The following is a 283,539-nucleotide window of genomic DNA, read 5'->3' as shown; positions in this document are numbered from 1 at the left end:
GGGGTTAATAGTGTTGGAACGCGGCCCGCGGAAATAGTCGCGGCTGGAGGTACCGGGGGCGAAGCCCGCCCCGGCCCGGCGGCCGAGTTAAAAAAAATAATAATCCCCGTGCAGTCTCAATGGCGGGGTGCGGGCCGGCCCGGCGGCCGAGTGTGACCGGGGAAGAGGCCTCTTGGCCGGGGTGAATAGTGTTGGAACGCGGCCCGCGGAAATAGTAGCGGCTGGAGGTACCGGAGGCGAAGCCCGCCCCGGCCCGGCGGCCGAGTTAAAAAAAATAATAATCCCCGTTCAGTCTCACTGGTGGGGTGCGGGCCGGCCCGGCGGCCGAGTGTGGCCGGGGAAGAGGCCTCTTGGCCGGGGTGAATAGTGTTGGAACGCGGCCCGCGGAAATAGTAGCGGCTGGAGGTACCGGGGGCGAAGCCCGCCCCGGCCCGGGGGCCGAGTTAAAAAAAATAATAATCCCCGTTCAGTATCAATGGCGGGGTGCGGGCCGGCCCGGCGGCCGAGTGTGGCCGGGGAAGAGGCCTCTTGACCGGGGTTAATAGTGTTGGAACGCGGCCCGCGGAAATAGTCGCGGCTGGAGGTACCGGGGGCGAAGCCCGCCCCGGCCCGGCGGCCGAGTTAAAAAAAATAATAATCCCCGTGCAGTCTCAATGGCGGGGTTCGGGCCGGCCCGGCGGCCGAGTGTGACCGGGGAAGAGGCCTCTTGGCCGGGGTGAATAGTGTTGGAACGCGGCCCGCGGAAATAGTAGCGGCTGGAGGTACCGGGGGCGAAGCCCGCCCCGGCCCGGCGGCCGAGTTAAAAAAAACAATAATTCCCGTGCAGTCTCAATGGCGGGGTGCGGGCCGGCCCGGCGGCCGAGTGTGGCCGGGGAAGAGGCCTCTTGGCCGGGGTGAGTAGTGTTGGAACGCGGCCCGCGGAAATAGTAGCGGCTGGAGGTACCGGAGGCGAAGCCCGCCCCGGCCCGGCGGCCGAGTTAAAAAAAATAATAATCCCCGTTCAGTCTCACTGGTGGGGTGTGGGCCGGCCCGGTGGCCGAGTGTGGCCGGGGAAGAGGCCTCTTGGCCGGGGTGAATAGTGTTGGAACGCGGCCCGCGGAAATAGTAGCGGCTGGAGGTACCGGGGGCGAAGCCCGCCACGGCCCGGCGGCCGAGTTAAAAAAAACAATAATCCCCGTGCAGTCTCAATGGCGGGGTGCGGGCCGGCCCGGCGGCCGAGTGTGGCCGGAGAAGAGGCCTCTTGGCCGGGGTGAATAGTGTTGGAACGCGGCCCGCGGAAATAGTAGCGGCTGGAGGTACCGGGGGCGAAGCAAGGCTCGGCCCGGCGGCCAAGTTAAAAAAAATAATAATCCCCGTGCAGTCTCAATGGCGGGGTGCGTGCCGGCCCGGCGGCCAAGTGTGTCCGGGGAAGAGGCCTCTTGGCCGGGGTAAATAGTGTTGGAACGCGGCCCGCGTAGCGGCTGGAAGTACCGGGGGCGAAGCCCGCCCCGGCCCGGCGGCCGAGTTAAAAAAAACAATAATCCCCGTGCAGTCTCAATGGCGGGGTGCGGGCCGGCCCGGCGGCCGAGTGTGGCCGGGGAAGAGGCCTCTTGGCCGGGGTTAATAGTGTTGGAACGCGGCCCGCGGAAATAGTAGCGGCTGGAGGTACCGGGGGCGAAGCCCGCCCCGGCCCGGGGGCCGAGTTAAAAAAAATAATAATCCCCGTTCAGTCTCAATGGCGGGGTGCGGGCCGGCCCGGCGGCCGAGTGTGGCCGGGGAAGAGGCCTCTTGGCCGGGGTGAATAGTGTTGGAACGCGGCGCGCGGAAATAGTAGCGGCTGGAGGTACCGGGGGCGAAGCCCGCCCCGGCCCGGCGGCCAAGTTAAAAAAATAAATAATCCCCGTGCAGTCTCAATGGCGGGGTGCGGGCCGGCCCGGCGGCCGAGTGTGGCCGGGGAAGAGGCCTCTTGGCCGGGGTGAATAGTGTTGGAACGCGGCGCGCGGAAATAGTAGCGGCTGGAGGTACCGGGGGCGAAGCCCGCCCCGGCCCGGCGGCCAAGTTAAAAAAATAAATAATCCCCGTTCAGTCTCAATGGCAGGGTGCGGGCCGGCCCGGCGGCCGAGTGTGGCCGGGGAAGAGGCCTCTTGGCCGGGGTGAATAGTGTTTGAACGCGGCCCGCGGAAATAGTAGCGGCTGGAGGTACCGGGGGCGAAGCCCGCCTCGGCCCGGCGGCCGAGTTAAAAAAAAAAAAAATCCCCGTGCAGTCTCAATGGCGGGGTGCGGGCCGGCCCGGCGGCCAAGTGTGTCCGGGGAAGAGGCCTCTTGGCCGGGGTGAATAGTGTTGGAACGCGGCGCGCGGAAATAGTAGCGGCTGGAGGTACCGGGGGCGAAGCCCGCCCCGGCCCGGCGGCCAAGTTAAAAAAAATAATAATCCCCGTTCAGTCTCACTGGTGGGGTGCGGGCCGGCCCGGCGGCCGAGTGTGGCCGGGGAAGAGGCCTCTTGGCCGGGGTTAATAGTGTTGGAACGCGGCCCGCGGAAATAGTCGCGGCTGGATGTACCGGGGGCGAAGCCCGCCCCGGCCCGGCGGCCAAGTTAAAAAAATAAATAATCCCCGTGCAGTCTCAATGGCGGGGTGCGGGCCGGCCCGGCGGCCGAGTGTGGCCGGGGAAGAGGCCTCTTGGTGAATAGGGTGAATAGTGTTGGAACGCGGCGCGCGGAAATAGTAGCGGCTGGAGGTACCGGGGGCGAAGCCCGCCCCGGCCCGGCGGCCAAGTTAAAAAAAAAAATAATCCCCGTTCAGTCTCAATGGCAGGGTGCGGGCCGGCCCGGCGGCCGAGTGTGGCCGGGGAAGAGGCCTCTTGGCCGGGGTTAATAGTGTTGGAACGCGGCCCGCGGAAATAGTAGCGGCTGGAGGTACCGGGGGCGAAGCCCGCCCCGGCCCGGGGGCCGAGTTAAAAAAAATAATAATCCCCGTTCAGTCTCAATGGCGGGGTGCGGGCCGGCCCGGCGGCCGAGTGTGGCCGGGGAAGAGGCCTCTTGGCCGGGGTGAATAGTGTTGGAACGCGGCCCGCGGAAATAGTAGCGGCTGGAGGTACCGGGGGCGAAGCCCGCCCCGGCCCGGCGGCCGAGTTAAAAAAAAACAATAATCCCCGTGCAGTCTCAATGGCGGGGTGCGTGCCGGCCCGGCGGCCGAGTGTGGCCGGGGAAGAGGCCTCTTGGCCGGGGTGAATAGTGTTGGAACGCGGCCCGCGGAAATAGTAGCGGCTGGAGGTACCGGAGGCGAAGCCCGCCCCGGCCCGGCGGCCGAGTTAAAAAAAAAAATAATCCCCGTTCAGTCTCACTGGTGGGGTGCGGGCCGGCCCGGCGGCCGAGTGTGGCCGGGGAAGAGGCCTCTTGGCCGGGGTGAATAGTGTTGGAACGCGGCCCGCGGAAATAGTAGCGGCTGGAGGTACCGGGGGCGAAGCCCGCCCCGGCCCGGCGGCCGAGTTAAAAAAAAAAAAAATCCCCGTGCAGTCTCAATGGCGGGGTGCGGGCCGGCCCGGCGGCCGAGTGTGTCCGGGGAAGAGGCCTCTTGCCCGGGGTGAATAGTGTTGGAACGCGGCCCGCGGAAATAGTAGCGGCTGGAGGTACCGGGGGCGAAGCCCGCCTCGGCCCGGCGGCCGAGTTAAAAAAAATAATAATCCCCGTTCAGTCTCACTGGTGGGGTGCGGGCCGGCCCGGCGGCCGAGTGTGGCCGGGGAAGAGGCCTCTTGGCCGGGGTGAATAGTGTTGGAACGCGGCCCGCGGAAATAGTAGCGGCTGGAGGTACCGGGGGCGAAGCCCGCCCCGGCCCGGCGGCCGAGTTAAAAAAAAAAAAATCCCCGTGCAGTCTCAATGGCGGGGTGCAGGCCGGCCCGGCGGCCGAGTGTGTCCGGGGAAGAGGCCTCTTGCCCGGGGTGAATAGTGTTGGAACGCGGCCCGCGGAAATAGTAGCGGCTGGAGGTACCGGGGGCGAAGCCCGCCTCGGCCCGGCGGCCGAGTTAAAAAAAATAATAATCCCCGTGCAGTCTCAATGGCGGGGTGCGTGCCGGCCCGGCGGCCAAGTGTGTCCGGGGAAGAGGCCTCTTGGCCGGGGTGAATAGTGTTGGAACGCGGCCCGCGGAAATAGTAGCGGCTGGAAGTACCGGGGGCGAAGCCCGCCCCGGCCCGGCGGCCGAGTTAAAAAAAAAAATAATCCCCGTGCAGTCTCAATGGCGGGGTGCGGGCCGGCCCGGCGGCCGAGTGTGGCCGGGGAAGAGGCCTCTTGGCCGGGGTGAATAGTGTTGGAACGCGGCGCGCGGAAATAGTAGCGGCTGGAGGTACCGGGGGCGAAGCCCGCCCCGGCCCGCCGGCCGAGTTAAAAAAAAAAATAATCCCCGTGCAGTCTCAATGGCGGGGTGCAGGCTGCACTCGGCCGCCGAGTGCGGCGGGCAGCAGGCCTCTTGGACAGGTTGAGAGATAAAAAAAATAATAATCCCCGTGCAGTCTCAATGGCGGGGTGCGTGCCGGCCCGGCGGCCAAGTGTGTCCGGGGAAGAGGCCTCTTGGCCGGGGTGAATAGTGTTGGAACGCGGCCCGCGGAAATAGTAGCGGCTGGAAGTACCGGGGGCGAAGGCCGCCCCGGCCCGGCGGCCGAGTTAAAAAAAAAAATAATCCCCGTGCAGTCTCAATGGCGGGGTGCGGGCCGGCCCGGCGGCCGAGTGTGGCCGGGGAAGAGGCCTCTTGGCCGGGGTGAATAGTGTTGGAACGCGGCGCGCGGAAATAGTAGCGGCTGGAGGTACCGGGGGCGAAGCCCGCCCCGGCCCGCCGGCCGAGTTAAAAGAAATAATAATCCACGTGCAGTCTCAATGGCGGGGTGCAGGCTGCACTCGGCCGCCGAGTGCGGCGGGCAGCAGGCCTCTTGGACAGGTTGAGAGATAAAAAAAAAAATAATCCCCGTGCAGTCTCAATGGCGGGGTGCGTGCCGGCCCGGCGGCCAAGTGTGTCCGGGGAAGAGGCCTCTTGGCCGGGGTGAATAGTGTTGGAAAGCGTCCCGCGGAAATAGTAGCGGCTGGAGGTACCGGGGGCGAAGCCCGCCCCGGCCCGGCGGCCGAGTTAAAAAAAAAAAAATCCCCGTTCAGTCTCAATGGCGGGGTGCGGGCCGGCCCGGCGGCCGAGTGTGGCCGGGGAAGAGGCCTCTTGGCCGGGGTGAATAGTGTTGAAATGCGGCCCGCGGAAATAGTAGCGGCTGGAGGTACCGGGGGCGAAGCCCGCCCCGGCCCGGCGGCCGAGTTAAAAAAAATAATAATCCCCGTGCAGTTTCAATGGCGGGGTGCGGGCCGGCCCGGCGGCCGAGTGTGGCCGGGGAAGAGGCCTCTTGGCCGGGGTGAATAGTGTTGGAACGCGGCCCGCGGAAATAGTAGCGGCTGGAGGTACCGGGGGCGAAGCCCGCCCCCGCCCGGCGGCCGAGTTTAAAAAAAAAAAAAAATCCCCGTTCAGTCTCAATGGCGGGGTGCGGGCCGGCCCGGCGGCCGAGTGTGGCCGGGGAAGAGGCCTCTTGGCCGGGGTGAATAGTGTTGGAACGCGGCGCGCGGAAATAGTAGCGGCTGGAGGTACCGGGGGCGAAGCCCGCCCCGGCCCGGCGGCCAAGTTAAAAAAATAAATAATCCCCGTGCAGTCTCAATGGCGGGGTGCGGGCCGGCCCGGCGGCCGAGTGTGGCCGGGGAAGAGGCCTCTTGGCCGGGGTGAATAGTGTTGGAACGCGGCGCGCGGAAATAGTAGCGGCTGGAGGGACCGGGGGCGAAGCCCGCCCCGGCCCGGCGGCCAAGTTAAAAAAATAAATAATCCCCGTTCAGTCTCAATGGCGGGGTGCGGGCCGGCCCGGCGGCCGAGTGTGTCCGGGGAAGAGGCCTCTTGCCCGGGGTGAATAGTGTTGGAACGCGGCCCGCGGAAATAGTAGCGGCTGGAAGTACCGGGGGCGAAGCCCGCCCCGGCCCGGCGGCCGAGTTAAAAAAAAAAATAATCCCCGTGCAGTCTCAATGGCGGGGTGCGGGCCGGCCCGGCGGCCGAGTGTGTCCGGGGAAGAGGCCTCTTGCCCGGGGTGAATAGTGTTGGAACGCGGCCCGCGGAAATAGTAGCGGCTGGAGGTACCGGGGGCGAAGCCCGCCTCGGCCCGGCGGCCGAGTTAAAAAAAATAATAATCCCCGTGCAGTCTCAATGGCGGGGTGCGTGCCGGCCCGGCGGCCAAGTGTGTCCGGGGAAGAGGCCTCTTGGCCGGGGTGAATAGTGTTGGAACGCGGCCCGCGGAAATAGTAGCGGCTGGAAGTACCGGGGGCGAAGCCCGCCCCGGCCCGGCGGCCGAGTTAAAAAAAAAAAAAATCCCCGTGCAGTCTCAATGGCGGGGTGCGGGCCGGCCCGGCGGCCGAGTGTGGCCGGGGAAGAGGCCTCTTGGCCGGGGTGAATAGTGTTGGAACGCGGCGCGCGGAAATAGTAGCGGCTGGAGGTACCGGGGGCGAAGCCCGCCCCGGCCCGCCGGCCGAGTTAAAAAAAATAATAATCCCCGTGCAGTCTCAATGGCGGGGTGCAGGCTGCACTCGGCCGCCGAGTGCGGCGGGCAGCAGGCCTCTTGGACAGGTTGAGAGATAAAAAAAATAATAATCCCCGTGCAGTCTCAATGGCGGGGTGCGTGCCGGCCCGGCGGCCAAGTGTGTCCGGGGAAGAGGCCTCTTGGCCGGGGTGAATAGTGTTGGAAAGCGTCCCGCGGAAATAGTAGCGGCTGGAGGTACCGGGGGCGAAGCCCGCCCCGGCCCGGCGGGCGAGTTAAAAAAAAAAAAAAATCCCCGTTCAGTCTCAATGGCGGGGTGCGGGCCGGCCCGGCGGCCGAGTGTGGCCGGGGAAGAGGCCTCTTGGCCGGGGTGAATAGTGTTGAAATGCGGCCCGCGGAAATAGTAGCGGCTGGAGGTACCGGGGGCGAAGCCCGCCCCGGCCCGGCGGCCGAGTTAAAAAAAATAATAATCCCCGTGCAGTTTCAATGGCGGGGTGCGGGCCGGCCCGGCGGCCGAGGGTGGCCGGGGAAGAGGCCTCTTGGCCGGGGTGAATAGTGTTGGAACGCGGCCCGCGGAAATAGTAGCGGCTGGAGGTACCGGGGGCGAAGCCCGCCCCGGCCCGGCGGCCGAGTTTAAAAAAAAAAAAAATCCCCGTTCAGTCTCAATGGCGGGGTGCGGGCCGGCCCGGCGGCCGAGTGTGGCCGGGGAAGAGGCCTCTTGGCCGGGGTGAATAGTGTTGGAACGCGGCGCGCGGAAATAGTAGCGGCTGGAGGTACCGGGGGCGAAGCCCGCCCCGGCCCGGCGGCCAAGTTAAAAAAATAAATAATCCCCGTGCAGTCTCAATGGCGGGGTGCGGGCCGGCCCGGCGGCCGAGTGTGGCCGGGGAAGAGGCCTCTTGGCCGGGGTGAATAGTGTTGGAACGCGGCCCGCGGAAATAGTAGCGGCTGGAGGTACCGGGGGCGAAGCCCGCCCCGGCCCGGCGGCCGAGTTAAAAAAAATAATAATCCCCGTGCAGTCTCAATGGCGGGGTGCGGGCCGGCCCGGCGGCCGAGTGTGGCCGGGGAAGAGGCCTCTTGGCCGGGGTGAATAGTGTTGGAACGCGGCCCGCGGAAATAGTAGCGGCTGGAGGTACCGGGGGCGAAGCCCGCCCCGGCCCGGGGGCCGAGTTAAAAAAAATAATAATCCCCGTGCAGTCTCAATGGCGGGGTGCGGGCCGGCCCGGCGGCCGAGTGTGACCGGGGAAGAGGCCTCTTGGCCGGGGTTAATAGTGTTGGAACGCGGCGCGCGGAAATAGTAGCGGCTGGAGGTACCGGGGGCGAAGCCCGCCCCGCCCAGCCGGCCGAGTTAAAAAAAAAAATAATCCCCGTGCAGTCTCAATGGCGGGGTGCGGGCCGGCCCGGCGGCCGAGTGTGGCCGGGGAAGAGGCCTCTTGGCCGGGGTGAATAGTGTTGGAACGCGGCCCGCGGAAATAGTAGCGGCTGGAGGTACCGGGGGCGAAGCCCGCCCCGGCCCGGGGGCCGAGTTATAAAAAATAATAATCCCCGTGCAGTCTCAATGGCGGGGTGCGGGCCGGCCCGGCGACCGAGTGTGACCGGGGAAGAGGCCTCTTGGCCGGGGTGAATAGTGTTGGAACGCGGCCCGCGGAAATAGTAGCGGCTGGAGGTACCGGAGGCGAAGCCCGCCCCGGCCCGGCGGCCGAGTTAAAAAAAATAATAATCCCCGTTCAGTCTCACTGGTGGGGTGCGGGCCGGCCCGGCGGCCGAGTGTGGCCGGGGAAGAGGCCTCTTGGCCGGGGTGAATAGTGTTGGAACGCGGCCCGCGGAAATAGTAGCGGCTGGAGGTACCGGGGGCGAAGCCCGCCCCGGCCCGGGGGCCGAGTTAAAAAAAATAATAATCCCCGTTCAGTATCAATGGCGGGGTGCGGGCCGGCCCGGCGGCCGAGTGTGGCCGGGGAAGAGGCCTCTTGACCGGGGTTAATAGTGTTGGAACGCGGCCCGCGGAAATAGTCGCGGCTGGAGGTACCGGGGGCGAAGCCCGCCCCGGCCCGGCGGCCGAGTTAAAAAAAATAATAATCCCCGTGCAGTCTCAATGGCGGGGTGCGGGCCGGCCCGGCGGCCGAGTGTGACCGGGGAAGAGGCCTCTTGGCCGGGGTGAATAGTGTTGGAACGCGGCCCGCGGAAATAGTAGCGGCTGGAGGTACCGGGGGCGAAGCCCGCCCCGGCCCGGCGGCCGAGTTAAAAAAAACAATAATTCCCGCGCAGTCTCAATGGCGGGGTGCGGGCCGGCCCGGCGGCCGAGTGTGGCCGGGGAAGAGGCCTCTTGGCCGGGGTGAATAGTGTTGGAACGCGGCCCGCGGAAATAGTAGCGGCTGGAGGTACCGGAGGCGAAGCCCGCCCCGGCCCGGCGGCCGAGTTAAAAAAAATAATAATCCCCGTTCAGTCTCACTGGTGGGGTGCGGGCCGGCCCGGCGGCCGAGTGTGGCCGGGGAAGAGGCCTCTTGGCCGGGGTGAATAGTGTTGGAACGCGGCCCGCGGAAATAGTAGCGGCTGGAGGTACCGGGGGCGAAGCCCGCCCCGGCCCGGCGGCCAAGTTAAAAAAATAAATAATCCCCGTTCAGTCTCAATGGCGGGGTGCGGGCCGGCCCGGCGGCCGAGTGTGTCCGGGGAAGAGGCCTCTTGGCCGGGGTGAATAGTGTTGGAACGCGGCCCGCGGAAATAGTAGCGGCTGGAGGTACCGGGGGCGAAGCCCGCCCCGGCCCGGGGGCCGAGTTAAAAAAAATAATAATCCCCGTTCAGTATCAATGGCGGGGTGCGGGCCGGCCCGGCGGCCGAGTGTGGCCGGGGAAGAGGCCTCTTGACCGGGGTTAATAGTGTTGGAACGCGGCCCGCGGAAATAGTCGCGGCTGGAGGTACCGGGGGCGAAGCCCGCCCCGGCCCGGCGGCCGAGTTAAAAAAAATAATAATCCCCGTGCAGTCTCAATGGCGGGGTGCGGGCCGGCCCGGCGGCCGAGTGTGACCGGGGAAGAGGCCTCTTGGCCGGGGTGAATAGTGTTGGAACGCGGCCCGCGGAAATAGTAGCGGCTGGAGGTACCGGGGGCGAAGCCCGCCCCGGCCCGGCGGCCGAGTTAAAAAAAACAATAATTCCCGCGCAGTCTCAATGGCGGGGTGCGGGCCGGCCCGGCGGCCGAGTGTGGCCGGGGAAGAGGCCTCTTGGCCGGGGTGAATAGTGTTGGAACGCGGCCCGCGGAAATAGTAGCGGCTGGAGGTACCGGAGGCGAAGCCCGCCCCGGCCCGGCGGCCGAGTTAAAAAAAATAATAATCCCCGTTCAGTCTCACTGGTGGGGTGCGGGCCGGCCCGGCGGCCGAGTGTGGCCGGGGAAGAGGCCTCTTGGCCGGGGTGAATAGTGTTGGAACGCGGCCCGCGGAAATAGTAGCGGCTGGAGGTACCGGGGGCGAAGCCCGCCCCGGCCCGGCGGCCAAGTTAAAAAAATAAATAATCCCCGTTCAGTCTCAATGGCGGGGTGCGGGCCGGCCCGGCGGCCGAGTGTGTCCGGGGAAGAGGCCTCTTGCCCGGGGTGAATAGTGTTGGAACGCGGCCCGCGGAAATAGTAGCGGCTGGAAGTACCGGGGGCGAAGCCCGCCCCGGCCCGGCGGCCGAGTTAAAAAAAAAAATAATCCCCGTGCAGTCTCAATGGCGGGGTGCGGGCCGGCCCGGCGGCCGAGTGTGTCCGGGGAAGAGGCCTCTTGCCCGGGGTGAATAGTGTTGGAACGCGGCCCGCGGAAATAGTAGCGGCTGGAGGTACCGGGGGCGAAGCCCGCCTCGGCCCGGCGGCCGAGTTAAAAAAAATAATAATCCCCGTGCAGTCTCAATGGCGGGGTGCGTGCCGGCCCGGCGGCCAAGTGTGTCCGGGGAAGAGGCCTCTTGGCCGGGGTGAATAGTGTTGGAACGCGGCCCGCGGAAATAGTAGCGGCTGGAGGTACCGGGGGCGAAGCCCGCCCCGGGCCGGCGGCCGAGTTAAAAAAAATAATAATCCCCGTGCAGTCTCAATGGCGGGGTGCGGGCCGGCCCGGCGGCCGAGTGTGGCCGGGGAAGAGGCCTCTTGGCCGGGGTGAATAGTGTTGGAACGCGGCGCGCGGAAATAGTAGCGGCTGGAGGTACCGGGGGCGAAGCCCGCCCCGGCCCGCCGGCCGAGTTAAAAAAAATAATAATCCCCGTGCAGTCTCAATGGCGGGGTGCGGGCCGGCCCGGCGGCCGAGTGTGGCCGGGGAAGAGGCCTCTTGGCCGGGGTGAATAGTGTTGGAACGCGGCGCGCGGAAATAGTAGCGGCTGGAGGTACCGGGCGCGAAGCCCGCCCCGGCCCGCCGGCCGAGTTAAAAAAAACAATAATCCCCGTGCAGTCTCAATGGCGGGGTGCGGGCCGGCCCGGCGGCCGAGTGTGGCCGGGGAAGAGGCCTCTTGGCCGGGGTGAATAGTATTGGAACGTGGCCCGCGGAAATAGTAGCGGCTGGAGGTACCGGGGGCGAAGCAAGCCCCGGCCCGGCGGCCGAGTTAAAAAAAAAAATCCCCGTTCAGTCTCAATGGCGGGGTGCGGGCCGGCCCGGCGGCCGAGTGTGGCCGGGGAAGAGGCCTCTTGGCCGGGGTGAATAGTGTTGGAACGCGGCCCGCGGAAATAGTAGCGGCTGGAGGTACCGGGGGCGAAGCCCGCCCCGGCCCGGCGGCCGAGTTAAAAAAAATAATAATCCCCGTGCAGTCTCAATGGCGGGGTGCGGGCCGGCCCGGCGGCCGAGTGTGGCCTTGGGAAGAGGCCTCTTGGCCGGGGTCAATAGTGTTGGAACGCGGCCCGCGGAAATAGTAGCGGCTGGAGGTACCGGGGGCGAAGCCCGCCCCGGCCCGGCGGCCGAGTTAAAAAAAATAATAATCCCCGTGCAGTCTCAATGGCGGGGTGCGGGCCGGCCCGGCGGCCGAGTGTGGCCGGGGAAGAGGCCTCTTGGCCGGGGTGAATAGTGTTGGAACGCGGCCCGCGGAAATAGTAGCGGCTGGAGGTACCGGGGGCGAAGCCCGCCCCGGCCCGGGGGCCGAGTTAAAAAAAATAATAATCCCCGTTCAGTCTCAATGGCGGGGTGCGGGCCGGCCCGGCGGCCGAGTGTGGCCGGGGAAGAGGCCTCTTGACCGGGGTTAATAGTGTTGGAACGCGGCCCGCGGAAATAGTCGCGGCTGGAGGTACCGGGGGCGAAGCCCGCCCCGGCCCGGCGGCCGAGTTAAAAAAAAAAAAAATCCCCGTGCAGTCTCAATGGCGGGGTGCGGGCCGGCCCGGCGGCCGAGTGTGGCCGGGGAAGAGGCCTCTTGGCCGGGGTTAATAGTGTTGGAACGCGGCGCGCGGAAATAGTAGCGGCTGGAGGTACCGGGGGCGAAGCCCGCCCCGGCCCGCCGGCCGAGTTAAAAAAAACAATAATCCCCGTGCAGTCTCAATGGCGGGGTGCGGCCCGGCCCGGCGGCCGAGTGTGGATGGGGAAGAGGCCTCTTGGCCGGGGTGAATAGTATTGGAACGTGGCCCGCGGAAATAGTAGCGGCTGGAGGTACCGGGGGCGAAGCCCGCCCCGGCCCGGCGGCCGAGTTAAAAAAAAAAAAAATCCCCGTTCAGTCTCAATGGCGGGGTGCGGGCCGGCCCGGCGGCCGAGTGTGGCCGGGGAAGAGGCCTCTTGGCCGGGGTGAATAGTGTTGGAACGCGGCCCGCGGAAATAGTAGCGGCTGGAGGTACCGGGGGCGAAGCCCGCCCCGGCCCGGCGGCCGAGTTAAAAAAAATAATAATCCCCGTGCAGTCTCAATGGCGGGGTGCGGGCCGGCCCGGCGGCCGAGTGTGGCCGGGGAAGAGGCCTCTTGGCCGGGGTGAATAGTGTTGGAACGCGGCCCGCGGAAATAGTAGCGGCTGGAGGTACCGGGGGCGAAGCCCGCCCCGGCCCGGCGGCCAAGTTAAAAAAATAAATAATCCCCGTGCAGTCTCAATGGCGGGGTGCGGGCCGGCCCGGCGGCCGAGTGTGGCCGGGGAAGAGGCCTCTTGGCCGGGGTGAATAGTGTTGGAACGCGGCGCGCGGAAATAGTAGCAGCTGGAGGTACCGGGGGCGAAGCCCGCCCCGGCCCGGCGGCCAAGTTAAAAAAATAAATAATCCCCGTTCAGTCTCAATGGCAGGGTGCGGGCCAGCCCGGCGGCCGAGTGTGGCCGGGGAAGAGGCCTCTTGGCCGGGGTTAATAGTGTTGGAACGCGGCCCGCGGAAATAGTAGCGGCTGGAGGTACCGGGGGCGAAGCCCGCCCCAGCCCGGGGGCCGAGTTAAAAAAAATAATAATCCCCGTTCAGTCTCAATGGCGGGGTGCGGGCCGGCCCTGCGGCCGAGTGTGGCCGGGGAAGAGGCCTCTTGGCCGGGGTTAATAGTGTTGGAACGCGGCCCGCGGAAATAGTCGCGGCTGGAGGTACCGGGGGCGAAGCCCGCCCCGGCCCGGCGGCCGAGTTAAAAAAAATAATAATCCCCGTGCAGTCTCAATGGCGGGGTGCGGGCCGGCCCGGCGGCCGAGTGCGGCCGGGGAAGAGGCCTCTTGGCCGGGGTGAATAGTGTTGGAACGCGGCCCGCGGAAATAGTAGCGGCTGGAGGTACCGGGGGCGAAGCCCGCCCCGGCCCGGCGGCCAAGTTAAAAAAATAAATAATCCCCGTGCAGTCTCAATGGCGGGGTGCGGGCCGGCCCGGCGGCCGAGTGTGGCCGGGGAAGAGGCCTCTTGGCCGGGGTGAATAGTGTTGGAACGCGGCGCGCGGAAATAGTAGCGGCTGGAGGTACCGGGGGCGAAGCCCGCCCCGGCCCGGCGGCCGAGTTAAAAAAAATAATAATCCCCGTTGAGTCTCAATGGCGGGGTGCGGGCCGGCCCGGCGGCCGAGTGTGGCCGGGGAAGAGGCCTCTTGGCCGGGGTGAATAGTGTTGGAACGCGGCGCGCGGAAATAGTAGCGGCTGGAGGTACCGGGGGCGAAGCCCGCCCCGGCCCGGCGGCCAAGTTAAAAAAATAAATAATCCCCGTGCAGTCTCAATGGCGGGGTGCGGGCCGGCCCGGCGGCCGAGTGTGGCCGGGGAAGAGGCCTCTTGGCCGGGGTGAATAGTGTTGGAACGCGGCGCGCGGAAATAGTAGCGGCTGGAGGTACCGGGGGCGAAGCCCGCCCCGGCCCGGCGGCCAAATTAAAAAAATAAATAATCCCCGTTCAGTCTCAATGGCGGGGTGCGGGCCGGCCCGGCGGCCGAGTGTGGCCAGGGAAGAGGCCTCTTGGCCGGGGTTAATAGTGTTGGAACGCGGCGCGCGGAAATAGTAGCGGCTGGAGGTACCGGGGGCGAAGCCCGCCCCGCCCAGCCGGCCGAGTTAAAAAAAATAATAATCCCCGTGCAGTCTCAATGGCGGGGTGCGGGCCGGCCCGGCGGCCGAGTGTGGCCGGGGAAGAGGCCTCTTGGCCGGGGTGAATAGTGTTGGAACGCGGCCCGCGGAAATAGTAGCGGCTGGAGGTACCGGGGGCGAAGCCCGCCCCGGGCCGGCGGCCGAGTTAAAAAAAATAATAATCCCCGTGCAGTCTCAATGGCGGGGTGCGGGCCGGCCCGGCGGCCGAGTGTGGCCGGGGAAGAGGCCTCTTGGCCGGGGTGAATAGTATTGGAACGTGGCCCGCGGAAATAGTAGCGGCTGGAGGTACCGGGGGCGAAGCCCGCCCCGGCCCGGCGGCCGAGTTAAAAAAAAAAAAATCCCCGTTCAGTCTCAATGGCGGGGTGCGGGCCGGCCCGGCGGCCGAGTGTGGCCGGGGAAGAGGCCTCTTGGCCGGGGTGAATAGTGTTGGAACGCGGCCCGCGGAAATAGTAGCGGCTGGAGGTACCTGGGGCGAAGCCCGCCCCGGCCCGGCGGCCGAGTTAAAAAAAATAATAATCCCCGTGCAGTCTCAATGGCGGGGTGCGGGCCGGCCCGGCGGCCGAGTGCGGCCGGGGAAGAGGCCTCTTGCCCGGGGTGAATAGTGTTGGAACGCGGCCCGCGGAAATAGTAGCGGCTGGAGGTACCGGGGGCAAAGCCCGCCCCGGCCCGGCGGCCGAGTTTAAAAAAAAATCATCCCCGTGCAGTCTCAATGGCGGGGTGCGGGCCGGCCCGGCGGCCGAGTGTGGCCGGGGAAGAGGCCTCTTGGCCGGGGTGAATAGTGTTGGAACGCGGCCCGCGGAAATAGTAGCGGCTGGAGGTACCGGGGGCGAAGCCCGCCCCGGCCCGGCGGCCGAGTTAAAAAAAAAAATAATCCACGTTCATGCTCAATGGCAGGGAGCAGGCTGCACTCGGCCGCCGAGTGCGGCGGGCAGCAGGCCTCTTGGACAGGTTGAGAGATAAAAAAAATAATAATCCCCGTGCAGTCTCAATGGCGGGGTGCGGGCCGGCCCGGCGGCCGAGTGTGGCCGGGGAAGAGGCCTCTTGGCCGGGGTGAATAGTGTTGGAAAGCGGCCCGCGGAAATAGTAGCGGCTGGAGGTACCGGGGGCGAAGCAAGCCCCGGCCCGGCGGCCGAGTTAAAAAAAAAAAATCCCCGTTCAGTCTCAATGGCGGGGTGCGGGCCGGCTCGGCGGCCGAGTGTGGCCGGGGAAGAGGCCTCTTGGCCGGGGCTAATAGTGTTGGAACGCGGCCCGCGGAAATAGTAGCGGCTGGAGGTACCGGGGGCGAAGCCCGCCCCGGCCCGGCGGCCGAGTTAAAAAAAATAATAATCCCCGTGCAGTCTCAATGGCGGGGTACGGGCCGGCCCGGCGGCCGAGTGTGGCCGGGGAAGAGGCCTCTTGGCCGGGGTGAATAGTGTTGGAAAGCGGCCCGCGGAAATAGTAGCGGCTGGAGGTACCGGGGGCGAAGCCCGCCCCGGCCCGGCGGCCGAGTTAAAAAAAATAATAATCCCCGTGCAGTCTCAATGGCGGGGTGCGGGCCGGCCCGGCGGCCGAGTGTGGCCGGGGAAGAGGCCTCTTGGCCGGGGTGAATAGTGTTGGAACGCGGCCCGCGGAAATAGTAGCGGCTGGAGGTACCGGGGGCGAAGCCCGCCCCGGCCCGGCGGCCGAGTTAAAAAAAAAAAAAATCCCCGTTCAGTCTCAATGGCGGGGTGCGGGCCGGCCCGGCGGCCGAGTGTGGCCGGGGAAGAGGCCTCTTGGCCGGGGTGAATAGTGTTGGAACGCGGCGCGCGGAAATAGTAGCGGCTGGAGGTACCGGGGGCGAAGCCCGCCCCGGCCCGGCGGCCAAGTTAAAAAAATAAATAATCCCCGTTCAGTCTCAATGGCAGGGTGCGGGCCGGCCCGGCGGCCGAGTGTGGCCGGGGAAGAGGCCTCTTGGCCGGGGTTAATAGTGTTGGAACGCGGCCCGCGGAAATAGTAGCGGCTGGAGGTACCGGGGGCGAAGCCCGCCCCGGCCCGGGGGCCGAGTTAAAAAAAATAATAATCCCCGTTCAGTCTCAATGGCGGGGTGCGGGCCGGCCCGGCGGCCGAGTGTGGCCGGGGAAGAGGCCTCTTGGCCGGGGTTAATAGTGTTGGAACGCGGCCCGCGGAAATAGTCGCGGCTGGAGGTACCGGGGGCGAAGCCCGCCCCGGCCCGGCGGCCGAGTTAAAAAAGATAATAATCCCCGTGCAGTCTCAATGGCGGGGTGCGGGCCGGCCCGGCGGCCGAGTGCGGCCGGGGAAGAGGCCTCTTGCCCGGGGTGAATAGTGTTGGAACGCGGCCCGCGGAAATAGTAGCGGCTGGAGGTACCGGGGGCAAAGCCCGCCCCGGCCCGGCGGCCGAGTTTAAAAAAAAAATCATCCCCGTGCAGTCTCAATGGCGGGGTGCGGGCCGGCCCGGCGGCCGAGTGTGGCCGGGGAAGAGGCCTCTTGGCCGGGGTGAATAGTGTTGGAACGCGGCCCGCGGAAATAGTAGCGGCTGGAGGTACCGGGGGCGAAGCCCGCCCCGGCCCGCCGGCCGAGTTAAAAAAAAAAAATCCACGTTCATGCTCAATGGCAGGGAGCAGGCTGCACTCGGCCGCCGAGTGCGGCGGGCAGCAGGCCTCTTGGACAGGTTGAGAGATAAAAAAAATAATAATCCCCGTGCAGTCTCAATGGCGGGGTGCGGGCCGGCCCGGCGGCCGAGTGTGGCCGGGGAAGAGGCCTCTTGGCCGGGGTGAATAGTGTTGGAAAGCGGCCCGCGGAAATAGTAGCGGCTGGAGGTACCGGGGGCGAAGCAAGCCCCGGCCCGGCGGCCGAGTTAAAAAAAAAAAATCCCCGTTCAGTCTCAATGGCGGGGTGCGGGCCGGCTCGGCGGCCGAGTGTGGCCGGGGAAGAGGCCTCTTGGCCGGGGCTAATAGTGTTGGAACGCGGCCCGCGGAAATAGTAGCGGCTGGAGGTACCGGGGGCGAAGCCCGCCCCGGCCCGGCGGCCGAGTTAAAAAAAATAATAATCCCCGTGCAGTCTCAATGGCGGGGTACGGGCCGGCCCGGCGGCCGAGTGTGGCCGGGGAAGAGGCCTCTTGGCCGGGGTGAATAGTGTTGGAAAGCGGCCCGCGGAAATAGTAGCGGCTGGAGGTACCGGGGGCGAAGCCCGCCCCGGCCCGGCGGCCGAGTTAAAAAAAATAATAATCCCCGTGCAGTCTCAATGGCGGGGTGCGGGCCGGCCCGGCGGCCGAGTGTGGCCGGGGAAGAGGCCTCTTGGCCGGGGTGAATAGTGTTGGAACGCGGCCCGCGGAAATAGTAGCGGCTGGAGGTACCGGGGGCGAAGCCCGCCCCGGCCCGGCGGCCGAGTTAAAAAAAAAAAAAATCCCCGTTCAGTCTCAATGGCGGGGTGCGGGCCGGCCCGGCGGCCGAGTGTGGCCGGGGAAGAGGCCTCTTGGCCGGGGTGAATAGTGTTGGAACGCGGCGCGCGGAAATAGTAGCGGCTGGAGGTACCGGGGGCGAAGCCCGCCCCGGCCCGGCGGCCAAGTTAAAAAAATAAATAATCCCCGTTCAGTCTCAATGGCAGGGTGCGGGCCGGCCCGGCGGCCGAGTGTGGCCGGGGAAGAGGCCTCTTGGCCGGGGTTAATAGTGTTGGAACGCGGCCCGCGGAAATAGTAGCGGCTGGAGGTACCGGGGGCGAAGCCCGCCCCGGCCCGGGGGCCGAGTTAAAAAAAATAATAATCCCCGTTCAGTCTCAATGGCGGGGTGCGGGCCGGCCCGGCGGCCGAGTGTGGCCGGGGAAGAGGCCTCTTGGCCGGGGTTAATAGTGTTGGAACGCGGCCCGCGGAAATAGTCGCGGCTGGAGGTACCGGGGGCGAAGCCCGCCCCGGCCCGGCGGCCGAGTTAAAAAAGATAATAATCCCCGTGCAGTCTCAATGGCGGGGTGCGGGCCGGCCCGGCGGCCGAGTGCGGCCGGGGAAGAGGCCTCTTGCCCGGGGTGAATAGTGTTGGAACGCGGCCCGCGGAAATAGTAGCGGCTGGAGGTACCGGGGGCAAAGCCCGCCCCGGCCCGGCGGCCGAGTTTAAAAAAAAAATCATCCCTGTGCAGTCTCAATGGCGGGGTGCGGGCCGGCCCGGCGGCCGAGTGTGGCCGGGGAAGAGGCCTCTTGGCCGGGGTGAATAGTGTTGGAACGCGGCCCGCGGAAATAGTAGCGGCTGGAGGTACCGGGGGCGAAGCCCGCCCCGGCCCGCCGGCCGAGTTAAAAAAAAAAAATCCACGTTCATGCTCAATGGCAGGGAGCAGGCTGCACTCGGCCGCCGAGTGCGGCGGGCAGCAGGCCTCTTGGACAGGTTGAGAGATAAAAAAAATAATAATCCCCGTGCAGTCTCAATGGCGGGGTGCGGGCCGGCCCGGCGGCCGAGTGTGGCCGGGGAAGAGGCCTCTTGGCCGGGGTGAATAGTGTTGGAAAGCGGCCCGCGGAAATAGTAGCGGCTGGAGGTACCGGGGGCGAAGCCCGCCCCGGCCCGGCGGCCGAGTTAAAAAAAAAAAAATCCCCGTTCAGTCTCAATGGCGGGGTGCGGGCCGGCCCGGCGGCCGAGTGTGGCCGGGGAAGAGGCCTCTTGGCCGGGGTGAATAGTGTTGGAACGCGGCCCGCGGAAATAGTAGCGGCTGGAGGTACCGGGGGCGAAGCCCGCCCCGGCCCGGCGGCCGAGTTAAAAAAAATAATAATCCCCGTGCAGTCTCAATGGCGGGGTGCGGGCCGGCCCGGCGGCCGAGTGTGGCCGGGGAAGAGGCCTCTTGGCCGGGGTGAATAGTGTTGGAACGCGGCCCGCGGAAATAGTAGCGGCTGGAGGTACCGGGGGCGAAGCCCGCCCCGGCCCGGGGGCCGAGTTAAAAAAAATAATAATCCCCGTTCAGTCTCAATGGCGGGGTGCGGGCCGGCCCGGCGGCCGAGTGTGGCCGGAAAAGAGGCCTCTTGACCGGGGTTAATAGTGTTGGAACGCGGCCCGCGGAAATAGTCGCGGCTGGAGGTACCGGAGGCGAAGCCCGCCCCGGCCCGGCGGCCGAGTTAAAAAAAATAATAATCCCCGTTCAGTCTCACTGGTGGGGTGCGGGCCGGCCCGGCGGCCGAGTGTGGCCGGGGAAGAGGCCTCTTGGCCGGGGTGAATAGTGTTGGAACGCGGCCCGCGGAAATAGTAGCGGCTGGAGGTACCGGGGGCGAAGCCCGCCCCGGCCCGGCGGCCGAGTTAAAAAAAATAATAATCCCCGTGCAGTCTCAATGGCGGGGTGCGGGCCGGCCCGGCGGCCGAGTGTGTCCGGGGAAGAGGCCTCTTGCCCGGGGTGAATAGTGTTGGAACGCGGCCCGCGGAAATAGTAGCGGCTGGAGGTACCGGGGGCGAAGCCCCCCTCGGCCCGGCGGCCGAGTTAAAAAAAATAATAATCCCCGTGCAGTCTCAATGGCGGGGTGCATGCCGGCCCGGCGGCCAAGTGTGTCCGGGGAAGAGGCCTCTTGGCCGGTGTGAATAGTGTTGGAACGCGGCCCGCGGAAATAGTAGTGGCTGGAGGTACCGGGGGCGAAGCCCGCCCCGGCCCGCCGGCCGAGTTTAAAAAAAAAAAATCCCCGTTCAGTCTCAATGGCGGGGTGCGGGCCGGCCCGGCGGCCGAGTGTGGCCGGGGAAGAGGCCTCTTGGCCGGGGTGAATAGTGTTGGAACGCGGCGCGCGGAAATAGTAGCGGCTGGAGGTACCGGGGGCGAAGCCCGCCCCGGCCCGGCGGCCAAGTTAAAAAAATAAACAATCCCCGTGCAGTCTCAATGGCGGGGTGCGGGCCGGCCCGGCGGCCGAGTGTGGCCGGGGAAGAGGCCTCTTGGCCGGGGTGAATAGTGTTGGAACGCGGCGCGCGGAAATAGTAGCGGCTGGAGGTACCGGGGGCGAAGCCCGCCCCGGCCCGGCGGCCAAGTTAAAAAAATAAATAATCCCCGTTCAGTCTCAATGGCAGGGTGCGGGCCGGCCCGGCGGCCGAGTGTGGCCGGGGAAGAGGCCTCTTGGCCGGGGTTAATAGTGTTGGAACGCGGCCCGCGGAAATAGTAGCGGCTGGAGGTACCGGGGGCGAAGCCCGCCCCGGCCCGGGGGCCGAGTTAAAAAAAATAATAATCCCCGTTCAGTCTCAATGGCGGGGTGCGGGCCGGCCCGGCGGCCGAGTGTGGCCGGGGAAGAGGCCTCTTGGCCGGGGTTAATAGTGTTGGAACGCGGCCCGCGGAAATAGTAGCGGCTGGAGGTACCGGGGGCGAAGCCCGCCCCGGCCCGGGGGCCGAGTTAAAAAAAATAATAATCCCCGTTCAGTCTCAATGGCGGGGTGCGGGCCGGCCCGGCGGCCGAGTGTGGCCGGGGAAGAGGCCTCTTGGCCGGGGTTAATAGTGTTGGAACGCGGCCCGCGGAAATAGTCGCGGCTGGAGGTACCGGGGGCGAAGCCCGCCCCGGCCCGGCGGCCGAGTTAAAAAAGATAATAATCCCCGTGCAGTCTCAATGGCGGGGTGCGGGCCGGCCCGGCGGCCGAGTGCGGCCGGGGAAGAGGCCTCTTGCCCGGGGTGAATAGTGTTGGAACGCGGCCCGCGGAAATAGTAGCGGCTGGAGGTACCGGGGGCAAAGCCCGCCCCGGCCCGGCGGCCGAGTTTAAAAAAAAAATCATCCCCGTGCAGTCTCAATGGCGGGGTGCGGGCCGGCCCGGCGGCCGAGTGTGGCCGGGGAAGAGGCCTCTTGGCCGGGGTGAATAGTGTTGGAACGCGGCCCGCGGAAATAGTAGCGGCTGGAGGTACCGGGGGCGAAGCCCGCCCCGGCCCGCCGGCCGAGTTAAAAAAAAAAAATCCACGTTCATGCTCAATGGCAGGGAGCAGGCTGCACTCGGCCGCCGAGTGCGGCGGGCAGCAGGCCTCTTGGACAGGTTGAGAGATAAAAAAAATAATAATCCCCGTGCAGTCTCAATGGCGGGGTGCGGGCCGGCCCGGCGGCCGAGTGTGGCCGGGGAAGAGGCCTCTTGGCCGGGGTGAATAGTGTTGGAAAGCGGCCCGCGGAAATAGTAGCGGCTGGAGGTACCGGGGGCGAAGCCCGCCCCGGCCCGGCGGCCGAGTTAAAAAAAAAAAATCCCCGTTCAGTCTCAATGGCGGGGTGCGGGCCGGCCCGGCGGCCGAGTGTGGCCGGGGAAGAGGCCTCTTGGCCGGGGTGAATAGTGTTGGAACGCGGCCCGCGGAAATAGTAGCGGCTGGAGGTACCGGGGGCGAAGCCCGCCCCGGCCCGGCGGCCGAGTTAAAAAAAAAAATAATCCCCGTGCAGTCTCAATGGCGGGGTGCGGGCCGGCCCGGCGGCCGAGTGTGGCCGGGGAAGAGGCCTCTTGGCCGGGGTGAATAGTGTTGGAACGCGGCCCGCGGAAATAGTAGCGGCTGGAGGTACCGGGGGCGAAGCCCGCCCCGGCCCGGGGGCCGAGTTAAAAAAAAATAATAATCCCCGTTCAGTCTCAATGGCGGGGTGCGGGCCGGCCCGGCGGCCGAGTGTGGCCGGAAAAGAGGCCTCTTGACCGGGGTTAATAGTGTTGGAACGCGGCCCGCGGAAATAGTCGCGGCTGGAGGTACCGGAGGCGAAGCCCGCCCCGGCCCGGCGGCCGAGTTAAAAAAAATAATAATCCCCGTTCAGTCTCACTGGTGGGGTGCGGGCCGGCCCGGCGGCCGAGTGTGGCCGGGGAAGAGGCCTCTTGGCCGGGGTGAATAGTGTTGGAACGCGGCCCGCGGAAATAGTAGCGGCTGGAGGTACCGGGGGCGAAGCCCGCCCCGGCCCGGCGGCCGAGTTAAAAAAAATAATAATCCCCGTGCAGTCTCAATGGCGGGGTGCGGGCCGGCCCGGCGGCCGAGTGTGTCCGGGGAAGAGGCCTCTTGCCCGGGGTGAATAGTGTTGGAACGCGGCCCGCGGAAATAGTAGCGGCTGGAGGTACCGGGGGCGAAGCCCCCCTCGGCCCGGCGGCCGAGTTAAAAAAAATAATAATCCCCGTGCAGTCTCAATGGCGGGGTGCATGCCGGCCCGGCGGCCAAGTGTGTCCGGGGAAGAGGCCTCTTGGCCGGGGTTAATAGTGTTGGAACGCGGCCCGCGGAAATAGTAGCGGCTGGAGGTACCGGGGGCAAAGCCCGCCCCAGCCCGGGGGCCGAGTTAAAAAAAAATAATAATCCCCGTTCAGTCTCAATGGCGGGGTGCGGGCCGGCCCGGCGGCCGAGTGTGGCCGGGGAAGAGGCCTCTTGGCCGGGGTTAATAGTGTTGGAACGCGGCCCGCGGAAATAGTCGCGGCTGGAGGTACCGGGGGCGAAGCCCGCCCCGGCCCGGCGGCCGAGTTAAAAAAAATAATAATCCCCGTGCAGTCTCAATGGCGGGGTGCGGGCCGGCCCGGCGGCCGAGTGCGGCCGGGGAAGAGGCCTCTTGCCCGGGGTGAATAGTGTTGGAACGCGGCCCGCGGAAATAGTAGCGGCTGGAGGTACCGGGGGCAAAGCCCGCCCCGGCCCGGCGGCCGAGTTTAAAAAAAAAATCATCCCCGTGCAGTCTCAATGGCGGGGTGCGGGCCGGCCCGGCGGCCGAGTGTGGCCGGGGAAGAGGCCTCTTGGCCGGGGTGAATAGTGTTGGAACGCGGCCCGCGGAAATAGTAGCGGCTGGAGGTACCGGGGGCGAAGCCCGCCCCGGCCCGGCGGCCGAGTTAAAAAAAATAATAATCCCCGTTCAGTCTCAATGGCGGGGTGCGGGCCGGCCCGGCGGCCGAGTGTGGCCGGGGAAGAGGCCTCTTGGCCGGGGTGAATAGTGTTGGAACGCGGCGCGCGGAAATAGTAGCGGCTGGAGGTACCGGGGGCGAAGCCCGCCCCGGCCCGGCGGCCTAGTTAAAAAAATAAATAATCCCCGTGCAGTCTCAATGGCGGGGTGCGGGCCGGCCCGGCGGCCGAGTGCGGCCGGGGAAGAGGCCTCTTGCCCGGGGTGAATAGTGTTGGAACGCGGCCCGCGGAAATAGTAGCGGCTGGAGGTACCGGGGGCGAAGCCCGCCCCGGCCCGGCGGCCGAGTTAAAAAAAATAATAATCCCCGTGCAGTCTCAATGGCGGGGTGCGGGCCGGCCCGGCGGCCGAGTGCGGCCGGGGAAGAGGCCTCTTGCCCGGGGTGAATAGTGTTGGAACGCGGCCCGCGGAAATAGTAGCGGCTGGAGGTACCGGGGGCAAAGCCCGCCCCGGCCCGGCGGCCGAGTTTAAAAAAAAAATCATCCCCGTGCAGTCTCAATGGCGGGGTGCGGGCCGGCCCGGCGGCCGAGTGTGGCCGGGGAAGAGGCCTCTTGGCCGGGGTGAATAGTGTTGGAACGCGGCCCGCGGAAATAGTAGCGGCTGGAGGTACCGGGGGCGAAGCGGCCGAGTTAAAAAAAATAATAATCCCCGTTCACTCTCAATGGCGGGGTGCGGGCCGGCCCGGCGGCCGAGTGTGGCCGGGGAAGAGGCCTCTTGGCCGGGGTGAATAGTGTTGGAACGCGGCCCGCGGAAATAGTCGCGGCTGGAGGTACCGGGGGCGAAGCCCGCCCCGGCCCGGCGGCCGAGTTAAAAAAAATAATAATCCCCGTGCAGTCTCAATGGCGGGGTGCGGGCCGGCCCGGCGGCCGAGTGCGGCCGGGGAAGAGGCCTCTTGCCCGGGGTGAATAGTGTTGGAACGCGGCCCGCGGAAATAGTAGCGGCTGGAGGTACCGGGGGCAAAGCCCGCCCCGGCCCGGCGGCCGAGTTTAAAAAAAAAAATCATCCCCGTGCAGTCTCAATGGCGGGGTGCGGGCCGGCCCGGCGGCCGAGTGTGGCCGGGGAAGAGGCCTCTTGACCGGGGTTAATAGTGTTGGAACGCGGCCCGCGGAAATAGTCGCGGCTGGAGGTACCGGGGACGAAGCCCGCCCCGGCCCGGCGGCCGAGTTAAAAAAAATAATAATCCCCGTGCAGTCTCAATGGCGGGGTGCGGGACGGCCCGGCGGCCGAGTGTGGCCGGGGAAGAGGCCTCTTGGCCGGGGTGAATAGTGTTGGAACGCGGCCCGCGGAAATAGTAGCGGCTGGAGGTACCGGGGGCGAAGCCCGGCCCGGCGGCCGAGTTAAAAAAAACAATAATCCCCGTGCAGTCTCAATGGCGGGGTGCGGGCCGGCCCGGCGGCCGAGTGTGGCCGGGGAAGAGGCCTCTTGGCCGGGGTGAATAGTGTTGGAACGCGGCCCGCGGAAATAGTAGCGGCTGGAGGTACCGGAGGCGAAGCCCGCCCCGGCCCGGCGGCCGAGTTAAAAAAAAAAATAATCCCCGTTCAGTCTCACTGGTGGGGTGCGGGCCGGCCCGGCGGCCGAGTGTGGCCGGGGAAGAGGCCTCTTGGCCGGGGTGAATAGTGTTGGAACGCGGCCCGCGGAAATAGTAGCGGCTGGAGGTACCGGGGGCGAAGCCCGCCCCGGCCCGGCGGCCGAGTTAAAAAAAACAATAATCCCCGTGCAGTCTCAATGGCGGGGTGCGGGCCGGCCCGGCGGCCGAGTGTGGCCGGGGAAGAGGCCTCTTGGCCGGGGTGAATAGTGTTGGAACGCGGCCCGCGGAAATAGTAGCGGCTGGAGGTACCGGGGGCGAAGCCCGGCCCGGGCCGGCGGCCGAGTTAAAAAAAATAATAATCCCCGTGCAGTCTCAATGGCGGGGTGCGGGCCGGCCCGGCGGCCGAGTGTGGCCGGGGAAGAGGCCTCTTGACCGGGGTGAATAGTGTTGGAACGCGGCGCGCGGAAATAGTAGCGGCTGGAGGTACCGGGGGCGAAGCCCACCCCGGCCCGCCGGCCGAGTTAAAAAAAATAATAATCCCCGTGCAGTCTCAATGGCGGGGTGCGGGCCGGCCCGGCGGCCGAGTGTGGCCGGGGAAGAGGCCTCTTGGCCGTGGTGAATAGTGTTGGAAAGCGGCCCGCGGAAATAGTAGCGGCTGGAGGTACCGGGGGCGAAGCAAGCCCCGGCCAGGCGGCCGAGTTAAAAAAAAAAAAATCCCCGTGCAGTCTCAATGGCGGGGTGCGGGCCGGCCCGGCGGCCGAGTGTGGCCGGGGAAGAGGCCTCTTGGCCTCTTGAATAGTGTTGGAACGCGGCCCGCGGAAATAGTAGCGGCTGGAGGTACCGGGGGCGAAGCCCGCCCCGGCCCGGCGGCCAAGTTAAAAAAATAAATAATCCCCGTTCAGTCTCAATGGCAGGGTGCGGGCCGGCCCGGCGAACGAGTGTGGCCGGGGAAGAGGCCTCTTGGCCGGGGTTAATAGTGTTGGAACGCGGCCCGCGGAAATAGTAGCGGCTGGAGGTACCGGGGGCGAAGCCCGCCCCGGCCCGGGGGCCGAGTTAAAAAAAATAATAATCCCCGTTCAGTCTCAATGGCGGGGTGCGGGCCGGCCCGGCGGCCGAGTGTGGCCGGGGAAGAGGCCTCTTGGCCGGGGTTAATAGTGTTGGAACGCGGCCCGCGGAAATAGTCGCGGCTGGAGGTACCGGGGGCGAAGCCCGCCCCGGCCCGGCGGCCGAGTTAAAAAAAATAATAATCCCCGTGCAGTCTCAATGGCGGGGTGCGGGCCGGCTCGGCGGCCGAGTGCGGCCGGGGAAGAGGCCTCTTGCCCGGGGTTAATAGTGTTGGAACGCGGCCCGCGGAAATAGTAGCGGCTGGAGGTACCGGGGGCGAAGCCCGCCCCGGCCCGGGGGCCGAGTTAAAAAAAATAATAATCCCCGTTCAGTCTCAATGGCGGGGTGCGGGCCGGCCCGGCGGCCGAGTGTGGCCGGGGAAGAGGCCTCTTGGCCGGGGTTAATAGTGTTGGAACGCGGCCCGCGGAAATAGTCGCGGCTGGAGGTACCGGGGGCGAAGCCCGCCCCGGCCCGGCGGCCGAGTTAAAAAAAATAATAATCCCCGTGCAGTCTCAATGGCGGGGTGCGGGCCGGCCCGGCGGCCGAGTGTGGCCGGGGAAGAGGCCTCTTGGCCGGGGTGAATAGTGTTGGAACGCGGCGCGCGGAAATAGTAGCGGCTGGAGGTACCGGGGGCGAAGCCCGCCCCGGCCCGGCGGCCAAGTTAAAAAAATAAATAATCCCCGTTCAGTCTCAATGGCAGGGTGCGGGCCGGCCCGGCGGCCGAGTGTGGCCGGGGAAGAGGCCTCTTGGCCGGGGTTAATAGTGTTGGAACGCGGCCCGCGGAAATAGTCGCGGCTGGAGGTACCGGGGGCGAAGCCCGCCCCGGCCCGGCGGCCGAGTTAAAAAAAATAATAATCCCCGTGCAGTCTCAATGGCGGGGTGCGGGCCGGCCCGGCGGCCGAGTGCGGCCGGGGAAGAGGCCTCTTGCCCGGGGTGAATAGTGTTGGAACGCGGCCCGCGGAAATAGTAGCGGCTGGAGGTACCGGGGGCGAAGCCCGCCCCGGCCCGGCGGCCGAGTTAAAAAAAATAATAATCCCCGTGCAGTCTCAATGGCGGGGTGCGGGCCGGCCCGGCGGCCGAGTGCGGCCGGGGAAGAGGCCTCTTGCCCGGGGTGAATAGTGTTGGAACGCGGCCCGCGGAAATAGTAGCGGCTGGAGGTACCGGGGGCAAAGCCCGCCCCGGCCCGGCGGCCGAGTTTAAAAAAAAAATCATCCCCGTGCAGTCTCAATGGCGGGGTGCGGGCCGGCCCGGCGGCCGAGTGTGGCCGGGGAAGAGCGAAGCCCGCCCCGGCCCGGCGGCCGAGTTAAAAAAAATAATAATCCCCGTGCAGTCTCAATGGCGGGGTGCGGGCCGGCCCGGCGGCCGAGTGTGGCCGGGGAAGAGGCCTCTTGGCCGGGGTGAATAGTGTTGGAACGCGGCCCGCGGAAATAGTAGCGGCTGGAGGTAACGGGGGCGAAGCCCACCCCGGCCCGGCGGCCGAGTTAAAAAAAACAATAATCCCCGTGCAGTCTCAATGGCGGGGTGCGGGCCGGCCCGGCGGCCGAGTGTGGCCGGGGAAGAGGCCTCTTGGCCGGGGTGAATAGTATTGGAACGTGGCCCGCGGAAATAGTAGCGGCTGGAGGTACCGGGGGCGAAGCCCGCCCCGGCCCGGCGGACGAGTAAAAAAAAAAAAAAAATCCACGTTCATGCTCAATGGCAGGGAGCAGGCTGCACTCGGCCGCCGAGTGCGGCGGGCAGCAGGCCTCTTGGACAGGTTGAGAGATAAAAAAAATAATAATCCCCGTGCAGTCTCAATGGCGGGGTGCGGGCCGGCCCGGCGGCCGAGTGTGGCCGGGGAAGAGGCCTCTTGGCCGGGGTGAATAGTGTTGGAAAGCGGCCCGCGGAAATAGCAGCGGCTGGAGGTACCGGGGGCGAAGCCCGCCCCGGCCCGGCGGCCTAGTTAAAAAAATAAATAATCCCCGTGCAGTCTCAATGGCGGGGTGCGGGCCGGCCCGGCGGCCGAGTGTGGCCGGGGAAGAGGCCTCTTGGCCGGGGTTAATAGTGTTGGAACGCGGCCCGCGGAAATAGTAGCGGCTGGAGGTACCGGGGGCGAAGCCCGCCCCGGCCCGGGGGCCGAGTTAAAAAAAACAATAATCCCCGTGCAGTCTCAATGGCGGGGTGCGGGCCGGCCCGGCGGCCGAGTGTGGCCGGGGAAGAGGTCTCTTGGCCGGGGTGAATAGTGTTGGAACGCGGCCCGCGGAAATAGTAGCGGCTGGAGGTACCGGAGGCGAAGCCCGCTCCGGCCCGGCGGCCGAGTTAAAAAAAAAAAAAATCCCCGTGCAGTCTCAATGGCGGGGTGCGGGCCGGCCCGGCGGCCGAGTGTGTCCGGGGAAGAGGCCTCTTGGCCGGGGTGAATAGTGTTGGAACGCGGCCCGCGGAAATAGTAGCGGCTGGAGGTACCGGCGGCGAAGCCCGCCTCGGCCCGGCGGCCGAGTTAAAAAAAAAAATTATCCCCGTGCAGTCTCAATGGCGGGGTGCGGGCCGGCCCGGCGGCCAAGTGTGTCCGGGGAAGAGGCCTCTTGGCCGGGGTGAATAGTGTTGGAACGCGGCGCGCGGAAATAGTAGCGGCTGGAGGTACCGGGGGCGAAGCCCGCCCCGGCCCGGCGGCCAAGTTAAAAAAATAAATAATCCCCGTGCAGTCTCAATGGCGGGGTGCGGGCCGGCCCGGCGGCCGAGTGTGGCCGGGGAAGAGGCCTCTTGGTGAATAGGGTGAATAGTGTTGGAACGCGGCGCGCGGAAATAGTAGCGGCTGGAGGTACCGGGGGCGAAGCCCGCCCCGGCCCGGCGGCCAAGTTAAAAAAATAAATAATCCCCGTTCAGTCTCAATGGCAGGGTGCGGGCCGGCCCGGCGGCCGAGTGTGGCCGGGGAAGAGGCCTCTTGGCCGGGGTTAATAGTGTTGGAACGCGGCCCGCGGAAATAGTAGCGGCTGGAGGTACCGGGGCCGAAGCCCGCCCCGGCCCGGGGGCCGAGTTAAAAAAAATAATAATCCCCGTTCAGTCTCAATGGCGGGGTGCGGGCCGGCCCGGCGGCCGAGTGTGGCCGGGGAAGAGGCCTCTTGGCCGGGGTGAATAGTGTTGGAACGCGGCCCGCGGAAATAGTAGCGGCTGGAGGTACCGGGGGCGAAGCCCGCCCCGGCCCGGCGGCCGAGTTAAAAAAAAACAATAATCCCCGTGCAGTCTCAATGGCGGGGTGCGGGCCGGCCCGGCGGCCGAGTGTGGCCGGGGAAGAGGCCTCTTGCCCGGGGTGAATAGTGTTGGAACGCGGCCCGCGGAAATAGTAGCGGCTGGAGGTACCGGGGGCGAAGCCCGCCTCGGCCCGGCGGCCGAGTTAAAAAAAATAATAATCCCCGTGCAGTCTCAATGGCGGGGTGCGTGCCGGCCCGGCGGCCAAGTGTGTCCGGGGAAGAGGCCTCTTGGCCGGGGTGAATAGTGTTGGAACGCGGCCCGCGGAAATAGTAGCGGCTGGAAGTACCGGGGGCGAAGCCCGCCCCGGCCCGGCGGCCGAGTTAAAAAAAAAAAAAATCCCCGTGCAGTCTCAATGGCGGGGTGCGGGCCGGCCCGGCGGCCGAGTGTGGCCGGGGAAGAGGCCTCTTGGCCGGGGTGAATCGTGTTGGAACGCGGCGCGCGGAAATAGTAGCGGCTGGAGGTACCGGGGGCGAAGCCCGCCCCGGCCCGGCGGCCGAGTTAAAAAAAAAAAAAATCCCCGTGCAGTCTCAATGGCGGGGTGCGGGCCGGCCCGGCGGCCGAGTGTGGCCGGGGAAGAGGCCTCTTGGCCGGGGTGAATAGTGTTGGAACGCGGCGCGCGGAAATAGTAGCGGCTGGAGGTACCGGGGGCGAAGCCCGCCCCGGCCCGCCGGCCGAGTTAAAAAAAAAAAAAATCCCCGTGCAGTCTCAATGGCGGGGTGCAGGCTGCACTCGGCCGCCGAGTGCGGCGGGCAGCAGGCCTCTTGGACAGGTTGAGAGATAAAAAAAATAATAATCCCCGTGCAGTCTCAATGGCGGGGTGCGGGCCGGCCCGGCGGCCGAGTGTGGCCGGGGAAGAGGCCTCTTGGCCGGGGTGAATAGTGTTGGAACGCGGCGCGCGGAAATAGTAGCGGCTGGAGGTACCGGGGGCGAAGCCCGCCCCGGCCCGGCGGCCAAGTTAAAAAAATAAATAATCCCCGTTCAGTCTCAATGGCAGGGTGCGGGCCGGCCCGGCGGCCGAGTGTGGCCGGGGAAGAGGCCTCTTGGCCGGGGTTAATAGTGTTGGAACGCGGCCCGCGGAAATAGTAGCGGCTGGAGGTACCGGGGGCAAAGCCCGCCCCAGCCCGGGGGCCGAGTTAAAAAAAAATAATAATCCCCGTTCAGTCTCAATGGCGGGGTGCGGGCCGGCCCGGCGGCCGAGTGTGGCCGGGGAAGAGGCCTCTTGGCCGGGGTTAATAGTGTTGGAACGCGGCCCGCGGAAATAGTCGCGGCTGGAGGTACCGGGGGCGAAGCCCGCCCCGGCCCGGCGGCCGAGTTAAAAAAAATAATAATCCCCGTGCAGTCTCAATGGCGGGGTGCGGGCCGGCCCGGCGGCCGAGTGCGGCCGGGGAAGAGGCCTCTTGCCCGGGGTGAATAGTGTTGGAACGCGGCCCGCGGAAATAGTAGCGGCTGGAGGTACCGGGGGCAAAGCCCGCCCCGGCCCGGCGGCCGAGTTTAAAAAAAAAATCATCCCCGTGCAGTCTCAATGGCGGGGTGCGGGCCGGCCCGGCGGCCGAGTGTGGCCGGGGAAGAGGCCTCTTGGCCGGGGTGAATAGTGTTGGAACGCGGCCCGCGGAAATAGTAGCGGCTGGAGGTACCGGGGGCGAAGCCCGCCCCGGCCCGGCGGCCGAGTTAAAAAAAATAATAATCCCCGTTCAGTCTCAATGGCGGGGTGCGGGCCGGCCCGGCGGCCGAGTGTGGCCGGGGAAGAGGCCTCTTGGCCGGGGTGAATAGTGTTGGAACGCGGCGCGCGGAAATAGTAGCGGCTGGAGGTACCGGGGGCGAAGCCCGCCCCGGCCCGGCGGCCTAGTTAAAAAAATAAATAATCCCCGTGCAGTCTCAATGGCGGGGTGCGGGCCGGCCCGGCGGCCGAGTGCGGCCGGGGAAGAGGCCTCTTGCCCGGGGTGAATAGTGTTGGAACGCGGCCCGCGGAAATAGTAGCGGCTGGAGGTACCGGGGGCGAAGCCCGCCCCGGCCCGGCGGCCGAGTTAAAAAAAATAATAATCCCCGTGCAGTCTCAATGGCGGGGTGCGGGCCGGCCCGGCGGCCGAGTGCGGCCGGGGAAGAGGCCTCTTGCCCGGGGTGAATAGTGTTGGAACGCGGCCCGCGGAAATAGTAGCGGCTGGAGGTACCGGGGGCAAAGCCCGCCCCGGCCCGGCGGCCGAGTTTAAAAAAAAAATCATCCCCGTGCAGTCTCAATGGCGGGGTGCGGGCCGGCCCGGCGGCCGAGTGTGGCCGGGGAAGAGGCCTCTTGGCCGGGGTGAATAGTGTTGGAACGCGGCCCGCGGAAATAGTAGCGGCTGGAGGTACCGGGGGCGAAGCGGCCGAGTTAAAAAAAATAATAATCCCCGTTCACTCTCAATGGCGGGGTGCGGGCCGGCCCGGCGGCCGAGTGTGGCCGGGGAAGAGGCCTCTTGGCCGGGGTGAATAGTGTTGGAACGCGGCCCGCGGAAATAGTCGCGGCTGGAGGTACCGGGGGCGAAGCCCGCCCCGGCCCGGCGGCCGAGTTAAAAAAAATAATAATCCCCGTGCAGTCTCAATGGCGGGGTGCGGGCCGGCCCGGCGGCCGAGTGCGGCCGGGGAAGAGGCCTCTTGCCCGGGGTGAATAGTGTTGGAACGCGGCCCGCGGAAATAGTAGCGGCTGGAGGTACCGGGGGCAAAGCCCGCCCCGGCCCGGCGGCCGAGTTTAAAAAAAAAAATCATCCCCGTGCAGTCTCAATGGCGGGGTGCGGGCCGGCCCGGCGGCCGAGTGTGGCCGGGGAAGAGGCCTCTTGACCGGGGTTAATAGTGTTGGAACGCGGCCCGCGGAAATAGTCGCGGCTGGAGGTACCGGGGACGAAGCCCGCCCCGGCCCGGCGGCCGAGTTAAAAAAAATAATAATCCCCGTGCAGTCTCAATGGCGGGGTGCGGGACGGCCCGGCGGCCGAGTGTGGCCGGGGAAGAGGCCTCTTGGCCGGGGTGAATAGTGTTGGAACGCGGCCCGCGGAAATAGTAGCGGCTGGAGGTACCGGGGGCGAAGCCCGGCCCGGCGGCCGAGTTAAAAAAAACAATAATCCCCGTGCAGTCTCAATGGCGGGGTGCGGGCCGGCCCGGCGGCCGAGTGTGGCCGGGGAAGAGGCCTCTTGGCCGGGGTGAATAGTGTTGGAACGCGGCCCGCGGAAATAGTAGCGGCTGGAGGTACCGGAGGCGAAGCCCGCCCCGGCCCGGCGGCCGAGTTAAAAAAAAAAATAATCCCCGTTCAGTCTCACTGGTGGGGTGCGGGCCGGCCCGGCGGCCGAGTGTGGCCGGGGAAGAGGCCTCTTGGCCGGGGTGAATAGTGTTGGAACGCGGCCCGCGGAAATAGTAGCGGCTGGAGGTACCGGGGGCGAAGCCCGCCCCGGCCCGGCGGCCGAGTTAAAAAAAACAATAATCCCCGTGCAGTCTCAATGGCGGGGTGCGGGCCGGCCCGGCGGCCGAGTGTGGCCGGGGAAGAGGCCTCTTGGCCGGGGTGAATAGTGTTGGAACGCGGCCCGCGGAAATAGTAGCGGCTGGAGGTACCGGGGGCGAAGCCCGGCCCGGGCCGGCGGCCGAGTTAAAAAAAATAATAATCCCCGTGCAGTCTCAATGGCGGGGTGCGGGCCGGCCCGGCGGCCGAGTGTGGCCGGGGAAGAGGCCTCTTGGCCGGGGTGAATAGTGTTGGAACGCGGCGCGCGGAAATAGTAGCGGCTGGAGGTACCGGGGGCGAAGCCCACCCCGGCCCGCCGGCCGAGTTAAAAAAAATAATAATCCCCGTGCAGTCTCAATGGCGGGGTGCGGGCCGGCCCGGCGGCCGAGTGTGGCCGGGGAAGAGGCCTCTTGGCCGTGGTGAATAGTGTTGGAAAGCGGCCCGCGGAAATAGTAGCGGCTGGAGGTACCGGGGGCGAAGCAAGCCCCGGCCAGGCGGCCGAGTTAAAAAAAAAAAAATCCCCGTGCAGTCTCAATGGCGGGGTGCGGGCCGGCCCGGCGGCCGAGTGTGGCCGGGGAAGAGGCCTCTTGGCCTCTTGAATAGTGTTGGAACGCGGCCCGCGGAAATAGTAGCGGCTGGAGGTACCGGGGGCGAAGCCCGCCCCGGCCCGGCGGCCAAGTTAAAAAAATAAATAATCCCCGTTCAGTCTCAATGGCAGGGTGCGGGCCGGCCCGGCGAACGAGTGTGGCCGGGGAAGAGGCCTCTTGGCCGGGGTTAATAGTGTTGGAACGCGGCCCGCGGAAATAGTAGCGGCTGGAGGTACCGGGGGCGAAGCCCGCCCCGGCCCGGGGGCCGAGTTAAAAAAAATAATAATCCCCGTTCAGTCTCAATGGCGGGGTGCGGGCCGGCCCGGCGGCCGAGTGTGGCCGGGGAAGAGGCCTCTTGGCCGGGGTTAATAGTGTTGGAACGCGGCCCGCGGAAATAGTCGCGGCTGGAGGTACCGGGGGCGAAGCCCGCCCCGGCCCGGCGGCCGAGTTAAAAAAAATAATAATCCCCGTGCAGTCTCAATGGCGGGGTGCGGGCCGGCTCGGCGGCCGAGTGCGGCCGGGGAAGAGGCCTCTTGCCCGGGGTTAATAGTGTTGGAACGCGGCCCGCGGAAATAGTAGCGGCTGGAGGTACCGGGGGCGAAGCCCGCCCCGGCCCGGGGGCCGAGTTAAAAAAAATAATAATCCCCGTTCAGTCTCAATGGCGGGGTGCGGGCCGGCCCGGCGGCCGAGTGTGGCCGGGGAAGAGGCCTCTTGGCCGGGGTTAATAGTGTTGGAACGCGGCCCGCGGAAATAGTCGCGGCTGGAGGTACCGGGGGCGAAGCCCGCCCCGGCCCGGCGGCCGAGTTAAAAAAAATAATAATCCCCGTGCAGTCTCAATGGCGGGGTGCGGGCCGGCCCGGCGGCCGAGTGTGGCCGGGGAAGAGGCCTCTTGGCCGGGGTGAATAGTGTTGGAACGCGGCGCGCGGAAATAGTAGCGGCTGGAGGTACCGGGGGCGAAGCCCGCCCCGGCCCGGCGGCCAAGTTAAAAAAATAAATAATCCCCGTTCAGTCTCAATGGCAGGGTGCGGGCCGGCCCGGCGGCCGAGTGTGGCCGGGGAAGAGGCCTCTTGGCCGGGGTTAATAGTGTTGGAACGCGGCCCGCGGAAATAGTCGCGGCTGGAGGTACCGGGGGCGAAGCCCGCCCCGGCCCGGCGGCCGAGTTAAAAAAAATAATAATCCCCGTGCAGTCTCAATGGCGGGGTGCGGGCCGGCCCGGCGGCCGAGTGCGGCCGGGGAAGAGGCCTCTTGCCCGGGGTGAATAGTGTTGGAACGCGGCCCGCGGAAATAGTAGCGGCTGGAGGTACCGGGGGCAAAGCCCGCCCCGGCGGCCGAGTTTAAAAAAAAAATCATCCCCGTGCAGTCTCAATGGCGGGGTGCGGGCCGGCCCGGCGGCCGAGTGTGGCCGGGGAAGAGGCCTCTTGGCCGGGGTGAATAGTGTTGGAACGCGGCCCGCGGAAATAGTAGCGGCTGGAGGTACTGGGGGCGAAGCCCGCCCCGGCCCGGGGGCCGAGTTAAAAAAAATAATAATCCCCGTTCAGTCTCAATGGCGGGGTGCGGGCCGGCCCGGCGGCCGAGTGTGGCCGGGGAAGAGGCCTCTTGGCCGGGGTTAATAGTGTTGGAACGCGGCCCGCGGAAATAGTCGCGGCTGGAGGTACCGGGGGCGAAGCCCGCCCCGGCCCGGCGGCCGAGTTAAAAAAAATAATAATCCCCGTGCAGTCTCAATGGCGGGGTGCGGGCCGGCCCGGCGGCCGAGTGTGGCCGTGGAAGAGGCCTCTTGGCCGGGGTGAATAGTGTTGGAACGCGGCCCGCGGAAATAGTAGCGGCTGGAGGTACCGGGGGCGAAGCCCGCCCCGGCCCAGCGGCCGAGTTAAAAAAAACAATAATCCCCGTGCAGTCTCAATGGCGGGGTGCGTGCCGGCCCGGCGGCCGAGTGTGTCCGGGGAAGAGGCCTCTTGCCCGGGGTGAATAGTGTTGGAACGCGGCCCGCGGAAATAGTAGCGGCTGGAGGTACCGGGGGCGAAGCCCGCCTCGGCCCGGCGGCCGAGTTAAAAAAAAAAAATAATCCCCGTGCAGTCTCAATGGCGGGGTGCGTGCCGGCCCGGCGGCCAAGTGTGTCCGGGGAAGAGGCCTCTTGGCCGGGGTGAATAGTGTTGGAACGCGGCCCGCGGAAATAGTAGCGGCTGGAGGTACCGGGGGCGAAGCCCGCCCCGGCCCGGCGGCCGAGTTAAAAAAAATAATAATCCCCGTGCAGTCTCAATGGCGGGGTGCGGGCCGGCCCGGCGGCCGAGTGTGGCCGGGGAAGAGGCCTCTTGCCCGGGGTGAATAGTGTTGGAACGCGGCGCGCGGAAATAGTAGCAGCTGGAGGTACCGGGGGCGAAGCCCGCCCCGGCCCGCCGGCCGAGTTAAAAAAAATAATAATCCCCGTGCAGTCTCAATGGCGGGGTGCGGGCCGGCCCGGCGGCCGAGTGTGGCCGGGGAAGAGGCCTCTTGGCCGGGGTGAATAGTATTGGAACGTGGCCCGCGGAAATAGTAGCGGCTGGAGGTACCGGGGGCGAAGCCCGCCCCGGCCCGGCGGCCGAGTTAAAAAAAAAAAAAATCCACGTTCATGCTCAATGGCAGGGAGCAGGCTGCACTCGGCCGCCGAGTGCGGCGGGCAGCAGGCCTCTTGGACAGTTTGAGAGATAAAAAAAAAAAAAATCCCCGTGCAGTCTCAATGGCGGGGTGAGGGCCGGCCCGGCGGCCGAGTGTGGCCGGGGAAGAGGCCTCTTGGCCGGGGTGAATAGTGTTGGAAAGCGGCCCGCGGAAATAGTAGCAGCTGGAGGTACCGGGGGCGACGCCCGCCCCGGCCCGGCGGCCGAGTTAAAAAAAAAAAAAATCCCCGTTCAGTCTCAATGGCGGGGTGCGGGCTGGCCCGGCGGCCGAGTGTGGCCGGGGAAGAGGCCTCTTGGCCGGGGTGAATAGCGTTGGAACGCGGCCCGCGGAAATAGTCGCGGCTGGAGGTACCGGGGGCGAAGCCCGCCCCGGCCCGGGTGCCGAGTTAAAAAAAATAATAATCCCCGTTCAGTCTCAATAGCGGGGTGCGGGCCGGCCCGGCGGCCGAGTGTGGCCGGGGAAGAGGCCTCTTGACCGGGGTTAATAGTGTTGGAACGCGGCCCGCGGAAATAGTCGCGGCTGGAGGTACCGGGGGCGAAGCCCGCCCCGGCCCGGCGGCCGAGTTAAAAAAAATAATAATCCCCGTGCAGTCTCAATGGCGGGGTGCGGGCCGGCCCGGCAGCCGAGTGTGTCCGGGGAAGAGGCCTCTTGCCCGGGGTGAATAGTGTTGGAACGCGGCCCGCGGAAATAGTAGCGGCTGGAGGTACCGGGGGCGAAGCCCACCTCGGCCCGGCGGCCGAGTTAAAAAAAATAATAATCCCCGTGCAGTCTCAATGGCGGGGTGCGTGCCGGCCCGGCGGCCAAGTGTGGCCGGGGAAGAGGCCTCTTGGCCGGGGTGAATAGTGTTGGAACGCGGCGCGTGGAAATAGTAGCGGCTGGAGGTACCGGGGGCGAAGCCCGCCCCGGCCCGGCGGCCAAGTTAAAATAATAAATAATCCCCGTTCAGTCTCAATGGCAGGGTGCGGGCCGGCCCGGCGGCCGAGTGTGGCCGGGGAAGAGGCCTCTTGGCCGGGGTTAATAGTGTTGGAACGCGGCCTGCGGAAATAGTAGCGGCTGGAGGTACCGGGGGCGAAGCCCGCCCCGGCCCGGGGGCCGAGTTAAAAAAAATAATAATCCCCGTTCAGTCTCAATGGCGGGGTGCGGGCCGGCCCGGCGGCCGAGTGTGGCCGGGGAAGAGGCCTCTTGGCCGGGGTGAATAGTGTTGGAACGCGGCCCGCGGAAATAGTAGCGGCTGGAGGTACCGGGGGCGAAGCCCGCCTCGGCCCGGCGGCCGAGTTAAAAAAAATAATAATCCCCGTGCAGTCTCAATGGCGGGGTGCGGGCCGGCCCGGCGGCCAAGTGTGTCCGGGGAAGAGGCCTCTTGGCCGGGGTGAATAGTGTTGGAACGCGGCCCGCGGAAATAGTAGCGGCTGGAGGTACCGGGGGCGAAGCCCGCCCCGGCCCGGCGGCCGAGTTAGAAAAAATAATAATCCCCGTGCAGTCTCAATGGCGGGGTGCGGGCCGCCCCGGCGGCCGAGTGTGGCCGGGGAAGAGGCCTCTTGGCCGGGGTGAATAGTGTTGGAACGCGGCGCGCGGAAATAGTAGCGGCTGGAGGTACCGGGGGCGAAGCCCGCCCCGGCCCGCCGGCCGAGTTAAAAAAAATAATAATCCCCGTGCAGTCTCAATGGCGGGGTGCGGGCCGGCCCGGCGGCCGAGTGTGGCCGGGGAAGAGGCCTCTTGGCCGGGGTGAATAGTATTGGAACGTGGCCCGCGGAAATAGTAGCGGCTGGAGGTACCGGGGGCGAAGCCCGCCCCGGCCCGGCGGCCGAGTTTAAAAAAAAAAATAATCCCCGTTCAGTCTCAATGGCGGGGTGCGGGCCGGCCCGGCGGCCGAGTGTGGCCGGGGAAGAGGCCTCTTGGCCTCTTGAATAGTGTTGGAACGCGGCCCGCGGAAATAGTAGCGGCTGGAGGTACCGGGGGCGAAGCCCGCCCCGGCCCGGCGGCCAAGTTAAAAAAATAAATAATCCCCGTTCAGTCTCAATGGCAGGGTGCGGGCCGGCCCGGCGAACGAGTGTGGCCGGGGAAGAGGCCTCTTGGCCGGGGTTAATAGTGTTGGAACGCGGCCCGCGGAAATAGTAGCGGCTGGAGGTACCGGGGGCGAAGCCCGCCCCGGCCCGGGGGCCGAGTTAAAAAAAATAATAATCCCCGTTCAGTCTCAATGGCGGGGTGCGGGCCGGCCCGGCGGCCGAGTGTGGCCGGGGAAGAGGCCTCTTGGCCGGGGTTAATAGTGTTGGAACGCGGCCCGCGGAAATAGTCGCGGCTGGAGGTACCGGGGGCGAAGCCCGCCCCGGCCCGGCGGCCGAGTTAAAAAAAATAATAATCCCCGTGCAGTCTCAATGGCGGGGTGCGGGCCGGCTCGGCGGCCGAGTGCGGCCGGGGAAGAGGCCTCTTGCCCGGGGTTAATAGTGTTGGAACGCGGCCCGCGGAAATAGTAGCGGCTGGAGGTACCGGGGGCGAAGCCCGCCCCGGCCCGGGGGCCGAGTTAAAAAAAATAATAATCCCCGTTCAGTCTCAATGGCGGGGTGCGGGCCGGCCCGGCGGCCGAGTGTGGCCGGGGAAGAGGCCTCTTGGCTGGGGTTAATAGTGTTGGAACGCGGCCCGCGGAAATAGTCGCGGCTGGAGGTACCGGGGGCGAAGCCCGCCCCGGCCCGGCGGCCGAGTTAAAAAAAATAATAATCCCCGTGCAGTCTCAATGGCGGGGTGCGGGCCGGCCCGGCGGCCGAGTGTGGCCGGGGAAGAGGCCTCTTGGCCGGGGTGAATAGTGTTGGAACGCGGCGCGCGGAAATAGTAGCGGCTGGAGGTACCGGGGGCGAAGCCCGCCCCGGCCCGGCGGCCAAGTTAAAAAAATAAATAATCCCCGTTCAGTCTCAATGGCAGGGTGCGGGCCGGCCCGGCGGCCGAGTGTGGCCGGGGAAGAGGCCTCTTGGCCGGGGTTAATAGTGTTGGAACGCGGCCCGCGGAAATAGTCGCGGCTGGAGGTACCGGGGGCGAAGCCCGCCCCGGCCCGGCGGCCGAGTTAAAAAAAATAATAATCCCCGTGCAGTCTCAATGGCGGGGTGCGGGCCGGCCCGGCGGCCGAGTGCGGCCGGGGAAGAGGCCTCTTGCCCGGGGTGAATAGTGTTGGAACGCGGCCCGCGGAAATAGTAGCGGCTGGAGGTACCGGGGGCAAAGCCCGCCCCGGCGGCCGAGTTTAAAAAAAAAATCATCCCCGTGCAGTCTCAATGGCGGGGTGCGGGCCGGCCCGGCGGCCGAGTGTGGCCGGGGAAGAGGCCTCTTGGCCGGGGTGAATAGTGTTGGAACGCGGCCCGCGGAAATAGTAGCGGCTGGAGGTACTGGGGGCGAAGCCCGCCCCGGCCCGGGGGCCGAGTTAAAAAAAATAATAATCCCCGTTCAGTCTCAATGGCGGGGTGCGGGCCGGCCCGGCGGCCGAGTGTGGCCGTGGAAGAGGCCTCTTGGCCGGGGTGAATAGTGTTGGAACGCGGCCCGCGGAAATAGTAGCGGCTGGAGGTACCGGGGGCGAAGCCCGCCCCGGCCCGGCGGCCGAGTTAAAAAAAACAATAATCCCCGTGCAGTCTCAATGGCGGGGTGCGTGCCGGCCCGGCGGCCGAGTGTGTCCGGGGAAGAGGCCTCTTGCCCGGGGTGAATAGTGTTGGAACGCGGCCCGCGGAAATAGTAGCGGCTGGAGGTACCGGGGGCGAAGCCCGCCTCGGCCCGGCGGCCGAGTTAAAAAAAAAAAATAATCCCCGTGCAGTCTCAATGGCGGGGTGCGTGCCGGCCCGGCGGCCAAGTGTGTCCGGGGAAGAGGCCTCTTGGCCGGGGTGAATAGTGTTGGAACGCGGCCCGCGGAAATAGTAGCGGCTGGAGGTACCGGGGGCGAAGCCCGCCCCGGCCCGGCGGCCGAGTTAAAAAAAATAATAATCCCCGTGCAGTCTCAATGGCGGGGTGCGGGCCGGCCCGGCGGCCGAGTGTGGCCGGGGAAGAGGCCTCTTGCCCGGGGTGAATAGTGTTGGAACGCGGCGCGCGGAAATAGTAGCGGCTGGAGGTACCGGGGGCGAAGCCCGCCCCGGCCCGCCGGCCGAGTTAAAAAAAATAATAATCCCCGTGCAGTCTCAATGGCGGGGTGCGGGCCGGCCCGGCGGCCGAGTGTGGCCGGGGAAGAGGCCTCTTGGCCGGGGTGAATAGTATTGGAACGTGGCCCGCGGAAATAGTAGCGGCTGGAGGTACCGGGGGCGAAGCCCGCCCCGGCCCGGCGGCCGAGTTAAAAAAAAAAAAAATCCACGTTCATGCTCAATGGCAGGGAGCAGGCTGCACTCGGCCGCCGAGTGCGGCGGGCAGCAGGCCTCTTGGACAGTTTGAGAGATAAAAAAAAAAAAAATCCCCGTGCAGTCTCAATGGCGGGGTGAGGGCCGGCCCGGCGGCCGAGTGTGGCCGGGGAAGAGGCCTCTTGGCCGGGGTGAATAGTGTTGGAAAGCGGCCCGCGGAAATAGTAGCAGCTGGAGGTACCGGGGGCGACGCCCGCCCCGGCCCGGCGGCCGAGTTAAAAAAAAAAAAAATCCCCGTTCAGTCTCAATGGCGGGGTGCGGGCTGGCCCGGCGGCCGAGTGTGGCCGGGGAAGAGGCCTCTTGGCCGGGGTGAATAGCGTTGGAACGCGGCCCGCGGAAATAGTCGCGGCTGGAGGTACCGGGGGCGAAGCCCGCCCCGGCCCGGGTGCCGAGTTAAAAAAAATAATAATCCCCGTTCAGTCTCAATAGCGGGGTGCGGGCCGGCCCGGCGGCCGAGTGTGGCCGGGGAAGAGGCCTCTTGACCGGGGTTAATAGTGTTGGAACGCGGCCCGCGGAAATAGTCGCGGCTGGAGGTACCGGGGGCGAAGCCCGCCCCGGCCCGGCGGCCGAGTTAAAAAAAATAATAATCCCCGTGCAGTCTCAATGGCGGGGTGCGGGCCGGCCCGGCAGCCGAGTGTGTCCGGGGAAGAGGCCTCTTGCCCGGGGTGAATAGTGTTGGAACGCGGCCCGCGGAAATAGTAGCGGCTGGAGGTACCGGGGGCGAAGCCCACCTCGGCCCGGCGGCCGAGTTAAAAAAAATAATAATCCCCGTGCAGTCTCAATGGCGGGGTGCGTGCCGGCCCGGCGGCCAAGTGTGGCCGGGGAAGAGGCCTCTTGGCCGGGGTGAATAGTGTTGGAACGCGGCGCGCGGAAATAGTAGCGGCTGGAGGTACCGGGGGCGAAGCCCGCCCCGGCCCGGCGGCCAAGTTAAAATAATAAATAATCCCCGTTCAGTCTCAATGGCAGGGTGCGGGCCGGCCCGGCGGCCGAGTGTGGCCGGGGAAGAGGCCTCTTGGCCGGGGTTAATAGTGTTGGAACGCGGCCTGCGGAAATAGTAGCGGCTGGAGGTACCGGGGGCGAAGCCCGCCCCGGCCCGGGGGCCGAGTTAAAAAAAATAATAATCCCCGTTCAGTCTCAATGGCGGGGTGCGGGCCGGCCCGGCGGCCGAGTGTGGCCGGGGAAGAGGCCTCTTGGCCGGGGTGAATAGTGTTGGAACGCGGCCCGCGGAAATAGTAGCGGCTGGAGGTACCGGGGGCGAAGCCCGCCTCGGCCCGGCGGCCGAGTTAAAAAAAATAATAATCCCCGTGCAGTCTCAATGGCGGGGTGCGGGCCGGCCCGGCGGCCAAGTGTGTCCGGGGAAGAGGCCTCTTGGCCGGGGTGAATAGTGTTGGAACGCGGCCCGCGGAAATAGTAGCGGCTGGAGGTACCGGGGGCGAAGCCCGCCCCGGCCCGGCGGCCGAGTTAGAAAAAATAATTATCCCCGTGCAGTCTCAATGGCGGGGTGCGGGCCGCCCCGGCGGCCGAGTGTGGCCGGGGAAGAGGCCTCTTGGCCGGGGTGAATAGTGTTGGAACGCGGCGCGCGGAAATAGTAGCGGCTGGAGGTACCGGGGGCGAAGCCCGCCCCGGCCCGCCGGCCGAGTTAAAAAAAATAATAATCCCCGTGCAGTCTCAATGGCGGGGTGCGGGCCGGCCCGGCGGCCGAGTGTGGCCGGGGAAGAGGCCTCTTGGCCGGGGTGAATAGTATTGGAACGTGGCCCGCGGAAATAGTAGCGGCTGGAGGTACCGGGGGCGAAGCCCGCCCCGGCCCGGCGGCCGAGTTTAAAAAAAAAAATAATCCCCGTTCAGTCTCAATGGCGGGGTGCGGGCCGGCACGGCGGCCGAGTGTGGCCGGGGAAGAGGCCTCTTGGCCGGGGCGAATAGTGTTGGAACGCGGCACGCGGAAATAGTAGCGGCTGGAGGTACCGGGGGCGAAGCCCGCCCTGGCCCGGCGGCCAAGTTAAAAAAATAAATAATCCCCGTTCAGTCTCAATGGCAGGGTGCGGGCCGGCCCGGCGGCCGAGTGTGGCCGGGGAAGAGGCCTCTTGGCCGGGGTTAATAGTGTTGGAACGCGGCCTGCGGAAATAGTAGCGGCTGGAGGTACCGGGGGCGAAGCCCGCCCCGACCCGGGGGCCGAGTTAAAAAAAATAATAATCCCCGTTCAGTCTCAATGGCGGGGTGCGGGCCGGCCCGGCGGCCGAGTGTGGCCGGGGAAGAGGCCTCTTGGCCGGGGTGAATAGTGTTGGAACGCGGCCCGCGGAAATAGTAGCGGCTGGAGGTACCGGGGGCGAAGCCCGCCCCGGCCCGGCGGCCGAGTTAGAAAAAATAATAATCCCCGTGCAGTCTCAATGGCGGGGTGCGGGCCGCCCCGGCGGCCGAGTGTGGCCGGGGAAGAGGCCTCTTGGCCGGGGTGAATAGTGTTGGAACGCGGCGCGCGGAAATAGTAGCGGCTGGAGGTACCGGGGGCGAAGCCCGCCCCGGCCCGCCGGCCGAGTTAAAAAAAATAATAATCCCCGTGCAGTCTCAATGGCGGGGTGCGGGCCGGCCCGGCGGCCGAGTGTGGCCGGGGAAGAGGCCTCTTGGCCGGGGTGAATAGTATTGGAACGTGGCCCGCGGAAATAGTAGCGGCTGGAGGTACCGGGGGCGAAGCCCGCCCCGGCCCGGCGGCCGAGTTAAAAAAAAAAAAAATCCACGTTCATGCTCAATGGCAGGGAGCAGGCTGCACTCGGCCGCCGAGTGCGGCGGGCAGCAGGCCTCTTGGACAGGTTGAGAGATAAAAAAAATAATAATCCCCGTGCAGTCTCAATGGCGGGGTGCGGGCCGGGGCCCGGCGGCCGAGTGTGGCCGGGGAAGAGGCCTCTTGGCCGGGGTGAATAGTGTTGGAACGCGGCCTGCGGAAATAGTAGCGGCTGGAGGTACCGGGGGCGAAGCCCGCCCCGGCCCGGGGGCCGAGTTAAAAAAAATAATAATCCCCGTTCAGTCTCAATGGCGGGGTGCGGGCCGGCCCGGCGGCCGAGTGTGGCCGGGGAAGAGGCCTCTTGGCCGGGGTTAATAGTGTTGGAACGCGGCCCGCGGAAATAGTCGCGGCTGGAGGTACCGGGGGCGAAGCCCGCCCCGGCCCGGCGGCCAAGTTAAAAAAAATAATAATCCCCGTGCAGTCTCAATGGCGGGGTGCGGGCCGGCCCGGCGGCCGAGTGCGGCCGGGGAAGAGGCCTCTTGCCCGGGGTGAATAGTGTTGGAACGCGGCCCGCGGAAATAGTAGCGGCTGGAGGTACCGGGGGCGAAGCCCGCCCCGGCCCGGCGGCCGAGTTTAAAAAAAAAATAATCCCCGTGCAGTCTCAATGGCGGGGTGCGGGCCGGCCCGGCGGCCGAGTGTGGCCGGGGAAGAGGCCTCTTGGCTGGGGTGAATAGTGTTGGAACGCGGCCCGCGGAAATAGTAGCGGCTGGAGGTACCGGGGGCAAAGCCCGCCCCGGCCCGGCGGCCGAGTTAAAAAAAAAAAAAATCCCCGTTCAGTCTCAATGGCGGGGTGCGGGCCGGCCCGGCGGCCGAGTGTGGCCGGGGAAGAGGCCTCTTGGCCGGGGTGAATAGTGTTGGAACGTGGCCCGTGGAAATAGTAGCGGCTGGAGGTACCGGGGGCGAAGCCCGCCCCGGCCCGGCGGCCAAGTTAAAATAATAAATAATCCCCGTTCAGTCTCAATGGCAGGGTGCGGGCCGGCCCGGCGGCCGAGTGTGGCCGGGGAAGAGGCCTCTTGGCCGGGGTTAATAGTGTTGGAACGCGGCCTGCGGAAATAGTAGCGGCTGGAGGTACCGGGGGCGAAGCCCGCCCCGGCCCGGGGGCCGAGTTAAAAAAAATAATAATCCCCGTTCAGTCTCAATGGCGGGGTGCGGGCCGGCCCGGCGGCCGAGTGTGGCCGGGGAAGAGGCCTCTTGGCCGGGGTGAATAGTGTTGGAACGCGGCCCGCGGAAATAGTAGCGGCTGGAGGTACCGGGGGCGAAGCCCGCCTCGGCCCGGCGGCCGAGTTAAAAAAAATAATAATCCCCGTGCAGTCTCAATGGCGGGGTGCGGGCCGGCCCGGCGGCCAAGTGTGTCCGGGGAAGAGGCCTCTTGGCCGGGGTGAATAGTGTTGGAACGCGGCCCGCGGAAATAGTAGCGGCTGGAGGTACCGGGGGCGAAGCCCGCCCCGGCCCGGCGGCCGAGTTAGAAAAAATAATAATCCCCGTGCAGTCTCAATGGCGGGGTGCGGGCCGCCCCGGCGGCCGAGTGTGGCCGGGGAAGAGGCCTCTTGGCCGGGGTGAATAGTGTTGGAACGCGGCGCGCGGAAATAGTAGCGGCTGGAGGTACCGGGGGCGAAGCCCGCCCCGGCCCGCCGGCCGAGTTAAAAAAAATAATAATCCCCGTGCAGTCTCAATGGCGGGGTGCGGGCCGGCCCGGCGGCCGAGTGTGGCCGGGGAAGAGGCCTCTTGGCCGGGGTGAATAGTATTGGAACGTGGCCCGCGGAAATAGTAGCGGCTGGAGGTACCGGGGGCGAAGCCCGCCCCGGCCCGGCGGCCGAGTTTAAAAAAAAAAATAATCCCCGTTCAGTCTCAATGGCGGGGTGCGGGCCGGCCCGGCGGCCGAGTGTGGCCGGGGAAGAGGCCTCTTGGCCTCTTGAATAGTGTTGGAACGCGGCCCGCGGAAATAGTAGCGGCTGGAGGTACCGGGGGCGAAGCCCGCCCCGGCCCGGCGGCCAAGTTAAAAAAATAAATAATCCCCGTTCAGTCTCAATGGCAGGGTGCGGGCCGGCCCGGCGAACGAGTGTGGCCGGGGAAGAGGCCTCTTGGCCGGGGTTAATAGTGTTGGAACGCGGCCCGCGGAAATAGTAGCGGCTGGAGGTACCGGGGGCGAAGCCCGCCCCGGCCCGGGGGCCGAGTTAAAAAAAATAATAATCCCCGTTCAGTCTCAATGGCGGGGTGCGGGCCGGCCCGGCGGCCGAGTGTGGCCGGGGAAGAGGCCTCTTGGCCGGGGTTAATAGTGTTGGAACGCGGCCCGCGGAAATAGTCGCGGCTGGAGGTACCGGGGGCGAAGCCCGCCCCGGCCCGGCGGCCGAGTTAAAAAAAATAATAATCCCCGTGCAGTCTCAATGGCGGGGTGCGGGCCGGCTCGGCGGCCGAGTGCGGCCGGGGAAGAGGCCTCTTGCCCGGGGTTAATAGTGTTGGAACGCGGCCCGCGGAAATAGTAGCGGCTGGAGGTACCGGGGGCGAAGCCCGCCCCGGCCCGGGGGCCGAGTTAAAAAAAATAATAATCCCCGTTCAGTCTCAATGGCGGGGTGCGGGCCGGCCCGGCGGCCGAGTGTGGCCGGGGAAGAGGCCTCTTGGCCGGGGTTAATAGTGTTGGAACGCGGCCCGCGGAAATAGTCGCGGCTGGAGGTACCGGGGGCGAAGCCCGCCCCGGCCCGGCGGCCGAGTTAAAAAAAATAATAATCCCCGTGCAGTCTCAATGGCGGGGTGCGGGCCGGCCCGGCGGCCGAGTGTGGCCGGGGAAGAGGCCTCTTGGCCGGGGTGAATAGTGTTGGAACGCGGCGCGCGGAAATAGTAGCGGCTGGAGGTACCGGGGGCGAAGCCCGCCCCGGCCCGGCGGCCAAGTTAAAAAAATAAATAATCCCCGTTCAGTCTCAATGGCAGGGTGCGGGCCGGCCCGGCGGCCGAGTGTGGCCGGGGAAGAGGCCTCTTGGCCGGGGTTAATAGTGTTGGAACGCGGCCCGCGGAAATAGTCGCGGCTGGAGGTACCGGGGGCGAAGCCCGCCCCGGCCCGGCGGCCGAGTTAAAAAAAATAATAATCCCCGTGCAGTCTCAATGGCGGGGTGCGGGCCGGCCCGGCGGCCGAGTGCGGCCGGGGAAGAGGCCTCTTGCCCGGGGTGAATAGTGTTGGAACGCGGCCCGCGGAAATAGTAGCGGCTGGAGGTACCGGGGGCAAAGCCCGCCCCGGCGGCCGAGTTTAAAAAAAAAATCATCCCCGTGCAGTCTCAATGGCGGGGTGCGGGCCGGCCCGGCGGCCGAGTGTGGCCGGGGAAGAGGCCTCTTGGCCGGGGTGAATAGTGTTGGAACGCGGCCCGCGGAAATAGTAGCGGCTGGAGGTACTGGGGGCGAAGCCCGCCCCGGCCCGGGGGCCGAGTTAAAAAAAATAATAATCCCCGTTCAGTCTCAATGGCGGGGTGCGGGCCGGCCCGGCGGCCGAGTGTGGCCGGGGAAGAGGCCTCTTGGCCGGGGTTAATAGTGTTGGAACGCGGCCCGCGGAAATAGTCGCGGCTGGAGGTACCGGGGGCGAAGCCCGCCCCGGCCCGGCGGCCGAGTTAAAAAAAATAATAATCCCCGTGCAGTCTCAATGGCGGGGTGCGGGCCGGCCCGGCGGCCGAGTGTGGCCGTGGAAGAGGCCTCTTGGCCGGGGTGAATAGTGTTGGAACGCGGCCCGCGGAAATAGTAGCGGCTGGAGGTACCGGGGGCGAAGCCCGCCCCGGCCCGGCGGCCGAGTTAAAAAAAACAATAATCCCCGTGCAGTCTCAATGGCGGGGTGCGTGCCGGCCCGGCGGCCGAGTGTGTCCGGGGAAGAGGCCTCTTGCCCGGGGTGAATAGTGTTGGAACGCGGCCCGCGGAAATAGTAGCGGCTGGAGGTACCGGGGGCGAAGCCCGCCTCGGCCCGGCGGCCGAGTTAAAAAAAAAAAATAATCCCCGTGCAGTCTCAATGGCGGGGTGCGTGCCGGCCCGGCGGCCAAGTGTGTCCGGGGAAGAGGCCTCTTGGCCGGGGTGAATAGTGTTGGAACGCGGCCCGCGGAAATAGTAGCGGCTGGAGGTACCGGGGGCGAAGCCCGCCCCGGCCCGGCGGCCGAGTTAAAAAAAATAATAATCCCCGTGCAGTCTCAATGGCGGGGTGCGGGCCGGCCCGGCGGCCGAGTGTGGCCGGGGAAGAGGCCTCTTGCCCGGGGTGAATAGTGTTGGAACGCGGCGCGCGGAAATAGTAGCGGCTGGAGGTACCGGGGGCGAAGCCCGCCCCGGCCCGCCGGCCGAGTTAAAAAAAATAATAATCCCCGTGCAGTCTCAATGGCGGGGTGCGGGCCGGCCCGGCGGCCGAGTGTGGCCGGGGAAGAGGCCTCTTGGCCGGGGTGAATAGTATTGGAACGTGGCCCGCGGAAATAGTAGCGGCTGGAGGTACCGGGGGCGAAGCCCGCCCCGGCCCGGCGGCCGAGTTAAAAAAAAAAAAAATCCACGTTCATGCTCAATGGCAGGGAGCAGGCTGCACTCGGCCGCCGAGTGCGGCGGGCAGCAGGCCTCTTGGACAGTTTGAGAGATAAAAAAAAAAAAAATCCCCGTGCAGTCTCAATGGCGGGGTGAGGGCCGGCCCGGCGGCCGAGTGTGGCCGGGGAAGAGGCCTCTTGGCCGGGGTGAATAGTGTTGGAAAGCGGCCCGCGGAAATAGTAGCAGCTGGAGGTACCGGGGGCGACGCCCGCCCCGGCCCGGCGGCCGAGTTAAAAAAAAAAAAAATCCCCGTTCAGTCTCAATGGCGGGGTGCGGGCTGGCCCGGCGGCCGAGTGTGGCCGGGGAAGAGGCCTCTTGGCCGGGGTGAATAGCGTTGGAACGCGGCCCGCGGAAATAGTCGCGGCTGGAGGTACCGGGGGCGAAGCCCGCCCCGGCCCGGCGGCCGAGTTAAAAAAAATAATAATCCCCGTGCAGTCTCAATGGCGGGGTGCGGGCCGGCCCGGCAGCCGAGTGTGTCCGGGGAAGAGGCCTCTTGCCCGGGGTGAATAGTGTTGGAACGCGGCCCGCGGAAATAGTAGCGGCTGGAGGTACCGGGGGCGAAGCCCACCTCGGCCCGGCGGCCGAGTTAAAAAAAATAATAATCCCCGTGCAGTCTCAATGGCGGGGTGCGTGCCGGCCCGGCGGCCAAGTGTGGCCGGGGAAGAGGCCTCTTGGCCGGGGTGAATAGTGTTGGAACGCGGCGCGCGGAAATAGTAGCGGCTGGAGGTACCGGGGGCGAAGCCCGCCCCGGCCCGGCGGCCAAGTTAAAATAATAAATAATCCCCGTTCAGTCTCAATGGCAGGGTGCGGGCCGGCCCGGCGGCCGAGTGTGGCCGGGGAAGAGGCCTCTTGGCCGGGGTTAATAGTGTTGGAACGCGGCCTGCGGAAATAGTAGCGGCTGGAGGTACCGGGGGCGAAGCCCGCCCCGGCCCGGGGGCCGAGTTAAAAAAAATAATAATCCCCGTTCAGTCTCAATGGCGGGGTGCGGGCCGGCCCGGCGGCCGAGTGTGGCCGGGGAAGAGGCCTCTTGGCCGGGGTGAATAGTGTTGGAACGCGGCCCGCGGAAATAGTAGCGGCTGGAGGTACCGGGGGCGAAGCCCGCCTCGGCCCGGCGGCCGAGTTAAAAAAAATAATAATCCCCGTGCAGTCTCAATGGCGGGGTGCGGGCCGGCCCGGCGGCCAAGTGTGTCCGGGGAAGAGGCCTCTTGGCCGGGGTGAATAGTGTTGGAACGCGGCCCGCGGAAATAGTAGCGGCTGGAGGTACCGGGGGCGAAGCCCGCCCCGGCCCGGCGGCCGAGTTAGAAAAAATAATAATCCCCGTGCAGTCTCAATGGCGGGGTGCGGGCCGCCCCGGCGGCCGAGTGTGGCCGGGGAAGAGGCCTCTTGGCCGGGGTGAATAGTGTTGGAACGCGGCGCGCGGAAATAGTAGCGGCTGGAGGTACCGGGGGCGAAGCCCGCCCCGGCCCGCCGGCCGAGTTAAAAAAAATAATAATCCCCGTGCAGTCTCAATGGCGGGGTGCGGGCCGGCCCGGCGGCCGAGTGTGGCCGGGGAAGAGGCCTCTTGGCCGGGGTGAATAGTATTGGAACGTGGCCCGCGGAAATAGTAGCGGCTGGAGGTACCGGGGGCGAAGCCCGCCCCGGCCCGGCGGCCGAGTTTAAAAAAAAAAATAATCCCCGTTCAGTCTCAATGGCGGGGTGCGGGCCGGCCCGGCGGCCGAGTGTGGCCGGGGAAGAGGCCTCTTGGCCGGGGCGAATAGTGTTGGAACGCGGCACGCGGAAATAGTAGCGGCTGGAGGTACCGGGGGCGAAGCCCGCCCTGGCCCGGCGGCCAAGTTAAAAAAATAAATAATCCCCGTGCAGTCTCAATGGCGGGGTGCGGGCCGGCCCGGCGGCCGAGTGTGGCCGGGGAAGAGGCCTCTTGGCCGGGGTGAATAGTGTTGGAACGCGGCGCGCGGAAATAGTAGCGGCTGGAGGTACCGGGGGCGAAGCCCGCCCCGGCCCGGCGGCCAAGTTAAAAAAATAAATAATCCCCGTTCAGTCTCAATGGCAGGGTGCGGGCCGGCCCGGCGGCCGAGTGTGGCCGGGGAAGAGGCCTCTTGGCCGGGGTTAATAGTGTTGGAACGCGGCCTGCGGAAATAGTAGCGGCTGGAGGTACCGGGGGCGAAGCCCGCCCCGGCCCGGCGGCCGAGTTTAAAAAAAAAAATAATCCCCGTTCAGTCTCAATGGCGGGGTGCGGGCCGGCCCGGCGGCCGAGTGTGGCCGGGGAAGAGGCCTCTTGGCCGGGGTTAATAGTGTTGGAACGCGGCCTGCGGAAATAGTAGCGGCTGGAGGTACCGGGGGCGAAGCCCGCCCCGGCCCGGGGGCCGAGTTAAAAAAAATAATAATCCCCGTTCAGTCTCAATGGCGGGGTGCGGGCCGGCCCGGCGGCCGAGTGTGGCCGGGGAAGAGGCCTCTTGGCCGGGGTGAATAGTGTTGGAACGCGGCCCGCGGAAATAGTAGCGGCTGGAGGTACCGGGGGCGAAGCCCGCCTCGGCCCGGCGGCCGAGTTAAAAAAAATAATAATCCCCGTGCAGTCTCAATGGCGGGGTGCGGGCCGGCCCGGCGGCCAAGTGTGTCCGGGGAAGAGGCCTCTTGGCCGGGGTGAATAGTGTTGGAACGCGGCCCGCGGAAATAGTAGCGGCTGGAGGTACCGGGGGCGAAGCCCGCCCCGGCCCGGCGGCCGAGTTAGAAAAAATAATAATCCCCGTGCAGTCTCAATGGCGGGGTGCGGGCCGCCCCGGCGGCCGAGTGTGGCCGGGGAAGAGGCCTCTTGGCCGGGGTGAATAGTGTTGGAACGCGGCGCGCGGAAATAGTAGCGGCTGGAGGTACCGGGGGCGAAGCCCGCCCCGGCCCGCCGGCCGAGTTAAAAAAAATAATAATCCCCGTGCAGTCTCAATGGCGGGGTGCGGGCCGGCCCGGCGGCCGAGTGTGGCCGGGGAAGAGGCCTCTTGGCCGGGGTGAATAGTATTGGAACGTGGCCCGCGGAAATAGTAGCGGCTGGAGGTACCGGGGGCGAAGCCCGCCCCGGCCCGGCGGCCGAGTTTAAAAAAAAAAATAATCCCCGTTCAGTCTCAATGGCGGGGTGCGGGCCGGCCCGGCGGCCGAGTGTGGCCGGGGAAGAGGCCTCTTGGCCGGGGCGAATAGTGTTGGAACGCGGCACGCGGAAATAGTAGCGGCTGGAGGTACCGGGGGCGAAGCCCGCCCTGGCCCGGCGGCCAAGTTAAAAAAATAAATAATCCCCGTGCAGTCTCAATGGCGGGGTGCGGGCCGGCCCGGCGGCCGAGTGTGGCCGGGGAAGAGGCCTCTTGGCCGGGGTGAATAGTGTTGGAACGCGGCGCGCGGAAATAGTAGCGGCTGGAGGTACCGGGGGCGAAGCCCGCCCCGGCCCGGCGGCCAAGTTAAAAAAATAAATAATCCCCGTTCAGTCTCAATGGCAGGGTGCGGGCCGGCCCGGCGGCCGAGTGTGGCCGGGGAAGAGGCCTCTTGGCCGGGGTTAATAGTGTTGGAACGCGGCCTGCGGAAATAGTAGCGGCTGGAGGTACCGGGGGCGAAGCCCGCCCCGACCCGGGGGCCGAGTTAAAAAAAATAATAATCCCCGTTCAGTCTCAATGGCGGGGTGCGGGCCGGCCCGGCGGCCGAGTGTGGCCGGGGAAGAGGCCTCTTGGCCGGGGTGAATAGTGTTGGAACGCGGCCCGCGGAAATAGTAGCGGCTGGAGGTACCGGGGGCGAAGCCCGCCCCGGCCCGGCGGCCGAGTTAGAAAAAATAATAATCCCCGTGCAGTCTCGATGGCGGGGTGCGGGCCGCCCCGGCGGCCGAGTGTGGCCGGGGAAGAGGCCTCTTGGCCGGGGTGAATAGTGTTGGAACGCGGCGCGCGGAAATAGTAGCGGCTGGAGGTACCGGGGGCGAAGCCCGCCCCGGCCCGCCGGCCGAGTTAAAAAAAATAATAATCCCCGTGCAGTCTCAATGGCGGGGTGCGGGCCGGCCCGGCGGCCGAGTGTGGCCGGGGAAGAGGCCTCTTGGCCGGGGTGAATAGTATTGGAACGTGGCCCGCGGAAATAGTAGCGGCTGGAGGTACCGGGGGCGAAGCCCGCCCCGGCCCGGCGGCCGAGTTAAAAAAAAAAAAAATCCACGTTCATGCTCAATGGCAGGGAGCAGGCTGCACTCGGCCGCCGAGTGCGGCGGGCAGCAGGCCTCTTGGACAGGTTGAGAGATAAAAAAAATAATAATCCCCGTGCAGTCTCAATGGCGGGGTGCGGGCCGGGGCCCGGCGGCCGAGTGTGGCCGGGGAAGAGGCCTCTTGGCCGGGGTGAATAGTGTTGGAACGCGGCCTGCGGAAATAGTAGCGGCTGGAGGTACCGGGGGCGAAGCCCGCCCCGGCCCGGGGGCCGAGTTAAAAAAAATAATAATCCCCGTTCAGTCTCAATGGCGGGGTGCGGGCCGGCCCGGCGGCCGAGTGTGGCCGGGGAAGAGGCCTCTTGGCCGGGGTTAATAGTGTTGGAACGCGGCCCGCGGAAATAGTCGCGGCTGGAGGTACCGGGGGCGAAGCCCGCCCCGGCCCGGCGGCCAAGTTAAAAAAAATAATAATCCCCGTGCAGTCTCAATGGCGGGGTGCGGGCCGGCCCGGCGGCCGAGTGCGGCCGGGGAAGAGGCCTCTTGCCCGGGGTGAATAGTGTTGGAACGCGGCCCGCGGAAATAGTAGCGGCTGGAGGTAACGGGGGCGAAGCCCGCCCCGGCCCGGCGGCCGAGTTTAAAAAAAAAATAATCCCCGTGCAGTCTCAATGGCGGGGTGCGGGCCGGCCCGGCGGCCGAGTGTGGCCGGGGAAGAGGCCTCTTGGCTGGGGTGAATAGTGTTGGAACGCGGCCCGCGGAAATAGTAGCGGCTGGAGGTACCGGGGGCAAAGCCCGCCCCGGCCCGGCGGCCGAGTTAAAAAAAAAAAAAATCCCCGTTCAGTCTCAATGGCGGGGTGCGGGCCGGCCCGGCGGCCGAGTGTGGCCGGGGAAGAGGCCTCTTGGCCGGGGTGAATAGTGTTGGAACGTGGCCCGTGGAAATAGTAGCGGCTGGAGGTACCGGGGGCGAAGCCCGCCCCGGCCCGGCGGCCGTTAAAAAAAAAAAAAATCCACGTTCATGCTCAATGGCAGGGAGCAGGCTGCACTCGGCCGCCGAGTGCGGCGGGCAGCAGGCCTCTTGGACAGGTTGAGAGATAAAAAAAATAATAATCCCCGTGCAGTCTCAATGGCGGGGTGCGGGCCGGCCCGGCGGCCGAGTGTGGCCGGGGAAGAGACCTCTTGGCCGGGGTGAATAGTGTTGGAAAGCGGCCCGCGGAAATAGTAGCGGCTGGAGGTACCGGGGGCGAAGCCCGCCCCGGCCCGGCGGCCGAGTTAAAAAAAAAAAAAATCCCCGTTCAGTCTCAATGGCGGGGTGCGGGCCGGCCCGGCGGCCGAGTGTGGCCGGGGAAGAGGCCTCTTGGCCGGGGTGAATAGTGTTGGAACGCGGCCCGCGGAAATAGTAGCGGCTGGAGGTACCGGGGGCGAAGCCCGCCCCGGCCCGGCGACCGAGTTAAAAAAAATAATAATCCCCGTGCAGTCTCAATGGCGGGGTGCGGGCCGGCCCGGCGGCCGAGTGTGGCCGGGGAAGAGGCCTCTTGGCCGGGGTGAATAGTGTTGGAACGCGGCCCGCGGAAATAGTAGCGGCTGGAGGTACCGGGGGCGAAGCCCGCCCCGGCCCGGCGGCCGAGTTTAAAAAAAAAATAATCCCCGTTCAGTCTCAATGGCGGGGTGCGGGCCGGCCCGGCGGCCGAGTGTGGCCGGGGAAGAGGCCTCTTGGCCGGGGTGAATAGTGTTTGAACGCGGCCCGCGGAAATAGTAGCGGCTGGAGGTACCGGGGGCGAAGCCCGCCTCGGCCCGGCGGCCGAGTTAAAAAAAATAATAATCCCCGTGCAGTCTCAATGGCGGGGTGCGTGCCGGCCCGGCGGCCGAGTGTGGCCGGGGAAGAGGCCTCTTGGCCGGGGTTAATAGCGTTGGAACGCGGCCCGCGGAAATAGTCGCGGCTGGAGGTACCGGGGGCGAAGCCCGCCCCGGCCCGGCGGCCGAGTTAAAAAAAATAATAATCCCCGTGCAGTCTCAATGGCGGGGTGCGGGTCGGCCCGGCGGCCGAGTGCGGCCGGGGAAGAGGCCTCTTGGCCGGGGTGAATAGTGTTGGAACGCGGCCCGCGGAAATAGTAGCGGCTGGAGGTACCGGGGGCGAAGCCCGCCCCGGCCCGGCGGCCGAGTTTAAAAAAAAAATAATCCCCGTTCAGTCTCAATGGCGGGGTGCGGGCCGGCCCGGCGGCCGAGTGTGGCCGGGGAAGAGGCCTCTTGGCCGGGGTGAATAGTGTTGGAACGCGGCCCGCGGAAATAGTAGCGGCTGGAGGTACCGGGGGCGAAGCCCGCCTCGGCCCGGCGGCCGAGTTAAAAAAAATAATAATCCCCGTGCAGTCTCAATGGCGGGGTGCGTGCCGGCCCGGCGGCCAAGTGTGTCCGGGGAAGAGGCCTCTTGGCCGGGGTGAATAGTGTTGGAACGCGGCCCGCGGAAATAGTAGCGGCTGGAGGTACCGGGGGCGAAGCCCGCCCCGGCCCGGCGGCCGAGTTAAAAAAAATAATAATCCCCGTGCAGTCTCAATGGCGGGGTGCGGGCCGGCCCGGCGGCCGAGTGTGGCCGGGGAAGAGGCCTCTTGGCCGGGGTGAATAGTGTTGGAACGTGGCCCGTGGAAATAGTAGCGGCTGGAGGTACCGGGGGCGAAGCCCGCCCCGGCCCGGCGGCCGTTAAAAAAAAAAAAAATCCACGTTCATGCTCAATGGCAGGGAGCAGGCTGCACTCGGCCGCCGAGTGCTCCGGGCAGCAGGCCTCTTGGACAGGTTGAGAGATAAAAAAAATAATAATCCCCGTGCAGTCTCAATGGCGGGGTGCGGGCCGGCCCGGCGGCCGAGTGTGGCCGGGGAAGAGGCCTCTTGGCCGGGGTGAATAGTGTTGGAAAGCGGCCCGCGGAAATAGTAGCGGCTGGAGGTACCGGGGGCGAAGCCCGCCCTGGCCCGGCGGCCGAGTTAAAAAAAAAAAAAATCCCCGTTCAGTCTCAATGGCGGGGTGCGGGCCGGCCCGGCCGCCGAGTGTGGCCGGGGAAGAGGCCTCTTGGCCGGGGTGAATAGTGTTGGAACGCGGCCCGCGGAAATAGTAGCGGCTGGAGGTACCGGGGGCGAAGCCCGCCCCGGCCCGGCGGCCGAGTTTAAAAAAAAAAGAATCCCCGTTCAGTCTCAATGGCGGGGTGCGGGCCGGCCCGGCGGCCGAGTGTGGCCGGGGAAGAGGCCTCTTGGCCGGGGTGAATAGTGTTGGAACGCGGCGCGCGGAAATAGTAGCGGCTGGAGGTACCGGGGGCGAAGCCCGCCTCGGCCCGGCGGCCGAGTTAAAAAAAATAATAATCCCCGTGCAGTCTCAATGGCGGGGTGCGTGCCGGCCCGGCGGCCAAGTGTGTCCGGGGAAGAGGCCTCTTGGCCGGGGTGAATAGTGTTGGAACGCGGCCCGCGGAAATAGTAGCGGCTGGAGGTACCGGGGGCGAAGCCCGCCCCGGCCCGGCGGCCGAGTTAAAAAAAATAATAATCCCCGTGCAGTCTCAATGGCGGGGTGCGGGCCGGCCCGGCGGCCGAGTGTGGCCGGGGAAGAGGCCTCTTGGCCGGGGTGAATAGTGTTGGAACGCGGCGCGCGGAAATAGTAGCGGCTGGAGGTACCGGGGGCGAAGCCCGCCCCGGCCCGCCGGCCGAGTTAAAAAAAATAATAATCCCCGTGCAGTCTCAATGGCGGGGTGCGGGCCGGCCCGGCGGCCGAGTGTGGCCGGGGAAGAGGCCTCTTGGCCGGGGTGAATAGTGTTGGAATGTGGCCCGTGGAAATAGTAGCGGCTGGAGGTACCGGGGGCGAAGCCCGCCCCGGCCCGGTGGCCGTTAAAAAAAAAAAAAATCCACGTTCATGCTCAATGGCAGGGAGCAGGCTGCACTCGGCCGCTGAGTGCGGCGGGCAGCAGGCCTCTTGGACAGGTTGAGAGATAAAAAAAATAATAATCCCCGTGCAGTCTCAATGGCGGGGTGCGGGCCGGCCCGGCGGCCGAGTGTGGCCGGGGAAGAGGCCTCTTGGCCGGGGTGAATAGTGTTGGAAAGTGGCCCGCGGAAATAGTAGCGGCTGGAGGTACCGGGGGCGAAGCCCGCCCTGGCCCGGCGGCCGAGTTAAAAAAAAAAAAAATCCCCGTTCAGTCTCAATGGCGGGGTGCGGGCCGGCCCGGCGGCCGAGTGTGGCCGGGGAAGAGGCCTCTTGGCCGGGGTGAATAGTGTTGGAACGCGGCCCGCGGAAATAGTAGCGGCTGGAGGTACCGGGGGCGAAGCCCGCCCCGGCCCGGCGGCCGAGTTTAAAAAAAAAAGAATCCCCGTTCAGTCTCAATGGCGGGGTGCGGCCCGGCCCGGCGGCCGAGTGTGGCCGGGGAAGAGGCCTCTTGGCCGGGGTGAATAGTGTTGGAACGCGGCGCGCGGAAATAGTAGCGGCTGGAGGTACCGGGGGCGAAGCCCGCCCCGGCCCGGCGGCGAAGCCCGCCCCGGCCCGGCGGCCAAGTTAAAAAAATAAATAATCCCCGTTCAGTCTCAATGGCAGGGTGCGGGCCGGCCCGGCGGCCGAGTGTGGCCGGGGAAGAGGCCTCTTGGCCGGGGTTAATAGTGTTGGAACGCGGCCCGCGGAAATAGTAGCGGCTGGAGGTACCGGGGGCGAAGCCCGCCCCGGCCCGGGGGCCGAGTTAAAAAAAATAATAATCCCCGTTCAGTCTCAATGGCGGGGTGCGGGCCGGCCCGGCGGCCGAGTGTGGCCGGGGAAGAGGCCTCTTGGCCGGGGTTAATAGTGTTGGAACGCGGCCCGCGGAAATAGTCGCGGCTGGCGGTACCGGGGGCGAAGCCCGCCCCGGCCCGGCGGCCGAGTTAAAAAAAAAAAAATCCCCGTTCAGTCTCAATGGCAGGGAGCAGGCTGCACTCGGCCGCCGAGTGCGGCGGGCAGCAGGCCTCTTGGACAGGTTGAAGATAAAAAAATAATAATCCCCGTGCAGTCTCAATGGCGGGGTGCGGGCCGGCCCGGCGGCCGAGTGTGGCCGGGGAAGAGGCCTCTTGGCCGGGGTGAATAGTGTTGGAATGTGGCCCGTGGAAATAGTAGCGGCTGGAGGTACCGGGGGCGAAGCCCGCCCCGGCCCGGTGGCCGTTAAAAAAAAAAAAAATCCACGTTCATGCTCAATGGCAGGGAGCAGGCTGCACTCGGCCGCTGAGTGCGGCGGGCAGCAGGCCTCTTGGACAGGTTGAGAGATAAAAAAAATAATAATCCCCGTGCAGTCTCAATGGCGGGGTGCGGGCCGGCCCGGCGGCCGAGTGTGGCCGGGGAAGAGGCCTCTTGGCCGGGGTGAATAGTGTTGGAAAGTGGCCCGCGGAAATAGTAGCGGCTGGAGGTACCGGGGGCGAAGCCCGCCCTGGCCCGGCGGCCGAGTTAAAAAAAAAAAAAATCCCCGTTCAGTCTCAATGGCGGGGTGCGGGCCGGCCCGGCGGCCGAGTGTGGCCGGGGAAGAGGCCTCTTGGCCGGGGTGAATAGTGTTGGAACGCGGCCCGCGGAAATAGTAGCGGCTGGAGGTACCGGGGGCGAAGCCCGCCCCGGCCCGGCGGCCGAGTTTAAAAAAAAAAGAATCCCCGTTCAGTCTCAATGGCGGGGTGCGGGCCGGCCCGGCGGCCGAGTGTGGCCGGGGAAGAGGCCTCTTGGCCGGGGTGAATAGTGTTGGAACGCGGCGCGCGGAAATAGTAGCGGCTGGAGGTACCGGGGGCGAAGCCCGCCCCGGCCCGGCGGCGAAGCCCGCCCCGGCCCGGCGGCCAAGTTAAAAAAATAAATAATCCCCGTTCAGTCTCAATGGCAGGGTGCGGGCCGGCCCGGCGGCCGAGTGTGGCCGGGGAAGAGGCCTCTTGGCCGGGGTTAATAGTGTTGGAACGCGGCCCGCGGAAATAGTAGCGGCTGGAGGTACCGGGGGCGAAGCCCGCCCCGGCCCGGGGGCCGAGTTAAAAAAAATAATAATCCCCGTTCAGTCTCAATGGCGGGGTGCGGGCCGGCCCGGCGGCCGAGTGTGGCCGGGGAAGAGGCCTCTTGGCCGGGGTTAATAGTGTTGGAACGCGGCCCGCGGAAATAGTCGCGGCTGGCGGTACCGGGGGCGAAGCCCGCCCCGGCCCGGCGGCCGAGTTAAAAAAAAAAAAATCCCCGTTCAGTCTCAATGGCAGGGAGCAGGCTGCACTCGGCCGCCGAGTGCGGCGGGCAGCAGGCCTCTTGGACAGGTTGAAGATAAAAAAATAATAATCCCCGTGCAGTCTCAATGGCGGGGTGCGGGCCGGCCCGGCGTCGGAGTGCGGCGGGCAGCAGTCCTCTTGGACAGGTTGAGAGATAAAAAAATAATAATCCCCGTGCAGTCTCAATGGCGGGGTGCGGGCCGGCCCGGCGGCCCAGTGTGGCCGGGGAAGAGGCCTCTTGGCGGGGGTTAATAGTGTGGGCACGCGGCGCACGGAAATAGTAGCGGCTGGAGGTACCGGGGGGCGAAGCCCGCCCCGGCCCGGCGGCCGAGTTAAAAAAAATAATAATCCCCGTGCAGTCTCAATGGCGGGGTGCGGGCCGGCCCGGCGGCTGAGTGTGGCCGGGGAAGAGGCCTCTTGGCCGGGGTGAATAGTGTTGGAACGCGGCCCGCTGAAATAGTAGCGGCTGGAGGTACCGGGGGCGAAGCCCGCCCCGGCCCGGCGGCCGAGTTAAAAAAAATAATAATCCCCGTTCAGTCTCAATGGCGGGGTGCGGGCCGGCCCGGCGGCCGAGTGTGGCCGGGGAAGAGGCCTCTTGGCTGGGGTTAATAGTGTTGGAACGTGGCCCGCGGAAATAGTAGCGGCCGGAGGTACCGTGGGCGAAGCCCGCCCCGGCCCAGCGGCCGAGTTAAAAAAAATAATAATCCCCGTTCAGTCTCAATGGCGGGGAGCAGGCTGCACTCGGCCGCCGAGTGCGGCGGGCGGCAGGCCTCTTGGACAGGTTGAGAGATAAAAAAATAATAATACCCATGCACTCTCAATGGCGGGGTGCGGGCCGGCCCGGCGGTGGAGTGCGGCGGGCAGCAGGCCTCTTGGACAGGTTGAGAGATAAAAAAATAATAATCCCCGTTCAGTCTCAATGGCGGGGTGCGGGCCGGCCCGGCGGCCGAGTGTGGCCGGGGAAGAGGCCTCTTGGCCGGGGTGAATAGTGTTGGAACGCGGCCCGCGGAAATAGTAGCGGCTGGAGGTACCGGGGGCGAAGCCCGCCCCGGCCCGGCGGCCGAGTTAAAAAAAACAATAATCCCCGTTCAGTCTCAATGGCGGGGTGCGGGCCGGCCCGGCGGCCGAGTGTGGCCGGGGAAGAGGCCTCTTGGCCGGGGTGAATAGTGTTGGAACGCGGGCCGCGGAAATAGTAGCGGCCGGAGGTACCGGGGGCGAAGCCCGCCCCGGCCCGGCGGCCAAGTTAAAAAAAAAAAATCCCCGTTCAGTCTCAATGGCGGGGTGCGGGCCGGCCCGGCGGCCGAGTGTGGCCGGGGAAGAGGCCTCTTGGCCGGGGTTAATAGTGTTGGAACGCGGCCAGCGGAAATAGTAGCGGCCGGAGCTACCGGGGGCGAAGCCCGCCCCGGCCCGGCGGCCGAGTTAAAAAAAATAATAATCCCCGTTCAGTCTCAATGGCGGGGAGCAGGCTGCACTCGGCCGCCGAGTGCGGCGGGCAGCAGGCCTCTTGGTCAGGTTGAGAGATAAAAAAATAATAATCGCTGTGCACTCTCAATGGCGGGGTGCGGGCCGGCCCGGCGGTGGAGTGCGGCGGGCAGCAGGCCTCTTGGACAGGTTGAGAGATAAAAAAATAATAATCCCCGTTCAGTCTCAATGGCGGGGTGCGGGCCGGCCCGGCGGCCGAGTGTGGCCGGGGAAGAGGCCTCTTGGCCGGGGTGAACAGTGTTGGAACGCGGCCCGCGGAAATAGTAGCGGCTGGAGGTACCGGGGGCGAAGCCCGCCCCGGCCCGGCGGCCGAGTTAAAAAAAATAATAATCCCCGTTCAGTCTCAATGGCGGGGTGCGGGCCGGCCTGGCGGCCGAGTGTGGCCGGGGAAGAGGCCTCTTAGCCGGGGTGAATAGTGTTGGAACGCGGCCCGCGGAAATAGTAGCGGCTGGAGGTACCGGGGGCGAAGCCCGCCCCGGCGGCCGAGTTAAAAAAAAAATAATAATTCCCGTTCAGTCTCAATGGCGGGGTGCGGGCCGGCCCGGCGGCCGAGTGTGGCCGGGGAAGAGGCCTCTTGGCCGGGGTTAATAGTGTGGGAACGCGGCGCACGGAAATAGTAGCGGCTGGAGGTACCGGGGGGCGAAGCCCGCCCCGGCCCGGCGGCCGAGTTAAAAAAAATAATAATCCCCGTGCAGTCTCAATGGCGGGGTGCGGGCCGGCCCGGCGGCCGAGTGTGGCCGGGGAAGAGGCCTCTTGGCCGGGGTGAATAGTGTTGGAACGCGGCCCGCGGAAATAGTAGCGGCTGGAGGTACCGGGGGAGAAGCCCGCCCCGGCCCGGCGGCCGAGTTAAAAAAAATAATAATCCCCGTTTAGTCTCAATGGCGGGGTGCGGGCCGGCCCGGTGGCCGAGTGTGGCCGGGGAAGAGGCCTCTTGGCCGGGGTTAATAGTGTTGGAACGCGGCCCGCGGAAATAGTAGCGGCTGGAGGTACCGGGGGAGAAGCCCGCCCCGGCCCGGCGGCCGAGTTAAAAAAAATAATAATCCCCGTTCAGTCTCAATGGCGGGGTGCGGGCCGGCCCGGCGGCCGAGTGTGGCCGGGGAAGAGGCCTCTTGGCTGGGGTGAATAGTGTTGGAACGCGGCCCGCGGAAATAGTAGCGGCTGGAGGTACCGGGGGCGAAGCCCGCCCCGGCCCGGCGGCCGAGTTAAAAAAAATAGTAATCCCCGTTCAGTCTCAATGGCGGGGTGCGGTCCGGCCCGGCGGCCGAGTGTGGCCGGGGAAGAGGCCTCTTGGCCGGGGTTAATAGTGTGGGAACGCGGCCCGCGGAAATAGTAGCGGCTGGAGGTACCGGGGGGCGAAGCCCGCCCCGGCCCGGCGGCCGAGTTAAAAAAAAAAATAATCCCCGTGCAGTCTCAATGGCGGGGTGCGGGCCGGCCCGGCGGCCGAGTGTGGCCGGGGAAGAGGCCTCTTGGCCGGGGTGAATAGTGTTGGAACGCGGCCCGCGGAAATAGTAGCGGCTGGAGGTACCGGGGGCGAAGCCCGCCCCGGCCGGCGGCCGAGTTAAAAAAAAAAAAAAATCCCCGTTCAGTCTCAATGGCAGGGAGCAGGCTGCACTCGGCCACCGAGTGCGGCGGGCAGCAGGCCTCTTGGACAGGTTGAAGATAAAAAAATAATAATCCCCGTGCAGTCTCAATGGCGGGGTGCGGGCCGGCCCGGCGGCGGAGTGCGGCGGGCAGCAGTCCTCTTGGACAGGTTGAGAGATAAAAAAATAATAATCCCCGTGCAGTCTCAATGGCGGGGTGCGGGCCGGCCCGGCGGCCCAGTGTGGCCGGGGAAGAGGCCTCTTGGCCGGGGTGAATAGTGTTGGAACGCGGCCCACGGAAATAGTAGCGGCTGGAGGTACCGGGGGCGAAGCCCACCCCGGCAGGGCGGCCGAGTTAAAAAAAAAATAATAATACCCGTGCAGTCTCAATGGCGGGGCGCAGGCCGGCCCGGCGGCCGAGTGTGTCCGGGGAAGAGGCCTCTTGGCCGGGGTTAATAGTGTTGGAACGCGGCCCGCGGAAATAGTAGAGGCTGGAGGTACCGGGGGAGAAGCCCGCCCCGGCCCGGCGGCCGAGTTAAAAAAAATAATAATCCCCGTGCAGTCTCAATGGCGGGGTGCGGGCCGGCCCGGCGGCTGAGTGTGGCCGGGGAAGAGGCCTCTTGCCCGGGGTGAATAGTGTTGGAACGCGGCCCGCTGAAATAGTAGCGGCTGGAGGTACCGGGGGCAAAGCCCGCCCCGGCCCGGCGGCCGAGTTAAAAAAAATAATAATCCCTGTTCAGTCTCAATGGCGGGGTGCGGGCCGGCCCGGCGGCCGAGTGTGGCCGGGGAAGAGGCCTCTTGGCCGGGGTTAATAGTGTTGGAACGCGGCCCGCGGAAATAGTAGCGGCCGGAGGTACCGTGGGCGAAGCCCGCCCCGGCCCAGCGGCCGAGTTAAAAAAAATAATAATCCCCGTTCAGTCTCAATGGCGGGGAGCAGGCTGCACTCGGCCGCCGAGTGCGGCGGGCGGCAGGCCTCTTGGACAGGTTGAGAGATAAAAAAATAATAATACCCGTGCACTCTCAATGGCGGGGTGCGGGCCGGCCCGGCGGTGGAGTGCGGCGGGCAGCAGGCCTCTTGGACAGGTTGAGAGATAAAAAAATAATAATCCCCGTTCAGTCTCAATGGCGGGGTGCGGGCCGGCCCGGCGGCCGAGTGTGGCCGGGGAAGATGCCTCTTGGCCGGGGTGAATAGTGTTGGAACGCGGCCCGCGGAAATAGTAGCGGCTGGAGGTACCGGGGGCGAAGCCCGCCCCGGCCCGGCGGCCGAGTTAAAAAAAACAATAATCCCCGTTCAGTCTCAATGGCGGGGTGCGTGCCGGCCCGGCGGCCGAGTGTGGCCGGGGAAGAGGCCTCTTGGCCGGGGTGAATAGTGTTGGAACGCGGCCCGCGGAAATAGTAGCGGCCGGAGGTACCGGGGGCGAAGCCCGCCCCGGCCCGGCGGCCGAGATAAAAAAAAACAATAATCCCCGTGCAGTCTCAATGGCGGGGTGCGGGCCGGCCCGGCGGCCGAGTGTGGCCGGGGAAGAGGCCTCTTGGCCGGCCCGCGGAAATAGTAGCGGCTGGAGGTACCGGGGGCGAAGCCCGCCCCGGCCCGGCGGCCAAGTTAAAAAAAAAAAATCCCCGTTCAGTATCAATGGCGGGGTGCAGGCCGGCCCGGCGGCCGAGTGTGGCCGGGGAAGAGGCCTCTTGGCCGGGGTTAATAGTGTGGGAACGCGGCCCACGGAAATAGTAGCGGCTGGAGGTACCGGGGGCGAAGCCCGCCCCGGCCCGGCGGCCGAGTTAAAAAAAATAATAATCCCCGTGCAGTCTCAATGGCGGGGTGTGGGCCGGCCCGGCGGCCGAGTGTGGCCGGGGAAGAGGCCTCTTGGCCGGGGTGAATAGTGTTGGAACGCGGCCCGCGGAAATAGTAGCGGCTGGAGGTACCGGGGGCGAAGCCCGCCCCGGCCCGGCGGCCGAGTTAAAAAAAATAATAATCCCCGTTCAGTCTCAATGGCGGGGAGCAGGCTGCACTCGGCCGCCGAGTGCGGCGGGCAGCAGGCCTCTTGGACAGGTTGAGAGATTAAAAAAATAATAATCCCCGTGCACTCTCAATGGCGGGGTGCGGGCCGGCCCGGCGGTGGAGTGCGGCGGGCAGCAGGTCTCTTGGACAGGTTGAGAGATAAAAAAATAATAATCCCCGTTCAGTCTCGATGGCGGGGTGCGGGCCGGCCCGGCGGCCGAGTGTGGCCCGGGAAGAGGCCTCTTGGCCGGGGTGAATAGTGTTGGAACGCGGCCCGCGGAAATAGTAGCGGCTGGAGGTACCGGGGGCCAAGCCCGCCCCGGCCCGGCGGCCGAGTTAAAAAAAATAATAATCCCCGTTCAGTCTCAATGGCGGGGTGCGGGCCGGCCCGGCGGCCGAGTGTCGCCGGGGAAGAGGCCTCTTGGCCGGGGTTAATAGTGTTGGAACGCGGCCCGCGGAAATAGTAGCGGCCGGAGGTACCGGGGGCGAAGCCCGCCCCGGCCCGGCGGCCGAGTTAAAAAAAATAATAATCCCCGTTCAGTCTCAATGGCGGGGAGCAGGCTGCACTCGGCCGCCGAGTGCGGCGGGCAGCAGGCCTCTTGGACAGGTTGAGAGATAAAAAAATAATTATCGCTGTGCACTCTCAATGGCGGGGTGCGGGCCGGCCCGGCGGTGGAGTGCGGCGGGCAGCAGGCCTCTTGGACAGGTTGAGAGATAAAAAAATAATAATCCCCGTTCAGTCTCAATGGCGGGGTGCGGGCCGGCCCGGCGGCCGAGTGTGGCCGGGGAAGAGGCCTCTTGGCCGGGGTGAACAGTGTTGGAACGCGGCCCGCGGAAATAGTAGCGGCTGGAGGTACCGGGGGCGAAGCCCGCCCCGGCCCGGCGGCCGAGTTAAAAAAAATAATAATCCCCGTTCAGTCTCAATGGCGGGGTGCGGGCCGGCCCGGCGGCCGAGTGTGGCCGGGGAAGAGGCCTCTTGGCCGGGGTTAATAGTGTTGGAACGCGGCCCGCGGAAATAGTAGCGGCCGGAGGTACCGTGGGCGAAGCCCGCCCCGGCCCAGCGGCCGAGTTAAAAAAAAATAATAATCCCCGTTCAGTCTCAATGGCGGGGAGCAGGCTGCACTCGGCCGCCGAGTGCGGCGGGCGGCAGGCCTCTTGGACAGGTTGAGAGATAAAAAAATAATAATCCCTGTGCACTCTCAATGGCGGGGTGCGGGCCGGCCCGGCGGTGGAGTGCGGCGGGCAGCAGGCCTCTTGGACAGGTTGAGAGATAAAAAAATAATAATCCCCGTTCAGTCTCAATGGCGGGGTGCGGGCCGGCCCGGCGGCCGAGTGTGGCCGGGGAAGAGGCCTCTTGGCCGGGGTGAACAGTGTTGGAACGCGGCCCGCGGAAATAGTAGCGGCTGGAGGTACCGGGGGCGAAGCCCGCCCCGGCCCGGCGGCCGAGTTAAAAAAAAACAATAATCCCCGTGCAGTCTCAATGGCGGGGTGCGGGCCGGCCCGGCGGCCGAGTGTGGCCGGGGAAGAGGCCTCTTGGCCGGCCCGCGGAAATAGTAGCGGCTGGAGGTACCGGGGGCGAAGCCCGCCCCGGCCCGGCGGCCAAGTTAAAAAAAAAAAAATCCCCGTTCAGTATCAATGGCGGGGTGCAGGCCGGCCCGGCGGCCGAGTGTGGCCGGGGAAGAGGCCTCTTGGCCGGGGTTAATAGTGTGGGAACGCGGCCCACGGAAATAGTAGCGGCTGGAGGTACCGGGGGCGAAGCCCGCCCCGGCCCGGCGGCCGAGTTAAAAAAAATAATAATCCCCGTGCAGTCTCAATGGCGGGGTGTGGGCCGGCCCGGCGGCCGAGTGTGGCCGGGGAAGAGGCCTCTTGGCCGGGGTGAATAGTGTTGGAACGCGGCCCGCGGAAATAGTAGCGGCTGGAGGTACCGGGGGCGAAGCCCGCCCCGGCCCGGCGGCCGAGTTAAAAAAAATAATAATCCCCGTTCAGTCTCAATGGCGGGGAGCAGGCTGCACTCGGCCGCCGAGTGCGGCGGGCAGCAGGCCTCTTGGACAGGTTGAGAGATTAAAAAAATAATAATCCCCGTGCACTCTCAATGGCGGGGTGCGGGCCGGCCCGGCGGTGGAGTGCGGCGGGCAGCAGGTCTCTTGTACAGGTTGAGAGATAAAAAAATAATAATCCCCGTTCAGTCTCAATGGCGGGGTGCGGGCCGGCCCGGCGGCCGAGTGTGGCCGGGGAAGAGGCCTCTTGGCCGGGGTGAATAGTGTTGGAACGCGGCCCGCGGAAATAGTAGCGGCTGGAGGTACCGGGGGCCAAGCCCGCCCCGGCCCGGCGGCCGAGTTAAAAAAAATAATAATCCCCGTTCAGTCTCAATGGCGGGGTGCGGGCCGGCCCGGCGGCCGAGTGTCGCCGGGGAAGAGGCCTCTTGGCCGGGGTTAATAGTGTTGGAACGCGGCCCGCGGAAATAGTAGCGGCCGGAGGTACCGGGGGCGAAGCCCGCCCCGGCCCGGCGGCCGAGTTAAAAAAAATAATAATCCCCGTTCAGTCTCAATGGCGGGGAGCAGGCTGCACTCGGCCGCCGAGTGCGGCGGGCAGCAGGCCTCTTGGACAGGTTGAGAGATAAAAAAATAATAATCGCTGTGCACTCTCAATGGCGGGGTGCGGGCCGGCCCGGCGGTGGAGTGCGGCGGGCAGCAGGCCTCTTGGACAGGTTGAGAGATAAAAAAATAATAATCCCCGTTCAGTCTCAATGGCGGGGTGCGGGCCGGCCCGGCGGCCGAGTGTGGCCGGGGAAGAGGCCTCTTGGCCGGGGTGAACAGTGTTGGAACGCGGCCCGCGGAAATAGTAGCGGCTGGAGGTACCGGGGGCGAAGCCCGCCCCGGCCCGGCGGCCGAGTTAAAAAAAATAATAATCCCCGTTCAGTCTCAATGGCGGGGTGCGGGCCGGCCCGGCGGCCGAGTGTGGCCGGGGAAGAGGCCTCTTGGCCGGGGTTAATAGTGTTGGAACGCGGCCCGCGGAAATAGTAGCGGCCGGAGGTACCGTGGGCGAAGCCCGCCCCGGCCCAGCGGCCGAGTTAAAAAAAAATAATAATCCCCGTTCAGTCTCAATGGCGGGGAGCAGGCTGCACTCGGCCGCCGAGTGCGGCGGGCGGCAGGCCTCTTGGACAGGTTGAGAGATAAAAAAATAATAATCCCTGTGCACTCTCAATGGCGGGGTGCGGGCCGGCCCGGCGGTGGAGTGCGGCGGGCAGCAGGCCTCTTGGACAGGTTGAGAGATAAAAAAATAATAATCCCCGTTCAGTCTCAATGGCGGGGTGCGGGCCGGCCCGGCGGCCGAGTGTGGCCGGGGAAGAGGCCTCTTGGCCGGGGTGAACAGTGTTGGAACGCGGCCCGCGGAAATAGTAGCGGCTGGAGGTACCGGGGGCGAAGCCCGCCCCGGCCCGGCGGCCGAGTTAAAAAAAATAATAATCCCCGTTCAGTCTCAATGGCGGGGTGCGGGCCGGCCCGGCGGCCGAGTGTGGCCGGGGAAGAGGCCTCTTGGCCGGGGTGAATAGTGTTGGAACGCGGCCCGCGGAAATAGTAGCGGCTGGAGGTACCGGGGGCGAAGCCCGCCCCGGCCCGGCGGCCGAGTTAAAAAAAAAATAATAATCCCCGTTCAGTCTCAATGGCGGGGTGCGGGCCGGCCCGGCGGCCGAGTGTGGCCGGGGAAGAGGCCTCTTGGCCGGGGTTAATAGTGTGGGAACGCGGCGCACGGAAATAGTAGCGGCTGGAGGTACCGGGGGGCGAAGCCCGCCCCGGCCCGGCGGCCGAGTTAAAAAAAATAATAATCCCCGTGCAGTCTCAATGGCGGGGTGCGGGCCGGCCCGGCGGCCGAGTGTGGCCGGGGAAGAGGCCTCTTGGCCGGGGTGAATAGTGTTGGAACGCGGCCCGCGGAAATAGTAGCGGCTGGAGGTACCGGGGGGCGAAGCCCGCCCCGGCCCGGCGGCCGAGTTAAAAAAAATAATAATCCCCGTGCAGTCTCAATGGCGGGGTGCGGGCCGGCCCGGCGGCCGAGTGTGGCCGGGGAAGAGGCCTCTTGGCCGGGGTGAATAGTGTTGGAACGCGGCCCGCGGAAATAGTAGCGGCTGGAGGTACCGGGGGCGAAGCCCGCCCCGGCCCGGCGGCCGAGTTAAAAAAAAAAAAAATCCCCGTTCAGTCTCAATGGCAGGGAGCAGGCTGCACTCGGCCGCCGAGTGCGGCGGGCAGCAGGCCTCTTGGACAGGTTGAGAGATAAAAAAATAATAATCCCCGTGCAGTCTCAATGGCGGGGTGCGGGCCGGCCCGGCGGCCCAGTGTGGCCGGGGAAGAGGCCTCTTGGCCGGGGTGAATAGTGTTGGAACGCGTCCCACGGAAATAGTAGCGGCTGGAGGTACCGGGGGCGAAGCCCACCCCGGCAGGGCGGCCGAGTTAAAAAAAAAAATAATAATACCCGTGCAGTCTCAATGGCGGGGCGCAGGCCGGCCCGGCGGCCGAGTGTGTCCGGGGAAGAGGCCTCTTGGCCGGGGTGAATAGTGTTGGAACGCGGCCCGCGGAAATAGTAGCGGCTCGAGGTACCGGGGGCGAAGCCCGCCCCGGCCCGGCGGCCGAGTTAAAAAAAATAATAATCCCCGTTCAGTCTCAATGGCGGGGTGCGGTCCGGACCGTCGGCCGAGTGTGGCCGGGGTTAATAGTGTGGGAACGGGGCCCGCGGAAATAGTAGCGGCTGGAGGTACCGGGGGGCGAAGCCCGACCCGGCCCGGCGGCCGAGTTAAAAAAAAAAAAATCCCCGTGCAGTCTCAATGGCGGGGTGCGGGCCGGCCCGGCGGTGGAGTGCGGCGGGCAGCAGGCCTCTTGGACAGGTTGAGAGATAAAAAAATAATAATCGCTGTGCACTCTCAATGGCGGGGTGCGGGCCGGCCCGGCGGTGGAGTGCGGCGGGCAGCAGGCCTCTTGGACAGGTTGAGAGATAAAAAAATAATAATCCCCGTTCAGTCTCAATGGCGGGGTGCGGGCCGGCCCGGCGGCCGAGTGTGGCCGGGGAAGAGGCCTCTTGGCCGGGGTGAACAGTGTTGGAACGCGGCCCGCGGAAATAGTAGCGGCTGGAGGTACCGGGGGCGAAGCCCGCCCCGGCCCGGCGGCCGAGTTAAAAAAAATAATAATCCCCGTTCAGTCTCAATGGCGGGGTGCGGGCCGGCCCGGCGGCCGAGTGTGGCCGGGGAAGAGGCCTCTTGGCCGGGGTTAATAGTGTTGGAACGCGGCCCGCGGAAATAGTAGCGGCCGGAGGTACCGTGGGCGAAGCCCGCCCCGGCCCAGCGGCCGAGTTAAAAAAAAATAATAATCCCCGTTCAGTCTCAATGGCGGGGAGCAGGCTGCACTCGGCCGCCGAGTGCGGCGGGCGGCAGGCCTCTTGGACAGGTTGAGAGATAAAAAAATAATAATCCCTGTGCACTCTCAATGGCGGGGTGCGGGCCGGCCCGGCGGTGGAGTGCGGCGGGCAGCAGGCCTCTTGGACAGGTTGAGAGATAAAAAAATAATAATCCCCGTTCAGTCTCAATGGCGGGGTGCGGGCCGGCCCGGCGGCCGAGTGTGGCCGGGGAAGAGGCCTCTTGGCCGGGGTGAACAGTGTTGGAACGCGGCCCGCGGAAATAGTAGCGGCTGGAGGTACCGGGGGCGAAGCCCGCCCCGGCCCGGCGGCCGAGTTAAAAAAAATAATAATCCCCGTTCAGTCTCAATGGCGGGGTGCGGGCCGGCCCGGCGGCCGAGTGTGGCCGGGGAAGAGGCCTCTTGGCCGGGGTGAATAGTGTTGGAACGCGGCCCGCGGAAATAGTAGCGGCTGGAGGTACCGGGGGCGAAGCCCGCCCCGGCCCGGCGGCCGAGTTAAAAAAAAAAAAATAATCCCCGTTCAGTCTCAATGGCGGGGTGCGGGCCGGCCCGGCGGCCGAGTGTGGCCGGGGAAGAGGCCTCTTGGCCGGGGTTAATAGTGTGGGAACGCGGCGCACGGAAATAGTAGCGGCTGGAGGTACCGGGGGGCGAAGCCCGCCCCGGCCCGGCGGCCGAGTTAAAAAAAATAATAATCCCCGTGCAGTCTCAATGGCGGGGTGCGGGCCGGCCCGGCGGCCGAGTGTGGCCGGGGAAGAGGCCTCTTGGCCGGGGTGAATAGTGTTGGAACGCGGCCCGCGGAAATAGTAGCGGCTGGAGGTACCGGGGGAGAAGCCCGCCCCGGCCCGGCGGCCGAGTTAAAAAAAATAATAATCCCCGTTTAGTCTCAATGGCGGGGTGCGGGCCGGCCCGGTGGCCGAGTGTGGCCGGGGAAGAGGCCTCTTGGCCGGGGTTAATAGTGTTGGAACGCGGCCCGCGGAAATAGTAGCGGCTGGAGGTACCGGGGGGCGAAGCCCGCCCCGGCCCGGCGGCCGAGTTAAAAAAAATAATAATCCCCGTGCAGTCTCAATGGCGGGGTGCGGGCCGGCCCGGCGGCCGAGTGTGGCCGGGGAAGAGGCCTCTTGGTGAATAGTGTTGGAACGCGGCCCGCGGAAATAGTAGCGGCTGGAGGTACCGGGGGCGAAGCCCGCCCCGGCCCGGCGGCCGAGTTAAAAAAAAAAAAAATCCCCGTTCAGTCTCAATGGCAGGGAGCAGGCTGCACTCGGCCGCCGAGTGCGGCGGGCAGCAGGCCTCTTGGACAGGTTGAGAGATAAAAAAATAATAATCCCCGTGCAGTCTCAATGGCGGGGTGCGGGCCGGCCCGGCGGCCCAGTGTGGCCGGGGAAGAGGCCTCTTGGCCGGGGTGAATAGTGTTGGAACGCGTCCCACGGAAATAGTAGCGGCTGGAGGTACCGGGGGCGAAGCCCACCCCGGCAGGGCGGCCGAGTTAAAAAAAAAATAATAATACCCGTGCAGTCTCAATGGCGGGGCGCAGGCCGGCCCGGCGGCCGAGTGTGTCCGGGGAAGAGGCCTCTTGGCCGGGGTGAATAGTGTTGGAACGCGGCCCGCGGAAATAGTAGCGGCTCGAGGTACCGGGGGCGAAGCCCGCCCCGGCCCGGCGGCCGAGTTAAAAAAAATAATAATCCCCGTTCAGTCTCAATGGCGGGGTGCGGTCCGGACCGGCGGCCGAGTGTGGCCGGGGTTAATAGTGTGGGAACGGGGCCCGCGGAAATAGTAGCGGCTGGAGGTACCGGGGGGCGAAGCCCGACCCGGCCCGGCGGCCAAGTTAAAAAAAAAAAATCCCCGTGCAGTCTCAATGGCGGGGTGCGGGCCGGCCCGGCGGTGGAGTGCGGCGGGCAGCAGGTCTCTTGGACAGGTTGAGAGATAAAAAAATAATAATCCCCGTTCAGTCTCAATGGCGGGGTGCGGGCCGGCCCGGCGGCCGAGTGAGGCCGGGGAAGAGGCCTCTTGGCCGGGGTGAATAGTGTTGGAACGCGGCCCGCGGAAATAGTAGCGGCTGGAGGTACCGGGGGCGAAGCCCGCCCCGGCCCGGCGGCCGAGTTAAAAAAAACAATAATCCCCGTGCAGTCTCAATGGCGGGGTGCGGGCCGGCCCGGCGGCCGAGTGTGGCCGGGGAAGAGGCCTCTTGGCCGGGGTGAATAGTGTTGGAACGCGGCCCGCGGAAATAGTAGCGGCTGGAGGTACCGGGGGCGAAGCCCGCCCCGGCCCGGCGGCCGAGTTAAAAAAAACAATAATCCCCGTGCAGTCTCAATGGCGGGGTGCGGGCCGGCCCGGCGGCCGAGTGTGGCCGGGGAAGAGGCCTCTTGGCCGGGGTGAATAGTGTTGGAACGCGGCCCGCGGAAATAGTAGCGGCCGGAGGTACCGGGGGCGAAGCCCGCCCCGGCCCGGCGGCCGAGTTAAAAAAAATAATAATCCCCGTTGAGTCTCAATGGCGGGGAGCAGGCTGCACTCGGCCGCCGAGTGCGGCGGGCAGCAGGCCTCTTGGACAGGTTGAGAGATAAAAAAATAATAATCCCCGTTCAGTCTCAATGGCGGGGTGCGGGCCGGCCCGGCGGCCGAGTGTGGCCGGGGAAGAGGCCTCTTGGCCGGGGTGAATAGTGTTGGAACGCGGCCCGCGGAAATAGTAGCTGTTGGATGTTCCGGGGGCGAAGCCCGCCCCGGCCCGGCGGCCGAGTTAAAAAAAATAATAATCCCCGTGCAGTCTCAATGGCGGGGTGCGGGCCGGCCCGGCGGCCGAGTGTGGCCGGGGAAGAGGCCTCTTGGCCGGGGTGAATAGTGTTGGAACGCGGCCCGCGGAAATAGTAGCGGCTGGAGGTACCGGGGGCGAAGCCCGCCCCGGCCCGGCGGCCGAGTTGAAAAAAATAATAATCCCCGTTCAGTCTCAATGGCAGGGAGCAGGCTGCACTCGGCCGCCGAGTGCGGCGGGCAGCAGGCCTCTTGGACAGGTTGAGAGGTAAAAAAATAATAATCCCCGTGCAGTCTCAATGGCGGGGTGCGGGCCGGCCCGGCGGCCGAGTGTGGCCGGGGAAGAGGCCTCTTGGCCGGGGTGAATAGTGTTGGAACGCGGCCCGCGGAAATAGTAGCGGCTGGAGGTACCGGGGGCGAAGCCCGCCCCGGCCCGGCGGCCGAGTTAAAAAAAATAATAATCCCCGTTCAGTCTCAATGGCGGGGTGCGGGCCGGCCCGGCGGACGAGTGTGGCCGGGGAAGAGGCCTCTTGGCCGGGGTGAATAGTGTTGGAACGAGGCCCGCGGAAATAGTAGCGGCTGGAGGTACCGGGGGCGAAGCCCGCCCCGGCCCGGCGGCCGAGTTAAAAAAAATAATAATCCCCGTGCAGTCTCAATGGCGGGGTGTGGGCCGGCCCGGCGGCCGAGTGTGGCCGGGGAAGAGGCCTCTTGGCCGGGGTTAATAGTGTGGGAACGCGGCGCACGGAAATAGTAGCGGCTGGAGGTACCGGGGGGCGAAGCCCGCCCCGGCCCGGCGGCCGAGTTAAAAAAAATAATAATCCCCGTGCAGTCTCAATGGCGGGGTGCGGGCCGGCCCGGCGGCCGAGTGTGGCCGGGGAAGAGGCCTCTTGGCCGGGGTGAATAGTGTTGGAACGCGGCCCGCGGAAATAGTAGCGGCTGGAGGTACCGGGGGAGAAGCCCGCCCCGGCCCGGCGGCCGAGTTAAAAAAAATAATAATCCCCGTTTAGTCTCAATGGCGGGGTGCGGGCCGGCCCGGTGGCCGAGTGTGGCCGGGGAAGAGGCCTCTTGGCCGGGGTTAATAGTGTTGGAACGCGGCCCGCGGAAATAGTAGCGGCTGGAGGTACCGGGGGGCGAAGCCCGCCCCGGCCCGGCGGCCGAGTTAAAAAAAATAATAATCCCCGTGCAGTCTCAATGGCGGGGTGCGGGCCGGCCCGGCGGCCGAGTGTGGCCGGGGAAGAGGCCTCTTGGCCGGGGTGAATAGTGTTGGAACGCGGCCCGCGGAAATAGTAGCGGCTGGAGGTACCGGGGGCGAAGCCCGCCCCGGCCCGGCGGCCGAGTTAAAAAAAAAAAAAATCCCCGTTCAGTCTCAATGGCAGGGAGCAGGCTGCACTCGGCCGCCGAGTGCGGCGGGCAGCAGGCCTCTTGGACAGGTTGAGAGATAAAAAAATAATAATCCCCGTGCAGTCTCAATGGCGGGGTGCGGGCCGGCCCGGCGGCCCAGTGTGGCCGGGGAAGAGGCCTCTTGGCCGGGGTGAATAGTGTTGGAACGCGTCCCACGGAAATAGTAGCGGCTGGAGGTACCGGGGGCGAAGCCCACCCCGGCAGGGCGGCCGAGTTAAAAAAAAAATAATAATACCCGTGCAGTCTCAATGGCGGGGCGCAGGCCGGCCCGGCGGCCGAGTGTGTCCGGGGAAGAGGCCTCTTGGCCGGGGTGAATAGTGTTGGAACGCGGCCCGCGGAAATAGTAGCGGCTCGAGGTACCGGGGGCGAAGCCCGCCCCGGCCCGGCGGCCGAGTTAAAAAAAATAATAATCCCCGTTCAGTCTCAATGGCGGGGTGCGGTCCGGACCGGCGGCCGAGTGTGGCCGGGGTTAATAGTGTGGGAACGGGGCCCGCGGAAATAGTAGCGGCTGGAGGTACCGGGGGGCGAAGCCCGACCCGGCCCGGCGGCCGAGTTAAAAAAAAAAAAATCCCCGTGCAGTCTCAATGGCGGGGTGCGGGCCGGCCCGGCGGTGGAGTGCGGCGGGCAGCAGGTCTCTTGGACAGGTTGAGAGATAAAAAAATAATAATCCCCGTTCAGTCTCAATGGCGGGGTGCGGGCCGGCCCGGCGGCCGAGTGAGGCCGGGGAAGAGGCCTCTTGGCCGGGGTGAATAGTGTTGGAACGCGGCCCGCGGAAATAGTAGCGGCTGGAGGTACCGGGGGCGAAGCCCGCCCCGGCCCGGCGGCCGAGTTAAAAAAAACAATAATCCCCGTGCAGTCTCAATGGCGGGGTGCGGGCCGGCCCGGCGGCCGAGTGTGGCCGGGGAAGAGGCCTCTTGGCCGGGGTGAATAGTGTTGGAACGCGGCCCGCGGAAATAGTAGCGGCTGGAGGTACCGGGGGCGAAGCCCGCCCCGGCCCGGCGGCCGAGTTAAAAAAAACAATAATCCCCGTGCAGTCTCAATGGCGGGGTGCGGGCCGGCCCGGCGGCCGAGTGTGGCCGGGGAAGAGGCCTCTTGGCCGGGGTGAATAGTGTTGGAACGCGGCCCGCGGAAATAGTAGCGGCCGGAGGTACCGGGGGCGAAGCCCGCCCCGGCCCGGCGGCCGAGTTAAAAAAAATAATAATCCCCGTTCAGTCTCAATGGCGGGGAGCAGGCTGCACTCGGCCGCCGAGTGCGGCGGGCAGCAGGCCTCTTGGACAGGTTGAGAGATAAAAAAATAATAATCCCCGTTCAGTCTCAATGGCGGGGTGCGGGCCGGCCCGGCGGCCGAGTGTGGCCGGGGAAGAGGCCTCTTGGCCGGGGTGAATAGTGTTGGAACGCGGCCCGCGGAAATAGTAGCGGCTGGAGGTTCCGGGGGCGAAGCCCGCCCCGGCCCGGCGGCCGAGTTAAAAAAAATAATAATCCCCGTGCAGTCTCAATGGCGGGGTGCGGACCGGCCCGGCGGCCGAGTGTGGCCGGGGAAGAGGCCTCTTGGCCGGGGTGAATAGTGTTGGAACGCGGCCCGCGGAAATAGTAGCGGCTGGAGGTACCGGGGGCGAAGCCCGCCCCGGCCCGGCGGCCGAGTTGAAAAAAATAATAATCCCCGTTCAGTCTCAATGGCAGGGAGCAGGCTGCACTCGGCCGCCGAGTGCGGCGGGCAGCAGGCCTCTTGGACAGGTTGAGAGGTAAAAAAATAATAATCCCCGTGCAGTCTCAATGGCGGGGTGCGGGCCGGCCCGGCGGCCGAGTGTGGCCGGGGAAGAGGCCTCTTGGCCGGGGTGAATAGTGTTGGAACGCGGCCCGCGGAAATAGTAGCGGCTGGAGGTACCGGGGGCGAAGCCCGCCCCGGCCCGGCGGCCGAGTTAAAAAAAATAATAATCCCCGTTCAGTCTCAATGGCGGGGTGCGGGCCGGCCCGGCGGACGAGTGTGGCCGGGGAAGAGGCCTCTTGGCCGGGGTGAATAGTGTTGGAACGAGGCCCGCGGAAATAGTAGCGGCTGGAGGTACCGGGGGCGAAGCCCGCCCCGGCCCGGCGGCCGAGTTAAAAAAAATAATAATCCCCGTGCAGTCTCAATGGCGGGGTGTGGGCCGGCCCGGCGGCCGAGTGTGGCCGGGGAAGAGGCCTCTTGGCCGGGGTGAATAGTGTTGGAACGCGGCCCGCGGAAATAGTAGCGGCTGGAGGTACCGGGGGCGAAGCCCGCCCCGGCCCGGCGGCCGAGTTAAAAAAAATAATAATCCCCGTTCAGTCTCAATGGCAGGGAGCAGGCTGCACTCGGCCGCCCAGTGTGGCGGGCAGCAGGCCTCTTGGACAGGTTGAGAGATAAAAAAATAATAATCCCCGTGCAGTCTCAATGGCGGGGTGCGGGCCGGCCCGGCGGCCGAGTGTGGCCGGGGAAGAGGCCTCTTGGCCGGGGTGAATAGTGTTGGAACGCGGCCCGCTGAAATTGTAGCGGCTGGAGGTACCGGGGGCGAAGTCCGCCCCGGCCCGGCGGCCGAGTTAAAAAAAATAATAATCCCAGTTCAGTCTCAATGGCGGGGTGCGGGCCGGCCCGGCGGCCGAGTGTGGCCGGGGAAGAGGCCTCTTGGCCGGGGTTGATAGTGTTGGAACGCGGCCCGCGGAAATAGTAGCGGCCTGAGGTACCGGGGGCGAAGCCCGCCCCGGCCCGGCGGCCGAGTTAAAAAAAATAATAATCCCCGTTCAGTCTCAATGGCGGGGAGCAGGCTGCACTCGGCCGCCGAGTGCGGCGGGCAGCAGGCCTCTTGGACAGGTTGAGAGATAAAAAAATAATAATCCCCGTGCACTCTCAATGGCGGGGTGCGGGCCGGCCCGGCGGTGGAGTGCGGCGGGCAGCAGGCCTCTTGGACAGGTTTAGAGATAAAAAAATAATAATCCCCGTCCAGTCTCAATGGCGGGGTGCGGGCCGGCCCGGCGGCCGAGTGTGGCCGGGGAAGAGGCCTCTTGGCCGGGGTGAATAGTGTTGGAACGCGGCCCGCGGAAGTAGTAGCGGCTGGAGGTACCGGGGGCGAAGCCCGCCCCGGCCCGGCGGCCGAGTTAAAAAAAATAATAATCCCCGTTCAGTCTCAATGGCAGGGAGCAGGCTGCACTCGGCCGCCGAGTGCGGCGGGCAGCAGGCCTCTTGGACAGGTTGAGTGATAAAAAAATAATAATCCCCGTGCAGTCTCAATGGCGGGGTGCGGGCCGGCCCGGCGGCCGAGTGTGGCCGGGGAAGCGGCCTCTTGGCCGGGGTGAATAGTGTTGGAACGCGGCCCGCGGAAATAGTAGCGGCTGGAGGTACCGGGGGCGAAGCCCGCCCCGGCCCGGCGGCCGAGTTAACAAAAATAATAATCCCCGTTCTGTCTCAATGGCGGGGTGCGGGCCGGCCCGGTGGCCGAGTGTGGCCGGGGAAGAGGCCTCTTGGCCGGGGTTAATAGTGTTGGAACGCGGCCCGCGGAAATAGTAGCGGCTGGAGGTACCGGGGGCGAAGCCCGCCCCGGCCCGGCGGCCGAGTTAAAAAAAATAATAATCCCCGTGCAGTCTCAATGGTGGGGTGCGGGCCGGCCCGGCGGCCGAGTGTGGCCGGGGAAGAGGCCTCTTGGACAGGTTGAGAGATAAAAAAATAGTAATCCCCCTGCAGTCTCAATGGCGGGGTGCGGGCCGGCCCGGCGGCCGAGTGTGGCCGGGGAAGAGGCCTCTTGGCCGGGGTGAATAGTGTTGGAACGCGGCCCGCGGAAATAGTAGCGGCTGGAGGTACCGGGGGCGAAGCCCGCCCCGGCCTGGCGGCCGAGTTAAAAAAAATAATAATCCCCGTTCAGTCTCAATGGCGGGGTGCGGGCCGGCCCGGCGGACGAGTGTGGCCGGGGAAGAGGCCTCTTGGCCGGGGTGAATAGTGTTGGAACGAGGCCCGCGGAAATAGTAGCGGCTGGAGGTACCGGGGGCGAAGCCCGCCCCGGCCCGGCGGCCGAGTTAAAAAAAAAAATAATCCCCGTTCAGTCTCAATGGCAGGGAGCAGGCTGCACTCGGCCGCCCAGTGTGGCGGGCAGCAGGCCTCTTGGACAGGTTGAGAGATAAAAAAATAATAATCCCCGTGCAGTCTCAATGGCGGGGTGCGGGCCGGCCCGTCGGCCGAGTGTGGCCGGGGAAGAGGCCTCTTGGCCGGGGTGAATAGTGTTGGAACGCGGCCCGCTGAAATTGTAGCGGCTGGAGGTACCGGGGGCGAAGCCCGCCCCGGCCCGGCGGCCGAGTTAAAAAAAATAATAATCCCCGTGCAGTTTCAATGGCGGGGTGCGGGCCGGCCCGGCGGCCGAGTGTGGCCGGGGAAGAGGCCTCTTGGCCGGGGTGAATAGTGTTGGAACGCGGCCCGCGGAAATAGTAGCGGCTGGAGGTACCGGGGGCGAAGCCCGCCCCGGCCCGGCGGCCGAGTTAAAAAAAATAATAATCCCCGTTCAGTCTCAATGGCAGGGAGCAGGCTGCACTCGGCCGCCGAGTGCGGCGGGCAGCAGGCCTCTTGGACAGGTTGAGTGATAAAAAAATAATAATCCCCGTGCAGTCTCAATGGCGGGGTGCGGGCCGGCCCGGCGGCCGAGTGTGGCCGGGGAAGCGGCCTCTTGGCCGGGGTTAATAGTGTTGGAACGCGGCCCGCGGAAATAGTAGCGGCTGGAGGTACCGGGGGCGAAGCCCGCCCCGGCCCGGCGGCCGAGTTAACAAAAATAATAATCCCCGTTCTGTCTCAATGGCGGGGTGCGGGCCGGCCCGGTGGCCGAGTGTGGCCGGGGAAGAGGCCTCTTGGCCGGGGTTAATAGTGTTGGAACGCGGCCCGCGGAAATAGTAGCGGCTGGAGGTACCGGGGGCGAAGCCCGCCCCGGCCCGGCGGCCGAGTTAAAAAAAATAATAATCCCCGTGCAGTCTCAATGGTGGGGTGCGGGCCGGCCCGGCGGCCGAGTGTGGCCGGGGAAGAGGCCTCTTGGACAGGTTGAGAGATAAAAAAATAGTAATCCCCCTGCAGTCTCAATGGCGGGGTGCGGGTCGGCCCGGCGGCCGAGTGTGGCCGGGGAAGAGGCCTCTTGGCCGGGGTGAATAGTGTTGGAACGCGGCCCGCGGAAATAGTAGCGGCTGGAGGTACCGGGGGCGAAGCCCGCCCCGGCCCGGCGGCCGAGTTAAAAAAAATAATAATCCCCGTTCAGTCTCAATGGCAGGGAGCAGGCTGCACTCGGCCGCCGAGTGTGGCGGGCAGCAGGCCTCTTGGACAGGTTGAGAGATAAAAAAATAATAATCCCCGTGCAGTCTCAATGGCGGGGTGCGGGCCGGCCCGGCGGCCGAGTGTGGCCGGGGAAGAGGCCTCTTGGCCGGGGTTAATAGTGTTGGAACGCGGCCCGCGGAAATAGTAGCGGCTGGAGGTACCGGGGGCGAAGCCCGCCCCGGCCCGGCGGCCGAGTTAAAAAAAATAATAATCCCCGTGCAGTCTCAATGGTGGGGTGCGGGCCGGCCCGGCGGCCGAGTGTGGCCGGGGAAGAGGCCTCTTGGACAGGTTGAGAGATAAAAAAATAGTAATCCCCCTGCAGTCTCAATGGCGGGGTGCGGGTCGGCCCGGCGGCCGAGTGTGGCCGGGGAAGAGGCCTCTTGGCCGGGGTGAATAGTGTTGGAACGCGGCCCGCGGAAATAGTAGCGGCTGGAGGTACCGGGGGCGAAGCCCGCCCCGGCCCGGCGGCCGAGTTAAAAAAAATAATAATCCCCGTTCAGTCTCAATGGCAGGGAGCAGGCTGCACTCGGCCGCCGAGTGTGGCGGGCAGCAGGCCTCTTGGACAGGTTGAGAGATAAAAAAATAATAATCCCCGTGCAGTCTCAATGGCGGGGTGCGGGCCGGCCCGCGGCCGAGTGTGGCCGGGGAAGAGGCCTCTTGGCCGGGGTGAATAGTGTTGGAACGCGGCCCGCTGAAATTGTAGCGGCTGGAGGTACCGGGGGCGAAGCCCGCCCCGGCCCGGCGGCCGAGTTAAAAAAAATAATAATCCCCGTGCAGTTTCAATGGCGGGGTGCGGGCCGGCCCGGCGGCCGAGTGTGGCCGGGGAAGAGGCCTCTTGGCCGGGGTGAATAGTGTTGGAACGCGGCCCGCGGAAATAGTAGCGGCTGGAGGTACCGGGGGCGAAGCCCGCCCCGGCCCGGCGGCCGAGTTAAAAAAAATAATAATCCCCGTTCAGTCTCAATGGCAGGGAGCAGGCTGCACTCGGCCGCCGAGTGCGGCGGGCAGCAGGCCTCTTGGACAGGTTGAGTGATAAAAAAATAATAATCCCCGTGCAGTCTCAATGGCGGGGTGCGGGCCGGCCCGGCGGCCGAGTGTGGCTGGGGAAGCGGCCTCTTGGCCGGGGTGAATAGTGTTGGAACGCGGCCCGCGGAAATAGTAGCGGCTGGAGGTACCGGGGGCGAAGCCCGCCCCGGCCCGGCGGCCGAGTTAACAAAAATAATAATCCCCGTTCTGTCTCAATGGCGGGGTGCGGGCCGGCCCGGTGGCCGAGTGTGGCCGGGGAAGAGGCCTCTTGGCCGGGGTTAATAGTGTTGGAACGCGGCCCGCGGAAATAGTAGCGGCTGGAGGTACCGGGGGCGAAGCCCGCCCCGGCCCGGCGGCCGAGTTAAAAAAAATAATAATCCCCGTGCAGTCTCAATGGTGGGGTGCGGGCCGGCCCGGCGGCCGAGTGTGGCCGGGGAAGAGGCCTCTTGGACAGGTTGAGAGATAAAAAAATAATAATCCCCGTTCAGTCTCAATGGCGGGGAGCAGGCTGCACTCGGCCGCCGAGTGCGGCGGGCAGCAGGCCTCTTGGACAGGTTGAGAGATAAAAAAATAATAATCCCCGTGCACTCTCAATGGCGGGGTGCGGGCCGGCCCGGCGGTGGAGTGCGGCGGGCAGCAGGCCTCTTGGACAGGTTGAGAGATAAAAAAATAATAATCCCCGTCCAGTCTCAATGGCGGGGTGCGGGCCGGCCCGGCGGCCGAGTGTGGCCGGGGAAGAGGCCTCTTGGCCGGGGTGAATAGTGTTGGAACGCGGCCCGCGGAAATAGTAGCGGCTGGAGGTACCGGGGGCGAAGCCCGCCCCGGCCCGGCGGCCGAGTTAAAAAAAATAATAATCCCCGTTCAGTCTCAATGGCAGGGAGCAGGCTGCACTCGGCCGCCGAGTGCGGCGGGCAGCAGGCCTCTTGGACAGGTTGAGAGATAAAAAAATAATAATCCCCGTGCAGTCTCAATGGCGGGGTGCGGGCCGGCCCGGCGGCCGAGTGTGGCCGGGGAAGAGGCCTCTTGGCCGGGGTGAACAGTGTTGGAACGCGGGCCGCGGAAATAGTAGCGGCTGGAGGTACCGGGGGCGAAGCTGCGGTGCAAAATATATCGCATCAAAATATATCGGTACAGCGCCGGAGCAAATGTGTGCCGTATGAACGGCCCTAAATTGATTTGATAAATTGACACACTTTCCCTTGACTGACAAGTTAATAAAAGTGTGCCACTAGTAGATACATGAACATACATTTGTTTTAGTGCACATTGCACCCTAAGCATCCTATTAGATTTACCAAAAAAGAAATTTCCGTATTTTCTGCACTAAAAGGCGCACCTAAAAGTCTTCCATTTTCTTAAAAGCTCACATAAAATCCGGTGCGCCTTGTGTATTGTCATTACGGTAATATGTCGACCCCAAAATGGCTCCTTGCTGGAGACATGCAATAGAATACGGAAATAGAATTGCGGCAACATCAGCCTACTTAGCCTAGCTTGCTAGCCGCTAACAAAGAGACGCGTTTCGTCACCCAGCAGTTAACATGGTAAGAGTGTGTATTGTTGTAATGGATCGTGTGAAAATGTGTGCAGGACAAAAGCAGATTTCGAGGATGATTTCTTTGGAGCAAATGAGGACAACAACTGTTTTCGAGAGGTCCCGAGTTGGCTCGACCAGAGCAGGTTTGGCCACTTCTCGTTCTTTTGCTTGATTTCAGGGGTCACCAACCTTTTTTTGAATGGAGAGCTACTTTTTGGTAGCTACCACTTTTATACACAATGCGTAAATTACACATTTGCGCAGATTACGTTTTAAGAATGCATGATGTCACTTCATGCCTAAAATGTAACCAAGATGGTGCTGGTTAAATACTGTGCTGCGAGCTCTTCCAATCCGGCAAATTTTTCATTCAAGTTCCTTTTGATTTTCTGTGATTTAACAAGAAAGTAGAAGTACGATCTGCAGAATTAGATAATCCTATTTTTGAAAATTTGAAGACTTTTGCTGGACAACCAGTGAAACCGGATTGACTGGAATCTCGACAAAACACCGCTTTTATTCCCATGTTTTCGAGAGGGATTATTTTTTTCTTTTTCCATGTTTGTTTGGCAAGTGTAAAGATTGTTCAGGAGTTTGAGCAAAAATGTAGTGTCGGATTACATTATGGTGGTTTGGCAACTATTTTTGACAGTTTGATGGAACGTAATACGATTGAATTTATCCTTATAAGAGCAAAAAAAGTGTGACAATGAAAGCCTTTCCTTTCTCAAAAGCAGTTTAAAACAGTCATTCATGCCTTCATCACATCCCGGCTGGATGACTGTCATGCACTTTACTTTGCGGTCAGCCAATCCTCCATTCAGCATCTCCAGTTGGTCCAGAATGCTGCTGCTTGCCTCCTGACTGGTACTCCTAAGAGGGAGCACATAACTCCGACACTGGCATCCCTTCACTGGCTCTCTATCCATTTTAATAATAGTGTTCTTTATAAGATTCTATTATTTGTTTCCAACTGGCTCGTGTGTTTTTGAGACGATATGGGAAGAGACAAAAACATTTTTTTCAATCATGAACACAATGACTTTGTCTGTTGCATAATTTCTCTGCTTTGTTTACTTGGATTCTCGACTTTCCTCCCTTTCTAAAAAAAAAAAAAGCGGCAAATTTTCCCTGCTGTAGCTGCTATGCTAAAAATCATCAACATTACTTTGTCACAAAGGAAACCTTTATTTTAATAAAGATGACATGCTTAGATAAAAAAAGAAAAAAAACAGGCAATATTTACCTGTTTGGAATGTCCACCAGGGAAAATGAAGATGGATAGCACTGACTCGTGGGGTGGGGTGTGGGGGGCATGATTTGATCTATTTTTTTTTTGTCATGACCAAGCGTTTTGTGTTTATCTTTGTGTTTCTTGAAGACGCCAGTGAAGATGTTGGTCCTGGGCAGCAGGATCCAGAGTCCCCCCCCACATTAAGGAGGAAGTGGAGGATGTTCAGTAGAGAACCCCTGCATTCAAGAAAAAGAGGAACCAGACCCCCATGTCATCAATAAAGAGGTATGCTTCCACCACGCCACATAGCACCACTCGGGAGGATTGTGAAATTAGCTCCAACACAACTGGGCCCCAAATTATTTTTGGCAATACATCAGGGGTGGCCAACCAGTCAGAGACTAAGAGACAATTTTTTTTACTATGTTATTACAAAGATCCACATCATGTACATGGGCACACATAACATCACCGCATTCCGCATGCAGACACACACACATGCACACGCACACACACACACACACACACGCTTGGCTGAAGTGGTTCCTTACCACTTGGGTCAGCTTGCCACATATTTGACCGAAGATTGACTTTTGAAGAGATTAACCTCCCGCGATCGACCTGATCGCGCACTTGCAAGCATATACACACGCACAAGGGTGCCCAACCACGCACACGTACACGTATGCACGCACGCCGAGATGAGCGACAGCCGGAACATCACCAAACATGAATGAAATAGAAACACACAGACACAAAATCCCAGATGGCCCCATAGCTCCACCATCGGTGGAGCTATGACTGATGATAAACCGTCTGAAGGTGATATGACTTGTGAAACCGACAAATGCTGGAAATGCTCTCAGTGCTGGAAAACTTATTCTTATGCAGGCAGTTTGAAGAGACATATGAAGGAAAGCTTAAGTCGTCACACAAGAACCCACGCCGGTGAGAAAACTTTTGCCTGCTCAATTTGAGGCCAACGTTTCTCAGAGAAGGCATATATAAAAAGACATCAGAATAGTGAGAAACCGTTTGACTGCTTGGTTTGTGGCCAAAGATTCTCTGAGAAGCGAACCTTAAAAAATGCACATGAAAATGCACGCTGTTGAGAAACCTTTCGACTGCTCAGTTTGTAACCAAATATTCTTCGATAAAGGACAATTAAAAAGACACACAGTAACCCACACTGGTGAGAAACGTTTTGCCTGCAATGTATGTAACCAACGATTCTCTTAGAAAGGATATTTAAAAATACACACAAGAATACATACTGATAAAAGACCCTTTGTCTGCTCAGTTTATGACCAAAGATTGTCTGAGAAGGGATGCTTAAAATCACACATGAAAACTCACACCGGTGATAAACCTTTTACCTGCTCAATTTGTGGACAAATATTCTCTCAGAAGGGAAGCTTAAAATTACACATGAGAACCCACACTGGTGAGAAACCCTTTACCTGCGCAGTTTGTGGCCAAAGATTCTCCCAGAAGCAACACGTAAAACGTCATATGAGTGCGCACACTGGTGAGAAACATTTATCTTGCTCAGTCTGTGGTTAAAGATTCTCCTTGAAGGGACATTTGACAGCACACATCAGAACCCACACTGGTGAGAAACCTTTGCCTGCTCAGTTTGTGACAAAAGATACTTAGTTTGTGACATTTGACTGAACACACACGAACACATTCTGATGAGAAGCCTTTTCCTGCACACCATTTGGTCAAAGAGTCTCTAAAAAGGCATACTTAAAAAAACACATAAGAACCCACACTGGTGAGAAACCTTTTTCCTGCAGTTTGTGACAAAGATTCTCTCTGAAAGGAATCTTAAATGTTCACAAAAGAACACACACGGGTGAGAAACCTTTTGTCTGTGTAGTTTGTGGCCAAAGGTTGTCTCACAAGATTTCTTTAAAGCGTCACAACACAAGATACATTGGTGAAAAAACTTTTCCTGCTCAATTTATGGCCTGAGGTTCTCCTGGAAGTATTAGGCTAAGAGTCACAAGTGTGTTATTGAGATGAGCAGTGATCAATGCAACTTTGGCCTCTCATCTGAGCAGGCTTCATCAGCACCTCTTGCAAGATTGCTCAAATTCAGTTTTTCTTTGTTCGAGTGAAACGTTTGTAACTTTTGTGTGAACATATTGTTGAGTTGTGATCTTGTTCATTAAAGTTTTGTTTTTGTTCTGAGTTTTGGTTTTGAGATTTTGTTTTACTTCAGTTCGTGTTTGTTAGTATTTCTACATTTTTAATCAAAAAAAGTTGTAGTTTTTTTTCCCTTTAGTATTATTGGATTACATAGTGTTGAAAAAGGCTCATGTTGTGGATCAATAGATTGTGATGAGATTTTCATATAAACACTTTCATGTTGCTTTATCGCAGGTTTTCATGTATCTACAATATACAGTCGAACCTCGGTTTTCGAACGCCTTGGTTCTCGACCAATTCGGTTTTCGACCAAAAACTTCTAGTTTTTTATGCCTCGGATGACGAACAAATTTCAGTTCTCGAACAAACTAAGCGCACTTGAAGTCACCATTTGACTCCTCTCGGCTTCCTTAAACGAGGAAGTGACGCTTCCTCGTGTTGCTTTCCATTGTGAGCAGACGTTTTCAAAGACTCTGGCTATATGCTCCTTATTTAAGATAAGATGAGATATCCTTTATTCGTCCCACACTGGGGACATTTACAGCCTCCAGCAGCAAGAATGTATGTAGAAAGAAGAAAGGAGAAAGAAAAAAAAAACAACAAACATCTTTCAATTAAATACAATATGAACACAATGGATAAATCTCAGTACTATTTACAATTTTCTTTCACATAATTTAATTATTATTATTATTATGATTGTTATTTTTTATTCATCAGCCTGACAGCAGTCGGTAGGAACGAGCGTCGGTATCTCTCCTTCTTGCAGCGCGGGTGTAACAGTCTCTGGCTGAAGGAGCTACCAAGTGCTGTCAGGGCGGGCTGGAGGGGGTGGGAGGGACTGGCCATCATAGCTTTTAGCTTAGTTAGCATCCTTCTGTTGCCCACCTCCTCCAGAGTGTCAAGGGAGCAACCCAGGACAGAACTTTTTTGAAATTTGACATTTTTGTTTAAAAATCCCCTGGCTTCTTTTTGGTTTAATGTTTGTAATATGTGCATGTATTAGTAACGTGTTTGTTTTGTTTTCTGTTTACTGAGAATTGTATCCTGACTTGTTCAATAAAGATTCTTGGGAAAAAAAAAGCAGACGTGTTCAATAAAAGAGCGTTTTTTTAAAAAGAGCGTGGTTTCGGTTTTCGAACAGCCTTCTGGAACGGATTATGGACGAAAACCGAGGTTGGACTGTACTGGCTTTTTTTGTCAGGGCTGCCTTAAATCATTATAGTTCAACTAATACATCCATCCAGCCATCCATTGTCCGAACCGCTTAATCCTTACTAGGGTCGCGGGGGGAGCTGGAGCCTATCCCAGCCGTCTTCGGGCAGTAGGCGGGGGACACCCTGAACCATTTGCCAGCCAATTACAGGGCACACAGAGACGAACAACCATCCGCGCTTCCACTCACACTCACACCACGGGACAATTTCGGGTGTTCAATCAGCCTGCCATGCATGTTTTTGGAACGTGGGAGGAAACCAGAGCACCCGGAGAAAACCGACGCAGGTCCGGCAAGAACATGCAAACTCCACACAGGGGGGCCGCAGCTGGAATCGAACCTCTGCACTGTGAAGTCAACCACTGGACTACCGGGCCGCCTCAAGTAATACAGTAGTTTGAAATGTATGACTGTAAATACAGTAATGATGTGTTTCTGAGTCTCAGTGAGGATCTGTTTCTGGTGAGTGTGCATGAGTAAGTGAGAGAGAAAAGCGAGACTCGGTGCAGAGGGCAAATGTTGCATCTCCATATTAAGGGGCCCCACAGCACTATGATGCGCACATCAGACTGCTCAAGCAGACACATTCAAATAAAACTGTATATCCAACAATAGCTGTGTTTAAACTAATGAGCTGAGATAGAAAATGCCACATCTGTACTGAGAAGCCGATTCGAATGCGCCCACTCGATCGAGAATTTCGCCATATAAGTGCAATAAATCAATGTAGATGTGTGTTTTCCCACTTTAAGATGTTTTCCCCCAGGTAAACTGATTCATGATTCACTTTCACGGCCTCCTTAGAACAAGTGTTGAGAATTAGAACTTATGCTAATTCATTGCGGCAATACACCTGCTTTGTGCAATGATTTTCAAATGACAAAAGCACTGATTAAAATGAATTGGGTTGAAACCAAGTTCGATTGAGTTCATTTATGATCCTGAATAAAATGAACATTTTTCATTTTTAATGAAATATCTGATGTAACTATACGCACCTATATTTTTCTTTGGCTTCATCTTGTGTCGTTTTACTCTGCCATACACTGCCATTTCGCAACTGCAAGAGAAAATATATTCAAAATGGGCGATACTGCATAAATAAAAACAAAAGCGACTTGAATATTGCACACCTTTTCAAACTGTGGTCGTAATTTGTAGATCCAGGAAAGTACGTCAGGGGTGAGGACAGTGCAGATGACTATATTAGGAGTCAGTAAGTCATACAATGAGGTGATGACATCAGATTCAGAGCCATCGAATGGGACTCTTCCACTGGCCACGCTTTTTGGAAGGTATGGTGAAATGTTTGCTGGCCAAAAATGAGAGTGTAAAAATAAATAGCGATTCGGTGTTGCGACACAGTTTGTCCGAAAGGTGTACTGTGGTTCGGCCAGCCTCCATGTGCAAAGGATGAAGTCAAACCAGATGCCACAATGCTTGTCAATACTGAGCATCTGAGCATTGAAGAAACATTATTTTTTCCATTTATTTTTTTGGTCTATTCGGCACATCCTAGACAGAAGCTCGAGCTGGCAGCTGCGCTGGCTGTAAACAGCAAGCGTGGCCGTGGCCACTACGTGGAGTAGTCCTCCAAGAGGCGCCAGCGTTCAGTGGAGGAATCTGTCTTGCACAACTTCAGCCAGGACATGGCCGAGAAGATTGTCACAAGGTGAGGAAAAATGAAATCGAACAATTATGGTGCCCCTTTAATTTTAAAGGTTTCAGTTTCATATGTTTCCATTTAAAAGGAACAAAAACCTATTCCTAATGCTGCTAATTTAATTTGTCTTTGTTTAGTATCAGATTTATGAAATTGTTTTCAAATTCCAATTCCCAGGTGGTTTGTGGAGACACTTTTCCCCCTCAGACTTTGTGAACACCCCGACACAAGGGAGATGTTTGTCTACCTCTGTCCTCAGTTCCACCTCATGTCCAGGAGGACCCTCGGGAGGCAACTAGGTGAGCTGATGGAACACATGCACTCATCTGCTTGGCAGCAAACTTGAAGTCTGGGAAATGACGGCCAAGATATTATAATGTACACATTCAGTGTTCCAAAACAATACTGATGCCTATTAAAGGCGAATGAAGGTCCAAAATTGTCCTCACAATTATATGTTGCTGATATTAGTTTTAACATGGCCGTCTGATTAATATCGTGTTTGTGGAATAGGAATTAAGCAGCATTCAATCGACTTTTTTTTTTAACCCATCGCAGGGGGTGTTCATTTTGCCACTTGCTGTCGACTGCAAATGACATCATTGTTCCACAGGACTCAGGTCATGAACATTCATGGCTCGCCTTGCGAACGTCACATGACCAAAGTCGGAAAACAGCCCCCCGCCCCCTTTCCCTGAGACGGCTAAACACAGGTGGATTTTTCTGCTTAAGTGTTGAGTATTTTGGAGAGTTATAATTTTAGAGAGTAATGATTTGATCAGTGTTTTCCAACCTTTGTTCAGCCGAGGTACAGACCTCTTAGACCAGGCATGTCCAAAGTCCGGCCCGCGGGCCAAATCCGGCCCTCGGCCCCCGTCATAAAATCAGTGCCGACTGGCCCACAGGTTGGGCGCAATGGAACACGTGTTGCATTGACTGAGGTCTCGTAGACTGGTGAGTGATGTTTCATAGAGTACTGCTTCCCTCTAGTGGCTAAATGAGTAATAGCATTCACTAAATGAGTAATAGCATTTAGACACTAGAGAGCATCACTCACGAGTTATCAAGACATCACTCCGTGTTTATATTGACTGATATGTCATGGCTAAATGAGTAATAGCATTCACTAAATGAGTAATAGCATTTAGACACTAGAGAGCATCACTCACGAGTTATCAAGACATCACTCTGTGTTTATATTGACTGATATGTCATATTTCAAATGATCCTTGCAGTTGTGGATATGTGTATTGCTTGTTCATTTCCCTGTTGTTCGAGTCAAAGGTTTTGTGACTATTGAAAAGTCATGGTGATACATTTATGTTTCAAATCAATCAATTTGCACTCAGGAGACTTCTGTTTAAGAAAAAGTCAAGTGAATAAGCAGTTGCATGTGATATACCTGTTTCAAATGAACCAAAAGAAATTCTTAAGATTGTTGAAATTAAAATAAAAATGGAAATGTGAAACAGACTGGCTTACTAAAATTTGCTGAACAATATTGTTGTTCAATGTAAAGAATGTCAGCCGAGGTCGGCCCCCCGACATTTTACCACATAAAATCTGGCCCCCTTGGCAAAAGGTTTGGACACCCCTGTCTTAGACCTTCAGCAGTTTTGAAAAATAGGTTTTAATTTTGATTCAACATTTTCAGTCTGCTTTCATGGAGGACTGTTGACATTTTCATTTAACTTCCAAAGACAGGTGTGTGAGCCTGGTTGAATAAAAAAACAAACAAACAAAAAAGTCTCTTGTCAAAGATATAAAAAAAGAAAACACCTTCACTTAATAAGTTGCAAATCTGAACAACACAAATAGAACCTCAGTTAAGTGTTGAAGTTTTGACAAGATTTTTTTTTAAATGTCAGTACTTTTCTCTATTTGTCTGTACATACATTTTATCACATTCCATTGTCAAGTTATTTTAATGTCACCATTCATTTTTTTCGCTCGCAGAAAAGTACCAATAACTTTACAGGAAACCCAACTGTGATGATTTACGATGGATACAAAAGGTTTGCACATCAGCCAGGTACTGGATTGGTTTAACCCTTTCATGCACCCTGTACCCTGCTAACATGATAAGCTGTCCACTCTAGTAACCGCTGTAAATCAATTCATCATTGACATTTCAACAAACATACGTAAAATGATGATGTGCTGCAATTTGGACATTGGACAAGAACAAAAATACACTCACAGTGAAATTTAATTCAACATGAACCCATTGTCCCGCTCCATCAGTGACAGTGAAAGCTTTTCCAGTTGAGTGTACCTAAGCAAAACAAACGAGGCACAAAACAGCACATGAAACTTTAAGTCAGTAATATCACGTATGGGATGTTGTGAATCACCGTAGTTAGGCACGACAGTTACCTTCTCAACACGCCCGACGAAACAGACGGGTTTGTTCATATATGGCGACAGCATCGATGAATTAATTCGAGGTCTTGGAAGATGGAAGATATCAGACATCGTAACTGATATATGTAATGGCGTTGACGAACACCCACCAAACTAATTTAAGGCGCGGAAATATTATCAACGTCATTTTATATTTCAATGTACGCCACGCGGGTGTACGGAAGAGGATTAGGGCCAATGAAGAAAGAAAAAATAAGGTTGGCAAGATTCTGACTTTAAAGTCAGAATTCTCACTTTAAAGTCTGACTTTAATCTCAGAATTCTGACTTTAATCTCAAAATTCTGACTTTAAAGTGAGAATTCTGACTTTAATCTCAGAATTCTGACTTTGTGACATTCGTGGAGCTATGAATTGTGGGGGGACCGTCAGCGTGTAGCGTGACTTGAAAGAACGGACATCATGTCGTCACCCAGCGACTTTTTGCATGTCCGAGGAGTGTCGGAGGACATCCTTTCACTTTTGGAGGAGCAGAGGGTGAGTAAACAGTGCGTCGTGTTTGTTTCATTTGGAGTTAACGTGCTCCATGAAGCTTGTAGCTCCGTTGCTAGTCCGAATGTCATGAATGGATGCACCCAGTTTACATTCGTGAATAAGTAGAACGTAACCAATTTAAATGGGTACGTTCCTGTGACGCCACACAACGTTGTTAAAAACAACACCACTCTCGACATCGAACCCCTTTGTTTGGATGGCAGTGGCCGTCTGGAGCATCGTTGCGGCCTAATTGCCGTGAACTGAACACACTGATCACGCGGTCGTGTCGTAGGAAGTATGTGCACACCCACCTCTATTTACTTTTAGACTATTTACTGAATATGAGTATACTTGAGTTTAAACTAATACAGTACCATGAGCGAGAACATTATTAAAAACTTTAACAAGCATACGGTCATGCAGTCATGTTTTCAAAATGTCCACCGTTGTTTTTTGTCAGATTGTAATTGTTGTCTCTTTTCTTGTGCAGATAAAGTGACTGATGGAGGGTGCAACTCAAACAGTAATAATAATAAGAATAATACATTTTATTTGTGGGCGCCTTTCTAGAAACTCAAGGACACCTTACAACAAGCAGTTAAAATCACGAGTACAATGTTAAAAACTACATCAAATAAGATAAGAAAAAATACAACAAAAATAAATAAATAAAAATAATGGCTTTATGGTCTGAGTGAATAGGCTTGTCGAAACAGATGTGTTTTGAGGCGGGATTTGAAATGTGTTAATGAGGCTGTATTACGAAGGTCAGCGGGGAGTGAGTTCCATAGCTGGGGAGCAGAGCGACTGAAGGCTCCATTTCCCATGGTGACGAGGCGAGCAGGGGGGACAGAGAGGAGGACAGAGGAGGAGGAACGAAGAGAGCGGACAGGCGTAGGAATATGGATGAGGTCAGATAGGTATGGAGGGGCTAGGTCATGAATGGATTTGAATGTGAGGAGCAGGATTTTATATTGAATGCGGTGTAGAATGGGGAGCCAGTGGAGATGTTGAAGGACAGGTGTAATATGGTTTATGTATGGCGTGAGTGTGATAATGCGGGCGGCTGAATTTTGGACCAGCTGAAGCTTATGGAGGGTTTTTGAGGGAGACCAAACAGAAGGGAATTACAGTAATCGAGTCGCGAGGCGACGAGGGTGTGTACAAGTATAGCAGTGGACTGAGGAGTGAGAGAAGAGCGGAGCCGGTGGATGTTTCGAAGATGATAATATGCAGAACGAGTGATGTGGTTGATATGTGAGGTGAAGGAGAGGGTGCTATCAAGGATGACACCCAGACTCTTGACCTGAGGGGAGGGGGAGATGGAAGAGCTTTCGAGGGGAATGGAGAAGTTGTTTATTTTGTTTAGATTGGATTTAGTGCCTATAAGGAGGAATTCAGTTTTATTGCTATTCAGTGGCTGTGGCTGGAACAGTGGCTGGAAATCCAGATTTGGATGACTTCATCAAGCTATGTTTTAGACTTGGATTCAGTAATAAGGAAATACTTGCAATTTTAGCACATAATGCTGAAACTATTTTAAGTACGGTATTCGGACTCTGAAAAGAATATGCAAAAGACTTGGTCTTTTTCGAAGAAAGAACTAGTCAGACCTGGGAGACGTGTTGGCTTTTGTCCAGCACGAGATCATGACTAGTGGACAGATGCAAGGTTATCGCTGGCTTCATCTGCGTGCCATTCAAAAAGGATTTGTTGTGTCACAAGATACAATAAGACAAATTATACAATTTGTTGACCCTGTAGGTGTGGGAATAAGAAGAGCACGACGCCTAAGAAGGCGCCAATACAACTGTCGGGGGCCAAATGCTCTTTGGCACCTGGATGGCTATGACAAATCAAAGCCCTACGGGATTGGCATCAATGGCTGTATTGATGGCTTAAGCCTGGAATGTGTTATGGGCGGAAGCCTATATCACAAACAATGACCCTAAGGTGGTTGCAAGTTATTTTATAAAAACTGTTTCACGCATTGGTGGGTGTCCAGAGAGGATCCGTGCAGACAGGGGCACAGAAAATGTTTGTGTCGAACAGATGCAGATGTTTTTGCGTAGAAACCACTCAGACAATTTTGCTGCGGAGAAAAGTTTCCTTTATGGAAGAAGTACAGCCAATCAGCGTATTGAAGGGTGGTGGTCCACCCTTCGCAAACAGAGTGCACAGTTTTGGATTAATTTATTTCAAACACTTCAAGATGATGGCCACTTTTCAGGAGATTTTCTGGATAAAAGTCTTATCCGGTTCTGCTTTCTCAACCTTTTGCAGGTAGAATAATTTTTCTGGACAAATTGTTTTTGGACGAATGAAAATATTAGTGATGGGTCCAGCGACACCGATGCATTGACACATTCGCCGGGCTCACAGAGCAAACCACGTGTCGATGCATGTGCTGCTTCATTACGTCACGTGATTGACACGTGAACTGCATTGACACAGTCCAGGCTTCTAATTGACACACCGGCTGCGTTGACACAGTCCAGGCTGCTAATTGACACGTGAACTGCACCGGTGCAGTTTAGACCGCATCGGCTGCTTGGCGCAGTACAGGCTGCGCCACTTAGTCCAGGGGGCGTCGACTCAGTGCAGAGGGCGTTGACGCACCAAAAGCCCGCCGCACAGTGTTTATAAGGAAGTGGGTTTGGCGACACAATGCCACTTGCCGAAACAAGCCAGACCTCACTCACGCTCGCTTGTCGAAGTTCGTGTCAGTGCAGACTTCGTGTTCGTGCCTTGCCTTCCTTGCCGATTATGGAGCAGAGACGCAAATCATCTGCCGTGTGGGACCATTTTGATGTCCTGGAGAATAAGGTATTATTTATTTATTCAAATCGCCTTCTGTCGCCGAGAGCCTCACGGCGAGAGGCACTCACCGAGTGCCTCTCAGATTATTGACATGTGTTGTACCATTCTAATCCGAATACATTTCAAGGTAACTCTTAGTTACTTCTTATTCACATTTCATTACAGGTGAAATGTCGAATTTGCCAAGTCGAATTGTCATACACCAACAGAAGCACCTCCACCATGCTGAGGCATTATCGGGCCAAGCATGAGAATGAAGTTCGCGATACACCCAGTATTACGCCAGGTATACAAACGTTCACGCATCTTTTCACGGTTGCTATGTTGATGATTTAATTGACAATCAGTAATTATTATTGGTTGACTCTCCACTCCATGTTTGACAATCAAGGTTCCAGGAAGCAGCTGTACTGGAAGGACCAACACACTTCTTTCCCAACCCTCTCCCACCTCGCAAAGGAGTTCCTTTGTACGCCAGCCTCATCCGTCCCTTGTGAGCGTGTGTTCTCCACAGCAGGAGAAATCGCTTGTAAAAGACGCAACAGGCTGAAGTTTAAAACATTGGAGCATCTTATTTTTCTCAATAAAAATTTGTGAAATAAAAGCCCACAAGCATCCTCATTCAAATGATCTTCACATTATTTGAACACATTGAATGTTGCAAAATGAATGCATGGATGTGAATGATATTGTATACACTTCATCAAATCGATGAATGACCTTATGAAAATGTTTTGGAACAGTTGTAGATGCAAAACCGTGCTGGCAGCTACATAATAGATGTTAGAAGAATCTATGAGCAAAAATGTATCATGTTTAAAGTTTCATTTATTTGGGCACATCGAAGCGTTTTGGTGCATATCCAGCACCCCCAAATGCCTACACACAAAGGTGCCGGCCACCTGGCTGGAGGGCTGTGTAAGTCCACAATTAGCACGTCAATACAGGTGGGCGACCACAGGGGAGAAGGCAAAACTCGGTCACAAAAGGGGAATGAATAATTCGGGAACAGCGGTTGAGCAACAAAAGACGAGTTGAGAACACTCGTCGCGCCCAGACGACATTGACCATCCGCAAAGTCTACAGCATGCTAATTCGATGTAGACCAGCCAGAAAAGGCGCCAATGTACTGGTGGTTCGAGGTTGAAAAACAGGTAACCAATCACTACTGAGGTGCCCAACCGGGGGTGCGGCATGCAAATATTGGGGGCAGTGTTTTTCTTGTATTTTGCATATGTTACAATAAAATGTGGAACTCGCGGAGACGGGACTTTGAGTGTGATCGCGGAGCAACAACCGTCGTTCGCTCTCAGAGGTCCGCTCCCGCCGATATTGAAGACAATTTTCCTGTGTGCCGAGTCGTTTCTTTAACTTTGTCCGAGAAAATCTCTGACAATAGATAATAAAAGAAAAATATCCCAAACCATAGGGATTCTCCCCAAAACTAAGGATGTGCTGAATAAGAGATCCTTGTACACCTTATACTTTTATTACTTCCATATTTGACCTATTGTGTGGGAATATGGGGAAATGCCAGTAAAACACTGTTTTAAAACTACAATACAAAGCAATCGGAACAATCACTGGCTCCAAATGGACGGAACCCACAAATCCACTGTTTATCAAATTAAACAATGAAATCTCATGACCTGATTGACTTCAAAATCGCCCAATTAATGTACAAAGCACACAATAATAACCTTTGCCAAAAGATCCAGAAGCTTTTTAAAATTCGAGAAAGTTGTCATAATTTAGGGGGTACTAATCTATACAAAAAAATCCAAAACACGAACGAACATCACACAAAGGAGTGTATCTGTAATAGGTGTAAATCTGTGGAATGATTCTGAAACGGACCAGTAAAATGAGGAGCTCTCTTGCTGAGATTAAAAATGAATTCGAGAGTTGTACAAGACAACTACACAAATCAGAATTAAGCTGATAAATTCGATACACTCATGAAATATAGCAATACATCAGAAATACATTGATGAGATTATTTAATATATTAATGAAATGTAGCATCCATTATGAATATGAGAAAATCGACATATACCGTACATGTGCTCTAAAGAGTATGTACTGTATATACAAACCTAATGTTGTAAAAATGTATTAGTACAGCATACATAAGGGTAAAAGCATTTGTTGATATTTAGACTTTCTTTCCTATTTAGAAAAATGATCAATTCATATATAAGAAGGGGTAGGACTCGGGGTAGGTTTTTTGCTTCTTTCTACTCCTTTGAACACATATTTGTGATGATGACTATTTTCTTTTCCTTTTTTTATATCTTACTGAATTGCCGAATTGTATATTTTATATGTTCAATATAGAAAACAATTTATCAGTCAGTTCAGTCTGTTAAGTGGGTTGGCTGCAGGGATCTTGAAGGTCCAGCAGGTGGCAGTGGTCAGTGACACAGTATCAGCACAGTATCAACACAGTGTGTCAGTGTGTCGACACGCCTCATGAGGCCTCATGGACCATCACTAGAAAATATAAGACTTAACTATGCTGCTTTGTGTTCAGGATGAGCTGGATGAAGTTGTGAACACGTGGAACGCACACAAAATAAGACCAAGATTGCACCATGATACAGCTTCAGGTCGACCAGTCGTCATGTATTCATTCCCTGCAATGCACAGTGCCGAGGATCAATTAAAACCTGTTGGAACGGAAGAGGTCACTGCATGTATGGAAGAGTGCACTACAAAAGGCAATTTTCCTTGTGATGAAACTGTATTTGAACTGTGTTGTTTGCTTATGGAGGAAAATGAATGGTACGTGCCATCAGATCCATTGGATGCAAGTGACTTGTATGTTAAGTTGAGAGAGGAATTACTGAAGTCTATTTGACATACAGTATGTACTGATGCAATTTTGGGAAAATGAAGCGTCAAATTTGCTCCATAAACCAGTTGTTGTTTTTTGACTTCTCTAGATTGCACTCTTTTCAGCAGTGGGCTGGAAGTACACGGACTTGCCCTTTCTGAAACCTTTATTTTAAACAACAGTGCCATGGCTCCAGCATGTCCCGTGACCCTGGAGGATATGTGGGTCAAACGTGGATGGATGTCTTATTGTTAATATTGATAGAAAACATCTCCACACTTTTTCTGATCCGCTTTATCCTCACAAGGGTCACGAGATATGCTGTGCAGCCTGTCCCAGCAGTTGATGGGCAGCAGGGGGGGGGGCACCCTGAACCGGTTGCCAGCAAATCGCAGTGCACACAGACGAACAACCATCTGCCCTCACAATCACGGACAATTATTTGGAGTGTTCCATTAACCTGCCCCGCATGTTTTTGGAATGTGGGAGGATGCGGAGAAGCCGGAGACTCCACACTGGAAGGCCGGAACCAGATTCGAATCCTGCACCTCTGCACTGTGAGGCCGACGTGCCTCACAGCCATTGGGAAATATCTTTAAAATGTTATTAAACCAGTCACCGTTGCACACAAGTATAATAACCGTCAATATTCATGTGTAGACAGAAAAACAGTGAATGAAGAGTAAGTTTATTGAACACAATAAATTCTTACTTTTAATGATAGAAGCATGGACCTAAATAATACAGTATAGCTGTTGAAACAACCATCCAATGGTTATGTATAATTTCTTTGCCTTTTTGTATATAAAACCCCAGAACTGTATATTACTGTAATATAACACCAAATGCAAGTTATTTCTATATACAGTAACTATAAAAACGGCAAACAATGCAACGTTTGTTTCTACAAACTTCTTGTAAACAGTGAACACAATAATGTACCCAAGCCATGTAGTGCTGATGCAACCTACGATGGCTTATTAACATAGTTACGGGTAAGAAAAAGCTAAACAATGTCCATCGCCCAGACATTACTTTCAAGAACAGCATTGAATTCCGATCGGAAATCTGGAAAATTTTCATAGCTGTCAGCAATATGCAGAACCTTTCCACATGTGTGACCCACCGGCCTTCTACTAAACTCAGTCATTTCCTGGAACTCCACAAGAATGGCGTTGGTTACAACAAGATCAGATCCAGTGCAAAACCGGAGAAACTTCTGAAGCTTGAATTCATCCAACTCTCCGATGAACCTTTTCAGATGGTTTATCACTTCCTTCTGCTTTGGGGTTAAATCAGTTGCAAATTTCAGCAGTTGGCAGACTTTTTTTGAGGTAGGTTGCAAGTCCGAGCACAACTTGTTCAGTGCTTCAAGACTGATGGAAACACGGTGAAGAGTAACCTCCCTCCAGCAGTCAATCACAAACATGGGGTTTTGGATAAGCTCTTTGTGTGCTATTTCCTGCAGTATTGTGGGAAAGGTTTCAGCAGAGATTCTTTTTCTACACCCGTAGCTGTCAAGAACTTCCGCAAGATCATCTAGGTCCACTTCTGAAAAGTCCTTCATTGCTTCCATCAAAACTTCACATTCTTGGCTGCTCACAAACTGCAGAAAATGGGTTTTTAGATCACTATAGACACAGTTGAAAAGCACCTGCTCGAGGAAAGGAAATGCAAGTTTGTTTGGGAAGTAGCAACAATCTTGGTATCCCTTTAAAAGAATTCTCCCAACTGCTTTCCACTTTTCTGCAGGAAAATCATGGCGAATGAATGGTACTTTAATTGATGTACCAAGGGTGCATCGGTCATAGAATTCCTGCCAGAAGCAGCTGAGAACATCCCTCAGTACTCCAGATCCAACACCTGCTTCTTCTGTATTATCTGGGAGTATGCGTTTCACATTGAGTGATTTGTTTAAGATTGCATTTTCAGAGAATGCTATGATCATATCATTCAATGTGTCAGTGTAGTGGACAGTTATTGTCATCACATCTTGTGGATCTGGTGGACCATCATAGATAAGTGTGATGTCTGTATCTCCTTCCGTGTTGTATGTGGGGCCAAAAGTAATTTCTGAATCAACAGAAACGTCGAATGCCGTGTACATTTCATTTGAATCGACAGAGACCTCTTCAATTTCAGAGTTGTAGTCACTGGCAGCGTGTGACACAACCAATACTTCTTTGGACGCTGTGCTGCCATCATGGTGGTCGTCCTTTGGCCTTGTTGCAATGTAAAAGCGCAACAACGTGAGTTTTGCAGCCTCATACATATTGCCGATGGATTGGCAGGTTTCATCAGTTAGGACGTTTTGTTTGAAATCCCACACCTCAAACTGAAAGTCCAATTCAGATCCTTTAGGAGAAATTCCATCGGGGAAAAATAATTTCCTTCCTTGAGAATTTCTTTCAACCCAGCTTCTGTGGACATTTGAAATTTTCTGGTACCCCCTCCCTGCTTCTCCCTCCCCCGTTTGGTTATTTTTCCATCATTGTGTATCCATCCAATTGCAACATTTCTCGTTGTTTTCTGCCTCTTCGTCTGTCTTACTTGTTGTGTCTTTAAGGAAGTGTCTTCTTTCCCGCTTTCTTTCCTGATTTTCATTTTTTCACGTAATTTTTCGCTTAATTTTAAAGTATGAAGCACAAATGTAATACTAATCTCTACAATTGTAAACCAAATACACAGGCAAACATGTTGCAACTCTTCAATGTTGAAAACCGTTAAGAATGTACAAAGATACATTTATGCTTGAAAATTACTCTATAACCTATTTGTATTAGAATATGCAACTATGATAATAAAGTCCCTATTCAGACAGCAATTCATCAACTGTTGACTTCATTCATGCGTGCATGTGCACATACTTCAAATGATGCAGCCTTGAATTGCGGCACGTCACTACAGTACTTGCTACGACACGACCACAGGTGTGTTCAGTTCACGGCAATTAGGCTGCAACGATGCTCCAGACGGCCACTGCCATCCAAACAAAGGGGTTCGATGTCGAGAGTGGTGTTGTTTTTAACAACGTTGTGTGGCGTCACAGGAACGTACCCATTTAAATTGGTTACGTTCTACTTATTCACGAATGTAAACTGGGTGCATCCATTCATGACATTCGGACTAGCAACGGAGCTACAAGCTTCATGGAGCACGTTAACTCCAAATGATAGTGATGGGTCCATGAGGCCTCATGAGGCGTGTCGACACACTGACACACTGTGTTGATACTGTGCTGATACTGTGTCACTGACCACTGCCACCTGCTGGACCTACAAGATCCCTGCAGCCAACCCACTTAACAGACTGAACTGACTAATTGTTTTGTATATTGAACATATAAAATATACAATTCGGTAATAAATTGGCAAAAGGTGAAGGTAAGATATAAAAAAAGGAAAAGAAAATAGTAATCATCACAAATATGTGTTCAAAGGAGTAGAAAGAAGCAAAAAACCTACCCCGAGTCCTACCCCTTCTTATATATGAATTGATCATTGTTCTAAATAGGAAAGAAAGTCTAAATATCAACAAATGCTTTTACCATTATGTATGCAGTACTAATACATTTTTACAACATTAGGTTTGTATATAGAGTACATACTCTTTAGAGCACATGTATATGTCGATTTTCTCATATTCATAATGGATGCTACATTTCATTAATATATTAAATAATCTCATCAATGTATTTCTGATGTATTGCTATATTTCATGAGTGTATCGAATTTATCAGCTTAATTCTGATTTGTGTAGTTGTCTTGTACTACTCTCGAATTCATTTTTAATCTCAGCAAGAGAGTTCCTCATTTTACTGGTCCGTTTCAGAATCATTCCACAGATTTACACCTATTACACATACACTCCTTTGTGTGATGTTCGTTCGTGTTTTGGAATTTTTTGTATAGATTAGTACCCCCTAAATTATGACAACTTTCTCGAATTTTAAAAAGCTTCTGGATCTTTTGGCAAAGGTTATTATTGTGTGCTTTGTACATTAATTGGGCGATTTTGAAGTCATTCAGGTCATGAGATTTCATTGTTTAATTTGATAAACAGTGGATTTGTGGGTTCCGTCCATTTGGAGCCAGTGATTGTTCCGATTGCTTTGTATTGTAGTTTTAAAACGGTGTTTTACTGGCATTTCCCCATATTCCCACACAATAGGTCAAATATGGAAGTAATAAAAGTATAAGGTGTACAAGGATCTCTTATTCAGCAAATCCTTAGTTTTTGGGAGGATCCCCATGGTTTGGGATATTTTTCTTTTATTATCTATTATGTAGCTGCCAGCACAGTTTTGCATCTACAACTGTTCCAAAACATTTTCATAAGGTCATTCATCGATTTGATGAAGTGTATACAATATCATTCACATCCATGCATTCATTTTGCAACATTCAATGTGTTCAAATAATGTGAAGATCATTTGAATGAGGATGCTTGTGGGCTTTTATTTCACAAATTTTTATTGAGAAAAATAAGATGCTCCAATGTTTTAAACTTCAGCCTGTTGTGTCTTTTACAAGCGATTTCTCCTGCTGTGGAGAACACACGCTCACAAGGGACGGATGAGGCTGGCGTACAAAGGAACTCCTTTGCGAGGTGGGAGAGGTTTGGGAAAGAAGTGTGTTGGTCCTTCCAGTACAGCTGCTTCCTGGAACCTTGATTGTCAAACATGGAGGGGAGAGTCAACCAATAATAATTACTGATTGTCAATTAAATCATCAACATAGCAACCGTGAAAAGATGAGTGAACGTTTGTATACCTGGCGTAATACTGGGTGTATCGCGAACTTCATTCTCATGCTTGGCCCGATAATGCCTCAGCATAGTGGAGGTGCTTCTGTTGGTGTATGACAATTCGACTTGGCAAATTCGACATTTCACCTGTAATGAAATGTGAATAAGAAGTAACTAAGAGTTACCTTGAAATGTATTCGGATTAGAAGGTACAACACATGTCAATAATCTGAGAGGCACTCGGCGAGTGCCTCTCGCCGAGAGGCTCTCGGCCACAGAAGGCGATTTGAATAAATAAATAAATAATACCTTATTCTCCAGGACATCAAAATGGTCCCACACGGCGGATGATTTGCGTCTCTGCTCCATAATCGGCAAGGCACGAACACGAAGTCTGCACTGACACGAACTTCGACAAGCGAGCGTGAGTGAGGTCTGGCTTGTTTCGGCAGGTGGCTTTGTGTCGCCAAACGACTTCCTTATAAACACTGTGCGGCGGGCTTTTGCTGCGTCAACGCCCTCTGCACTGAGTCGACGCCCCCTGGACTAAGTGGCGCAGCCTCCTGTACTGTGCCAAGCAGCCGATGCAGTCTAAACTGCACCGGTGCAGTTCACGTGTCAATTAGCAGCCTGGACTGTGTCAACGCAGCCGATGTGTCAATTAGCAGCCTGGACTGTGTCAACACAGTCGATGTGTCAATTAGCAGCCTGGACTGTGTCAACGCAGTTCACGTGTCAATCACGTGACGTAATGAGCCAGCACATGCATCGACACGTGGTTTGCTCTGTGAGCCCGGCGCATGTGTCAATGCATCAGTGTCGCTGGACCCATCACTACCAAATGAAACAAACACGACGCACTGTTTACTCACCCTCTGCTCCTCCAAAAGCGAAAGGATGTCCTCCGACACTCCTCGGCCACGCAAAAAGTCGCTGGGTGACGACATGATGTCCGTTCTTTCAAGTCACGCTACACGCTGACGGTCCCCCCACAATTCATAGCTCCACGAACGTCACAAAGTCAGAATTCTGAGATTAAAGTCAGAGTTGTTTAAGTTGCGATGTCCGATTAAGTCCGCAACTTTACTTTCAAAAACGTCATTCCTTTTTTTTTTTTTTTGCAAAATTCTTTAAATAAATTCTGTATTTCATTTGATGTTTATACTTGTTGGAACTAACATCCCTGGTGCGTTTTGTGATTTTGTATACGATTTCTATATTTTAATATTTACCTGTTTTATTCTTTATATTTAAATAAAGTTTATTGAAAAAAATTAACAGGTTTACTGATCGAACCTTTCATTCATTCATGCATCTTCCGAATGGCTTTATCCTCACTCGGGTCGCGCAGGGTGCTGGAGCCTATCCCAGCTGTCTTTCGGCGGGGGACACCCTGACTGAACCGTTGCCAGCCAGTTGCAGGGCACACAGAGACGAATGACCATCCGCGCTCACACTCACACCTCGGAACATTTCAGAGTGTTCAATCAGCCTGCCATGCATGTTTTATGAATGTGGAAGGCCGGAGTCAGGATCGAACCCACGATCTCTGCTCACCAATGGTCCACCGGGCTGCCCTGCTTCAGTTTGTGAACGATAAATAATTGCGTGTGCCGAACCGAGTCACTTCTGCACTGAAAAGAAACAGTTGAACCAAAGTTTTTTTTATGGCCCCCCCCCCAAAAAAAATAATAAATAAAAGAAATACCACACCTAATACTGTGTACTGAATATATGACTTCAAAAGCCATGGGGTGACATGGCTTAGACGGTTTGATCCTCAGCATTGTGACCAAGTGCCCTTGTGCAAGATACTGAAGCCCCTCCCCTCAATTGCTTCTGATGCCGCATCATCCGAGGAGTCAGCGTCAAAGCGCTTCGACTGCCTTGGGTAGAATCGCGCTTTATAAGAAAAAGCACATTTACCGTTAGTTATAAATGTGATTGACACACAGAGTGGGAAATGTTTGCAAGCATGATGTTCATTCTTAATGAATATAAAATATAACAACGAATTAACATAAAATAATCATGTGGTTCTTCTGTACCACAGGTGTCAAGGTCAAGGCCAGGGGGCCAGATCTGGCCCGCCAAATCATTTTTTGTGGCCCAAGCAATTCAAGCTTGCCAGCTCCCAATATGCTTGCTAAATACTGAACCCAAATTTCAAATTCCATCCATCCATCCATCCATCATCTACCGCTTATCCGGGGCCAGGTCACGGGGGCAACAGCTTTAGCAGGTAAGCCCAGGCTTCCCTCTCCCTAGCTACTTCGTCCAGCTCTCCCCGGGGGATCCCGAGTCGTTCCCAGGCAAGCTGGGTGACATAGTCTCTCCAGCGTGTCCTGGGTTTTCCTCGGGGTCTCCTCCCGGTGGGCATGACCGGAACACCTCACCGGGGAGGCATCCGAATCAGATGCCCAAGCCACCTCATCTGGATCCTCTCGATATGGAGGAGAAGCGGCTCGAGTCTGAGCCCCTCCCGGATGACAGAGCTTCTCACCTTATCTCTAAGGGAGAGCCCGGACACCCTGCGGAAAAAACTCATTTCGGCCGCTTGTAACCGGGATCTCGTTCTTTCGGTCACGACCCATAGCTCGTGACCATAGATGAGGGTTGGAACGTAGATCGACCGGTAAATTGAGAGCTTCGCCCTTTGGCTCAGCTCCTTCTTCACCACGACAGACCGATACAACGTCCGCATCACAGCAGACGCTGTACAAATCCGCCTGTCGATCTCCCGCTCCCTTCTGCCCCCACTCGTGAACAAGACCCCAAGATACTTAAACTCCTCCACTTGGGGCAAGATCTCCTCCCCGACCCGGAGGGGGCACACCACCCTTTTTCGACTGAGGACCATGGTTTCAGATTTGGAGGTGCTGATCTTCATCCCAACCGCTTCACACTCGGCTGTGAAACGCTCCAGTGAGAGTTGGAGAGCCCTGTTTGAAGGAGCCAACAGCACCACATTATCTGCAAAAAGCAGGGATGCAATACTGAGGCCAACCAAAACGGACCCCCTCAACGCTTCGGCTGCGCCTAGAAATTCTGTCCATAAAGGTTATGAACAGAATCGGCGACAAAGGGCAGCCTTGGCGGAGTCCTACCCCCACTGGAAACGATTCAGACTTACTGCCGGCAATGCGAACCAAACTCTGACATCGGTGGTATAGTGACCGAACAGCCCGTATCAGGGGGTTTGGTACCCTATACCCTCGAAGCACCCCCCACAGAACTCCCCGAGGGACACGGTCAAACGCCTTCTCCAAGTCCACAAAACACATGTAGACTGGTTGGGCGAATTCCCACATACCCTCGAGGACCCTGCTAAGGGTGTAGAGCTGGTCCACTGTTCCACGGCCGGGACGAAAAGCACACTGCTCCTCCTCAATCTGAGGCTCGACTTCCTGACGGACCCTCCTCTCCAGCACCCCTGAATAGACCTTACATGGGAGGCTGAGGAGTGTGATCCCTCTATAGTTGGAACACACCCTCCGGTCCCCCTTTTTAAAAAGAGGGACTACCACCCCGGTCTGCCAATCCAGAGGCACTCTCTCTGTTGACCACGCGATGTTGCAGAGGCGTGTCAACCAGGACAGCCCCACAACATCCAGAGCCTTGAGGAACTCCGGGCGGATCTCATCCACCCCTGGGGCCTTGCCACCGAGGAGCTTTTTAACCACATCGGTGACTTCAGCCACAGAGATAGGAGAGCCCACCTCAGAGTCCCCGGGCTCTGCTTCCTCCAAGGAAGACGTGTTGGTGGAGTTGAGGAGGTCTTCGAAGTACTCTGCCCACCGGTTCACAACGTCCCGAGTCGAAGTCAGCAACGCCCCATCCCCACTGTACACAGTGTTAGTGGTGCACTGCTTCCCCCTCCTGAGACATCGTATGGTGGACCAGAATTTCCTCGAAGCCGTCCGGAAGTCGGCTTCCATGGCCTCACCAAACTCTTCCCACGCTCGGGTTTTTGCCTCGGCGACCACCGAAGCTGCGTTCCGCTTGGCCAGTCGATACCCGTCAGCTGCCTCTGGGGTCCCACAGGCCATAAAGGCTCGATAGGACTCCTTTTTCAGCTTGACGGCATCCCTTACTGCTGGTGTCCACCAGCGAGTACGGAGGTTGCCGCCACGACAGGCACCAACCACCTTACGGCCACAACTCAGATTGGCCGCCTCAACAATAGAGGCACGGAACATGGTCCACCCGGGCTCAACGTCCCCTGCCTCCCCCGGAACATGGGAAAAGCTCTGTCGAAGGTGGGAGTTGAAACTCCTTTTGACAGGGGATTCCGCCAGACGCTCCCAACTAACCCTCACAATACGTTTGGGTCTGCCAGGACGGACCGGCATCTTCCCCCACCATCGGAGCCTACTCACCACCAGGTGGTGATCAGTTGACAGCTCCGCCCCTCTCTTCACCCGAGTGTCCAGAACATGCGGCCGCAAATCCGATGATACAACTACAAAGTCGATCATCGAACTGCGGCCTAGGGTGTCCTGGTGCCAAGTGCACATATGGACACCCTTATGTTTGAACAAGGTGTTCATTATGGACAATCCGTGGCGAGCACAGAAGTCCAATAACAAAACACCACTCGAGTTCTGATCGGGGGGGCCGTTCCTCCCAATCACGCCCCTCCAGGTCTCACTGACATTGCCCACGTGAGCATTGAAGTCCCCCAGCAGAACAAGGGAGTCCCCAGCAGGAGTACTCTCCAGCACACCCTCCAAGGACTCCAAAAAGGGTGGGTATGCTGAGCTGCTGTTTGGTGCATATGCACAAACAACAGTCAGGACCCGTCCACCCACCCGAAGGCGGAGGGAGGCAACCCTCTCGTCTACCGCTGTTAACCCCAATGTACAGGCGCTGAGCCGGGGGGCAATGAGTATGCCCACACCTGCTCTGCGCCTCTCACCGTGAGCAACTCCAGTGTGGAAGAGAGTCCAACCCCTCTCGAGAGAACTGGTACCAGAACCCATGCTGTGTGTGGAGGCAAGTCCGACTATATCCAGTCGGAAATTCTCTGCCTCACACACCAGCTCGGGCTCCTTCCTTGCCAGAGAGGTGACATGCCATGTCCCAAGAGCTAGCTTCTGCAGCCAAGGATCGGACCGCCAGGGTCCCCGCCTTTGGCTGCCGCCCAGCTCACATTGCACCCGACCCCTTTGGCCACTCTCATGGGTGGTGAGCCCATGGGAAGGGGGACCCACGTTGCCTCTTCGGGCTGTGCCGGGCCGGGCCCCATGGGTGTAAGCCCGGCCACCAGGCGCCTGCCAACGAGCCCCACCTCCAGGCCTGGCTCCAGAGTGGGGCCCCGGTGACCCGCGTCCGGGCAAGGGAAACCTTGGTCCATCTATTGTATTCATCATAAGGGTCTATGAGCCGTGCTTTGTCTGGCCCCTCACCTAGAACCTGTCACAAGTAATGTAAAAATTAAAATGGTTGAACAATCCATTATTCTTGACTTCTGATGTCAAAACTAGTTCTCCATCTATTTGTTGTTCGCTGTTTTTGTGACATGTGGAGGGGGTTAAACATTTATATGGTTTCACAAAATTCACAGTCATAATGGCCCTGCAAGGGAAACCGTAACTACAATGTGGCCCACGAGAAAATGAGTTTGACACCTCTGATCTATGCAATACATTCATGATACATGATTTGTTTTGCATCCAGGCGTCAACTTGACCTCTCCAACAAATTCATCACAAACGACCCATATCTTGTGTTGGATCATGACAGGGCCAAAGAATATGGTATCCCGGACCAAGCACATAAAGGAAACTTGGGCAAAGCGCTGCCACAGAGTGTTGTAAATGAGTTCCGTTCATACGGACTTCCCAACTGTGAAACTGAATTTCAGTGAGGTACAAGAGCACCTGTACTGGAAAATGAAGTGTGTATTCTGCCCACGTTTAGTCATGCTGTATAACTTTCCCATGCCCGCAGCATAACTCGGCGTCCTTGAAGTAATCATCACTTAAAATTGGAACACTCCCTACTGGAGACCTTGAAGAGACGCACAGACATCGGGATGCAGCAGTTGATCCACGCTAAGAAACGGTTTCGGAGAAACTAAAGTTCTGATGTCACACCTTGAATTTTGGTACAGCCCTTTTGATATAAATGTGTTGCGAATCCCTTCCTTCTTTGCACTCGTGACAACCGCAGCCATTGTCTGTAAACCGCGGGTGCCCGGAATGTTCTGCAAATAAACCCTTCGAAGGTACTGTTCATCGACTCCAGCCTGTATTTGGATAACCGACATCCTCCTCGTCCAAAATTCAACGAACACGCCGGGAAAAAAAGGCCACTTTGCCCCCAACAACTACGAATGCAGGTGAAAAGAACTTTGTCAAGTTTCAGGTGGTTTGTGACATTGATGGATGTAACTATGTGGACACATTGAACAGACACAAATGTCAGATCGTTTTTAAAGTGGTGGGGGAAATGTGCTTTTCTCTCTCTCTCTCTCTCGTGGACCTGGAGGTTTTTCCCACCACTTTAAAAACAATCTGACATTTGTGTCTGTTCAATGAGTCCACATTGTTGTTTTTTTTTGTGGTGGGGGGGGGGGGGGTCAGATTGGCTCTCAACGAAGGCGGACGCTTGTTTGCTCTGCTACTGTCCTCCCCTTACCCTCCCTTGCTCGCCACTCAGTCTATGTGCTGTCTTTAGGGGTGTTCACACGGCAAGATTTGGTCCGGTGCTGTCACGTTGAGCCCGAGGCGATGAGGAATCGCCTCGTGCACAACAGAAAAAAAAGAGGTGGATCCCCGGAGAAGCAGACAACGAAAAGATCTTGTGAGAACAAAGGGGTTTTTAATAAAGAACAAAAGGAGCCCGAACAGGGAAAACGGTAACAGAAAAAGCTGGTCAAATAAGGACCAGGAAAAAATAAGGAAGGCAACTGAAAACGCTCGCGAAACGATAAGGGCGAGGAACAACCGAGATAACAATCTGATCACTATAAGAAGTACGCGAATGATTGAGGCCGTAAGGCAATAGGGCAGCGAGAAATAGTCGAACGACGAGAATAGCAAATCGAGAGCAATGGCACGGTAAGGAATTCTCCGGCAGTGAGATGACTGCCGGAGTCGCCTAATAAAGGCACGTAATCAGCCCGAAATAACGGGCAGGTGTGCCGAACAGGTGGCGGGAGAACCCGCCACCTGCTGGCGAGCACGCGACGTGACAGTACCCCCCCCCTCAATGGACGCCTCCCGGCGGACTACCCGGTTTGGACGGATGAGCAGTGTGGAAGTCGCGCAGAAGGGACGGGTCAAGGATCCAGGAGCGAGGCACCCATTGCCGCTCCTCCGGCCCGTAGCCCTCCCAATCGACCAGGTACTGGAAGCCCTTGCCCCTGCGCCGAGAGTCCAGGATGGCACGAACCGTGTACACCGGGTCCCCGTCGACCACCCGCGGGGGCGGCGGCGGAGCGGGAGGGGGCGCCAAGGCGCTGGAAGACACAGGCTTGAGCAGGGAGACGTGGAACATGGGGTGGACCTTCATGGAGGCCGGCAGCCGGAGCCTGACCGCGACGGGGCTGATGACGGCCTCGACCTCGAACGGGCCAGCGAATCGGGGCCCCAGTTTGGCAGACGAGCCGGCCAGGCGAAGATCCCTCGTAGCCAGCCACACCTTCTCTCCCACCGCATATGAGGGCGCCGGGCGCCGACGACGATCAGCGATCCGCCGGTTCCGGGACGCAGTGCGGGACAACGCAGCCCGGACCTCCCTCCACACGTGATGGGCCCGCTTAAGGTGGCGCTGCACGGAAGGGACCTCCACCAGCCCCTCCTGGGACGGGAACAGCGGTGGCTGGTAGCCGTAGGCCGTCATGAACGGCGACCTGCCTGTAGCGGAGGAGACGAGAGTGTTGTGGGCGTATTCCACCCAGGGCAGGTGGTCGGCCCAGGATGCCGGACGGTGGAGACAAACACAGCGGAGGGCCGCCCCCAGATCCTGGTTGGCGCGCTCAGCCTGCCCATTGGACTGAGGGTGGTATCCCGAGGTCAGGCTGGCCGTAGCTCCGAGGGACCGGCAGAACCGCTTCCAGACGCGGGACACAAACTGGGGCCCCCGATCCGATACGATGTCCGCCGGAATGCCGTGGAGACGGAAGACGTGCTGGATGAGGAGGTTGGCGGTCTCCAGCGCCGATGGCAACCTGGACAAGGGCACAAAGTGAGCGGCCTTGGAGAAGCGGTCCACGATCGTGAGCACGACCGTCCGGCCCCGGGAAGGCGGTAGGCCCGTGACAAAGTCCACGGCGATGTGAGACCACGGGCGGGGAGGAATGGGCAGCGGCTGGAGCAGTCCTGCCGGAGGTTGGTGTGACGACTTGCCGCAGGCGCAGGAGGTGCAGGCCTTGACGAACTCCGTCGCGTCGTGGCGGAGCTCCGGCCACCAGAAACGCTGGGCGACGAGCTGCACAGTCCGGTTCACCCCGGGATGACACGCCACCTTGGATCCGTGACCCCACTGCAGGACCTCTGAACGAAGGGCAGGAGGCACGAACAGCCTCCCCGCTGGGCACCCTGCCGGCACCTGCACCCCCACCAGGGCGGACTGGACCCGCTGTTCAACCTCCCACTGGACGGCCCCCACTATGCACTGGGTCGGGAGGATGGTCTCCGGGGAATGGTCCCACCCCGCAGGTTCGTGGAGCCGGGAAAGGGCGTCAGGCTTAGTGTTCTTAGACCCGGGGGAGTAGGTGAGGACGAAGTCGAACCTGGTGAGGAAGAGGGCCCACCGGGCCTGACGGGCGTTAAGTCTTTTTGCGGAGCGGAGATATGCAAGGTTCTTATGGTCGGTGTAAACAGTAAAGGGTTCCTTAGCCCCCTCGAGCCAGTGCCGCCACTCCTGTAAGGCGGTTACCACAGCCAACAGTTCCCGGTTGCCCACGTCGTAGTTGGACTCGGCGGCACTGAGTCGGCGGGAGAAGAAGGCGCAGGGGTGCAGCTTCTGGTCGACTGGGGAGCGTTGGGACAGCACCGCACCCACCCCTGAATCCGAGGCGTCCACCTCTACGACGAACGGGTGGTCAGGGTCAGGATGTTGCAGAACCGGGGGACTAGTGAACGCCGCCTTAAGACGCGCGAACGCCGCATCCGCGGCAGGGTCCCACTTAAAAGGGATTTTGACCGAGGTAAGGCGGGTTAGGGGAAGCGCCATCTGGCTGTAACCCCGGATAAAGCGTCTATAGAAGTTGGCGAACCCCAAGAAACGCTGCAGTTCCTTGCGGTTGGACGGGACCGGCCAGTTAGTGACCGCACGCGTCTTAATGGGGTCCGCCCGTAGCTTGCCCTGTTCTATAATGAACCCCAGGAAGGAGATGACGGGAACATGGAACTCACACTTTTCTGCCTTGACGAAGAGCCGGTTCTCGAGCAAACGTTGTAGCACCAGCCGAACATGTTGCTGGTGCTCATGCAGAGAACGAGAAAAAATTAAAATGTCGTCAAGATAAACAAAACAGAAGATGTTGATCATGTCCCGGAGCACGTCATTAATGAGGTTTTGGAAGACGGCAGGTGCGTTTGTGAGGCCAAAAGGCATGACGAGATATTCGAAATGGCCCAGGGGGGTCTTAAACGCGGTTTTCCACTCGTCGCCCTCTCGGATGCGAACCAAGTGGTACGCGCTGCGTAAGTCTAATTTTGAGAATATGGTGGCTGATTGCAATGGGGCGAAGGCGGAGTCCAGCAAGGGTAGCGGGTATCTATTTTTAATTGTAATTTCATTTAGTCCACGATAGTCTACGCAGGGTCGTAGGGACTTATCCTTCTTCCCTACGAAGAAGAAACCCGCCCCTAACGGTGAGCGTGATGGTCTGATGAGACCTGCGGCGAGCGAGCTGTTAATATACTCCGTTAACGCCTCACGCTCGGGATGGGATACCTGATACAGGCGCGAGGTTGGCAACAGAGCGCCCGCCTGCAGGTCTATCGCGCAATCGTAGGGGCGGTGTGGGGGCAAGGAGCGCGCGCGATCCTCGCTAAAGACCTCCCCAAGGTCCCGATAGCACTCCGGCACTCCGTCAAGGCAGATCTCCTCGGGGGGCGTGACGCGTTCGTGCCTCCCGACGGCTGACTGCAGGCAGTGCTGGTAACAATAAGGGCTCCAGCTATCGATAGCGGGGCGCGCCCATGAGATCACCGGGTTATGCGTCTGGAGCCAGGGTAAACCGAGGATGATCGGGGCGTTCCGGGACCGCATAACATAAAAACGACGATGCTCAATATGATTACCGGATAGTGAAAGCCTTAACGGCTCCGTTCGATGCGTTACCACCGCCAGGAGGCGCCCATCCAGATCACGCACCCGCTTCGCCACAACCAACTCCTCTAAAAAGCACCCCAGTTCGGACGCGAGATTAGTGTCCATTAAACAATCATCTGCTCCCGAATCCACCAGGGCCCGAACCCGTCTTGACCGGGACTCGCCGAATACCTCCGCCTCGAGCTCGAGTCTATTAGGGTGTCCTGGTCGCTTATCGACTCGCCTAGACTCGGAGGGTGACGCGCGAGGTCGTGACTCACAGTAATCGGGAGGAGCGTGGAAAGACGATCCCGGATAGCTGGTTGTGGCGCGGGAGGGTGGTTGTGCGCCGTCAGGTGTAGCATGGTCCCGGCGACGGCGCCTTCCTTCCTCCGCGCCACCGTCTTTGCCGCCCAACTGCATCGGCTCCTCCGCGGATGCTGTCTCCCGGCCCCGGGAGTGCTCGCCGTGCCCCCGATATTCCTCACGGTACGGGAGACGTCGAGACGGGTACCGATCACCTCCTCGCTCCCGACCCCGTTCCCTCAGGCGATTGTCCATAAGGAGGGAGAGGTCGATCAGCTCCTCCAAGTCCGTGCTGTGATCGCGAGTAGCCAGCTCGTCCTTGAGCTGAGTGTTGAGACCCCGGCGAAACAGTCCACACAGGGCCCGATCGTCGTACCCGCTCTGCGCGGCCAGGATCCGGAACTCGATGGAGTAGTCAGCGACCGAACGCCTGCCCTGCTGCAGGGCGAGCAGCCGCCCCTCCGCCTCTCTGCCCCGCACGGGATGGTGGAACACCCGACGGAAGGCTGCCACGAAGTCAGAATAGGAGGTGCGGAGATTCGGCTTTGCGTCGCTGGTCGCGATTGCCCACGATGCCGCCGGACCTGTCAAGAGACTCATGATATAGGCCACCTTGGCGGCGTCAGTAGCGTAGGCGGACGGCTGTTGGTCAAATATTAGCGAGCAATTGTGTAGGAAGTGTCCACACTGCCCGTGTTCACCCCCGTAGCGAGGGGGGTGTGGAAGCGAGGGCTCCCTCGACATCGTAGGGTACGAGGAGGGAGCCTCCGGGGTGGTAGGACGAAGCCCGGAAGGTGGTCTTCGTTCCTCCACCCGAATAAGGCGAGGTTCGAGATCATCGAACCGATGAGCCAGCATGGAGACCGCGCCGTTGAGTTCCGTAAGGGCTTGGCGGTGCTGACTCATTTGCCGCTCTTGTCGAGCAAGAGCGGACAAGATCTTTTCGGCGTCTGCGGGATCCATGGTGGCCGGAGAATTCTGTCACGTTGAGCCCGAGGCGATGAGGAATCGCCTCGTGCACAACAGAAAAAAAAGAGGTGGATCCCCGGAGAAGCAGACAACGAAAAGATCTTGTGAGAACAAAGGGGTTTTTAATAAAGAACAAAAGGAGCCCGAACAGGGAAAACGGTAACAGAAAAAGCTGGTCAAATAAGGACCAGGAAAAAATAAGGAAGGCAACTGAAAACGCTCGCGAAACGATAAGGGCGAGGAACAACCGAGATAACAATCTGATCACTATAAGAAGTACGCGAATGATTGAGGCCGTAAGGCAATAGGGCAGCGAGAAATAGTCGAACGACGAGAATAGCAAATCGAGAGCAATGGCACGGTAAGGAATTCTCCGGCAGTGAGATGACTGCCGGAGTCGCCTAATAAAGGCACGTAATCAGCCCGAAATAACGGGCAGGTGTGCCGAACAGGTGGCGGGAGAACCCGCCACCTGCTGGCGAGCACGCGACGTGACAGTACCCCCCCCCTCAATGGACGCCTCCCGGCGGACTACCCGGTTTGGACGGATGAGCAGTGTGGAAGTCGCGCAGAAGGGACGGGTCAAGGATCCAGGAGCGAGGCACCCATTGCCGCTCCTCCGGCCCGTAGCCCTCCCAATCGACCAGGTACTGGAAGCCCTTGCCCCTGCGCCGAGAGTCCAGGATGGCACGAACCGTGTACACCGGGTCCCCGTCGACCACCCGCGGGGGCGGCGGCGGAGCGGGAGGGGGCGCCAAGGCGCTGGAAGACACAGGCTTGAGCAGGGAGACGTGGAACATGGGGTGGACCTTCATGGAGGCCGGCAGCCGGAGCCTGACCGCGACGGGGCTGATGACGGCCTCGACCTCGAACGGGCCAGCGAATCGGGGCCCCAGTTTGGCAGACGAGCCGGCCAGGCGAAGATCCCTCGTAGCCAGCCACACCTTCTCTCCCACCGCATATGAGGGCGCCGGGCGCCGACGACGATCAGCGATCCGCCGGTTCCGGGACGCAGTGCGGGACAACGCAGCCCGGACCTCCCTCCACACGTGATGGGCCCGCTTAAGGTGGCGCTGCACGGAAGGGACCTCCACCAGCCCCTCCTGGGACGGGAACAGCGGTGGCTGGTAGCCGTAGGCCGTCATGAACGGCGACCTGCCTGTAGCGGAGGAGACGAGAGTGTTGTGGGCGTATTCCACCCAGGGCAGGTGGTCGGCCCAGGATGCCGGACGGTGGAGACAAACACAGCGGAGGGCCGCCCCCAGATCCTGGTTGGCGCGCTCAGCCTGCCCATTGGACTGAGGGTGGTATCCCGAGGTCAGGCTGGCCGTAGCTCCGAGGGACCGGCAGAACCGCTTCCAGACGCGGGACACAAACTGGGGCCCCCGATCCGATACGATGTCCGCCGGAATGCCGTGGAGACGGAAGACGTGCTGGATGAGGAGGTTGGCGGTCTCCAGCGCCGATGGCAACCTGGACAAGGGCACAAAGTGAGCGGCCTTGGAGAAGCGGTCCACGATCGTGAGCACGACCGTCCGGCCCCGGGAAGGCGGTAGGCCCGTGACAAAGTCCACGGCGATGTGAGACCACGGGCGGGGAGGAATGGGCAGCGGCTGGAGCAGTCCTGCCGGAGGTTGGTGTGACGACTTGCCGCAGGCGCAGGAGGTGCAGGCCTTGACGAACTCCGTCGCGTCGTGGCGGAGCTCCGGCCACCAGAAACGCTGGGCGACGAGCTGCACAGTCCGGTTCACCCCGGGATGACACGCCACCTTGGATCCGTGACCCCACTGCAGGACCTCTGAACGAAGGGCAGGAGGCACGAACAGCCTCCCCGCTGGGCACCCTGCCGGCACCTGCACCCCCACCAGGGCGGACTGGACCCGCTGTTCAACCTCCCACTGGACGGCCCCCACTATGCACTGGGTCGGGAGGATGGTCTCCGGGGAATGGTCCCACCCCGCAGGTTCGTGGAGCCGGGAAAGGGCGTCAGGCTTAGTGTTCTTAGACCCGGGGGAGTAGGTGAGGACGAAGTCGAACCTGGTGAGGAAGAGGGCCCACCGGGCCTGACGGGCGTTAAGTCTTTTTGCGGAGCGGAGATATGCAAGGTTCTTATGGTCGGTGTAAACAGTAAAGGGTTCCTTAGCCCCCTCGAGCCAGTGCCGCCACTCCTGTAAGGCGGTTACCACAGCCAACAGTTCCCGGTTGCCCACGTCGTAGTTGGACTCGGCGGCACTGAGTCGGCGGGAGAAGAAGGCGCAGGGGTGCAGCTTCTGGTCGACTGGGGAGCGTTGGGACAGCACCGCACCCACCCCTGAATCCGAGGCGTCCACCTCTACGACGAACGGGTGGTCAGGGTCAGGATGTTGCAGAACCGGGGGACTAGTGAACGCCGCCTTAAGACGCGCGAACGCCGCATCCGCGGCAGGGTCCCACTTAAAAGGGATTTTGACCGAGGTAAGGCGGGTTAGGGGAAGCGCCATCTGGCTGTAACCCCGGATAAAGCGTCTATAGAAGTTGGCGAACCCCAAGAAACGCTGCAGTTCCTTGCGGTTGGACGGGACCGGCCAGTTAGTGACCGCACGCGTCTTAATGGGGTCCGCCCGTAGCTTGCCCTGTTCTATAATGAACCCCAGGAAGGAGATGACGGGAACATGGAACTCACACTTTTCTGCCTTGACGAAGAGCCGGTTCTCGAGCAAACGTTGTAGCACCAGCCGAACATGTTGCTGGTGCTCATGCAGAGAACGAGAAAAAATTAAAATGTCGTCAAGATAAACAAAACAGAAGATGTTGATCATGTCCCGGAGCACGTCATTAATGAGGTTTTGGAAGACGGCAGGTGCGTTTGTGAGGCCAAAAGGCATGACGAGATATTCGAAATGGCCCAGGGGGGTCTTAAACGCGGTTTTCCACTCGTCGCCCTCTCGGATGCGAACCAAGTGGTACGCGCTGCGTAAGTCTAATTTTGAGAATATGGTGGCTGATTGCAATGGGGCGAAGGCGGAGTCCAGCAAGGGTAGCGGGTATCTATTTTTAATTGTAATTTCATTTAGTCCACGATAGTCTACGCAGGGTCGTAGGGACTTATCCTTCTTCCCTACGAAGAAGAAACCCGCCCCTAACGGTGAGCGTGATGGTCTGATGAGACCTGCGGCGAGCGAGCTGTTAATATACTCCGTTAACGCCTCACGCTCGGGATGGGATACCTGATACAGGCGCGAGGTTGGCAACAGAGCGCCCGCCTGCAGGTCTATCGCGCAATCGTAGGGGCGGTGTGGGGGCAAGGAGCGCGCGCGATCCTCGCTAAAGACCTCCCCAAGGTCCCGATAGCACTCCGGCACTCCGTCAAGGCAGATCTCCTCGGGGGGCGTGACGCGTTCGTGCCTCCCGACGGCTGACTGCAGGCAGTGCTGGTAACAATAAGGGCTCCAGCTATCGATAGCGGGGCGCGCCCATGAGATCACCGGGTTATGCGTCTGGAGCCAGGGTAAACCGAGGATGATCGGGGCGTTCCGGGACCGCATAACATAAAAACGACGATGCTCAATATGATTACCGGATAGTGAAAGCCTTAACGGCTCCGTTCGATGCGTTACCACCGCCAGGAGGCGCCCATCCAGATCACGCACCCGCTTCGCCACAACCAACTCCTCTAAAAAGCACCCCAGTTCGGACGCGAGATTAGTGTCCATTAAACAATCATCTGCTCCCGAATCCACCAGGGCCCGAACCCGTCTTGACCGGGACTCGCCGAATACCTCCGCCTCGAGCTCGAGTCTATTAGGGTGTCCTGGTCGCTTATCGACTCGCCTAGACTCGGAGGGTGACGCGCGAGGTCGTGACTCACAGTAATCGGGAGGAGCGTGGAAAGACGATCCCGGATAGCTGGTTGTGGCGCGGGAGGGTGGTTGTGCGCCGTCAGGTGTAGCATGGTCCCGGCGACGGCGCCTTCCTTCCTCCGCGCCACCGTCTTTGCCGCCCAACTGCATCGGCTCCTCCGCGGATGCTGTCTCCCGGCCCCGGGAGTGCTCGCCGTGCCCCCGATATTCCTCACGGTACGGGAGACGTCGAGACGGGTACCGATCACCTCCTCGCTCCCGACCCCGTTCCCTCAGGCGATTGTCCATAAGGAGGGAGAGGTCGATCAGCTCCTCCAAGTCCGTGCTGTGATCGCGAGTAGCCAGCTCGTCCTTGAGCTGAGTGTTGAGACCCCGGCGAAACAGTCCACACAGGGCCCGATCGTCGTACCCGCTCTGCGCGGCCAGGATCCGGAACTCGATGGAGTAGTCAGCGACCGAACGCCTGCCCTGCTGCAGGGCGAGCAGCCGCCCCTCCGCCTCTCTGCCCCGCACGGGATGGTGGAACACCCGACGGAAGGCTGCCACGAAGTCAGAATAGGAGGTGCGGAGATTCGGCTTTGCGTCGCTGGTCGCGATTGCCCACGATGCCGCCGGACCTGTCAAGAGACTCATGATATAGGCCACCTTGGCGGCGTCAGTAGCGTAGGCGGACGGCTGTTGGTCAAATATTAGCGAGCAATTGTGTAGGAAGTGTCCACACTGCCCGTGTTCACCCCCGTAGCGAGGGGGGTGTGGAAGCGAGGGCTCCCTCGACATCGTAGGGTACGAGGAGGGAGCCTCCGGGGTGGTAGGACGAAGCCCGGAAGGTGGTCTTCGTTCCTCCACCCGAATAAGGCGAGGTTCGAGATCATCGAACCGATGAGCCAGCATGGAGACCGCGCCGTTGAGTTCCGTAAGGGCTTGGCGGTGCTGACTCATTTGCCGCTCTTGTCGAGCAAGAGCGGACAAGATCTTTTCGGCGTCTGCGGGATCCATGGTGGCCGGAGAATTCTGTCACGTTGAGCCCGAGGCGATGAGGAATCGCCTCGTGCACAACAGAAAAAAAAGAGGTGGATCCCCGGAGAAGCAGACAACGAAAAGATCTTGTGAGAACAAAGGGGTTTTTAATAAAGAACAAAAGGAGCCCGAACAGGGAAAACGGTAACAGAAAAAGCTGGTCAAATAAGGACCAGGAAAAAATAAGGAAGGCAACTGAAAACGCTCGCGAAACGATAAGGGCGAGGAACAACCGAGATAACAATCTGATCACTATAAGAAGTACGCGAATGATTGAGGCCGTAAGGCAATAGGGCAGCGAGAAATAGTCGAACGACGAGAATAGCAAATCGAGAGCAATGGCACGGTAAGGAATTCTCCGGCAGTGAGATGACTGCCGGAGTCGCCTAATAAAGGCACGTAATCAGCCCGAAATAACGGGCAGGTGTGCCGAACAGGTGGCGGGAGAACCCGCCACCTGCTGGCGAGCACGCGACGTGACAGGTGCTACGTCGGGTCTGCCCCAGTAGAGCGTTCACACGTGCAAATTAGCTCCGGCGTAGCCTCGGAAAAAAGCTTACACCGGAGCAAATTTGATCCACCTCAGGGAGGTGGTTTAAAAATTAGCTCCAGAGCAAGTGCTCGTTTGCGAAGCAGCACAGATGTAAATTTGCACGTGTGAACGCAACTGGGTTAAATTTGCTCCAGAGCAAATGCTTGTGAAGAGTTGATTACGTACGGCGAGAATGCGTTGCTTTCATGCTCTGTCGGACTTCCGTCTTTTATTTAAAGTCCGAGTGAGAGGCAAATCAAATGTCAGAGGGACTTTGTCCATATTTATTATTTCATCTGGACTGATGCAATTTTCCGCTATATGTGTTTGTGTGAATGCGCGGAATGAAGCAAGTTTGTCCTCGTAATTGGGAGGGAGCTGCTGACACAACGTCGTGCGTGCCCTAATCGACAGGCTTTTCCTGTTCATGAACCGATAACACCACGACGGCCCACCTTTAAAACCTTCAATGTTCATCTCGGTAGCGATAGCTTTAGCCTTCAGTCTGATTTGTACAGTGGAAACACCGCAGCCGCCTGCTCTTTGAGTGTTAAAAGCTGCATCATATGCTTTTCGTCTGGAATTCTCCATGTTGATCAGGGTTAGAAGATAGACTGAAATAAGGAAGTTGTGATTACCGGTAATCATACAATTTAATTGGACCCCTGTGTACTACTCATTAATTTTATTGGTCAACTGTTACAGGGTAACACATTTTTCCCCGCTACGGCGAAAAGAGTGGAAGTTGTGATTAGTCATACAATCTCAGTGGACCTCAGTGAACTACTCATTCATTTTATTGGCCCATGTTTTCCCGCGATGCAAAAACATATATAAATAAATAAATCGCTTCATATTACACGCCGCAGTGTTGAAAGTGTGGAAAAAAAGTAGCAGCTTGGAATTTACAGTAATCATTTTCTGCAAATATTATGTCATTGTCCGGTGTCCGTGCTGTATAGACTGGGCGGGTAATTTAGTATTCGTCCGTGTGGCAACACGTAGCTGATTGCCTCGCTCCTCCAAGAGATTTAATGATGCGCGTGAGAGGTCGTGATGACATTTTTAAAAAGGACGACTGCAAACTCCGAATTTGGCTCTATACAAGATTCTGACCCAGATGAAGGCCCTCGTGTGAGTGGTGGGAAAAGGAAAGCAAAGACGTGAGCTCAAGGCATTATAGTGAAAGCTATCTTTCGTATGGATTTACTTTGACCGGGGATGAGATGACACCTACTCCGTTATGCCTGGTGTGTGGCGAGAAGCTATCCAACAGCGCCATGGTGCCAAGCAAGCTTAAACGCCATCTCCAAACAAAACACCCGTCGCTTCAAAACAAGCCGACGTGTAAATAGAGAGAAACAGGCATCCTTTATGAGAAAAACTACAAAGGTAAATGAGAACGCGCTAAAAGCTTGTTACCTAGTAGCCGAACTCGTTGCGAAATCAAAAAACGACGCACACTGTGGCAGCGACATTAATACTTCCTGCCTGTATAGCCATTGTCAACGAGATGCTCGGCCCCGACGCAGTTAAAGAGACAGCTAAAGTCACGCTCTCTGATCACACAATTGCCAGATGTATTGATGACATGTCTGCAGACATCCAAAGCCATGTTTTGGAGAAGATACGCATCAGTCGGAAATTTGCATTGCAAGTTGACGAGTCTACGGATATTAGTGGACATTCTCATCTCTTGGCTAATGTCCGTTTTGTAGATGGAGATGCCTTGAGAGAAAACTTGCTATTTTGCAAGGCGCTGCCAGAAAAAACAACTGGAAAAGAAATTTTTCGGGTCACATCGCAATATCTGGACAGATAGTGGGTTAAAATGGGAAGAAAAAAATTGCCTGTCTGTGTGCGTGTTATTAATATATATTTTTGCGTTAGTGTAAACTGCACCCTCAGCATTCTTTCAGTTTCATTTTAACAAAAACTATTTTTTTAAAAGCAAGTACATTTTTTTTGCTCTTTTCTGCTTGGCTCTCGACGAAGGCGGACACTTTTTGCCCTGCTCCTGTCCACCCCCCAGCTTGCCACTCAGTCTATATGCTGCCCTTGTGCAGTCTTTTCCTAGCCTCCCCTGTATTTTTCATCCTAAAAACAAACCATGGAATTGGTTGGCTGGTCTCTTGATGCAATCGACAAAATTTTCTCGATGAGAAGAGCAGGCAGTGGGGAGCCTGCTTGCCCCTCGGGACATTTGCTGCCGGGTACACCCTAGGACAGAGGTGGGCAAACTACGGCCCGCGGGCCGTATCCGGCCCGTTGGTCTTGTTAATCCGACCCGCCGAAGGTTGATCCACAATCAAGGTTCGATGTGAATGATTGCATTCATTTCAATTGGACTTGTAATGACAGGCATTTCACCGCCAGGTGGCGCATTGAGTTGAAATTGCAGAACAGGGGGGGGAGCTTTTCGACCACCTCCATCCACCATCACAACCCATCTGCAGCAATGCACAGGCTAAAGTAGGTCATCAACAACACTGTTGTCATTTTAAGTATATTAATACAGTATGTTCATGCTTTTGTCTTTTGATGTTTGATATGGACTGTCAACAAATGCGTTTTTTTTTAATGTACCATAGCTCGTGCTGACCTGGCCCTTCTGTCAATTTTTAAAAGTCAATGCGGCCCCCGAGCCAAAAAGTTTGCCCACCCCTGCCCTAGATCAATTGTTAGTGCGTCGGCCTCACAGTGCGGAGGTGCACGGTGTGATTCCGGCTGAGGCCTTTTTGTGTGGAGTTTGCACATTCGCCTCGTGCCTGGCGTGGGTTTTCTCCCGGTACTCCGGTTTACTCCCACATTCCAGAAACATGCATGTCAGGTTGGAACATTCTCAATTGTCCGGAGGTGTGATAGTCAGCACGGATGGTGGTTCGTCTCTGTGTGCCCTGCGATTGGCTGGCAACCAGTGCAGAGTGTCCCCCACTGACTGCCCGAAGACAGCAGGGATAAGCTTCAGCATGCCTGCGACCCCTCTTGAAGATGAGCGCTGGTGTAACCCGGATTATGGCATGAGGCAATGGGGAGTGGACATAACCAAAATCTATATTGACTAAAAGAGTATCGTCGTTAAAAATTGCTTAACTAAACAGAACTGAATATTGCCGTGGCCAGAGCGAATCAGGGCACAAAATACTAGTGGGGTGTCAGCGAATGAGAGGTGCATTTTTTCACCTTCGTGACGTCACGAACGTGCGGCGCAACCTATCTCGATCTCTTTTTCTGACGGGACCTGAACGCGAGCGGGCGTATTCTTCGCCGTTGTAAAGAAGTGTTTCGGGAGAAAGAGAGTCATTCTACGCAACCTCGAGCACTGTACCTGGCTAACGTAGCTGTTAGCTTTCCGTACCGCCGGGATTTTGCCGACCGTATTACGTCGTCTGAGTCTCGTTCAAAATTCTTCTGTTATTTTATTGTCGGCGCTCGTGTGCTCTCGGCCCTATTAGGCCGGGTCTTGTGTGTAGTGATGTGTCGTTCGCGAACGAGCCGGCTCGTTCGCCCAAGTTTGCCCACCTCTGTCCTAGGGTGTACCCGGCAGCAAATGTCCCGAGGGGCAAGCAGGCTCCCCACTGCCTGCTCTTCTCGTCGAGAAAATTTTGTCGATTGCATCAAGAGACCAGGCAACCAATTCCATGGTTTGTTTTTAGGATGAAAAATACAGGGGAGGCTAGGAAAAGACTGCACAAGGGCTAGTTAGTGAAAAAAACAACACGGTGGAAAGTGGAAAGGTGAGAAAATGGATAGGGAACGCAGTAAAATATGGACTCATTTCAATTTAATTGATAGTTCAAAGGCAGCGTGTAGACTGTGCAAGGTTAAAATATCCCATAGATCAGGCTCCACAAATAACCTGCACAGGCACATCAGAAATATCCACCCATCAGTACAATTTGAAGAGAAAAGACAAGCAAGGGAACCAGCTATTAATGAAGGTGCTAGTGTGTCTGCAACTATTGCTGCTACTGCAATGTCACAACTGCCTAGATGTACTACCCAGAGCTCTATGAGCCACTTTATGCAAAAAGCTATAAAACCAGCAAAACAGAACACAATTGATGAGGAACTGGGTAAAATGATTGCAAGGGATTTTCATCCATTTTGTGTTGGGTGTGTGTTGTCGCAACATCTGTTCCCTCAGAGAGTCCCCTCAGAGAGTCCCCTCCAAATCTTTGGAGAATCTTCTCCAAAACAGGGCAAATATTAACAGAGAGGAGAAAGAGGATCAACCCCTCAAAGCTGAGGCACTTGGTTTTTCCTCATGCCAATCTTCGCTAAAGACAAGCTAAAACCTTTACCTGGATGCTGCTTTTTTTCTTTTTGTTTTACAAATGTTAATTTATAATTTCATTCATTCATCTTCCGAACCGCTTGATCCTCACTAGGGTCGCGGGGGGTGCTGGAGCCTATCCCAGCTGTCTTCGGGCAGTAGGCGGAGGACACCCTGAATCGGTTGTCAGCCAATCGCAGGGCACACAGAAACGAACAACCATTCACACTCACACCTAGGGACAATTTAGAGCAGGGGTGTCCAAACTTTTTGCCAAGGGGGCCAGATTTTATGTGGTAAAATGTCGGGGGGCCGACCTTGGCTGACATTCTTTACATTGAACAACAATATTGTTCAGCAAATTTTAGTAAGCCAGTCTGTTACACATTTCCATTTTTATTTTAATTTCAACAATCTTAAGAATTTCTTTTGGTTCATTTGAAACAGGTATATCACATGCAACTGCTTATTCACTTGACTTTTTCTTAAACAGAAGTCTCCTGAGTGCAAATTGATTGATTTGAAACATAAAATGTATCACCATGACTTTTCAATAGTCACAAAACCTTTGACTCGAACAACAGGGAAATGAACAAGCAATACACATATCCACAACTGCAAGGATCATTTGAAATATGACATATCAGTCAATATAAACACGGAGTGATGTCTTGATAACTCGTGAGTGATGCCCTCTAGTGTCTAAATGCTATTACTCATTTAGTGAATGCTATTACTAATTTAGCCACTAGAGGGAAGCAGTACTCTATGAAACATCACTCACCAGTCTACGAGACCTCAGTCAATGCAACACGTGTTCCATTGCGCCCAACCTGCGGGCCAGACGGCACTGATTTTATGACAGGGGCCGAGGGCCGGATGAAATTCGACCGCGGGCCGGATTTGGCCCGCGGGCCAGACTTTGGACATGCCTGATTTAGAGTGTTCAATCAGCCTGCCACGCATGTTTTTGGAATAAGGGAGGAAACCGTAGCACCCGGAGAAAACCCACGCAGGCCCAGGGAGAACATGCAAACTCCACACAGGGAGGCCGGAGCTGGAATCGAACCCGATACCTCTGCACTGTGAAGCCGACGTGCTAACCACTGGGGTATTGGGCCGCCCACTGGGCTACTGGGCCGCCTAAATTTATAATTTGTTGTGTGGTATTCAAAGCTTACTTATGCTGTTTTACTGTAAATAGTTAAAAGCTTATAAATATACACATTCAGAGATTGGAACTTTTTGACGACCTTGTTTTGAGATGGGTCTTTGTACTTTGTTTTTATTTTTGTAGCACTCCATGTTGAGTATGTTCAGAAGAATATAAATAAAGCCATATAACTAATAAATATTTGATATAATGTCTATTTTTTGCATTAGTACTTCATTTTACACATAATATTACGTTATTTTTGGTATTAAATTAATTTAAGCAACAAAAAAACTGAGGAGCCATTTGGGAGCCGAAAGAGTCGGTTCTTTTTAGGGAGCCGATCCAAAAGAGCCGGTCTCTAAAAGGAGCCGAAGATCCTATCACTACTTGTGTGGAGTTCTAATTGAGGACAGCGCTGGGATTAGCGTGCCTTCAGTGGAGTGGATTCTGTTGCGGTGCCCTGACTTCCAAAAGTGCTGGAAAAGGGGGTACAGTGGTGGTGGCGAGCCAACCAAAGAACATACAGTATATTACATTTGATAATTTATTTTATTTGTGTTGGTGATGTTTAGAAGAATTTATTTCATACGACAGGAGTTGACAAGAACATTTTGTGTTTAGTTATTTCATTCAGATTGAAAGAAAAAAAAGGAAACTCACACCGGTGTTGAGAAAGGTGATCATCAATTATTTTGCGTGAGGGAAAGGTCAACTAAGACGTTGAGACCAAATTGGATTTATTTACTTTCTTTTCACTGTGTTTGTCATGATAATAATTTTGTTGTCCTGTGTTTGTTTTTTTTTTACAACTGTTGTCTTGTTTCTTTGCCCATGCCACCCCCTCAATGGTGACATCATTGGCTCCAGTGAATCGAACCTAGTGTCCCCTTTACTGGTCCAAGTAGAAACCCGTTGTCTGCCCAGAGTGTTTTATCATCTCCAGCAATTATAAAACAGACGTAGCCCTTGTTACACTAATCTTATCTTGAAGATAAGATGAGCAAATGAAAAGATGAATATTTGTGTTCAACACTGGCTGAGAGCGAAGTGAAGGCAGATGCAGAAGAGCAAGAGGTGGAGGAGGAGGAGCAAAGTGGGGGCTTGCTGTCGGTGCAAAGTTTATCAGCAACGGGGACTTCTCTCATCCGTGGCAAAAGGGCAGGTGCAAGATTTGTGCACACACCTGTCCTCTTACTTCCGGAATAAAAATATCTACATCTACTGTATGTACTGTATGTATTTGACAGTTAACACAGAATGAGATTTAGGTCACGTTCAGTCTTCATCACTGGACTGATGATCGGATTTATATCCCTGCGATATTTTTTAGACTCAGACTTGCCGAAGAGTCATGAACAAGATGCCTGGCAAGGAGACCAACTCGAACACAAAGGTAGCCAGACATTTTATAAATGTTTAAATATTTGTTTTCTTAAGATTGGGTTGCAGGTGCGGACGCTCCTCTGTCGAAATGACTTGCCACTGCTCGGAGTGAGTTTTTATGCATACATGTATTTAGTGGTTTTGAGTGTGTTTGTTTGAAAATTGACTTGTTCAAAGAACAGCTTAAAAACAACAGTACTTTGCTTGGCTTCTGGCTCGTTTTAATGGCTCTAGGCGAGTGTACAGATTAGAGCAGACAGTTTACCGTTTCAGCAGGGAATCCCGAATCAACTTGAAGGGGTCAGCAATTTCTACTTTTGCCCCAAAGCATGTTCGCCCAAACCACTAAAAATCCAAATTGATCACAATGGTAAATGGAACACACTTACAATGAGATGGCTTTTATCTCCACCAGTGGTTCTCAACCTTTTTTACTGATGTGTCTCCTGAGAAATATTTTTTTAGCTAGCTGTGCCTCAGGGTCAGGCTAATTTATCTTTGGAACTCCAATTGTAGTGACATAAATAAAGACTGGTGCACATCCAAATAATTCTCAAAATAAAATGTCCTTCTTTTCTGTTCTTGCAGTAAAGATCTGTTCTCAAAAAGAAATTTTGATTTTAAATAAAATCTGAAACTGTCCAAATAAATAATCTTTTTTGCAGGGGTGCTGGAACCTATCCCAGCCCTCTTCAAGCAGTAGGCGGGGGGATACCCTGAACCGGTTGCCAGCCAATTGCAGGACACACACTTGCGCTCATACTCACACCTCAGGACAATTCAGAGTGTTCAATCAGCCTGCCATGCATGTTTTTCGGAATGTGGGAGGAAACCGCAGTACCTGGAGAAAACCCACGCAGGCGCGGAGAACATGCAAGCTGGAATTGGACCTGGTATCTCTGCACTGTGAGGTCGATGTGCTAACTACTGGTCCTCCAAGCCGCTCTAATAGTATTGTATTAATAAAAATAAAAAATTTAGAGCACACCTGTACTGCTGTAGCGGTCACAAAATATTTTCTTAGTTGTCAAATAACATGCACACAATATCGAATAGGTTAAACTCAGCATTGAGTTTTTTGTTGTTGTTTGTTTGAACCAGATCACAATTCGCACGTAACGTTCCACAAGTAGGGGAAAATATATTCTTACCCTGCTGAGAATTCTCACTACAGGTGAGGAGTCAAAGCTCCACACTGGCAGCTGGTCAATTCTCTTCATTGCTTCTTGTGCCCTAATCCAGCTAGTGTTTAATCCAGCTACGGTAGTTTTCCCCTCAGGAGAGGCCAAATGGACCCTCAATTGATTGGTTGCTTCAAATAATTTATCACATTATTCCTTATCACGTTGTAACTTTTCATATATGATTTTTGGAAAGGGGGAGGAAACCAGAGTACCCGGGGAAAACCCACGCAGGCACGGGGAGAACATGCAAATTCCACACAGGAAGAGACTCAGACTGTGCTCAACCACAAACTTTTGCGGGTTTGGAGCGTTACAGCAGGATGGTGAACAACTTGGAGAAAACTGGAATCTGTGTTCAATTACTGACTGAAATCATGGATTTGGCTGATCGACACCACTAAAGAGACATAAGCCACGGACTCAAGGCTGTCTGTCTTAAATTCTTGGGCAGCCTGCTACCAAAACAACATCTGCTATCTCGACCTTCCCCTGATGAAAATATTCACGGAACCTAGTCCCCCACCATTACCCCCTCCCTCATACATTCCCTTGATTCACCGTCTTCATTGTTTATCTGTCTTGTGACCTGTTGTAACTGTCATATGCTTATGCAGGAGTTTTTTTTGCCTCACTCAAATTATCCTCAAAATGAGGGTAGTTCGAGTGTGGGTTTTTTCTCCCTCTCTCCCTCCCCTGTGGTTTCTTTCCGACCTTCGGGTTGAGTGAACGCTGGCGCGTTTTGGCTGCCGCTGCTCAACCCGTATTGTTTTGTGTTTTTTTTTTTTATTTTAAGTGTCCTTGGGTGTCTTGAAAGGCGCTGAAAATAAAATGTATTATTATTATTATAAGACCGGAGCCAGGATCAAACCCACGATCTCTGCACTGTGAGGTCGACATGCTTACCAATGATCCACCGGGGCCGCCCTGCCTCAGTAGGTGAACGATAAATAATTTTAAAAAACAAAAGACGGAGTTGAGTGTGTCAAACTGAGTCACTTATGCACTGAACTGAAACAGTTTAACCAAAGTTTTTTATGGTTTCTCCCGCCCAAATAATAACTACGTAAATAAAATACTACACCTAATACTGTGTACTGTATAGATGACATCAAGAGCCATGGGGCGACATGGCAGAGACGGTTTCGTGGTCGTCTCCCCTCGGGAAGCTTGTGGGTTTGATCCTCAGCCCATGTGACCAAGTGTCCTTGAGCAAGATACTGAAGCCCCTCCGTTCAGTTGCTTCTGATGCTTTGGGGAAATCGCGCTGAACAAGAAAAAGCTAATTTACCGTTAATTATAAATGTGATTGACACACAGAGTAGGAAATGTTTGCAAACATGATGTTCAGTCATCATGAATATGAAATATAACGATGAATTAACATAAAATAATCATGTGGTTTTTCAATCCAATACATTCCTGATACATTATTTGTTTTGCATCCAGGTGTGAACTTGAGATCTCCAACAAATTCATCACAAACGACCCGTATCTTGTGTTGGATCATGACAGGGCCGAAGAATATGGCGTCCCGGACCAGGCACATCAAGGAAACTTGGGCGAAGCGCTGCCACATAGTGTTGTACATGAGTTCCGTTCATACGGACTTCCCAACAGTGAAACTGAATGTCAGTGAGGGACGAGAGCACCTGTACTGGAAAACAATCCGTGCCTTTGAGTACATCTACAAAGAGCACCTGGACAATGCAGATTGGTTTTTAAAAGCCGACGATGACACATATGTGATTGTGGAGAATCTACTCTCCATGTTGTCAAAGCTTGATCCTGAGAAGCCTTATTACCTGGGAAGAAGGTTTAAACCTTTTGTCCGTCAAGGCTATATGAGCGGCGGAGCAGGCTATGTCCTCAGTAAGGAAGCACTACGGAGATTTATGAAAGGTTTGGCCACAGGAGCGTGCACCCACTTCTCTTCCATCGAGGACCTGGCTCTGGGGAAGTGTATGGAGACAATGATGGTGGAGCCGGTCGATACCAGAGATGTGAAAGCAAGACAAACGTTTCATTCTTTCCCTCCGGAGCTTCATTTGGCCAGACAGTTCCAAAAGAACCCTTGGTATCTGGATTATGAATACTACCCTCCAATTCAAGTAAGGACACGAGACATTCATTGTGATGCCAGTTGTGCAACCGTGGGGCTGTCTGTCCTAAGCATGACATTGTATCGTGGCTAAAGTGTTTAGAGGAGGCAGGTTATGTGTTTAGTGAGCAGGTGTCCTCATTAATGGTCTCTAATAGTCTGTATTAGGGTGACCTGACTTTGAGCGAGATGCAGGCTTGTCGCTAGACAATCGCAGGGCACACATAGAAAAACAACTATTTCCACTCACATTGTAAATAAATAAAATAAATGTTACCAGAATGTAGAAAGTAGTCCACAAACAAAATCCACAGAAGTACTTCGAAAACCATGCAAACTCCACGCATGAAAACAATGCTGTGTGTGACTCTGTGAAGTCGATAAATGGCATTCTCGTCATGCAAGGTTTAATGTTGGTAACTGTGAGTGCATCTGCGCCTATCACGGCATCCCTGTTTTAAAGTGTGTGTGTGTGTGTGTTTTGTGTGGTTAAATCAGATGAGTTCTCACACCAAAAGATGCTAATCATGATCCACTTGGCTGTCCCAACTGTCCTCCGCAGTCAAAACTACTTTCCTCTGGTTGGTTAGTTCTCAAGTTGTGGGTTTCTTGTGGCCACCGTATCTTTCATTGTTTTGCTCATTTATAGGCAAAAACCCGAGTGTCAGAGTACTATCTATATGTACAACTGTATGTGTGCACACATACACAGACCAGACACACACACACACACACAATTTTTTAGCAAAAATTTGGCCGTGGGAGGAGTTCGGCAAGCCCATGGAAAACCAATTTCCGGGCGGCTTTGAGTAAATGCCATTCGACGTCTCGGGAGGGGGAAGCAGTTCATCATTACCACTGTGTATAGTGGGGAAGGGGGCGCTGTTGACCTAAACTTGGGACATTGTGAGTCAGTGAGTATATTTCGAAGACCTCGTCAACTCTGCCGGCACGCCTTCCTTTGAAGAAGCATAGTGTGCGGACTCAGGTGGGCTCTCCTTGCTCTGGGGGTGAAGGTGGTTGAAAAGCTCCTTGGTGGGAAAGCCCCTGGGGCGGGTGAAGTCCGCCCGGAGTTCCTCGAGGCTGTGGATGTTGTGGAGCTGTCCTGGTTGACATGCCTCAACAGCATCTTGTGAGCATTGGGGACAGTGCCTCTGGATTGGCAGACCGAGGTGGTGGTCCCTCTTTTTAAAAAGGGGGACCAGAGGGTGTGTTCCGACAACAGAGGGATCGCACTCCTCAGCCTCCATGGTAAGGTCTCTTCTGTGGTGCTGGAGAGGAGGATCCATTGGGAAGAGGAGTCCCAGATTCAGGAGACAGTGTGATTTTCATCAAGGCCGTGGAACAGTGGACCAGCTCTACACCCTTGGCAGGGTCCTCGAGGGTGCATGAGAGTTCATCCAACCAGTCTACATCTGTTTTGTGGACTTGGAGATGGCGTTCAATGGTGTCACTCGGAATTCTGTGTGTGGGGGCGGGGTGCTGTCGCAGTATGGGGTACGGCCGATGTCAACGTTTTGTTCACATTGTCGGCAGTAAGTCGGATTTGTTAACAGCGCATGCGAAACTCTGCCAAGGCTGCCCTTTGTCACCGACTCTGTTCATAACCCTCATGGACAGAATTCTTTCCCGCAGCCGATGCGTGGAAGGGGTACGGTTTGGTGGCCTCAGTATTGCATCTCTGCTTTTTGCAGATGACGTTGTTGAGGTTTGTATGTGACCCCAATTGCACGACAACAGACAGGTATGGTGTAAGCCAGGCATGTCCAAAATCCGGCCCGCGGTCGAATTTCATCCGGCCCTCGGCCCCCGTCATAAAATCAGTGCCGTCTGGCCCGCAGGTTGGGCACAATGGAAGACGTGTTGCATTGACTGAGGTCGCGTAGACTGGTGAGTGATGTTTCATAGAGTACTGCTTCCCTCTAGTGGGTAAATGAGTAATAGCATTCACTAAATGAGTAATAGCATTTAGACACTAGAGAGCATCACTCACGAGTTAACAAGACATCACTCCGTGTTTATCTTGACTGATATGTCATATTTCAAATGATCCTTGCAGTTGTGGATATGTGTATTGCTTGTTCATTTCCCTGTTGTTCGAGTCAAAGGTTTTGTGACTATTGAAAAGTCATGGTGATACATTTTATGTTTCAAATCAATCAATTTGCACTCAGGAGACTTCTGTTTAAGAAAAAGTCAAGTGAATAAGCAGTTGCATGTGATATACCTGTTTCAAATGAACCAAAAGAAATTCTTAAGATTGTTGAAATTAAAATAAAAATGGAAATGTGAAACAGACTGGCTTACTAAAATTTGTTGAACAATATTGTTGTTCAATGTAAAGAATGTCAGCCAAGGTCGGCCCCCCGACATTTTACCACATAAAATCTGGCCCCCTTGGCAAAAAGTTTGGACACCCCTGGTGTAAGCCAACACTCGTTGTTTATTCGTGTCTTTGCAAAGTAAACTCTGGGAGAAGCATGAAGAATCCACAGGGAAATGTCTGGACAGGAAATGAAAACCTCACTCAGGGAGAAAACTGGGACTTAAAAGTTCAGGGAGAACCACAAGGAGTCCACAGGAAAATATCCACACAGGAAACGAAAACTGCAGGAGATGCCAACAGAGCTCACTTCAGGCGGTAATGGCACAAACCTGCACTGAGGAATGGTTTGGGAGCTAACTTATTCCGGTCCAAACGAGCAGATGGGCTACAGGTGGGTGATGAGTTGGCGAGTATCAGGTATGAGGTGCAGAGCACCCTGGCTGAGGAAGCTGCCTGGCTGGCCCCTCCCTAAATGATGTGGTGCTATTGGCTTCTTCGGGCCAAGATCTTCAACTCTCACTGGAGCAATTCAAGTGTGAAGCGGTTGGGATGAAAATCAGCACCTCCAAATCTGAAACAATCAGAAAAGGGTGGAGTCTCCTCTCTGGGTCGGGTACAAGATTTTGCCCCAAGTAGAGGAACTCAAGTATCTTGGGATATTTTTCACAATGAAGAGTATGATGGAGCAAAAGATCACCAGGTGGAGCATCTGCTGTGATGTAGACTTTGTATCGGTCTGTTGGGGTGAACAAGGACCTGAGCCAAAAGGCAAAGCTCTCAATTTACTGGTCGACCTATGTTCCAACCCTCACCTATGGTCAAGACCCATAGTTCGTGACCAAAAGAGCGAGATCCCGGTTACAAGCTGCCGAAAGGAGTTTTCTCTGCAGGGTGTCTGGGCTCTCCCTTAGAGATAAGGTGAGAAGCTTGGTCATCCTGGAGGGGGTCGAGCCACTTCTCCTCCACGTTGAGAAGAGCCATATGAGGTTACGTTGTGCATCCGACTAGGATGCCTCCTGGACGCCTCCATGGTGAGGTGTTATGGGCTTGTCCCACCGGCAGGAGGCCCTCGGGATGACCCCCAGGACACGCTGGAAATACCCTTAAGCGGTAGAGAATGGATGGATGAATGGATGGATGGTTGGACGGGTGGATAGCCCAGTCCTGGTTTGAATGTAGTGTAATCTATATATATATATATATATATATATATTGCGCGTCGTCCCGCACACGGTCTGTCCTTCCGTCTGTCCCTTTTCAAAACGTACCTACTTCACCGCGCCGCTGCGCGCCGCCACTGCGCCGCTCAGGCAGTGGCTCACTACGATCGCGCGGGCATCTTAGCAAAAAAATGTTGTCTACCCACAAGCATTGCAATGAAATTGTTAGTTATTTAGTAGAGCTAAACATCACTTTATTTTCGCGATAAGCAATGAAGATGAACAAAAAGTTGAACCAAGCAACAACACTTTTGTGGGCCGAAGGCCCACCTTACCAGCCTTCCGCAGGAACTAGCTGATGAGCCGCCCGGAGGGCGGCGAACCACCACCTTACCAGCCGTCCGCAGGAACTAGCAGATGAGCCGCCCGGAGGGCGGCGAACCAGCTAGTGCTCTAATAAATATAATGCAATGTTAGTTTAGGTGACATTATCCTTTCCAAATAAATTGCAGTTGTTCAAATGCCATTTCAAGAAAAGACAGAGACAAATCAATTGAGGAAAAAGGGACCTTTTGTACACAGTTGCAGTGATAATTTTACAGTTTACCCCCAGCGAGTCCCAGGTACTCACTGATCAGAAAAGTATGAGTCCCATGATACATTTAGAAAGTCCCAAATTTCGAATTCTGAAATGGTCTACTTATTCGATTGCATATAACATCACAAACAACAACAATATACATTGATAATAGGTTTATTTCTTATAAACAAGTGCTGAAAAAAATTTAATAATTCAGTCATACAAGATTAACAATGAACATCAGCAGCTGTGTACTCCAGGTTTATTCAACAAAATAAATGGATCAAAATATTTTGTACTCATATGGCATTATAAATACAACATAGCACAAAATCTGAGTATTTTTTCCAGTGTCACACCGCAAAGATTAATTTACTGGTAATCATTAATACAGGTAAGTATTGATGTGGCTTGACATCCTCTTCCCAAGACGATGGATGTGTAATCTACTATCAATTTGACAAAAGAATCTACCACACATCATCGTTAGTTCTACTGACAGTTAATATTAGTGTGTTTTTTTCGTTGACACCTCAAACTGTCATCCGCGCGATTCCTCCGTTTGCGGACTGAAATAGCAACCCGCATGCGCACATAACATTATTTGTTCTGCCCCGCCAACACTGAAAACAAAACAAAACGAAAGTAGATTAGAAGAAACACACTCACATACCACACCACAAACACACATACAGACACAGTGAAATCGTGTTGATCACGCAGGAGAGATTCAATCACGTACAGTCAACTTGTGTGCGGTGACTTCTATCGGAAACAATTTTGCGGTACCGTCAAAATGACGCCACGGAAACGACACGCTACCGGTAACGACGGTTACCGTGAAATCCTCAGGCCTGCCGAAGATTTTTTTTTGGTGTTTGTTTTGACTGAAAATTTTCCTTGCATCCCAAAAACGCACATTATTTGAACTGTGCGTCCCGCGGGAAAATTATGCGTCTAAGACGCGGGACGCAGAGGTAACGAGATGGCTGCAGTTGTATGTCGATAAATTCACTATGTAATTGTCAGGTTTGCCAAAACCAGCCCATCCTCTGCCATTAAAGAATATTCCCGGCACAAATTTTGATAGCAGTACGAGTGTTTCTGATGTTATTTTGATTGAGATCATTATTTCTGTAACAGTGGCGGCAACTGCGCCCTCTCAGCCCCACCAACTCAGGCTTTGGAACTGCGCCATCAACCGCACTTGAGAGCACAGGCCTGGAAGTCTCTGGCTATGAAGGCTCCGGAGTCAGGTTTTTAATAAACATACACCCACTGACACTGACGACATTGACATTGGGTTAGCACTGTTGCTAAGAACATACCAGCTGAGCTTTTCACCCTCGACATGATTCATCCATTTACACTCAATGCGACCATTGCGCAAACGTACAAATTTGGTTCTCCTTGGTTTGAGTTTTTGTGCCTGGAGACTGGAGAATATTTTGATTGAATTCAAAAATGTTGAGCGTGTTTGCCCCAAAAACTGAAGTGTGCTTTCATTTTTGGGTTTCTGTGCGACTGAGTTTGACTCCCCCCATTGAGCAGTTCTTTCTGACCGTGAGAAATAATAGCAATGCGTTTCTTGTTCTTTCTCCAGGGTCCGGGATGCTGTTCAGACTTTGCTGTGTCTTTTCACTACATTTACGCTGTTCAACTCTATGCCCTGGAATACCTGGCATACCATCTCCGGCCATATGGATATAAATACAGATTTTTTTCCAGTGAACATAAATATTTCAATGGAACGACAAAACAACTGTGAATTTTTGCGAACAGCTTCTTCATTATGTGGCATTGAATGCATTCATTTCTGAAATGATCACATTTTAAAACCTGTTGATTTATTTGTCTATGTTTCATTTGTGTACCTGGGACCTGGGAAAAGTACAGCTTGGGGTCCAATCTGGCCCAACCATACCTTATAAATGGACTTCAAAGTGACCAGGAAGTCTAAACAAAGCATCAAATAAACGTGCTTTTATTTTATGTGTACACATGTGGACGGGGGGAGGGGAGGGGGATGGCAAAAACCCAGAGGTTGGGGGTTCGATTCCCGGGCCCTTGTGACCATGACCAAGTGTCCTAGAGAAAGACACTCAACCACCGTTGAAGCAGGCAACGCCGCAGAGTGAGCAGTCGCAACTCTCCACTCAAGTTGTGGGTTTGTGTCAAGATGCATAGAGCCAAGCGGGCGGAACTAAAGCGGTGTGGATGATATGAGGTACTGAATCCATTATGTCATTCCGTTCAGGTAAGGGGTGCCCAAGTCGGGTCCTTGAGAGCTACTATCCAGCCTAGTTTTCGATATCTCCCGATCAGGTCATCAGCAAGCTTATCGGAAGCCTGATCATTTGAATCAGGTGTGTTGGAAGTGGGAGACATCGAAAACGGCAATGAATGCTCAATTTGGGCCCAGGTAGACAAGAGCATTTTGTAACTACTGTGGTATGACTGGTACTTAACATGTTACCAGTACTTCTTCTCGACGGTGTACAGTGAACAACTGTGACATCAGCTCAATGAAATGTAGAGTACGGATTTAAAACATGCATTAACATCGTGTACAGAAATACAATACAAATCGTTTGGGGCCAAACAAAAGACAAATGCTGCTCAAAGTGTGACAAACAACGATAAACAATGCTTTTTCGCAGTACCTTCGCATGCTAATTAGCTTGTTAGCACTGATTTAGCATCGTCGATACGTCATTAGCAGTACTCTGAGCTAGCGAGTTTCAATGACAACAATTTAGGGAAAACGATCTCCGAAACCCTCGAGAACCCTGCTAAGGGTGTAGAGCTGGTCCACTGTTCCACGGCCGGGACGAAAACCACACTGCTCCTCCTCAATCTGAGGCTCGACTTCCCGACGGACCCTCCTCTCCAGCACCCCTGAATAGACCTTACCAGGGAGGCTGAGGAGTGTGATCCCTCTGTAGTTGGAACACACCCTCCGGTCCCCCTTTTTAAAAAGAGGGACTACCACCCCGGTCTGCCAATCCAGAGGCACTCTCCCTGTTGACCATGCGATGTTGCAGAGGCGTGTCAACCAGGACAGCCCCACAACATCCAGAGCCTTGAGGAACTCCGGGCGGATCTCATCCACCCCTGCGGCCTTGCCACCGAGGAGCTTTTTAACCACATCGGTGACTTCAACCACAGAGATAGGAGAGCCCACCTCAGAGTCCCAAGGCTCTGCTTCCTCCAAGGAAGGCATGTTGGTGGAGTTGAGGAGGTCTTCGAAGTACTCTGCCCACCGGTTCACAACGTCCCGAGTCGAAGTCAGCAGCGCCCCATCCCCACTGTACACAGTGTTAGTGGTGCACTGCTTCCCCCTCCTGAGACGTCGGATGGTGGACCAGAATTTCCTCGAAGCCGTCTGGAAGTCGGCTTCCATGGCCTCACCGAACTCTTCCCACGCTCGGGTTTTTGCCTCGGCGACCACCGAAGCCGCGGTCCGCTTGGCCAGTCGATACCCGTCAGCTGCATCTGGGGTCCCACAGGCCATAAAGGCTCGATAGGACTCCTTCTTCAGCTTGACGGCATCCCTTACTGCTGGTGTCCACCAGCGAGTACGGGGGTTGTCGCCACGACAGGCACCAACCACCTTACGGCCACAACATTCGCCCAACCAGTCTACATGTGTTTTGTGGACTTGGAGAAGGCGTTTGACCGTGTCCCTCGGGGAGTTCTGTGGGGGGTGCTTCGTGGGTATGGGGTACCGAACCCCCTGATACGGGCTGTTCGGTCACTATACCACCGATGTCAGAGTTTGGTTCGCATTGCCGGCAGTAAGTCAGAATCGTTTCCAGTGGGGGTAGGACTCCGCCAAGGCTGCCCTTTGTCGCCAATTCTGTTCATAACCTTTATGGACAGAATTTCTAGGCGCAGCCGAAGCGTTGAGGGGGTCCGTTTTGGGGGCCGCAGTATTGCATCCCTGCTTTTTGCAGATGATGTGGTGCTGTTGGCTCCTTCAAACGGGGCTCTCCAACTCTCACTGGAGCGTTTCACAGCCGAGTGTGAAGCGGTTGGGATGAAAATCAGCACCTCCAAATCTGAAACCATGGTCCTCAGTCGGAAAAGGGTGGAGTGCCCCCTCCGGGTCGGGGAGGAGATCTTGCCCCAAGTGGAGGAGTTCAAGTATCTTGGGGTCTTGTTCACGAGTGGGGGTAGGAGGGAGCGGGAGATCGACAGGCGGATTGGTGCAGCGTCTGCTGTGATGCGGACGTTGTATCGGTCTGTCGTGGTGAAGAAGGAGCTGAGCCAAAGGGCGAAGCTCTCAATTTACCGGTCGATCTACGTCCCAACCCTCATCTATGGTCACGAGCTATGGGTCGTGACCGAAAGAACGAGATCGCGGATACAAGCGGCTGAAATGAGTTTTCTCCGCAGGGTGTCCGGGCTCTCCCTTAGAGATAAGGTGAGAAGCTCAGTCATCCGGGAGGGGCTCAGAGTCGAGCCGCTTCTCCTCCACATCGAGAGGAGCCAGATGAGGTGGCTTGGGCATCTGATTCGGATGCCTCCTGAGCGCCTCCCTGGTGAGGTGTTCCGGTCATGTCCCACCGGGAGGAGACCCCGAGGAAGACCCAGGACACGCTGGAGAGACTATGTCACCCAGCTTGCCTGGGAACGACTCGGGATCCCCCGGGGAGAGCTGGAAGAAGTAGCTAGGGAGAGGGAAGTCTGGGCTTCCCTGCTAAAGCTGTTGCCCCCGCGACCCGGCCCCGGATAAGCGGTAGATGATGGATGGATGGATGGATGGATCTCCGAAACACATTTCTAAATAATTCTAAACACGAGCAGACTTACAGCCATTGCTTTCGAAGGTGAAACGAAAAGAATATAACTCCTGCAACGACCACATTCAGGATTTCTGTAAAGTCTCGTACGATGAAACACGGCGTCTGCTACCCACAATGCACCGCGATAGCTAAATGAATATTCTAAACACAATTACTATTAATGAAATGGCCCAAAACTTTTACTGTAGGCAGAACACTCTCCGTCTATAGAATTTAAAATATTGACACATTTAAGATGAGGCACAATGAATTTTTCTGCTTCTCGGTCCGAACACTCCTTACTTGACAAAGAAAGAGATATGACTTTCTCACCAAAACAAATATTTGGACATTAAAAGAAGCAAGATGACAGCCATGCAAAATACACACCAGATTCCGCCTTACTTTAAAGGTGGCAATTGTCCTAAGGTGTGGTTCTGAAGACTGATTTCCATCTGTTCAGAATGTTTACCCGCAACAGGTGATCCACCACTAAAGGTCATTGTTAGTCTCTGTTCAAACATTATGCCTGTTCAAACATTAAGGTAACAATCCCCATCGGGAGATATATTTTTAGAAGGTTCCACAAACTTTCGATCCCGTTCTCATCAATTTGCCATGCATGACTGTCAGGGATGTTTGCTCGGACAGTTGAACAGTTGTCTTTTCTGCCAGCAGGAGGCGCAGTTTTCTACGAGGTGCGCTTCTGAACTGACACCTGACCTCTGCAGCCTCTGCCGGCTTTTTATTAATCGTGTATGCAAATTACAAGTGATATATCAGGGAAAACACTCCCTTCTTCATTTACATGTCACACCTCTCAGCCCAGCCCACCGATACGTCCGTCAGAGGCCAAAACATCTCTCGGTTCAAACAATGGAAACCTTGTTACTTCAATGGGTAGATTTCGCATGAACTGAGACACTGTAACAAACTCAAGGACGTCTTTTCGCGCTGCCCACCCAAAACTGACCCTTCCAACCTTTGGGCAAAAAAAGTGTGGGTGTGTGTGTGTTAGTGTGCGTGGCTCTTTGGGGTAACTCAATAAAAAAATATTGGTCTTAGTCTCTGACTGCTTGGCCAGTGGCCACCCTTGATAAAAACAGTTTAAAGATGGATTTTTTTTCAAATAACAGTTTCACCAGTAGATGTCGCTCTTCACCGATGAACCTCTCGAAAAATGTCGCCATAATCGTTGCTTGTGTAATTCGAGGGGTTCGTTCTTTCTGTTTGGATGGCTCTACTTTACGAACGGCAAAAGGAGAGATTGAATCCTATGAAAGCAGTTTTATTGAAAGGAGAAAAAGCACGTCGAGAACTCAACCTTTTCTTCCGGCGACTAAAACATTTCCCGTTTCCTTCAGTCAATCAGACGCTCGCAACATAAACATGTTTAAGAAATTATTAAAGAGAATATAATTTAGGTAACTTTAACATCAAAGACAATACTGCAATGTTCAAACACTTTGTCTCGTAACATTCCATTTAATTTTCATAGCATAATGAATGTGCACCGTGGCGTTTTGGGGAGTGTTTCTTTTTTGGGGGGAGGGGGCGAGCTTGTACAACGCAATTGCCACTGGCTTTTCCAGAGGTACAGCAGGTTTCTGGTGGGACTGGAGGAAGGCCTCGTACTGAGACCGAAAGTTTTACATCATGTACGTGGAAAGAAATCAAAACAATTGAATGAACCACGGAAACCATTTTTCGTTCTGATGATCGCCTTACCGAAGAGCATGTAAATGTGTCAAATCACATTATTGATGATTCTCAGTTATTGGATTGCTGTGCTCATGCAAACGTAGCTGACGTTATTGTTATTGTCCACACATTCAAATGCATTGTCAGACATTTCTATTTTCTGTTTTAGTCATTGATGAAATTAAATAATTGGTTCATGGATGTGATGTATAATACATTAATTCATCTTCCGAGCCGCTTGATCCTCACTAGGGTCGCGGGGGGTGCTGGAGCCTATCCCAGCTGTCTTCGGGCAGTAGGCGGGGGTCACCCTGAATCGGTTGCCAGCCAATCGCAGGGCACACAGAAACGAACAACCATTCACACCCACACTCACACCTAGGGAAAATTCAGAGTGTTCAATCAGCCTGCCACGCATGTTTTTGGAATGTGGGAGCACCCGGAGAAAACCCACGCAGAACATGCAAACTCCACACAGGGAGGCCGGAGCTGGAATCGAACCCGGTACCTCTGCACTGTGAAGCCGACGTGCTAACCACTGGACTACCGGGCCGCCTTTGTATAATACAGTGTTTTTCAAACGTTTTTGAGCCAAGGCACACTTCTTTCATTGAAAAAAAATCTCGCAGCACATCACTCGCTGAAAATGTGCCCCCCCTCCCCCGCTTATTTTATCAATTAACGTGTTATATTGTGACTATAACCGCGTTTTAACATTGAAGAATGACGTTATAACAGCTTGGATTGGAATCAAATAAACACAAAGAAAACAGTATTTTATCATCTTTCATATTTATTGTTTCACCGTCGTCCTGTATTCATGCGTCACAAATTTGCTTGTCTCTCGTCGAAGCACAAGGCAATTGTCTCGCTGTTGCTGCTGCCTAGCGGTATGGGAAGGCACTACATGATTAATTTCTGGGCGAAAGACCGCACAGGCATACAAATTGGATATTGTTCCCGCGGCACACCTGACAATGTTTCATGTGTCAGTGTTTCATAATACACATTTGATAACCAAATATACATGTACTTTAAATGATTGAACATTTATTTATTCAGTCGCTTTGTTGTCATGAAAAACGCAGTTTATATCTGTCACGATTCGGTTTAGGGACCAACAGGTGGCACTGTAGGGCTCCCCTGGCAGTTGCACACCTGTTGGTCATAGGTAATCAGGCCTATAAAAGGACTCCTGCCCGAACACTCGGTGTCGGGTCATTGTTGCTTTGCTACTGTCATGTCTGTTTGAGTCATGTTTTGGTTGTTATGTTTTATCTTCAGTCATGATTTTTGTTTGCTACTTTGGACTTTGTTTGCTTAGGATTTAGTTTTCTATGTTTTATCAATACACATCTTCAAATACACCCTGCTCCTCTCTCCTGCCTGCTTTTTGGGGTCCACCATGCAACGTGACAATATCAGAATGAATGAAGATTTTACCGTTAACGAAACCTCACATGTGATCCTTTGTAGTCCCTTGGCTTCTCTTTTCTTGTCTTGTTTAAACTTCATCTGCGTTGTCCAACTCAAATGTGGCCCGAGAACAGAAATGTTTGGATCAAGCATCACGAGATGGCGATCTCATCCATGCTTTTCCCGCCTTCCTCGCCTGCGCCTGTGTGTGTGTGTGTGTGAGTGTGTGTGCGTGTGTGTGTGTGTGTGTTCTGATAACCAATAAATCCGTCTAAAACTAAGTTATTTTGGCGCTGCATCACAGCCGAATTGCTGGGAACCTTCTGTACTGTTTTTTTTCTTAAACTTAAATAAAAGACAAGTGAACTGCTGAGCCTGGGAGCTCGCTACTATTTTTGTTTAAATGTTGAAGAGTCTTTTGCAAAGAGAAAAGTACAAACACATTTAAAGAATTGCAAGTCTGAAAAGCTGTTTAACATAAGCTTCAAGGCCTGTCGACACAGCTAAGTGTTAAAATTTTGACAATGCAAACATTTTGACGTCAACATTGTCTCACTTTCATGGTATACCTTCGACGAGGACCCACTTGGAGGGAAGCAGAGAGGCTTCCCTTATAAGAAGAAGAAAACCTTTGTTTGTCCCACAACAGAGAAATTCGCAATTTACAGCAGCAACATTTGGAGGGAAGAAAGTAGAAAAAGAAGTACAGTGAAACTCCTCTACAACAAAATCATGTTTGCAGCAAGAATATTTTCACAACAGGGGACTTTCACTGGAGCAAATATACAGGTATATATTTTTCTAAACAAAATCAGTCTTTTTGTCGTCCCACCAGGGTTTAGCCAGTGTGGTTATAAAGAGACCTAAATCTCTTTAACTCTTCATTGTAGGGGGAGCAGAAAAGTGGGAATGGGTTTCATGCATGAAATTTTGTTTACACTAGGGGGTATTTTTGCCCACGTAGGTTTCGTTGTAGAGGAATTTCACTGTATTTGCACGCACTAAATGAAAAAGAACTGTACAATGTACAGAATGCAATATATAATAATTTATAATCCATGATATGAGGTGGTGGTCCCCCAGTATGTTGGGCTGGATGGTGTTGAAGGCACTGGAGAATTCAAAGAACGTGATCCTCACAGTGCTGCCAGCCTTCTCCAGGTGTAACAGCGCCGAGTGGAGGAGGAAGATCGTCTTCCACACCAATACCGGGCTGGCAGGCAAACTGCAGCGGGTCCAGTGATGAGCTCACCAGCCGTCGCAGGTAGGCGAGGACGAGTCTCTCCAGTCAGTGCCACCGGACTTTAGCTGCTGAACTCCTTTGGGTGGCGAGTCTTGGACACTGGCACCAGGCACGAAGTTTTCCACAGGTGTGGAACTCTGCCCAGCTTCAGGCTCAGGTTGTTTTTGGATTGGTGGCTTTCTCAAAAATCAATGTCGTTGCTATGGAAACCCGGCACAGGAGTAAGAACTCATAAAAATTGTTGGGGAGTTTTCAGACGCAGGAAGTTGAAAGGCCAGGAACATCTTCAGTCTGTGTCAGGGGTCGGCAACCCAAAATGTTGACAGAGCCATCCATATTTTAAAAAAAATGTGTCTGCAGCTGCAAAAAATACGTCTTAGAATGAAGGCAACACATGCTGTGTGTATCTAATAGAGCTGTCAGTTTAGCGCGTTTTTATTGGCATTAATTTAAATGAATTTTAACGGGATTAAAATTTTTCTCGAGAGATTAACGCGGCACACAAGCAAGCGGATCTTACGTTGCTCTATAAATACACCAGAAACAAAACAAGCTCGCTGCAGAAGTCCACGCCCCCTGTTTTGCCAGCCACGGCAGCGCGAGACACCGAAAACTGATACTTAAAGAATTTATGAATGGAAAGTTTACTTTTAAAAAGTTGCCAGATTGCTCCACTGACAATACCAAAGTTATCTGTTTTTCTCTCTCTCTCTCTGTATCATACAGGTATACGATGTATGCCACTGACGCGATTGTTACTTGTTTGGAACTATTTTGTGTGGAAGGTTCCAGTGTTCTGTGTCCATATAAATAAAGTGAGTGGAGCTTCTCTGTGTTCGTCTGACAGTGACACTGCGCTGCAGTGGTAGAGACCTAGCGAAAATAAAACGTCTCCAGTGTTGTCATCGAACCAAATGTAGTCATTCGAAATGAGGTCTTTACAAAACCGTAGAGAGACTTCCGCGCAAGAAGGACCAACACAATCAACATAGCCTGTGTTAGGGGGAGTAACCACCGCCCCCTTCAGAATGGTTTGCCTCAGTTGCACGGGGGAAGTGCGTGCGCTCGTTTGTACGGCCGGCAGTTTTGAATACAGTGTCTTGTTATTCTTCAACAAACATACAGAAACAGACTGCTGTGTTCAAAGCAAACTTGAGAAAAACGAAGTATGCAACCATGGTTTAAATCCACTATAGGCTGAGTACTAATTTACCTTAGATGTGCACTTTATAATGTTATATTGCTCTGTTTTGATTTCTTTAAAAAAGCTGTTAAAGCAGCTGTTGTGTGACAAAATATTTTTTCACTGTTGTTGATGGACAGTAATATTGTGTGAGAGATTATGTGTGAATAACTGCTCCAAGGGAAAAATGTTCATGTAAAATTGAAAATCGAAATTGTTATTTCAGTAAATATTTGCATTTGGCACATACAGTAGAAAACGGATTCATGATTCCATGTTGATGAGAGCATTAAAATAGGGAAAAATAGTACAAAAATGTGAAAGGAAATTCAGAAACGATAAATGTGACTAATCACGATTAATTTTTTTGTTCATTTTAGTTAATTATGATAGTTGCATTTTTAATTAGATTAAATATTTTAATCGTTTGACAGCTCTAATATATGAGCCACGCACACCTGGCTGATCACGCGTGAATTACTTTACACCAGGGGTGCCCATTACGTCGATCCTGATCTACCGGTAGACAAGACAGGTCCCAGGTAGATCCGAGGAGTGTCGAGGAGGAAAAAAAAAACAAACAACCATGTGTGTGTCTTTGTACATATTAGTAATCTATTTTTTGGGTGTTAATGTACGCTGCACCCTAATCATCCTATCAGTCTCATTTTCACAAAAAAATAAAATAAAGCAGGTAAATCTTGAATATACGATGGCGCGTGATTACGTCACCGGAGGTTGTTAGCGCTCAGCAGTCTGCAATTGCAGCTTGTGATCAGAGCTGTTGAGCTCTATCTTTTATCGTCATTACAGTAAATATTCCCATCCCCGGAATTCTCTGTAAAGGAATATCCTTCACCCGGAATAAAATCCTATGCATCAACATTTTGACTACGATATTACGTGTTACCGGAACTTGCGTAAGCGGAAATTCCACTACCCGTAACCCGGATGGAGGTGTAATGCCGCTGGACCTTAAATACACGCAACGCCCACCCGATGCGATGGAAAAGACACAACGCTAAAACAAGTTTTCTCTTCACGTTTTTCGATCATCAGATTCTAAACGATGACGTGTAAGTGAGTTTTTATTGGCATGCGTTTTACTGTAATTGCAAAAGATTTAAACTTTATTCAATTACCTGTACGTCATGTAGATCATCGCATCGAAACGTAGAAGAACTGTAACGACTGGAGCGGAGCGAGTGAAATGCATCCGTTTGAGCGAGGCTGGACACAAAGTTAAAAAGATCCAGCAGGCACCTGGAGTCGGAAAGACGCAAATCTACGAAACTTTTAAAAAACAGGCATCGATTCAACTCCTGATGACAAGCCACCATCCAGCAAGGAAGCAATGCGAATGGCAATTAAAATCCTTCAATGTGCACAAGAATTACCAGACATCGGTGATCAATGGGACAGTTACTTGCAACTAACAAGAAAACTGTATGACACACAGGAAAACATTGTCATAAACCATAGAATGCATCCAACAAAACAATCCAAAATATACATTTTTTCCCAAGACAGAAAAAAATAAACATTAAAATACTGTATGTATTTTACTGTTGTGATTTTTTTGGGATACACCTGTATTGCAGTTTTTGTTATACAAACAGTTTTTGGACAGTATATTTTTGTATTTTGTCAACATACTTGCAGGTTCATAAAGGACATGTACCATGCTCATTTCCCAAATGGGGAATTTCTGTTATCAGGACAAATTAGACAGCGCAAACACAAGTCCGTACTAGAGAATATTTACTGTATTCTCATTCAGAGTGTGCTTCCTGTACAATTCACCGAGGGCACGGGCAAAGAATCGGAATCTAGGAGGGCCCAGGGAAGCACTTTAAAACGGTACGTGTGAGCTACGTTAGTTAACAGGCTGGAAAAGTGCATCGCATGTCTCAGTTTCAGGCTGTTTCTCATCATGGTGTGTGTGTGTGTGTGTGCGCGCGTGTGCCGGTAAGGGTAGATCCCGGGAGATTAGTTGATCGAAAAGTAGATCTTTGGTCCAAAAGGTTTGGGCACCCCTGGTTTACACAAAACTCTATTCAAATACTCGACATTCAATGATTAATCTTGCTTTTGTGTGCACACGTGCATCCCATGTAGCTTCCGTTCTCGCCGAAATCTCAGAGATATGGCGAGGCCATGAGAATGCGAGGCGATGGTATTACTGTTGTGGCGACGCCACTCGAGCTAAGCGCGCCTCAGCATTGACATACGTGTAGCAATAGGAATGCCGTCAAGGAAATCGGATGCCAATGGGACTGCACAGCAGGGTCACGTGATTTCAGAGAGACGCAAAGGAGCGTTTCCTAACTTTCCTTGTTGCAATTACCCCTCACTACCAGGAGAATGTCGCTGTTTCAGCACGAATCCCACAAACTGTTTTTCATCTCATCGTCGAACACACACAAACACAGTTGCTGTCGTTTCAGCAACGTACGCAAAACAACGAAAGCGACTTCGTTTAAAATCAGGCAGAAAATATATTCTGGCAATGAAAAAAAAAAGCTCAGTGACGTCACCGGAAGCCCAAATTCAGATTGGTTCAGGTGGCGAAGTGGTTCAAGCGCTTCCCCCCTTCGTCTGTTATTTCGCGTGCGCTGCCTCAACATTGACCAGCATAAATATGTTATCGATTAAATATGGAAAGACCCACGGTCATGAATTGTTATACTGCGTTAGTCGTTGAGCATAAAAAGATTAGCTTCAACGTTGCATGTTAATCTACCCGTCGTTTTTTATTTCTTGTTCTGTTCAACAAGGAGGGGCGGGCGTTAAAGTTCAATATTCGGTAACTGCATTTCAACAATTTATTTCGTTATTTATTTAGTTTTAATTGTGTTCCGGTTGCAATGGTTTGAAGCAGCAGTTCTCAAACGTTTTGTCAAGTACAAACTTTGGAGAAAAAAAGTCACTGCGCTCACACCGCACCGCCACAATGCCTGACATGAAAATGGAGCCATGTGGTCGGCCTAAATGTTCACGAAACCCGGGGCAGCTGTTTTATTTCGAAAAACGACACTCCTATTATTGTCTGCCGTTTGCGCCGCTTGATTCACGGGGCGCTTAAACGTAGGGACATAAATAAATGGACGTACTCAATTAACGCTTTCATGCAAATGTGTTGGACATGAAAGTTAAACAACAATTGTACTTCGATAGTTGAAAACGTACCGTGCGTTTGACTCGAAGGGAGGTTTTACATATGTAATTACATGTATCTAATAGAAACATGACCCTTCGAGTGAAACACTGCCAGGATATCAGAAATGTGGTCATCCAAATCTTTTATCACACTGAGTGAGAATAAATATAAAAGACTATAAAATATTGGATTGATGTAGATTTGATTCCTAATCAAGGTGTGATAATGTTATTCTTCAATGTTAAAAAAATGCTTATCATAACAACACAACACTAATTGTTAAAATAAGCGGGGTTTTTTTTCACATTTACACCTAGTGGTGTGCCGCAGGATTTTTTTCAGCGAAAGAAATGTGCCTTGGCTGGAAAAAGACACTGCTGTAGATCATGGCATGTCAACGAAGAGAGAGTGAAACGCACCCGATCAAGCCAAACGGTTTACATCATATGAAACATTCAGGAGACGCTTGCAGTCGCAAAGACTCAAATCTACAAGAAATTCTGCCAATTTCCCTGCTCAGAGTGAATTGCGAGCGGCTCGACGGAGAGTCGAGTCAATGAACGTTTCCTCAAATGCTTTACCTGTTTTGGTGCGAAAAACCTTCCTCTCACTGCACCGCTAATTAGTAAGAATGCGAGCTCCGTGGCGCTAACTATGGCCATGGAGGACTTCAAAGCGTCCCGTGGCTGGCTTTAAAAGTTGGTTGCACGACATCAGCTGAGCTATGCTGTAGTGGGTGGCAATCGAGGGGAGGTCAAGTTTGAAACAGCGAGTGAGTGGAAAGAAAAGCCACCAGGTCTCTTACTCGTCTCATTTTGCAGCAAATAGTCTGAACTTTGTGATATTTGGTTCACATACCTGTACTGTATGCTGCAGTTTCGTGTTAGAAAATTTTTTTGGGCAACATGTGGTAGCAATTTGTTGCTTGTGTTGTCACACGTTTATGTTGGTAACATACTTTCGTGTTCATCAAGGAAATGTACGATCGTCGTATCCCACATATGGAAATTCAGCTCTCAGGAAAGATTGGACACCGCAAAGACGATTTGTGACTAGAAAATACTTATTGCATCGCTCGACTTCTACTGGTCGGACCACAACCCGTCTGCAGCAATGCACTGGCAAATATAGGTGATCAACAACACTTCTCATGAAAAAAAAAAAGTAGATTCTGACTTGAATGCCTTTGTTCTGTTCATGTTTGATATGGACCGTCAACAAATGCAGGTTGTTTTTTGTTGTTGTTGTTTTTTATGTACCGTATCTTGTGCTGACCCGGCCCGCATGTCAAATTTGAAAAGTCAATGTGGCCCCCGAGCCAAAAAGTTTGTCCACCCCTGATCTATTTGATTTCAAACGTCGTGTTTCTTTTCATCACGTCACACTTTGAGAATCACCGTCGACAGCAAGACAGCAAGAGCCGGAAAACGAAAGCCAAGCTGGACTGGGTGAACAAAATCGCAGCAGAGGATCCAGACTTGTGGGAGCGAGAGCTGTACGCCAGTATCGACAATGAGCAGGTGTTCAAAGTCAGCATTGAAATCCTGAACGAGCGCTTAAACCAAACTGGAGGTTCGTTTTCCGCTCGTACAACGTAGCGGATGTGCCCCGACTCATAAACATGAACGTCACTGCTGGCTTCTCTCTGTTCATCGTGTGCGTGACACTTTCAGGCGTTCACATGATCCAGCGGATGGAGGGCTGTGAATGGGATGACGAGACTGGTGAGGTGGATGGTTGGGATCAGTTCAGCTATGATGGAGAAGACTTCATCTCATTGGAGTGGAAAACGATGAGATGGATCGCAGCCAATCCACAAGCGTTCATCACAAAGAACAAGTGGGAACGATTGGACGGCTTCAAAGAATACAAGAAGAGATACGTCACAGAGATTTGCTCTGCTGACTTGAAGACGTACGTGAGCAATGGGCGGGACTACCTGATGAGAACAGGTGCGGTGGCCGCTCACACTCTCTCGTCCTCTCAGCCGTCCTCTCATATGTCCATCGTCCTCGCACGCTCTCGCTTTCTTTCACCCTCTCGACATGCTCGCCGCCGGTTGTCTTCTCGCACCTTCTCGGCGCGCTTCCTAGTTGTCCTGGCTTGCCGTTTCCTTCGCCGTCTCACACGCGTTCCCTCCATCTTCCACTCACAGGTAATATATTTTGCTCTCACACCTTTTAGCCCTCGTTGACCCTCTCACACATTGCCCCTTTTGCCTCCTCACCCTTTCTCCGTCCTTCAAGCCGTCGCGCATTTTGCCCGACTTTTGTCCGCTCCCGCTTTCCCTCCATTTTGATCCTGACACGTTCCGGCCGTCTTTTGCCCTGAGCGTCATCCTCTTGCGCCTGCTCTCCCTACTTCCTCCTCTCACACGATTTCTCCTCCCACATTTCTGCTTGCAAAGTTCTTCTCGCACTTTCTCTCCATCTTTGCTCCTCCCAGGTGTTCTCTCGTCGTCTTTGGCCCCCCTAAGTCGTTCTCTCCCTCCTCGCCGCAGAGCTTCCGACGGTGTCTCTCCTCCAGAAGACGCCTTCCTCTCCGGTCACCTGCTTCGCGACGGGTTTCTACCCCCTCACATCGGATCTTTTCTGGAGGAAGGACGGCGAGCAGCTGTACGAGGACGTGGAGATGGACCAGACGCTCCCCAACCACGACGGAACCTTCCAGACCGCGGTCCACCTGAAAGTGGAGGCGGCGCCCGACGCGGAGGCCAAGTACGAATGTGTGTTCCGGCTGGCCGGCGTCGAGGAAGCCATCGTCGTTAAGTTGGACGGCAAAAACATCCTGAGCAACGTGCGCGACGCAGGTGAGCCACTTGAATCGTTGCGTCACCTCGGACTGACTCTCGCGTACTGTGTCGTGACGAGCCCTTCGCGTGCTTCTCTTCATGGCCCACATCTTTGTTGCCACGTGAAAAGAAGAAGAACAAGTCAAGATGGTGGTGGCCATCGCTGTCACGTTGGGGGTCCTGGCTCTGCTGGCGGCGGGGGTGGCGGCCTTTCCTAGGTTCCTTGCCAAGCGTCGCCGGAACAGACAAGGTGAGGGACGCCAAGATCTGGTCTGTCGGGAAGATCCAAAGAGAACTTGTGGCAAAAAGTCCGTCATCCTCTCTCTTTCCTTCCAGCCCGATACTCTGCAGCAGTTCTGCAGAGTATCGGTTCTTTCAGCAACCTGTTCTTTGTGACACATTTGTGACTTGCGCAAATAGCAATCAAATTTCTTCTACTCGAGAGCGACTCCATCCGTCGAAACGTCGATTTGTCATTTTCTCTCTCTCTCTTTCCACGTTGTCATGTTCCTGTCCTGGGCCTGGCCAGCAGGTGGCAGACTTTCTGGCTGCACACCTGCTGTCAATGTCACGTTCCGTGCCTGCCTGCAGGGGGCGGGCTTTCTCCCCGCCGACTGCACACCTGTTGTCCATTTCGGGATGATTATGCTTCCTTTATTAGGAGACTCCGGCAGTTTACTCACTGCCGGAGAATTCCACGCCGTGCCATATTGCTCTCGCGCTCGATCTCGCTATTTTGTCATTTGACCAGTTGCCTTTTTGCCTTACGGCCGTTACTCTTGTTATTCGCGTTTAGCTCCTAGATTTTGTATTACTTGTATTTCTGCCAATTCAGGCCCCCCTCGCGTCGTTTTGTTTTCCGCGAGCGTTTTCAGTTGTAGTATCCTTCTTTGTTATTCCTGGTCCTTATTTGACCAGCGTTTTGTGTTACCGTTTTTCCCTGTCGGGCTCTTTCTGTTTTTTGTCATTAAAGACACTCTTTTTCTTTGACAAGATTTTTTCGTTGTCTGTTCTCCGGGGATCCAACCCTTTATTTCATTGTTCTGCACGGAGCGATAGTTATCGCTTCGGGCAGAACGTGACAGTCAATCTTTCAATCAAGGAACTGTGTATTTAAGACCCAACAATCTGTCTGCTGGTTGTCGGGATATTGTTTATGCCTTGATGCTTCCTTGCCCATAGACTATCTTGTTGCTATAGATCTCGTCGCGTTTCGCTTTTGAACTCTCGGTACCAAAGGTTTTGTGAGTATTGGATTTTACTTTTCTTTGAATTGGCTTTCTCTTGCGTGTATTTTGGATACATTGTTTTTGTTTGTCTTCACGATCCTTATTTTCCTCCCTTGCCCTTTTGTGCAAGCGCTTTTTGTTGTTCGTTGTTTGTGCCCTCTGGTCCTTGTTTTGACCAGCGCTTAATGTTTCTACTTTGTCGGTGCGATTTTTGTACATTAAATATTTTTGCTTCGGAGACCTTGTCTGGCGTCTACACTTTTGGGTTCCAAAAACTTGATTCGGTTAGACCGAATCGTGACAGAATATCCCGACCAACATGGAACCCGTAGACCTCAACAAGGTTATGACCGCCTTGACCAGCCAAGGACAACTGGTGGGTCAGCAGGAACAAGCGCTCGCGGAACTCCGGGGCACGGTCTCCCTGCTGGCCCATCGACTCGAGATTTTAGGTTCACCGGTGGAGCGGGAACCCAATATCCCACACCCACCGCGTTATGGTGGCGAACCTGGGTTGTGTGGACAATTTCTACACCAATGCTCACTAGTTTTCGACCAACAACCAGCCATCTACTGTATGTAAAGGATCAGACCAAGGTGGCATTTATAATGAGCCTGTTGACTGGAAGTAAGCAATGCTCAACCCGGGCTTCGGTCTTCCTTCCCTGATTTTGTGGCAGCGTTCCGTCGGGTGTTCCACCCCTCGGTCATGGGAAGAGAGACTGAAGGTCGGTTATTAGATTGTCGGCAAGGGAAGCAATCTGTAGCCGATTACTCCATTTCTTTTCGGATTTTGGCTGCCCGAAGTGGTTACGGGGACCGCGCCCTTCGTGGTTTGTTTCGTCGCGGTTTAAATCAATCTTTGAAAGATGAACTGGCTACCCGTGATGACAGCACTACCTTGGAGGAGCTCATTAACCTGGCCCTCGTACTGGACAACCGCATGCGAGAACGAGAGCGGGAACGGGGTCATGTCAGGTTCCAGCCCCCACTGCTACCCATGAGTTCTTCCGGCCGTCCGGACCAGAGCATCACCCTGGTGCCAGGGCTGTCGCCGCTGAGGGAGAGCCTATGCAGCTGGGAGGAGGACGTGTGGGGCCAGAGGAGAGACGGCGACGGATTCGTGACCAGGCCTGTTTCTACTGCGGACAACAAGGACATCGAGTCGCTGACTGTCTGATGACCCCAACCCGCCTTTCTGCTCGCACCTACAACTGTGAGTCTACACCACACACAGAATATCGGGAGCCGAGAAGAGAGGAGTCCAGGTCGGGACTCCCCAAGAGACTCGAGCTGGACGGGACAATCTATGGTCCTTCACAGGCTTTTCAGGTTCGTGCACTGGTGGACTCGGGGGCGGACGATTGTTTTATGGACACTAAGATGGCTAATGACCTGGGTTGTCCGGTAGAGGAGTTAGAAGTGGCTAAACGTGTTCACGATCTCGATGGGCGACTCCTGGCGGAAATAAAACAGATCACAGGCCCCTTAATGTTAAAGATCTCGGGTAATCAGGTTGAACAGAGGCAATTTTATATTAGGAATTCTCGATCCGTACCTGTCATCCTTGGGTTACCCTGGTTAAGGACCCATAATCCTGTTATCGCGTGGGATCGCACCGCAATTGAGAATTGGAGCCCTTTTTGTTACGCGCATTGTCTACGGTCGGCAGCGGGGGGTAGAGGGCTGCCTCGCACCGATCCGCCCGAAGCCATTTGCTTGGACAAAGTCCCAAGCATCTATCATGATTTACGCCAAGTATTTAGTAAAGATCGTGCTCAATCCCTACCTCCACACAGACCTTACGACTGTGCCATCGACTTGCTGACTAACGTCCCACTACCGAGTTCTCGACTTTATCAGGTTTCACAGCCAGAACAAGAGGCTCTGAGGGAATACATAGACAGCTCACTCGCCGCTGGCCTTATTAGGCCATCTAAATCCCCATTGGGGGCCGGGTTTTTCTTTATTGAAAAGAGAGACAAGTCGTTACGACCTTGTGTGGACTATCGGGGACTAAATGAAATTACCATTAAAAACAAATACCCTCTTCCACTATTAGATTCTGCATTTGCCCCCCTCCAATCAGCAACCATTTTCTCAAAACTGGATCTACGCAGCGCTTATCATTTGGTCCGTATTAGGAAGGGGGACGAATGGAAGACTGCATTCAAAACACCATTAGGCCATGTTTGTACAGTGCCCGATCTCCACTTCTAAATGCGGCCTCTTTCTCTTTCCTGAGTTGCCTGAGTTTGGGAGTAAACCATGGATTGTTATTGTTGAAAGAGCGGAAGGACTTCGTTGGTACACACATGTCCTCACAGAAACTGATGTATGATGTTACAGTTTCTGTGTATTCATCCAGTGTGCCCGTTGAAGTTTCAAAGACGCCCCAATCAGTGCAGTCTAAGCATTCTTGTAGAGCTAGCTTTGCTTCATCTGTCCATTTTTTCAGTATTAACAACCGGTTTAACACATTTGAGTTTCTGTCTGTATGTAGGTATTAAGTGGATTAAATTGTGGTCAGAAAGACCCAATGCTGCACGGGCGACCGATCGGTATGCATTTTCGATTGTTGTATAGCAGTGATCTAGAATGTTGCCTTCTCTGGTGAAACAGTCGATGTGCTGCTTATATCTGGGAAGTTCACGGTTAAGATGTGCTCTATTAAAATCGCCCAAAATGATCAGGGGTGACTCTGGGTATTTTAGTTCGAGTTTGTTTACTTGTTCAGCTAGCGTTTGTATCGCCATGTTAGCGTTAGCTTGTGGCGCAATGTAAACACCGACTAGTAAAAAGGAGGTGAACTCACGTGGCGAGTAGAATGGCTTGCAGTTTAAAGACAGCGACTCCAGGTCCGGGCTGCAGTGTGCGTCGAGCTACGTGACATCAGTGCACCATTCTTCGTTGATATAGAAGCAAATCCCACCACCTTTCGATTTCCCTGATAGCTCCGTGTCGCGGTCGGCTTGGAGAAGGCGGAAGCCGGGTAGTGAAGCAGAGCGCAGCAGAACGTGCAAATGTTTTGTTGGTCTTTGTGAGGAGAAGAAGTTCATCCATCTTGTTTGGCAGAGATCGTAGATTAGCAAGATGGATCGATGGGAGCGGGGTTCGAAGTCCACGCTGCCGGAGCTTGACGAGCACGCCGGCTCGCTTCTCCCTCCTCCGGCGGCGTTTCCATGCTCCGTACAGCGCAGCCGCTCCGCTCGCGATTAGCTCCGAAAAACCTTGTGGATTTTCGTGTGCTGGTGAAAAAAGACCGAGCATAGATTCCCCAATGCGCAGCAACCTTTCCCTCGTGTAAGTAAGCCGCTCAGGGTCGCCAAAAACAAACGAAAATGACAAAAACAGGGATAATACTAGGGAGCGTGTGACCGAGGCTGCCATAGCTGTCGGCGCCTGATGACTGATGTGTTGAGAGATTTTTTTGAACGTGTTTTGTTTTGTCTACCTGGATGACATATTGATATTTTCAAGGACGCTTAAAGAACATCAACACCACGTCAGACTAATCTTGCAACGTCTAATGGAGAATCGTCTCTTTGTCAAAGCTGAAAAATGTGAGTTTCACGTCAATTCTATTTCGTTCCTTGGGTTCATCGTGGAGAAGGGTCAGCTGAGAGCCGATCCTGCCAAGATTAAGGCGGTGGTGGAATGGCCGACACCCACCACTAGGAAGCAGTTACAACGTTTCTTGGGGTTCGCTAATTTCTACCGTCGTTTTATTCGCAATTACAGCCAGAAAGCACTTCCATTAACCCGGTTGACCTCTGTCAAAGTCCATTTTAGGTGGGATTCGGAGGCCGACAGAGCGTTTGTCGAATTAAAGAAGGCCTTCACGAAGCCACCCGTGTTGCAACATCCTAATCCTTATTTTCCTCCCTTGCCCTTTTGTGCAAGTGCTTTTTGTTGTTCGTTGTTTGTGCCCTCTGGTCCTTGTTTTGACAAGCGCTTTATGTTTCTACTTTGTCGGTGCGATTTTTGTACATTAAATATTTTTGCTTCGGAGACCTTGTCTGGCGTCTACACTTATGGGTTCCAAAAACTTGATCGTGACACATGTGTCTGAAGCAAGGTTTCGCAGTGGCTCAGCTGCCGTGCTCAGAGAGGGAGACGGGAAGGGAAAGGGGAGGCGACTAGCCCGCCCAAGTTGAAGTATTTAGTTTTGTTGAATGCAAATTTAAAAGAAAGCAAGGAGTAGCTTATGTTTGTTTTGTTCGCTGCTGCTGTTGCAGTTACTATTCACTATTTTTGTTGTTTGGGACAAACAACAAACAACCATGGATCTCACAGCCGACCCTCGACATCATTGACCGCCGCCGTGCTGCTCTCCTGCGCGGTGATATCACAGAGTACCGGAGGCTCAATGCAGCACGGAATGCGGCAATTGCAACTGACAGGGAGAGATACTGGGGAGAAGAGGCTGAACGCATGGAATCAGCAGCACAGCGCAACAACCTCAGACAGGTCTTTCAAATGCTGCGCCAAGCCCGCATCGGACCACACATCAAGACCGCCCTCATGAAGGATGCCAGTGGAAATCGCATCACCACTGAAATAGACTGCCTTGAACTCTGGAAAGAGCACTTCAGCAACCTCCTTCATCACCCTCCAGTTCCCACCGACCCCCGTCTTGTCACTGCTGCCAACTCTACCACCCCCAACCCCAACTGCAAAACTGACCCAGTCACAATCGACGAGGTCAGAGCAGCAATAAAATCACTAAAAAATCACAAGGCCCCTGGAATCTGTGCCATCACCGCAGAGCTTCTCAAAGAAGGTGGTGACTCCATGGCCCAGTGGCTCACCCACATCATTAACCATGTGTGGGTGGCAGAACAGCTCCCCACAGACTGGACCCGAGGCATCATCCTGCCATTCTGGAAGCGGAAAGGCGACAATCAACTCTGCAACAACTACAGAGGCATCTCACTGCTCTCCATACCCGCAAAACTGTTCACCCGGATCCTTCTCACCCGCGCCCTTCCCGCCATTCGAAGCCATCGCTGCCCCCAACAAGCTGGCTTCATGCCCAACCGGTCCACCATAGATCACATCTCAGCAGTTAGACTCATTGTTGAGAAGGTTAGAGAGTTTCGGAAGGACCAACATCTTTTTATAGCCTTCATAGATCTCAAAGCTGCCTTTGATACAGTCGACCACCTCTCCCTTTGGAACATTCTGAAATACCTTGGAGTGCCACCCAAAATAACCACATTGTTCCAGCGACTCTACAACAACTCCGAGAGCTGGGTTCGTGTGAATGGGAAGGACTCAGTGGTTCCCCATTAACAGCGGGGTCAGACAGGGCTGCGTGGCCGCTCCTGATCTATTTAACTGTGTCATTGACCACCTTATGATCCGAGTCCGGGAGCAAGTCTCAGGCGTGTCGCTCGGCAACTTCCACCTGACCGACCTTGAATACGCTGATGACACCAGCCTGTTCAGCAACTCCCTCCAACACCTCAGCAGTGCCCTCTCCATATACCAAACAGAAGCAGCAAAGCTGGGCCTCCAAGTAAGCTGGCAGAAAACCAAACTTATGTATATCGGTGACGGACCCAACCCCTCCCCCCTGATCTTTGGCACAGACGAAGTGCAATTTGTCAACTCCATCATCTACCTGGGCTCCACGATTACCAGCAGCGGCGATCTCAAGCCAGAGATTGACCGTAGACGCGCCCTCGCGGCCGCGGCAATGCAGTCACTGTGGCGGCCCCTCTGGCGCCACCACTCAGTGTCCCAAAAGACCAAGATGCGCATTTATAACGCAGCAGTTCTTCCCACCCTCCTGTATGGTGCAGAATCCTGGCCATTAAACAAGACCCAGGCCAAGAGGATCGACGGCTTTGACAGCAGGTCACTAAGAACCATCTTGAACATCAGCTGGCACCTCCATGTTTCCAACTCAGACCTCCGAAAACATACCCTTCAGCCCACTGCATCCCATTTTATGTACAAAAATCGCACCGACAAAGTAGAAACATAAAGCGCTTGTCAAAACAAGGACCAGAGGGCACAAACAACGAACAACAAAAAGCACTTGCACAAAAGGGCAAGGGAGGAAAATAAGGATTAGGATGTTGCAACACGGGTGGCTTCGTGAAGGCCTTCTTTAATTCGACAAACGCTCTGTCGGCCTCCGAATCCCACCTAAAATGGACTTTGACAGAGGTCAACCGGGTTAATGGAAGTGCTTTCTGGCTGTAATTGCGAATAAAACGACGGTAGAAATTAGCGAACCCCAAGAAACGTTGTAACTGCTTCCTAGTGGTGGGTGTCGGCCATTCCACCACCGCCTTAATTTTGGCAGGATCGGCTCTCAGCTGACCCTTCTCCACGATGAACCCAAGGAACGAAATAGAATTGAGGTGAAACTCACATTTTTCAGCTTTGACAAAGAGACGATTCTCCATTAGACGTTGCAAGATTAGTCTGACGTGGTGTTGATGTTCTTTAAGCGTCCTTGAAAATATCAATATGTCATCCAGGTAGACAAAACAAAACACGTTCAAAAAAATCTCTCAACACATCAGTCATCAGGCGCCGACAGCTATGGCAGCCTCGGTCACACGCTCCCTAGTATTATCCCTGTTTTTGTCATTTTCGTTTGTTTTTGGCGACCCTGAGCGGCTTACTTACACAAGGGAAAGGTTGCTGCGCATTGGGGAATCTATGCTCGGTCTTTTTTCACCAGCACACGAAAATCCACAAGGTTTTTCGGAGCTAATCGCGAGCGGAGCGGCTGCGCTGTACGGAGCATGGAAACGCCGCCGGAGGAGGGAGAAGCGAGCCGGCGTGCTCGTCAAGCTCCGGCAGCGTGGACTTCGAACCCCGCTCCCATCGATCCATCTTGCTAATCTACGATCTCTGCCAAACAAGATGGATGAACTTCTTCTCCTCACAAAGACCAACAAAACATTTGCACGTTCTGCTGCGCTCTGCTTCACTACCCGGCTTCCGCCTTCTCCGAGCCGACCGCGACACGGAGCTATCAGGGAAATCGAAAGGTGGTGGGATTTGCTTCTATATCAACGAAGAATGGTGCACTGATGTCACGAAGCTCGACGCACACTGCAGCCCGGACCTGGAGTCGCTGTCTTTAAACTGCAAGCCATTCTACTCGCCACGTGAGTTCACCTCCTTTTTACTAGTCGGTGTTTACATTGCGCCACAAGCTAACGCTAACACGGCGATACAAACGCTAGCCGAACAAGTAAACAAACTCGAACTAAAATACCCAAACTCAGGCAACTCAGGAAAGAGAAAGAGGCCGCATTTAGAAGTGGAGATCGGGCACTTTACAAACATGCCCGAAACCAATTGACAAAGGAAATTAACATCGCAAAGAGAAGCTATGCAGAGAGGCTGAAAAACCAGTTCTCTGCTAACGACTCTGCATCTGTATGGAATGGCCTGAAAGCAATCACTAACTATAGAATGCCATCCCCCCAAACAGTGAACAATAAGGGTCTTGCTAATGAACTAAACATGTTTTTCTGCCGATTTGAAAAGGACACCCCCATTTCCCACATACACCCACCTCTACCAGAAACCACTCTACCTACCCCCCCCCCACCCTCTTTTTCTCCACTACAGATCCACGAACAAGACGTGAGACGGCTCTTCAAGCAGCAAAAGATCAAGAAAGCTCCGGGGCCCGACAAAGTGTCCCCCTCCTGCCTGAAAGTCTGCGCTGACCAGCTGGCTCCGGTCTTCACACAAATCTTCAACAGATCCCTGGAGCTGTGTGAGGTCCCATCCTGCTTCAAACAGTCTACCATCATCCCAGTTCCCAAGAAATCTGCAACATTGGAACTGAACGACTATAGGCCTGTCGCCCTGACGTCTGTGGTCATGAAGTCCTTTGAACGCCTTGTGCTGAACCACCTAAAGAACGTCACTGGACCCCTGCTGGACCCTCTCCAGTTTGCCTACCGGGCAAACAGGTCTGTGGAAGACGCAGTCAACATAGGTCTGCACTATATCCTCAAGCACCTCGACAGCACAGGGACCTACGCAAGGATTCTGTTTGTGGATTTCAGCTCTGCGTTCAACACCATCATCCCGGAACTCCTCGCCCCCAAACTACTCCACCTCGGTGTGTCCCCTACGATCTGCCAGTGGATCCTCAGCTTCCTGATGGGACGGACACAACAGGTGAGATTGGCCTTCCTGACCAGTCGCTCGAGTCTCTTTCTGTCCCGGGCTGAGATGCTGCCTGACCAGCAGACAATGCCATAATGGATGGCCGAGGCCACCACCAAGTTATAGAACGTCTTAAGGAGTGACCCCTGAACCCCAAAAGACCTCAGTTTCCTGAGTCGGAAGAGTCGGCTCTGTCCTTTCCTAATCAGGGTGTCCGTGTTTGTAGACCAGTCCAGTTTGTCGTTCAGAAGAACACCAAGGTACTTGTAGGAGGTCACCCTCTCTATGTCCATACCCTGGATGTTCATCGGTGCTGGTGAGGACTTTTTTCCTGCAGAAATCCACAACCAACTCCTTAGTTTTCCTAGGGTTGATCTGGAGGAGATTCTGCTGGCACCAGTCCACAAAGTCCTTTGTCAGTCCCCTGTACTCCCGATTGTCCCCTTCTGTAATGAGGCCAACAATCGCTGAGTCAACGGAGAACTTCTGAAGGTGGCAGTTTGGAGTGTCGTGTCTGAAGTCCGAGGTGTAGAGGATGAACAGGAATGGAGCCAGAACAGTCCCCTGCGGCGCTCCAGTGCTGCAGAGAAGCCGGTCCGACTCACAGCTCTGCAATCTCACGTACTGCGGCCGATTTGTGAGGTAGTCTATGATCCATGCTGTGAGATGGTGGTCCACTCCGGCATTCTGCAGTTTGCCTCCCAGCAAATTGGGCTGGATGGTGTTGAAGGCACTGGAGAAATCAAAGAACATGATTCTCACAGTGCTCCCAGCCTTCTCCAAGTGTGACAGCACTGAGTGGAGGAGGTAGATAATGCCGTCTTCCACGCCGATGCCAGGCTGATAGGCAAACTGCAGCGGGTCCAGTGACGGGCTCACCAGCGGTCGAAGGTGGGCGAGGATGAGTCTCTCCACCATCTTCATCAGGTGAGACGTCAGCGCCACCGGTCTGTAGCTGTTCAGCTCCTTAGGGTGGGGGGTCTTGGGCACTGGGACCAGGCACGAAGTTTTCCACAGCTGTGGAGCTCTGCCCAGCTTCAGGCTCAGGTTGAAGATGTGCTGGACAATGTTACACAGCTGGTCAGAGCAGGTCCTGAGGAGCCGGGAACTGATCTTGTCCGGACCTGCTGCCTTCCTCACATTCATCTTCCTCAGTTGGTTCCTTACCTGCTCTGTTGTGACGGACAGGCAGGAACCAGGTGAAATACTGGGTTGATGAGAGCTGGTCGAAAGAGGAGGGGGAGGAGAAGAAGTCCTCAGTGAGAGAGGTTGCAGTTTGTGGTTGGGGGAAGGGACAGACGACTGGTCGAAACGGTTGAAAAAATGGTTCAGTCCATCTGCCCAGTCCTTGTCCTTCTCGATCACTGTCTTTGGGCTGTCATGGCCTGAGATGGTTTTCAGGCCCCTCCAGAAACCAGTGACATTGCTGGCCTGTAACTGGTCCTCCAATTTCATCCTGTATATCTTCTTCCCCTCCCTGATCTTTCTTCTCAGCCGAATCTGCACATCCTTCAGTTCCTCTCTGTTTCTCGACCGAAAAGCTCTCTTCTTCTCCTTCAGCAGGGTCTTTATGTCAGGATTAATCCATGGTTTGTTGTTGGAAAAACACCGCAGAGTTCTGGTGGGTACGGTGTTCTCCTCACAGAAGTTTATATAGTCCGTGATGGTGTCAGTGAGTGCATCAATGTCCTCCCCATGAACCTCGCTGAAGAGTTCCCACCTGGTTGTCACGAAGCAGTCCCGCAGAGCATCTTCAGCTTCCGATGACCATTTCTTCACCATTCTGGTCACAGTTGGCTGCCTGTGCACCAGGGGTTTGTACACAGGCTCGAGAAATACCAAGTTGTGGTCTGCTCTTCCAAGAGGGGGGAGGGAGAGGGGTTTATATGCCTCCTTGGTATTGGCATAAAACAAGTCCAAAATATTATTGTCTCTAGTGGCACAGGTTACATACTGCTTGAAGGTTGAAAGGGAGGACGACAGAGAGACATGGTTGAAGTCCCCAGAGATGATCAGCAGGGCGTGTAGGAATACTCCCCAGCATCCACGTTGGTTAAGTATTTGTGAATAAACTCAGGAACCAAGAAAGAATGTTTATTTCCACCAATAATGCTTTGACAGACAAACATTTTATATTGTAGATCAAATATGTTGTCCTTATACTGTACAGGTAGAAAAACAGCAGATAAACAATGCTTTTAATTATGATGGGTATATATTATTTGTCATCAAAAGTGTTTCAATTATCCTTTGAAGGTGAAGTGATAAAAGAAATGACAATGGTCAAATTCAGGCTTCAGTAAATGTTACTTCTCACACCAGTTGAGGAGCCCTAATATAGTTTGGTCCAAACACCAAGCAATACATAGATTGCTGTAATTTATAAAGTGTATGCAGAAAATTGGTGAAGATTGCAGGGCTGTCTGTCCTATGTGTTGTGTTATGTTGACTTCAAAATGGCGCCGTGAGAGTGGCTGCCTTTCCAGCAGCTCCTATATTTTGTATATTTTATATTCTTCCTTTCATAAATTTGCTGCTGTGAATTGGGAATTTCTCCATTGCGAGTCTAATAAAGGTTTTCTTATCTTAAAGAGTAGCGGTGAGGGCCTCTCTGAGGTGTAAATACAAGTTCACAGCGTGAAATGGATCTTTTGGTGGCATTAGATCGGACTGGGCCATTTAAAAAAGCACACAATGCAAATACATCTGGATCACAAGGCATGGTCAAACGAAAGACACACTGGCTTTTGCACAGTTGAACTTGTTCATTGTCAACCGGGGAGAGGAAGTCCCTTGTACCATAAAGTTCAGGTAACGTATACATCACGTTGGGCCGACCACTGGGGACATTCATGTTCTTTGAGGGCCTGATGAGATGGCTGTTCCAAACTAGGGCCGTGTCATCCAACTCATCCTGTTGAAAATAATATACAGACAGATTAAAAAAGAGTTGCACAGTCATATCGGCTTTTATGAGCAAGAACTTTTAGCGTGAAGCTGCTTTTTTGTTTCACTCCTCCCCTCTCATGTGTACCACATCTCCCCACTCCCCACTTTTCCTTCACCACACACCATTATCTTCTTGGGTGTTCCTGTCCACTTTCCCATCAACTCACTCTCACATACAAAAATACACATTTAATTAATGAGTCTATCAGAATGTATGAACTCACCTGAATAAGTCCCGTGCAACAAAATTGTAGGATGTTTTTGTCCAGAAATCCACCATCAAAGAAGCCATTGTCTCTGAGGTCTGTGAAGAGGGATAACCAGAACTCCATGCACTGGCTGCGAAGAAACCGCCACCAATATTCAATTCTTTGATTGGCGGTGCTGGCTCCATCCAAGTAACTGTCAAGAGTGCTGCCTGGCGGTATTGGCACGAGGAAACGCTGAAAGCCTTTAACGTGACCATTTTCAGTCCCAAGATCAGCTCGAACGATTCGAGGACAACCCCCCAAACGGTGCACAACGTCGATGTAGTAACCCCCAATCAACTTCGGGTCACTACTTGTTATGTAGGCATTGAGCCACATTATTTTCCTTGAAAAACCATCAATAGCCCCATTGATACAAATTCCAAATGGTTTCAGTTTGTCATAGGAGTCCATGTGCCATATAAAATTTGGCCCTTTGGAGAAGTAGTTTTGCCGTCTCAGACGTCTTGCTTGCCTTAACGACACTCCTCTCGGATCCAACTCTTTCAGGACCAGACGAACGTCCTCTTTCCTGACAAGAAGTCCATATTCTCTACACTTACTGTACATCCACCTGTAACCGTGTAGTTGTCCGGAATGCTGCAATTGGTTGCGAATGAAGTCAACCAGGACTGCCAAGTCATTGAACGTTTTCCGACAAAATAGTCCTCTTTGGTTCAGCACTCGCTTCAAATGTCTTTCACTTATTTGGAAACCGTACTTAACATCAAGAACAGATTTAATGTCTTTGTATTTCAAGCCAATTTCAAAGTAAAATTCTATTAAACTTACGAACGGTTGAACACGCTCCATAACTGTTGTCTGCGTTTACACGCACGATGACGCGGAAGCACGTACGATGACCCGGAAGCAAGTCAACGACCATTAAAAATAAATAAAGTATTGCGAGATCTCGCAAAGAAAAAATAAATAAATAAAGTATTGCGAGATCTCGCAATCCTTCTTTGCGAGATCTCGCAAAGTTTTTTTTTTTCCTTCCATGTCCCCTTAGGGGCTCCGTAGAAATCAATGACAAAATCGATGGTAAAAATTGTGCTCTTTCATCATCTTTGTAGTCAGTAGCGGTGCTTTAAAAGTGGCAATTTAAAAGCCATGAAAAAAACGGTTGTCGCTCCGCGAACAACACGTACTTCTCCCAACCGGTCCGTTACACAAACAATGGTTCGGGGACCACCGCTTTACGGGGTCTTTCAAAATCATCTCCGAATCAGAACAGAAAATGTTGACTTGGCGAGATTTGAGATCTTTTCTTCCCCGCTTTCATTGTGGAGGCGTTCATGCGCCAGAAGTGAAATGTAAGCGAAAGCAGTTCAGAGTTGCTCCACTTGGCATAATTCCACATCCGGACCGCACGTGTGTGACAAGAGAAAGAGTTCGGCACTTTGCCAAGCTTTTGCTGCGTCTTGGGCGCTTGTCGCGGACGCCGACTCCGACGCTAGGGGCGGGGAGCTTCTTTTGGCTGCCGGTGTGGCTGTTCGCGCTGCTCCGGTGTTGTGTGGCGTTGGTCAACCTCGGCGAGCTCCCCGCGGCGCCGGCTCGTTTCCTCGCCTTGCACATCGCGCTCCCCGCCGCCCTGGAGAGCCTCGCCGCCGCCTTGGGGCTCGGCAACCCCCCGTGCGCCGGAGCCTCGCTGTGGGAAGTCGGCGTGCCAGATTCTCCGAGTGGCCGGAGACAGAAGCGCCAAAAGCCGCGAGTTTTGTTCATGAGGGTACTTCGCATGTACAGGCCGGACTTGGCTCTGCTGCTCGGAGGGTTTTGCTTTCTCACCATGGCTGCCGCCTGCAAATTGCACAGTTTCACCATGAGGATGAGGATAAAAGAAGGGTCCGAAATTAATGCGGGGAGGGGCGGGGGGAAAAGTGTATCAATGAGAAACAGCGGTCCCCATCATTGACAACGTTGTATGGGGAAATCTACTCCAAATTAAACAGAATTAAAGGAAATGTCGAGATTGAAGGGGTTTATTCTTGTGTGCGTGTCGCAGGTGGGATAATGATCCGGTATTACACGGGCAAGGTAATTGACAACCTGCGTGAGGATTTCGAGCCGGATGACTTCTTGTCAGCACTGCTTCTCATGGGCGTGTTCTCAGTGAGAAGGCGAGAAGAAGTATCCTGACCCCCAAAATTTCAGAGCCCTGCATAATCCAGGCGCTGATGAAACATACTTATCACGTGTACGCCTAAATGCCTTTCGGAATCAAAAAGCTGCCCATTTTCAAGAAAAGAAGTCATTCCTATTTTCTTTCGTGAGAAGTTGGTGGTTTATTGTGGGGGGGGTTCTATGCCCATTGTTTAGGTAAACCACTTTGCAAATAAAAAATAAAACGTTCAACACAAACCATTTGCGGACCCTTCTGACAACCAAAGTTCAAGAACTTCTGGTCAAGTGACCGCCCATCTTGTTTTTGTTTGCGCAGCGCTCTGGGCGCCGGCAGCCGAGGGGGTCTCCTTATGGGGGCCAATAGCTCCTTCAAGTGCAGAGTGAAGGCAAAGTTCTTACATACTCAGACCAACCAGGACGGAGATGTTGGTTTTCGACACCGCAAAGATAGGTAATGCAGAGAGTGTGGTACAAATAGTGCACAGCAAACAAGCGGTCATGTCTCTGACCCCTACCAGTGCCAAAAAAATAGATGTATATATTTTTTCCTCTGCCGAGGACGCTCATCCAGACGGCTTACACACATGCTGAATCTCTCATGGATGCTAACATGTTTAGTGCTCTTGGAGGTCCCCGTCATGGGCCTCATCCAGACCATCTCCAACAAACAGCACCGGGTAAAGCTGACAGACCAATCATGTCCATTGATTGTCGCGACTGTAGGTCCGCTGGCGCTCACTGTTCAGTCCAGTCTAACGGATGGATTTCGGCCATTCTAATGAGTTGGCTAGTCGAGTGGTCTTCAAATAAAGCCACCCCAAAACGATGACTCGCCCAAGCCCACGAATGATGCAACCTTGCGTTTGCAGCAGTTGACTCCATGACCGCGGCAAACGAGGCGGCTCACGAGATCATCCTGGCCGTTCGGACGGTGCGGAGCTTCAACGCTGGGAAACACGAGGCCCGTCACGATGACGACCGGCTGATGGACACGCACGGGGTCAAGACCCAGGGGCACACCGGCAGGATTATGTCCCTTCTGGGTAAGATGCTGTTCAAACTATTTTGGCAACGTTGGATTTGGGGCCCTCAATTTCTGCCAATAATAATAATAAGAAGAAGAAGAATAGTTTTGTGTGTGTTTTAGAGGTGAGATCGGGCCTAAAAAATATAGTCCGAACCGACCCGAGTCCGACCAATTAACTTGATTTGCAGGCCCGAGTCCGAAGCAAACCCGAAGTTTCATATTTTATTTGTGAGGACTCGGGAGGAGGTGTGATTTATGATAACAAATTAAAGCCTGTCTTTTGGAACGAAATCTAACTTAAACAAGACTGTATAAATATTTACATCTATTATATTTCTGTTTCTGCAGAGGGGACACGAACCGACAATTTTCCATCATTGACGGATTTGACAGGGTTGCCGGAAAATTTTAAGGCCGTCCGTCATTTTGACTTGTTGAAAATTGGGCCATAACAACAGCAGCGGTACGTCCTTAAGGATCGAGCGCGGCACTTAAAGAGAGAAAAGCAGAGAGACGACGAAGAACAATGACGGGTGGATAAGAGACAGAGACAGGAAGGAGTTCTTTGAGTTGTCATTGCAAGAGTTTAGCACTGTAAGGAGCGACGGCCCGGCGAAGTGAAGTACTCGAAGAGCGGTGGTACACTGCTTTATTTCAGCAAACATACGATCATTAAAATACCAGCAAAGCGGACGTTAGTGTAAACAAACGTCCAGCCCACCCGGGGGCTGTGATTGGTTGGTAGCGAGCGGCAGCGGGGGCCGCCGATTGGCTGATCAGTCTCACGGCGCGAAATTCAAATGTCGGAGTTCTCAGAGGGCATTTTGTGGTTGCTACAGCACGGTACGTGTTGTGATGAGGCGACGTCTGTTATTTTAGTTTTTCTTTTTGCGAACCACGGTCTCTCGTGGCCGAAACTATTCACGGCCTCGAAACGCCTCAGCGCGCTGTGATGTTTGGATCGCAACATCACAGCGAGTTGTGACAAGACACTGATTTCTTGCACATCATGGCCCACGCGACTAGTTCTGACACTCACAGGGCATTACGCACTCATCCAGACATCTACGGACACGTTTCAACACTTTTCTTAATAAAAATTGCACGGCCTGCAATTTTTAGTTCAATTTGTATTTTTGGCAGAAAAAACGCAAGATTTCTCAAGGTTAAAATAATCTACATATTTTTTATGAACATGATTTCATTTCAGCATCATTTCGCACAACGAAATGATGCTGAAACACAGAATAAGAGGCCAGATCAATCAAATTCTTATTTCTATAGTTTGTAACGAAATTTAACATCAGAGTTTCAATTTTCGTTATCTGTCATTTGGTCTGTAAATGGAAATCTAATGAAATGATCGACGAGCAAGAACACAGAAATCCAACAAATCTGCAAAAATAAACTAGATAAAGAATAACATTCTTTATTTTAATGATTTGCGTCGGAACACACGGCAGACTAAAGACAGGCCTCCTGTCTTTAGTTTATCCTTCACTTCTTGCTCCTCCATATTGGGGATACCAGGTCAAAAAAGATGCGGACTTGCGGAGGGGAAGATTATTAAGAGGGCAGAGCATGCCCTGATTCTGCGGCTCATGTTTAGTAGTTAAATAGGAATTACTATATATGACAGCGCCTTCTCTGTTTTATCCAAATTATTCATTTTTAAACAAGTATTCCTTAGTGTAGTATCCTCACATCTGTCACGTCCCGTGTTTGCCAGCAGGGGGCAGGCCTTGTTTGCCACCTGCACACCTGTCACCCATTTGGCACTAATTACACATGCCTTATTTGTGCGCTCTGGCAGTCGACTCACTGCCGGAGTATTCCACGCCGTGCCATTACTCTCGCCGAGTCCTTCTCGTGTGAATTATTATCTCTAAGTCGATCGACTGTTATTGCGTGCAGTCTTATCCGCTCGTGTGAAAATTCTATAGTTGCCTAATCATTCTCCTTGATATTTTTTCGCAAGCGTTTTCTGTTACCTCCCTATTTCATTCCTGGTCCTTATTTTGACCAGCGTTTTCTATTATTCGCCCAGACGGGTATTTTGTGTTTATTAAATCTCATTTTTGTCCACCAAACCTCTTTTCTGTGTCCGCTATTTTGGGGATCCACTTCCTTATTTTGTTGTGCACGAAGCGATCATTCTATCGCTTCAGGCACAACGTGACAGAATACTCCGGGCACCATGGATCCTGCAGACTTAGAAAAGATTTTGTCCGCTCTGTCCCGTCGAGAGTAACAGTTGAGTCAGCCAAGCCATTACGGAAATCAGCGGTGCGGTTTCCATGCTGGCTCACAGGTGCGATGATTTCGAACCCCGTTTGGTACGGTTGGAGGAACGGAGAACACCTCCCCCCGTGGTTCGTCCTGCCACCACTGAGGCACCCGCATCATTCCCCACTATGATGAGGGAGCCGTCGCTTCCACACCCCCCACGTTACGGGGGTGAGCACGGGCAGTGTGGGTACTTTCTCCACCAGTGCTCGCTCGTCTTCGACCAACAACCTTCCCTCTATGCTACTGACGCCGCGAAGGTGGCATATATTATGAGCTTGTTGACAGGTCCAGCGGCGTCATGGGCCATGGCGACGAGCGACGCGAAGCCGAGCCTCCGGTCTTCATGCCACGACTTCGTAACGGCGTTTCGCCGGGTGTTCCACCATCCCGTGCGGGGCAGAGAGGCAGAGGGCCGGTTACTCGAACTCTACCAGGGGAGGCGATCGGTGGCGAACTACTCAATCGAGTTCCGGACTTTGGCCGCCCAGAGTGGCTACGATGACCGGGCGCTGTGTGGACTGTTTCGTCGCGGATTAAACACCCAGCTCAAGGATGAACTGGCGACCCGCGACAACAGTGCCGACCTGGAGGAGTTAATCGAGCTCTCCCTACTGTTGGACAACCGCCTGAGGGAGAGAAACCGGGAGCGGGGAGGTGATCGGTTCCCGTCCCGCCGTGCCACGTACTGCGGGGAAGACCGTGGGACGCATCGAGCAGCAGGACCCGGAAATCACGCCCGATTCCGGAATGCTGCCGCCGAAGAGGAGCCGAAGCAGATGGGCGGCGAAAACTCTGGATCGGAGTGGAGAAGGCGTCGGTTCAACGATCGGACTCGGTCGGACAGCGGTCAACAAGGACCTTATGCTGCTTCCAGCCGTCCGGAGCCTCCACCATCCTCCTTCACCGAGTTCTGTGAGTCACGACCCCGCGCAGTGCCTCCCGAGCCTCGGCGAGTCGACACCCGGCCGGGGCACCCCAAGAGACTGGAACTCGTAGGGGATATCTATGGGGGGTCCCGGTCGCGACGGGTTAGGGCCCTGATAGACTCGGGGGCTGATGACTGTTTAGTTGATACCAATCTCGCCGCTGACTTGGGTTGTTTTATCGAGGAGTTGGCTGAGAAGAAGCGGGTTCATGATCTCGATGGGCGCCTCCTGGCGGTTGTTACACAAAGAACAGAACCACTTAAACTCCAAGTATCCGGTAACCATGTCGAACATAGACGTTTTTATTTAATGCGGTCTCGAGCCGCTCCGGTTATACTCGGTTTGCCCTGGCTCAAAACTCACAACCCCGTTATTTCCTGGGAGCGCCCGGCGATAGAGAGTTGGAGCCGGTACTGTTACGAGCGTTGCTTACGATCAGCCGTAGGGGAGCGCGAACATGCCGGTAACGACTCCCCTGAAACTATCTGCCTTGACGGAGTGCCAAACTGCTATCATGACCTACGACAAGTATTCAGCAAGGATCACGCATGCTCGTTGTCCCCGCACCGGCCATACGACTGCGCCATAGACCTGCAGGAGGGCGCTCCGTTGCCGAATTCACGGCTTTATCAGGTGTCTCAACCAGAACGAGAGGCACTGACGGAGTATATAAATAGCTCGCTCACTGCAGGTCTAATTAGACCGTTGCGATCACCGTTAAGGGACGGGATTCTTCTTTGTGGAGAAGAAAGACAAGTCGCTACGACCGTGTGTAGATTATCGTGGGTTGAATGACATCACGATAAAAAATAAGCATCCGTTGCCGCTGTTGGACTCCGCCTTCGCTCCTTTGCAATCAGCCACTATCTTTTCAAAATTAGACTTACGCAGTGCTTACCATTTGGTCCGCATCCGGGAAGGTGACGAGTGGAAGACTGCTTTTAAGACCCCGATGGGTCATTTTGAATATTTAGTCATGCCCTTCGGGCTGACAAATGCTTTTGCCGTTTTCCAATGTCTAATCAACGACGTGTTATGGGACATGCTGAATATTTTCTGTTTCGTCTATGTTGACGATATTTTAATTTTCTCCCGGTCATTACGAGAACACAAGCAACACGTCAGACTGGTGTTACAGCGTTTATTGGAGAATAGGCTCTTCGTCAAGGCAGAAAAATGTGAATTTCATGTACCCGCCATCTCCTTTCTGGGGTTTATTATTGAGCAGGGCAAGCTGCGAGCAGACCCAGACAAGACGAAAGCAGTGACAAACTGGCCAACACCGTCCAACCGGAAGGAGTTACAGCGCTTCTTGGGATTTGCTAATTTCTACAGGTGATTCATTCGCGGCTATAGCCAAAAGGCGCTCCCATTGACCCTTCTCACATCGATCAAAATCCCCTTCAGATGGGACTCAGATGCAGACTCTGCATTCGCTAGTTTGAAAGCGGCATTCACTAATCCTCCCGTGTTGCAACATCCTAACCCTGACCTCCCTTTCGTTGTAGAAGTGGACGCCTCGGATTCGGAGTGGGGGCGGTGCTGTCCCAGCGTTCCCCAGTCGACCAGAAGCTACACCCCTGCGCCTTTTTCTCTCGCCGACTCAGTGCAGCCGAGTCTAACTACGACGTGGGCAACCGCGAACTGCTGGCTGTGGTCGCGGCCTTGTAGAAATGGCGCCACTGGCTCGAGGGGGCTAAAGAGCCATTCACTGTATATACAGACCACAAGAACCTGGAATACCTCCGCTCCGCCAAGAGACTAAACTCCCGTTAGGCCCGGTGAGCCCTGCTATTGACCCGATTTAACTTCATTCTCACATACTCTCCAGGATCCAAGAACACCAAGCCCGACGCCCTTTCCCGTCTCCACGACGCCGTGGAAAAGGACCGGACGCCGGAGGCCATTCTCCCGGCCCAGTGCATCGTGGGGGCGTTGGAGTGGGAGATCAACCAGAAGATACAGGAAGCTCTGGATGGAGTCCAGGTCCCGGCTGGATGCCCCCACCTCTGCGTTCGGAGGTGTTGCAGTGGGGGCACGGGTCCAAGGTGGCTTGCCATCCTGGGGTGAACCAGACTGTGCATCTCATCAACCAGCGGTTCTGGTGGCCGGAGCTTTGGAGGGATGTGGTGGATTACATCAATGCCTGCTCCCCCTGCGCCTGCGGCAAGACCTCACGTCGGCCTCCGGCGGGATTGCTCCAGCCATTACCCATCCCTCCTCGACCTTGGTCCCACATCGCCCTGGACTTCGTCACGGGCCTTCCTCCATCCCGTGGGCGGTCCGTCATCCTCACAGTTGTGGACCGATTCTCTAAGTCGGCCTTGTGGACCGATTCTCTAAGGCGGCCCATTTTGTCCCTCTGTCCAAGTTACCGTCTGCACTGGAGACCGCCGACCTCCTCGTCCAACACGTTTTCCGTCTTCATGGCATCCCGATGGACATCGTCTCGGACCGGGGGCCCCAGTTCGTGTCCCGCGTATTTGAAGCGGTTCTGCCGATCCCTCGGGGCCACGGCCAGTCTGACCCCGGGATACCACCCCCAGTCCAATGGACAACCCGAGCGTGCCAACCAGGATCTGGGGGCGGCCCTCCGCTGTGTATGTCTCCACAGTCCCTCCTCCTGGGTCGACCACCTACCTTGGGTGGAGTATGCGCACAACACCCTCGTCTCTTCAGCCACTGGTAGGTCCCCCTTCATGTTGGCCTACGGGTATCAACCACCGCTGTTCCCGTCCCAGGAGGGACAGGTGGAGGTCCCGTCTGTGCAGGATCACCTCAAGCGAGCCCACCGCGTGTGGAAGGAGGCCCGAGCTGCACTGTCCCGCACAGCGACCCGGAACCGGCAGATCGCGGACCGTCGTCGTCGCCCGGCGCCTACCTACGTGGTGGGGCAGGAGGTGTGGCTGGCTACTAAGGACCTTCGCCTGGCTGGCACATCCGCGAAACTGGGGCCCCGATTCGCCGGACCGTTCGTGGTCGAGTCCATCGTCAGCCCCGTTACGGTCAAGCTCCGGCTGCTGGCCACCATGAAGGTTCACCCCGTGTTCCACGTCTCCCTGCTCAAACCGGTGGCTTCCAGTCCTTTGGCTCCGTCTCCCACTCCGCCCCCTCCTCCGCGGGTCGTCAACGGTGATCCGGTGTACACGGTTCGGGCCATCCTGGACTCTCGGCGCAGGGGAAAAGGGTTCCACTATCTGGTCGACTGGGAGGGCGACGGGCCGGAAATCGGCAATGGGTCCCCCGCTCCTGGATCCTTGATCCGTCCCTTCTGCACGACTTCCACGCAGCTCATCCGTCCAAATCGGGTAGGCCGCCAGGAGGCGTCCGTTGAGGGGGGGGGTACTGTTACGTCCCGTGTTTGCCAGCAGGGGGCAGGCCTTGTTTGCCACCTGCACACCTGTCAACCATTTGGGACTAATTACACATGCCTTATTTGTGCGCTCTGGCAGTCGACTCACTGCCGGATTATTCCACGCCGTGCCATTACTCTCGCCGAGTCCTTCTCGTGTGAATTATTATCTCTAAGTTGATTGACTGTTATTGCGTGCAGTCTTATCCGCTTGTGTGAAAATTCTATAGTTGCCTAATCATTCTCCTTGCTATTTTTTCGCAAGCGTTTTCTGTTACCTCCCTATTTCATTCCTCGTCTTTATTTTGACCAGCGTTTTCTATTATTCGCCCAGATGGGTATTTTGTGTATATTAAATCTCATTTTTGTCTGCCAAACCTCTTTTCTGTGTCTGCTATTTCGGGGATCCACTTCCTTATTTTGTTGTGCACGAAGCGATCATTCTATCGGTTCGGGCACAACGTGACAACATCGTTTTAGTATGCATTTTTATCAACATATATTTATTTTAAAAAATGTCAGCCAGAGAGAAGCCCGGCCCGACCCGAAGCAATGATTGACAGTTTAGCCCCGACCCGACCCGACTTCGAGGTTGGGCTTAAGATCTTTCCTCTCGTGTGTTTGTGTGTGTGTAGCTGACATGCTTGGGCGTTCATGTGCTTATGCTGTGGTATGGCACGCTGTTCATCCAAAGGGGCCAGATGACCACGGGGAACCTGGTCTCCTTCGTCCTCTACCAGTCAGACATCGGACACAACATCAGGGGAACAGCGCTGAAGAGCTCAGGTTTCTAACGCGGTGGTTTTAAATGTTATATTAAGAATAAAGTCAGGGTTCAGCAGAGTTGCCGAGGCACTGTGGGTCAAAGCTGACACGTCGGTACTCATCATGTTGGGAACGTCTCTTCCCAGACGCTGACCCACATCAGCGGCAACATGGTGAACTCTGTGGGTGCGGCCGGCAAAGTATTTGAGGTTCTGGATCGACGGCCTCAGATCAGGACGGATGGGAAACTCGCACCCGAGTCGCTTGCGGGACACGTCATCTTCCGCCATCTCACCTTCGCCGACCCGGCACACCCCGATGTCGCAGTGCCGCGGGTGGGAGTCGCAGTCAATTCGAGGTCCCTGTTCTTGTGTGCCTGGAGGTTGTGAGGCCCCTCCGGCCCATGGTAACCCGCTAAAAGTGGACTGTTGAAGATGATTGAACTGTCATCCCGACCTTCATTTTAGGTGTGAAGTCTCCCCATTTCGGTCTGGTGTTTCCTGGCTGCGGTGGTTGTCGTTGCCAAGCGCGGCTAGTGAATGAGCATTTTGCATCGCAAGCCGTCATTCACCTGCCTGGTGGCAAAACTCGGAGACCGTCCTCTACGCCAACCAACCAGCGACAGAAGGAGCAGGCGGGCATCAAGAAAGAAGGCCCTGCCTACCCGAGTGTCTTTGTCCAATCTGCCAGGAGAAGAAGGGCCACGACGCCGATCCTGAGGAAACGGAGGCGGAAGACGGCGCTCCTTTATGTGACTGGTTCCGAAGAGAAACTCGGCAGGACCTGATGCGGATCAAACCCAGCAACACCCACAGACCAAATTCCAGAGAAGCAAACTCAGCAACGCAGTGCTGTGTGGTGAGGAGTGCATGACCCCTCCCTCTGTGCAACTCATAACGGAGAAGGGCACCTCTTCAGGTCCAAATTCTGGGTGGAGAACCACTCGTTTGAGAGAAGTCAATTTTGACGTCATCACTGGGCGTCTGCTTAGAACCGCATCTCTCCATGGAAAGAGTGGCCACCAGGCGAGATAAACTGCCGTCGAAAGGGCCATAGGTCCCAGGCAACAACAACAACACCACCACCAACTCCAAACGTCGCAGAGACATCCATTGGGAGAGCACGTTTGCCTCTTGCGAGTCCTTCCTCTTAAAGCGCACCCAATTCGGTCCGCCTGTGTCATTCGGACTTCTCCCTGGAGCTGCCAGCAGGTCAGACGACGGCGCTGGTCGTTGCGTCTGGAGATGGAAAGAGCACCTGCGCCACTCTGCTGAAACGCTTGTACGAGCCGCAGGACGGAGAAATCTTGCTGGAGCATGCCGAGCTGGGATCGTACGAAAGCCCAAACCAAAGCCGCCAGTATGGCTGTAAACGTACGTGTGGGGATTTGGATTATTATCAGCTCAATTTGAACATTGCTGCAGTTTCCATTCAACTCCATCACTCTATTGCACTCCGTCCAGTGACATTTAGGGTCCGAGATTTCATCCACCCATCCGTTATTTGAACCGCTTCATCCTCACGAGGACATGATAAAATACAAAGAATTCAAACACGGTCATTTTGTGGAGATGATCAACTCCAAATATGAAGACAGTGAAAAGCAGACAAGTACAATTATCTTGAGTGACTTCAGCAAGTTATTGCTTCCTGAGTCGTCATGAAAAAGATCCTCGAACAAGATAAGCAGAACGAGAATATTTTATCTACTGTCAATAATTGCAACATGATCCGGTGTAATAATCTGAACCATTTCATTTTTCATCTAGGGTGCATTTGTCCACCCCCTGTCTGGATAGTAAAGGAGTTTTTGCACGGAAGAAAAATGCCCATTGATGGAAAATGTAGCTTTCGGGCACGATTGCAATAAAACGCTCGGTTTGCCTTTTGCTGAGTTGTCATGAAAGCGGGCGGAGAGCCACGACGACACCAGCAGCTTGATGACTGAGTTCAACTCATCATCCACAGTTGCAAAAGCGACACAACGCACGTTTGCTTGCCTCGCATCGGATTAGCTTCCTTGGTTTTTGTTTTTGGTTTTTGGTTCTGCTTGAGGAGCAACCATGCATTGAGGCCATTCATCCATTTTCGGATCCGCTTCTCCTCACAAGGCGTGCTGGAGCCCATCCCGGCTAACTTCAGGGTTTGAGGTCATGAGTTTCAAAATCGGGCCTCGCCCACTCAGGTGTGAGTGGCATCCTTCAACAATTGTCATGGAGCAATATTCCACAGCACCAGACACTGAATTGCACACCTGAAGTGGGACTACAATTCCTGCTACAGGTCTACAAAAAAAATTAAAATGGTGCAAGGATGATCTGCACCAACTGCACAACCGTCACACTATTGTATTGCACCACTGATCACCTGATCTCTGCTCATTGTCACACAATGGCACTCGCAAAAGTCTTTCGATACTTGCATATTATGTCCTTGTTCATCGCAGTTGCTTGTTATGGCAATACTAGTGTAGCCGAGACTACCGGAGATAAATTCTGTGTGTTTTCCATACTTGGCCAGATTATTCCGATACACGAACACACACACACACAAAATAATCTAAAAATAATAGTGTTGAATTAATTTGATTGGTTGTCATAATTTTTAAAAAGCATATTAAAAAAAGCAGGTTCTAATAGGCTTCAGAGTGCCAAATATCGGCTCCACGGCCAAGCTGATAAATGGTCTACTGTAAAAAAAAAATAGATCCATCCATCTGTCCATCATCTGTACCTGTTATCCTCACAATTGTCACAGCTGAGGAGGAGCCTATTCCAGCTGACTTCGGCTCCGATTTCAGGTTGTTTTTCGATTGAGTTCTACAGGTTATTAAGATGGAAACATTTTGGAAATTCTTTTCACAACTGAAATGACATGCTTCGCCACCTTATTACATGGTGTAGTACAACAATCACCGTCATCGTACTTTACTTCCAGAGGTCGAAGCTAACAGCGGAATTTGCGAACATGCTGATCAACCAAACGTTGAAATACATCGCTTCAAATCACCAAGAAAAAAAATGAAAAATATTCAAGTAGCCAACATATCTTTAATGTGATGATAAAAAATGGCTACATTAGAAAAGACCAAAATGGGAAATGGAAAGTGGGTCCAAATCAAAAAGTATACAAAGAAATCGGATTAACACCGTAGCCTAATCATCATTGATGTCTACAGTAACCCTTGTCTCTTGAGATCCTCGTACGTTTTTTTATTGACTACATTTCCACTCGAGTCCTCATACTCTTCCTGAAAAACACAAAAATCAGCCAATGAGTTGAGTTTTGATTCGAAAGCCTTTTTTTTTGAAAAACAAAAACTAAGTAATTGACGTTGAGGTTTTTCTTTTTTTTTGGAGCGCTCGGGATTTCACAAAGTGTTTCCTTACCTCTGTGTCAGGCTGCCAACGCTCTAAGGCCTTTTGGGACTTCAGTTTTGCCCACACTAGAGTTGGGGGGTAAATCAAGTTATTAGAACAAATCGACTGACAAAACCACTCCAAAAAGTTGCAGATGGGTTTGACATCTGCAAGTTCATTGACGCTGGCCTGACAGCACAAATTTTAGGAATAAGTACCGTATTTTCACGACTATAAGGCGCCATTAAAAGTCTTAAATTTTCTCCAAAATGGACAGGACGCCTTATGAGCGGACTGTCTTGTATATGCGCTGAGTTCCAAAACCTGACTGACAGCCGACACGCTGTTTATATAGAGAAAAGGCGGAAGTGACTGTGGACAGGCATGCGGCAAAGAAGTCGGCCAATCAGTGAAGGGTGGGCGCGTATATATATACATATATGGAGAGAGAGAGAAAAGGCAGACGTGAGTGGGGACAGGCATGCGGCGAAGAAGTCCACCAATGAGTGAAGGGTGGGCGTGTAAGTGGACGCTAAAGGGACACCCCAAGCAGGTACCAACACCTGTATAGAGTGTGGCTATGTGCATTGTTGCAAAACAACTTCGGTTTTGGTTTCTAAGAACCCCCGAAAATAAATTCTACAAAGAGACACGCCTACGAAGCTCAGTTCAAACTTCAAGCCATCGGTTATGCTTTTGGCATGCGTGCCCATCTCACAGCAGCGGTGAAAAACAAAGTCAAGCAAATGAACTCTGAGCTTGCCGTTATTCCCGGATGCTTGACTAAAGAACTCCAACCACTGGACATCGGGATCAACCGGGCGTTCAAAGTAAAGTTGCAAACGGCATGGGAACAATGGATGATCAATGGCAAACACAACTTTACAAAGAGTGAGAGGCAGTTTTTGGCAAAGCCGGCATCATTTCTGTGGAGCCACATGGCAATAAGAGTTTTTGTTTTTGTTTGTTTTTTGATGGATTACCGGTACTTGCACAATTGTTCAATTCTGATATAGAGGATGAGGACTTTGATGGATTTCTGGATGATGATTGATCGAAAAACTTGAGTACATTGTACGATGGCTAAATAAAATACAAGGGAACTCAGTTTTGCTTCCATTGCCTTTTTAAAAACGTGTTTTTACCTTGTATCTGTATATCTTGGCATGCTACCGTATGCTTCAAGCTAATGTGTATTTAGCGTGCGCGCATGCATGCCGTATTGTTTAAGCTGGCGTATGTTTTACCACTTTAAAACTGCGCCCAATAATACAGTGCGTTTTGTCCATGTGTAAAATACAGAAATAGCACCCATTAATGAGACTGCGCCCAACCATATGGTGCGCCGAATGGTCGTGAAAATACGGTACACAGAAATCAACTTTTTTTAAAAACTTTTTAAAAACCAATTAATATTCAATAGTTTGAGTTTTATCCAATTTAATTGATCATCATTGATATTTCGAATGCGCTGGACTCCGTGTGTCCTTGCGTAAGGAATGGCTTGAACAAGATTTTTTTTGGTAAAAATGTAAAAACAAAAACAAATAAATACATTGTATTTTATACTGAATAAAAAAAATCTAAAATATCTTTAATATCTTGTCTTTGTAGCATATTTAATTAAATGTAGGTTGAACATGATTCGCAAAGCATTGTATTCTGTTGAACATAATGGAATTGTGCCACCTGGCGTTGAAATGCTTGTCACAAGTTCAAATAAAAAGAATGCAATCATTCACATTGAAACTTAATTGCGTCCCAACCTTCAGCGGGCCGGATTAAAAAGATTAACGATCCAGCCCGCAATTTTGCAGACATATGCTCTATATAAATAAAGCTGTATTGTATTGTATTCCCTTTAACGTAGCTCAATCTAGTGGATGCATAATGCAACCACGCCACTATTGTAGCTTTTATTTTATGCGCCCTATATATGAAAACTGTTTTAAAATAGGCCATTCATTGAACTTGAACCTCATAATCCGAAGTGCCTTATCGTGCGGAAAATACATAGCCTAATGACGCTATCGTAAAATTTGCTGTGGAAAAGGTGAATAACTGCGAATACAGACGATGCCCTGAATATCCAAGAAGACGGACGGGACTTACGAGAGACGGCATCCTCAATCTGTGTGACATTAGCAAAGTGGGCAGTGTTGGGGATTCCAAGACAGCGCATACCATGGGCATGCCTCCATTCCTGACCAAAACACACAAAAAAAAAACATTGAAGAGGAACGGCCTTTCGGCAGTAAACAGACATTTTATACGAATTATGCATCTTCATTATAATATTCTAAAATTGGCAGCAGAATTAACCTTTTCAGGGACAGCGGTCCCTTCAGTGGACATCTGATCATGTTATCAGGTTACAAGGGGCATAAAAGTCTTACATTTTCAGAGCAGCTATGGACAACGTAAAGTCCGCTTTACATCCGGTGTCTGCATAGCATCGCCACCACAGCAGCACAAAAGCTACATTACTGTAAGCATTTATCATGAAAGGAGGGCGCGTAGTCGGTACATGCGCTAAATACGAAGCAATTGGAAATGCAGTCGCAAAACAAGATTTAAAAAAAAGTGCAGGAGTACAGCGCACTCATCACAAAAGTCTGTCTGGAACCGTGTTACAGAGGATAGTAAGCAAATTTTAATCGCAAGTACCTATTATACCTATCATAAATGACTGGAAAGAAAATAAGTGGAAAGAAAGAAACACAGCCACTGGAAACCTGAAATGAGGTCGGAACGTCATGGCATACCTCATCTGAGAGCAAGAGCGCATTATAGAAATACAGTGGTACCTCTACTTACGAACGTCTCTTCATCTGAGATTTTCAAGTTACCAAACGCCTCAACAGGAAAATATTGCCTCTTGTTACGAAAGAAATTTCAAGATGCGAAAGGTAAAAATACAGTATGAGCAGCTACTCGCATCTCCGAGTTACCTGAACACAACTTACCTATAGCTGCTCTGCCATTGGCTATTACAAAGCATCTTCCTGGCATCCCATCGGCTAAGAGAGACCTCTAACGAATGTGTCCACGCATGGAGATCAATATGTGTCTATGCAGCGCCATCGTCATTGGCCTGAGGGGCATGAGGCGTTCCAATAGTTTGATATAAATGTGAATGGCCCAGAAAAAGTGTTGACCAGTCAGGCGATCGCTCACTACGCTGAGGTTTGCCTTGGACATTTTCGAAGGATTGTTAAAAGGTGACAAAAGCAAACGTCCTTGGATCAGTTCTTTACAAAACGCCAGGCAAAAACCACTCTGAGAGAGAACGTGGACTAAAGAGGGCAAAAAACGATGAGGACACAGTTAAAAGTTAAACGACCATCATTATTTTTTTTTTACTCCATTCTTTGTTTTTTTACATTTTGCACAACTCTCATTAATTGCGCAATAATCTAATTGTAACATGTATTTGTTACATATTTTGATGCATTAGGAAACATGTCTGAATTTTGGGGGGTTTGGAATGGATTTGGGCATTGATATGGAAAACATCTCTTCTTACAAAATGTTTTAGTTAAGAAAATTCCTCTAGAACATATTCATTTCATAAGTAGAGGTACCACTGTATCATAAATATTGAAAATATGTAAACCTTAATTAGTGCCACATTGGAGAAATGTTTAGTTTTAGCAGCAACAGTGAATACAGGAGTTAGGAGAAGACAACTATTGTCCGTGAATAAACCATTCCATCCAATCTATCGGCTATTTAAGATTTGATTATTCTTACTTTTGTGACTACGGTTGAAAACAAAAATCAGTCCATCCCCAAAATATTACCCATCTCTAACCAAAGCAAAGCAATGATTGTAATCGTCAATGTAGAATATTTGACCCACCTCTTGCGTTGGATTATCATTGGATTATGCAGGTGGTCAAACATTGTGATTGATCAGTGTATGTTGCAATGGCGGGGTGTGGGCAGTTAGATTTTCAAGACATGCCCCACCAACTTCCTGCAACAAACTCTGAAGCTGGACATGAACCATTTGTCAACGGTGGCCAGTTAACAAATTTGGGAATGATGTGATGAAACCCATGGGCAGAATTCCTTTGAGAGCAACAACCACTGGAGAATGAATGTATGAATCTTTGCTAGAATAGAAAATACCGCAAAGTGTCGTTGAAAAGCTTTTGGTCCTCGGTAGGTGTAGTTTCCACAGATTTCACAGTTGTAGTTGATATTCAGGCCGTGGAGTTTATAGAGCCAGTATGGAATTGGCTGAAAGGAAAGTGAAAGCAGTGAAAGTCAAACTCACCATCATAAACCAGACAATTTGCGACACGGGCTGTGAACAAAATATTTGGTTGAACCACCTTTTTACTGTAACATATTGAATGAGGAATTAAATACAAGGCACACATTTTTTGTACATTTCCGTAAAGGGAGAAACGAAGTATATCTGACAATATGAGAATATGTATTTGCCCGCAGTTTACTTTGATATAATTGTTGAATATTAAGAGAAGAGCTCCTTCAAACATTCCTAGTTTTAAAACTTTAATTAAGGGCTGTTAATTTATTTTTGCAATCTTACAAAGCTCTTCGACAACTGACGAAGTTGAAAGAAGCCAAATTTAACAACAGCACCAATACAATTTAAAACCCAAGTTTGAGATTGTTTGCTTTCGATGTGACATTAAGGGGCCCAGGTCAACACGGTGGGATGTACGACCAAACACCGTAACTTCTGTGAACACATCCTTTTTGCTCAGCGGGACATAGATCTGACTGTCATCTGCATCGCAGTAGATGGAAACACTATGTTTTCTTAGGATGGAACCTAAGGGCAGCAAATACAGTGAAAACAGCAAGGCCCCAAAATAGAACCTTGTGGAACATTATCTGTCAGAGGGGCAAAGCGGGACTCAGAGCAACACAAAAACTCCTGTCAGCCAAATTAGATATCAACCACTCTCGAGCAATACCACTAATGCCCACTTGGTGCTGCAAACGATCCACCAGAATACTGTGGTCCACTGTATCAAATGCTGCAGTTAAAGCTAAAAAATCAGGACACACAGTCTCCAGTGTCATTTGTTTGGAGGATATCATTAGAAAGTCGTAACAGGGCTCACTCTGTGCTTTGCATGATTGTGAAACCAGACAGCTTTCTTTTAACACCCATTTTTGCATCGCTTTTATACCTTGCCATCCCAACCCAGTGGCAAATTTTTGGGGTTGTAGATTATTTCGTTGTCTTCGTCTTCGCTTTCACTCTCACTGAGCTGTTCCTCCTCCTCTTCCTCACGTTCCTCTCCAGTCCTAGCTTGCTTCCTCTGGACATTCTCATGAGTAAGTTGCCTCTGCTCCTACATAAGTAAATCAACACAAACTTGTTGTCTGCTACTAAAGTTATTACAAAGTTCGGTAAATCAATCTCTTAAGAATTATTTGACAACATTATAATACTTACACCAAGGACTTCAACATATTCATAGAGTTGAGCCTCCAGAAAGCCAATTTCCTTGTTTCGCTCTGTGTCTCTGGAGGTACAGTGAATGGAAAACATAAATGTCACCATAATCACAGAAATGTCACCATCATCAGCCACATACAGAGTGCACGTATTAGATTACATAAGAATTACATTTAAATTGATTTTCTGAAAAAATATATATAATAAGATTTACATTGTCAAACTCAAGACACAAGCATATTTGATTAAAACACATTTCAACACATTTGTTAGATGGCATTATCGAGTATCCATACTTGACATCTGCAAGTACTGTATTTGAACATGTGCTCTGGAAAAAAAATCTGTTTTAGGTGCATTCATAATAGATTGTTTACAAACACATACTTCTTGGGTCCTTTGGCTTTGGGATTCTTGGCAAACAGCGAAGGGTCCAGCAATTCCAAAGATTTGCCTTTGGTGCTAAAGAGTCGCTGCGCTCTCTCTTCAAGAGTCCTGTCAAACAAAAGCAGAAACAAAGACCGAATAAACAAATGTCCAGTGTTTGATAAACAGTTTGAAAGAAGGGGAAAGCGAGCTGGCGTGCTAGTCAAGGTACATCAGCGCGGATATCGAACCCCGCTCCCATCGATCCATCTTGCTAATCTACGTTCTCTGCCAAATAAGATGGATGAACTTCTGATTCTGAAATGCAGGTACGCAACAACAAAGTATAGATGGGTACATCTGTTGTAGCCTGATGCATTTTCTTCCGCTCATCAAGGATGGTGTTGCTTTAGGAGGGAAGCCTAAACTTCCCTCACCCCAGCCACTCCAACTAGCTCTTCTCAGGGGTCCCAATGCGTTCCCAGGCCATCCAGGAGACATTGTCTCTCCAATGTGTCTTCTGTCATCCATGGGACTTCCCCCGAGTGGAGACATGACACAAGACACCTTACCAGGCAGACATCCAGGAGGCAATTAAACCAGATGCCCAAGCCAAGCCAAGGTCTATTCAGGGGTGCTGGAGAGGAGGGTCCGTCAGGAAGTCGAGCCTCAGATTGAGGAGGAGCAGTGTGGTTTTCGTCCCGGCCGTGGAACAGTGGACCAGCTCTACACCCTTAGCAGGGTCCTTGAGGGTATGTGGGAATTCGCCCAACCAGTCTACATGTGTTTTGTGGACTTGGAGAAGGCGTTTGACCGTGTCCCTCGGGGAGTTCTGTGGGGGGTGCTTCGTGGGTATGGCGTACCGAACCCCCTGATACGGGCTGTTCGGTCACTATACCACCGATGTCAGAGTTTGGTTCGCATTGCCGGCAGTAAGTCGGAACCGTTTCCAGTGGGGGTAGGACTCCGCCAAGGCTGCCCTTTGTCGCCGATTCTGTTCATAACCTTTATGGACAGAATTTCTAGGCGCAGCCGAAGCGTTGAGGGAGTCTGTTTTGGGGGCCTCAGTATTACATCCCTGCTTTTTGCAGATGATGTGGTGCTGTTGGCTCCTTCAAACGGGGCTCTACAACTCTCACTGGAGCGTTTCGCAGCCGAGTGTGAAGCGGTTGGGATGAAAATCAGCACCTCCAAATCTGAAACCATGGTCCTCAGTCGGAAAAGGGTGGATTTCCCCCTCCGGGTCGGGGAGGAGATATTACCCCAAGTGGAGGAGTTTAAGTATCTTGGGGTCTTGTTCACGAGTGAGGGCAGGAGGGAGCGAGAGATCGACAGGCGGATCGGTGCAGCGTCTGCTGTGATGCGGACGTTGTATCGGTCTGTCGTGGTAAAGAAGGAGCTGAGCCAAAGGGCGAAGCTCTCAATTTACCGGTCGATCTACGTCCCAACCCTCATCTATGGCCACGAGCTATGGGTCGTGACCGAAAGAACGAGATCCCGGATACAAGCGGCCGAAATGAGTTTTCTCCGCAGGGTGTCCGGGCTCTCCCTTAGAGATAAGGTGAGGAGCTCGGTCATCCGGGAGGGGCTCAGAGTCGAGCCGCTTCTCCTCCACATCGAGAGGAGCCAGATGAGGTGGCTTGGGCATCTGATTCGGATGCCTCCTGAGCGCCTCCCTGGTGAGGTGTTCCGGGCATGTCCCACCGGGAGGAGACCCCGAGGAAGACCCAGGACACGCTGGAGAGACTACGTCACCCAGCTGGCTTGGGAACGCCTCGGAATCCCCCGGGGAGAGCTGGAAGAAGTAGCTAGGGAGAGGGAAGTCTGGGCTTCCCTGCTAAAGCTGTTGCCCCCGCGACCCGGCCCCGGATAAGCGGTAGATGATGGATGGATGGATGGATGGATGGCCCAAGCCACCTAACCTGGCTCCCCTTGAGGCAAAGAAACAGCGGCACGACTGAGTCTCTCCCAGATGAATGTGCCTCTTCACTCATTCACTCCCAAAGACGTTTTTAGACTTGGTCCAGAATTGGTTGGTACTGAATGAGTTTTAACCTAGCTCAAAGGGAGACCGCTGACACACTGCTGGCTAAATTCATTTTGGCCGCTTGTATATGGGAAATGTGTTCTTTTGGTCATGACCCACACCTCGTGACAATAGGCGAAGGGCGGAACGTAATTTTGAAATTGGTGACGGTATTACCATGTGCACCGGTGTAATGAGAAGATGATGCACGGTGATGCAGTGACAAAATTTGAACATCGCCCAACCCTCCCAAACATCCACGTTTTTTTGGAATGTGGGAGGATACCGGAGTACCCGGCGAAAACCCACGCAGGCATCGGGAGAACATGCAAACTCCAGCTAGTCAGGCCATAGCTTGGATTCAAACCGTTGACTTCTGCACTGTGAGGCAGATGTGCACACCAGTCATCAACCGTAATGCCTCATCTTACCGGGCTTTAATGCATTTATTTATTAAAATATATACTTCGGCTTATATGGGCGGTCCGGTAGTCCAGTGGTTAGCACGTCGGCTTCACAGTGCAGAGGTACTGGGTTCGATTCCAGCTCCGGCCTCCCTGTGTGGAGTTTGCATGTTCTCCCCGGGCCTGCGTGGGTTTTCTCCGGGTGCTCCGGTTTCCTCACACATTCCAAAAACATGCGTGGCAGGCTGATTGAACTCTCTAAATTGTCCCTAGGTGTGGGTGTGAGTGCGAATGGTTGTTCGTTTCTGTGTGCCCTGCGATTGGCTGGCAACCGATTCAGGGTGTCCCCCGCCTACTGCCCGGAGACAGCTGGGATAGGCTCCAGCACCCCCCGCGACCCTAATGAGGATCAAGCGGTTCGGAAAATGGATATGGATGGATATGGACTTCCGCTTATCCGAGGCAGCAGCTTAAGCAGAGAAGCACAGACATCACTCTGTCCAGCCACTGCGTCCAGCTCATCCCGGTGGGTCCCGAGGAGTTCCTAAGCTGTTTGGGAGGCAGTTTCTCCAGCGTTTGCTGGGTCCTCCTCGGGGCCTCCCTCCCAGCGTGACATGCCCAAAACACTTCACCAGGGAGGCATCCAGGTGGCATACAAACAAGACACCTCAACCGGCTCCAATCAATGCCGAGGAGCAACGGCTCGACTCCGATGTACAGTATAATAGGTGGTATAAAGTTTTGGGTCAGTGTGGGGAAGAGAAAAAGATGAGCGGCAAATACCCATATCCACAGCAATGCTGGGATATCAAAATGCATCACTTACTCTCACTTGAGAAAATAAAAAATAATACCATCCTGGTAGCATGTCTGCGTGATCATACATTAATAGCGGCGCCAACCACACTTTACCTCGCGTCACAAAGAGTTGTGGAGACCAGAAAAACGGGGGCGGGGGGGAGTAACTGGCATTGAAACGTGCATGACTCGAGGAAAAATTTCCCCTTGAAATGAATGAAAATGTAATTGATCCATTCAAGCCCTGAAATTGGATATTTACTTTTTTTCAACCCCCTCCGTGAGTCGTCACCTTACCGTGGTGGAGGGGTCTTTGTGTCCCAATGATCCTAGAAGCTAAGTTGTCTGGGGCTTTATGCCCCTGGCAGGGTCACCCATGGCAAACAGGTTCTAGGTGAGGGGCCAGACAAAGCACGGCTCAAAGACCCCAATGATGATTGAAATAAATGGATCTAGGTTTCCCTTGCCCGGACGCGGGTCACCAGGGCCCCCTCTCTGGAGCCAGGCCTGGAGGTGGGGCTCTTTGGCAGGCGCCTGGTGGCCGGGCCTACACCCATGGGGCCCGGTCCGGGCACAGCCCGAAGAGGCAACGTGGGTCCCCCTTCCCATGGGCTCACCACCCATGAGAGGGGCCAAAGGGGTCGGGTGCAATGTGAGCTGGGCGGCAGCCAAAGGCGGGGACCCTGGCGGTCCGATCCTCGGCTGCAGAAGCTAGCTCTTGGGACATGGATTGTCACCTCTCTGGCAGGGAAGGAGCCCAAGCTGGTGTGTGAGGCAGAGAATTTCCGACTGGATATAGTCGGACTTGCCTCCACACACAGCCTGGGTTCTGGTACCAGTTCTCTCGAGAGGGGTTGGACTCTCTTCCACTCTGGAGTTGCTCACGGTGAGAGGCGCAGAGCAGGTGTGGGCATACTCATTGCCCCCCGGCTCAGTGCCTGTACATTGGGGTTCACACCGGTAGACGAGAGGGTTGTCTCCCTCCGCCTTCGGGTGGGTGGACGGGTCCTGACTGTTTGTGCATATGCACCAAACAGCAGCACAGCATACCCACCCTTTTTGGAGTCCTTGGAGGGTGTGCTGGAGAGTACTCCTGCTGGGGACTCCCTTGTTCTGCTGGGGGACTTCAATGCTCACGTGGGCAATGACAGTGATACCTGGAGGGGCGTGATTGGGAGGAACGGCCCCCCCTGATCAGAACCCGAGTGGTGTTTTGTTATTGGCTTTCTGTGCTCGTCACGGATTGTCCATAACGAACACCTTGTTCAAACATAAGGGTGTCCATATGTGCACTTGGCACCAGGACACCTTAGGCCGCAGTTTGATGATCGACTTTGTAGTTGTATCATCGGATTTGCGGCCGCATGTTCTGGACACTCGGGTGAAGAGAGGGGCGGAGCTGTCAACTGATCACCACCTGGTGGTGAGTAGGCTCCGATGGTGGGGGAAGATGCCGGTCCATCCTGGCAGACCCAAACGTATAGTGAGGGTTTGTTGGGAGCGTCTGGCGGAATCCCCTGTCAGAAGGAGTTTCAACTCCCACCTCCGACAGAGCTTTTCCCATGTTCCGGGGGAGGCGGGGGACATTGAGTCCGAGTGGACCATGTTCCGTGCCTCTATTGTTGAGGCGGCCAATCTGAGTTGTGGCCGTAAGGTGGTTGGCGCCTGTCGTGGCGGCAATCCCCGTACTCGCTGGTGGACACCAGCAGTAAGGGATGCCGTCAAGCTGAAGAAGGAGTCCTATCGAGCCTTTATGGCCTGTGGGACCCCAGAGGCAGCTGACGGGTATCGACTGGCCAAGCGGACCGCGGCTTCGGTGGTCGCCGAGGCAAAAACCCGAGCGTGGGAAGAGTTCGGTGAGGCCATGGAAGCCGACTTCCGGACGACTTCGAGGAAATTCTGGTCCACCATACGACGTCTCAGGAGGGGGAAGCAGTGCACCACTAACACTGTGTACAGTGGGGATGGGGCGCTGCTGACTTCGACTCGGGACGTTGTGAACCGGTGGGCAGAGTACATCGAAGACCTCCTCAACTCCACCAACACGTCTTCCTTGGAGGAAGCAGAGCCCGGGGACTCTGAGGTGGGCTCTCCTATCTCTGTGGTTGAAGTCACCGATGTGGTTAAAAAGCTCCTCGGTGGCAAGGCCCCAGGGGTGGATGAGATCCGCCCGGAGTTCCTCAAGGCTCTGGATGTTGTGGGGCTGTCCTGGTTGACACGCCTCTGCAACATCGCGTGGTCAACAGGGAGAGTGCCTCTGGATTGGCAGACCGGGGTGGTAGTCCCTCTTTTTAAAAGGGGGGACCGGAGGGTGTGTTCCAACTACAGAGGGATCACACTCCTCAGCCTCCCTGGTAAGGTTTATTCAGGGGTGCTGGAGAGGAGGGTCCGTCAGGAAGTCGAGCCTCAGATTGAGGAGGAACAGTGTGGTTTTCGTCCCGGCCGTGGAACAGTGGACCAGCTCTACACCCTTAGCAGGGTCCTTGAGGGTATGTGGGAATTCGCCCAACCAGTCTACATGTGTTTTGTGGACTTGGAGAAGGCGTTTGACCGTGTCCCTCGGGGAGTTCTGTGGGGGGTGCTTCGTGGGTATGGGGTACCGAACCCCCTGATACGGGCTGTTCGGTCACTATACCACCGATGTCAGAGTTTGGTTCGCATTGCCGGCAGTAAGTCGGAATCGTTTCCAGTGGGGGTAGGACTCCGCCAAGGCTGCCCTTTGTCGCTGATTCTGTTCATAACCTTTATGGACAGAATTTCTAGGCGCAGCCGAAGCGTTGAGGGGGTCCGTTTTGGGGGCCTCAGTATTGCATCCCTGCTTTTTGCAGATGATGTGGTGCTGTTGGCTCCTTCAAACGGGGCTCTCCAACTCTCACTGAAGCGTTTCGCAGCCGAGTGTGAAGCGGTTGGGATGAAAATCGGCACCTCCAAATCTGAAACTATGGTCCTCAGTCGGAAAAGGGTGGAGTGCCCCCTCCGGGTCGGGGAGGAGATCTTACCCCAAGTGGAGGAGTTCAAGTATCTTGGGGTCTTGTTCACGAGTGGGGGTAGGAGGGAGCGGGAGATCGACAGGCGGATCGGTGCAACGTCTGCTGTGATGCGGACCTTGTATCGGTCTGTCGTGGTGAAGGAGCTGAGCCAAAGGGCGAAGCTCTCAATTTACCGGTCGATCTACGTCCCAACCCTCACCTATGGTCACGAGCTATGGGTCGTGACCGAAAGAACGAGATCCCGGATACAAGCGGCTGAAATGAGTTTTCTCCGCAGGGTGTCCGGGCTCTCCCTTAGAGATAAGGTGAGAAGTTCAGTCATCCGGGAGGGGCTCAGAGTCGAGCCGCTTCTCCTCCACATCGAGAGGAGCCAGATGAGGTGGCTTGGGCATCTGATTCGGATGCCTCCTGAGCGCCTCCCCGGTGAGGTGTTCCGGTCATGTCCCACCGGGAGGAGACCCCGAGGAAGACCCAGGACACGCTGGAGAGACTATGTCACCCAGCTTGCCTGGGAACTACTCGGGATCCCCCGGGGAGAGCTGGAAGAAGTAGCTAGGGAGAGGGAAGTCTGGGCTTCCCTGCTAAAGCTGTTGCCCCCGCGACCCGGCCCCGGATAAGCGGTAGATGATGGATGGATGGACTTTTTTTCAACCAATGCGGTTAAAAATAAATATAATACCATATAGAAACAAGTGAAAACAGACAATATTATTAAGAAATAAAACATGTCTATTTATTGGTAATTAGAGTTACCAGAGGAGATGAAAAGTGGAATTAGCGTATGTTTGTTTCTTTTCAAATTCATTAGTTGACGATTTGGCAGCTTCACTTTTCTTCAGACCAATTTGATTGTTTAGCACTTTATTTAGATTTTGGGAAAAGTTCAACATGTTTGTAAATACTGGACCGACTTCCGCATTCAATCAACGTGACCACTTCGGGCGTCTGATTTGGTGTATGTATTGTATGTAGGTTGAATGACCAACTTGAATTATACAAGAAGAAATTGCATTCGTAATTCTAGATTCCACTGTATTTTGGATTTTATGCATATTTTGTGATCAGTGGTATCTCTTTTCTGGCCGATCGAGCAAATACAGCTGCTCCTTGTAGACCTAACTGAGATACTGTGTTACGTGTCAGAGGCAAACTCACCCTCCACATTTAAGTCCCAATGCTAGAAGAGCAGACTTTAATCTGTCCAGACCTAGGGAAGCTAACTCCTGTGTGACAGAAATAAGAATTACATACGGACACACCATGATATATATCATGTCTTTGTATTTTTTTTTTTTCTACCTCCCAGGACGAAAAAGCTGAGAGGTCCAGGTGAGCTCCAGCATGTGTCAAAGCACTACTTGTCTCTTTCTATCATCAAAAAAAAAAAAGACTATTAAGATAATCGTGGCTGGTCAGATTCAATAAGTAACCTAATTTAAACCAATTAGCAAGACACCTACAGGCCAGCCTGGAAAAGTGCCGCTCTCCCACTTCTTCTCAAAGTCTAGCAGCACTTTGTCATACAGGTCATTCTGGTCAAGGAGAGGTTTGACCCGGTCTGTGTAGTCCTGCAGATACTCGAGCAACATTTCCAAATACCTGCATGGAGATATAAAAACATGGTCCACATTTGCATGTTGCATTTGTAAGAAAAGGGGTCCTTCAGTGGAGGTCAGCTATGGGCTCATTTCACACATGCATCATTTTAAGTACGGAATTTATTTAAAATATAATTTCAGTATGATATTCACTTAGGGCTGGGAGATATATTGTGATATACTTTTCAGTCATGAGTATTTCATATTGCAATCAGTTCAGGGTGTCCTCCGCCTACTGCCCGAAGACAGCTGGGATCGGCTCAGGCACCCCCACCCCCGCGACCCGTGTGAGGGTGAAGCTGATCGGAAAATGGATGAATGGATCGATATTGGAAATAAGTACCCGGAGAAAATTTTTGGTTTTACATATAGTCCTTTTACATATACATATGCACCGCATTATAAGGCGGACAGAAGAGAAGCAACAATAGTGACTGCAGTTACGTTATGCATCCACGAGATCAGGGGTGGCCAACCCGTGGCTCTCGAGCTACATGCGGCTCTTTGGCTGTTTCAATAAGGCTCCCGGGCTTTCACACGACAATTGTTGAAAACGTCTCGGCGATGGCGCTGACATTTGAACAACGGTGCTTAATACACAGAAGGTACTACGTCAGCCTATCATCAATCCTGTTACTTATTTGACATAGAGGGCAACCAATCTGATGACTGAATCACCGCTTGCGCAGACAACGGCGCTAAGTGCTAAGCTAGTCAGTGAATTACTTCTGTTTTTAAGGCAGGGGTGTCCAAGACGTCGATAGCAATCGACCAAGAGCCAGCAGACTGGTCTAAAGTCGGTGGGAGGAGGAAATGGAGGGAAGGGGGGGGGGGGGGATTTGTGTGTTTGTGTCTTTATGTAGGAGACTGGACTGTCTCAAAATTGTTTATTTAGTCCTTCATTGTGTGTTCACAACCCCCCGTCCCCATATAATTCATTTTGTGATTTCCTCTCTTAATTTTCTGTTCTGGGGGATTATTTTCAATTTTCTTCGTGTCATTAAAATTATAGTTAATTTACGTTTTTCGGAGGCGGTCCTTGAATGTCTCTCGAGTAAAAACGCCAGAAGAGAAGGCACGGAAACGGAGAAGGATGTGTCTGTATTGATTGAGACAGAAAAGCATAAATAATCCACAGCTCTCCTTTTTCAAAGCTGCAACATTTAGGTTTCATTTATGTTCGGCCGCTCCAGCTGTTGCTCGTCGTGGCGTGCATTCATATGTGCGCGAGTGTATCGTCGTGTGTGGGCGCGTGTGGGTGTGTGTGTTCATATGCCTGCACGTGCGCGATCTTTGGGCAAAAAAGTGTGTGTGGCTCTCTGCAGTAACACAGTTTAAAAAAATGGCACTTAGTTTCTGACTGTCTGTGTCTGTGACTGGGGTAATACAATACAGCTTTATTTGTATAGCACTTTCACAACGGGCGGCAGCTGTAACAAAGTGCTTTAAAGGACATTTAAAATACTACGTCGAAGAAATCAGAACATTGATCCATATATAAGGCGCAGCAGATTACAAGGCGCACTTTTGGGTTTTGAGAAAATTGAATGCCTTTAGGTGCGATTTATAGTGCGGAAAATACGATAGAGATTAAATACATTCCTTTCGAAACAATGTGCCTTGTATGCCGGGGAGATATGGGTGACAAATTTTCACTACTTCAGTGCTTTAGTCAATATTGCTAATTGTTATTTTTAACCTATTTTAAAAAAAGAAGGAAAAAAATCAATATATTTTTTGGTATGTATCGTAATACAGTGTAATGTGCAGCTTCTCCTCCACAAGTGCATTGTAAACGCTTCTTTGTATTCAACGCTACTCCAAAGCAATATTGTTGCTGCACTTGCGTTACTCTCTTGTATTGCCGGCATTTCAGTTGACCAACAGTCTTTGGAATACTTTATATTTTTTGCGGACTCGATATTGCCATAGTCCATTCATATTTTACTTGCATGATTTGGACAAAGCTAACACCGGCGCTAGCATGTCAAAGACAAGGAACTCCTTTTACTTGCACAACACATCTGAATCTGGAGCCGTTTTAATCAGGTTAGGATGCCTTATATCGTTTTATGGGAAGAGTTGTACCAAGTCTACCGGTCATTTTATTTGAACGACTTTCACTCCAGGTGAGTATACCGCACGCATGCGTTGTCGGTTTAGCTGCTGCATCTTTGTTGGTTTGGATGCTGCTTCATTGGTTAAGCGGCTTCTTTTTTGTTGCTATAACAGCTTCAACGTGTTTTGGAGTTTGCTTCCTGATGTTATTCGACTGACCATTTTATCCAAGGTATTTTCAATTAATATTGATCACGTGTCAACCCTACTACATATTGATGTTGAATTACTGCCCACCCCGATACTCACTTTTTGTATTCTGCATTCTTTCTGTCTTTGGGGATGTCAAACAGCTGGTCAAACGATGACAGGTAAGTGATGTACTCAATTTTCTGTTGAAGGAGGTATACTGGTGAATAACGAACACGACTTTGCTTAGTTGTGTAAAATGAATGATGCAAAATAGAAAACAACCTCAGCTGCCTTCAAGTTGATATACTTCAGGTAGCAATCATGAAGGTCAAGGTAGCGGCCATATCCTTCTTCATCCGTGAATTCCACGAGGTCTGCAGCAGTGTGTTTGTTTAGGTCCATACACAAAATAACGACACGAAATTATGACCTGATTTCCCAAATTGAAGCGCAAGATATGAGAGAGAGAGAGAGAGAGAGAGAGAGAGAGAGAGAGAGAGAGAGAGAGAGAGAGAGAGAGAGAGACAGAGAGACAGAGAGACAGAGAGAGAGAGAGAGAATTATTACACTATAGATGGCAAGACTTACTCTGAGCCTCATCACTAGGGTTGTCTCTGGCTCTCATGAGCTCTTCGAACTCTGCAGACATTGGAATGGAAATCTACAGGAATAAAAACATTGCATAGCATTAAAAAATAAAAAAGCTTCAAGTGTAAGCTAAATTGACAGGCTAACGATAATGGATCACTTACTTCATTTGGGTGCTTCCTGTGAAACTCCTTTATCTGTTTAAGTCGGCTGTAGAACTCTACAAATTCATTGGGCCCCGAGATGGCAACAAGCTCATCCCTCCTCATTCTGCCAGTGATATAAAGAGCATGATTATCGAACTCAACACTTCAAAAAAAAAAACATGGAGTCATGTCACTCTGTCCTTGCGGAAGCCTGTCTGAGATGCACGTAATGTTAAGTCGTACCGGCACAAAATTTGTCAAAAATAAATATCGAACTATGGCTATGTACTTTGCCGTGCTAGCATCACCCAGTGTTCCGTGTTGAACTGTAAATACTGTTCAGTCTTGTTGTAAAACACAATATGACTTTGGCCGGTTGGGTCTCCAACTATCAAGATATCTTAAAACGCAGAAATGGATGCATTTTGTGAGTTGATAACTTTAATCACTTGTATCATGCAACAGGCAGCAAGCGAATGCTTGTGATTTCATATTTGTTGTCTCATTTGTAATACACTCAACTTTTGTGTTTGAATGGATAGGATGACAAAGATTGACAACTCTTGAAATCGGCGAGACACAAGCTTTATTCAAATACAGTCCGACATTTCAAAGTCGAAATTAAAAAAGTCCCTGAATACACCAAAGGCGCGCCAACTCGGCGTCTTCGGCCAGAGTACGCGCACAAAGCGGAAGCCCATCTGTGACACGTGTCATGCTAAATCATTCCTGTATTAATTCAATATAAGTCCTGGATAGGGCTTTAAGATATGTACAAAATGTAATACTGCCGTATTGTTGCAAGATATCTCGATAAGGAAACAATAACGATATTACTTTGAGTTCGTTGGAAAAAAAATACAAGTACATATCAATCTAAATGAATGAGTTTTTTTTAAAATTAGGATTGACTGACAGCCATCAATATTATCAAAGTCAGCAACCATCCAACCATTTTCTAATCCGCTGTCAAAGATGTTCGCTCGGACAGTTGAGCAGAGGCTCGACGCAGGAACAGATCGACTTTCACTGCCAGCAGCAGGCGCCGTTTTCTATGAAGCCACTCTGTGTGCGCTTCTCAACTGACACCCGACCTCTGCAGCCTCTGCCGGCTTTTTATTGATCATGTATATGCAAATTACAAGTGATAGATCAGAAAAAAACTCCCTTCTTCATTTACATACCACGCCCCTAGGGCCAATTTAGAGTGTTCCATTAACCTGCCACACATGTTTTTGGAATGCGGGAGGAGACCAGAGTACCCGGAGAAAATCCACACAGGCACGAGGAGAACATGCAAACCCCACACAGGAAGGCCGGAGCCGGAATCGAACCCTATACCTCTGCACTATGAGGCACGTGGGCTAACCAGTCGTCCACCGTGCCGCCCCAAAAGGCAGCAATAAATTAAAATAATGAAATTATCATTGCGCTTTAATGCCACATGATGATTTGTGCGGGCATGACCGGAGTTAGGATAAGCGGTTAAGAATGTAGATGGATATGTTGTGTGGCTTGCGGGGGAAAAAAATGGTGCGCTCTCATCCCCGCACATGACAATGGTTGTGTACGTGTTGATGCATGACATGGCGATGTGATGTGTGGACTCCCGCCATATGAACGATGCCAGCCTGGAGCGTGTTTTGGGGCACCCCATACGATAGATCGCATTGCATGATTTTGTATTAAGCCGCAAAAAGATGATGGCTATCAAGGAGAAGACGCATGTTGCCACAGAAACAGCACCCGACCGATTAATCATGCGTAAAGGATATATTGAAAGGTGAGGCGCTGGGTACTTCAACATTTTTACAACAAGCTCTGCTTATTTTACACACTGCTCATTTTAAAATTATAAATATGGTCATGTAATGTTCTAAAACACATTTTTTTGTGTACGGTCCGGATTTACTTCACACTGAATACTGATGTAGATTTCTTGTGTGCGTGTTATCTATCATTTATGTTATATTCAGCTGTTACATATTAAGCTGGAAGGGAATATATTTGATGTTGCATTGTAGCGCATTTTGAAATGTTTTTGATTAAAATCTGTGAAGGTTTGTGGTTACAGAGCCATAATTGGTGACAGACCGATATGCTTTTTTTTCAAATTGCCGATAAGAATTATTAGCAGTGAAACAGGACGCTAACTGATATGAGGCCCATATTCATTTGCAAAAAAAAAAGAATGAGAATTGTGTCAACGTTTTGAAAAGGAAGAAATCTCTATGCTTGACTTTGTTTTAATTACTTTTACCTTTTTTTCTTTTTTTTAAACACGGCTTTTGTGATTTCCAACATGTTGAAGATATTTTCGGCGACGCAGCAACTAGCCACAGTAATGAACATCTCATCAACACGGTTGTGTTTTGTCCCCGTTGCTTTTTGTGAGTGTTCCGTCATTCTTGTGCAGTTGCCATCTCAGCCACACTGGCTCTCCGTGAGAGCAGGGGAAGAACATTTTAAATTACAGCTCGAAACGGTTCAAAGACAAGACTTTCACTTTCAGTGCTTTGTCGTCAACTTTTTGACCATTTACAACAGCACTGTGTATATCGCCGTGATTGTTTCTAAGTGCTCTATAAATCCAGCCGAGTCGAGCTTTTCATGACACGTGGCTTTCACACAGACACGAACACGCTGCCATTTACTCTTTCTTACTTGTAACACTATTTCCCTATAAATATTATCAGCAACTTTATTCCAAATTTCTCTCTGTAGCCATGCGATTGACATAGCAAATTAGCTCTGCATTGTGATAATGGGAGAGCCTCAAAGCAAAGTACCTACTGTTGCGAGCAGAAGTGTCCCTTGGGTTTATATGCTGTCACAATTTATTATTTTTTGTATATATACATGGAGTACAGTACTGTATATGTTGCTCTATGTGACTCGATGTTGTTTTGCAGCTTCTCACGGACTGTTTTTTTTAACCTGTATATGTTAATTGGTCGCTACTTCGCGGATTTTCGTTTATCGCGGGTGGTTTTGGTCCCCATTAACCGCGATAATTGAGGGATTACTGTATATTAATTCCATCCAACAATAAAGTTACATTTTTTTGTAATGCGTGAAAATAACATTTTAGCCAGTGTTTGTGGTGTGTTGGCAGAAAAAAGATAGTGTTGTGCCTGATATGCAAATCACTCTCTCTTTGATTAAAGTAGTCATGTTTCTTCAAACTGGGAAACAAGTACTCACCCATCTTTGTCTTCGTAAGAGTCTCTGAGATTGGCACTCACTTCCATATACCGCTACAAAAAAGAAATGACAGTCAGTACAAATCCGACAATAAATGATGACAGGATTAGCAAATGGTAAAGGTGTAAAGCTTGTGGTCATTTCAGTTAACTATGTGTACACACGACAGGCAATACTGCACTGCTGAGAAATATCAGCAGACATATGTAGTGGCAGTAGATTTGTGTTTTATAAAAACATACAGATGATTGAGGCATTTTTCTGCCTCGAAGACCTGCTTATTTCGGTTATGTTTTATTCTTTGGCGTCACAAGTTTGAATCCTGCGCTGTACCTTTTTATGTTTACAATTTCTTGCAGCCAGTTGGGAGTTGTAAATGAGCCGTTCTGTATCATACATTTATTGAAATATTAACTAGTTAAGCAAATGAACAACTTTGCTGTAGCTCGTGAAATAAAAAAGAATCAGCAAAATTATTTGGGCCCAACAAAATAAACGGATATCGTTAGGGACAATTTGACTTTAAAAATAGGTTGGAGGTGTATTGAAGAAAAGTTCAAGAGTGTAACCTACGAGCTGGCACACTAACCGGTGTACGTGTAGTTACGGCTAAATTACGCTTGTTGCGAGTTGCCGACAAAGGCAAAATAACCACCGCGAATGAATACATTTTCAGAAACTTACGTCCAACATGGATCTTGTCCTGTGATCCGAATTGATCTGTTCTCGCAACTGTTAACACAATACATTAGCATTCATGTAAACAACGATATTATTCATTTGAACGTCTTTGTTAGCTATACAGTAATGCTAATTCTAGCGTAACACTCACCGTCGACTTTTTATGTAACACCTCTTTGGTTTTAGCATCCATTAGCCTCTCCTTTTCTTCGTGAGAGCGACGTTGCTGCTCTAAAATTGTCTCCATGTTTCATACAGTAGAGTAATACGAAACCAATCCAGGGAAATCGCAGAGTAAAAATAGCCCACAAAGCAAAGTACTTAAATCAAAGGCGGTTTTCGGAGACACACGCGTTCTTGTCTGGGTTGAATGGAGGTTGGCAACCACTGCTTTCAGATGCATTATCGCCATCTATTGGACTGGCGTGGGTATCAGGAGAGAGGTTGCAATTGCCAATCGGGATTTTGATCCACTGCAATTGGCTGGCAACTGATTCAGGGTGTCCCCCGCCTACTGCCCGAAGACAGCTGGGATAGGCTCCAGCACCCCCCCCCCCCCCCCCCCGCGACCCTAGTGAGGATCAAGCGGTTCGGAAAATGGATGGATGGATGGATCATGATCCATCCTTTATAGGCGTAATTTACGGAAGGAAAACTTGGGCACCTTTCCCCTGCACTTTTTCAGATGGCATTTTTTTTTTGATCCTGCATTGGTGTGTAGGAGCTCATCCGCCCCTACACACCTGCTCGGCGTCTCAGGTCTGTGGACCAGACATTATTAAAAAGTACCAAGGACTAAACTAAGGCTCAGAGGTGATCGAGCCTTTTCTGTTGGTGGTCCCTCTCTCTGGAATGACCTCCCACTGAACATTTGGCAAGCCTCCTTGCTGCCCATCTTCAAAACCCTCCTCAAAACTGACTTGTATTCTTTGGCATTCGACTCGGCATGACTTAGATTTGTTCTTGATTTTACTGTTTGGTGCTTTCTACCGCCTTTTATTACCGATTTGTCTTACTGTTTATTGTGCATGTTAAATTGCTCCATGTACAGCACTTTGTATGCAGCGATTTGAAAGTGCTCTATAAATACTGTTGACTTGACTTGACTTGACGTATTCACACGCGCTATATCTAGTCCTGTCCTGGAAGCGCGTGACATCTGCCCGCCACCAAGCCAAATGAATAAACTTTATGAATTATTAATTATTAAAATTACGAAGTAGACTGGACATAAACCACACACTTAAGGTGTCATTGTCTCCTATTACTACGAGATGGGACTGTCTAGTTGCAGAAAATCATACCATATTATTTTGTTGTATTAATCCGCCACATTTTAAATGCCGGTCCCTGAAAACCATAGGGCTGTTCACACGGCAAGATTTGGTCCGGTGCTGCGCCGGGGCTGCCCCAGTAGAGCGTTCACACGTGCAAATTAGCTCCGGCGTAGCCCCGGAAAAGAGCTTATACCGGACCAAATTTGACCCATATATATATATATATATATATATATATATATATATATATATATATATATATATATATATATGGGTCAAATTTGGTCCGGTATAAGCCGGTATAAGCCAAATTTGGTCCGGTATAATATATATATATATATATAGCACCTGACGCAGACCTTGTTTGGCCGGGCGACGTCTGAGCCAGCTAAGATAAGTGGACACACGGATCAATACATGAACGAAGCGCAGAAGGGCATTGGTAGAGATACCAGAGGAGCCAAACATCAGCTCCTGGTTGACAGAACAGTCGCACAAAACTGCAGGTCCCGACGTACCAACCTGTGCACACCTTGGATTGATTACAAGAAAGCCTATGACTCGATGCCACATACATGGATCACTGAATGCTTGGAGTTGTATTAGGTGAACAGGACCCTAAGAGACTTCGTTGCGAACTCGATGAGGATGTGGAAAACCACACTTGAAGCCAATGACAAGCCACTTACCCAAGTGTCCATCAAATGAGGCATATACCAAGGTGATGCACTCTCCCCACTGCTGTTCTGCATAGGACTGAACCCCCTAAGCCAAGTAATCACCAAGACAGGCTATGGATACCGCCTTTGAAAAGGAGCTACAATCAGTCACCTCCTCTACATGGATGACATAAAGCTGTATGCTAAGAGCGAAAGGGACATAGATTCCCTGATCCACACAACCAGGATCTATAGCAGCGACATCGGTATGTCATTCGGGCTTGAGAAATGTAGTCGGATGGTGACTAAGAGAGGAAAGGTAGTCCGCACTGAAGGGGTCTCACTCCCTGAAGGAACAATAGCAGACATTGAGGACAGCTACAAGTACCTTGGTATACCACAAGCCAATGGCAACCTCGAACTGGCAACAAGGAAAGCGGCTACGGCCAAATACCTCCGCGAGTGAGGCAAGTCCTAAGAAGCCAGCTCAATGGCAAGAATAAGACCCGGGCAATAAACAGCTATGCCCTGCCAGTGATCATATACCCTGCAGGAATAATAAGGTGGCCAAAGGAAGAGATTCAGACCACGGACGTTAAGACCCGAAAGCTCCTAACCATGCATGGAGGGTTCCATCCCAAATCCAGCACCCTGAGACTGTACGCAAGCCGAAAGGAAGGAGGCCGGGGACTAGTGAGTGTGAGAGCCACTGTCCAGGATGAAACATCCAAGCTCCATGAATACATCAAGGAGAAGGCTCCAACGGATGACGTACTCAGAGAATGTCTCAGACAATGGGGAACAGAAGATGAGGCGCTGGAAGAGGGACCATCATGGGAGGACAAGCCCCTACACGGGATGTACCACCGGACCATAACTGAAGTGGCTGATCTCAAGAAGTCCTATCAGTGGCTAGAGAGGGCTGGCCTGAAGGACAGCACAGAGGCACTCATCCTGGCTGCTCAGGAGCAGGCCTTGAGCACCAGAGCCATCTGTAGAGCCAGGTGTAAGATGCTGGCAGGGAAAGCCTACATGGAACGCCATAACCAGGTGGCTGGCATAGTCTACCGAAACATCTGTGCGGAGTATGGACTGGAAACCCCAAGATCAAAATGGGAAACACCTCCGAAGGTGGTGGAGAATGACAGAGCGAAGATCCTGTGGGACTTCCAGATCCAGACTGACAAGATGGTAATGGCGAACCAACCAGATATCGTGATCATAGATAAAGGGCAGAGGAAAGCCGTTGTAGTGGATGTAGTGGTCCCTAGTGATGGAAACATCAGGAAGAAGGAACATGAGAAACTCGAGAAATACCAAGGGCTCAGAGAGGAACTGGAGAGAGCCTGGAAGGTAAAGGTGACAGTCGTGCCTGTGGTGGTCGGAGCACTCGGGGCAGTGACCCCCAAACTAGATGAGTGGTTGCAACAGATCCCGGGAACAACATCAGACATCTCAGTCCAGAAATGTGCAGTGCTGGGAACAGCAAGGATACTGCGCAGAACCCTCAAGCTTCCTGGCCTCTGGTAGAGGACCCGAGCTGAATGAGGGACGGACACCACCCGAGGGGTAATATAATAATAATTATTATTATATTATATAATATTATTATATTTATTATTATATTTATAATAATTATTATTATTTAATAATAATAATAATTATTATTATTATTATTACTGTTCTGTGTACAGTCTATTTTTTAACAGTTTTCAAAGTGTTTTGTGCATGCTAATACTTGTTTTGTTTTCTAATTTCATTCATTCATTCATTCTCTTTATCATAATTTTTGCTGCTGTAAATTGCGAATTTCTCTATTGTGAGACAAATAAAGGTTTTTCTTCTTTTCTTCTACTTCTTCTTCTGCTGATCCAGGCTCCAGTCCACTAGGGGGCGTAACGCACCGAATCCAATTCAACAAAGGAAATACGTCAGAAGCGCGTTGAAATAGCATGCTTGCTAATAGCTCCCTCTCTTTCCGGCTGGTACGCCATCATGTAAGTTAGGCTCAATGCAATACCTTTGAGTACAATCTATCGAAATCTCATGCAGTACATGTTCATCCTTTTATCAGGTGTTAATCGTTGTATGTACATTGAAATGGTGAAGAGATAGCGCTGATTATTTGCCGACGGAGAGTTTGTTTTCATGACTTAAAAACCACATTTGTGCTTGTGATGCTAAAATTGCCTCTGCATATTATAAGTAAGCGGCGCTCCAAGAATTTAATATTACTCATTGTATATTGCTCTAAGGATCATATTCTTTGTAAAACTATCTGCGTAATGCTTAAAGGCGTTTTATTTGTTCATTCAACATTTGCCCGACCAGTAACCGACATCGCTATCCTCGTCCAGCAGAACGTACAGTACGTTACTACAAAATTCCAGTCTTTTTTTTCTCCGTAAGATAATGTCACCGAAAACCACTTGACTAAAGGAACAAAACGGATCTCGTTTTGTCAACATGTTCAGAACTAAGGAAGTTATGACGGTTCCAAAAACTTCACAAATGCCCCCTGCAACACAGTGTGTCCCATAGTGTCTCCATACCTTGTAGAATAAACGTTTCTTGACATAAACTGTTGTTAATATAATATTCTTGATGTACAGTAGATTTCAATTTTTTGGCTATTTGAAAGTGCTCTATAATTAGAGTTGAGTTGTGAAATGTAAAGGAATCAATTTTAGAACCACATATATGTATGGAATATTTTCCTATGTATGGAGAATTACAGGACACCCTGTAGTAGAATGGTCTGTGAAAGACGCCGGTTTGCACCAACAAGGTTTAACTATAAAATTAAGTTGAAATTTTGGCACCCAATTATCTGCATCACACAAATTAGATGCAACTTTGTCTTCATGACTCCCCAAATAACCAAAAATTAGGTATGTTAATATCTTTAAAAAAGCTAGCTTTCAACACATTTTGGGCGGTCAAAGAAGTTATCATGCCGTGCCTGCAATACACAGAGAAATAATGCCTAAAAATCATCACAATGAAATCAAGACGAGAGATGGCATTCTACTGTACATATCTAAAACTAGAAATGGGAAACATAACCAGCCTGAGTGCAGTTTTCCGAGATGAGCGCAATCAGACTTGCGTAAACGAATAATGACGGAAACAAGTCCATTGTCACACACGCGTCTGAAAATATTGTCAGTCGAGTTCGTTGATGAATTGATGCAATCGTTCTGTCAGTACAAGGGACAGTCAATTGTGCAGCAAGGTTGAATAACAATTGTAAAAATAAGAAGGAAGCTGTGGTACACTCTTGAATTCAAACTAATTTCTTTCTTACATTATTTTTTTCGCAGATAAAACATGGGGGCATATCGCTATATGCAGGAGTTGTGGCGCAAGAAGCAGTCAGATGTGATGCGCTTCTTGCTTCGTGTGCGCTGCTGGCAGTACCGCCAACTGTCAAACCTTCACCGCGCACCAAGACCCACCAGACCCGATAAAGCTCGTAGGCTGGGTTACAAGGCTAAACAAGGTTAATGACATACATTGGTCATCTTGTCATGAATTATGTCCTCTGTGGAGTTCATTGCTTTGTGATGCCATTGTATTTATCGTTTTTGGGAGGGGTACCATCAGTATGCCAGTGCTGTGATTTAACTCTGTCCATGATCATTCAAATTACTTTAATGTATTTGCATTTGTGCACTGATATTTAACGTAATGTGTATGTAACATTTCAAGGTGTTTAGGATTTAGGCACGACACAATGTAACCGATTGTATTTCATTCAAACAGGTTATGTCATTTACCGTATCCGCGTGCGCCGTGGTGGCCGTAAACGCCCTGTGCCCAAAGGTGCCACGTATGGAAAGCCTGTGCACCACGGTGTTAACCAGATCAAGTTTGCCCGCAGTTTACAAGCCACTGCTGAGGTACGTGCCCCGAATGTAGACCCGACACTCAAATGTGATCCAAGATTTATCGATTTGCCAACCTTATTCCTGGAGACTCTGATTTATATCGAACAAAAATGAGAAACACATTTTTTATTTCATTACGTGTACGATATGCTTACGTCACATTACTCAAACACCGAACTGAGAATGTGCTTTGTACTTTCACGTAACATTAGTTATTCAGATAACTACTGCATAACAAAAATGCGAGCAAGTTTACCAAAGTCTCATTGTCACTCCAAATCACTAAATCAACGAAATCTTCATCCTCTGGTACGTTTTAAAGAACTCTGAAATCTGGAGGTCGAAGATGTGGTACTTCCTCTTCTATTTCGCTTATTTCAGACCTATAGGCAGCTGTTTTTATCAGTTACCGCCAATGTGGAAAGTATCAACAGAGGCCTAGTGGGCCCCCTTGCGGCAGAATGAGAATAACATATGAAATGAAAAAAATGTGTTTGTTACACACACACACACAAGTCGCTCCATAGGATTAAGTCGCACCCCGGACAAATTATGGGGGGGGGGGGAACTGCAATTTATAATCTGGAAAATATGGTACATAGAACACCATTTCCCTCAAATGTTTCTTCTTTGTCGAGATAATCCATCCTGCCTCACAGGTGTGACATATAGAGATGCTGATTTCACAGTGTGATTATTGCACAGGTGTGCCTTAGGTTAGCCACAATAAAAGGCCGTGCGTGTGTCAATATTTTGAAGCAGATGTAACGTCTCTGCTCTTTAAGAATGTGTTTTATAGACCCCGTTGACGGGCGGCATTTCTTAATGTTGCCGCTCGTTGCTTTGGAATGCGCGCAAGATGAAGTAGAGCCGTCAAATTGACTACCATGCCATAGTGAAATTTATGACGACTTGTAAAATTGCGGGATGGGGATGAAATATACAGAAGTAGGAAAAGTCAATAGGCCAGGAGATTAAAACATAAAAACATATATGCAGAATAAGAGCATCAAAGTTTGAAAATCGTCAAAATGGTTCTGAGTCCTACAGTTCACAATTGGCATCCTCGATTCTCAAATGTTTCTTTAATGTCAAAAGGAAGGGTGATGTAACGCAGAGAACATGGCCCCTGTCTCTGCTTTTTTGGATCAGCCATAAAATTCGAAGTCATTGATTAGTTTCTACAAACAGTCACGATATCTCGTCTTTGTAGTGTATTAATTTAAATATTGGTGACCTGCCAATCGTATTGTTTTTGTTTAACTCGACGTCCAAATGTCTGATTTTAAGGACTTCTCTCTACTTTTGTGGAAGGAATACATTTTGACAAACTCCAACCTGAAACATTAAAAACAAGCACCAACAAAATGTACAAAAAAGCACCAAAAAAACCCACAGGACAGCAAAAGAAAATGCGACTGATGGGTAGAGTCTGTCATAAATCTGATCTAACTTCCTAAAATAATGAATTTGTTTCACATTTCAAATAGATCAGAAAATAACCTTGGAAGAATGATTGCTCCAGTGGCAATTGGCCCATACCTATTCCTGAATCGTGGTTGATCGATTTTTTTGGGGGGGGGGTGGATTGTGACCCGTAAGTAAAGACTCAACCAACTTTTTATGTTTGTTGCAGGGCCGTGCAGGCCGTCACTGTGGTGGCCTGAGGGTGCTCAACTCGTACTGGGTGGGCGAGGATTCCACCTACAAGTTCTTTGAGGTGATTTTGATAGACCCATTCCATAAGACAATTAGACGCAACCCAGACACCCAATGGATCACAAAGCCTGTGCACAAGCACAGAGAGATGCGTGGCCTAACCTCTGCAGGAAAGAAGAGCCGTGGGCTTGGCAAGGGTCACAAGTTCCACCAGACCATTGGAGGATCCCGTCGTGCAGCCTGGAAGCGGCGCAACACCCTGCAACTGCACCGTTACCGTTAGAGCTCATGTCTCTGAATCTTTAAAAAATAAAGAATTTGGCCACATGCTCTCGTGTGCTTACTTTTTTTTCTCCCTTTGTCCCTCTCATAAACTACTGATGAGCGCTTTCCTTTTTTGTGCGTTTGACAAAATCCAAATTCTGGCACGAGAAACTTGTTTCTTGTTGCTCTGTTCTGATAAATGTAGTCATCAGAAGCACACATTTCCAGCTGTTTACACAAAAGAACAGGTCATCCTCGCTTCCTTGTTTAACACTGGAAAGGTCATCCTTTTAGATTTTCTACCTTTTAAAATCTGCCATTTGGCCATCCAAATAGCAGCATTATCCATCCATTTTCACCACCGCTTATCCTGAGGAGCGTCGCGGGGGGTTGCTGGAGCCGATTCCAGCCGACTTCGGGCGAAAGGCATACTACACCCTGAACTGTTCTCCAGTCAGTCGCAGTGCACATATAGAGACAAATGAAGATTCACACAGTCGCCGAGTGGGAACTGATCCCACGCTCGCCGCACACAAGGCTGGCGTGTGAGCCAAGTTGTCAGTGACTCACGGCTGCATTAGTTTTAGACCAATAACCTAAATGTTTTTTCATTTCCGATACCAAAGGCCAATCCTTTTATTCACCACTCTTTACCACTGTTCTGGAAATACGGCACGTGCTCTCTACTACGTACTGAATTACCGAAGTAAGGAAACTGATGCAGAGATGAGATTTGTCCGCTTTTTTTCCAGTCAAAATTGACCTTTTTTATATTGTTCTAAATCCGTTGAGAATTTTGGGGGGGAGAGTCTGGTGTTATTTCTGATATAAGCTCTGTGTACATTGTGTAACAATGTCGTTATATAATCTATAGGCTATAGAATAACATGGTTTATTTATACTTTTGATGATTGCATCTCTCGGCGGCCCGGTAGTCCAGTGGTTAGCACGTCGGCTTCACAGTGCAGAGGTACCGGGTTCGATTCCAGCTCCGGCCTCCCTGTGTGGAGTTTGCATGTTCTCCCCGGGCCTGCGTGGGTTTTCTCCGGGTACTCCGGTTTCCTCCCACATTCCAAAAACATGCTTGGCAGGCTGATTGAACACTCCAAATTGTCCCTAGGTGTGAGTGTGAGTGCGAATGGTTGTTTGTTTCTGTGTGCCCTGCGATTGGCTGGCAACCGATTCAGGGTGTCCCCCGCCTACTGCCCGGAGACGGCTGGGATGGGCTCCAGCACCCCCGCGACCCTAGTGAGGATCAAGCGGTACGGAAGATGAATGAATGAATGAATGATTGCATCTCGCTCGCAGATTAAAAAAAAAATCTTGGATGCATCCATCGATCGATTTTTCACTGCTCATTTCCTCGTTAGCTCCAGGAGCCAATTTGATTGGATGATACTGGCCAACAATGCTGTTGCTGTGAAAACATGTATACGCCCCCTTTTGAATCATCCTACTTGGCCATTAGCTCAAAGCTAATCCAAATCAAATAAGATGGCGAAAAGAAAAAAGATATGACGAGTTTGGTAGACTTCGGGACAAATGGACCGAATAATTCACCTTTCTGGGGAGAACAGGGTCTGCGGAGTGTCTGCTTTGCAATGACAAAACACCATTGATGAAACGGTCGAATGCAGAGAGGCACTTTGACACGCCCCGTGCGCGAGATAGCCGAAAGGAAGCGTGCAAGCTACTCACTGAGCAGTGCGCAAGCTAGCCAGCAGTAGTGATGGGAATTCCGGCTCCTTTTAGAGAGCCGGCTGTTTTGGCTCGGCTCCCTAAAAATGCCGGTTCTTTCGGCTCCCAAATGGCTCCTCAGTTTTTTTGTTGCTTAAATTAATTTAATACCAAAAATAACGTAGTATTATGTGTAAAATGAAGTACTAATGCAAAAAATAGACATTATATCAAATGTTTATTATTTATATGGCTTTATTTATATTCTTCTGAACATACTCAACATGGAGTGCTACTAAATAAAAACTAAGTACAAAGACCCATCTCTAAACAAGGTCGTCAAAAAGTTCCAATCTCTGAATGTGTATATTTATAAGTTTTTAACTATTTACAGTAAAACAACATAAGTAAGCTTTGAATACCACACAACTAATTATAAATTAAAATTTGTAAAACAAAAAGAAAAAAAGCAGCATTCAGGTAAAGGTTTTAGCTTGCCTTTAGCGAAGATTGGCATGAAGAAAAACCAAGTGCCTCAGCTTTGAGGGGTTGATCCTGTTTCTCCTCTCTGTTAATATTTGCCCTGTTTTGGAGAAGATTCTCTCTGAGGGGACAGATGTTGCAACAATACACAGCCAATACAAAATGGATGAAAATCCCTTGCAATCATTAGTTCCTCGTCAATTGTGTTCTGTTTTTCTGGTTTTATAGCTTTTTGCATAAAGTGGCTCATAGAGCTCTGGGTTGTACATGTAGGCTGTTGTGACATTGCAGCAGCAGCAACAGTTGCAGACACACTAGCACCTTTATTAATAGCTGGTTCCCTTGCTTGTCTTTTCTCTTCAAATTGTACTGATTGGTGGACATTTCTGATATGCCTGTGAAGGTTTTTTTTGTGGAGCCTGATCTATGGGATATTTTAACCTTGCACAGTCTACACGCTGCCTTTGAACTATCAATTAAATTGAAATGAGTCCATATTTCACTGCGTTTCCTATCCATTTTCTCACCTTTCCACTTTCCACCGTGTTTTTTTTTCACTAACGAGCTCTCTCGTCTCCTCGTCTGTCTTGTCCGCGTGCTGCTCAGTGTGCTGCTGTGTGTCTCTTCTCTAACCCCTCCCCCTTCTCTAAACTGCAGCGCGTGTGTGTAAGTGTGTGTGTGTGTGTGCGTGCATGCGTGCGTGCGTGCGTGCGCGTGTGCGTGTGTGAGTGTGAGTGTGTGTGTGTGTGTGTGTGTGTGTGCGCGTAACCCTACCCTTCCGGCTCCCAATGAGGAGCCGGCTCCCTATTAGGTGGGAGCCGGCTCCCATCGTTCACTTCAAAGAGCTGGGAGCCGGCTCGTTCGCGAACGACACATCACTAGCCAGCAGTAACGTCGGACCCGGCAAGATGAGTTCCATTCCGATAGTTTTGCTGGATTTTTATCAATCAACGGAAAACCACGGGGAGTATTATCATCAAATTATTTTAAAGAATACATTCAGAGGCTTAATACATTTTGTTGAAATCACTTTTAAAATACAGTATATGTACAGCCATCTCGTTCCTCTGCGTCCCGCGTCCTAGATACCTAATTTTCCCGCAGGACGCACAATTCCAAATAATGTGCGTTTTTGGGACGCAAGGAAATTTCTCACAACAACAACAAAAAACTACAGCAGGTTTGAAGATTTCACGGTAACCGGTAGCGTGGCGTTTCCGTGGCGTTATTTTGACGGTACCGAAAAATCGTTGAACCATAAAAGTCACCGCACACGAGTTAACTGTACGCGATAAAATCTCTCCTGTGTGATCAATGCGATTTCACTGTGCCTGTATGTGTGTTTGTGGTGTGGTGTGTGAGTGTGTTTCTTCTAATTTACTTTTGTTTTGTTTTCAGTGTTGGAGAGGGGACCGAACAGATAACGCATGCGGGTTGCTATTTTAGTCCGCAAACTGAGGAATCGCGTGGATGAAAGTTTAAGATTGAGGTGAAAAAAACTCACAAAGGTCTACTAATTACGACATTTAAAAGACATGATCAGGAGTCATGCTTTAAATAAAAAATTATGTTTAGGACCTGGACATCTTGGCCGAATATGTGGCAACAGGTTTGCAAATGGGGCCCTGTGACCCTTCAACACTCATGTCTAAAACTTAACACCTTCCCAGTCAGCAAAATTGGTCTGGCCCAGCTCTGGGCCACATACATCACTTGTACCCGCCTCACATACCTCAATAAATGACGGCCCACATCTGGCATCCACAATATGGGCCACATAAGGCCTATACCAGAGCCACATTGTATAACCATCTCTGGCCCTCCTCCGGCCCTACGCTGGGCCAGAACAGGTTCCTGATATCAGCCTTAATTCAACCTTAACTAAGACACTTCTTTCATGCGCATTTCATGATATGTTTTTTAAAAAGCCTCTAAAACGACTGTTATGTTTATTGTCATAATTTGGGAAGAAATTTCATCTGTGCTGTATGTTACACATACAGTACATTTGACAATAAAGTTCATCCAATCCACATATAACTGGAAAACTGCACTTTTCTTATTTTAACAGTGAACAGAGTCCAAACTGGGAAGCAGCTTGCTCTTGAACAGCATTTTTCCATCCATCAAATTGTTGTGCTCTCCATGCCCTCTTGTCTTCTCATGCTCTGCTTCCTGTCACCATCCCGATCAGGAGCCAGGTGTAGTCATCTTTTGATTGTGACATCGATTTCCTGGTCTGAGGCACAAGATGTTTGGCTTTAGGTCTCACAGCGGCTGTAAGAACTGTAAGGAAACAAGGATGGACAGTGTGTTAGGAAAATAAACATTTGTACATGTCATTACCAATGAATGGTCAGTAAAAATAACCCTTGAAATTTCTTAAACTAGGTATGACACTGTGGGGTGGAATATTTGACACCAAAAGCTAAATGTGAATAACTTAGATTTAAATAGTTTATACCGAATTTGAATTACATAAATTGAAGTAAAGTGGCTCGGATAATGGATGGATTTGTAGGTTTTAATCTGAATGATATTGAATAATTGAATCGGAATTGTACAATTTGAATTTGAAAAGGATAGATTTTTTTTCTTTGAAACTGTATTTCATCCTCACTGAACATTAAATTCTGTTTATTTTCATACTCAGTCTTACAAATACAAATTCGGTTGTATTTTCTGTACGGAAGCCAAAACGTTCATCCAAACCAAATGGGGGAAAAAAAACAAATTAAAGCAAAGACACACAAACATTTTCCGTGCGCATGAGGTGAAGAAGCACTAAATTATCACATCACGTCTCAAATGTTCCAACGGAGGGGCCCGGCCGTCAACACGCGAGGCTTGACGTCACATAAAGATCTCGTGTTTGCGCTTGAGCGAACTTGAACTTGGAGAAACTGGAATCCGTGCTCAAATATTGACTGAAATCATGGATTTGGCTGATCGACGTCACTCAACATAAGCCACGGACTCAAGGCTGTCCTAAATTCTTGGGCAGCCTGCTACAAAAACATCGGCTATCTCGACCTTACCCTGATGACAGTGTTGGGTGACGATGTATGCCACTGGCATTATTGCTTAATGTTTGGTGCTATTTTGTGTGGAGGGATACCGTGTTATGGGGTGTATATAAATAAAGGGGGTGGAGCTTCCCTGCAGTTCGCTTCTGCCAGTGACGATGCATTGAGGCACATTGGTCACATTGGTCACCAACACCCCTCTACATTGGTTCCACTCATATCTCACTGGCCGCTCTCAGTTCATTCAAGTTGATTCTTTTACTTCACAATCCCTCCCCGTTTCTTCTGGTGTTCCCCAGGGTTCTGTCCTCGGTCCGCTCCTCTTCATTGTCTACCTCCTTCCACTCGGAAACATTTTCCGCAAATTTGGCTTACACTTTCACTGCTTTGCGGATGACACCCAGCTCTATCTCTCCAGCAAACCCGACGCTTCTCTCCCACCCTCGTCCCTCTCTCACTGTCTCTCAGAAATCAAATCTTGGTTCACCCACAATTTCCTCAAGCTAAACAGCAATAAAACTGAACTCCTACTCGTCGGTACCAAATCCACTCTAAACAAAGCCGACAGTTTCTCCCTCACAATTGATAATGCCACTATATCTCCTTCCCCCCAGGTGAAGAGTCTGGGTGTCATCCTTGACAGTTCACTATCCTTTCACTCCCACATCAATAACATTACCCGGTCCGCTCATTTCCACCTTCGCAATATAAACCGCCTCCGTCCCTCACTCACTCCGCACACCACCGCTATCCTTGTTCACAGTCTCGTCACTTCCCGTATTGACTACTGCAACTCACTCCTCTTCGGTGTCCATCAAAAATTCCTCCATAAACTTCAACTTGTTCAGAATTCAGCAGCCCGGATCATCACGAGAACCCCCTCCTTCCATCATATCACCCCCATCCTCCGACAGCTCCACTGGCTTCCTGTCAAACTTAGAATCAACTTCAAAATACTTCTCTATACATTCAAAGCCATCCATAACCTTGCGCCCCCCTATCTGTCAGATCTTCTTCAAATCTCCATTCCCTCTCGCTCACTCAGGTCCTCATCCTCCCTCCACCTTTTTCTACCCTCTGCCCGTCTCAGTACAATGGGGTGCAGAGCCTTCAGTCGCTCTGCCCCCAAACTCTGGAACTCACTTCCTCCCAACATTCGTAATATTGACTCTCTTTCCTTATTCAAAACCCAGCTCAAAACCCACCTATTCAGACTTGCCTACCCGCCTTAAATCTTTCTTTCTTTATTTATTATTTTATCTGTGTTTTACTATTGGTCTTGGCTGTACAGTGTCCTTGAGTGTTGTGAAAGGCGCTTACAAATGTGATGTATTATTATTATTATTATTATTGGGTGTTCAGCGACTCAGTGGTAGCGACCACAGAAAAATACGAAACGTCTCCAGTATTGTGCCAAGAACATAGTGTAGTCACCAGCAATGATGTCTACACATGAACAGCGAGAGACTTCCGCAGTAGTAGGTTCAACAGGTTATGGGCCCAGGTGGGTTCCAGGCACAGCGGCGCTCCATGGGAGAGGATTACCGCCGCGATTTGACGGATATGAGGCCCGCTATCACATCTGGGAGACAAGGTTCCTAGCATACTTGAAAACCATCGGGCTAAAAGATGCTATCCTCGGGTGTGACGTAGCTGCGGGATCCAGCGAACAGGCCGCAACAGAAACCGAGTGGAAAAACGAACTGGCATATGCTGAACTGTGCGGCTGCTTGGATGATAAAACATTTACACTCATCCTGTATGAAGCACCAGAAGATGGTAAGAAAAGTTTGGAAATATTGAGACGCCATTTTGAGTCCGAAGAAAAGCCGAGAATTGTCGGGCTGTGCACATAGCTAACCAATATGCTAATGGCTAACGGCTAGGAGCTAACGGACTATCTAGCACGTGTCGAGAAGTTAGTGGCTGCGTTACAAATAGCTAAGGAAAGCCTAAGCGATGCACTATTGGTGGCTATGTTGTTGAAAGGACTCATGGATGAATACAACCCATTTTCTGTGCATTTGACTCAAACGAGGAAAGTGTTAACCTTCGCTGAATTCAAGACTAGGCTGAGAAGTTTTGAATGCACCCTCCGGTACCGAAGCAGACCGAGACCAGATGAAGTAATGACCGCAAAGTCATTCAAGCCGAAGCCCAAAGAAAAGGACAAAAAAATACGTCTTCAATGGAGAATGCTTTGTTTGTGAAAAAGTGGGGCATAAAGCAAGAGACTGCTTGAGTAAGGATAAGAAACAACACAAGCGAAGGACAAATGCTGATAAGAACAACAAAGTGGCTGCAGTTATGGACGATGCGGAAAAGGTTTTTCGTGGCAGAGACCAAGCCAAATCTTCGAGGGAAGAAGAGGAAACAGTATTGTTCCGGGTGAGTGAATGGCGACCCAATGGAGCGCCGCAATATGGACTACTCGTGGACAGCGGTGCTTCTGGCCACATCATCACCGACAAGAACGCATTCACCCGATTTGATGAGAGTTTCCCGCCTAAAGATCACATCATGCAGCTGGCTGATGGGAGACGGATCACCGGAAGTGTCGAGTAGAAGGGGGACCCACAAATGAAGCTGGCCGACAGCAGTGGTAAGCGTCAAGATCACAAATGCTCTCCTCATCCCGGGATACCCGCAGAATATCCTTTCAGTGGAAGCAGCAACTTCGAAAGGAGTGAAGTTCAACTTTGAGAAAAATAACAACAAAATGATCCTTTCAGATGGGACAATATGCAAGATGAATGTAAAGGACCGAATGTACTATCTTGACATTGTCACAGAAAAATTTGCATGCAGTGAGGACTCCTGCAATGCATCTTTAAACATGAAAACATGGCATGAGATAATGGGCCATTGTAACTATGGTGATATTGCTAAGCTTGAAGCTATAGTAGAAGGTATGAAAATCAGTGACAAAACTAGACCTAACCAGTGTGAAACCTGTATTCAACGGAAATTCACCTAGAATAGAAACAGGAAAAGTGATGTGAGAGCTAAAGAGCCATTAGGGCTGGTACATGCAGATCTAGGTGGGCCTATTGACCCAGAGTCATTCGACAGGTACAAATATGCCATCACTTTTACTGATGACCTTTCTGGAGCTGTTTTTGTATACTTTCTCAGGAACAAAAACATGGCAGTTGAAGCTACAAAGCAGTTCTTGGCAGACACAGCACCATATGGTAAAGTAAAGCAAATGAGATCGGATAATGGGACAGAGTTTGTTTCAAAAGAGTATCAATCTCTGCTTCGAGATAATGTGATAAAACATGAGAGATCAGCGCCCTACTCCCCACATCAAAATGGGACAGCAGAGAGGAACTGGCGCACATTGTTTGAGATGGTGAGGTGTATGCTGATAGAATCTGGCTTACCCAAAGAGCTATGGCCATATGCAGCCAGAACAGCAGCAGTTATACGGAACAGGTGTTACTGCGAAAGAACAGGGTGAGACTCCTTATTTCCTTTTCACAGGAAAACGGCCAGATTTGTCAAAAATGAAAAAGTTTGGTTCAGAATGCATGGTCTATGACAGTGGTCACCAACATGGTGCCCGCGGGCACCAGGTAGCCCGTGAAGACCACTTGAGTAGCCCGCCAGTGCCTGGACATTGTGATTTGCTAGTAGAAATTATGATTTAAAAATGCAAACATTGGCAGTACTGTGAGACATTTCGAAACACGATCAAAGTCTGACAATTTAAATCATCAAGTATTAAAAATAACACATCCTCATATTATTGAAGGTATTTTGGACAAATATGTTATTTCAGACGTGTATCAATTTGGTAGCCCTTCACACAATCGGTACACATGAAGTTGCTCTCACCCTCAAAAATGTTGGTGACACCTGGTCTATGAACAAAACAAAAAAAAAGCTAGATCCAAAGGGCAAAAAGGGGATCTTTGTTGGTTTTGACTGTCATTCACCTGCTTATTTAATCTATTTTCCAGAGAAAAACAAGGATCAGAAACACAGACAGGTCCACTTCATCACAAAGACCGTGACTGAGAGTGAGACACAGACTGAGAAGACTCAACTGGAGGACCACTATGTAGAGTGGGTAACTATGCCTAAAGCAAGTCGGTCACAGACAGAATATACAGAAAAAGATTTTAACACAGAACTAGAGCTTGAACCTGACTGCGACACGGACCCAAACAATGATACTGAGACTCCTCATAGTTCTGGTAGAGAAGGGAAGACACCAAAATATTTAGAGGATTATGAATGTGGAGTAGAAGACAATGAGATCACAATTGATTACTGCTATAGAGCAACGGTGGGATTACCACAAACATTCTCCGAGGCAATGGCATCGCCAAAGTCAGATAAGTGGAGAAAGGCTATGATAGATGAGATGACTTCTTTTAAGGAGAACGACACTTTCACCCTTGTGCCATTACCGGAGGGTAGACAGACAGTGGGGGGAAGGTGGGTGTACGCCTTAAAGGAGGATGACAAAGGCAATAAACATATAAAGCGAGATATGTAGCCAAAGGGTACAGTCAGAGAGAAGGACTTGACTATTGCGAGACGTTTTCGCCGACCGCTAATCTGACATCACTGCGACTACTGATGCAGCTTGCAGCACAGTATGACTTGCTCTTAAACCAAATGGACGTGAAGGCAGCATACTTACATGTACCTATTGACTTCGAACTATACATGGATCAACCTGAAGGTTTTTGTGTGAAACAAAAGGATGGTGTACAACTTGTGTGCAAGTTAAACAAATCCATATATGGCCTCAAACAGTCTGGGAGAAATTGGAACATGATGCTCCATGAATTTTTACTTGCGAACGAGTTTGTACAGAGTCAAGCAGACCACTGTATCTACACCAAAATGTCTGACAAAGAAAAAGTAATTTTGTTAGTGTGGGTCGATGATATCGTTGTGGCTGCCAGCAGAGGTGTTTATGCGAGATCAAAGAGAAACTCAAGAGTAAGTTTAGGATGAAAGACCTCGGATGCCTCACTCATTTCATTGGGATTGATTTCAAGCAAAATGTGGGCTCAATCACATTAAACCAATCCAGATATATTGAGAAAATATTGGAAAAGTTTGGCATGTCTGAATGCAAAGCAAGAGCCACTCCCAAGTGAAATCAAATGTGACCTGGTTCCAGAAGGGGACAAAACCGATCAGAGGAAATACAGAGCAATGCTGGGCAGCCTCATATATATCATGACCTGCACTAGGCCTGATATGAGCTGGATTGTGAGTAGACTATCTCAGTATATGTCTGATCCAAGAGAAAAGCACTTGACTGCATTAAAACATGTGTACAGGTACTTAAAAGGAAGTAAGAACCAGGTACTATGTTACAAAAAGAGTGACACACAATTAGAGTTGGTAGGTTACTCCGATGCCGACTGGGCAAATGATAAAGAGGATAGAAAGAGCACCACAGGCTATTTCTGGCACAAGGGGGTGCTATCGTCTCATGGAAGACAAAGAAACAACAGACAGTTGCACTTTCAACTTGTGAGGCTGAATATGTTGCACTGGCGGCAACTATTCAGGAAGCACTGTATCTTACACAAGTTTTGAAAGACTTCCATCCAGGATTTCAACAATCCACAAAGATATTCGAGGACAATCGGGGAACGATACACCTTGCTAAAGAACCCAGTGTATCGCCAAAGAAGCAAGCATGTGGACATTAAATACCATTTCATCAGGTCCAATGTTTTGCTGAAAAGAATTGTTTTGATGTATTGTCCAACAGATATTATGGTCGCAGACGTGTTCACTAAATCTGCTACAAGGGCAAAAATTGAAAAGTTTAGACCCTATATGTTCGGTAACTAATGCAATGTTAGTGTATGTGGCACCATCGAGTGGGGGTGTTGGGTGACGATGTATGCCACTGGCATTATTGCCTAATGTTTGGTGCTATTTTGTGTGGAGGAATAGCGTGTTATGGGGTGTATATAAATAAAGGGGGTGGAGCTTCCCTGCAGTTCGCTTCTGGCAGTGACAATGCATTGAGGCACGTTGGGTGTTCAGCGACTCAGTGGTAGCGACCACAGAAAAATACGAAACGTCTCCAGTCTTGTGCCTAGAACATAGTGTAGTCACCAGCAATGATGTCTACACATGAACAGCGAGAGACTTCCGCAGTAGTAGGTTCAACAGAAAGTATGCACGGAAGCTAGTCCCCCACCATTACCCCCTCCCTCATACATTCCCTTGATTCACCATCTTCATTGTTTGTCTTGTGACCTGTTGTAACTGTCACATAAATGCTTATGCTTGAGTTTTTTTGCCTCACTCAAATTATCCTCAAAATGAGGGTGGTTGGAGTGTGGGTTCCCCCCCCCCCCCGTGGTTTCTTTCTGACTTCCGGGTTGAGTGAATGCTGGCGCGTTTTGGCTGCCGCTGCTCAACCCGTACTGTTTTGTGTTTTTTGCTATTGTAAAGTGTCCTTGGGTGTCTTGAAAGGCGCTCATAAATAAAATGTATTATTATTATTTTTTTTTTTCCCCAGTGCTCTCAAAATAAATTTGGGCTGTATTTGTGTGCTGAAAATGTAAAATGAAGAGCTGAAACCGCATCTTGTGAGTCTTTCTCGACGAAGTGACAGCTCTTAACTTGAAAATGTCATGGTTCTGTTTGTGACCAACAGGTGACCACTGTAGGGCTCCGCCTGAAGCTGCACACATGTTGGTCATTATGTCATTATGCCTCCAGCCCGCCCTGACAGCACTTGGTAGCTCCTTCAGCCAGAGACTTCTTTCTACATACATTCTTGCTGCTGGAGGCTATAAATTTCCCCAGTGTGGGACGAATAAAGGATATCTTATCTTATCTTATTAGTTGCTTAAGGGCGTGACTGTCCAGCTCTCATTAACATATTCTTTCTCTCTCTCTCTCTCTCTTTTATATATATATACATACACACATAGACATGCTCGTGTCTCTATTTCTCTGTGCGCTCTGACGACGTCTAAAGCAGCGTTCCCCCAATCTTTTTTTCACCACCGCCCTGTATAATGTCAGACAATATTTTCGGGGGCCAACGTTAAGGCCAGATAAATACAACAAAATTTCGAATGGTATTTTCGAAACAGAAAAATAAACACAAATCATGACACGAGGAACATCCTATCTGGCCGCAACACTCGCTGTTCGCAATGTTAACGTTTAAACATGCCTTCAAAATAAGATGGACCACGAATACAAAGTGCATGAAAAATACGACTCACCATTGCTGCATATTATGCAGAGTGTGCTTGTTGTGTGGGAATTTCCCGTTGAGATAAAGACGGATTTTAACCCTCGTCGTCCACCGTTTGCGATAAATGCAAAATTATGTCTTTGAATCAATGGCAAAGGCATTCGGAAAAACACGAAAGAGCTGAAACGTATGGGGGGGTTCTAAAATGGCCGAAATTTCATGACGTCACCGGCTGATAATTCTCAGGCATTGCAGCAATAATAAAAAAGGTTTTGATTCCGTAATCTTCTCAATTTACATATTTTGCACCATAAAGACCCATTATAATTCATATTTTTTAATGCATCGTAAACCTAATGTGTAAACATGCATTTCACACGATTTTTACGTCAATCGCTTTGTTTTCGCTTGGACAGACGTATGCATGCCACATCGTTGGGTTGAGGTCATTCCAATTGTGCAACTTTTAGGTGGCGTCAGAGGATCGTAAATGAGTTTGCCTTTTTGCAGGAGGCTTCAAACCAATGCATTTTACATGAACACGTCCAGTCGGGATTGTTAGTAGGGCTTGGTTGGGACCTCCAGACACAATTTTTTTTTTCATTTTGCAAAAAAAAAATAGTTTTTGAAAAAAAAATGTTTGTATAACACAACATACATCATTTCCAAAATTGTAAAACGCAGGTGTGAGTGTGAGTGCGAATGGTTGTTTGTTTCTGTGTGCCCTGCGATTGGCTGGCAACCGATTCAGGGTGTCCCCCGCCTACTGCCCGGAGACGGCTGGGATGGGCTCCAGCACCCCCCGCGACCCTAGTGAGGATCAAGCGGTACGGAAGATGAATGAATGAATGAATAAAACGCTTAACTTAGGGTTTTTTTGTTTCGAAGGACCTAAGGGTTAAGTACGAGTCCAGACACTGTCTATTAAATGTGGCCTTCTTTTTCTTGAGTGTCGTCGGCTTCTCTTCTGTCTCCTGGCTGGGCCTTTTCCTCTTTCCAAAGACGTTTGTTTTTTTTACTCCTTTTGCTCGCTCCTGGGTTTCATTTTCACGGTAACCTATCACGTGACCAAGAAGCGCGTGTGTTGACTGAGACTGTTGACGGATGTAACAGAGAATCCGGTAAAAAAATAAAATATCTTTCAGGTTCATGAATGAATAAAACGGAAGTAATGTAGGTTATTCTTTCTGTGCGCCTGGTACCAAATGACCCACAGACCGGTACTGGTCCGCGGCTCAGGGGTTGGGGACCACTGGTCTATAGGATACAGAGGTCCAAATTGATTCGTATTGTGTTCTGATAAAGTGAAGAAAATATGTCGTGGTCTTGCATCTTTATTCCACATTTTAGAGAAAGAAACAAAGCAAAAAACAAGAATGCTATTCACACATACCCACACAGAAAGTAATGCGTCCAGTCAAAATAATCATAGAACTACTCAAACTACCAAATAAAATGACTCTAGTTCCACCTATTATGGGACATTCAAGTGCTCCCACACAAACATTTTTTTCTTCTATCAAAATCCTCTGCTCAGTCCTCAAATACCTCCAGGAAAAGAGGAGGGAATAACTCAGTCGGACACTCCACTTTCATGTGAAGGAATCGGCTTGCATGGCAGGCTCCAATCATTCGCAGGTCTGTAACCTTCATGAGCAGCTTCGGCCAGAAATGAGGTAATTTATGTTTGCGGTAGTTGATGTAATGTTCAAAAGCTAGCAGGAACTCCTCTTGGCAGCGTTCGATCCGCTCCACACAACTCAGGCCTGGGCGATCTGAGGAGAGAAACCCGGGATTGAACAGTTTGTAGAGTTTGACTGTAAAACAGGTAACAATGGAAAGTTTATTTGTAGTACATGCCAGTTTGTGCTTTTCTTTTGGTATGAAAAATATGATCAAATTATATCGGGGTGGGCCAGTGGTTAGCGCATCAACCTAACAGCGCAGAGGTTCATTTCCAGCTCCGGCCTTTCTGTGTGGAGTTTGCATGTTCTCCCCGGTCCTGCATGGGTTTTCTCCGGATACTCGGGCTTCCTCCCACATTCCAAAAACATGCATGGCAGGCTGATTGAACACTCAAAATTGTCCCTCGGTGTGAATGTGAGCGCGGATGGTTGTTCGTCTGTGTGTGCAATGCAATTGGAATGATCGGAAAATGGATGGATGGAAATCGTGTCGATTATCAGTCAGAAAAAGGCGGAGTGCTATCTCAGTTCAAGAATGAGATGTTGCCCAATTTGATGTCAGATATAAACACACACACAATCGTATGTGTACTCTTTATTTTTGTTCCAATAGCGCATTGTATGTATGAGCACACACTTATTGGACACTTCATATAGTTAGTGTAGAAAGAAAAAAGGGAAGGAAATTGCAAAATCTACGATCAGCATTCACTTTCACTTACATCAATTTCTTCGATAATGTCTTTTATTTAGCTTCCTCCGTCTTTCATTTTGATCACTTTTACCCACTCTTCCAGCGTCAGAGCTCTTCTTGTCTTAGCTGTTGACATCCAAAGGTCAGTTTTTTAGCCATTTTATTAAAATGACCACAAAACGATTTTAGCAATGCAACGTTCATGCTGCGTCTGAATTTAACAATAACAAATACTTCCTGGACCCGTTGGGTTTTTTTCCCACCATCTTACTGTCTCTAACTCGACCTCCCTTCGATCGCTACCCAAGACAGCGTTGCTTAGCTGATGTCATGCAATGAACTTTTAAAGCCAGCCACGGGACGCTTTGTAGTCCTCGATGGCCATAGTTAGCGCGATGGAACTCGCCTCTCTAATTAGCGCTCCAGTTAGCGTAAGGTTTTTAGCATAACAAGTAAAGCATTACACACATTAGTGGGTATTTTCGCCCATCTAGGTTTCGTTCGAGAGGAGTTTCACTGCATTGCACAATAAATGAGAGTTGTGCATAATAATGTAAAAAACATAGAATAAACAGTAAAAATGGTGATCATTTAACTTTAAACTCCGTCCTCATCATTTTTTGCCCGCTTTAGTTCTCTCTCAGAAGTGGTTTTCGCCTGGCGTTTTGGAAAGAATTGATAACCAAAGACGTTTGCTTTTGTCGGCTTTTAACAATCCTTCGAAAATGTCTAAGGCAAACATCAACATAGTGAGTGATCGCCGCACTGGTGAACACTTTTTCTGGGTGATTCACATTTACATAAAATGATCGGAGCGCCTCATGGCCAGAGGGGTGAATGACGAGGACGGTGCATCGACACAGATTTATCTACAGTACAGTATTTATCTATCGACACCAGAGGTGTTAAACTCATTTCACGTGGTGGGCCACATATGGCCTTGGTAGATGTCGAGGTGGCCAGACCATTAAAATTATACAGTACTTTGCTATAAATAACCAAAATTTCCTTTATTTTGGTCTAAAGAAGCACAAGAACATTCGTAAAATCTTAAAATTTAATGAACATTTATTTTACAAAACATTTCCTGAAGCACCTTACATTTCCTTTGACAAATGTGCAATTTACTTTTATCATTCACATATATGCATTGCAACTTACCCGACTGACTGTACAAACTTTAACAAGTAATTGGTCTTGAAAAATATAGTAACGCACTTTAAGATTAAACGAGACTTAAAAAGAAAAGACGTTTAAACCATTTACACGTGCATATAAAATCCTTACAAACTAAGGAGAGTGCTATAAATGTGTTAATGTGAGAGTGCTATTGATAGCGTCTGCTGTGTCTGGTCTGTTTCAGTGACGGACTGAGGCCACTGTTGTCTTCTAATCTGATCAAAACAGTGTGTCCCCTGGTGGATACTCCATGGATTGCACCGTATTAAAAATATTAATTCCGTGTCTTTTATGCATTTTTTCACTTTTAAATTATCCTGCTGGCCTAATCGAACCTCCTTGCGGTCCGGTTCCGGCCCGCGGACCGTACGTTTGACACCCCTAATCTTCACACACAGACACATACGGTCGATGTCCCTCTTAGCCAATGGGATGCCAGGATGATGCTCGGTAATAGCTAATTGCAGAGCAGCTATAAGTATGTTGCATTCAGGAAACTCTGAGCTGCGAGTAACGGCCCATACTTTCATATCTTGACATTTCTCTTGTAACAAGAAGCAATATTTTCTTGTTGAGGCGTTTCATGATTTGAAAATTTCGTACGAAGAGACGTTCGTCAGTAGCGGTACCACTGTATTTTGGAGTCTTATTCACAATTGAGGAAGTGTGGAACCAGAGAGCGATCGTGTTTCGGGCTACTTTAGTGCCATTTTACATAGCCACATTGCATGAACTAATAAAACTTGCTAAAGAGAGGCAAACATTGTTCTATGGCAACCAGAGCAGAACAATGTTTTATTGTACATTTCATTTTGTTACAGAAATGTCGAATGCAAAATGACTCATCACATTTGTATTTGGGGATTATTAGGCAAGTTATGCTCTGCAAGTTTTCAGACTTCGGCCGCTTACCCGCTGAAAGCAGAATAACTGCTTGTAAAAGAGCCACCTCAGAGTCGTCCAAGTTAAAGGAGGCGAGTGAGACACCAAGGTCGAAAATGGCGTCCGACACTACACCCAGGCCTCCATTCTTCAGTTGACCTCGCGTGACTGCCATCTCTCCATTAAGTGTGAGAGTCTCACTCTCTGGATCATAGCGAACAGCAGCACGCAACGACATGACTTCCATACAACAGCCTTTCAGCAAAATGATCTGGTCTTCACATGGCAACTGTTAACAAGAGAAAATGATCTTGTCATCATTGATGACTTATTTGTTTAAAAAGTTGCAGAAGTACACACACCCAGAAACAAATATTTTCTTTTTGCTTCATATACATTTGGTCAGCGTTCTGTAACTTCACTAGTCATTGTCAAATTTCAGTCAAATTCTATAAGACAGCATTGAGTTACCAAAAATAATAAAAATAAAAAGTATGTGGACCATTTTAAATTACCTTCTGTTTCGGGCTCTGTGATACGGCTGTATTTCCTATCATTTCTTTTTTTTTTTACTCTTCAAATATATTTTAATTTAATATTTCAATGAATTTAACTTTATATTAAAACTTTTTCTGAGGTCAACATAATGAAGAAGTCAAATTAACCGGTCAATATAAAGATTAAATAAGCACATTTTTAAAAATAATGTGCTGACTCGAGGTGGGTGAATCATATTTGATATCAGTCTATCAATAACTGGTGCTTTTTTTTAAAGCATTTAAAATAAAAAAGAAATTGATTAAAGAGAATAAAAAACAATTCAATTGATTCAACACAAAATTAAATAATACACATTTAGGGGAAAATTAGTATTCAAAATATGTGCTTGGAAAACAAATTTTCATGACACCTTTTTGTTTGAGTGTGTGTGTGTGGGGGGGGGGGTGTTCGTGCGCCCGTACAAATTGCATTCATTATAAAAATGGATGCTGATTGTTGAGAATGTGACTCCAAGTTTTTGTTTGGCAGACTCCCTGTGATAGCCAAATAACCCAAACTAAATCGGTATATTTACAATTATCAATGTAAGAGTTTTGCCATCACAAAATGAATACTTGAATATTTCAAGTTAAAAAAAAAGACTGCCTTTATTTGAGATTTTCTCTAAACATGTATTGATGTTAAGTGAAGTCCAGAAAGACTTCCAGAAAGAGAAGTGGCAAAACCGGGTGTCATTTAAATGTGTACAGACAAGAAACATTGATAACACTTAGAAGCAAACTATTTAATTTTCATAGTCATAAAATGTGACTGATTCGGTAGTGGCACGTACCTCACAAAACATGGGCAGTTTTTTGGCAAAGTCCACCACTCGTTTTATGGCAGGGGTGATAATTTTTGTAAATTGCCTGAATGCCTCTAAATCCACTTGATTTCCTTCAAGGATATTTGCCGTGGATGAATGACCACTATTGGCAGGCTGAAAAGACGAGAAGGGCATTTTAGTGCATACAAATCGACCCCCCCCCAAAAAAAAACACAAACAACAGATTTTTGTCATGATCCTGTTCTTGTGTGTCTCCAGTAGGTGGCAGAGGAGGGCCTTCCCTCTGGCGTGCACACCTGCTGCCAATTTGTTCATCAGGTCAAGCAATGTACAGTATTTAAGGACTTCCCAAGCGTATTCAATAGCAGTTGATGCAACGGGTATACTTGGGAACTACAGTACAGTACTTTATTTTTCATAACAGGCCAACCAAAGTTACAAAAATCTACATTATTTTGCATTGTAGGCATACTGTAGTGATTTCAGCCTGATCTTGTCTGTTTCAGGGACCTTGGCTGTTGTGGGAACATAAAACAACAAAGGGCCACATAAACGTTTAGGGTGGGAAGGTGCTTAAATGACTACTTGAATGTCTACATACGGAGTTGTAAGTCATACCTTAGTTTCAGCCATCCCCGCTGTGCTCTGGTCAGAGGTATAGAATAAATTACATGTTATTTCATTAAGAAGCAATGTTTCCTCCACCTGTTGGATAATCAACAGGAATTGTCAAGTTGAAATCAAGAAAATGGAGCAGGCCAACATGAAATGCAAGACTGAAGACGGATAACAAAAATATGATACGAGATGGCAAACGTGACAAGAACCACAATTTCAAGGGGAACTCACTCTACCGTAGTTGTGAGAGAGAATTACAATTATGTTTTCCAGAGTATACAGTATACTGTATATTCAGTGCCTGTTCTCAGGGGTTTTTTTTTCATAATTACTCCACTTTACCCCTTTCATGTACCCTGTAACCTGATAACATGATTAGCTGTCCACTGGAGTAACCGCTGTCCCTGAAAGGGTTAATATTTAAGATTACCAAATAAGTGTAGCTATCAAACAAAGACAACTCAAAATAAGCTGATGGGATTTTCTTTGGTAATTGTATTTCTCAAGAGGGGGAAAAAACTATTCAAAGCTACTTGGCCCTGTGTGAAAAAGTACTTTCTCTCACTAATTCTGACAATTGTTTGGACCAATGGACACAATGGCCCTTCTTTTCGTTTGAATAGCTGTGGAGATTCAACAAGGAGGTGATCCAGTGGGCGACTGGTTTGCACCTTGGCCTCACAGTGCAGAGCTGCAGGGTTTGAATCCGGCTTCCTGTGTGGAGTTTGCATGCTCTCCCCGTGCCTGTGTGGGTTTTCTCCGGGTACTTTGGTTTCCTCCCACATTCCAAAAACATGCATGGCAGGCTGATTGAACACTTCAAATTGTCCCTAGGTGTGAATGTGAGCACAGATGGCTGTTCGTATGTGTGTTCCCTACGATTGGCAGGCAACTGGTTCAGGGTGTCCCCCGCCTACTGCCCGGAGACAGCTGGGATAGGACAAACACCCACATCGACACCGTCACTGAGTGGGAACCAATCCCACGCTGCCCACACTACTACACTACATCATGACCACTATTGGCAGGTCCAATCAGGTCCCTCCTGGGACCTGTGTGTCCACGTGTGTGGACATGGCGTCTTTGGCTTTGAAGACTATAAGGTTAAATTTTGGACTATAAGGGCCTGGCGTCCACGTATAAGGACGTTTCATCAAGTAAAAAAAGAATTCTTTGTTTTCTTTGTCAAATAATATGACAATTTAATTGAGGTTCTAATTTAGGGAAGCACGGGGAAGTGACTTCTACTGTTGTTATTCTAGATGGTGCTATGCAAAGCATTTCACAATTTTAACTCATTCGCTGAATGTACGTGGACAGTACAGTCATGCAAGAGTTCGGGGTCCAAGGAGGTTAATTTTTTATATAAATGAAAATATTTTAAATGGTCCTTTCTCTTATTTCGCTTCAAGTGTCATTTTCTAGACCTCTTGTTCACAGTCGCTCTTGTTTTCGTAGTTCCTTGTTTCATAAGTATTTTCCTCATTATCATTTCATTTGTGTAGTTCTCGGGAAGCTTCAGTAGCTTGCCTTTTGCAAGTGCCTTCTGTTTATGCATTGTCTTTCCAGGCACTCTATGACCAGAGATTTCAGTTTTCACTTTGAATTTTGGAATCCGAAAACATTATTCGGTTCGGACCTGGACCTAACCGTAACCATGATTGTGTGAGTGTTTGAAATGCAAGGAAGCTTCTTTCCGATTGTTTTAGGGATCGTGTTTGTGGTAAATTGATGGTTTTAACCATTATCACAGGTGATTAAAATGACTATTTGACGCTCAGGTAATGGATGGAAGAGTTAAGGATAAGCTTGATTAACAATGCAGTGCAAACGACAATTTGGGCAAAGGAGCGAGGAGAATCTCACCAAGAATTTCCGCTTCTGCTTCCAGTAATTTCCTTGAGCATTTGTGGCCATATGGGCGTCAGTAGTCATACGAATGAGGTCCCACTCGTTATCGGAGGGCTCGTGTTGATCCATCACTGTTTTTTGTAGCTCCTCCTTGTGGCGACGCTGCCGGTTTTCCTCAATCAGCTTGCGCTTGGCGAGCCGCTTGCTCTCATCCAACACCACTTGTGGGTTTCGGGGGCAGTTGGTGGTGCAGAGGAGGTAAGATAAAAAATAATGAGAAAACTTGAGTGAATTAACAGAAGCGGAAGGTTTGAACAGCTTGAAAACATATCTCATGATGCTAGGCTATTACTACTTCCTGTTGCTGATAAGTGCGCTGGCGAATTTGTCTTGACTTACAGTCTGTAGCCATTCCAACCGCTATACATTTCTTGAAGCGACAATCCTGGCACTGGTTTCTGGTCACCTTGTCTATGGCACATCTTCCCTCGTACTTACAAGCATAGGTTTGCCTGAGGTTTTTCTGAATTGTCCGCCTGAAGAAGCCCTAGACATGAAATGACGCCACATACCGTATGTTCACAGATTCCTCCATTTGCTTCTACAATCCAATCAGGGACTTGTTTGTTACCTTACAACCTTCACAGGTGATACAGCGATAGTGATAGCCCGTAGCTTTGTCCCCACATACTACGCAGAGCTCATCTTTGTCCAGGTAACTTGGTATGTACCCTAGGAGAGAAGAAAATAATTGCCATTGTTTACTATGTTGTTTATGTGGAAAAAAACATTGTGGTCGTGATAAATTGAACAGTTAAAGTTGGAACTGCTTGAATCAGTTAAAAGAAAAAAAATGTAGAAATTAGAGGGAGAATTTTTTTTTCAATTAAAAAAATTGAAATTGCATTTGGGATTAGATGAGAACTTGAATTGGTAAAAAAAAAAAAACAAATGAGAGGGGATTTTTGGCTGTATTTTGAAATTGGAAAAAATAATGCATTTGGGAGAAACTGAGCACATTCATATTGGAACGGTTTGAATAATTCCAAAAATGTAGACAGAGTGGAAAAACACCAAAAAACATGATTGTTGGCTTTTTATTTGAAATTTTGTGTGAACGCTTTGAAACCTTGGCATTAACAAAAAAGAAAAACTAAATATTTTAGCTTTTATTTTGACATGCAAAAGAAAAAACCTGGAGGAAACTAAACCTGCTGACACTCTTCCCTCACACCACTGATTTTTGTAATACTCTGGCCTCATTTTTTACATCCAAAATCCAACTTATCCACCAGCAACTCACCCCTTCAGCTGCTCCTAACCCTCCTTCTCCATTCTCCCCGGTTCCTACCCACCTATTCTCTGCATTCACATCCCCATCTGTCCACCAAATCTCCATCTTAATCCAGAAGTCCAAATCCTCTACTTGTCAACTTGACCCTCTCCCTACCGTTTTAGTCAAAGCTTCTATCCCGGCCCTCTCCCCTCTCATCACTAACATTATTCAAACTTCCCTCTCTACTGGCATTGTACCATCCCATCTCAAAACTGCTGCTGTCACTCCCATACTGAAGAAACCTGGCTCTGATCCCTCCGACTTGAACAACTTTCGTCCCATATCAAACCTTCCGTTCATCTCCAAATCTCTAGAAAAAACAGTAGCTGCTCAACTTCACACCCATCTTTCCTCCAATAACCTCTACGAACAATTTCAATCTGGCTTCCGTCCCCTCCAAAGTACCGAAACTGCCCTCCTCAAAATATGCAATGACCTTCTTCTCTCTGCTGACTCCGCTTCACTCGCCATCCTCCTCCTGCTTCACCTCAGTGCAGCCTTTGACACCATCTCTCACTCCATCCTCCTCGACAGACTCTCCTCCATTGGCATCACCAGGATCCCCCTCTCCTGGTTCCGCTCCTATCTTTCTGACCGCACCCAGTTTATCCAGCTCAAACGTTTTAGATCTCACCCCTCTCCCCTCACTTCAGTTGTTCCTCAGGGTTCTGTCCTTGGCCCATTGCTATTTCTAATCGATCTTCTTTCCCTTGGTAATATCTTCAGGAAACATCACATTCACTTTCATTGCTACGTGGATGACACCCAGCTCTACATCTCTACCCAACCTAATACCATACTTCCACCATCCTCCCTAACCAACTGCCTGCAGGAATTAAAATCTTGGTTCACCTCAAATTTCCTCAAACTGAATAGCAATAAAACTGAATTCCTCCTCATTGGCACTAAATCCACTCTAAACAAACAATTTCTCCATCCCTTCGAAAGCTCTTCCATCTTCACCTCCCCTCAGGTCAAGAGTCTGGGTGTCATCCTTGATAGCACCCTCTCCTTCACCTCACATATCAACCACATCACTCGTTCTGCATATTATCATCTTCGAAACATCCACCGGCTCCGCTCTTCTCTCACTCCTCAGTCCACTGCTATACTTGTACACACCCTCGTCACCTCGCGACTCGATTACTGTAATTCCCTTCTGTTTGGTCTCCCTCAAAAAACCCTCCATAAGCTTCAACTGGTCCAAAATTCAGCCGCCCGCATTATCACACTCACACCATACATAAACCATATTACACCTGTCCTCCAACATCTCCACTGGCTCCCCATTTTACACCGCATTCAATATAAAATCCTGCTCCTCACATTCAAATCCATTCATAACCTAGCCCCTCCATACCTATCTGACCTCATCCATATTCCTACGCCTGTCCGCTCTCTTCGTTCCTCCTCCTCTGTCCTCCTCTCTGTCCCCCCTGCTCGCCTCGTCACCATGGGAAATAGAGCCTTCAGTCGCTCTGCTCCCCAGCTTTGGAACTCACTCCCAGTTGACTTTCGTAATTCAGACTCACTAACACATTTCAAATCCAGCCTCAAAACACATCTGTTTTCAACAAGCCTATTCACTCAGACCATAAAGCCATTATTTTATTTATTTTTGTTGTATTTATTTTTTCTTATTTGATGTTGTTTTTAACATTGTACTCGTGATTTTAACTGCTTGATGTAAGGTGTCCTTGAGTTTCTAGAAAGGCGCCCACAAATAAAATGTATTATTATTATTAAAAAGAATGAAATGAATGGGATTAAGCTGAACAATTACAATCAGTCAAAAATGAAGAAATTAGGTTTTAAACCACCCAATTTAAATTTTGCGGCTTTTATTTTGAATTTTTAAACATTAATTTGTAATGCGGGATAGACTGAACGGGTTGATATTTGAACAGTTACGAATGGGTAAAATTGGTCGAAGTTACAGGTAAAAAGCCCCAAATTTTGAAATCGCCTCGGCCACCCCATGGGCTTCCTTCCCACCCCAAGGATAAATGTCTACTCGGAAAGCAGTAGATTTTTGTCACAATGGTTTTCAACTGAATCCATGAGAGAGGGCACAACTCAAACAAAATGCACTCCTAACTTAAAGATACAAACAGCTTGTCCGAACAGCACCCGTTTCAGGGAACATGAGCGTGTTCCCATTTTTTTTTTTTGGATGAAAATAATTATGCAATTCGACCAGGTTTAAAATACAAGTCTATGGTGGATATGTTGTTGCACCCAAAACACACACGAACAAAACATCTTTATGTACATTATTATATATACGCCCACTAAATTGCATTGTCAAACCTTAGTGAATGTCATGATCCTGTTCTTGCGTGTCTCCAGTCGAGGTGCAGTCGAGTGCCCTCCTTTCAGTGTGCACACCTGCTGCTAATGTTCTTCTCTATTGTCATGTACTGTATGTACTGTATGTATGGACTGTCAAAATGTCAAGATTCGTCGGATTATTCTGGTAAGTGTCCGGAACAGAATTGGACTTTCAAAACGTGGACTCAGACGGAATTGAGTAAAACGGGTTTATTAATGCAAAAAACACAAACAATACTGTCCCGACAAAGTACAATTAAAGATGCTGGTTACAATAACCAGGGAAAAACAAAACTAACCAAAAACCCTTGCAAAAGACAAGAATAATATGAACGGAAATAGTTTGTCATGAAAAGATAAGAAAATAGCCAAAAGACGAAGGATGCAAAAACGAGACGAAGCTTTGTAATAAAAATACTTTTATACGATGATGAATGAAAAAACGGGGCGAGAATATACACTGCCTGATAAGTGCAGTCGTCGACTATATTCTACACTTGTAGACAAAGTCATGAGCCAGGTGAGGAAAATCCGACAAATCTTGACAGTCCATACACGGCAATTGATAACATTGGCAACAGGTGTGCACTAAGGGTGTGGAAAATAATCGATATTAATCGATACATCGATGCGCACGTGCGCGATGCGAGTGCATCGGCTCATTCACTGGGTACGACGCGATTGACGGGTGAAATCGAGATACATCACGATGCATTGGTGGGTATCGGTAAAATCCGATTCAAGCACCGTTTTATTCATGTTAAACGTCACCTATTTGCCCTTTCCTATGCGCAATGAGCCGTCACCTTACCGTGGTGGAGGGGTTTGCGTGTCCCAATGATCCTAGGAGCTAAGTTGTCTGGGGCTTTATGCCCCTGGCAGGGTCACCCATGGCAAACAGGTTCTAGGTGAGGGGCCAGACAAAGCATGGCTCATAGACCCTTATGATGACTACAATATATGGACCAAGGTTTCCCTTGCCCGGACGCGGGTCACCGGGGCCCCACTCTGGAGCCAGGCCTGGAGGTGGGGCTCGTTGGCAAGCGCCTGGTGGCCGGGCCTACACCCATGGGGCCCGGCCGGGCACAGCCCGAAGAGGCAACGTGGGTCCCCCTTCCCATGGGCTCACCACCCATGAGAGGGGCCAAAGGGGTCGGGTGCTATGTGAGCTGGGCGGCAGCCAAAGACGGGGACCCTGGCGGTCCGATCCTCGGCTGCAGAAGCTAGCTCTTGGGACATGGAATGTCACCTCTCTGGCAGGGAAGGAGCCCGAGCTGGTGTGTGAGGCAAAGAATTTCCGACTGGATATAGTCGGACTTGCCTCCACACACAGCTTGGGTTCTGGTACCAGTTCTCTTGAGAGGGGTTGGACTCTCTTCCACTCTGGAGTTGCTCACGGTGAGAGGCGCAGAGCAGGTGTGGGCATACTCATTGCCCCCCGGCTCAGTGCCTGTACATTGGGGTTCACACCGGTAGACGAGAGGGTTGCCTCCCTCCGCCTTCGGGTGGGTGGACGGGTACTGACTGTTGTTTGTGCATATGCACCAAACAGCAGCTCAGCATACCCACCCTTTTTGGAGTCCTTGGAGGGTGTGCTGGAGAGTACTCCTGCTGGGGACTCCCTTGTTCTGCTGGGGGACTTCAATGCTCACGTGGGCAATGACAGTGAGACCTGGAGGGGCGTGATTGGGAGGAACGGCCCCCCCGATCAGAACTCGAGTGGTGTTTTGTTATTGGACTTCTGTGCTCGCCACGGATTGTCCATAACGAACACCTTGTTCAAACATAAGGGTGTCCATATGTGCACTTGGCACCAGGACACCCTAGGCCGCAGTTCGATGATCGACTTTGTAGTTGTATCATCGGATTTGCGGCCGCATGTTCTGGACACTCGGGTGAAGAGAGGGGCGGAGCTGTCAACTGATCACCACCTGGTGGTGAGTAGGCTCCGATGGTGGGGGAAGATGCCAGTCCGTCCTGGCAGACCCAAACGTATCGTGAGGGTTTGTTGGAATCCCCTGTCAGAAGGAGTTTAAACTCCCACCTTCGACAGAGCTTTTCCCATGTTCCGGGGGAGGCGGGGGACATTGAGCCCGAGTGGACCATGTTCCGTGCCTCTATTGTTGAGGCGGCCAATCTGAGTTGTGGCCGTAAGGTGGTTGGTGCCTGTCGTGGCGGCAATCCCCGTACTCGCTGGTGGACACCAGCAGTAAGGGATGCCGTCAAGCTGAAGAAGGAGTCCTATCGAGCCTTTATGGCCTGTGGGACCCCAGAGGCAGCTGACAGGTATCGACTGGCCAAGCGGACCGCGGCTTCGGTGGTCGCCGAGGCAAAAACCCGAGCGTGGGAAGAGTTCGGTGAGGCCATGGAAGCCGACTTCCGGACGGCTTCGAGGAAATTCTGGTCCACCATCCGACGTCTCAGGAGGGGGAAGCAGTGCACCACTAACACTGTGTACAGTGGGGATGGGGCGCTGCTGACTTCGACTCGGGACGTTGTGAACCGGAGGGCAGAGTACTTCGAAGACCTCCTCAACTCCACCAACACGCCTTCCTTGGAGGAAGCAGAGCCCGAGGACTCTGAGGTGGGCTCTCCTATCTCTGTGGTTGAAGTCACCGATGTGGTTAAAAAGCTCCTCGGTGGCAAGGCCCCAGGGGTGGATGAGATCCGCCCGGAGTTCCTCAAGGCTCTGGATGTTGTGGGGCTGTCCTGGTTGACACGCCTCTGCAACATCGCGTGGTCAACAGGGAGAGTGCCTCTGGATTGGCAGACCGGGGTGGTAGTCCCTCTTTTTAAAAAGGGGGACCGGAGGGTGTGTTCCAACTACAGAGGGATCACACTCCTCAGCCTCCCTGGTAAGGTCTATTCAGGGGTGCTGGAGAGGAGGGTCCGTCAGGAAGTCGAGCCTCAGATTGAGGAGGAGCAGTGTGGTTTTCGTCCCGGCCGTGGAACAGTGGACCAGCTCTACACCCTTAGCAGGGTCCTTGAGGGTATGTGGGAATTCTCCCAACCAGTCTACATGTGTTTTGTGGACTTGGAGAAGGCGTTTGACCGTGTCCCTCGGGGAGTTCTGTGGGGGGTGCTTCGTGGGTATGGGGTACCGAACCCCCTGATACGGGCTGTTCGGTCACTATACCACCGATGTCAGAGTTTGGTTCGCATTGCCGGCAGTAAGTCGGAATCGTTTCCAGTGGGGGTAGGACTCCGCCAAGGCTGCCCTTTGTCGCCGATTCTATTCATAACCTTTATGGACAGAATTTCTAGGCGCAGACGAAGCGTTGAGGGAGTCCGTTTTGGGGGCCTCAGTATTACATCCCTGCTTTTTGCAGATGATGTGGTGCTGTTGGCTCCTTCAAATGGGGCTCTACAACTCTCACTGGAGCGTTTCGCAGCCGAGTGTGAAGCGGTTGGGATGAAAATCAGCGCCTCCAAATCTGAAACCATGGTCCTCAGTCGGAAAAGGGTGGAGTGCCCCCTTCGGGTCGGGGGGGAGATCTTGCCCCAAGTGGAGGAGTTTAAGTATCTTGGGGTCTTGTTCACGAGTGAGGGCAGGAGGGAGCGAGAGATCGACAGGCGGATCGGTGCAGCGTCTGCTGTGATGCGGACGTTGTATCGGTCTGTCGTGGTGAAGAAGGAGCTGAGCCAAAGGGCGAAGCTCTCAATTTACCGGTCGATCTACGTCCCAACCCTCATCTATGGCCACGAGCTATGGGTCGTGACCGAAAGAACGAGATCCCGGATACAAGCGGCCGAAATGAGTTTTCTCCGCAGGGTGTCCGGGCTCTCCCTTAGAGATAAGGTGAGGAGCTCGGTCATCCGGGAGGGGCTCAGAGTCGAGCCGCTTCTCCTCCACATCGAGAGGAGCCAGATGAGGTGGCTTGGGCATCTGATTCGGATGCCTCCTGAGCGCCTCCCTGGTGAGGTGTTCCGGGCATGTCCCACCGGGAGGAGACCCCGAGGAAGACCCAGGACACGCTGGAGAGACTACGTCACCCAGCTGGCCTGGGAACGCCTCGGGATCCCCCGGGGAGAGCTGGAAGAAGTAGCTAGGAAGAGGGAAGTCTGGGCTTCCCTGCTAAAGCTGTTGCCCCCGCGACCCGGCCCTGGATAAGCGGTAGATGATGGATGGATGGATGGATGGATATGCGCAATGAATGCACCATCATTACTTTGCGTTTTGTGTTGAAAACGGACGGAAGCCGTGAGTGTACATACAGTCCAGTACACTACTCGCGAAACAAGTAAGTTCGCGCAAGCAGCAGCGAGGAAACTACTTTATTTAATGCGCTCGCAACATTTACATATTATGTTTGGAAACTACGGCTTCGAAAAGAAAGATGGAAAGCTTGATAAAACCTCGGTAATTTGCAAAGAATGTCGCACTACGAAGCCATACAACGGCAGCGCCACAAATATGCAGACCACTTAAAACGATGGCACCACATCACCGACAAGGTTCCTGCCCCCTCCCCGTCCAGTTCCTCGTTGGACACCGGAGAAACTTGGCAAACCAGGTCGGGATACGAAAAAAAAATCGCCTCTTATTTTGGGGGTCCCCTTGCAGCTCACTGTGACCGCGCAAGGAAAAACTATATATGGATGACTCGTTTAGACATTTCATTTTGACACTCAGTGAGAGTGGTCTGTGTACGCTACAATACACACAGCAGCTTTGAGGCTGTGACTGCCACATTGTTTCAATTGTATTTTTTTCTGTCCTATGGAGATGGATATTTCATATAAGACACTCAGTGAGTAGTCTGTTTGTGTTTACACTACGGCAACAGCTGTGAGTCTCAGGCGCCAAATTGTTTACGTTTTCTTTGCACAAAACCCAATTGTGAAAGGGGTTAAATAAGTTTTTTTTACACGTTCTACTGTTTATAAGGAATAAAGTGGTCTACTTTTTGCAATATCATACTGAATTCAAATCTTTTTTAAAACTTTTTTTCTTTGAGTATTTGCATCATGTTTAATTGCACACACAATATCACAACAAATTCCACTGTAGCGTATCGGATCGCATTGATTTGAACTAAATGTGTATCGCGTCGTATCACATCGTGAAGACGGTGAAACGTATCGCATCGTGTCGCCAGAAAATTCCATGTATCGTTTAAGTATCGCATCGCTGGTAGTGCATCGAGATGTGTATCGCATCGTCCTCAGTGCTGAGATTCACATCCCGAGTGTGCACACTGAAAGGAGGGCCCTCGACTGCCACCTGCTGGAGACACACAAAGAACGGGATCGTGACAACATTTTCAACATGGAACATAAGAGGAATTGGTTCACATTCATGAAAGAACACCATTTTTAACCAATATTCATTTCACTTCTTCACGTATTGATTGTTTTCTTGTTTCCAACTGCATGATATCGCACATTTCAAACTCTACAACAGACCCTATTATTATAATCAGTGATCGTGCCACTGTATCATTCACATGGAATTACAAATACATAAACAAAACATCCACTAGATGGCGACTAAAACAGCTTTCCTTGAAGGCTCAGACATTCATTCATTCATTCATCTTCTTCCGAGCCGCTTGATCCTCACTAGGGTCGCGGGAGGTGCTGGAGCCTATCCCAGCTGTCTCCGGGCAGTCGGCGGGGGACACCCTGAATCGGTTGCCAGCCAATCGCAGGGCACACAGAAACGAACAACCACTCACACTCACACCTAGGGACAATTTGGACTGTTCAATCAGCCTGCCATGCATGTTTTTGGAATGTGGGAGACATCCGTCTTGAAAATAATAATAATAATAATAAATTTTATTTATAAGCGCCTTTCAAGACACCCGAGGACACTTTACAATAGCAAAAAACACAAAACATCCCCGGCGTAAATTATCACCATTGATTCAATGAGCAGCAGGAAAAGCGGTATTAAGAAGAATAATGGTGAAGAGATAGCGCTGATTATTTGCCGACGGAGAGTTTGTTTTCATGACTTAAAAACCACATTTGTGCTTGTGATGCTAAAATTGCCTCTGCATATTATAAGTAAGCGGCGCTCCAAGAATTTAATATTACTCATTGTATATTGCTCTAAGGATCATATTCTTTGTAAAACTATCTGCGTAATGCTTAAAGGCGTTTTATTTGTTCATTCAACATTTGCCCGACCAGTAACCGACATCGCTATCCTCGTCCAGCAGAACGTACAGTACGTTACTACAAAATTCCAGTCTTTTTTTTCTCCGTAAGATAATGTCACCGAAAACCACTTGACTAAAGGAACAAAACGGATCTCGTTTTGTCAACATGTTCAGAACTAAGGAAGTTATGACGGTTCCAAAAACTTCACAAATGCCCCCTGCAACACAGTGTGTCCCATAGTGTCTCCATACCTTGTAGAATAAACGTTTCTTGACATAAACTGTTGTTAATATAATATTCTTGATGTACAGTAGATTTCAATTTTTTGGCTATTTGAAAGTGCTCTATAATTAGAGTTGAGTTGTGAAATGTAAAGGAATCAATTTTAGAACCACATATATGTATGGAATATTTTCCTATGTATGGAGAATTACAGGACACCCTGTAGTAGAATGGTCTGTGAAAGACGCCGGTTTGCACCAACAAGGTTTAACTATAAAATTAAGTTGAAATTTTGGCACCCAATTATCTGCATCACACAAATTAGATGCAACTTTGTCTTCATGACTCCCCAAATAACCAAAAATTAGGTATGTTAATATCTTTAAAAAAGCTAGCTTTCAACACATTTTGGGCGGTCAAAGAAGTTATCATGCCGTGCCTGCAATACACAGAGAAATAATGCCTAAAAATCATCACAATGAAATCAAGACGAGAGATGGCATTCTACTGTACATATCTAAAACTAGACATGGGAAACATAACCAGCCTGAGTGCAGTTTTCCGAGATGAGCGCAATCAGACTTGCGTAAACGAATAATGACGGAAACAAGTCCATTGTCACACACACGTCTGAAAATATTGTCAGTCGAGTTCGTTGATGAATTGATGCAATCGTTCTGTCAGTACAAGGGACAGTCAATTGTGCAGCAAGGTTGAATAATAATTGTAAAAATAAGAAGGAAGCTGTGGTACACTCTTGAATTCAAACTAATTTCTTTCTTACATTATTTTTTTCGCAGATAAAACATGGGGGCATATCGCTATATGCAGGAGTTGTGGCGCAAGAAGCAGTCAGATGTGATGCGCTTCTTGCTTCGTGTGCGCTGCTGGCAGTACCGCCAACTGTCAAACCTTCACCGCGCACCAAGACCCACCAGACCCGATAAAGCTCGTAGGCTGGGTTACAAGGCTAAACAAGGTTAATGACATACATTGGTCATCTTGTCATGAATTATGTCCTCTGTGGAGTTCATTGCTTTGTGATGCCATTGTATTTATCGTTTTTGGGAGGGGTACCATCAGTATGCCAGTGCTGTGATTTAACTCTGTCCATGATCATTCAAATTACTTTAATGTATTTGCATTTGTGCACTGATATTTAACGTAATGTGTATGTAACATTTCAAGGTGTTTAGGATTTAGGCACGACACAATGTAACCGATTGTATTTCATTCAAACAGGTTATGTCATTTACCGTATCCGCGTGCGCCGTGGTGGCCGTAAACGCCCTGTGCCCAAAGGTGCCACGTATGGAAAGCCTGTGCACCACGGTGTTAACCAGATCAAGTTTGCCCGCAGTTTACAAGCCACTGCTGAGGTACGTGCCCCGAATGTAGACCCGACACTCAAATGTGATCCAAGATTTATCGATTTGCCAACCTTATTCCTGGAGACTCTGATTTATATCGAACAAAAATGAGAAACACATTTTTTATTTCATTACGTGTACGATATGCTTACGTCACATTACTCAAACACCGAACTGAGAATGTGCTTTGTACTTTCACGTAACATTAGTTATTCAGATAACTACTGCATAACAAAAATGCGAGCAAGTTTACCAAAGTCTCATTGTCACTCCAAATCACTAAATCAACGAAATCTTCATCCTCTGGTACGTTTTAAAGAACTCTGAAATCTGGAGGTCGAAGATGTGGTACTTCCTCTTCTATTTCGCTTATTTCAGACCTATAGGCAGCTGTTTTTATCAGTTACCGCCAATGTGGAAAGTATCAACAGAGGCCTAGTGGGCCCCCTTGCGGCAGAATGAGAATAACATATGAAATGAAAAAAATGTGTTTGTTACACACACACACACAAGTCGCTCCATAGGATTAAGTCGCACCCCGGACAAATTATGGGGGGGGGGGGGAACTGCAATTTATAATCTGGAAAATATGGTACATAGAACACCATTTCCCTCAAATGTTTCTTCTTTGTCGAGATAATCCATCCTGCCTCACAGGTGTGACATATAGAGATGCTGATTTCACAGTGTGATTATTGCACAGGTGTGCCTTAGGTTAGCCACAATAAAAGGCCGTGCGTGTGTCAATATTTTGAAGCAGATGTAACGTCTCTGCTCTTTAAGAATGTGTTTTATAGACCCCGTTGACGGGCGGCATTTCTTAATGTTGCCGCTAGTTGCTTTGGAATGCGCGCAAGATGAAGTAGAGCCGTCAAATTGACTACCATGCCATAGTGAAATTTATGACGACTTGTAAAATTGCGGGATGGGGATGAAATATACAGAAGTAGGAAAAGTCAATAGGCCAGGAGATTAAAACATAAAAACATATATGCAGAATAAGAGCATCAAAGTTTGAAAATCGTCAAAATGGTTCTGAGTCCTACAGTTCACAATTGGCATCCTCGATTCTCAAATGTTTCTTTAATGTCAAAAGGAAGGGTGATGTAACGCAGAGAACATGGCCCCTGTCTCTGCTTTTTTGGATCAGCCATAAAATTCGAAGTCATTGATTAGTTTCTACAAACAGTCACGATATCTCGTCTTTGTAGTGTATTAATTTAAATATTGGTGACCTGCCAATCGTATTGTTTTTGTTTAACTCGACGTCCAAATGTCTGATTTTAAGGACTTCTCTCTACTTTTGTGGAAGGAATACATTTTGACAAACTCCAACCTGAAACATTAAAAACAAGCACCAACAAAATGTACAAAAAAGCACCAAAAAAACCCACAGGACAGCAAAAGAAAATGCGACTGATGGGTAGAGTCTGTCATAAATCTGATCTAACTTCCTAAAATAATGAATTTGTTTCACATTTCAAATAGATCAGAAAATAACCTTGGAAGAATGATTGCTCCAGTGGCAATTGGCCCATACCTATTCCTGAATCGTGGTTGATCGATTTTTTTGGGGGGGGGGGTGGATTGTGACCCGTAAGTAAAGACTCAACCAACTTTTTATGTTTGTTGCAGGGCCGTGCAGGCCGTCACTGTGGTGGCCTGAGGGTGCTCAACTCGTACTGGGTGGGCGAGGATTCCACCTACAAGTTCTTTGAGGTGATTTTGATAGACCCATTCCATAAGACAATTAGACGCAACCCAGACACCCAATGGATCACAAAGCCTGTGCACAAGCACAGAGAGATGCGTGGCCTAACCTCTGCAGGAAAGAAGAGCCGTGGGCTTGGCAAGGGTCACAAGTTCCACCAGACCATTGGAGGATCCCGTCGTGCAGCCTGGAAGCGGCGCAACACCCTGCAACTGCACCGTTACCGTTAGAGCTCATGTCTCTGAATCTTTAAAAAATAAAGAATTTGGCCACATGCTCTCGTGTGCTTACTTTTTTTTCTCCCTTTGTCCCTCTCATAAACTACTGATGAGCGCTTTCCTTTTTTGTGCGTTTGACAAAATCCAAATTCTGGCACGAGAAACTTGTTTCTTGTTGCTCTGTTCTGATAAATGTAGTCATCAGAAGCACACATTTCCAGCTGTTTACACAAAAGAACAGGTCATCCTCGCTTCCTTGTTTAACACTGGAAAGGTCATCCTTTTAGATTTTCTACCTTTTAAAATCTGCCATTTGGCCATCCAAATAGCAGCATTATCCATCCATTTTCACCACCGCTTATCCTGAGGAGCGTCGCGGGGGGTTGCTGGAGCCGATTCCAGCCGACTTCGGGCGAAAGGCATACTACACCCTGAACTGTTCTCCAGTCAGTCGCAGTGCACATATAGAGACAAATGAAGATTCACACAGTCGCCGAGTGGGAACTGATCCCACGCTCGCCGCACACAAGGCTGGCGTGTGAGCCAAGTTGTCAGTGACTCACGGCTGCATTAGTTTTAGACCAATAACCTAAATGTTTTTTCATTTCCGATACCAAAGGCCAATCCTTTTATTCACCACTCTTTACCACTGTTCTGGAAATACGGCACGTGCTCTCTACTACGTACTGAATTACCGAAGTAAGGAAACTGATGCAGAGATGAGATTTGTCCGCTTTTTTTCCAGTCAAAATTGACCTTTTTTATATTGTTCTAAATCCGTTGAGAATTTTGGGGGGGAGAGTCTGGTGTTATTTCTGATATAAGCTCTGTGTACATTGTGTAACAATGTCGTTATATAATCTATAGGCTATAGAATAACATGGTTTATTTATACTTTTGATGATTGCATCTCTCGGCGGCCCGGTAGTCCAGTGGTTAGCACGTCGGCTTCACAGTGCAGAGGTACCGGGTTCGATTCCAGCTCCGGCCTCCCTGTGTGGAGTTTGCATGTTCTCCCCGGGCCTGCGTGGGTTTTCTCCGGGTACTCCGGTTTCCTCCCACATTCCAAAAACATGCTTGGCAGGCTGATTGAACACTCCAAATTGTCCCTAGGTGTGAGTGTGAGTGCGAATGGTTGTTTGTTTCTGTGTGCCCTGCGATTGGCTGGCAACCGATTCAGGGTGTCCCCCGCCTACTGCCCGGAGACGGCTGGGATGGGCTCCAGCACCCCCGCGACCCTAGTGAGGATCAAGCGGTACGGAAGATGAATGAATGAATGAATGATTGCATCTCGCTCGCAGATTAAAAAAAAAATCTTGGATGCATCCATCGATCGATTTTTCACTGCTCATTTCCTCGTTAGCTCCAGGAGCCAATTTGATTGGATGATACTGGCCAACAATGCTGTTGCTGTGAAAACATGTATACGCCCCCTTTTGAATCAACCTACTTGGCCATTAGCTCAAAGCTAATCCAAATCAAATAAGATGGCGAAAAGAAAAAAGATATGACGAGTTTGGTAGACTTCGGGACAAATGGACCGAATAATTCACCTTTCTGGGGAGAACAGGGTCTGCGGAGTGTCTGCTTTGCAATGACAAAACACCATTGATGAAACGGTCGAATGCAGAGAGGCACTTTGACACGCCCCGTGCGCGAGATAGCCGAAAGGAAGCGTGCAAGCTACTCACTGAGCAGTGCGCAAGCTAGCCAGCAGTAGTGATGGGAATTCCGGCTCCTTTTAGAGAGCCGGCTGTTTTGGCTCGGCTCCCTAAAAATGCCGGTTCTTTCGGCTCCCAAATGGCTCCTCAGTTTTTTTGTTGCTTAAATTAATTTAATACCAAAAATAACGTAGTATTATGTGTAAAATGAAGTACTAATGCAAAAAATAGACATTATATCAAATGTTTATTATTTATATGGCTTTATTTATATTCTTCTGAACATACTCAACATGGAGTGCTACTAAATAAAAACAAAGTACAAAGACCCATCTCTAAACAAGGTCGTCAAAAAGTTCCAATCTCTGAATGTGTATATTTATAAGTTTTTAACTATTTACAGTAAAACAACATAAGTAAGCTTTGAATACCACACAACTAATTATAAATTAAAATTTGTAAAACAAAAAGAAAAAAAGCAGCATTCAGGTAAAGGTTTTAGCTTGCCTTTAGCGAAGATTGGCATGAAGAAAAACCAAGTGCCTCAGCTTTGAGGGGTTGATCCTGTTTCTCCTCTCTGTTAATATTTGCCCTGTTTTGGAGAAGATTCTCTCTGAGGGGACAGATGTTGCAACAATACACAGCCAATACAAAATGGATGAAAATCCCTTGCAATCATTAGTTCCTCGTCAATTGTGTTCTGTTTTTCTGGTTTTATAGCTTTTTGCATAAAGTGGCTCATAGAGCTCTGGGTTGTACATGTAGGCTGTTGTGACATTGCAGCAGCAGCAACAGTTGCAGACACACTAGCACCTTCATTAATAGCTGGTTCCCTTGCTTGTCTTTTCTCTTCAAATTGTACTGATTGGTGGACATTTCTGATATGCCTGTGAAGGTTTTTTTTGTGGAGCCTGATCTATGGGATATTTTAACCTTGCACAGTCTACACGCTGCCTTTGAACTATCAATTAAATTGAAATGAGTCCATATTTCACTGCGTTTCCTATCCATTTTCTCACCTTTCCACTTTCCACCGTGTTTTTTTTCACTAACGAGCTCTCTCGTCTCCTCGTCTGTCTTGTCCGCGTGCTGCTCAGTGTGCTGCTGTGTGTCTCTTCTCTAACCCCTCCCCCTTCTCTAAACTGCAGCGCGTGTGTGTAAGTGTGTGTGTGTGTGTGCGTGCATGCGTGCGTGCGTGCGTGCGCGTGTGCGTGTGTGAGTGTGAGTGTGTGTGTGTGTGTGTGTGTGTGTGCGCGTAACCCTACCCTTCCGGCTCCCAATGAGGAGCCGGCTCCCTATTAGGTGGGAGCCGGCTCCCATCGTTCACTTCAAAGAGCTGGGAGCCGGCTCGTTCGCGAACGACACATCACTAGCCAGCAGTAACGTCGGACCCGGCAAGATGAGTTCCATTCCGATAGTTTTGCTGGATTTTTATCAATCAACGGAAAACCACGGGGAGTATTATCATCAAATTATTTTAAAGAATACATTCAGAGGCTTAATACATTTTGTTGAAATCACTTTTAAAATACAGTATATGTACAGCCATCTCGTTCCTCTGCGTCCCGCGTCCTAGATACCTAATTTTCCCGCAGGACGCACAATTCCAAATAATGTGCGTTTTTGGGACGCAAGGAAATTTCTCACAACAACAACAAAAAACTACAGCAGGTTTGAAGATTTCACGGTAACCGGTAGCGTGGCGTTTCCGTGGCGTTATTTTGACGGTACCGAAAAATCGTTGAACCATAAAAGTCACCGCACACGAGTTAACTGTACGCGATAAAATCTCTCCTGTGTGATCAATGCGATTTCACTGTGCCTGTATGTGTGTTTGTGGTGTGGTGTGTGAGTGTGTTTCTTCTAATTTACTTTTGTTTTGTTTTCAGTGTTGGAGAGGGGACCGAACAGATAACGCATGCGGGTTGCTATTTTAGTCCGCAAACTGAGGAATCGCGTGGATGAAAGTTTAAGATTGAGGTGAAAAAAACTCACAAAGGTCTACTAATTACGACATTTAAAAGACATGATCAGGAGTCATGCTTTAAATAAAAAATTATGTTTAGGACCTGGACATCTTGGCCGAATATGTGGCAACAGGTTTGCAAATGGGGCCCTGTGACCCTTCAACACTCATGTCTAAAACTTAACACCTTCCCAGTCAGCAAAATTGGTCTGGCCCAGCTCTGGGCCACATACATCACTTGTACCCGCCTCACATACCTCAATAAATGACGGCCCACATCTGGCATCCACAATATGGGCCACATAAGGCCTATACCAGAGCCACATTGTATAACCATCTCTGGCCCTCCTCCGGCCCTACGCTGGGCCAGAACAGGTTCCTGATATCAGCCTTAATTCAACCTTAACTAAGACACTTCTTTCATGCGCATTTCATGATATGTTTTTTAAAAAGCCTCTAAAACGACTGTTATGTTTATTGTCATAATTTGGGAAGAAATTTCATCTGTGCTGTATGTTACACATACAGTACATTTGACAATAAAGTTCATCCAATCCACATATAACTGGAAAACTGCACTTTTCTTATTTTAACAGTGAACAGAGTCCAAACTGGGAAGCAGCTTGCTCTTGAACAGCATTTTTCCATCCATCAAATTGTTGTGCTCTCCATGCCCTCTTGTCTTCTCATGCTCTGCTTCCTGTCACCATCCCGATCAGGAGCCAGGTGTAGTCATCTTTTGATTGTGACATCGATTTCCTGGTCTGAGGCACAAGATGTTTGGCTTTAGGTCTCACAGCGGCTGTAAGAACTGTAAGGAAACAAGGATGGACAGTGTGTTAGGAAAATAAACATTTGTACATGTCATTACCAATGAATGGTCAGTAAAAATAACCCTTGAAATTTCTTAAACTAGGTATGACACTGTGGGGTGGAATATTTGACACCAAAAGCTAAATGTGAATAACTTAGATTTAAATAGTTTATACCGAATTTGAATTACATAAATTGAAGTAAAGTGGCTCGGATAATGGATGGATTTGTAGGTTTTAATCTGAATGATATTGAATAATTGAATCGGAATTGTACAATTTGAATTTGAAAAGGATAGATTTTTTTTCTTTGAAACTGTATTTCATCCTCACTGAACATTAAATTCTGTTTATTTTCATACTCAGTCTTACAAATACAAATTCGGTTGTATTTTCTGTACGGAAGCCAAAACGTTCATCCAAACCAAATGGGGGAAAAAAAACAAATTAAAGCAAAGACACACAAACATTTTCCGTGCGCATGAGGTGAAGAAGCACTAAATTATCACATCACGTCTCAAATGTTCAAACGGAGGGGCCCGGCCGTCAACACGCGAGGCTTGACGTCACATAAAGATCTCGTGTTTGCGCTTGAGCGAACTTGAACTTGGAGAAACTGGAATCCGTGCTCAAATATTGACTGAAATCATGGATTTGGCTGATCGACGTCACTCAACATAAGCCACGGACTCAAGGCTGTCCTAAATTCTTGGGCAGCCTGCTACAAAAACATCGGCTATCTCGACCTTACCCTGATGACAGTGTTGGGTGACGATGTATGCCACTGGCATTATTGCTTAATGTTTGGTGCTATTTTGTGTGGAGGGATACCGTGTTATGGGGTGTATATAAATAAAGGGGGTGGAGCTTCCCTGCAGTTCGCTTCTGCCAGTGACGATGCATTGAGGCACGTTGGGTGTTCAGCGACTCAGTGGTAGCGACCACAGAAAAATACGAAACGTCTCCAGTATTGTGCCAAGAACATAGTGTAGTCACCAGCAATGATGTCTACACATGAACAGCGAGAGACTTCCGCAGTAGTAGGTTCAACAGGTTATGGGCCCAGGTGGGTTCCAGGCACAGCGGCGCTCCATGGGAGAGGATTACCGCCGCGATTTGACGGATATGAGGCCCGCTATCACATCTGGGAGACAAGGTTCCTAGCATACTTGAAAACCATCGGGCTAAAAGATGCTATCCTCGGGTGTGACGTAGCTGCGGGATCCAGCGAACAGGCCGCAACAGAAACCGAGTGGAAAAACGAACTGGCATATGCTGAACTGTGCGGCTGCTTGGATGATAAAACATTTACACTCATCCTGTATGAAGCACCAGAAGATGGTAAGAAAAGTTTGGAAATATTGAGACGCCATTTTGAGTCCGAAGAAAAGCCGAGAATTGTCGGGCTGTGCACATAGCTAACCAATATGCTAATGGCTAACGGCTAGGAGCTAACGGACTATCTAGCACGTGTCGAGAAGTTAGTGGCTGCGTTACAAATAGCTAAGGAAAGCCTAAGCGATGCACTATTGGTGGCTATGTTGTTGAAAGGACTCATGGATGAATACAACCCATTTTCTGTGCATTTGACTCAAACGAGGAAAGTGTTAACCTTCGCTGAATTCAAGACTAGGCTGAGAAGTTTTGAATGCACCCTCCGGTACCGAAGCAGACCGAGACCAGATGAAGTAATGACCGCAAAGTCATTCAAGCCGAAGCCCAAAGAAAAGGACAAAAAAATACGTCTTCAATGGAGAATGCTTTGTTTGTGAAAAAGTGGGGCATAAAGCAAGAGACTGCTTGAGTAAGGATAAGAAACAACACAAGCGAAGGACAAATGCTGATAAGAACAACAAAGTGGCTGCAGTTATGGACGATGCGGAAAAGGTTTTTCGTGGCAGAGACCAAGCCAAATCTTCGAGGGAAGAAGAGGAAACAGTATTGTTCCGGGTGAGTGAATGGCGACCCAATGGAGCGCCGCAATATGGACTACTCGTGGACAGCGGTGCTTCTGGCCACATCATCACCGACAAGAACGCATTCACCCGATTTGATGAGAGTTTCCCGCCTAAAGATCACATCATGCAGCTGGCTGATGGGAGACGGATCACCGGAAGTGTCGAGTAGAAGGGGGACCCACAAATGAAGCTGGCCGACAGCAGTGGTAAGCGTCAAGATCACAAATGCTCTCCTCATCCCGGGATACCCGCAGAATATCCTTTCAGTGGAAGCAGCAACTTCGAAAGGAGTGAAGTTCAACTTTGAGAAAAATAACAACAAAATGATCCTTTCAGATGGGACAATATGCAAGATGAATGTAAAGGACCGAATGTACTATCTTGACATTGTCACAGAAAAATTTGCATGCAGTGAGGACTCCTGCAATGCATCTTTAAACATGAAAACATGGCATGAGATAATGGGCCATTGTAACTATGGTGATATTGCTAAGCTTGAAGCTATAGTAGAAGGTATGAAAATCAGTGACAAAACTAGACCTAACCAGTGTGAAACCTGTATTCAACGGAAATTCACCTAGAATAGAAACAGGAAAAGTGATGTGAGAGCTAAAGAGCCATTAGGGCTGGTACATGCAGATCTAGGTGGGCCTATTGACCCAGAGTCATTCGACAGGTACAAATATGCCATCACTTTTACTGATGACCTTTCTGGAGCTGTTTTTGTATACTTTCTCAGGAACAAAAACATGGCAGTTGAAGCTACAAAGCAGTTCTTGGCAGACACAGCACCATATGGTAAAGTAAAGCAAATGAGATCGGATAATGGGACAGAGTTTGTTTCAAAAGAGTATCAATCTCTGCTTCGAGATAATGTGATAAAACATGAGAGATCAGCGCCCTACTCCCCACATCAAAATGGGACAGCAGAGAGGAACTGGCGCACATTGTTTGAGATGGTGAGGTGTATGCTGATAGAATCTGGCTTACCCAAAGAGCTATGGCCATATGCAGCCAGAACAGCAGCAGTTATACGGAACAGGTGTTACTGCGAAAGAACAGGGTGAGACTCCTTATTTCCTTTTCACAGGAAAACGGCCAGATTTGTCAAAAATGAAAAAGTTTGGTTCAGAATGCATGGTCTATGACAGTGGTCACCAACATGGTGCCCGCGGGCACCAGGTAGCCCGTGAAGACCACTTGAGTAGCCCGCCAGTGCCTGGACATTGTGATTTGCTAGTAGAAATTATGATTTAAAAATGCAAACATTGGCAGTACTGTGAGACATTTCGAAACACGATCAAAGTCTGACAATTTAAATCATCAAGTATTAAAAATAACACATCCTCATATTATTGAAGGTATTTTGGACAAATATGTTATTTCAGACGTGTATCAATTTGGTAGCCCTTCACACAATCGGTACACATGAAGTTGCTCTCACCCTCAAAAATGTTGGTGACACCTGGTCTATGAACAAAACAAAAAAAAAAGCTAGATCCAAAGGGCAAAAAGGGGATCTTTGTTGGTTTTGACTGTCATTCACCTGCTTATTTAATCTATTTTCCAGAGAAAAACAAGGATCAGAAACACAGACAGGTCCACTTCATCACAAAGACCGTGACTGAGAGTGAGACACAGACTGAGAAGACTCAACTGGAGGACCACTATGTAGAGTGGGTAACTATGCCTAAAGCAAGTCGGTCACAGACAGAATATACAGAAAAAGATTTTAACACAGAACTAGAGCTTGAACCTGACTGCGACACGGACCCAAACAATGATACTGAGACTCCTCATAGTTCTGGTAGAGAAGGGAAGACACCAAAATATTTAGAGGATTATGAATGTGGAGTAGAAGACAATGAGATCACAATTGATTACTGCTATAGAGCAACGGTGGGATTACCACAAACATTCTCCGAGGCAATGGCATCGCCAAAGTCAGATAAGTGGAGAAAGGCTATGATAGATGAGATGACTTCTTTTAAGGAGAACGACACTTTCACCCTTGTGCCATTACCGGAGGGTAGACAGACAGTGGGGGGAAGGTGGGTGTACGCCTTAAAGGAGGATGACAAAGGCAATAAACATATAAAGCGAGATATGTAGCCAAAGGGTACAGTCAGAGAGAAGGACTTGACTATTGCGAGACGTTTTCGCCGACCGCTAATCTGACATCACTGCGACTACTGATGCAGCTTGCAGCACAGTATGACTTGCTCTTAAACCAAATGGACGTGAAGGCAGCATACTTACATGTACCTATTGACTTCGAACTATACATGGATCAACCTGAAGGTTTTTGTGTGAAACAAAAGGATGGTGTACAACTTGTGTGCAAGTTAAACAAATCCATATATGGCCTCAAACAGTCTGGGAGAAATTGGAACATGATGCTCCATGAATTTTTACTTGCGAACGAGTTTGTACAGAGTCAAGCAGACCACTGTATCTACACCAAAATGTCTGACAAAGAAAAAGTAATTTTGTTAGTGTGGGTCGATGATATCGTTGTGGCTGCCAGCAGAGGTGTTTATGCGAGATCAAAGAGAAACTCAAGAGTAAGTTTAGGATGAAAGACCTCGGATGCCTCACTCATTTCATTGGGATTGATTTCAAGCAAAATGTGGGCTCAATCACATTAAACCAATCCAGATATATTGAGAAAATATTGGAAAAGTTTGGCATGTCTGAATGCAAAGCAAGAGCCACTCCCAAGTGAAATCAAATGTGACCTGGTTCCAGAAGGGGACAAAACCGATCAGAGGAAATACAGAGCAATGCTGGGCAGCCTCATATATATCATGACCTGCACTAGGCCTGATATGAGCTGGATTGTGAGTAGACTATCTCAGTATATGTCTGATCCAAGAGAAAAGCACTTGACTGCATTAAAACATGTGTACAGGTACTTAAAAGGAAGTAAGAACCAGGTACTATGTTACAAAAAGAGTGACACACAATTGGAGTTGGTAGGTTACTCCGATGCCGACTGGGCAAATGATAAAGAGGATAGAAAGAGCACCACAGGCTATTTCTGGCACAAGGGGGTGCTATCGTCTCATGGAAGACAAAGAAACAACAGACAGTTGCACTTTCAACTTGTGAGGCTGAATATGTTGCACTGGCGGCAACTATTCAGGAAGCACTGTATCTTACACAAGTTTTGAAAGACTTCCATCCAGGATTTCAACAATCCACAAAGATATTCGAGGACAATCGGGGAACGATACGCCTTGCTAAAGAACCCAGTGTATCGCCAAAGAAGCAAGCATGTGGACATTAAATACCATTTCATCAGGTCCAATGTTTTGCTGAAAAGAATTGTTTTGATGTATTGTCCAACAGATATTATGGTCGCAGACGTGTTCACTAAATCTGCTACAAGGGCAAAAATTGAAAAGTTTAGACCCTATATGTTCGGTAACTAATGCAATGTTAGTGTATGTGGCACCATCGAGTGGGGGTGTTGGGTGACGATGTATGCCACTGGCATTATTGCCTAATGTTTGGTGCTATTTTGTGTGGAGGAATAGCGTGTTATGGGGTGTATATAAATAAAGGGGGTGGAGCTTCCCTGCAGTTCGCTTCTGGCAGTGACAATGCATTGAGGCACGTTGGGTGTTCAGCGACTCAGTGGTAGCGACCACAGAAAAATACGAAACGTCTCCAGTCTTGTGCCTAGAACATAGTGTAGTCACCAGCAATGATGTCTACACATGAACAGCGAGAGACTTCCGCAGTAGTAGGTTCAACAGAAAGTATGCACGGAAGCTAGTCCCCCACCATTACCCCCTCCCTCATACATTCCCTTGATTCACCATCTTCATTGTTTGTCTTGTGACCTGTTGTAACTGTCACATAAATGCTTATGCTTGAGTTTTTTTGCCTCACTCAAATTATCCTCAAAATGAGGGTGGTTGGAGTGTGGGTTCCCCCCCCCCCCCGTGGTTTCTTTCTGACTTCCGGGTTGAGTGAATGCTGGCGCGTTTTGGCTGCCGCTGCTCAACCCGTACTGTTTTGTGTTTTTTGCTATTGTAAAGTGTCCTTGGGTGTCTTGAAAGGCGCTCATAAATAAAATGTATTATTATTATTTTTTTTTTTCCCCAGTGCTCTCAAAATAAATTTGGGCTGTATTTGTGTGCTGAAAATGTAAAATGAAGAGCTGAAACCGCATCTTGTGAGTCTTTCTCGACGAAGTGACAGCTCTTAACTTGAAAATGTCATGGTTCTGTTTGTGACCAACAGGTGACCACTGTAGGGCTCCGCCTGAAGCTGCACACATGTTGGTCATTATGTCATTATGCCTCCAGCCCGCCCTGACAGCACTTGGTAGCTCCTTCAGCCAGAGACTTCTTTCTACATACATTCTTGCTGCTGGAGGCTATAAATTTCCCCAGTGTGGGACGAATAAAGGATATCTTATCTTATCTTATTAGTTGCTTAAGGGCGTGACTGTCCAGCTCTCATTAACATATTCTTTCTCTCTCTCTCTCTCTCTTTTATATATATATACATACACACATAGACATGCTCGTGTCTCTATTTCTCTGTGCGCTCTGACGACGTCTAAAGCAGCGTTCCCCCAATCTTTTTTTCACCACCGCCCTGTATAATGTCAGACAATATTTTCGGGGGCCAACGTTAAGGCCAGATAAATACAACAAAATTTCGAATGGTATTTTCGAAACAGAAAAATAAACACAAATCATGACACGAGGAACATCCTATCTGGCCGCAACACTCGCTGTTCGCAATGTTAACGTTTAAACATGCCTTCAAAATAAGATGGACCACGAATACAAAGTGCATGAAAAATACGACTCACCATTGCTGCATATTATGCAGAGTGTGCTTGTTGTGTGGGAATTTCCCGTTGAGATAAAGACGGATTTTAACCCTCGTCGTCCACCGTTTGCGATAAATGCAAAATTATGTCTTTGAATCAATGGCAAAGGCATTCGGAAAAACACGAAAGAGCTGAAACGTATGGGGGGGTTCTAAAATGGCCGAAATTTCATGACGTCACCGGCTGATAATTCTCAGGCATTGCAGCAATAATAAAAAAGGTTTTGATTCCGTAATCTTCTCAATTTACATATTTTGCACCATAAAGACCCATTATAATTCATATTTTTTAATGCATCGTAAACCTAATGTGTAAACATGCATTTCACACGATTTTTACGTCAATCGCTTTGTTTTCGCTTGGACAGACGTATGCATGCCACATCGTTGGGTTGAGGTCATTCCAATTGTGCAACTTTTAGGTGGCGTCAGAGGATCGTAAATGAGTTTGCCTTTTTGCAGGAGGCTTCAAACCAATGCATTTTACATGAACACGTCCAGTCGGGATTGTTAGTAGGGCTTGGTTGGGACCTCCAGACACAATTTTTTTTTTCATTTTGCAAAAAAAAAAATAGTTTTTGAAAAAAAAATGTTTGTATAACACAACATACATCATTTCCAAAATTGTAAAACGCAGGTGTGAGTGTGAGTGCGAATGGTTGTTTGTTTCTGTGTGCCCTGCGATTGGCTGGCAACCGATTCAGGGTGTCCCCCGCCTACTGCCCGGAGACGGCTGGGATGGGCTCCAGCACCCCCCGCGACCCTAGTGAGGATCAAGCGGTACGGAAGATGAATGAATGAATGAATAAAACGCTTAACTTAGGGTTTTTTTGTTTCGAAGGACCTAAGGGTTAAGTACGAGTCCAGACACTGTCTATTAAATGTGGCCTTCTTTTTCTTGAGAGTCGTCGGCTTCTCTTCTGTCTCCTGGCTGGGCCTTTTCCTCTTTCCAAAGACGTTTGTTTTTTTTACTCCTTTTGCTCGCTCCTGGGTTTCATTTTCACGGTAACCTATCACGTGACCAAGAAGCGCGTGTGTTGACTGAGACTGTTGACGGATGTAACAGAGAATCCGGTAAAAAAATAAAATATCTTTCAGGTTCATGAATGAATAAAACGGAAGTAATGTAGGTTATTCTTTCTGTGCGCCTGGTACCAAATGACCCACAGACCGGTACTGGTCCGCGGCTCAGGGGTTGGGGACCACTGGTCTATAGGATACAGAGGTCCAAATTGATTCGTATTGTGTTCTGATAAAGTGAAGAAAATATGTCGTGGTCTTGCATCTTTATTCCACATTTTAGAGAAAGAAACAAAGCAAAAAACAAGAATGCTATTCACACATACCCACACAGAAAGTAATGCGTCCAGTCAAAATAATCATAGAACTACTCAAACTACCAAATAAAATGACTCTAGTTCCACCTATTATGGGACATTCAAGTGCTCCCACACAAACATTTTTTTCTTCTATCAAAATCCTCTGCTCAGTCCTCAAATACCTCCAGGAAAAGAGGAGGGAATAACTCAGTCGGACACTCCACTTTCATGTGAAGGAATCGGCTTGCATGGCAGGCTCCAATCATTCGCAGGTCTGTAACCTTCATGAGCAGCTTCGGCCAGAAATGAGGTAATTTATGTTTGCGGTAGTTGATGTAATGTTCAAAAGCTAGCAGGAACTCCTCTTGGCAGCGTTCGATCCGCTCCACACAACTCAGGCCTGGGCGATCTGAGGAGAGAAACCCGGGATTGAACAGTTTGTAGAGTTTGACTGTAAAACAGGTAACAATGGAAAGTTTATTTGTAGTACATGCCAGTTTGTGCTTTTCTTTTGGTATGAAAAATATGATCAAATTATATCGGGGTGGGCCAGTGGTTAGCGCATCAACCTAACAGCGCAGAGGTTCATTTCCAGCTCCGGCCTTTCTGTGTGGAGTTTGCATGTTCTCCCCGGTCCTGCATGGGTTTTCTCCGGATACTCGGGCTTCCTCCCACATTCCAAAAACATGCATGGCAGGCTGATTGAACACTCAAAATTGTCCCTCGGTGTGAATGTGAGCGCGGATGGTTGTTCGTCTGTGTGTGCAATGCAATTGGAATGATCGGAAAATGGATGGATGGAAATCGTGTCGATTATCAGTCAGAAAAAGGCGGAGTGCTATCTCAGTTCAAGAATGAGATGTTGCCCAATTTGATGTCAGATATAAACACACACACAATCGTATGTGTACTCTTTATTTTTGTTCCAATAGCGCATTGTATGTATGAGCACACACTTATTGGACACTTCATATAGTTAGTGTAGAAAGAAAAAAGGGAAGGAAATTGCAAAATCTACGATCAGCATTCACTTTCACTTACATCAATTTCTTCGATAATGTCTTTTATTTAGCTTCCTCCGTCTTTCATTTTGATCACTTTTACCCACTCTTCCAGCGTCAGAGCTCTTCTTGTCTTAGCTGTTGACATCCAAAGGTCAGTTTTTTAGCCATTTTATTAAAATGACCACAAAACGATTTTAGCAATGCAACGTTCATGCTGCGTCTGAATTTAACAATAACAAATACTTCCTGGACCCGTTGGGTTTTTTTCCCACCATCTTACTGTCTCTAACTCGACCTCCCTTCGATCGCTACCCAAGACAGCGTTGCTTAGCTGATGTCATGCAATGAACTTTTAAAGCCAGCCACGGGACGCTTTGTAGTCCTCGATGGCCATAGTTAGCGCGATGGAACTCGCCTCTCTAATTAGCGCTCCAGTTAGCGTAAGGTTTTTAGCATAACAAGTAAAGCATTACACACATTAGTGGGTATTTTCGCCCATCTAGGTTTCGTTCGAGAGGAGTTTCACTGCATTGCACAATAAATGAGAGTTGTGCATAATAATGTAAAAAACATAGAATAAACAGTAAAAATGGTGATCATTTAACTTTAAACTCCGTCCTCATCATTTTTTGCCCGCTTTAGTTCTCTCTCAGAAGTGGTTTTCGCCTGGCGTTTTGGAAAGAATTGATAACCAAAGACGTTTGCTTTTGTCGGCTTTTAACAATCCTTCGAAAATGTCTAAGGCAAACATCAACATAGTGAGTGATCGCCGCACTGGTGAACACTTTTTCTGGGTGATTCACATTTACATAAAATGATCGGAGCGCCTCATGGCCAGAGGGGTGAATGACGAGGACGGTGCATCGACACAGATTTATCTACAGTACAGTATTTATCTATCGACACCAGAGGTGTTAAACTCATTTCACGTGGTGGGCCACATATGGCCTTGGTAGATGTCGAGGTGGCCAGACCATTAAAATTATACAGTACTTTGCTATAAATAACCAAAATTTCCTTTATTTTGGTCTAAAGAAGCACAAGAACATTCGTAAAATCTTAAAATTTAATGAACATTTATTTTACAAAACATTTCCTGAAGCACCTTACATTTCCTTTGACAAATGTGCAATTTACTTTTATCATTCACATATATGCATTGCAACTTACCCGACTGACTGTACAAACTTTAACAAGTAATTGGTCTTGAAAAATATAGTAACGCACTTTAAGATTAAACGAGACTTAAAAAGAAAAGACGTTTAAACCATTTACACGTGCATATAAAATCCTTACAAACTAAGGAGAGTGCTATAAATGTGTTAATGTGAGAGTGCTATTGATAGCGTCTGCTGTGTCTGGTCTGTTTCAGTGACGGACTGAGGCCACTGTTGTCTTCTAATCTGATCAAAACAGTGTGTCCCCTGGTGGATACTCCATGGATTGCACCGTATTAAAAATATTAATTCCGTGTCTTTTATGCATTTTTTCACTTTTAAATTATCCTGCTGGCCTAATCGAACCTCCTTGCGGTCCGGTTCCGGCCCGCGGACCGTACGTTTGACACCCCTAATCTTCACACACAGACACATACGGTCGATGTCCCTCTTAGCCAATGGGATGCCAGGATGATGCTCGGTAATAGCTAATTGCAGAGCAGCTATAAGTATGTTGCATTCAGGAAACTCTGAGCTGCGAGTAACGGCCCATACTTTCATATCTTGACATTTCTCTTGTAACAAGAAGCAATATTTTCTTGTTGAGGCGTTTCATGATTTGAAAATTTCGTACGAAGAGACGTTCGTCAGTAGCGGTACCACTGTATTTTGGAGTCTTATTCACAATTGAGGAAGTGTGGAACCAGAGAGCGATCGTGTTTCGGGCTACTTTAGTGCCATTTTACATAGCCACATTGCATGAACTAATAAAACTTGCTAAAGAGAGGCAAACATTGTTCTATGGCAACCAGAGCAGAACAATGTTTTATTGTACATTTCATTTTGTTACAGAAATGTCGAATGCAAAATGACTCATCACATTTGTATTTGGGGATTATTAGGCAAGTTATGCTCTGCAAGTTTTCAGACTTCGGCCGCTTACCCGCTGAAAGCAGAATAACTGCTTGTAAAAGAGCCACCTCAGAGTCGTCCAAGTTAAAGGAGGCGAGTGAGACACCAAGGTCGAAAATGGCGTCCGACACTACACCCAGGCCTCCATTCTTCAGTTGACCTCGCGTGACTGCCATCTCTCCATTAAGTGTGAGAGTCTCACTCTCTGGATCATAGCGAACAGCAGCACGCAACGACATGACTTCCATACAACAGCCTTTCAGCAAAATGATCTGGTCTTCACATGGCAACTGTTAACAAGAGAAAATGATCTTGTCATCATTGATGACTTATTTGTTTAAAAAGTTGCAGAAGTACACACACCCAGAAACAAATATTTTCTTTTTGCTTCATATACATTTGGTCAGCGTTCTGTAACTTCACTAGTCATTGTCAAATTTCAGTCAAATTCTATAAGACAGCATTGAGTTACCAAAAATAATAAAAATAAAAAGTATGTGGACCATTTTAAATTACCTTCTGTTTCGGGCTCTGTGATACGGCTGTATTTCCTATCATTTCTTTTTTTTTTTACTCTTCAAATATATTTTAATTTAATATTTCAATGAATTTAACTTTATATTAAAACTTTTTCTGAGGTCAACATAATGAAGAAGTCAAATTAACCGGTCAATATAAAGATTAAATAAGCACATTTTTAAAAATAATGTGCTGACTCGAGGTGGGTGAATCATATTTGATATCAGTCTATCAATAACTGGTGCTTTTTTTTAAAGCATTTAAAATAAAAAAGAAATTGATTAAAGAGAATAAAAAACAATTCAATTGATTCAACACAAAATTAAATAATACACATTTAGGGGAAAATTAGTATTCAAAATATGTGCTTGGAAAACAAATTTTCATGACACCTTTTTGTTTGAGTGTGTGTGTGTGGGGGGGGGGGGGTGTTCGTGCGCCCGTACAAATTGCATTCATTATAAAAATGGATGCTGATTGTTGAGAATGTGACTCCAAGTTTTTGTTTGGCAGACTCCCTGTGATAGCCAAATAACCCAAACTAAATCGGTATATTTACAATTATCAATGTAAGAGTTTTGCCATCACAAAATGAATACTTGAATATTTCAAGTTAAAAAAAAAGACTGCCTTTATTTGAGATTTTCTCTAAACATGTATTGATGTTAAGTGAAGTCCAGAAAGACTTCCAGAAAGAGAAGTGGCAAAACCGGGTGTCATTTAAATGTGTACAGACAAGAAACATTGATAACACTTAGAAGCAAACTATTTAATTTTCATAGTCATAAAATGTGACTGATTCGGTAGTGGCACGTACCTCACAAAACATGGGCAGTTTTTTGGCAAAGTCCACCACTCGTTTTATGGCAGGGGTGATAATTTTTGTAAATTGCCTGAATGCCTCTAAATCCACTTGATTTCCTTCAAGGATATTTGCCGTGGATGAATGACCACTATTGGCAGGCTGAAAAGACGAGAAGGGCATTTTAGTGCATACAAATCGACCCCCCCCCAAAAAAAAACACAAACAACAGATTTTTGTCATGATCCTGTTCTTGTGTGTCTCCAGTAGGTGGCAGAGGAGGGCCTTCCCTCTGGCGTGCACACCTGCTGCCAATTTGTTCATCAGGTCAAGCAATGTACAGTATTTAAGGACTTCCCAAGCGTATTCAATAGCAGTTGATGCAACGGGTATACTTGGGAACTACAGTACAGTACTTTATTTTTCATAACAGGCCAACCAAAGTTACAAAAATCTACATTATTTTGCATTGTAGGCATACTGTAGTGATTTCAGCCTGATCTTGTCTGTTTCAGGGACCTTGGCTGTTGTGGGAACATAAAACAACAAAGGGCCACATAAACGTTTAGGGTGGGAAGGTGCTTAAATGACTACTTGAATGTCTACATACGGAGTTGTAAGTCATACCTTAGTTTCAGCCATCCCCGCTGTGCTCTGGTCAGAGGTATAGAATAAATTACATGTTATTTCATTAAGAAGCAATGTTTCCTCCACCTGTTGGATAATCAACAGGAATTGTCAAGTTGAAATCAAGAAAATGGAGCAGGCCAACATGAAATGCAAGACTGAAGACGGATAACAAAAATATGATACGAGATGGCAAACGTGACAAGAACCACAATTTCAAGGGGAACTCACTCTACCGTAGTTGTGAGAGAGAATTACAATTATGTTTTCCAGAGTATACAGTATACTGTATATTCAGTGCCTGTTCTCAGGGGTTTTTTTTTCATAATTACTCCACTTTACCCCTTTCATGTACCCTGTAACCTGATAACATGATTAGCTGTCCACTGGAGTAACCGCTGTCCCTGAAAGGGTTAATATTTAAGATTACCAAATAAGTGTAGCTATCAAACAAAGACAACTCAAAATAAGCTGATGGGATTTTCTTTGGTAATTGTATTTCTCAAGAGGGGGAAAAAACTATTCAAAGCTACTTGGCCCTGTGTGAAAAAGTACTTTCTCTCACTAATTCTGACAATTGTTTGGACCAATGGACACAATGGCCCTTCTTTTCGTTTGAATAGCTGTGGAGATTCAACAAGGAGGTGATCCAGTGGGCGACTGGTTTGCACCTTGGCCTCACAGTGCAGAGCTGCAGGGTTTGAATCCGGCTTCCTGTGTGGAGTTTGCATGCTCTCCCCGTGCCTGTGTGGGTTTTCTCCGGGTACTTTGGTTTCCTCCCACATTCCAAAAACATGCATGGCAGGCTGATTGAACACTTCAAATTGTCCCTAGGTGTGAATGTGAGCACAGATGGCTGTTCGTATGTGTGTTCCCTACGATTGGCAGGCAACTGGTTCAGGGTGTCCCCCGCCTACTGCCCGGAGACAGCTGGGATAGGACAAACACCCACATCGACACCGTCACTGAGTGGGAACCAATCCCACGCTGCCCACACTACTACACTACATCATGACCACTATTGGCAGGTCCAATCAGGTCCCTCCTGGGACCTGTGTGTCCACGTGTGTGGACATGGCGTCTTTGGCTTTGAAGACTATAAGGTTAAATTTTGGACTATAAGGGCCTGGCGTCCACGTATAAGGACGTTTCATCAAGTAAAAAAAGAATTCTTTGTTTTCTTTGTCAAATAATATGACAATTTAATTGAGGTTCTAATTTAGGGAAGCACGGGGAAGTGACTTCTACTGTTGTTATTCTAGATGGTGCTATGCAAAGCATTTCACAATTTTAACTCATTCGCTGAATGTACGTGGACAGTACAGTCATGCAAGAGTTCGGGGTCCAAGGAGGTTAATTTTTTATATAAATGAAAATATTTTAAATGGTCCTTTCTCTTATTTCGCTTCAAGTGTCATTTTCTAGACCTCTTGTTCACAGTCGCTCTTGTTTTCGTAGTTCCTTGTTTCATAAGTATTTTCCTCATTATCATTTCATTTGTGTAGTTCTCGGGAAGCTTCAGTAGCTTGCCTTTTGCAAGTGCCTTCTGTTTATGCATTGTCTTTCCAGGCACTCTATGACCAGAGATTTCAGTTTTCACTTTGAATTTTGGAATCCGAAAACATTATTCGGTTCGGACCTGGACCTAACCGTAACCATGATTGTGTGAGTGTTTGAAATGCAAGGAAGCTTCTTTCCGATTGTTTTAGGGATCGTGTTTGTGGTAAATTGATGGTTTTAACCATTATCACAGGTGATTAAAATGACTATTTGACGCTCAGGTAATGGATGGAAGAGTTAAGGATAAGCTTGATTAACAATGCAGTGCAAACGACAATTTGGGCAAAGGAGCGAGGAGAATCTCACCAAGAATTTCCGCTTCTGCTTCCAGTAATTTCCTTGAGCATTTGTGGCCATATGGGCGTCAGTAGTCATACGAATGAGGTCCCACTCGTTATCGGAGGGCTCGTGTTGATCCATCACTGTTTTTTGTAGCTCCTCCTTGTGGCGACGCTGCCGGTTTTCCTCAATCAGCTTGCGCTTGGCGAGCCGCTTGCTCTCATCCAACACCACTTGTGGGTTTCGGGGGCAGTTGGTGGTGCAGAGGAGGTAAGATAAAAAATAATGAGAAAACTTGAGTGAATTAACAGAAGCGGAAGGTTTGAACAGCTTGAAAACATATCTCATGATGCTAGGCTATTACTACTTCCTGTTGCTGATAAGTGCGCTGGCGAATTTGTCTTGACTTACAGTCTGTAGCCATTCCAACCGCTATACATTTCTTGAAGCGACAATCCTGGCACTGGTTTCTGGTCACCTTGTCTATGGCACATCTTCCCTCGTACTTACAAGCATAGGTTTGCCTGAGGTTTTTCTGAATTGTCCGCCTGAAGAAGCCCTAGACATGAAATGACGCCACATACCGTATGTTCACAGATTCCTCCATTTGCTTCTACAATCCAATCAGGGACTTGTTTGTTACCTTACAACCTTCACAGGTGATACAGCGATAGTGATAGCCCGTAGCTTTGTCCCCACATACTACGCAGAGCTCATCTTTGTCCAGGTAACTTGGTATGTACCCTAGGAGAGAAGAAAATAATTGCCATTGTTTACTATGTTGTTTATGTGGAAAAAAACATTGTGGTCGTGATAAATTGAACAGTTAAAGTTGGAACTGCTTGAATCAGTTAAAAGAAAAAAAATGTAGAAATTAGAGGGAGAATTTTTTTTTCAATTAAAAAAATTGAAATTGCATTTGGGATTAGATGAGAACTTGAATTGGTAAAAAAAAAAAAACAAATGAGAGGGGATTTTTGGCTGTATTTTGAAATTGGAAAAAATAATGCATTTGGGAGAAACTGAGCACATTCATATTGGAACGGTTTGAATAATTCCAAAAATGTAGACAGAGTGGAAAAACACCAAAAAACATGATTGTTGGCTTTTTATTTGAAATTTTGTGTGAACGCTTTGAAACCTTGGCATTAACAAAAAAGAAAAACTAAATATTTTAGCTTTTATTTTGACATGCAAAAGAAAAAACCTGGAGGAAACTAAACCTGCTGACACTCTTCCCTCACACCACTGATTTTTGTAATACTCTGGCCTCATTTTTTACATCCAAAATCCAACTTATCCACCAGCAACTCACCCCTTCAGCTGCTCCTAACCCTCCTTCTCCATTCTCCCCGGTTCCTACCCACCTATTCTCTGCATTCACATCCCCATCTGTCCACCAAATCTCCATCTTAATCCAGAAGTCCAAATCCTCTACTTGTCAACTTGACCCTCTCCCTACCGTTTTAGTCAAAGCTTCTATCCCGGCCCTCTCCCCTCTCATCACTAACATTATTCAAACTTCCCTCTCTACTGGCATTGTACCATCCCATCTCAAAACTGCTGCTGTCACTCCCATACTGAAGAAACCTGGCTCTGATCCCTCCGACTTGAACAACTTTCGTCCCATATCAAACCTTCCGTTCATCTCCAAATCTCTAGAAAAAACAGTAGCTGCTCAACTTCACACCCATCTTTCCTCCAATAACCTCTACGAACAATTTCAATCTGGCTTCCGTCCCCTCCAAAGTACCGAAACTGCCCTCCTCAAAATATGCAATGACCTTCTTCTCTCTGCTGACTCCGCTTCACTCGCCATCCTCCTCCTGCTTCACCTCAGTGCAGCCTTTGACACCATCTCTCACTCCATCCTCCTCGACAGACTCTCCTCCATTGGCATCACCAGGATCCCCCTCTCCTGGTTCCGCTCCTATCTTTCTGACCGCACCCAGTTTATCCAGCTCAAACGTTTTAGATCTCACCCCTCTCCCCTCACTTCAGTTGTTCCTCAGGGTTCTGTCCTTGGCCCATTGCTATTTCTAATCGATCTTCTTTCCCTTGGTAATATCTTCAGGAAACATCACATTCACTTTCATTGCTACGTGGATGACACCCAGCTCTACATCTCTACCCAACCTAATACCATACTTCCACCATCCTCCCTAACCAACTGCCTGCAGGAATTAAAATCTTGGTTCACCTCAAATTTCCTCAAACTGAATAGCAATAAAACTGAATTCCTCCTCATTGGCACTAAATCCACTCTAAACAAACAATTTCTCCATCCCTTCGAAAGCTCTTCCATCTTCACCTCCCCTCAGGTCAAGAGTCTGGGTGTCATCCTTGATAGCACCCTCTCCTTCACCTCACATATCAACCACATCACTCGTTCTGCATATTATCATCTTCGAAACATCCACCGGCTCCGCTCTTCTCTCACTCCTCAGTCCACTGCTATACTTGTACACACCCTCGTCACCTCGCGACTCGATTACTGTAATTCCCTTCTGTTTGGTCTCCCTCAAAAAACCCTCCATAAGCTTCAACTGGTCCAAAATTCAGCCGCCCGCATTATCACACTCACACCATACATAAACCATATTACACCTGTCCTCCAACATCTCCACTGGCTCCCCATTTTACACCGCATTCAATATAAAATCCTGCTCCTCACATTCAAATCCATTCATAACCTAGCCCCTCCATACCTATCTGACCTCATCCATATTCCTACGCCTGTCCGCTCTCTTCGTTCCTCCTCCTCTGTCCTCCTCTCTGTCCCCCCTGCTCGCCTCGTCACCATGGGAAATAGAGCCTTCAGTCGCTCTGCTCCCCAGCTTTGGAACTCACTCCCAGTTGACTTTCGTAATTCAGACTCACTAACACATTTCAAATCCAGCCTCAAAACACATCTGTTTTCAACAAGCCTATTCACTCAGACCATAAAGCCATTATTTTATTTATTTTTGTTGTATTTATTTTTTCTTATTTGATGTTGTTTTTAACATTGTACTCGTGATTTTAACTGCTTGATGTAAGGTGTCCTTGAGTTTCTAGAAAGGCGCCCACAAATAAAATGTATTATTATTATTAAAAAGAATGAAATGAATGGGATTAAGCTGAACAATTACAATCAGTCAAAAATGAAGAAATTAGGTTTTAAACCACCCAATTTAAATTTTGCGGCTTTTATTTTGAATTTTTAAACATTAATTTGTAATGCGGGATAGACTGAACGGGTTGATATTTGAACAGTTACGAATGGGTAAAATTGGTCGAAGTTACAGGTAAAAAGCCCCAAATTTTGAAATCGCCTCGGCCACCCCATGGGCTTCCTTCCCACCCCAAGGATAAATGTCTACTCGGAAAGCAGTAGATTTTTGTCACAATGGTTTTCAACTGAATCCATGAGAGAGGGCACAACTCAAACAAAATGCACTCCTAACTTAAAGATACAAACAGCTTGTCCGAACAGCACCCGTTTCAGGGAACATGAGCGTGTTCCCATTTTTTTTTTTTGGATGAAAATAATTATGCAATTCGACCAGGTTTAAAATACAAGTCTATGGTGGATATGTTGTTGCACCCAAAACACACACGAACAAAACATCTTTATGTACATTATTATATATACGCCCACTAAATTGCATTGTCAAACCTTAGTGAATGTCATGATCCTGTTCTTGCGTGTCTCCAGTCGAGGTGCAGTCGAGTGCCCTCCTTTCAGTGTGCACACCTGCTGCTAATGTTCTTCTCTATTGTCATGTACTGTATGTACTGTATGTATGGACTGTCAAAATGTCAAGATTCGTCGGATTATTCTGGTAAGTGTCCGGAACAGAATTGGACTTTCAAAACGTGGACTCAGACGGAATTGAGTAAAACGGGTTTATTAATGCAAAAAACACAAACAATACTGTCCCGACAAAGTACAATTAAAGATGCTGGTTACAATAACCAGGGAAAAACAAAACTAACCAAAAACCCTTGCAAAAGACAAGAATAATATGAACGGAAATAGTTTGTCATGAAAAGATAAGAAAATAGCCAAAAGACGAAGGATGCAAAAACGAGACGAAGCTTTGTAATAAAAATACTTTTATACGATGATGAATGAAAAAACGGGGCGAGAATATACACTGCCTGATAAGTGCAGTCGTCGACTATATTCTACACTTGTAGACAAAGTCATGAGCCAGGTGAGGAAAATCCGACAAATCTTGACAGTCCATACACGGCAATTGATAACATTGGCAACAGGTGTGCACTAAGGGTGTGGAAAATAATCGATATTAATCGATACATCGATGCGCACGTGCGCGATGCGAGTGCATCGGCTCATTCACTGGGTACGACGCGATTGACGGGTGAAATCGAGATACATCACGATGCATTGGTGGGTATCGGTAAAATCCGATTCAAGCACCGTTTTATTCATGTTAAACGTCACCTATTTGCCCTTTCCTATGCGCAATGAGCCGTCACCTTACCGTGGTGGAGGGGTTTGCGTGTCCCAATGATCCTAGGAGCTAAGTTGTCTGGGGCTTTATGCCCCTGGCAGGGTCACCCATGGCAAACAGGTTCTAGGTGAGGGGCCAGACAAAGCATGGCTCATAGACCCTTATGATGACTACAATATATGGACCAAGGTTTCCCTTGCCCGGACGCGGGTCACCGGGGCCCCACTCTGGAGCCAGGCCTGGAGGTGGGGCTCGTTGGCAAGCGCCTGGTGGCCGGGCCTACACCCATGGGGCCCGGCCGGGCACAGCCCGAAGAGGCAACGTGGGTCCCCCTTCCCATGGGCTCACCACCCATGAGAGGGGCCAAAGGGGTCGGGTGCTATGTGAGCTGGGCGGCAGCCAAAGACGGGGACCCTGGCGGTCCGATCCTCGGCTGCAGAAGCTAGCTCTTGGGACATGGAATGTCACCTCTCTGGCAGGGAAGGAGCCCGAGCTGGTGTGTGAGGCAAAGAATTTCCGACTGGATATAGTCGGACTTGCCTCCACACACAGCTTGGGTTCTGGTACCAGTTCTCTTGAGAGGGGTTGGACTCTCTTCCACTCTGGAGTTGCTCACGGTGAGAGGCGCAGAGCAGGTGTGGGCATACTCATTGCCCCCCGGCTCAGTGCCTGTACATTGGGGTTCACACCGGTAGACGAGAGGGTTGCCTCCCTCCCCCTTCGGGTGGGTGGACGGGTACTGACTGTTGTTTGTGCATATGCACCAAACAGCAGCTCAGCATACCCACCCTTTTTGGAGTCCTTGGAGGGTGTGCTGGAGAGTACTCCTGCTGGGGACTCCCTTGTTCTGCTGGGGGACTTCAATGCTCACGTGGGCAATGACAGTGAGACCTGGAGGGGCGTGATTGGGAGGAACGGCCCCCCCGATCAGAACTCGAGTGGTGTTTTGTTATTGGACTTCTGTGCTCGCCACGGATTGTCCATAACGAACACCTTGTTCAAACATAAGGGTGTCCATATGTGCACTTGGCACCAGGACACCCTAGGCCGCAGTTCGATGATCGACTTTGTAGTTGTATCATCGGATTTGCGGCCGCATGTTCTGGACACTCGGGTGAAGAGAGGGGCGGAGCTGTCAACTGATCACCACCTGGTGGTGAGTAGGCTCCGATGGTGGGGGAAGATGCCAGTCCGTCCTGGCAGACCCAAACGTATCGTGAGGGTTTGTTGGAATCCCCTGTCAGAAGGAGTTTAAACTCCCACCTTCGACAGAGCTTTTCCCATGTTCCGGGGGAGGCGGGGGACATTGAGCCCGAGTGGACCATGTTCCGTGCCTCTATTGTTGAGGCGGCCAATCTGAGTTGTGGCCGTAAGGTGGTTGGTGCCTGTCGTGGCGGCAATCCCCGTACTCGCTGGTGGACACCAGCAGTAAGGGATGCCGTCAAGCTGAAGAAGGAGTCCTATCGAGCCTTTATGGCCTGTGGGACCCCAGAGGCAGCTGACAGGTATCGACTGGCCAAGCGGACCGCGGCTTCGGTGGTCGCCGAGGCAAAAACCCGAGCGTGGGAAGAGTTCGGTGAGGCCATGGAAGCCGACTTCCGGACGGCTTCGAGGAAATTCTGGTCCACCATCCGACGTCTCAGGAGGGGGAAGCAGTGCACCACTAACACTGTGTACAGTGGGGATGGGGCGCTGCTGACTTCGACTCGGGACGTTGTGAACCGGAGGGCAGAGTACTTCGAAGACCTCCTCAACTCCACCAACACGCCTTCCTTGGAGGAAGCAGAGCCCGAGGACTCTGAGGTGGGCTCTCCTATCTCTGTGGTTGAAGTCACCGATGTGGTTAAAAAGCTCCTCGGTGGCAAGGCCCCAGGGGTGGATGAGATCCGCCCGGAGTTCCTCAAGGCTCTGGATGTTGTGGGGCTGTCCTGGTTGACACGCCTCTGCAACATCGCGTGGTCAACAGGGAAAGTGCCTCTGGATTGGCAGACCGGGGTGGTAGTCCCTCTTTTTAAAAAGGGGGACCGGACGGTGTGTTCCAACTACAGAGGGATCACACTCCTCAGCCTCCCTGGTAAGGTCTATTCAGGGGTGCTGGAGAGGAGGGTCCGTCAGGAAGTCGAGCCTCAGATTGAGGAGGAGCAGTGTGGTTTTCGTCCCGGCCGTGGAACAGTGGACCAGCTCTACACCCTTAGCAGGGTCCTTGAGGGTATGTGGGAATTCTCCCAACCAGTCTACATGTGTTTTGTGGACTTGGAGAAGGCGTTTGACCGTGTCCCTCGGGGAGTTCTGTGGGGGGTGCTTCGTGGGTATGGGGTACCGAACCCCCTGATACGGGCTGTTCGGTCACTATACCACCGATGTCAGAGTTTGGTTCGCATTGCCGGCAGTAAGTCGGAATCGTTTCCAGTGGGGGTAGGACTCCGCCAAGGCTGCCCTTTGTCGCCGATTCTATTCATAACCTTTATGGACAGAATTTCTAGGCGCAGACGAAGCGTTGAGGGAGTCCGTTTTGGGGGCCTCAGTATTACATCCCTGCTTTTTGCAGATGATGTGGTGCTGTTGGCTCCTTCAAATGGGGCTCTACAACTCTCACTGGAGCGTTTCGCAGCCGAGTGTGAAGCGGTTGGGATGAAAATCAGCGCCTCCAAATCTGAAACCATGGTCCTCAGTCGGAAAAGGGTGGAGTGCCCCCTCCGGGTCGGGGGGGAGATCTTGCCCCAAGTGGAGGAGTTTAAGTATCTTGGGGTCTTGTTCACGAGTGAGGGCAGGAGGGAGCGAGAGATCGACAGGCGGATCGGTGCAGCGTCTGCTGTGATGCGGACGTTGTATCGGTCTGTCGTGGTGAAGAAGGAGCTGAGCCAAAGGGCGAAGCTCTCAATTTACCGGTCGATCTACGTCCCAACCCTCATCTATGGCCACGAGCTATGGGTCGTGACCGAAAGAACGAGATCCCGGATACAAGCGGCCGAAATGAGTTTTCTCCGCAGGGTGTCCGGGCTCTCCCTTAGAGATAAGGTGAGGAGCTCGGTCATCCGGGAGGGGCTCAGAGTCGAGCCGCTTCTCCTCCACATCGAGAGGAGCCAGATGAGGTGGCTTGGGCATCTGATTCGGATGCCTCCTGAGCGCCTCCCTGGTGAGGTGTTCCGGGCATGTCCCACCGGGAGGAGACCCCGAGGAAGACCCAGGACACGCTGGAGAGACTACGTCACCCAGCTGGCCTGGGAACGCCTCGGGATCCCCCGGGGAGAGCTGGAAGAAGTAGCTAGGAAGAGGGAAGTCTGGGCTTCCCTGCTAAAGCTGTTGCCCCCGCGACCCGGCCCTGGATAAGCGGTAGATGATGGATGGATGGATGGATGGATATGCGCAATGAATGCACCATCATTACTTTGCGTTTTGTGTTGAAAACGGACGGAAGCCGTGAGTGTACATACAGTCCAGTACACTACTCGCGAAACAAGTAAGTTCGCGCAAGCAGCAGCGAGGAAACTACTTTATTTAATGCGCTCGCAACATTTACATATTATGTTTGGAAACTACGGCTTCGAAAAGAAAGATGGAAAGCTTGATAAAACCTCGGTAATTTGCAAAGAATGTCGCACTACGAAGCCATACAACGGCAGCGCCACAAATATGCAGACCACTTAAAACGATGGCACCACATCACCGACAAGGTTCCTGCCCCCTCCCCGTCCAGTTCCTCGTTGGACACCGGAGAAACTTGGCAAACCAGGTCGGGATCAGAAAAAAAAATCGCCTCTTATTTTGGGGGTCCCCTTGCAGCTCACTGTGACCGCGCAAGGAAAAACTATATATGGATGACTCGTTTAGACATTTCATTTTGACACTCAGTGAGAGTGGTCTGTGTACGCTACAATACACACAGCAGCTTTGAGGCTGTGACTGCCACATTGTTTCAATTGTATTTTTTTCTGTCCTATGGAGATGGATATTTCATATAAGACACTCAGTGAGTAGTCTGTTTGTGTTTACACTACGGCAACAGCTGTGAGTCTCAGGCGCCAAATTGTTTACGTTTTCTTTGCACAAAACCCAATTGTGAAAGGGGTTAAATAAGTTTTTTTTACACGTTCTACTGTTTATAAGGAATAAAGTGGTCTACTTTTTGCAATATCATACTGAATTCAAATCTTTTTTAAAACTTTTTTTCTTTGAGTATTTGCATCATGTTTAATTGCACACACAATATCACAACAAATTCCACTGTAGCGTATCGGATCGCATTGATTTGAACTAAATGTGTATCGCGTCGTATCACATCGTGAAGACGGTGAAACGTATCGCATCGTGTCGCCAGAAAATTCCATGTATCGTTTAAGTATCGCATCGCTGGTAGTGCATCGAGATGTGTATCGCATCGTCCTCAGTGCTGAGATTCACATCCCGAGTGTGCACACTGAAAGGAGGGCCCTCGACTGCCACCTGCTGGAGACACACAAAGAACGGGATCGTGACAACATTTTCAACATGGAACATAAGAGGAATTGGTTCACATTCATGAAAGAACACCATTTTTAACCAATATTCATTTCACTTCTTCACGTATTGATTGTTTTCTTGTTTCCAACTGCATGATATCGCACATTTCAAACTCTACAACAGACCCTATTATTATAATCAGTGATCGTGCCACTGTATCATTCACATGGAATTACAAATACATAAACAAAACATCCACTAGATGGCGACTAAAACAGCTTTCCTTGAAGGCTCAGACATTCATTCATTCATTCATCTTCTTCCGAGCCGCTTGATCCTCACTAGGGTCGCGGGAGGTGCTGGAGCCTATCCCAGCTGTCTCCGGGCAGTCGGCGGGGGACACCCTGAATCGGTTGCCAGCCAATCGCAGGGCACACAGAAACGAACAACCACTCACACTCACACCTAGGGACAATTTGGACTGTTCAATCAGCCTGCCATGCATGTTTTTGGAATGTGGGAGACATCCGTCTTGAAAATAATAATAATAATAATAAATTTTATTTATAAGCGCCTTTCAAGACACCCGAGGACACTTTACAATAGCAAAAAACACAAAACATCCCCGGCGTAAATTATCACCATTGATTCAATGAGCAGCAGGAAAAGCGGTATTAAGAAGAATAGTGTGTGTGTGTGTGTGTGTGTGTGTGTGTGTATGTGTGTGTATGTGTGTGTGTGTGTGTGTGTGTAAACAAGAGCGACTGAAAAAATTGAACTTGGAAAAATAATACATCAATTGGAAAACATGAATGCAAATAACCCCACGGAAAAAAATAGAATGAAGACAATCCAAATATGAACTGATCAACATTAAGAATAGAGAAATCCAATTTTCGAGTGCAACAAGAACACTTTCATCATCGTAATAAAATCAAGCAAGTACTTAGCCAATCATACAAAACAAAGAAAAAAACTGTACTTGTTAACATCATGGACTTGGATGGGAAAACAACAAAGAAGAATTTAACAGTATATTTAAGAACTATTATGCTTCCCTACACTGAGACACAATGATTAACCAAACTAATATGCAAACATTCCCAAATGATATAATCCTTTCAAAACTATCACAAGAGCAAATGAACATGCCTGTGCCTATAAACAACCAAGGAACTCAATGCAGCCATCAAATCAATGCCCAACAATAAAGCGCCTGAACCCCATGGCCTCGCGATAGAGTTCTCTAAGCAATTCTGGACGATTCTCTCACCACGATTAGCTGAAATAATATTTTTAAAAGAATCCAAATCAACCCCACACATGAACAATTCAATATATTCTCTCATTCTAAAAACCAAACAAGGATCGGACTCTACCCTGAAACCCGGCACACACATTACCTCTGGCAAAATAATCCTATTTTATTTTGCGTTTTTTACTAAATGACTTAGTAGCGCCCCCAAGAAAGTTTTAACAAACCATCCCTGCTTATATCTTTCAACAAGATCTACGGAAAGTTGAAGGCATATGTAACAGATTAAGTCCTCCTAGGGATTGCATCTATTTGTCTAGCACTCGTGGATATTTTAGTTCAAAGATGTTCAAGATACAAATGAAAAGTAAAGCGTTTTATTTTGCTAAACAATGTTGCCAGACCGACACCTTACCTGCTAAGAAAATGGACACAGATTTTGATGGTCTGAGCATGAAAATGTGAAACTTGGCACACGCATCACTCTTAGAAAATATTTATTTTATTTATTTTTTAATTGGCTCAGTTGCGCCCTCTCCTTATTTTTCATGACACATTACCGGTTGACCATTTCACGAAAATCAACCAAATGTTCGAGGCATATATAACAGCCAGTCAACCATTTCTAATTTTCCTTGAAAATGTAACCTCATTTTTAGCCTTTTAGAGGTCATATTTTTTCAAAGTAGCTTTTAATCAGCTATATGTTGCTTCTAATCAGCTCTACATTCTGATGCAAATGAAAAAAAAAATCAAATTCCAATGTGCCAACATTTAAATTTTTTTAACCCTTTCAGGGACAGCGGTCACGACAGTGGACAGCTTCTCAAGTTATCAGTTTACAGGGTGCATGAAAGGGTTAATATATGGAGTATTTGTTGAGCCCAAGTTAGGAAAAAAAATGTAATAAAGTATTGTGTGATAAAAATAAACTACAATTCTCAGTAGCTGTTTGTCCTTTTTTCTTCATAAATACATTTCAAATGAACCCCGCCAGCTCATTTATTATGTTAATTGCAGACAATGAAAATGCAGGACTTTTTCATTTCAATCATGTTAGTTCTGCTTAATTTTATCAACATCAGATTGAGTTACAGTTTTCATTTTTTAAAATTATTTTCGTTTTTATTTTCTTCATTATCATGTTTTTTTTTTCAATTTTAGTTTGACTTATTTCATTCGTTTTGTTTACCTTGAATAAAATTGGGATAAATTAACACTAGACAAGACTACCTTTATTCTTTGTTCAACATGACTGTAGAATATTTGACGAAATCATTTGCGCACTTACGTTGTATTATTTTAACCCTTTTATGCACCCTGTAACCCGATAACATGACAAGCTGTCCACTGGTGTGACTCCTGTCCCTGAAAGGGTTCATGTCTTTAATTCCTGCTCCAAAATTACATCCAACACAGTAAATATGCGAAGCTACACTCCCAAACAGCGGAAACCACACGGCATGGTTGGAGGGCTTGACTTGCAGTAGGGGTTTAGGATCAAATATCAGTGAACTACAAAATATGGAAAGTGGGACCAATGGAGGGAGTGTGGATCAGATTCCCTTTAACAATCGATCAAATTCTCAAAAAACACGTAAATGTTTCGGGGGACTGCATGCTTCTAACATGATACATTTATGTAGCTTGATTCCAAGAAATACGTGTAACAGAAAATATATGAATGAGAATCAAATTACCAGTTGAAAGTTTCGAGCGGTATGGTGAACTCAACAGTGACGTCACCATATGATGTGATCAATTTTAGGATTCATCTTAGTATGTTTGGCTTTGTTACACAATTTGGGACATGAAGTATAGAGGCAACATTTTGTGGAGAATTGTGTGTGCGTGTGTGTGGAGGAGTTGGGGGTAACGCAATGATTATCTCGTATGAGCCTTCTGTTGCCTCGACATCCAATCAATAATAATCCAATCAATAAGGAATCCTGCTGCATGACGCCAAGACTTGGATTTATGCCGGGACTTAAATCGGAAATCCTAGACGTCATTGATTCAACGATCACAGAGTCATCCCTAATTAATTCCATGAAAAAAAAAATTGATAGAGACGCCACGCAGAAAATGACATTCGCATGAAGCGACACTTGGACGCGAAGCGTGACTCTTCGGATCGAATACCCACGACGGTGATCAAAGGTTTCCTACCTTTCTTGTGTGCTCCTTGCATCCATTGTACATGTGAGCAGTCTGATTTAACCTCGGGAGAATACTCGGGGTGATAATGAAAATTATTGAGCGGGATCTCCATGTTACAAAAGTCAGTCTTGAAACAGGAAGGGACAGCGCTATACAAATAATTATAGTGCTGGCTTGATGGCCAAACCTGCTCCAGGCACGGCGGATGGTGAAGCGGTTGGGGTTCACAGTGTCCATATCCCGATCCTTCACTTGCGTACAGACAGTGTTCTCCACCACCCTGAATTGTATATTCACCAACCATTGAGTGAGACATCTCAGAAATGTCCGGTAAGCAGCAATTCATCCTAGAAATCCACGGCAAGAGAAAAATCACAACATGAATAAATTCTAAATTAAAAAGAATAAGGATATTATCAGGTTAGAATGAATCAATCAATGAATCAATCAAAATCTGCATCATAAAAAAAAAACAAGAAAAAGATCTGGAAAAATTCAAACCTACCAGCCAAAAGAAGAGCGAGTGTAAAAACCTAAAGGTACGTCTGCTCAATTGTCCAATAACATCACAGACCACAACGAGCAAGTGCCCACCCGCCACCGCGCAGCTGAATTGGGACGTAGAGATTTATGACGACGTACAGCCCTAATCTCACACTCCACAAATCCTTGATGTGCCACAGACAGGAGCGATGTCACAGATTAAAACCTTTCGCATTCCACCTATGGTAAATACTCTCTTGTAAATACTCAAGGCGGTAGAATGTGATTCAGAACAAAAGCACATGGCAGAAAACGATGGATTCCAATATAATTGAAGAAACAAAATCTCAAGTTTGAAATGAACTGAACATCGCATAAATTTCAAAAACCTACGACAACACCCCCCCCCCCCCCCATTCTAATAGATCACTGGCACTGGCACAATTTAGTGAATCTTTTTTTCAGATACTACTGCTTTGTCTCCACGTGTGTGCATCATTTTCTAATTATTGATCACATTTGAAAACTGCTTGCTCTCTTTGTCGATGGCTGAACAAACATGCCATTTTGTTGGTGTCCTGAGAAGTGATCATTTGGAGGTACAAGAATTCCACATTGGAGGGCTTCAAAGGTATTGTGATATCCTAACGCTGCTTGTCACTGCATGGCATAGTGGTACTGCGACTGACTGCCAATCAATCCAGAGTGTCGTCCACCTATCACCCGAAATCACCCGGCACAGAGTGCAGCACCCCATGACCCTCAACAGAATAAGTGGTATCGAGAATGGATGGATACCACTAAGAAACTCCCTTAAGGAAAAATTAAACCAGACCCAATTGTTCTTGTAGAGGCCCCGATTGTTTTTGTAGAAATTATAAGGGCCCGAGACAACCTGATGGACAGTAATATTGTGTGAGAGATTATGTGCGAATAACTGCTCCAAGTGAAAAATGTTCATGTAAAATTGAAAATCGAAATTGTTGTTTGAGTAAATATTAGCATTTTGCACATAGAAAACTGATCCATGCTTCAATGTTGATGAAAGCATTAAAACGGAAAAAATAGGACAAAAAAAGATAAAAGGAAATTTAGAAACAATAAAAAATGTGTGAGTAATCACGATTAATTATGAGTTAATTATGACAGTTGCGTTTTAAATCACGATTAAATATTTTTAATATATTATATATACATACACACGGATATTGATAGTCTTAACATTCATGAAAACGTGAAACTTAGCACTGATTATTGTTAGTTTATTGTGCAGTTTGAAAAACAAAAGGGTTAGTTGCACAGAATGGAGCAATGTGCTAAACTTAACAGGAAGTCGGCCATTTTTATTTTATTTTAGAATTTCAGTGCCCTTTTTGCCCTTTTTTTAGGTCATATTTTAACAAATGCTCTCAAGTAACGTTTGTCCGATCTTCTTCAAATTTTGTTTCATCTAAAGATGTTTACAACAACAAAAAATACTACTACTACTACTACTAAATCTTATTCCTATGCCATTTATCTGTAACTTACCGGTACTCAAAGCGCAAACAATGGATGCATTATTCATGCACTCTGGTGGTGGTAAAGTACGTACGTAGCCCCAATCAAAACATTCACACCCAGCCATAAACCCTTATTGAGTGGCACTGGAAGCAAAGTGGGTGAAGTGTTTTACCAAGGCCCCCCCACGACACATGACTCGGACAGCTTGGGAATCAAACAGCCGAGTTTTCGGTTATAGGACGCCCCCCAAAAGTTATTGTAAGGTTTTTATTTTGTTGCACGCTGTTGCCATTGTGATGCGTTAAGTAAATATCTAGATCCGTTAAGACGGGTAGTTTTGAGTGGACTTTGGCAATCTGTAGCAATGGAGAAGCGCAGTGGCGGTTCTGGGGAGGGGCCAAAAGGGGCCAGTGCCCGTGTAGCACTGATTTTGGACCCCCTCCTTCGAATGTAGACTATACAGTAGCACCCAGTCGCCAACGCCAAAGGTAGAACTAAAGTGCCTGGCTTAACATTCGAGTCTGCCCTTTTAGTGTGCTGCATCACTGAAAAAAGACGAGTGCGAAGAGGAGAAGCAGCCTCCAGAGAAGCAATCCGAAGATTACCATGGACCCTGGTCAGGCTTTAGAAGGAATAAATTTATATTTACTGAATTCATTCATTCTTTCATTTTCCGAACCGCTTCTTCCTCACTAGGGTCGTGGGGGGTGCTGGAGCCTATCCCAGCTGTCTTCGGGCAGTAGGCGGGGGACATCCTGATCTGATTGCCAACCAAACGCAGGGCACACAGAGAAGAACAACCATCCGCGCTCACACTCACACCCAGGGACAATTTAGAGTGTTCAATCAGCCTGCCATACATGTTTTTTTGGAATGTGGGAGGAAACCGGAGTACCCGGAGAAAACCCTCGCAGGCTTGGGGAGAACATGCAAACTCCACACAGGGAGGCCGGAGCTGGAACTGAACCTCTGCACTGTCAAGTTGACTTGCTAACCACTGGATTACCGGACCGAATTACTGAATAAAATAAATGAATAAATGTCTAAAATGAATACATTTACAATTACGGGTATGTGTATCTGAGCGCCTAAACAGTGTAAGTGTAGCAGTTTAATGTCTATGCTGTGTCCATGCCAAAATTACATTTACATCTATTCGGTTTGTCTTTCTCCACAGACATCAGCAAATGTAAAAAAGACCCGCCAATGACGAATGGAGTTTTTCCACATTATATCTTGGGAAAACATACCTCATGTCCACTATGAATGATGATAGTGGACATGCATCTTGGTGTATTTTGCATTGAGTCAAGAAGGTCAAAAGCACTGAATCTTGAATCACTTCGGACGGTTTGCCAGAAATCACCAAAATCGCAGAATACAGTTGTTGTAAGAGTAGGGGCAGTTTAAGACTGTTCCACAACATCTGCACCTACTGGATATAAACCTTATATCAGCACTTAATTCACTATGACTGATTATTATACTGTTTTTCATTGTCACTGTAATGTTATGTCTATAAATGTATGTAAACTTCAACAGCAAGACTGCATTACTGCCCAGTGTGACATATCGATCTTGTCAATTATTATCTATCGATCGATCGATAGATGCACACAACTTAACGTGTTCTTATTGATCTACTGTACAATCATTCAAGAGAATCTGTTAGGGTAGGGCACCAACACACCAATTCTACGAGAAACAAAACATTCTGTTTTTTTGTCCCTGCAAGGTGTTGTTTCATGCAAAAGATAAATTATATCACAGTAAAATGTCGATGTACTTATCAAAATTAGCACCAATGCGAGTGTAAATTATATAGTATTATTTCGTCTCTTTGTCCTTGTCCACTTCTGGGTTCTTGTCCCCATTTCCTCCTCCCAACGCTCGCGGTTGACTTGGGACCAGTATGCTGGCTCCCGGTCGATCGCGATTGACATATTGGGCACCCCTGCCGTAATTGACTAGCTTAGCGATTAGCGCCGTTGTTTGCGCATGAGCGGTGATTCAGTTGTCATCTTACTGGTTGTCCTGCATGTCAATCAAGTAACGGGCTCGATGATAGGCTGACATCGCAAATTCCGCTTTGCATCGCCCCGTTGTTTGAATAGCAACGCCACCGCGGAGGCGTTTTCGACGCTTGGCAAGCGAAAGCCCGGGAACGGCATTGATCCAGCTAAAGAGTCGCAAGCATATAACAGAGTTGACCACCACTGTTATGTGATTATCAGAGGAAGCTACGTGAACAGCTTTCAATCGTCTGTCTTATGCCACAAAGCTGCCACTAGATGGCAGTATGAACAACCAGATAAGGAAGTGAATCACTTATCCATCGTCATTCTACATCACACATACAGTGCAAAATTAAATCTAAGCGGCAAAGAACATTAATAAATAATGAGGTGGATGAATGCAAATAATGAATTAATAATGCTTTGGGAGAATAAACTAACAACAAACCTGCCTTTTTAAGTAGTTGGTACACTGGGTACGCTTTCAAACTACACTAGCGCAGCATTTGCATTTTGAGTCGTCTTCCAAGTATCGATCTTACGAGGGGAGCAATTCACCAGACACTCAAGGATTTCGCAAAGTTGTGATTGCAACTACACGCACAATTAAGAAAAACCTGCAAAATCACAGTGAACACAACTTTGTCCAAACACCGCAACAACGTTTTAAAAATGCATGTGTCACGTCAGTGAAATTGATTAATTCAACTGAAATTGCTCCACAGACGCAATACTGGAAAGCGGTAGCCAAACTCAGGAAAAAGAAAACCCACATCAGTTTTAGACCAAAAAAAAAAGCAGAGAATTATGCCACACATCATGAGACAGAAAAAGAAGAAAAGCGAGACAAGAGCAGAGAAATATATGGAGCAGAGAAAATGTGAAACATTTACCAATGTAAATCACGGCTAAGGACCATGCAAAGCATTATGCAGACATGCTGCACGAAATCGGGGGTAAACTCTTTTCTTCCAAATGCAATATAATAGAATATAAAAGAAAATCATCCTGCAACCAACATTTCACGAGTGTGAAACACGTGCAAAGTGTTGAAGGAATATGCTGTCTCGACAAAGGTGAGTAACGTACAGAAGTTATTTAAAGTTGTTTGTGAAGAATGCGTGTTAAGCCTCAAGTTGGGCAATTTGCTTCTGTCCAGTGTTTTCCTTTCTGAACTCTGACTGTAAAGTTCCCCATTGCGGGACAAATAAAGAATATCTTAATCTTATGTAAATTCTTAAACATGTCTTTAAGTCAAGTCAAGTACAACTTTGTCAAATGCGCTGTATGTGCAACATACACCGCAGGTGAAATTTCTTCCCTCTCAACCAGACGAGACAACAAGAGGAGCTGCTGCGGGTGCCCGCGCCGCCATCAAAATGTATAAATGTGTACATTGAAGTTTGATCATCAGACAAAATTTAAATATGTGTCGAATTATCAAATAAAGAAATATCGCCAAATTCCCTGAACTGAAAGCGTACAGAATGTTGTCATCATCATACCTTGGTTTAATCATACTAAAAATGTTTGGTCTACTGTACAATCATTCAAGAGAATCTGTTAGGGTAGGGCACTAACACACCAATGCAGCAGAAGTTTTGTTTCCACATGATCTTAACATTACTTGAAACACACATTTGGAGCATGTGATAGATTGCCCATCTCTGGTTGATTCATAGTACAGACTGAGAATATGATATTACACTTTGTCAAGAAACTATTAAAAAAAGGTAAATGTAAGTGTGCTCAAAGAGAGATTGGCTCTCTTCTCCTGTCCCATGTAAATCCGTTTCAATTCCAAGCCGCAACTCACTCACAAAAATGTCATTTCTATCGTCTTCATGATATACATCGTCACATTACCCAGAATGTTGTTGCTAGTTGTAGTCTGCGCATTATTGGACATTGTAAATGTGTGATGAAACTTCACTTTGTGTCGTGGATAGCCTCAAGAACAGGTGCACTGAAGAGTGGGGAACCTAAGCATGTAGCGTGGTTTCTGCGATGAATAAAATGCAGTAGTCCCAAACTAAGATTGTGTCGTGACTTCGATATACATAATTCACAACTAACTGCAAATGTGTGAATGGAATGTTTTTCATATGCTTGTCAGAGAGTTCAGGGTGAGAGGAAGTGATGTTCGGTGTTCACGGTCATTTGGTAACTGGTAAGAAGTAATTGCGGTCCCTTTAAGGACCGCCATGTTTAGTTTTGCTTGTTTGGTGGGCTGAATAAACGACACACTCTGTGTGTGAACGTGAGAAATTGTCGCCCTCCTTGAGTTTTTGCAATTTCCACAATACAATATTTCCCAATAGTTCTTGTTCCAGATCTCCAGTTGTGTGCGTTAGGAATCTGGCATTGGTGGTAGAGATGCTCGGCTATGGAGTTTGACTGGTGAGCATTAGGCTTTGCTTAGCTATAACCCATTTAAGCAGCCTCGCTTTTGTTTACATTGCCTCCACCACCTGTGGCGTCTACTTGACCCGACAACAATCCACAGAGGCTGGTCACGCTATCTCTTCTAGGATGTTGAAAGTCCGGGAAAAAGTCACAAAAACCCATACGGGCCTCACCATCAGGCCAGGTAACCACTGAGGCAGCCGTGGCTGTCATTTAAGTAAATGGAACCCAGCCAGTGGTGCATGCACACGTGAACATTTTGAACCCAAGCTTCACTATTTATATCAGTATCACTATCAGTGGACGCACCATACAACCTTGGTAGTTTGGTAGTGGGGCAAGAAAAGCCTGGCAGCCCACCAGGATGATGAAGCACTGGGGAAAACCCTGTGCTAAACCTAACAGGAAGTCCGCCATTTTGAATTTACCGGTACTTTAAAATTTAGCATGGCCAGTTTTGGCCACGAAAACAAAAGCTGCTGTAAGCCTGATGATCATATCTTATCAAAAAATTCATACATTTGATGAGAGTCTAGGCTTGAAGACATCTAGGTTCCATGTACAGCACTTTGTATGCAGCGATAGCTGTTTGAAAGTGCTCTTTAAATACAGTTGAGTTGAGGAAAAACAGGACGAGATGTATAACATCCTTATTTTACGCCGGTATAGTATCAAAGTCAACATTTTGGTATCGTGACAAGTGACAACACGAGTGTTACAGGGTTCATGCTTCCCATTCGCTGCATTGACAATTACGAGTTGTGGGAAGTGACATTTTAAATATTTCCCTTATTCGCCACTGCGGCAAAGGGGCAATTTGTTAGACAAAATTGCCCCAGCAAAAGCCACATCAAAAGCCAGTGTTAGAATAACATTGTTTGCCATATAAACGTAAGAAAAAACACCACAATTTGTCAATCAGATGACGCAATGTTTACATATCTGTATACCTACTACGGGCCGGCAGCATAGTAGCTAGGGTTAGCAAGTTAGCCCCTTTTCTGGGACCATGAATAAACATGCAAGTATTTTGTTGGGTTCAGCACTAAAACCCAACATCATTGCTTCTAAGTTGCTTTGAACTCATCTCATGTCCGAACCCCCGCAACCCCACCCAAAAAACTGAAGCAATTAATCAGGAGACCAGTCGTCATATGAAGTCTGACTTTGTTAAAATTCCCTTGGGTTTGACACTTTGAAGACAACACCATAATTTTTTCTGTAAAGCGTATGAAAAATAATCATAATCAAACGTTTTTACAAAAGGGAAGTCGGCCAAGGTCGCTGAGAGACAAAAATACTGAATAGTACGGGTACATGTGTTCTTGACCCAGTTTAATTTTATTCCATGTGTTGTCTTCAAAGGCGGCACAGTGGACCAGTAGTAAGCACATTGCCTCACAGAAGAGAGGTGGAGGGTTTGTATGGTCTCCCCGTGCCTGCGTGGGTTTTCTCCGGGTGTCCTGGGTTTCCTCCCACATTCCCAAAAACATGCATGGCAGGCTGATTGAACACTCGAAATTGTCCCTGGGTGTGAGTGTGAGCGCGGATGGTTGTTCGTCTCTGTGTCCCCTGCAACAGGCTGACAACCGGTTCAGGGTGCCCCCCGCCTACTGACGGAAGACCGCTGGGATAGGCTCCAGCACGCCCCACGACCCTTGTGAAGATAAGCGAATCAGAAAATGGATGGATTTATGTTGTTTTCAACGGCGGCATGGTGGCCCAGTGGCTAGCACATTGCCTCACAGGAGAAAGGTGTAGGGTTTGATTCTAGCGCTGGACTTCCTGTGTGGATTTTGCATGCTCTACCTGTGTGGGTTTTCCCCTGGTACTCTGGTTACCTCCCACATTCCAAAAACATGCATGTCAGGTTGGAATATTCTTAATTGTCTGGAGGTGTGATAGTGAGCGCGGATGGTTGTTCGTCTCTGTGTGCCTTGCGATTGACTGGCAACCTGTTCAGGTTGTATCCTGCCCACTGCCCGATGACGGCTGGGAGATGCTCCAGCACCCCCGCGAGCCTCATGAGGATAAGTGGATTGAAAAATGGATGGATGGATGGATGGATTGGAAGATATCATTATAGTCACAAAATACCACATACTGTCACGTTGCGAGGTGGTGGTGGACCCCAAAATGCAGGCACAAGAGAGGAGCAGGTTGTACTTGAAGTGTATTGAAAAAACACAGAAAACTAAATCCTAAAAAAACATAGTCCTAATAACGAAACGAGTCCAAAGTCGCAAACAAAAACCATGACTGAAACTCAAAACGATCAATAACAGAAACATGACAAACAAACAAACATGACAGCAGCAAAGAGCAACAGCAACAATGACCCGAACTCTGAATGGTCGTGCCAGGAGTCCTTTTAAATGGCTAACGACATAACGACCAACAGGTGTGCAGCTGCAGGGAGAGCCCTACAGTGCCACCTATTGGTCCCAAACCGAATCATGACAACATACATCTTTTATAACTTATCCAAATTTAAGGTTAAGATATCCTTTATTTGTCCCACACTGGGGACATTTACAGTCTACAGCAGCCAGATTGTGGGTAGAAAGAAGAAGCCTGTTTTATAAAATAAAGGTGATGTTGGGACATCTTTGGTATAGGTTAAGTCAATCAATCTAAATAATTCATCTCACACACACACACACACACACACACACACACACACACACACACACACACACACACACGCACACACACACACGCACATACACACACAAACAACTGACCTCATAAAAGTGAGGCTCAGCCAAAGGCGAACATGTGAAAAATACACCATCTCAAAGAACCGTCTGCTCCGGCACAGGACCATAAGTCATGGCCGAGGGCTGTCAACATGGAGTTCCTCCGATGCAGCAGCATAGCGTTTGGGTGCCCCATGGGACAGAGCCACGGCCATGGCCCACCGCAGCTCCCGCCGCAAAAGGCAACACCGCAGCGAGTAAAATGTTACTCAAACAATAATGAATATTTTAAAAGACATAACAGAGCTAAAACTATTACTACTAAAAACATAAATATGCATTCTGACACATGACATAATCAGAGATTTTCTCAAAGGGCGTTTAAATAATATCGAGGGGCAATTAAATAATAAGTGCGTCGCTCTCAGAAGATATAGAAAATATAGAAAATATAGAAAATATAGAAAACCGACTCAATGAAAACATCAAGCGGATTAAAAAAAATCATATTCAAGGCATCAGCAGCGCCTGTAATAAATAACTGGAAGACCAACATGATTATGATTGCATACCATCATAAAACACTTTTTTTTGTTGCCGTTCTTTCTTTTTGTGCTGTTGAGCTACTTTAACCTTTCTTGCCTTTCTAACAGATATTCATATGTGCCATGAAAATGATTAAAGGCATTCACTGCCAAATACACACACACACACACACACATATATATCTATATATATATTGCGCGTCGTCCCGCACGCGGTCTGTCCTTCCGTCTGTCCCTTTTCAAAACGTACCTACTTCACCGCGTCGCTGCGCGCCGCCACTGCGCGCCGCCACTGCGCGCCGCTCAGGCAGTGGCTCACTACGATCGCGCGGGCATCTTAGCGAAAAAATGTTGTCTACCCACAAGCATTGCAATGAAATTGTTAGTTATTTAGTAGAGCTAAACATCTCTTTATTTTCGCGATAAGCAATGAAGATGAACAAAAAGTTGAACCAAGCAACAACACTTTTGTGGGCCGAAGGCCCACCTTACCAGCCTTCTGCAGGAACTAGCTGATGATATATATATATATATGTCTTTTCAGACTCCCCCACATTCAATCCACTTATTCATATTTTTTTTGGAGCATATTTTTTTCAAGACTTAAAAAAATGGCCGGTAAAGTTTTTGTTGGGTTTTTTTCATTGGCAAAATCTTTTTGAATTAATTTTTGTGTCACAGAAATCTCAGTGCAATCGGTGTGAGTGGGTGGCAAGTCGTTGTAATTAACGAACAACAGCTGGTATGAGGGAGGCCATTTGAGGCAAATCTGAGTGCAAAGAAGGCTTGATACCAGTTTAACTTTTCAATGAGGTGACGTCCTTGACATGCGCTAATCTTGTTTGGAGTTTAAATGGCTGTCTTGTACGTTTAAGTGTTTATCAGACAGAGGAGAACCTATCAATACTGAAACAATCTGTTGTCTGGGTGGATAGTATTAATAATGTGAATATATACAGTATATACAGTATATTGCCTACTTTATTTTTGTCTAAAATCGTATCCTAGATAGAGTATAAAAGGATGAAGAACAACAAAAATGTCCAGTAAAAAAAAACCCCAAATGTTTTCATGAACACTAAAAGTCATGGCACAGAGCAAAAATATGGTGACGGCATTAATACTGTATGAGCAAGCTAAGTTGTCTCAACCGACCATGACAAAGTTGTTTTTGAAGCTACGTTTGTTCAAAATCAAAATATTGCCACCTCGTATTTGCTTATCAAACCGTTTGATTTTAATGACTACCGGTACTTTATTTACTGCAGTCCCACAAAAGGTTTTAGGGAGGATGAAAATAAATTTCAATTCGATAAGGCCACATTTACAAAGCCAAAACCCCCCCAAAACTTACCCAGATGATTGTCTTTTATTTCCCCCTCTCAGGTGAATCTCCTTTTGGTCTCACTAAACGTTGCTGGAAAAAGCTCCACACGATTGAATTCATTTTCCTTTCTGAAGTGAGGTTGATTATTCCTTCAAGATGTCGCCAGCTTGTGAGCTCATGAAATTGATGAGACTTCTTTTCGCCATGCATTTCCTTTGCAACTCTCTTTTCTTTCTTGCCCGTACAAAAAGGAACGAGGAAGAAATGCCGCTGCCTCGTGTTACCTTCCCGCAGTGGCTCTTGAGCAGGTGTTTGCACAGATAAATGCGTTTTCGTGATTGATTACATTAGGCCTAAGGGGGTTCAAAGTCGGTCATGTTCAGTTTTTGGGCGGAGGTCATCTCGCTTAACCCGGGCCCTCGACTGACATGATACCCTAAGCCAAATGTCCTGAGCTACTCTTTGTTACCTGAGGAGAGATTTCCCCTTTAGGGGAAAAAACAGAAGGCAGCGTCTGTTCATTGTTATAGTTTGAGAAGATTATCTAGCAGTCAAGAAACGACAGTACTTAACAAATGTAGCTTTTAGTCTACCTCTCGTAAAAACAAGACGAGACCATTCATCCTCATGAAGGGCTTCTTCTTTCAGTGAGCACTCAATAATGTTTTACTATTTAGAACAGGTCGAAGAAATTTCATTCCAAAATTAAAAATGAATAATTGCATTCAATCACAAAAACAAAATGTTCCGCTAAAAAAAGAATATATATACATATAAGTGTAAGTGATATATATATATATATATATATATATATATATATATATATATATATATATATATATATATATATATACATATATATACACACACACACACACACACACACACACACATTTTTCTTGTAGTTGCAGTTCAAGGACAACAAAGACATCATTCTTTGAGAAAACCACAGAAGTCAGGTTTGGATTTGATGAACATATTTTTATGGACAAAAATGTACAAAAACCTACAGAGAATGATGAGCATGTTTATTACTCCGCCATGGGATAAGTCTTTTACAATAATAAACTCCAAATGGTTTTTTTTTGGTCATTATAGAGACATTTGGCAATTCAGGAAATAAGCAGTTCCCAGAAGGCATTAACATATTTGCAGTCATAAAGTAAGTGTTCAGTTGTTTCACTGTCTATGTTACAAAATAAATAGTTGTTGTGCAGGGGTACCGGGTTCAATTCCAGCCCTGGCTTCCCTGTGTGGAGTTTGCATTTTCTGTCCGCGCCTGCGTGCGTTTTCTCCGGGTACTCCGGTTTCCTCCCACATTCCAAAAACGTGAATGGCAGGCTGATTGAACACTCGAAAATTGTCCCGAGGTATGAGTTTGGGCGTGGATGGTTGTTCGTCTCTGTGTGCCCTGCGATAGGTTGGCAATCAGATCAGGATGTCCCTCCCCTACTGCCCGAAGACAGCTGGGATAGGCTCCAGCACCCCCCACAACCCCAGTGAGGATGAAGCGGTTCGGAAAATGAATGAATGGATCACGAACGCCTCTCCGTGAGCCGCCACCTTACCGTGGTGGAGGGGTTTGTGTGTCCCAATGATCCTAGGAGCTAAGTTGTCTGGGGCTTTATGCCCCTGGCAGGGTCACCCATGGCAAACAGGTCCTAGGTGAGGGACCAGACAAAGCATGGCTCACAAAGCCCCTTAATGACAGATAAAATCGATGGTATCCAGTTTCCCTTGCCCGGACGCGGGTCACCGGGGCCCCCCTCTGGAGCCAGGCCTGGAGGTGGGGCTCGTTGGCGAGCGCCTGGTGGCCGGGCCTACACCCATGGGGCCCGGCCGGGCTCAGCCCGAAGAGGCAACGTGGGTCCCCCTTCTCATGGTCTCACCACCCGTGGGAGGGGTCAAAGGGGTCGGGTGCAATGCGAGCTGGGCGGCAGCCAAAGGCGGGGACCCTGGCGGTCCGATCCTCGGCTGCAGAAGCTAGCTCTTGGGACATGGAATGTCACCTCTCTGGCGGGGAAGGAGCCCGAACTGGTGTGTGAGGCAGAGAAGTTCCGACTGGATATAGTCGGACTTGCCTCCACACACAGCCTAGGTTCTGGTACCAGTCCTCTCGAGAGGGGTTGGACTCTCTTTCACTCTGGAGTTGCTCACGGTGAGAGGCGCAGAGCAGGTGTGGGCATACTTATTGCCCCCCGGCTCAGTGCCTGTACATTGGGGTTCACACCGGTGGACGAGAGGGTTGCCTCCCTCCGCCTGCGGGTGGGGGGACGGGTCCTGACTGTTGTTTGTGCATATGCACCAAACAGCAGCTCAGCATACCCACCCTTTTTGGAGTCCTTGGAGGGTGTGCTGGAGAGTACTCCTGCTGGGGACTCCCTTGTTCTACTGGGGGACTTCAATGCTCACGTGGGCAATGACAGTGAGACCTGGAGGGGCGTGATTGGGAGGAACGGCCCCCCCGATCAGAACTCGAGTGGTGTTTTGTTATTGGACTTCTGTGCTCGTCACGGACTGTCCATAACGAACACCTTGTTCAAGCATAAGGGTGTCCACGTGTGCACTTGGCACCAGGACACCCTAGGCCGTAGTTCGATGATCGACCTTGTGGTCGTGTCATCGGATTTGCGGCCGCATGTTCTGGACACTCGGGTGAAGAGAGGGGCGGAGCTGTCAACTGATCACCACCTGGTGGTGAGTAGGCTCCGATAGTGGGGGAAGATGCCGGTCCGTCCTGGCAGACCCAAACGTATTGTGAGGGTTTGTTGGGAGCGTCTGGCGGAATCCCCTGTCAGAAGGAGTTTCAACTCCCACCTCCGACAGAGCTTTTCCCATGTTCCGGGGGAGACGGGGGACATTGAGTCCGAGTGGACCATGTTCCGTGCCTCTATTGTTGAGGCGGCCAATCTGAGTTGTGGCCGTAAGGTGGTTGGTGCCTGTCGTGGCGGCAACCCTCGTACTCGCTGGTGGACACCAGCAGTAAGGGATGCCGTCAAGCTGAAGAAGGAGTCCTATCGAGCCTTTATGGCCTGTGGGACCCCAGAGGCAGCTGACGGGTACCGACTGGCCAAGCGGAACGCAGCTTCGGTGGTCGCCGAGGCAAAAACCCGAGCATGGGAAGAGTTCGGTGAGGCCATGGAAGCCGACTTCCGGACGGCTTCGAGGAAATTCTGGTCCACCATCCGACGTCTCAGGAGGGGGAAGCAGTGCACCACGAACACTGTGTACAGTGGGGATGGGACGCTGCTGACTTCGACTCGGGACGTTGTGAACCGGTGGGCAGAGTACTTCGAAGACCTCCTCAACTCCACCAACATGCCTTCCTTGGAGGAAGCAGAGCCTGGGGACTCTGAGGTGGGCTCTCCTATCTCTGTGGTTGAAGTCACCGATGTGGTTAAAAAGCTCCTCGGTGGCAAGGCCCCAGGGGTGGATGAGATCCGCCCAGAGTTCCTCAAGGTTCTGGATGTTGTGGGGCTGTCCTGGTTGACACGCCTCTGCAACATCGCGTGGTCAACGGGGAGAGTGCCTCTGGATTGGCAGACCGGGGTGGTAGTCCCTCTTTTTAAAAAGGGGGACCGGAGGGTGTGTTCCAACTACAGAGGGATCACACTCCTCAGCCTCCCTGGTAAGGTCTATTCAGGGGTGCTGGAGAGGAGGGTCCGTCAGGAAGTCGAGCCTCAGATTGAGGAGGAGCAGTGTGGTTTTCGTCCCGGCCGTGGAACAGTGGACCAGCTCTACACCCTTAGCAGGGTTCTCGAGGGTATGTGGGAATTCGCCCAACCAGTCTACATGTGTTTTGTGGACTTGGAGAAGGCGTTTGACCGTGTCCCTCGGGGAGTTCTGTGGGGGGTGCTTCGTGGGTATGGAGTACCGAACCCCCTGATACGGGCTGTTCGGTCACTATACCACCGATGTCAGAGTTTGGTCCGCATTGCCGGCAGTAAGTCGGAATCGTTTCCATTGAGGGTAGGACTCCGCCAAGGCTGCCCTTTGTCACCGATTCTGTTCATAAACCTTCATGGACAGAATCTCTAGGCGCAGCCGAAGCGTTGAGGGGGTCCGTTTTGGTGGCCTCAGTATTGCATCCCTGCTTTTTGCAGATGATGTGGTGCTGTTGGCTCCTTCAAACAGGGCTCTCCAACTCTCACTGGAGCGTTTCGCAGCCGAGTGTGAAGCGGTTGGGATGAAAATCAGCACCTCCAAATCTGAAACCATGGTCCTCAGTCGGAAAAGGGTGGAGTGCCCCCTCCAGGTCGGGGGGGAGATCTTGCCCCAAGTGGAGGAGTTTAAGTATCTTGGGGTCTTGTTCACGAGTGAGGGCAGGAGGGAGCGAGAGATCGACAGGCGGATCGGTGCAGCGTCTGCTGTGATGCGGACGTTGTATCGGTCTGTCGTGGTGAAGAAGGAGCTGAGCCAAAGGGCGAAGCTCTCAATTTACCGGTCGATCTACGTTCCAACCCTCATCTATGGTCACGAGCTATGGGTCGTGACCGAAAGAACGAGATCCCGGATACAAGCGGCCGAAATGAGTTTTCTCCGCAGGGTGTCCGGGCTCTCCCTTAGAGATAAGGTGAGAAGCTCGGTCATCCGGGAGGGGCTCGGAGTCGAGCCGCTTCTCCTCCACATCGAGAGGAGCCAGATGAGGTGGCTTGGGCATCTGATTCGGATGCCTCCTGAACGCCTCCCTGGTGAGGTGTTCCGGGCATGTCCCACCGGGAGGAGACCCCGAGGAAGACCCAGGACACGCTGGAGAGACTATGTCACCCAGCTGGCCTGGGAACGCCTCGGGATCCCCCGGGGAGAGCTGGAAGAAGTAGCTAGGGAGAGGGAAGTCTGGGCTTCCCTGCTAAAGCTGTTGCCCCCGCGACCCGGCCCCGGATAAGCGGTAGAAGATGGATGGATGGATGGATGGATGGATGGATGGATGGATCACGAACGAGCAGCTTTTATTTTTTAATGTATCTGTTTGTTTAGAATGGATACTTTTTTAAACAAAGGTTGTCAGATTGAGATTAGGTAGTTTAGGGTCGGGTATCTTCAGGGCCGGTGTTGGTGCCCGAATCAAAAATGCTTTGTGGTGCCCCCCCCCCACACACACAGCACTACCTACCATCCATCCATCCATCCATCCATCCATCATCTACCGCTTATCCGGGGCCGGGTCGCGGGGGCAGCAGCTTTTCAGGGAAGCCCAGACTTCCCTCTCAATAGCTACTTCTTCCAGCTCTCCCCGGGGGGTCCCAAGGAGTTCCCAGGCCAGCTGCGTGACATAGTCTGTCCAGCGTGTTCTGGGTCGTCCTCTGGGGTTCCTCCTGGTGGGACATGCCCAGAACACCTCACCAGGGAGGCCTTCAGGAGGCATCCGAATCAGATGCCCAAGCCACCTCATCTGGCTCCTCTCGATGTGGAGGAGAAGCGGCTCGACTCTGAGCCCCTTCCGGATGACCGAGCTTCTCACCTTATCTCTAAGGGAGAGCCCGGACACCCTGCGGAGAAAACTCATTTCGGCCGCTTGTATCTGGCGC

General features: G+C 51.3%; 7 protein-coding genes and 2 long non-coding RNA genes across 21 annotated transcripts; 5 read left to right on the top strand and 4 right to left on the bottom strand.

The window, feature by feature from the left end:
* Positions 1–99,158: 99,158 nt before the first annotated feature.
* Positions 99,159–99,989, bottom strand: LOC127604354 (uncharacterized). Its single transcript, XR_007963288.1, has 3 exons — positions 99,647–99,989; positions 99,364–99,484; positions 99,159–99,258 (listed from the first exon to the last, which is right to left on the bottom strand). It is a non-coding gene; the product is annotated as an uncharacterized LOC127604354 (long non-coding RNA).
* Positions 99,990–122,699: 22,710 nt separating this feature from the next.
* c1galt1a (core 1 synthase, glycoprotein-N-acetylgalactosamine 3-beta-galactosyltransferase 1a) lies at positions 122,700–132,200 on the top strand. The gene is made up of 3 exons (XM_052071258.1): positions 122,700–123,094; positions 125,715–126,376; positions 132,036–132,200. The coding sequence occupies exons 1-3, from the start codon at positions 122,959–122,961 to the stop codon at positions 132,198–132,200; spliced, it is 963 nt and encodes a 320-aa protein (XP_051927218.1). The 5' UTR covers positions 122,700–122,958.
* Positions 132,201–143,369: 11,169 nt separating this feature from the next.
* LOC127604340 (uncharacterized) lies at positions 143,370–145,159 on the top strand. The gene is made up of 2 exons (XR_007963274.1): positions 143,370–143,434; positions 145,091–145,159. It is a non-coding gene; the product is annotated as an uncharacterized LOC127604340 (long non-coding RNA).
* Positions 145,160–145,349: 190 nt separating this feature from the next.
* On the top strand, positions 145,350–149,122 carry LOC127604979 (H-2 class I histocompatibility antigen, alpha chain-like). Its single transcript, XM_052072435.1, has 6 exons — positions 145,350–145,494; positions 145,596–145,874; positions 146,423–146,731; positions 146,844–146,963; positions 147,050–147,116; positions 148,837–149,122. Exons 2-6 carry the CDS (start codon positions 145,604–145,606, stop codon positions 149,120–149,122), a joined length of 1,053 nt encoding a protein of 350 aa, XP_051928395.1. The 5' UTR covers positions 145,350–145,494; positions 145,596–145,603.
* A 9,398-nt stretch (positions 149,123–158,520) lies between these two features.
* On the bottom strand, positions 158,521–160,141 carry LOC127604205 (uncharacterized). The gene is made up of 2 exons (XM_052071219.1): positions 159,267–160,141; positions 158,521–159,007 (listed from the first exon to the last, which is right to left on the bottom strand). The coding sequence occupies exons 1-2, from the start codon at positions 160,101–160,103 to the stop codon at positions 158,675–158,677; spliced, it is 1,170 nt and encodes a 389-aa protein (XP_051927179.1). The 5' UTR covers positions 160,104–160,141; the 3' UTR covers positions 158,521–158,674.
* An 11,479-nt stretch (positions 160,142–171,620) lies between these two features.
* sf3a3 (splicing factor 3a, subunit 3) lies at positions 171,621–194,030 on the bottom strand. Its single transcript, XM_052071165.1, has 17 exons — positions 193,778–194,030; positions 193,630–193,677; positions 192,946–192,998; positions 189,760–189,865; positions 189,596–189,668; positions 189,290–189,381; positions 189,125–189,207; positions 186,620–186,758; positions 186,459–186,527; positions 186,315–186,382; positions 178,963–179,070; positions 178,573–178,642; positions 178,304–178,468; positions 177,267–177,377; positions 175,245–175,335; positions 173,163–173,218; positions 171,621–173,023 (listed from the first exon to the last, which is right to left on the bottom strand). The coding sequence occupies exons 1-17, from the start codon at positions 193,871–193,873 to the stop codon at positions 172,946–172,948; spliced, it is 1,506 nt and encodes a 501-aa protein (XP_051927125.1). The 5' UTR covers positions 193,874–194,030; the 3' UTR covers positions 171,621–172,945.
* Positions 194,031–197,437: 3,407 nt separating this feature from the next.
* Positions 197,438–201,438, top strand: LOC127604262 (60S ribosomal protein L15). Its single transcript, XM_052071302.1, has 4 exons — positions 197,438–197,559; positions 198,886–199,064; positions 199,328–199,464; positions 201,089–201,438. The coding sequence occupies exons 2-4, from the start codon at positions 198,893–198,895 to the stop codon at positions 201,392–201,394; spliced, it is 615 nt and encodes a 204-aa protein (XP_051927262.1). The 5' UTR covers positions 197,438–197,559; positions 198,886–198,892; the 3' UTR covers positions 201,395–201,438.
* Positions 197,446–235,347, top strand: rpl15 (ribosomal protein L15). The gene is made up of 4 exons (XM_052071303.1): positions 197,446–197,559; positions 232,793–232,971; positions 233,235–233,371; positions 234,998–235,347. Exons 2-4 carry the CDS (start codon positions 232,800–232,802, stop codon positions 235,301–235,303), a joined length of 615 nt encoding a protein of 204 aa, XP_051927263.1. The 5' UTR covers positions 197,446–197,559; positions 232,793–232,799; the 3' UTR covers positions 235,304–235,347.
* thrb (thyroid hormone receptor beta) lies at positions 215,078–278,311 on the bottom strand. Of its 13 annotated transcripts, none has more exons than XM_052071159.1 (9): positions 267,539–267,862; positions 267,043–267,380; positions 255,362–255,462; positions 255,130–255,277; positions 222,011–222,216; positions 220,145–220,231; positions 219,533–219,679; positions 218,230–218,488; positions 215,078–215,534 (listed from the first exon to the last, which is right to left on the bottom strand). In XM_052071159.1, exons 2-9 carry the CDS (start codon positions 267,377–267,379, stop codon positions 215,293–215,295), a joined length of 1,527 nt encoding a protein of 508 aa, XP_051927119.1. In that variant the 5' UTR covers position 267,380; positions 267,539–267,862; the 3' UTR covers positions 215,078–215,292. The 13 variants fall into 13 exon arrangements, with proteins under 13 accessions (XP_051927119.1, XP_051927121.1, XP_051927118.1 ...); XM_052071161.1 differs by lacking the exons at positions 220,145–220,231; positions 222,011–222,216 and adding exons at positions 252,880–252,906; positions 254,746–254,951 and having other exon boundaries at positions 267,539–267,860; XM_052071158.1 differs by lacking the exon at positions 255,130–255,277 and adding an exon at positions 222,395–222,542 and having other exon boundaries at positions 267,539–267,860.
* Between the last annotated feature and the right edge of the window lie 5,228 nt (positions 278,312–283,539).

This window comes from Hippocampus zosterae, chromosome 7 (genome assembly GCF_025434085.1).
Source record: "Hippocampus zosterae strain Florida chromosome 7, ASM2543408v3, whole genome shotgun sequence".
Taxonomy (NCBI): domain Eukaryota; kingdom Metazoa; phylum Chordata; class Actinopteri; order Syngnathiformes; family Syngnathidae; genus Hippocampus; species Hippocampus zosterae.
This window is presented reverse-complemented; position numbering and strand designations above follow the sequence as displayed.

Bases quoted from the DNA above. Each gene is read 5' to 3' on its own strand.
- c1galt1a (XM_052071258.1), top strand. From the start codon at position 122,959: ATGAGATTTAGGTCACGTTCAGTCTTCATCACTGGACTGATGATCGGA. The intron at 123,095-125,714 runs GTAGCCAGACAT...TTTTGCATCCAG, and splicing joins AGACCAACTCGAACACAAAG to GTGTGAACTTGAGATCTCCA. The intron at 126,377-132,035 runs GTAAGGACACGA...TTCTTTCTCCAG, and splicing joins AATACTACCCTCCAATTCAA to GGTCCGGGATGCTGTTCAGA.
- LOC127604979 (XM_052072435.1), top strand. From the start codon at position 145,604: ATGATCCAGCGGATGGAGGGCTGTGAATGGGATGACGAGACTGGTGAG. The intron at 145,875-146,422 runs GTGCGGTGGCCG...TCCTCGCCGCAG, and splicing joins GGACTACCTGATGAGAACAG to AGCTTCCGACGGTGTCTCTC. The intron at 147,117-148,836 runs GTGACTTGCGCA...CCGTGATGACAG, and splicing joins CTGTTCTTTGTGACACATTT to CACTACCTTGGAGGAGCTCA.
- LOC127604205 (XM_052071219.1), bottom strand. From the start codon at position 160,103: ATGGAGCGTGTTCAACCGTTCGTAAGTTTAATAGAATTTTACTTTGAA. The intron at 159,008-159,266 runs GTGAGTTCATAC...TATTTTCAACAG, and splicing joins GTTGCACGGGACTTATTCAG to GATGAGTTGGATGACACGGC.
- sf3a3 (XM_052071165.1), bottom strand. From the start codon at position 193,873: ATGGAGACAATTTTAGAGCAGCAACGTCGCTCTCACGAAGAAAAGGAG. The intron at 189,382-189,595 runs GTAAGTCTTGCC...ACACTGCTGCAG, and splicing joins CCCTAGTGATGAGGCTCAGA to ACCTCGTGGAATTCACGGAT. The intron at 179,071-186,314 runs GTGAGTTTGCCT...TTTGTTTGACAG, and splicing joins TTGGGACTTAAATGTGGAGG to GACTCTTGAAGAGAGAGCGC.
- LOC127604262 (XM_052071302.1), top strand. From the start codon at position 198,893: ATGGGGGCATATCGCTATATGCAGGAGTTGTGGCGCAAGAAGCAGTCA. The intron at 199,065-199,327 runs GTTAATGACATA...TCATTCAAACAG, and splicing joins GGGTTACAAGGCTAAACAAG to GTTATGTCATTTACCGTATC. The intron at 199,465-201,088 runs GTACGTGCCCCG...TGTTTGTTGCAG, and splicing joins GTTTACAAGCCACTGCTGAG to GGCCGTGCAGGCCGTCACTG.
- rpl15 (XM_052071303.1), top strand. From the start codon at position 232,800: ATGGGGGCATATCGCTATATGCAGGAGTTGTGGCGCAAGAAGCAGTCA. The intron at 232,972-233,234 runs GTTAATGACATA...TCATTCAAACAG, and splicing joins GGGTTACAAGGCTAAACAAG to GTTATGTCATTTACCGTATC. The intron at 233,372-234,997 runs GTACGTGCCCCG...TGTTTGTTGCAG, and splicing joins GTTTACAAGCCACTGCTGAG to GGCCGTGCAGGCCGTCACTG.
- thrb (XM_052071156.1), bottom strand. From the start codon at position 267,379: ATGAATTGCTGCTTACCGGACATTTCTGAGATGTCTCACTCAATGGTT. The intron at 255,463-267,042 runs GTAGGAAACCTT...CTTCTCTCCTAG, and splicing joins GCAAGGAGCACACAAGAAAG to GGTACATACCAAGTTACCTG. The intron at 252,967-254,745 runs GTGAGATTCTCC...ATTATCCAACAG, and splicing joins AGCAGAAGCGGAAATTCTTG to GTGGAGGAAACATTGCTTCT.